This window comes from Taudactylus pleione, unplaced genomic scaffold (genome assembly GCF_031769625.1).
Source record: "Taudactylus pleione unplaced genomic scaffold, aTauple2 ptg000622l, whole genome shotgun sequence".
Classification (NCBI taxonomy): domain Eukaryota; kingdom Metazoa; phylum Chordata; class Amphibia; order Anura; family Myobatrachidae; genus Taudactylus; species Taudactylus pleione.
In genome coordinates this window covers 2,396-246,436 of record NW_028285024.1, presented here as the reverse complement: position 1 = coordinate 246,436, position 244,041 = coordinate 2,396, and the positions used below count along the sequence as shown (strand labels likewise).

The following is a 244,041-nucleotide window of genomic DNA, read 5'->3' as shown; positions in this document are numbered from 1 at the left end:
GTCAGAGCCTGTGTAAGTGTGTGTGAGGATGTGATGGTACTCCATGTTACTGATGATGTCAGTCTTGTGTCACTGCGTGTGATGAGGTTTGTAATTCCTGAGTAAGGTCAGAGCCTGTGTAAGTGTGTGTGAGGCTGTGATGGTACTCCATGTTACTGATGGTGTCAGTCTTGTGTAATCACTGTGTGTGATGAGGTTAGTAATTCCTGAGTAAGGTCAGAGCCTGTGTAAGTGTGTGTGAGGATGTGATGGTACTCCATGTTACTGATGGTATCTCAGTCTTGTGTAATTACTGTGTGTGATGAGGTTAGTAATTCCCGAGTAAGGTCAGAGCCTGTGTAAGTGTGTGTGAGGATGTGATGGTACTCCATGTTACTGATGACCTCTCAGTCTTGTGTAATCACTGCGTGTGATGAGGTTAGTAATTCCTGAGTAAGGTCAGAGCCTGTGTAAGTGTGTGTGAGGATGTGATGGTATTCCATGTTACTGATGGTCTCTCAGTCTTGTGTAATCACTGTGTGTGATAAGGTTAGTAATTCCTGAGTAAGGTCAGAGCCTGTGTAAGTATGTGTGAGGCTGTGATGGTACTCCATGTTACTGATGGTCTCTCAGTCTTGTGTAATCACTGCGTGTGATGAGGTTAGTGATTCCTGATTAAGGTCAGAGCCTGTGTAAGTGTGTGTGAGGATGTGATGGTACTCCATGTTACTGATGGTCTCTCAGTCTTGTGTAATCACTGTGTGTGATGAGGTTAGTAATTCCTGAGTAAGGTCAGAGCCTGTGTAAGTGTGTGTGAGGATGTGATGGTACTCCATGTTACTGATGGTCTCTCAGTCTTGTGTAATCACTGTGTGTGATGAGGTTAGTAATTCCTGAGTAAGGTCAGAGCCTGTGTAAGTGTGTGTGAGGCTGTGATGGTACTCCATGTTACTGATGGTTTCTCAGTCTTGTGTAATCACTGTGTGTGATGAGGTTAGTAATTCCTGAGTAAGGTCAGAGCCTGTGTAAGTGTATTTGAGGCTGTGATTGTACTCCATGTTTCTGATGGTTTCTCAGTCTTGTGTAATCACTGTGTGTGATGAGGTTAGTAATTCCTGAGTAAGGTAGGAGCCTGTGTAAGTGTGTGTGAGGATGTGATGGTACTCCATGTTACTGATCGTGTCTCAGTCTTGTGTAGTCACTGTGTGTGATGAGGTTAGTAATTCCTGAGTAAGGTCAGAGCCTGTGTAAGTGTGTGTGAGGATGTGATGGTACTCCATGTTACTGATGGTCTCTCAGTCTTGTGTAATCACTGCATGTGATGAGGTTAGTAATTCCTGAGTAAGGTCAGAGCCTGTGTAAATGTGGCTCTGACCTTACTCAAAACCGATGGTTTTGAAGTCTTGCTAAGTATTACAGATGTGTGTAAGGTTAAGGGAGCGTCCTCATGTTGGGCTGTGTATGGCATTGCGATTGCAATCATTAGCATAACTTATCAGTGAGACTGCATGAGCAATCGCTATTGTGATCGCAATAGCGATCCTTACTGAATCAGGCCCTAAGATGCAGCCGCAGACGCAAGTCCTTCGATAATCAGCCTCCTGAGTAACCCTTATGGTAGTGCAGAATGGCCATCAGAACCGATACGCCGGAGCCATGTTTTGTGCGTGTGGGATCGCAGATGCAGCCAGTGAACACCCCGAAAATGGTACCGACATGCATGCGTTTTTGTTGGCGCACCCCATTACCTCCCCCAAACGACCCTTAGCTGTCAATCACTCTGCAAGTATATCGTCGCTGCTTGCGACTGCGGTAATGGACTTTGACAAATGCACAATTAGACTCCAATGCTTGCGGAGAGAGCTGATAATCACTCCACTGCGAAAGCTGCGGCATGGCGTACTTCTGCGAATCAGGGCCAATGTGTATAAAGTTACAGGCGCTTAGCTCTAGTCTAGGATAATAGAAAACTCAGCGCTAACATCTCTGTATAATATCCGGGCAGTATGGGGAGATATATGACATAGTTCAATATGTCCCCTTTAAGTTAGATCGTAGGTTGCTTACATTGTATAATTTTAAGCAAAAACCAAACTTTCTGTATGTATATGGTTATGGTTTAATTACAACAACAATAATAAAACCCTGTATTAGGAATACAGCTGAAGTCAGGGTCACATTGTTGCTAAACTAGTCATTTAATATAGAAACAAATAAATAAATAAACAGTTCCGTGCTCGTAGCCTGTAACAGTCAGTGAAATGAAAATCTTGTCTCCTATAGTCCCATAGTTCCGAGGAGCGGGCGCCGGGGACGGATGGCAGCAGGCACTGGAGCGGGGTTTAACGGAAAGTATTAGTTTTTTTTGTGTGTATGTGTGTGGACTTTTGACACTGCAGGGGGCATTGTGTAAGACCTAAGTTAGGGGGGTCCCTTAAAAATGTTGCTATGGGGCTCAAAAAGTTATAGTTGCGCCCTTGATACTGTAATATATATATATATATATACAGTATATATATATATATATATATATATATATAAACTGTATATAGTGTGTGTGTGTGTGTATACTGTATATATGTTTGTGTGTATATATACATACTTATGCCTGCGCCCCCTCTTCGTACTCATTTATATATATCACAAAATATACAAATACCAAGCGCTATCACTATCAGAGCCGTCCTCATTTTGTTATCACCATAAATTAGTCCAGCGCAATAAATCCTCCACTGTGTGTTTAGGATGTATAGCACCCGGATCCTATATATGTGGTCCGCAGCTACCCTCTATATACCCAGGGCTTCACTGGGTTTGGAACAATCTATGAAGTATAAAAGAGAAAAGGGGCCTCTCTATAATGCATGAATCAATTTATTTACATGGAGTAAAACATATAGGGCCTGATTCAGACCCACTCGCGAGCGGCTGTCCACTCGCAAGTGGGTCGATGGTCTGCACTGAGCATGCGCACGACGGAGGGAGCTCCGTCGTGCGCATGCGCCAGACACGACGAGCGAAGGACTTTCCTTCGCTCGTTGTGTCCGATCAAAGAGGCGTGCTGTCAATGTTGATTGACAGCACGCCCCCTTTGGTGGGCGTGCCGGGGGCGTGCCTCCCTGATGGGGGCGTTCCCACGGGAACGCCTCCCGTCAGAAGCCGGCCCACTGACATCACTAGTGATGTCAGTGGGAGTGATTTTGGCTCTGATAGAGCCAAAATCACTCCGGAGCTTGCGGTTGAAAACCTCAACCGCAGGCTCCGGCTCGCAATTTCGATGGTCGCGATGGTCACGACCATCGCGGCCATCAAAATGCACGCTCGTATAGCCTGTGGGTGGTGACCCACAGCTATAGGAGCGTCCAGGAGGACGCTCCATGAAAATGGAGCCCGGCCCTCATGCAGATCGTGCGCTCTGCTCAGAGCGTATGGCTCTGAATGAGGGCCATAGCTCCTAGTAACGATAGTAATGCTCGTACCAGATCATAAAACTCTGTGGGCTGGATACCACATGATAACACTGCACCACACCGGCAAGCTCCGTCTCGACCACGAGTCTCCTCAGTCCCCACACGGCGCTGTAAGCCTGCTCACATGCCGCGCTTGGTTACCACCGGAGCTCCACTCATAAATATATTTTTTTTAACACAAAACTTATCCGCCACTCCATCTGTGCAAAGTCATTTTCAACTGAGAGGCTAAATGAGTACAGGGGGGGGGGCCGCATGCAGAAGTTTTGCCTATGGTGCCTAGAAGTCTAGCACCAGCCTAGCCAACCCCCCCCCCGGCGGCTGCGGAGGACGGAGCTCACTCCTGAGCTCCGTCTTCCGCAGTGCACTATGGGAGTGACGTCATGACGTCACTCCCATAGTTCCGAGGAGCAGGCACCGGGGACGGACAGCAGCAGACACTGGAGCGAGGTTTAAGGTAAGTGTTTTATTTTTTTGTGTGTGTGTGCGCGGGGAGGCTTACTACTGGGGGCATTACTGGGGACACTACAGGGGGCATTATAGGAGCCGCACTACTGGGGGGATTACTGGGGACACTACATGGGGCATTATAGGGACCGCACTACTGGGGGCACTACAGGGGCCTAACTATTGGGGGCACTACAGGGACCTTACTACTGGGGGCACTACTAGGGCCTTGCTACTGGGGGCATCATATGGGGGCACTGCAGGGGCCTTACTACTGGGGGCCTTACTACTGGGGGCACTACAGGGGCCTTACTACTGGGGCCTTACTACTGGGGCCTTACTACTGGGACCTCACTACTGGGGTCTTACTACAGGGGCCTTACTACTGGGGGCACTACAGGGGCCTTACTACTGGGGCCTTACTACTGGGGGCCTTACTACTGGGGCCTTACTACTGGGAGCACTACTAGGGCCTTACTACTGGGGGCATCATTTGGGGGCACTGCAGGGGCCTTACTACTGGGGGCATCATATGGTGGCACTACAGGGCCTTACTACTGGGGGTCTTACTACTGGGGGCACTACAGGGGCCTTACTACTGGGGCCTTACTACTGGGGTCTTACTACAGGGGCCTTACTACTGGGGGCACTACAGGGGCCTTACTACTGGGGGCCTTACTACTGGGGCCTTACTACTGGGGGCCTTACTACTGGGGGCCTTACTACTGGGGCCTTACTACTGGGGGCCTTACTATTGGGGGCACTACTAGGGCCTTACTACTGGGGGCATCATATGGGGGCACTGCAGGGGCCTTACTACTGGGGGCATCATATGGTGGCACTACAGGGGCCTTACTACTGGGGGCCTTACTACTGGGTGCACTACATGGGCCTTACTACTGGGGCCTTACTACTGGGGGCACTACAGGAGCCTTACTACTGGGGCCATACTACTGGAGGCCTTACTACTGGGGCCTTACTACTGGGGCACTACAGGGGCCTTACTACTGGGGCCTTACTAGTGGGGGCACTACAGGGGCCTTACTACTGGGGGCACTATAGGGACCCTTACTACTGGGGGCACTTCAAGGGGCATTACTACTGGGGCACTGCAGGGAGCATTACTACTGGGGGCACTACAAGGGCATTACAACTGGGGGCACTACAGGGGCATTTACTACTGGGGGCACTGCAGGGGGCATTACTACAGGGGGCATTACTACAGGGGGCATTATTACTGCTGGGGGCACTGCGTAAGGGGCACCATTACAAGTGGGCATTTAGTGTTTTAGGGGAACTACTACTGTGGGCATTGTGTAAGACCTAAATTAGGGGGGCCTCTTAAAAATGTTGCTATGGGGCCTAAAAAGTTCTAGTTATGCCCCTGATACTGTGTGTGTATGTGTATATATATATGCCGTTCGCATAATTAGGCACGCCTGCGTTCGGATCTCCACTCCCCCGTTTTCAAGCACCTTCCCCTGTTACCACCCACAAATGCCTCAATCTGTCACTCAAACTACCGACCTGGCTGTGTTCAAGGAGAGAGAAATTTCTGATCGTAGCGGCTAGTTTGCGCACGCGCATTGCGAACTTTACGCATGCGCAGTTTAGCGAACATCGGTGACTCTGAATGAGGTCCTCTGTCTTCATTTAGCTATGATGGAAAACAAAAAGATATTATTGTCTATTGGTCACCTTCTTCATTAGTACCTTATCCTTGGCAAGACAATTTTAATTAGGGATGTGCACCGCCCCTATTGTGTTGGTTTTGGATCTGTATCTCCTTCAAGGTTTTGGATCTGGATTTGGTTTTACAAAACTACCCTTGCGTGTTTTGTTTTTGGATCTGTATTTTTTCTAAAAAAATCATAAAAACAACTGAAATCACATAATTTGTGCCTGTTTTTGTTCCTACAGCATTATTAACCTCAACAACATTTATTTCCAGTAATTTCCAGTCAATTTTGACCACCTCACAGCTCACAATATTGATTTCATCCAGTTTAGGCCAAAAGGTTGCATCGAGCAAGCTGGCTGACTAAGCTAAGCGACAGAAGTGGGCGGCAGTTCAACTTCCAACATAGCACAGAGTGGCATTGCAGTGGTAGACAGGATGGCAGTTTAATAAACTATAAAATTAAAAATGTCAGGCAGCAATGCCCCAAACAGCACATAATGCAAAGAAAAGAGGTGAAAAATGGAATTGCCCTTGGGCCCTTCCACCCACCCTTATGTTGTATATAGTAAACAGGACATGCACAGTTTAACAAATCAATCACTTCAGCGACAGGGACTGTCAATTGTGACTGAAGCGATTGGTTTGTTTGGGACCCCACAAAACAAGTTACCAACGGGCAGCTGACATTGTTGGCAATGATCTCTCCATACACAAAATAACTTTACAGAGGCAAGATGTTGTCGCCATCATCATCCGATTCCTCACCTTCATCAGTGTGTACATCATTTTCACACAACATTAATTCATCTCCGCTGGAATCCACCATTACAGCCTCAGGTGCCTCTGTAATTTTTGGATGTAATTGGCGGTAAAGGTCTTCCTCATGAAATTTGTAGTTCATTTTAATGAACATCATTTTTCCACATTTTGAGGAAGTAGCTTCCTGTGCCGATAACTGACAAGGTTCCCGGCTGTGCTGAAAACTCTTTGGAGGGCACTGGAGGGCAGCTCAAATAAAGCAAAACTGGTTTGTGCAAGGGCCTCCAAATTGCCTTTTTTTCCTTCAAGTAGTGAAAAAGACTGTCTGACATGCCTATTTGGATGCGATCATTAAAATAGTCCTCAACCATTATCAGATGGAGATCACGGTAGAGGTCTCATTTATTGTAGGCAATTCTTTTAGACCTGACCAGATGTCAAACTTGGTTGTATTGACTCATCTGCATCACCAGTGGGTGTTTTGGGGATTTAGTTTTTTCCTGGCAGTCGCACTTGCTGGAGAAACTGAATGAGGAGCCATCGCTGCATCACGTGCGGCTTCAGCTGACAACTTCATTACCGACAACGGTCGCCATAATTTATTGATCTGATTGGAAGATCCTGACAACCCTTGGATCCTGGCGAAGTTAATAAAGGACTTGATCTACAAATTCGAGATACTTAGTGGAATTGCTTTGTTTCAGCTCCTCCTTCAGTTTCTCAAGCTGCTTTTCCAACAGTCTAATTACCTGACTCAAGCTGGCAGTGTCTGAACTCACTTCACAGGTGACAACTTCGAAGGGTTTCAGCACTTTGCACAACATGGAAAGTATTTTCCACTGAGCTTGAGTAAGTGTTATGACTTCCAGGGACCACTCCTAGTAAGCCATCTAGAACCCAGGCTACGAGGTCTACCACCACTAACAACTGCCCGTTGTTCTCTTAGAGATGAATTGCTCACTTGTACTTAGGCGACCACCTGGACTTACTGCTCGGAGTAGTAGCAGTTTATAGGGGTGTCGACTGGAATCTTGTGATGAAGGAAAGAGTTCAGGAAAAATCAATGGTGCAGTTTAGAGAGATGCAGCTTGGGAGCCGATGGTGTGGCCAATATGCCGATGGTGTGGCCAGAGCTGATGGTAGCAAGCTGATAATGAGTGCTGCAGATTTGAGAGCCAATGGTGCGGCAAATGTGCCGATGGTGTGGCAAATGTGCCGATGGTGCAGCAAATATGCCAATGGTGCTGCAATAGCTGATGGTAGATTGTTTGGCAGTAGATGCTGCAGCTTTGGGAGCTGATGGTGCAGCAAACATGCCGAAGATGTGGCAAATGTGCCAATGGTGTGGCTTCTGTGCCGATGGTACAGCAATAGCCAGTGGTAGAAAGTTACCAGTAGATGTTGAGGCTTTGGGAGCTGATGATGCAGCAAATGTGTCGGTGGTGCAGCAAATGTGCCGATGGTGTGGCTTGTGTGCCGATGGTGCGGAAATAGCCAGAGGTAGAGAGTTAATAGTAGATCACAGAATAAAGATTCCCTCCACCTCACTGCAGCAATATCAACAAAAAATACTTAAATCCTACATGATAATAGAGATTCAGAGGTATTAGTTACATACATTTGCAAATATATGAATAAGCGCCAGGCCAGCATCAAGACTCCTCTATACTGGCATCCCTAACATTAAGCTGATATCAGCGACCATCATACTTTTTGTTTGCAGTTAATAGATGTTGAGGCTTTGAGAGCCGATGGTGCAGCAAATGTGCCGATAGTGCGGCAAATGTGCCAATGATGCGGCTTGTGTGCCAATGGTGTGACAATAACAGAGGGTAGATAGTTTAACAGTAGATGCTGTGGCTTTGGGAGCTGATGGGGTGGCAAATGTGCCAATGATGCAGCAAATGTGGTGAGGATAGAGGAGTAGGTAGTCAGTGCTGCGACTTGGAGAGCTGATGGCAGCATGGTGGTATTGATGCGGCTAGGGAGCCGTAAAAGAAGCTGGAGAGCCAGGGACAAAAGGTGCCAAGGGTTCGGCAAGAGCCGATGGTAGAGGAGTAGGTAGTAGGTGCTGTGACTTGGAGAGCTGATGGCAGCACAGAGGTATTGATGCAGCTAGGGAGCCATAGAAGAAGCTGGAGAGCCAGGGACTGCACGGAAGCTGTTGTTGTGGCAAAGGTGCGGCACTTCATTTTTGTGATTGCAGACGTTTTAGCACTCTATACTATCATCAATATAGAGCTGGGTATACAAGCCATTTCTTATTTTTTAGAGACCTCTGATTATTCAGTTGAATTAAAGGAATTAATTTTAGAAGGAATAAGATTAATTTTAACTAATAATTATTTTTATTTTATTGGATTTTATTATATGCAGGTAATAGGTACAGCAATGGGGTCTAGGTTCGCTCCCAGCTATGCAAATTTATTTATGGCATTTTGGGAAGATCTCGAGATATGGCAAGGAGAACAGCTGGGAGCAAACCTAGCCTCATGGCATCATTTTCTAGGCAATGTGTTATTTGTCTGGACAGGAACCAAAGAAGAATTATAGGATTTTTGTTTTAAACTAAATTTTAATGATTTTAATATTAAATTGGTTTTTAACATAAGTACTGAAGAAATCATATTTTTAAACTTATGTATTTATGTGAAGGATGATATGATACACACTAAGGACCTCATTCAGAGTCAGTTGTTGCGGCTGCTCGGTCATGCGCAACCGATGTTCGCTAAACTGCGCATGCGTAAAATTCACAATGCGCGTGCGCAAACTAGCTGTTACAATCAGAAATTGCTCTCTCCTTGAACACAGCCAGGTCGATAGTTTGAGTGGCAGAATGAACCGTTTGTGGGTGGTAACAGGGGAAGGTGCTTGTGAACGGGGGAGTGGAGATCCGAACGCAGGCGTGCCTGACTATGCGAGGGGAGTTTAATGGGAGTGCATAATTAACAAAGTAGTGTCATGGCACACGTGACATGGGTGGTTATTACACCGACGTAGTGCTTAAGAGATGGTATGGTCAGCCTTTAGCTCTGCGATCAGCTCCGATGGGTCCCAATGGTCTCGATTAATCCTTATATCCCCGGAGATGATGTGTGTTGCGATCGAGAAAGGGGCGTGTATTTAGTCTTACGTCCGCTTGTTACCCTAGGTCATTCAGCTAATTAACCCATCTTAGCGACACAACTTACGATCGCTTCATTTGCATATCCGGCCCCTTTTCCCTTCGACTGAGCGGCCGCAACGACTGACTCTGAATGAGGTCCATGACTCATTGTAAGAAAACTGATTCCAATGGGTACATTGACAAAACGAGCCAGCACCATAAAAACTGGCTAGATGGGATTCCATTCAGCCAGTTTATGTGCATTAAATGTAATTGCACTAAAAATGAAATTTGTGAAATCCAAATAGGAGAAATGAGTAACTGCTTTAGAGAAAAGGGGTATGAGGAGTCCCTAATAGAAAGATCTCAAAAACAAATTAATAAGATAGAAAGAAAAGATCTATTAGGTACAAAAAATAGAAAAAGAAAAAGATACCAGCTTTCAATGGTCATTCATTAGTAAATTCAATTCTAGGTATAAAGAAATTGAATCTATATTTAGAAGGCATTGGAAAAAACTGCGAATGACCCAGTTATAGGAAAAGAGATACCCGAAAAACCACAAATTATCTATAAAAAAGCAGTATCCCTAAAAGATAAATTGGTAAGGAGTGCAACTGAAGTTGATTTACAGAACAAGTGATAGGAGTTCTGGTTTCCACCATTGTGGAATGTGCCTGATGTGTAGAACAGTAAAAGGGGTGAGCAAGATGAAGGAATTTGTTGTGGGGGGAAATAGTTACCCTATTAAAGATTTTATAACCTGCAATTAAAAAAATGTTATATATGTGTTACAATGTGAATGCGGACTCTTGCATACAGGTAAGACAACACGTAACTTAAAAATCCACTTATCTGAACACATATAACATTAAAAAGTGATCAGAGACACATACTGTCTGGTCCCATTTTAAACAGAAACACAAATGCAATCCTTGTAGGTTAAAAACCTTTTGGGGCATTCAAACAGTAAATCCTACCTGTAAATGCAAAAATATTGAAGTAAAACTAGCACAGGCTGAAATGAGCTGGATTTACAAACTTAAAACCCTGAGTTTGAATTGTGATTTTGAAATCAAATGGTTTTTATAATATTTATTCATGGTTTTTTAACATATATTTTACTGTACATATTTTTTTATATATATATTTTATATATATATTTATATTTTTGTATTTTTATGATCACTGTTTCCACCTTATTAATCTGGTATAAAGATATATCACTATATATGATTCCATTGTTAATTAATGTTTTACTCTGTATTTTTTACATATATTTATGGACATTTAAAAATGGACAAAATGCGCGGACGTACTTTATTGATGCACTTTGGAACACAAGCCATACTGATGCATTGTGAAACGGAAATCATACAACTTCCGGTTTAGCGGCCATCCATTTCTGGCCTTTGGAATGCAAGCCATACACCTTGGAACGCAAGTTATACAACTTCTGGTTTAGCGACTATCCACTTCCGGTTTGATGAGTGCAATTTTCTGTTTGTTTGCCAGAGGAATCCGGGGGGATTATGCTCAGTAATCATTTCTGGCTAAGAAAGCTGAAGTCTAGTTGTCTCTATGTTAGGATGTGCAATGACTATTTTAGAAGGGGACAATTGTATTAGAAGTTAAGTACTGATGACATCATTCTCCACCATGTGGATGGGGAATTTTGGCGGGAAATCCGGGACACATCTGTTTGACATTATTTTGATTAGTTTGATTGTTATTGGTATAAATAAATGGACTGGGGAAGGTTGTCACCAGGCTTCTGATGAAGGACATACGCTCCGAAACACGTTAAGCCGGTGACACAAGGAACTAGAGGGAATAACACATCTTTTATCCTTACTCTGTGAAAAGAAGGGAGAACAGACTTCCGGAACTCTGAACACCCCCTTTTACCTATATCATCCAGGAGGGTAACTGAATATGTGGATATCCCCTTTACACCTATATGCCTGTATATATTGTTTTAAATGTGAGTGTGATGTGCAAATACATTTTGTCTTTGTATATGACAATATTGCACTACGTTTTCTCTCTGGTTCTCTTTCATTTGAGAAAGAAAAAGCCTGGGAAGAACTTACAAGTGGATAACGTTTGAAGAAAACTAAAAAAAACCTCCTGAATAAAAGGTAGAAGAAAAAGGCTTAATGAATATAAAAGTAAGAGCCTTCTTTTGACTCTGATCTTTGTTGTGATAAGTGCCACTGTGAAATACTATTTGTATACCATAATGAGATATGGATGACAGACCACATCTGTAGTCCAGATACACCGGATACCTATTCACTTTGGCAGGCCGTTATCTGGGCTAGCAGGAAACTGCCTACTGTTGCCTTGTCCACTACTGAGGCGGACTACATGGCTTTCATAGAAACAGCCAAAGAGGCGTTGTGGCTGAAGAAGACTTTGTGTAAATTGAGTCTTAGCTTAGCGGTATATTTACTAAAGTGAGAGTTTTTTCGAAGTGGAGATGTTGCCCATAGCAACCAATCAATCAGATTCTACTTAACAGTTAACTAGCACCTTCTACAAGATAATAGCTAGAATCTGATTGGTTGCTATGGGCAACATCTCCACTTCTAAAAAACTCTCACTTTAGTAAATATGCACCTAAGTTTAAAAGACGCTGTCAGTGTTGCATGTGACAACAAAGGTGCAATTGACTTGTCTACCAGCACCAGACAACATGACTTGAGCGTGGGATGGGGGTGAGGGAGTTGTGTTAGGAGAGTGTGCTCTGTGCTGTCTCTCTCTCACTATCGAGTACGGGACTGTGTACCTAAGACGGAGGTGTGCTGCTGTCACAGTGCATCCTCCAAATCCAAGTGACCGGCAGCAGGGTTAGGAGGGGGCACAGACATTGGCAGCTGTGGGATGGGGGCTCCAACTGTGGGTGGGGGGGCACAGACACCGGTGGGGAAATCCATAGGGACACAGCAAGTGTAGGAGTAAAATCTGAGTCCACAAAAAGAGCAGCTTTTCAAAAGTGATACTATAGTTAATGAGGCAGGATGGGGAATGATTACGAATAGTTTTTTAAACTCCCAGCGAGTTTAAAACATAATGATGACCCCTCTGTCATTATATGTCACTGTTTTGCCACACTGTTTGTCTCTTGATCCCTACTGTCACGTTGTCTGTCTCTCTGTCCATGCTGTCACACTGTCTGTCTCCCTATTGCCACACTGTTTGTCCCTCTGTCACTACTGTCACGCTGTCTGTCTCACTGCCGCTCCTGTCTCTTTCAGTTTCTAGTTACATTGTTGTTATATTGTCTCTGTTCCTGCACGTAGCGAGAATGTGATGGTTTTCTTGATGAAGCAGAGTAAAGTTTGTCCTGAGTGTGTCACAATGTGAGTCTTTATAGTGACATATTGTGTAACTGCGGTAGCAGCTGCTACACTGACTTCTAAATATAACGTCTCGGGCACAGCGAGGAAAGTTCACTCATTGTTACTTGCCTGGAACTGAGAGAAGGATCAGAGGACACAGCAGCTTCACGGGTAGTGCCCACCGGGTATTCTATGTGCTGCCCACTCTCATCCTCTCTGACTGTCTGTCACTCTCCCTCTCTGTGTGTCTGGCTGTCTCTCCCACTCTGTGTGTCTGGCTGTCTCTCCCTCTCTGTGTGTCTGTCTGTCTCTCCCTCTCTATGTGTCTGGCTGTCTCTCCCTCTCTGTATGTCTGGCTGTCTCTCCCTCTCTGTGTGTCTGGCTGTCTCTCCCTCTCTGTGTGTCTGTCTGTCTTTCCCTCTCTGTGTGCCCGGCTATCTCTCTCTCTCTGTGTGCCTGACTGTCTCTCCCTCTCTGTATGTCTGGCTGTCTATCACTCTCTGTATGTCTGGCTGTCTCTCCCTCTCTGTGTGCCCGGCTGTCTCTCCCTCTCTGTGTGTCCGGCAGTCTCTCCCTCTCTGTGTGTCTGGCTGTCTCTCCTTCTCTATGTGTCTGGCTGTCTCTCCCTCTCTATGTCTCTGCCTGTCTCTCCCTGTCTGTGTCTCTCCCCTCTATGGGGCCTATTCATCATCGGAGGCCTTGTGGCTTCCGATGATTAAGTATTGTTCTCGCTACGAGGGATAGTTTACACCGAAGCAATTCATCATTGCTCCGATGCAGGGACAGCTGCTCTACAAAGCAGCTGTCCCCTCCATTAGTATTGCAGCTACAGATGTAGCTGCGTTACTTACCTCCTCCCCGTTGGCCCGCCTACGCACACGTTACCCGAGGTCACTCATGCGCACAGCCGCTGGGAAGTCTGTGAGAAGGGTGGCGGAGGGATGCACTTGGATCCCTCTTTGCATCCCCGGAACTCCTTCCCAGAAGGAGCAAGACTACGAGAACAAGCACTGTCTGAAGATGTCGCTTGTTCTCGCCAGCAAACTCCGAAAACTTTCAGTTTTCAGAGTTTGCTGAATATCAGGGGGTCCTATCGGACCTCTGATGATGAATGACCCAGTAACCTAAATATGCAGAAACTAGTGTTTCCACATGGTTACCGGGCCATTTATCGTATATTGAATAGACCCCTATGTGTCTGGCTGTCTCTCACTCTCTATGTGCCTGGCTGTCTTTCCCTCTCTGTGTGTCTGGCTGTCTCTCCCTCTCTGTGTGCCTGGCTGTCTCTCCCTCTCTGTGTCCCTGCCTGTCTTTCCCTCTCTGTGTGCCTGGCTGTCTCTCCCACTCTGTGTGCCTGGCTGTCTCTCCCTCTCTGTGTGCCTGGCTGTCTCTCCCTCTCTGCATGCCTGGCTGTCTCTCCCTCTCTGTGTGTCTGGCTGTCTCTCCCTCTCTATGTGTCTGGCTGTCTCTCCCTGTCTGTGTGCCTGGCAGTCTCTCCCTCTCTATTTGCCTGGCTGTCTTTCCCTCTCTGTGTCCCTGCCTGTCTCTCCCTCTCTGTTTGCCTGGATGTCTCTCCCTCTCTGTGTGTATGGCTGTCTCTCCCTCTCTGTGTGCCTGGCTGTCTCTCACTTTCTGTGTGCCTGGCTGTCTCTCACTCTCTATGTGCCTGGCTGTCTCTCCCTCTCTATGTGCCTGCCTGTCTCTCCCTCTCTGTGTCCCTGCCTGTCTCTCCCTCTCTGTGTGCCTGGATGTCTCTCCCTCTCTGTGTGTCTGGCTGTCTCTCCCTCTCTGTGTGCCTGGCTGTCTCTCACTCTCTATGTGCCTGGCTGTCTCTCCCTCTCTATGTGCCTGCCTGTCTCTCCCTCTCTGTGTCCCTGCCTGTCTCTCCCTCTCTGTGTGCCTGGATGTCTCTCCCTCTCTGTGTGTCTGGCTGTCTCTCCCTCTCTGTGTGCCTGGCTGTCTCTCCCTCTCTGTGTGTATGGCTGTCTCTCCCTTTCTATGTGTTTGGCTATCTCTCCCTCTCTTCCCTTTCCATGCCTGTGTCTCATGCCCCCCCCCCCCCTCTTGTTGTTATATAGCTCCTGATTTTTGGGGTGACCATATAGCAGGGACCCCTCTCTTACCGATGACGTGTTTCCAGCTCACCACTTGGTTCCTCTGGGTCCTTTGCTTGGCAAATGAACAGGTATAATCTTATTTGTATCTGTGCTTTACTTTCCGTTATGCAACGTATGAAGCGTTCTTATATGATCAAGAAAGAACAGGTCGTAGACAAATTTGGTAAAATCTGGAAGATTGGGGATTTCTTTAATTGCTCTACACATGGAATAATATATTGTCTCATTTGTTCTTGTCAAAAATTATATGTAGGCATGACGAAACGACAACTAAAGACCAGGGTTCTAGAGCATATCTACAACAATATAAATGCTAGAAGAGATGTGGAGAGAATGAAAACCCTGACTAGTGTGGCCAGACATTTTTTAAGACATCATCAAGGTGATAGTGGTGGATTGAAAGTCTTTGGTATTGAAAAAGTACAGCTTGGCCTGAGGGGAGGCAATCTAATGCAGGAATTGCTACGTAGAGAAACAAGGTGGACTTTTCTCTTGGATAGCGTGTACCCGAAAGGAATGAATGAGAATATTAATTATTCTATGTTTCTGTAAATCTACTATTGAGATCCTTTGGAGACTATTGGATGGTTTAGGAGATATTTATATCATAGGGCATTCCAGTATTATATTGAATGGTTGGTTATACTATTCAGAGTGGAATAGTTTTTACATTATAATATGGAGTATAATTATTTATGTTTCTATTTATCACAGTGTAACACGATTGATTTTTATATAGCTTATTCACTATTATTGGTGTTTTCACATAAGTTTTAATTTTATTTATGAACACAGAGATATAATTGTTATAATCACATTATTATATTTAGGATATTATATTTTGTACGTCACTATATAATTGAGTATACACATTTATATTTATGCATTAGGAGAGCACTTTTATTAATATTATACACATGTCACTAACAGCACTGATTAATCAAGAGATATATATTTTTATAGGTGTACACATATGTATGTGTATTATTATACATATGTATGTGTATGAGTGGGTACATGCACACTGATGGATTTTTTATTAATAGGTGGTAGTTATTTTAACTAATAACATATTTAATTAAAGAGTCTAATTTAATTAGGATTGTTATAATCTAATATATTGATTGATACACTGTTATACATTTTATGGTGATAGATTAATATGGATATATTTACACTTTCTAATAATTAAAAATAATTTTTTATGATTTATTAATTTATATTTATGATAGTAGATAGTAATATTTATTTATCTTTAATATAATATAATAAGTGGAATGGAGTGGGAAATATATTGAGTCATTGACTACATGATATTGTATTAACAGCATAGTTACTAAATTGTATCAAATTTAGGCTTTTCCAAAGGATACACTATATTTAGCCTTAGTTAAGTCACTTCCCCCTTGTGATTGGCTCTTCAGCATGTCAATCATGTTACAATTAAGACTGATAGGAGGATGCTGGTATTTAAGGAGTATCAGGATGTTTGTTCTGGTCTGCCTTTTGAAAAAGCACTGCGAAACGCGCGTCAGGCATTTGATGTGCCAGTACAAATGTGTCAAATATGTTGCCAATAATATGTTGATGGAGATCTATATTAGTTAACATTGTTACTATATGTCCCACGTTGTGCACAATACTAGTTGGTCAGCAGTGGAGCTGTAAGCCGCACGACACTGCAGAGTCAGTGCGGGCTCCAGCTGACAATCCGCTTTCCCTGCCAGTACACGCGGCAGAGACAACACGGGCTTTAGCTGACTAGCCGCTCACCCTGCCAGTACACGCGGCAGAGGGAGTGCGGGCTCCAGCTGTAAAGCCGCTCGTGCTGCCAGTACACGCGGCAGCCCTTTATAATAACATACTCGTTACATGAGTCCCGGATATTTAATAATAGGTAGCCATGCAGCATTCTATGTATTTCCACATTATGGACTGATATGATACATTGATACTGTAGGATGATCGTGGTATATATAATACCTATTATATTCTATGTCCGGTGGAGATCTGTATATTAGACTCTATTAATTATAATAAGAGAGCATGTCATCTCATGTATTTTGCACTCTATACAGGTAGCTAATATAAATGCGATATTGAGGGACATATAAGTATTTGGTGGCCTATTTATTTATTATTATTTACATTTATATCTATTATTAGGCACCAACATATATTGATTATAGTCAACATATTTAGCATACCATTGAGTATCAATAATTAGAGCACATATGACTGAGCACCTATTAGTATTTTACATACTATTTAAAAAAAAAATGTCCCCCTTTTTTTGATGTATATTTTGTTGTGTTTTATTCTTACCACTAAGTGGTTATTAATTATTCTAATAAAGGTTATATTTTATGTTGATAAATGGCAAGAATCAGTGCACTCATATGGGGATTCTTTTTTCTTTTGTTGTTCATGTAATATTGTTATATCCCTGAGTTGCACCCCTGATGATACTAAAATATTGAGAGATAGATAGACCATTAACAGGGTAATTCTGCAAATATAATAGCCTTGGTGCGACCCATCATTCCAGTTTCCCCTTCCTTGTGTTTCAAATAATAAATAATAGTAATAATAATAGTAATAATAAATAATAGTAATAATAGTAATATTAATATAGTAATAATAATAATAATAGTAATAATAATAATAATAATAATAGTAGTAATAATAATAATAATAATAGTAATAATAAGTAATAAACAGGAACAATCACAAGAATGGCAGCATATATAGTGGCTCAGAAAAAGAACCATCTAACTAATCTCTATCACCTAAAAGTGGACTGGAGGGACATCATGTGCCACAACCAGCGACAGGTACCAGGTAGTGTAATACAGGTTCTTATGTATTTGGGATTTAGCGGCAACGTATCGATATGAGATTCCTATACTGCAATATAACAAGTAACAAGCTTCTCTATATTCCAAAGTGTCTCTACCAAAACCATTCCCCAAAAAACAGGAATAACTGGGCCAGGGACTCTATATCCACCCAGTAAAATAGCCTTTTCCTCTGATGGCAGGCTGGCTGGCTGAACCAGGAGGGGACAGTGCAGAGAAGGCTGGCTGGACAAGGGGGAGAGCACAGGGCAGGTTCAGGCACCACATACCTGGTTAACTCTGCCAGGCATGCAGAAACAGCGCTGGAGGCATTTGTGGAGAGAGAGAGGGGATCCAGGACTGAAGTCCCGGCAGTCCTCCCTGATGGCAGCCCTGTGAGTTGGTAGGAGTAACTGGAGGATAGAAGGACCCCAACACCACCACTATGATCATTCCTTTGTAGGGGGGTGTGAGAGAATGTGAGGCTCCCAGAGGAGAGAGCAGCAGGAGAAGTGGTGTCAGAAGGGGAAATCCAGGTTTTGGTGTTGGCTAGGAGATTGAGGGAGTTGTAGATGAAAAGGTCCCGGGTGGGGACCAGTTTGTTACAGACAGATCAGGGATTCCAGAGGGTACAGGAGAGAGGAACAAGTTGTGTATAAGATTATCAGGGTTGCTGTAGCATTGAGGTGAGAATAATTTTGAGGACAGAGATAGCGAGAGTGTAGTGATGCTGCGACCTCCTGAGCTAGGAAGGGAAACTTCAGGAGGTGGGCAGGGAGGCAGTTTAGTGTGATGAGGATGGAGGTGAGGTAACAGGAGAGAGGGAGCAGGGCTTAGTAGTGGGGTAGTTGGACCATGGCGGGGGAAAAGAAAATGAAAATAGAGCAACAGGAGAGTTGGGAGAGAGAAGTAGAGGGGTGCAAGGGAGACAGAGAAGGGGGAGAGGGGAAAAAGAGTTAGAGGAGACTAGGGGGGAGGATAGAGGTGGAACGGTGCAGAACAAAGGAATAGATAGACACTGAGTGAGGAGGAGTTATAGAAGAGATGGTCATATTGTGGATGTGGATAATAGGTGAAGGAAACCTGGAAGTAGTGATGGAGGCTATATGAGAATAGAGATAGTGCAGTAAATTTGCAGAAATGCTGGGGAAATGTGTATGTACAATGACAATAGTTTAGTCTTTAATGAAATAATTGTGGAGGTTTTAAAGGTGCAGAAAATACATATTAAAGTGGAAAATGTTAGAAGTGTGAGGATGTGTGTATAGGCAAACAAGCAATGATAATTAAGACAGTCCTTTCAGTGGAATAAAGGCAAATTGGACATTGGTACAGATATTCAGTCAGATGTTTTTGAAAAACAAAAAACCAGGCCAAATAGTTGCAAGCAATGTGCTAGAGAAACTGAAGAAGGAGACATATCATGTGCCACTTGAGCTGACAACTTGCCTGCTAAGAGCTCTCTTTGCATCTACTAAGATAACACACAAAATCTTCCTGTGAAATATATATTATAAAGTTTCATTAAGGGACTTGATATTTGCTTTTTAAAATATAAAAATATGTCTTCTTTTGAGGTGCAGCTCACTCAGATACAACACAATATGGTCAGCTTAGCTTGCAATCATAGTTCTGGCATAGTACCTCTAATGCAAGATATAAAGGGCTCTGGACCTGATTCAGACCTGCTCGCAAGCGCTATGCGCTCGCGAACGGGTCGATGTTTGGCCACTGCTCATGCGCTCACCGGAGCCAGCTCCGACGTGCGCATGCGCAAGACCCGGCTAGCGACGGGCACTCTGTCGCTCCGAGTCTTGCACCAAAAGGGGGCGGCTGTCAATTTTGATTGACAGCTCACACTGTTTTGGAGGCATGGTGGGGGCGCGGCTTCACAAACGGAGGCGTTCCCATGTGAACACCTGCCATTTGTGGGCGGCCCCACTGACATCACCAGTGATGTCAGTGGGAGAGCTTCCGGCTCTATTAGAGCCGGAAGCTCTCTGGGGCTTGTGGCCACAAGACCCTACCACAATGGTCTCGTCGCAAGCCCGATGGTCGTGATGGTCTTGACCATCGTGACCATCATCCTGGCCGCTCGCAATAGCTGTGGGTAGTCACCCACAGCTAAGTGAGTGACCAGGAGACCGCACAAAAAAAAATGCCCTGATTCAGAGCGAGCACTCTTTCAGAGCGTCCGTCTCTGAATCAGGCCCTCTATTCATTATCATTTAATTTCTATGAAATTAAATTTTCACCTATTTTTGTAGAAATTAAGTTTTGGGGCCATTCATCAAAAGGTAATGCAGGAGATATCACAGATATCTCCTGCTTACCTTTCACTTGCGATGTGGCCCACTGTCCTCATACACTATTACACTAGTATGTGGACAGAAATTCATCAAGCTCTGAAAATACAATGTTTTTGGAGCTTGACTGCAGGAGCATTCGCCATCTTCACCCGCACTCAGCACTCACCCTGGTCCTTCCCTAGGGGAAGGAGTCCCGGGTTAGACAGATCCTTTTGGATCCTTCCGCCCCTGTCCAGCTCCTTCTGCCGAGTCTACTCGGCAGTTCTAAGTTTCACTGCTACAAATGGAGCAGTGAAGTCACTTTAGGGAGACAGCTGATTTTCAGATCAGCTATCTCTGCGCCAGAGACAACTGGAGTTCACGCAGGTGCACAAAGGCCAGACGGAAGGAGCTGGACAGGGGCCAAAATGATCCCTCTTCACAACCTCTGCTGTGCAGCTCACTCTGCTATACTCTGCTATTAGGTCACATGCCCGGCGCACTCCCCTATACTCTGCTAATAGGTCCCATGCCCAGGTGCACTCCCCTATACTCTGCTAATAGGTCATATGCCCAGGTGCACTCCGCTATACTCTGCTAATAGGTCACATGCCCAGGTGCACTCCGCTATACTCTGCTATTAGGTCACATGCCCAGGTGCACTCCGCTATACTCTGCTATTAGGTCACATGCCCAGGTGCACTCCACTATACTCTGCTAATAGGTCACATGCCCAGGTGCACTCCACTACACTCTGCTATTAGGTCACATGCCCAGGTGCACTCCACTATACTCTGCTAATAGGTCACATGCCCAGGTGCACTCCGCTATACTCTGCTAATAGGTCACATGCCCAGGTGCACTCTGCTATACTCTGCTAATAGGTCACATGCCCAGGTGCACTCCGCTATACTCTGCTAATAGGTCACATGCCCAGGTGCACTCCCCTATACTCTGCTAATAGGTCACATGCCCAGGTGCACTCCGCTATACTCTGCTAATAGGTCACATGCCCAGGTGCACTCCGCTATACTCTGCTATTAGGTCACATGCCCAGGTGCACTCCACTATACTCTGATAATAGGTCACATGACCAGGTGCACTCCGCTATACTCTGCTAATAGGTCACATGCCCAGGTGCACTCCACTATACTCTGCTAATAGGTCACATGACCAGGTGCACTCCACTATACTCTGCTATTAGGTCACATGCCCAGGTGCACTCCGCTATACTCTGCTATTAGGTCACATGCCCAGGCGCACTCCACTATACTCTGCTAACAGGTCATATGCCCAGGCGCACTCCCATATACTCTGCTAATAGGTCACATGCCCAGGCGCACTCCGCTATACTCTGCTAATAGGTCACATGCCCAGGCGCACTCCGCTATACTCTGCTTATAGGTCACATGCCCAGGCGCACTCCGCTATACTCTGCTAATAGGTCACATGCCCAGGCGCACTCCCCTATACTCTGCTATTAGGTCACATGCCCAGGCGCACTCCCCTATACTCTGCTAATAGGTCACATGCCCAGGTGCACTCCGCTATACTCTGCTATTAGGTCACATGCCCAGGCGCACTCCGCTATACTCTGCTAATAGGTCACATGCCCAGGTGCACTCCCCTATACTCTGCTAATAGGTCATATGCCCAGGCGCACTCCTCTATACTCTGCTAATAGGTCACATGCCCAGGCGCACTCCGCTATACTCTGCTATACTCTGCTAATAGGTCACATGACCAGGTGCACTCCGCTAAACTCTGCTAATAGGTCACATGCCCAGGCGCACTCCACTATACTCTGCTAATAGATCACATGCCCAGGCGCACTCCCCTATACTCTGCTAATAGGTCAAATGCCCAGGTGCACTCCGCTATACTCTGCTAATAGGTCACATGCCCAGGTGCACTCCGCTTTACTCTGCTAATAGGTCACATGCCCAGGTGCACTCTGCTATACTCTGCTAATAGTTCACATACCCAGGTGCACTCCTCTATACTCTGCTAATAGGTCACATGCCCAGGTGCACTCCACTATACTCTGCTAATAGGTCACATGCCCAGGTGCACTCCACTATACTCTGCTAAAAGGTCACATGCCCAGGCGCACTCCACTATACTCTGCTAATAGGTCATATGCCCAGGCGCACTCCACTATACTCTGCTAATAGGTCACATGCCCAGGCGCACTCCACTATACTCTGCTAATAGGTCACATGCCCAGATGCCTTCCTCTATACTCTGCTAATAGGTCACATGCCCAGGTGCACTCCACTATACTCTGCTAATAGGTCACATGCCCAGATGCCTTCCTCTATACTCTGCTAATAGGTCACATGCCCAGGTGCACTCCACTATACTCTGCTAATAGGTCACATGCCCAGGTGCACTCCTCTATACTCTGCTATTAGGTCACAAGCCCAGGTGCACTCCACTATACTCTGCTAATAGGTCACATGCCCAGGCGCACTCCCCTATACTCTGCTATTAGGTCACATGCCCAGGCGCACTCCACTATACTCTGCTAATAGGTCACATGCCCAGGCGCACTCACCTATACTCTGCTAATAGGTCACATGCCCAGGCGCACTCCACTATACTCTGCTAATAGGTCACATGCCCAGGCGCACTCCGCTATACTCTGCTAATAGGTCATATGCCCAGGCGCACTCCCCTATACTCTGCTAATAGGTCACATGCCCAGGTGCACTCCGCTATACTCTGCTAATAGGTCACATGCCCAGGTGCACTCCGCTATACTCTGCTAATAGGTCACATGCCCAGGTGAACTCCGCTATACTCTGCTAATAGGTCACATGCCCCGGTGCACTCCGCTATACCCTGCTAATAGGTCACATGCCCAGGCGCACTCCTCTATACCCTGCTAATAGGTCACATGCCCAGGTGCACTCCGCTATACTCTGCTAATAGGTCACATGCCCAGGTGCACTCCGCTATACTCTGCTAATAGTTCACATGCCCAGGCGCACTCCGCTATACTCTGCTAATAGGTCACATGCCCAGGCGTACTCCTCTATACCCTGCAAATAGGTCACATGCCCAGGTGCACTCCGCTATACCCTGCTAATAGGTCACATGCCCAGGTGCACTCCGCTATACTCTGCTAATAGGTCACATGCCCAGGTGCACTCCGCTATACTCTGCTAATAGGTCACATACCCAGGTGCACTCCCCTATAGTCTGCTAATAGGTCACATACCCAGGTGCACTCCCCTATACTCTGCTAATAGGTCACATACCCAGGTGCACTCTGCTATACTCTGCTAATAGGTCACATGCCCAGGTGCACTCTGCTATTAGGTCACGTGCCCAGGTGCACTCTGCTATACTCTGCTGATAGGTCACATGCCCAGGTGCACTCTGCTATACTCTGCTAATAGGTCACATGCCCAGGCGTACTCCGCTATACTCTGCTAAAACGTCACATGCCCAGGTGCACTCTGCTATACTCTGCTAATACGTCACAAGCCCAGGTGCACTCTGATATACTCTGCTAATACGTCACATGCCCAGGTGCACTCCACTATACTCTGCTAATAGGTCACATGCCCAGGTGCACTCCCCTATACTCTGCTAATAGGTCACATGCCCAGGTGCACTCCGCTATACTCTGCTAATAGGTCACATGCCCAGGTGCACTCCGCTATACTCTGCTAATAGGTCACATGCCCAGGTGCACTCCGCTATACTCTGCTAATAGGTCACATGCCCAGGAGCACTCTGCCATACGCTACTAATAGGTCACATGCCCAGGTGCACTCCCCTATACGCTGCTAATAGGTCACATGCCCAGGTGCACTCCCCTATACTCTGCTAATAGGTCACATGCACAGGTGCACTCCTCTATACTCTGCTTATAGGTCACATGCCCAGGTGAACTCCACTATACTCTGCTAATAGGTCACATGCCCAGGTTCACTCCCCTATACTCTGCTAATAGGTCACATGCCCAGGTGCAGTATGCTATACTCTGCCAATAGGTCACATGCCCAGGTGCTCTCCGCTATACTCTGCTAATAGGTCACATGCCCAGGTGCATTCTGCTATACTCTGCTAATAGGTCACATGCCCAGGTGCTGTCCACTATAATCTGCTAATAGGTCTCATGTCCAGGTGCACACTGCTAATAGGTCACATGCCCAGGAGCACTCCGCTATACTCTGCTAATAGGTCACATGCCCAGGTGCACTCCACTATACTCTGCTAATAGGTCACATGTCCAGGTGCACTCTGCTATACTATGCTAATAGGTCACATGCCCAGGTGCACTACTCTATACTCTGCTAATAGGTCACATGCCCAGGTGCACTCCACTATACTCTGCTAATAGGTCAGGTGCCCAGGTGCACTCCACTATACTCGGCTAATAGGTCTCGTGCCCAGGTGCACTCCCCTATTCTCTGCTAATAGGTCACGTGCCCAGGTGCACTCCACTATACTCTGCTAATAGGTCACATGCCCAGGTGCACTCTGCTATACTCTGCTAATAGGTCACATGCCCAGGTGCAGTCTGCTATACTCTGCCAATAGGTCACATGCCCAAGTGCACTCTGCTATACTCTGCTAATAGGTCACATACCCAGGTGCACTCCTTTATACTCTGCCAATAGGTCAAATGCCCAAGTGCACTCTGCTATACTCTGCTAATAGGTCACCTGCCCAGGTGCACTCCTCTATACTCTGCTAATAGGTCACCTGCCCAGGTGCACTCCTCTATACTCTGCTAATAGGTCACATGCCCAGGTGCACTCCCCTATACTCTGCAAATAGGTCACATGCCCAGCTGCACTTCGCTATACTCTGCTAATAGGTCACCTGCCCAGGTGCACTCCTCTATACTCTGCTAATAGGTCACCTGCCCAGATGCACTCCTCTATACTCTGCTAATATGTCACATGCCCAGGTGCACTCCTCTATACACTATGATAATAGGTCACATGCCTAGGTGTACTCCAATATACTCTGCTAGTAGGTCACATGCCCAGGTGCATTATGCTACACTCTGCTAATAGGCCACCTGCCCAGGTGCACTCCTCTATACTCTGCTAATAGGTCACCTGCCCAGGCGCACTCCTCTATACTCTGCTAATAGGTCACATGCCCATGTGCACTCCTCTATACTCTGCTAATAGGTCACATGCCCAGGTGCACTCCTCTATACTCTGCTAATAGGTCACCTGCCCAGGTGCACACCTCTATACTCTGCTAATAGGTCACATGCCCAGATGCCCTCCTCTATACTCTGCTAATAGGTCACATGCCCAGGTGCACTCCGCTATACTCTGCTAAGAGGTCACATGCCCAGGTGCACTCCACTATACTCTGCTAAAAGGTCACATGCCCAGGTGCACTCCGCTCTACTCTTCTAATAGGTCACATGCCCAGGTGCACTCCGCTTTACTCTACTAATAGGTCACTTGCCCAGGTGCACTCCGCTCTACTCTGCTAATAGGTCACATGCCCAGGTGCACTCCACTATACTCTGCTAATAGGTCACATACCCAGGTGCACTCTGCTATACTCTGCTAATAGGTCACATGCCCAGGTGCACTCCTCTATACTCTCCTAATAGGTCACATGCCCAGGTGCACTCCACTATACTCTGCTAATAGGTGACATGCCCAGATGCACTCCCCTATACTGTGATAATAGGTCACATGCCCAGGTGCACTCCTCTATACTCTGCTAATAGGTCACATGCCCAGGTGCACTCCGCTCTACTCTGCTAATTGGTCACATGCCCAGGTGCACTCCTCTATACTCTGCTAATAGGTCACATGCCCAGGTGCACTCCGCTATACTCTGCTAATAGGTCACATGCCCAGGTGCACTCCCCTATACTCTGCTAATAGGTCACATGCCCAGGTGCACTCCCCTATACTCTGCTAATAGGTCACATACCCTGGTGAACTCCGCTATACTCTGCTAATAGGTCACATACCCAGGTGCACTCCCCTATACTCTGCTAATGGGTCACATACCCAGGTGCACTCTGCTATACTCTGCTAATAGGTCAAATGCCCAGGTGCACTCTGCTATTTGGTCCCGTGCCCAGGTGCACTCTGCTATACTCTGCTAATAGGTCACATGCCCAGGTGCACTCTGCTATACTCTGCTAATAGGTCACATACCCAGGTGCACTCTGCTATACTCTGCTAATAGGTCACATGCCCAGGTGCACCCTGCTATTAGGTCCCGAGCCCAGGTGCACTCTGCTATACTCTGCTAATAGGTCACATACCCAGGCGTACTCCGCTATACTCTGCTAATACGTCACCTGCCCAGGTGCACTCCGCTATACTCTGCTAATACGTCACATGCCCAGGTGCACTCCGCTATACTCTGCTAAAAGGTCACATGCCCAGGTGCACTCCCCTATTCTCTGCTAATAGGTCACATGCCCAGGTGCACTCCGCTATACTCTGCTAATAGGTCACATGCCCAGGTGCACTCCGCTATACTCTGCTAATAGGTCACATGCCCAGGTGCACTCCGCTATACTCTTCTAATAGGTCACATGCCCAGGAGCACTCCGCTATACGCTTCTAATAGGTCACATGCCCAGGTGCATTCCCCTATACTCTGCTAATAGGTCACATGCCCAGGTGCACTCCCCTATACTCTGCTAATAGGTCACATGCCCAGGTACACTCCTCTTTACTCTGCTTATAGGTCACATGCCCAGGTGCACTCCACTATACTCTGCTAATAGGTCACATGCCCAGGTGCACTCCCCTATACTCTGCTAATAGGTCACATGCCCAGGTGCACTCCGCTATACTCTGCTAATAGGTCACATGCCCAGGTGCACTCCCCTATACTCTGCTAATAGGTCACATGCCCAGGTGCATTCTGCTATACTCTGCTAATAGGTCACATGCCCAGGTGCATTCTGCTATACTCTGCTAATAGGTCACATGCCCAGGTGCACTCCGCTATACTCTGCTAATAGGTCACATGCCCAGGTGCATTCCGCTATACTCTGCTAATAGGTCACATGCCCAGGTGCATTCTGCTATACTCTGCTAATAGGTCACATGCCCAGGTGCTCTCCACTATACTCTGCTAATAGGTCTCATGTCCAGGTGCACTCCGATATACTCTGCTAATAGGTCACATGCCCAGGAGCACTCCGCTATACTCTGCTAATAGGTCACATGCCCAGGTGCACTCCGCTATACTCTGCTAATAGGTCACATGCCCAGGTGCACTCCGCTATACTCTGCTAATAGGTCACATGCCCAGGTGCACTCCGCTATACTCTGCTAATAGGTCACATGCCCAGGTGCACTCCGCTATACTCTCCTAATAGGTCACATGCCCAGGAGCACTCCGCTATACTCTGCTAATAGATCACATGCCCAGGTGCACTCCGCTATACTCTGCTAATAGGTCACATGCCCAGGTGCACTCCGCTATACTCTGCTAATAGGTCACATGCCCAGGTGCACTCCGCTATACTCTGCTAATAGGTCACCTGCCCAGGTGCACTCCCCTATACTCTGCAAATAGGTCACCTGCCCTGGTGCACTCCGCTATACTCTGCTAATAGGTCACCTGCCCAGGTGCACTCCTCTATACTCTGCTAATAGGTCACCTGCCCAGATGCACTCCTCTATACTCTGCTTATAGGTCACATGCCCAGGTGCACTCCTCTATACTCTGCTAATAGGCCACATGCCCAGGTGCACTCCACTATACTCTGCTAATAGGTCACATGCCCAGGTGCTCTCCGCTATACTCTGCTAATAGGTCACCTGCCCAGGTGCACTCCTCTATACTCTGCTAATAGGTCACCTGACCAGGTGCACTCCTCTATACTCTGCTAATATGTCACATGCCCAGGTGCACTCCTCTATACTCTGCTAATAGGTCACATGCCCAGGTGCACTCCACTATACTCTGCTAATAGGTCACATGCCCAGGTGCACTCCGCTCTACTCTGCTAATAGGTCACCTGCCCAGGTGCACTCCCCTATACTCTGCTAATAGGTCACCTGCCCAGGTGCACTCCTTTATACTCTGCTAATAGGTCTCATGCCCAGGAGCACTACTCTATACTCTGCTAATAGGTCACATGCCCAGACGCACTACACTGTACTCTGCTAATAGGTGACATCCCCAGGTGCACTCCACTATACTCTGCTAATAGGTCACATGCCCAGGTGCACTCCGTTCTACTCTGCTAATAGGTCACATGCCCAGGTGCACTCCTTTATACTCTGCTAATAGGTCACATGCCCAGGTGCACTCCTCTATACTCTGCTAATAGGTCACATGCCCAGGTGCACTCCGCTATACTCTGCTAATAGGTCACATGCCCAGGCGCACTCCCCTATACTTTGCTAATAGGTCACATACCCAGGTGCACTCCCCTATACTCTGCTAATGGTTCACAGACCCAGGTGCACTCTGCTATACTCTGCTAATAGGTCACATGCCCAGGTGCACTCTGCTATTAGGTCCCGTGCCCAGGTGCACTCTGCTAAACTCTGCTAATAGGTCACATGCCCAGGTGCACTCTGCTATACTCTGCTAATAGCTCACATGCCCAGGCTTACTCCACTATACTCTGCTAATACGTCACATGCCCAGGTGCACTCTGCTGTACTCTGCTAATAGGTCACATGCCCAGGTGCACTCTGCTATACTCTGCTAATAGGTCACATACCCAGGTGCACTCTGCTATACTCTGCTAATAGGTCACATGCCCAGGTGCACTCTGCTATTAGGTCCCGTGCCCAGGTGCACTCTGCTATACTCTGCTAATAGGTCACATACCCAGGCGTACTCCGCTATACTCTGCTAATACGTCACCTGCCCAGGTGCACTCTGCTATACTCTGCTAATACGTCACATGCCCAGGTGCACTCCGCTATACTCTGCTAATAGGTCACATGCCCAGGTGCACTCCCCTATACTCTGCTAATAGGTCACATGCCCAGGTGCACTCCGCTATACTCTGCTAATAGGTCACATGCCCAGGTGCACTCCGCTATACTCTGCTAATAGGTCACATGCACAGGTGCACTCCGCTATACCCTGCTAATAGGTCACATGCCCAGGAGCACTCCGCTATACGCTACTAATAGGTCACATGCCCAGGTGCACTCCCCTATACTCTGCTAATAGGTCACATGCCCAGGTGGACTCCCATATACTCTGCTAATAGGTCACATGCCCAGGTACACTCCTCTATACTCTGCTTATAAGTCACATGCCCAGGTGCACTCCCCTATACTCTGCTAATAGGCCACATGCCCAGGTGCACTCCCCTATACTCAGCTAATAGGTCACATGCCCAGGTACACTCCTCTATACTCTTCTTATAGGTCACATGCCCAGGTGCACTCCACTATACTCTGCTAATAGGTCACATGCCCAGGTGCACTCCCCTATACTCTGCTAATAGGTCACATGCCCAGGTGCACTCCCCTATACTCTGCTAATAGGTCACATGCCCAGGTGCACTCCGCTATACTCTGCTAATAGGTCACATGCCCAGGTGCACTCCGCTATACTCTGCTAATAGGTCACATGCCCAGGTGCATTCCGCTATACTCTGCTAATAGGTCACATGCCCAGGTGCATTCTGCTATACTCTGCTAATAGGTCACATGCCCAGGTGCTCTCCGCTATACTCTGCTAATAGGTCTCATGTCCAGGTGCACTCCGCTATACTCTGCTAATAGGTCACATGCCCAGGAGCACTCCGCTATACTCTGCTAATAGGTCACATGCCCAGGTGCACTCCGCTATACTCTGCTAATAGGTCACATGCCCAGGTGCACTCCGCTATACTCTGCTAATAGGTCACATGCCCAGGTGCACTCCGCTATACTCTGCTAATAGGTCACCTGCCCAGGTGCACTCCGCTATACTCTGCTAATAGGTCACCTGCCCAGGTGCACTCCCCTATTCTCTGCTAATAGGTCACATGCCCAGGTACACTCCTCTATACTCTGCTAATAGGCCACATGCCCAGGTGCACTCCACTATACTCTGCTAATAGGTCACCTGCCCAGGTGCTCTCCGCTATACTCTGCTAATAGGTCACCTGCCCAGGTGCACTCCTCTATACTCTGCTAATAGGTCACATGCCCAGGTGCACTCCTCTATACTCTGCTAATAGGTCACCTGCCCAGGTGCACTCCTCTATACTCTGCTAATAGGTCACCTGACCAGGTGCACTCCTCTATACTCTGCTAATAGGTCACATGCCCAGGTGCACTCCTCTATACTCTGCTAATAGGTCACATGCCCAGGTGCACTCCACTATACTCTGCTAATAGGTCACATGCCCAGGTGCACTCCGCTATACTCTGCTAATAGTTGACATGCCCAGGTGCACTCCTCTATACTCTGCTAATAGGTCACATGCGCAGGTGCACTCCGTTCTACTCTGCTAATAGGTCACTTGCCCAGGTGCACTCCTTTATACTCTGCTAATAGGTCACATGCCCAGGTGCACTCCTCTATACTCTGCTAATAGGTCACATGCCCAGGTGCACTCCGCTATACTCTGCTAATAGGTCACATGCCCAGGTGCACTCCCCTATAATTTGCTAATAGGTCACATGCCCAGGTGCACTCCCCGATACTCTGCTAATAGATCACATACCCAGGTGAACTCCGCTATACTCTGCTAATAGGTCACATACCCAGGTGCACTCCCCTATACTCTGCTAATAGGTCACATACCCAGGTGCACTCTGTTATACTCTGCTAATAGGTCACATGCCCAGTTGCACTCTGCTATTAGGTCCCGTGCCCAGGTGCACTCCTCTATACTCTGCTAATAGGTCACATGCCCTGTGCACTCTGCTATACTCTGCTAATAGGTCACATGCCCAGGTGCACTCTGCTATACTCTGCCAAAAGGTCACATGCCCAAGTGCACTCCCCTATACTCTGCTAATAGGTCACATACCCATGTGCACTCCACTATACTCTGCTAATAGGTCACATGCACTCCTCTATACTCTGCTAATATGTCACATGCCCAGGTGCACTCCTTTATACTCTGCTAATAGGCCACATGCCCAGGTGCACTCCACTATACTCTGCTAATAGGTCACATGCCCAGGTGCACTCCCCTATACTCTGCTATTAGGTCACATGCCCAGGTACACTCCTCTATACTCTGCTTATAGGTCACATGCCCAGGTGCACTCCACTATACTCGGCTAATAGGTCACATGCCCATGTGCACTCCTCTATACTCTGCTAATAGGTCACATGCCCAGGTGCACTCTGCTATACTCTGCCAAAAGGTCACATGCCCAAGTCAACTCTGCTATACTCTGCTAATAGGTCACATACCCAGGTGCACTCCACTATACTCTGCTAATAGGTCACATGCACTCCTCTATACTCTGATAATATGTCACATGCCCAGGTGCACTCCTCTATAGTCTGCTAATAGGCCACAAGCCCAGGTGCACTCCACTATACTCTGCTAATAGGTCACATGCCCAGGTGCACTCCGCTATACTCTGCTAATAGGTCACCTGCCCAGGTGCACTCCTCTATACTCTGCTAATAGGTCACCTGCCCAGGTGCTCTCCTCTATACTCTGCTAATAGGTCACATGCCCAGGTGCACTCCTCTATACTCTGCTAATAGGTCACATGCCCAGGTGCACTCCACTATACTCTGCTAGTAGGTCACATGCCCAGGTGCACTCCCCTATACTCTGCTAATAGGTCACATGCCCAGGCGTACTCCGCTATACTCTGCTAATACATCACATGCCCAGGTGCACTCCGCTACACTCTGCTAATAGGTCACATGCCCAGGTGCACTCCGCTATACTCTGCTAATAGGTCACATGCCCAGGTGCACTCCCCTATACTCTGCTAATAGGTCACATGCCCAGGTGCACTCCGCTATACTCTGCTAATAGGTCACATGCCCAGGTGCACTCCGCTATACTCTGCTAATAGGTCACATGCCCAGGTGCACTCCGCTATATTCTGCTAATAGGTCACATGCCCAGGTGCACTCCGCTATACTCTGCTAATAGGTCACATGCCCAGGAGCATTCCGCTATACGCTGCTAATAGGTCACATGCCCAGGTGCACTCCGCTATACTCTGCTAAAAGGTCACATGCCCAGGTGCACTCCTCTATACTCTGCTTATAGGTCACATGCCCAGGTGCACTCCACTATACTCTGCTAATAGGTCACATGCCCAGGTGCACTCCCCTATACTCTGCTAATAGGTCACATGCCCAGGTGCACTCCGCTATACTCTGCTTATAGGTCACATGCCCAGGTGCACTCCGCTATACTCTGCTAATAGGTCACATGCCCAGGTGCACTCCCCTATACTCTGCTAATAGGTCACATGCCCAGGTGCACTCCACTATACTCTGCTAATAGGTCACATGCCCTGGTGCACTCTGCTATACTCTGCCAATAGGTCACATGCCCAGGTGCACTCTGCTATACTCTGCCAATAGGTCACATGCCCAAGTGCACACCGCTATACTCTGCTAATAGGTCACATACCCAGGTGCACTCCACTATACTCTGCTAATAGGTCACATGCACTCCTCAATACTCTGCTAATAGGTCACATGCCCAGGTGCACTCCTCTATACTCTGCTAATAGGCCACATGCCCAGGTGCACTCCACTATACTCTGCTAATAGGTCACATGCCCAGGTGCACTGCCCTATACTCTGCTAATAGGTCACATGCCCAGGTACACTCCTCTATACTCTGCTTATAGGTCACATGCCCAGGTGCACTCCACTATACTCAGCTAATAGGTCACATGCCCAGGTGCATTCCCCTATACTCTGCTAATAGGTCACATGCCCAGGTGCACTCCTCTAATCTCTGCTAATAGGTCACATGCCCAGGTGCACTCTGCTATACTCTGCCAATAGGTCACATGCCCAAGTCAACTCTGCTATACTCTGCTAATAGGTCACATACCCAGGTTCACTCCACTATACTCTGCTAATAGGTCACATGCACTCCTCTATACTCTGATAATATGTCACATGCCCAGGTGCACTCCTCTATACTCTGCTAATAGGCCACATGCCCAGGTGCACTCCACTATACTCTGCTAATAGGTCACATGCCCAGGTGCACTCTGCTATACTCTGCTAATAGGTCACCTGCCCAGGTGCACGCCTCTATTCTCTGCTAATAGGTCACCTGCCCAGGTGCACTCCTCTATACTCTGCTAATAGGTCACATGCCCAGGTGCACTCCTCTATACTCTGCTAATAGGTCACATGCCCAGGTGCACTCCACTATACTCTGCTAGTAGGTCACATGCCCAGGTGCACTCCTCTATACTCTGCTAATAGGTCACATGCCCAGGTGCACTCCGCTCTACTCTGCTAATAGGTCACATGCCCAGGAGCACTCCACTATACTCTGCTAATAGGTCACATGCCCAGGTGTACTCAGCTCTTCTCTGCTAATAGGTCACATGCCCAGGTGCACTCCACTCTACTGTGCTAATAGGTCACATGCCCAGGTGCACTCCGCTCTACTCTGCTAATAGGTCACATGCCCAGGTGCACTCCACTATACTCTGCTAATAGGTCACATGCCCAGGTGCACTCCCCTATACTCTGCTAATAGGTCACATGCCCAGGTGCACTCCTTTATACTCTGCTAATAGGTCACATGCCCAGGTGCACTCCTCTATACTCTGCTAATAGGTCACATACCCAGGTGTATTCCGCTCTACTCTGCTAATAGGTCACATGCCCAGGTGCACTCCTCTATACTCTACTAATAGGTCACATGCCCAGGTGCACTCCTCTATACTCTGCTAATAGGTCACATGCCCAGACGCACTCCACTATACTCTGCTAATAGGTCACATGCTCAGGTGCACTCCTCTATACTCTGCTAATAGGTCACATGCCCAGGTGCACTCCACTTTACTCTGCTAATAGGTCACATGCCCAGGTGCTCTCCCCTATACTCTGCTAATAGGTCACATGCCCAAGTGCACTCCGCTATACTCTGCTAATAGGTCACCTGCCCAGGTGCACTCCCCTATACTCTCCTAATATGTCACATGCCCAGGTGCACTCCTCTATACTCTGATAATAGGTCACATCCCCAGGTGCACTCCTCTATACTCTGCTAATAGGTCACCTGCCCAGGTGCACTCTGCTATACTCTGCTAATAGGTCACCTACCCAGGTGCACTCTGCTATACTTTGCTAATAGGTCACCTGCCCAGGTGCACTCCTCTATACTCTGCTAATAGGTCACATGCCCAGACGCACTCCACTATACTCTGCTAATAGGTCACATGCCCGGTTGCACTCTGCTATGCTTTGCTAATAGGTCACACGCCCAGGTACACTCCGCTATACTTTGCTAATAGGTCACATGCCCAGGTGCACTCCACTATACTCTGCTAATAGGTCACATGCCCAGGTACACTCGCGCTACTCTGCTAATAGGTCACATGCCCAGGTGCACTCCACTATACTGTGCTAATAGGTCACATGCCCAGGTGCACTCCGCTCTACTCTGCTAATAGGTCACATGCCCAGGTGCACTCCACTATACTCTGCTAATAGGTCACATGCCCAGGTGCACTCCGCTATACTCTGCTAATAGGTCACATGCCCAGGTGCACTCCTTTATACTCTGCTAATAGGTCACATGCCCAGGTGCACTCCGCTCTACTCTGCTAATACGTCACATGCCCAGGTGCACTCCTCTATACTCTGCTAATAGGTCACATGCCCAGGTGCACTCCTCTATACTCTGCTAATAGGTCACATGCCCAGATGCACTCCACTATACTCTGCTAATAGGTCACATGCCCAGGTGCACTCCTCTATACTCTGCTAATAGGTCACATGCCCAGGTGCACTCCACTATACTCTGCTAATAGGTCACATGCCCAGGTGCACTCCCCTATACTCTGCTAATAGGTCACATGCCCAGGTGCACTCCCCTATACTCTGCTAATAGGTCACCTGCCCAGGTGCACTCCCCTATACTCTGCTAATAGGTCACATGCCCAGGTGCACTCCTCTATACTCTGCTAATAGGTCACATCCCCAGGTGCACTCCTCTATACTCTGCTAATAGGTCACATGCCCAGGTGCACTCTGCTATACTCTGCTAATAGGTCACCTGCCCAGGTGCACTCTGCTATACTTTGCTAATAGGTCACATGCCCAGGTGCACTCCTCTATTCTCTGCTAATAGGTCACATGCCCAGACGCACTCCACTATACTCTGCTAATAGGTCACATGCCCAGGTGCACTCCTCTAATCTCTGCTAATAGGTCACATGCCCAGGTGCACTCTGCTATACTCTGCCAATAGGTCACATGCCCAAGTCAACTCTGCTATACTCTGCTAATAGGTCACATACCCAGGTTCACTCCACTATACTCTGCTAATAGGTCACATGCACTCCTCTATACTCTGATAATATGTCACATGCCCAGGTGCACTCCTCTATACTCTGCTAATAGGCCACATGCCCAGGTGCACTCCACTATACTCTGCTAATAGGTCACATGCCCAGGTGCACTCTGCTATACTCTGCTAATAGGTCACCTGCCCAGGTGCACGCCTCTATTCTCTGCTAATAGGTCACCTGCCCAGGTGCACTCCTCTATACTCTGCTAATAGGTCACATGCCCAGGTGCACTCCTCTATACTCTGCTAATAGGTCACATGCCCAGGTGCACTCCACTATACTCTGCTAGTAGGTCACATGCCCAGGTGCACTCCTCTATACTCTGCTAATAGGTCACATGCCCAGGTGCACTCCGCTCTACTCTGCTAATAGGTCACATGCCCAGGAGCACTCCACTATACTCTGCTAATAGGTCACATGCCCAGGTGTACTCAGCTCTTCTCTGCTAATAGGTCACATGCCCAGGTGCACTCCACTCTACTGTGCTAATAGGTCACATGCCCAGGTGCACTCCGCTCTACTCTGCTAATAGGTCACATGCCCAGGTGCACTCCACTATACTCTGCTAATAGGTCACATGCCCAGGTGCACTGCCCTATACTCTGCTAATAGGTCACATGCCCAGGTGCACTCCTTTATACTCTGCTAATAGGTCACATGCCCAGGTGCACTCCTCTATACTCTGCTAATAGGTCACATACCCAGGTGTATTCCGCTCTACTCTGCTAATAGGTCACATGCCCAGGTGCACTCCTCTATACTCTACTAATAGGTCACATGCCCAGGTGCACTCCTCTATACTCTGCTAATAGGTCACATGCCCAGACGCACTCCACTATACTCTGCTAATAGGTCACATGCTCAGGTGCACTCCTCTATACTCTGCTAATAGGTCACATGCCCAGGTGCACTCCACTTTACTCTGCTAATAGGTCACATGCCCAGGTGCTCTCCCCTATACTCTGCTAATAGGTCACATGCCCAGGTGCACTCCGCTATACTCTGCTAATAGGTCACCTGCCCAGGTGCACTCCCCTATACTCTCCTAATATGTCACATGCCCAGGTGCACTCCTCTATACTCTGATAATAGGTCACCTGCCCAGGTGCACTCCGCTATACTCTGCTAATAGGTCACCTGCCCAGGTGCACTCTGCTATACTCTGCTAATAGGTCACCTACCCAGGTGCACTCTGCTATACTTTGCTAATAGGTCACCTGCCCAGGTGCACTCCTCTATACTCTGCTAATAGGTCACATGCCCAGACGCACTCCACTATACTCTGCTAATAGGTCACATGCCCGGTTGCACTCTGCTATGCTTTGCTAATAGGTCACACGCCCAGGTACACTCCGCTATACTTTGCTAATAGGTCACATGCCCAGGTGCACTCCACTATACTCTGCTAATAGGTCACATGCCCAGGTACACTCGCGCTACTCTGCTAATAGGTCACATGCCCAGGTGCACTCCACTATACTGTGCTAATAGGTCACATGCCCAGGTGCACTCCGCTCTACTCTGCTAATAGGTCACATGCCCAGGTGCACTCCACTATACTCTGCTAATAGGTCACATGCCCAGGTGCACTCCGCTATACTCTGCTAATAGGTCACATGCCCAGGTGCACTCCTTTATACTCTGCTAATAGGTCACATGCCCAGGTGCACTCCGCTCTACTCTGCTAATACGTCACATGCCCAGGTGCACTCCTCTATACTCTGCTAATAGGTCACATGCCCAGGTGCACTCCTCTGTACTCTGCTAATAGGTCACATGCCCAGATGCACTCCACTATACTCTGCTAATAGGTCACATGCCCAGGTGCACTCCTCTATACTCTGCTAATAGGTCACATGCCCAGGTGCACTCCACTATACTCTGCTAATAGGTCACATGCCCAGGTGCACTCCCCTATACTCTGCTAATAGGTCACATGCCCAGGTGCACTCCCCTATACTCTGCTAATAGGTCACCTGCCCAGGTGCACTCCCCTATACTCTGCTAATAGGTCACATGCCCAGGTGCACTCCTCTATACTCTGCTAATAGGTCACATCCCCAGGTGCACTCCTCTATACTCTGCTAATAGGTCACATGCCCAGGTGCACTCTGCTATACTCTGCTAATAGGTCACCTGCCCAGGTGCACTCTGCTATACTTTGCTAATAGGTCACATGCCCAGGTGCACTCCTCTATTCTCTGCTAATAGGTCACATGCCCAGACGCACTCCACTATACTCTGCTAATAGGTCACATGCCCGGTTGCACTCTGCTATACTTTGCTAATAGGTCACATGCCCAGGTACACTCTGCAATACTTTGCTAATAGGTCACATGACCAGGTGCACTCCCCTATACACTGCTAATAGGTCACATGACCAGGTGCACTCCTCTATACTCTGCTAATAGGTCACATGCCCAAGTGCACTCTGCTATACTCTGCTAATAGGTCACATGCCCAGGTGCACTCCTCTATACTCTGCTAATAGGTTACATGCCCAGGTGCACTCTGCTATACTCTGCTAATTGGTCACCTGCCCAGGTGCACTCCGCTATACTCTGCTAATAGGTCACATGCCCAGGTGCACTCCCCTATACTCTGCTAATAGGTCACATGCCCAGGTACACTCCGCTATACTCTGCTATTAGGTCACATGCCCAGGTGCACTCCACTATACTCTGCTAATAGGTCACATGACCAGGTGCACTCCGCTATACTCTGCTAATAGGTCACATGCCCAGGTGCACTCCGCTATACTCTGCTAATAGGTCACATGACCAGGTGCACTCCGCTATACTCTGCTATTAGGTCACATGCCCAGGTGCACTCTGCTATACTCTGCTATTAGGTCACATGCCCAGGCGCACTCCGCTATACTCTGCTAATAGGTCACATGCACTCCTCTATACTCTGATAATATGTCACATGCCCAGGTGCACTCCTCTATACTCTGCTAATAGGCCACATGCCCAGGTGCACTCCACTATACTCTGCTAATAGGTCACATGCCCAGGTGCACTCCGCTATACTCTGCTAATAGGTCACCTGCCCAGGTGCACTCCTCTATACTCTGCTAATAGGTCACCTGCCCAGATGCACTCCTCTATACTCTGCTAACAGGTCACATGCCCAGGTACACTCCTCTATACTCTGCTAATAGGCCACATGCCCAGGTGCACTCCACTATACTCTGCTAATAGGTCACCTGCCCAGGTGCTCTCCGCTATACTCTGCTAATAGGTCACCTGCCCAGGTGCACTCCTCTATACTCTGCTAATAGGTCACATGCCCAGGTGCACTCCTCTATACTCTGCTAATAGGTCACCTGCCCAGGTGCACTCCTCTATACTCTGCTAATAGGTCACCTGACCAGGTGCACTCCTCTATACTCTGCTAATAGGTCACATGCCCAGGTGCACTCCTCTATACTCTGCTAATAGGTCACATGCCCAGGTGCACTCCACTATACTCTGCTAATAGGTCACATGCCCAGGTGCACTCCGCTATACTCTGCTAATAGGTCACCTGCCCAGGTGCACTCCTTTATACTCTGCTAATAGGTCACATGCCCAGGTGCACTACTCTATACTTTGCTAATAGGTCACATGCCCAGACGCACTCCACTATACTCTGCTAATAGGTCACATGCCCAGGTGCTCTCCACTATACTCTGCTAATAGTTGACATGCCCAGGTGCACTCCTCTATACTCTGCTAATAGGTCACATGCCCAGGTGCACTCCGTTCTACTCTGCTAATAGGTCACTTGCCCAGGTGCACTCCTTTATACTCTGCTAATAGGTCACATGCCCAGGTGCACTCCTCTATACTCTGCTAATAGGTCACATGCCCAGGTGCACTCCGCTATACTCTGCTAATAGGTCACATGCCCAGGTGCACTCCCCTATAATTTGCTAATAGGTCACATGCCCAGGTGCACTCCCCTATACTCTGCTAATAGATCACATACCCAGGTGAACTCCGATATACTCTGCTAATAGGTCACATACCCAGGTGCACTCCCCTATACTCTGCTAATAGGTCACATACCCAGGTGCACTCTGTTATACTCTGCTAATAGGTCACATGCCCAGGTGCACTCTGCTATTAGGTCCCGTGCCCAGGTGCACTCCTCTATACTCTGCTTATAGGTCACATGCCCTGTGCACTCTGCTATACTCTGCTAATAGGTCACATGCCCAGGTGCACTCTGCTATACTCTGCCAAAAGGTCACATGCCCAAGTGCACTCCCCTATACTCTGCTAATAGGTCACATACCCATGTGCACTCCACTATACTCTGCTAATAGGTCACATGCACTCCTCTATACTCTGCTAATATGTCACATGCCCAGGTGCACTCCTTTATACTCTGCTAATAGGCCACATGCCCAGGTGCACTCCACTATACTCTGCTAATAGGTCACATGCCCAGGTGCACTCCCCTATACTCTGCTATTAGGTCACATGCCCAGGTACACTCCTCTATACTCTGCTTATAGGTCACATGCCCAGGTGCACTCCACTATACTCGGCTAATAGGTCACATGCCCATGTGCACTCCTCTATACTTTGCTAATAGGTCACATGCCCAGGTACACTCTGCAATACTTTGCTAATAGGTCACATGACCAGGTGCACTCCCCTATACACTGCTAATAGGTCACATGACCAGGTGCACTCCTCTATACTCTGCTAATAGGTCACATGCCCAAGTGCACTCTGCTATACTCTGCTAATAGGTCACATGCCCAGGTGCACTCCTCTATACTCTGCTAATAGGTTACATGCCCAGGTGCACTCTGCTATACTCTGCTAATTGGTCACCTGCCCAGGTGCACTCCGCTATACTCTGCTAATAGGTCACATGCCCAGGTGCACTCCCCTATACTCTGCTAATAGGTCACATGCCCAGGTACACTCCGCTATACTCTGCTATTAGGTCACATGCCCAGGTGCACTCCACTATACTCTGCTAATAGGTCACATGACCAGGTGCACTCCGCTATACTCTGCTAATAGGTCACATGCCCAGGTGCACTCCGCTATACTCTGCTAATAGGTCACATGACCAGGTGCACTCCGCTATACTCTGCTATTAGGTCACATGCCCAGGTGCACTCTGCTATACTCTGCTATTAGGTCACATGCCCAGGCGCACTCCGCTATACTCTGCTAATAGGTCACATGCACTCCTCTATACTCTGATAATATGTCACATGCCCAGGTGCACTCCTCTATACTCTGCTAATAGGCCACATGCCCAGGTGCACTCCACTATACTCTGCTAATAGGTCACATGCCCAGGTGCACTCCGCTATACTCTGCTAATAGGTCACCTGCCCAGGTGCACTCCTCTATACTCTGCTAATAGGTCACCTGCCCAGATGCACTCCTCTATACTCTGCTAACAGGTCACATGCCCAGGTACACTCCTCTATACTCTGCTAATAGGCCACATGCCCAGGTGCACTCCACTATACTCTGCTAATAGGTCACCTGCCCAGGTGCTCTCCGCTATACTCTGCTAATAGGTCACCTGCCCAGGTGCACTCCTCTATACTCTGCTAATAGGTCACATGCCCAGGTGCACTCCTCTATACTCTGCTAATAGGTCACCTGCCCAGGTGCACTCCTCTATACTCTGCTAATAGGTCACCTGACCAGGTGCACTCCTCTATACTCTGCTAATAGGTCACATGCCCAGGTGCACTCCTCTATACTCTGCTAATAGGTCACATGCCCAGGTGCACTCCACTATACTCTGCTAATAGGTCACATGCCCAGGTGCACTCCGCTATACTCTGCTAATAGGTCACCTGCCCAGGTGCACTCCTTTATACTCTGCTAATAGGTCACATGCCCAGGTGCACTACTCTATACTTTGCTAATAGGTCACATGCCCAGACGCACTCCACTATACTCTGCTAATAGGTCACATGCCCAGGTGCACTCCACTATACTCTGCTAATAGTTGACATGCCCAGGTGCACTCCTCTATACTCTGCTAATAGGTCACATGCCCAGGTGCACTCCGTTCTACTCTGCTAATAGGTCACTTGCCCAGGTGCACTCCTTTATACTCTGCTAATAGGTCACATGCCCAGGTGCACTCCTCTATACTCTGCTAATAGGTCACATGCCCAGGTGCACTCCGCTATACTCTGCTAATAGGTCACATGCCCAGGTGCACTCCCCTATAATTTGCTAATAGGTCACATGCCCAGGTGCACTCCCCTATACTCTGCTAATAGATCACATACCCAGGTGAACTCCGATATACTCTGCTAATAGGTCACATACCCAGGTGCACTCCCCTATACTCTGCTAATAGGTCACATACCCAGGTGCACTCTGTTATACTCTGCTAATAGGTCACATGCCCAGGTGCACTCTGCTATTAGGTCCCGTGCCCAGGTGCACTCCTCTATACTCTGCTTATAGGTCACATGCCCTGTGCACTCTGCTATACTCTGCTAATAGGTCACATGCCCAGGTGCACTCTGCTATACTCTGCCAAAAGGTCACATGCCCAAGTGCACTCCCCTATACTCTGCTAATAGGTCACATACCCATGTGCACTCCACTATACTCTGCTAATAGGTCACATGCACTCCTCTATACTCTGCTAATATGTCACATGCCCAGGTGCACTCCTTTATACTCTGCTAATAGGCCACATGCCCAGGTGCACTCCACTATACTCTGCTAATAGGTCACATGCCCAGGTGCACTCCCCTATACTCTGCTATTAGGTCACATGCCCAGGTACACTCCTCTATACTCTGCTTATAGGTCACATGCCCAGGTGCACTCCACTATACTCGGCTAATAGGTCACATGCCCATGTGCACTCCTCTATACTCTGCTAATAGGTCACATGCCCAGGTGCACTCTGCTATACTCTGCCAAAAGGTCACATGCCCAAGTCAACTCTGCTATACTCTGCTAATAGGTCACATACCCAGGTGCACTCCACTATACTCTGCTAATAGGTCACATGCACTCCTCTATACTCTGATAATATGTCACATGCCCAGGTGCACTCCTCTATACTCTGCTAATAGGCCACAAGCCCAGGTGCACTCCACTATACTCTGCTAATAGGTCACATGCCCAGGTGCACTCCGCTATTCTCTGCTAATAGGTCACCTGCCCAGGTGCACTCCTCTATACTCTGCTAATAGGTCACCTGCCCAGGTGCTCTCCTCTATACTCTGCTAATAGGTCACATGCCCAGGTGCACTCCTCTATACTCTGCTAATAGGTCACATGCCCAGGTGCACTCCACTATACTCTGCTAGTAGGTCACATGCCCAGGTGCACTCCCCTATACTCTGCTAATAGGTCACATGCCCAGGCGTACTCCGCTATACTCTGCTAATACATCACATGCCCAGGTGCACTCCGCTACACTCTGCTAATAGGTCACATGCCCAGGTGCACTCCGCTATACTCTGCTAATAGGTCACATGCCCAGGTGCACTCCCCTATACTCTGCTAATAGGTCACATGCCCAGGTGCACTCCGCTATACTCTGCTAATAGGTCACATGCCCAGGTGCACTCCGCTATACTCTGCTAATAGGTCACATGCCCAGGTGCACTCCGCTATATTCTGCTAATAGGTCACATGCCCAGGTGCACTCCGCTATACTCTGCTAATAGGTCACATGCCCAGGAGCATTCCGCTATACGCTGCTAATAGGTCACATGCCCAGGTGCACTCCGCTATACTCTGCTAAAAGGTCACATGCCCAGGTGCACTCCTCTATACTCTGCTTATAGGTCACATGCCCAGGTGCACTCCACTATACTCTGCTAATAGGTCACATGCCCAGGTGCACTCCCCTATACTCTGCTAATAGGTCACATGCCCAGGTGCACTCCGCTATACTCTGCTTATAGGTCACATGCCCAGGTGCACTCCGCTATACTCTGCTAATAGGTCACATGCCCAGGTGCACTCCCCTATACTCTGCTAATAGGTCACATGCCCAGGTGCACTCCACTATACTCTGCTAATAGGTCACATGCCCTGGTGCACTCTGCTATACTCTGCCAATAGGTCACATGCCCAGGTGCACTCTGCTATACTCTGCCAATAGGTCACATGCCCAAGTGCACACCGCTATACTCTGCTAATAGGTCACATACCCAGGTGCACTCCACTATACTCTGCTAATAGGTCACATGCACTCCTCAATACTCTGCTAATAGGTCACATGCCCAGGTGCACTCCTCTATACTCTGCTAATAGGCCACATGCCCAGGTGCACTCCACTATACTCTGCTAATAGGTCACATGCCCAGGTGCACTGCCCTATACTCTGCTAATAGGTCACATGCCCAGGTACACTCCTCTATACTCTGCTTATAGGTCACATGCCCAGGTGCACTCCACTATACTCAGCTAATAGGTCACATGCCCAGGTGCATTCCCCTATACTCTGCTAATAGGTCACATGCCCAGGTGCACTCCTCTAATCTCTGCTAATAGGTCACATGCCCAGGTGCACTCTGCTATACTCTGCCAATAGGTCACATGCCCAAGTCAACTCTGCTATACTCTGCTAATAGGTCACATACCCAGGTTCACTCCACTATACTCTGCTAATAGGTCACATGCACTCCTCTATACTCTGATAATATGTCACATGCCCAGGTGCACTCCTCTATACTCTGCTAATAGGCCACATGCCCAGGTGCACTCCACTATACTCTGCTAATAGGTCACATGCCCAGGTGCACTCTGCTATACTCTGCTAATAGGTCACCTGCCCAGGTGCACGCCTCTATTCTCTGCTAATAGGTCACCTGCCCAGGTGCACTCCTCTATACTCTGCTAATAGGTCACATGCCCAGGTGCACTCCTCTATACTCTGCTAATAGGTCACATGCCCAGGTGCACTCCACTATACTCTGCTAGTAGGTCACATGCCCAGGTGCACTCCTCTATACTCTGCTAATAGGTCACATGCCCAGGTGCACTCCGCTCTACTCTGCTAATAGGTCACATGCCCAGGAGCACTCCACTATACTCTGCTAATAGGTCACATGCCCAGGTGTACTCAGCTCTTCTCTGCTAATAGGTCACATGCCCAGGTGCACTCCACTCTACTGTGCTAATAGGTCACATGCCCAGGTGCACTCCGCTCTACTCTGCTAATAGGTCACATGCCCAGGTGCACTCCACTATACTCTGCTAATAGGTCACATGCCCAGGTGCACTCCCCTATACTCTGCTAATAGGTCACATGCCCAGGTGCACTCCTTTATACTCTGCTAATAGGTCACATGCCCAGGTGCACTCCTCTATACTCTGCTAATAGGTCACATACCCAGGTGTATTCCGCTCTACTCTGCTAATAGGTCACATGCCCAGGTGCACTCCTCTATACTCTACTAATAGGTCACATGCCCAGGTGCACTCCTCTATACTCTGCTAATAGGTCACATGCCCAGACGCACTCCACTATACTCTGCTAATAGGTCACATGCTCAGGTGCACTCCTCTATACTCTGCTAATAGGTCACATGCCCAGGTGCACTCCACTTTACTCTGCTAATAGGTCACATGCCCAGGTGCTCTCCCCTATACTCTGCTAATAGGTCACATGCCCAGGTGCACTCCGCTATACTCTGCTAATAGGTCACCTGCCCAGGTGCACTCCCCTATACTCTCCTAATATGTCACATGCCCAGGTGCACTCCTCTATACTCTGATAATAGGTCACATCCCCAGGTGCACTCCTCTATACTCTGCTAATAGGTCACCTGCCCAGGTGCACTCTGCTATACTCTGCTAATAGGTCACCTACCCAGGTGCACTCTGCTATACTTTGCTAATAGGTCACCTGCCCAGGTGCACTCCTCTATACTCTGCTAATAGGTCACATGCCCATACGCACTCCACTATACTCTGCTAATAGGTCACATGCCCGGTTGCACTCTGCTATGCTTTGCTAATAGGTCACACGCCCAGGTACACTCCGCTATACTTTGCTAATAGGTCACATGCCCAGGTGCACTCCACTATACTGTGCTAATAGGTCACATGCCCAGGTGCACTCCGCTCTACTCTGCTAATAGGTCACATGCCCAGGTGCACTCCACTATAATCTGCTAATAGGTCACATGCCCAGGTGCACTCCGCTATACTCTGCTAATAGGTCACATGCCCAGGTGCACTCCTTTATACTCTGCTAATAGGTCACATGCCCAGGTGCACTCCGCTCTACTCTGCTAATACGTCACATGCCCAGGTGCACTCCTCTATACTCTGCTAATAGGTCACATGCCCAGGTGCACTCCTCTATACTCTGCTAATAGGTCACATGCCCAGATGCACTCCACTATACTCTGCTAATAGGTCACATGCCCAGGTGCACTCCTCTATACTCTGCTAATAGGTCACATGCCCAGGTGCACTCCACTATACTCTGCTAATAGGTCACATGCCCAGGTGCACTCCCCTATACTCTGCTAATAGGTCACATGCCCAGGTGCACTCCCCTATACTCTGCTAATAGGTCACCTGCCCAGGTGCACTCCCCTATACTCTGCTAATAGGTCACATGCCCAGGTGCACTCCTCTATACTCTGCTAATAGGTCACATCCCCAGGTGCACTCCTCTATACTCTGCTAATAGGTCACCTGCCCAGGTGCACTCTGCTATACTCTGCTAATAGGTCACCTGCCCAGGTGCACTCTGCTATACTTTGCTAATAGATCACATGCCCAGGTGCACTCCTCTATTCTCTGCTAATAGGTCACATGCCCAGACGCACTCCACTATACTCTGCTAATAGGTCACATGCCCGGTTGCACTCTGCTATACTTTGCTAATAGGTCACATGCCCAGGTACACTCTGCAATACTTTGCTAATAGGTCACATGACCAGGTGCACTCCCCTATACACTGCTAATAGGTCACATGACCAGGTGCACTCCTCTATACTCTGCTAATAGGTCACATGCCCAAGTGCACTCTGCTATACTCTGCTAATAGGTCACATGCCCAGGTGCACTCCTCTATACTCTGCTAATAGGTTACATGCCCAGGTGCACTCTGCTATACTCTGCTAATTGGTCACCTGCCCAGGTGCACTCTGCTATACTCTGCTAATAGGTCACATGCCCAGGTGCACTCCCCTATACTCTGCTAATAGGTCACATGCCCAGGTACACTCCGCTATACTCTGCTATTAGGTCACATGCCCAGGTGCACTCCACTATACTCTGCTAATAGGTCACATGACCAGGTGCACTCCGCTATACTCTGCTAATAGGTCACATGCCCAGGTGCACTCCGCTATACTCTGCTAATAGGTCACATGACCAGGTGCACTCCGCTATACTCTGCTATTAGGTCACATGCCCAGGTGCACTCTGCTATACTCTGCTATTAGGTCACATGCCCAGGCGCACTCCGCTATACTCTGCTAATAGGTCACATGCACTCCTCTATACTCTGATAATATGTCACATGCCCAGGTGCACTCCTCTATACTCTGCTAATAGGCCACATGCCCAGGTGCACTCCACTATACTCTGCTAATAGGTCACATGCCCAGGTGCACTCCGCTATACTCTGCTAATAGGTCACCTGCCCAGGTGCACTCCTCTATACTCTGCTAATAGGTCACCTGCCCAGGTGCACTCCTCTATACTCTGCTAATAGGTCACATGCCCAGGTGCACTCCTCTATACTCTGCTAATAGGTCACATGCCCAGGTGCACTCCACTATACTCTGCTAGTAGGTCACATGCCCAGGTGCACTCCCCTATACTCTGCTAGTAGGTCACATGCCCAGGCGTACTCCGCTATACTCTGCTAATACGTCACATGCCCAGGTGCACTCCGCTATACTCTGCTAATAGGTCACATGCCCAGGTGCACTCCGCTATACTCTGCTAATAGGTCACATGCCCAGGTGCACTCCGCTATACTCTGCTAATAGGTCACATGCCCAGGTGCACTCCGCTATACTCTGCTAATAGGTCACATGCCCAGGTGCACTCCGCTATATTCTGCTAATAGGTCACATGCCCAGGTGCACTCCGCTATACTCTGCTAATAGGTCACATGCCCAGGAGCACTCCGCTATACGCTACTAATAGGTCACATGCCCAGGTGCACTCCGCTATACTCTGCTAAAAGGTCACATGCCCAGGTGCACTCCCCTATACTCTGCTAATAGGTCACATGCCCAGGTGCACTCCCCTATACTCTGCTAAAAGGTCACATGCCCAGGTGCACTCCTCTTTATCTGCTTATAGGTCACATGCCCAGGTGCACTCCACTATACTCTGCTAATAGGTCACATGCCCAGGTGCACTCCCCTATACTCTGCTAATAGGTCACATGCTCAGGTGCACTCCGCTATACTCTGCTTATAGGTCACATGCCCAGGTGCACTCCGCTATACTCTGCTAATAGGTCACATGCCCAGGTGCACTCGGCTATACTCTGCTAATAGGTCACATGTCCAGGTGCACTCCGCTATACTCTGCTAATAGGTCACATGCCCAGGTGCACTCCTCTATACTCTGCTAATAGGTCACATGCCCAGGTGCACTCCACTATACTCTGCTAATAGGTCACATGCCCAGGTGCACTCCCCTATACTCTGCTAAAAGGTCACATGCCCAGGTGCACTCCACTATACTCTGCTAATAGGTCACATGCCCTGGTGCACTCTGCTATACTCTGCTAATAGGTCACATGCCCAGGTGCACTCTGCTATACTCTGCCAATAGGTCACATGCCCAAGTGCACTCCGCTATACTCTGCTAATAGGTCACATACCCAGGTACACTCCACTATACTCTGCTAATAGGTCACATGCACTCCTCTAAACTCTGCTAATATGTCACATGCCCAGGTGCACTCCTCTAAACTCTGCTAATAGGCCACATGCCCAGGTGCACTCCACTATACTCTGCTAATAGGTCACATGCCCAGGTGCACTCCCCTATACTCTGCTAATAGGTCACATGCCCAGGTACACTCCTGTATACTCTGCTTATAGGTCACATGCCCAGGAGCACTCCACTATACTCAGCTAATAGGTCACATGCCCAGGTGCATTCCCCTACACTCTGCTAATAGGTCACATGCCCAGGTGCACTCCTCTATACTCTGCTAATAGGTCACATGCCCAGGTGCACTCTGCTATACTCTGCCAATAGGTCACATGCCCAAGTCAACTCTGCTATACTCTGCTAATAGGTCACATACCCAGGTGCACTCCACTATACTCTGCTAATAGGTCACATGCACTCCTCTATACTCTGATAATATGTCACATGCCCAGGTGCACACCTCTATACTCTGCTAATAGGCCACATGCCCAGGTGCACTCCACTATAGTCTGCTAATAGGTCACCTGCCCAGGTGCACTCTGCTATACTCTGCTAATAGGTCACCTGCCCAGGTGCACTCCTCTATTCTGTGCTAATAGGTCACCTGCCCAGGTGCACTCCTCTATACTCTGCTAATAGGTCACATGCCCAGGTGCACTCCTCTATACTCTGCTAATAGGTCACATGCCCAGGTGCACTCCACTATACTCTGCTAGTAGGTCACATGCCCAGGTGCACTCCCCTATACTCTGCTAATAGGTCACATGCCCAGGTGCACTCCGTTCTACTCTGCTAATATTTCACATGCCCAGGTGCACTCCACAATACTCTGCTAATAGGTCACATGCCCAGGTGCACTCCGCTCTTCTCTGCTAATAGGTCACATGCCCAGGTGCACTCCACTATACTGTGCTAATAGGTCACATGCCCAGGTGCACTCCGCTCTACTCTGCTAATAGGTCACATGCCCAGGTGCACTCCACTATACTCTGCTAATAGGTCACATGCTCAGGTGCACTCCCCTATACTCTGCTAAAAGGTCACATGCCCAGGTGCACTCCATTATACTCTGCTAATAGGTCACATACCCAGGTGCACTCCTCTATACTCTGCTAATAGGTCACATACCCAGGTGCACTCCGCTCTACTCTGCTAATAGGTCACATGCCCAGGTGCACTCCTCTATACTCTGCTAATAGGTCACATGCCCAGGTGCACTCCTCTATACTCTGCTAATAGGTCACATGCCCAGACGCACTCCACTATACTCTGCTAATAGGTCACATGCTCAGGTGCACTCCTCTATACTCTTCTAATAGGTCACATGCCCAGGTGCACTCCACTTTACTCTGCTAATAGGTCACATGCCCAGATGCTCTCCCCTATACTCTGCTAATAGGTCACATGCCCAGGTGCACTCCGCTATACTCTGCTAATAGGTCACCTGCCCAGGTGCACTCCCCTATACTCTCCTAATATGTCACATGCCCAGGTGCACTCCTCTATACTCTGATAATAGGTCACATCCCCAGGTGCACTCCTCTATACTCTGCTAATAGGTCACATGGCCAGGTGCACTCTGCTATACTCTGCTAATAGGTCACCTACCCAGGTGCACTCTGCTATACTTTGCTAATAGGTCACCTGCCCAGGTGCACTCCTCTATACTCTGCTAATAGGTCACATGCCCAGACGCACTCCACTATACTCTGCTAATAGGTTACATGCCCGGTTGCACTCCGCTATACTTTGCTAATAGGTCACATGCCCAGGTACACTCCGCTATACTTTGCTAATAGGTCACATGCCCAGGTGCACTCCGCTATACTCTGCTAATAGGTCACATGCCCAGGTGCACTCCGCTCTACTCTGCTAATAGGTCACATGCCCAGGTGCACTCCACTAAACTGTGCTAATAGGTCACATGCCCAGGTGCACTCCGCTCTACTCTGCTAATAGGTCACATGCCCAGGTGCACTCCACTATACTCTGCTAAAAGGTCACATGCCCAGGTGCACTCCGCTATACTCTGCTAATAGGTCACATGCCCAGGTGCACTCCTTTATACTCTGCTAATAGGTCACATGCCCAGGTGCACTCCTCTATACTCTGCTAATAGGTCACATACCCAGGTGCACTCCGCTCTACTCTGCTAATACGTCACATGCCCAGGTGCACTCCTCTATACTCTGCTAATAGGTCACATGCCCAGGTGCACTCCTCTATACTCTGCTAATAGGTCACATGCCCAGACGCACTCCACTATACTCTGCTAATAGGTCACATGCCCAGTTGCACTCCTCTATACTCTGCTAATAGGTCACATGCCCAGGTGCACTCCACTATACTCTGCTAATAGGTCACATGCCCAGGTGCACTCCCCTATACTCTGCTAATAGGTCACTTGCCCAGACGCACTCCATTATACTCTGCTAATAGGTCACATGCCCAGGTGCACTCCTCTATCCTCTGCTAATAGGTCACATGCCCAGGTGCACTCCACTATACTCTGCTAATAGGTCACATGCCCAGGTGCACTCCCCTATACTCTGCTAATAGGTCACATGCCCAGGTGCACTCCGCTATACTCTGCTAATAGGTCACCTGCCCAGGTGCACTCCTCTATACTCTGCTAATAGGTCACCTGCCCAGGTGCACTCTGCTATACTCTGCTAATAGGTCACCTACCCAGGTGCACTCTGCTATAGTTTTCTAATAGGTCACATGCCCAGGTGCACTCCTCTATTCTCTGCTAATAGGTCACATGCCCAGACGCACTCCACTATACTCTGCTAATAGGTCACATGACCGGTTGCACTCTGCTATACTTTGCTAATAGGTCACATGCCCAGGTACACTCTGCAATACTTTGCTAATAGGTCACATGACCAGGTGCACTCCCCTATACACGGCTAATAGGTCACATGACCAGGTGCACTCCTCTATACTCTGCTAATAGGTCACATGCCCAAGTGCACTCCGCTATACTCTGCTAATAGGTCACCTGCCGAGGTGCACTCCGCTATACTCTGCTAATAGGTCACATGCCCAGGTGCACTCCCCTATACTCTGCTAATAGGTCACATGCCCAGGTGCACTCCGCTATACTCTGCTAATAGGTCACATGCCCAGGTGCACTCCGCTATACTCTGCTATTAGGTCACATGCCCAGGCGCACTCCGCTATACTCTGCTAATAGGTCACATGACCAGGCGCACTCCGCTATACTCTGCTAATAGGTCACATGACCAGGCGCACTCCACTATACTCTGCTAATAGGTCACAAGACCAGGTGCACTCCGCTCTACTCTGCTAATAGGTCACATGCCCAGGTGCACTCCACTATACTCTGCTAATAGGTCACATGCCCAGGTGCACTCCGCTATACTCTGCTAATAGGTCACATGCCCAGGTGCACTCCTTTATACTCTGCTAATAGGTCACATGCCCAGGTGAACTCCGCTCTACTCTGCTAATACGTCACATGCCCAGGTGCACTCCTCTATACTCTGCTAATAGGTCACATGCCCAGGTGCACTCCTCTATACTCTGCTAATAGGTCACATGCCCAGATGCACTCCACTATACTCTGCTAATAGGTCACATGCCCAGGTGCACTCCTCTATACTCTGCTAATAGGTCACATCCCCAGGTACACTCCTCTATACTCTGCTAATAGGTCACATGCCCAGGTGCACTCTGCTATACTCTGCTAATAGGTCACCTGCCCAGGTGCACTCTGCTATACTTTGCTAATAGGTCACATGCCCAGGTGCACTCCTCTACTCTCTGCTAATAGGTCACATGCCCGGTTGCACTCTGCTATACTTTGCTAATAGGTCACATGCCCGGTTGCACTCTGCTATACTTTGCTAATAGGTCACATGCCCAGGTACACTCTGCAATACTTTGCTAATAGGTCACATGACCAGGTGCACTCCCCTATACACTGCTAATAGGTCACATGACCAGGTGCACTCCTCTATACTCTGCTAATAGGTCACATGCCCAAGTGCACTCTGCTATACTCTGCTAATAGGTCACATGCCCAGGTGCACTCCTCTATACTCTGCTAATAGGTTACATGCCCAGGTGCACTCTGCTATACTCTGCTAATTGGTCACCTGCCCAGGTGCACTCCACTATACTCTGCTAATAGGTCACATGCCCAGGTGCACTCCCCTATACTCTGCTAATAGGTCACATGCCCAGGTGCACTCCGCTATACTCTGCTAATAGGTCACATGCCCAGGTGCACTCCGCTATACTCTGCTATTAGGTCACATGCCCAGGTGCACTCCACTATACTCTGCTAATAGGTCACATGACCAGGTGCACTCCGCTATACTCTGCTAATAGGTCACATGCCCAGGTGCACTCCGCTATACTCTGCTAATAGGTCACATGACCAGGTGCACTCCTCTATACTCTGCTATTAGGTCACATGCCCAGGTGCACTCCGCTATACTCTGCTATTAGGTCACATGCCCAGGCGCACTCCGCTATACTCTGCTAATAGGTCACATGCACTCCTCTATACTCTGATAATATGTCACATGCCCAGGTGCACTCCTCTATACTCTGCTAATAGGCCACATGCCCAGGTGCACTCCACTATACTCTGCTAATAGGTCACATGCCCAGGTGCACTCCGCTATACTCTGCTAATAGGTCACCTGCCCAGGTGCACTCCTCTATACTCTGCTAATAGGTCACCTGCCCAGGTGCACTCCCCTATACTCTGCTAGTAGGTCACATGCCCAGGCGCACTCCCCTATGCTCTGCTAGTAGGTCACATGCCCAGGCGTACTCCGCTATACTCTGCTAATACGTCACATGCCCAGGTGCACTCCGCTATACTCTGCTAATACGTCACATGCCCAGGTGCACTCCGCTATACTCTGCTAATAGGTCACATGCCCAGGTGCACTCCGCTATACTCTGCTAATAGGTCACATGCCCAGGTGCACTCCGCTATACTCTGCTAATAGGTCACATGCCCAGGTGCACTCCGCTATATTCTGCTAATAGGTCACATGCCCAGGTGCACTCCGCTATACTCTGCTAATAGGTCACATGCCCAGGAGCACTCCGCTATACGCTACTAATAGGTCACATGCCCAGGTGCACTCCGCTATACTCTGCTAAAAGGTCACATGCCCAGGTGCACTCCCCTATACTCTGCTAATAGGTCACATGCCCAGGTGCACTCCCCTATACTCTGCTAATAGGTCACATGCCCAGGTGCACTCCTCTATACTCTGCTTATAGGTCACATGCCCAGGTGCACTCCACTATACTCTGCTAATAGGTCACATGCCCAGGTGCACTCCCCTATACTCTGCTAATAGGTCACATGCTCAGGTGCACTCCGCAATACTCTGCTTATAGGTCACATGCCCAGGTGCACTCCGCTATACTCTGCTAATAGGTCACATGCCCAGGTGCACTCCGCTATACTCTGCTAATAGGTGACATGTCCAGGTGCACTCCGCTATACTCTGCTAATAGGTCACATGCCCAGGTGCACTCCTCTATACTCTGATAATAGGTCACATGCCCAGGTGCACTCCACTATACTCTGCTAATAGGTCACATGCCCAGGTGCACTCCCCTATACTCTGCTAATAGGTCACATGCCCAGGTGCACTCCGCTATACTCTGCTAATAGGTCACCTGCCCAGGTGCACTCCCCTATACTCTGCTAATAGGTCACATGCCCAGGTGCACTCCTCTATACTCTGCTAATAGGTCACATCCCCAGGTGCACTCCTCTATACTCTGCTAATAGGTCACCTGCCCAGGTGCACTCTGCTAAACTCTGCTAATAGGTCACCTACCCAGGTGCACTCTGCTATACTTTGCTAATAGGTCACATGCCCAGGTGCACTCCTCTATTCTCTGCTAATAGGTCACATGCCCAGACGCACTCCACTATACTCTGCTAATAGGTCACATGCCCGGTTGCACTCTGCTATACTTTGCTAATAGGTCACATGCCCAGGTACACTCTGCAATACTTTGCTAATAGCTCACATGACCAGGTGCACTCCCCTATACACTGCTAATAGGTCACATGACCAGGTGCACTCCTCTATACTCTGCGAATAGGTCACCTGCCCAGGTGCACTCCACTATACTCTGCTAATAGGTCACATGCCCAGGTGCACTCCCCTATACTCTGCTAATAGGTCACATGCCCAGGTGCACTCCGCTATACTCTGCTAATAGGTCACATGCCCAGGCGCACTCCGCTATACTCTGCTATTAGGTCACATGCCCAGGCGCACTCCGCTATACTCTGCTAATAGGTCACATGACCAGGCGCACTCCGCTATACTCTGCTAATAGGTCACATGCCCAGGCGCACTCCGCTATACTCTGCTAATAGGTCACATGACCAGGCGCACTCCGCTATACTCTGCTATTAGGTCACATGCTCAGGCGCACTCCGCTATACTCTGCTAATAGGTCACATGCCCAGGCGCACTCCGCTATACTCTGCTAATAGGTCACATGCCCAGGCGCACTCCCCTATACTCTGCTAATAGGTCACATGCCCAGGCGCACTCCGCTATACTCTGCTAATAGGTCACATGCCCAGGCGCACTCCGCTATACTCTGCTAATAGGTCACATGCCCAGGCGCACTCCGCTATACTCTGCTAATAGGTCACATGCCCAGGCGCACTCCCCTATACTCTGCTAATAGGTCACATGCCCAGGCGCACTCCCCAATACTCTGCTAATAGGTCACATGCCCAGGCGCACTCCCCTATACTCTGCTAATAGGTCACATGCCCAGGCGCACTCCGCTATACTCTGCTAATAGGTCACATGCCCAGGCGCACTCCGCTATACTCTGCTAATAGGTCACATGCCCAGGCGCACTCCCCTATACTCTGCTAATAGGTCACATGCCCAGGCGCACTCCTCTATACTCTGCTTATAGGTCACATGCCCAGGCGCACTCCACTATACTCTGCTAATAGGTCACATGCCCAGGTGCACTCCTCTATACTCTGCTTATAGGTCACATGCCCAGGTGCACTCCACTATACTCTGCTAATAGGTCACATGCCCAGGTGCACTCCGCTATACTCTGCTAATAGGTCACATGCCCAGGTGCACTCCCCTATACTCTGCTAATAGGTCACATGCTCAGGTGCACTCCGCTATACTCTGCTTATAGGTCACATGCCCAGGTGCACTCCCCTATACTCTGCTAATAGGTCACATGCTCAGGTGCACTCCGCTATACTCTGCTAATAGGTCACATGCCCAGGTGCACTCCCCTATACTCTGCTAATAGGTCACATGCTCAGGCGCACTCCGCTATACTCTGCTTATAGGTCACATGCCCAGGCGCACTCCCCTATACTCTGCTAATAGGTCACATGACCAGGCGCACTCCGCTATACTCTGCTAATAGGTCACATGCCCAGGCGCACTCCGCTATACTCTGCTAATAGGTCACATGACCAGGCGCACTCCGCTATACTCTGCTAATAGGTCACATGCCCAGGCGCACTCCGCTATACTCTGCTAATAGGTCACATGACCAGGCGCACTCCGCTATACTCTGCTAATAGGTCACATGCTCAGGCGCACTCCGCTATACTCTGCTAATAGGTCACATGCCCAGGCGCACTCCCCTATACTCTGCTAATAGGTCACATGCCCAGGCGCACTCCGCTATACTCTGCTAATAGGTCACATGCCCAGGCGCACTCCGCTATACTCTGCTAATAGGTCACATGCCCAGGCGCACTCCGCTATACTCTGCTAATAGGTCACATGCACAGGCGCACTCCCCTATACTCTGCTAATAGGTCACATGCCCAGGCGCACTCCCCTATACTCTGCTAATAGGTCACATGCCCAGGCGCACTCCCCTATACTCTGCTAATAGGTCACATGCCCAGGCGCACTCCGCTATACTCTGCTAATAGGTCACATGCCCAGGCGCACTCCGCTATACTCTGCTAATAGGTCACATGCCCAGGTGCACTCCCCTATACTCTGCTAATAGGTCACATGCTCAGGTGCACTCCGCTATACTCTGCTTATAGGTCACATGCCCATTTGCACTCCCCTATACTCTGCTAATAGGTCACATGCTCAGGTGCACTCCGCTATACTCTGCTAATAGGTCACATGCCCAGGTGCACTCCCCTATACTCTGCTAATAGGTCACATGCCCAGGTGCACTCCGCTATACTCTGCTAATAGGTCACATGCCCAGGCGCACTCCGCTATACTCTGCTATTAGGTCACATGCCCAGGCGCACTCCGCTATACTCTGCTAATAGGTCACATGACCAGGCGCACTCCGCTATACTCTGCTAATAGGTCACATGCCCAGGCGCACTCCGCTATACTCTGCTAATAGGTCACATGACCAGGCGCACTCCGCTATACTCTGCTATTAGGTCACATGCTCAGGCGCACTCCGCTATACTCTGCTAATAGGTCACATGCCCAGGCGCACTCCGCTATACTCTGCTAATAGGTCACATGCCCAGGCGCACTCCCCTATACTCTGCTAATAGGTCACATGCCCAGGCGCACTCCGCTATACTCTGCTAATAGGTCACATGCCCAGGCGCACTCCGCTATACTCTGCTAATAGGTCACATGCCCAGGCGCACTCCGCTATACTCTGCTAATAGGTCACATGCCCAGGCGCACTCCCCTATACTCTGCTAATAGGTCACATGCCCAGGCGCACTCCCCAATACTCTGCTAATAGGTCACATGCCCAGGCGCACTCCCCTATACTCTGCTAATAGGTCACATGCCCAGGCGCACTCCGCTATACTCTGCTAATAGGTCACATGCCCAGGCGCACTCCGCTATACTCTGCTAATAGGTCACATGCCCAGGCGCACTCCCCTATACTCTGCTAATAGGTCACATGCCCAGGCGCACTCCTCTATACTCTGCTTATAGGTCACATGCCCAGGCGCACTCCACTATACTCTGCTAATAGGTCACATGCCCAGGTGCACTCCTCTATACTCTGCTTATAGGTCACATGCCCAGGTGCACTCCACTATACTCTGCTAATAGGTCACATGCCCAGGTGCACTCCGCTATACTCTGCTAATAGGTCACATGCCCAGGTGCACTCCCCTATACTCTGCTAATAGGTCACATGCTCAGGTGCACTCCGCTATACTCTGCTTATAGGTCACATGCCCAGGTGCACTCCCCTATACTCTGCTAATAGGTCACATGCTCAGGTGCACTCCGCTATACTCTGCTAATAGGTCACATGCCCAGGTGCACTCCCCTATACTCTGCTAATAGGTCACATGCTCAGGCGCACTCCGCTATACTCTGCTTATAGGTCACATGCCCAGGCGCACTCCCCTATACTCTGCTAATAGGTCACATGACCAGGCGCACTCCGCTATACTCTGCTAATAGGTCACATGCCCAGGCGCACTCCGCTATACTCTGCTAATAGGTCACATGACCAGGCGCACTCCGCTATACTCTGCTAATAGGTCACATGCCCAGGCGCACTCCGCTATACTCTGCTAATAGGTCACATGACCAGGCGCACTCCGCTATACTCTGCTAATAGGTCACATGCTCAGGCGCACTCCGCTATACTCTGCTAATAGGTCACATGCCCAGGCGCACTCCCCTATACTCTGCTAATAGGTCACATGCCCAGGCGCACTCCGCTATACTCTGCTAATAGGTCACATGCCCAGGCGCACTCCGCTATACTCTGCTAATAGGTCACATGCCCAGGCGCACTCCGCTATACTCTGCTAATAGGTCACATGCCCAGGCGCACTCCCCTATACTCTGCTAATAGGTCACATGCCCAGGCGCACTCCCCTATACTCTGCTAATAGGTCACATGCCCAGGCGCACTCCCCTATACTCTGCTAATAGGTCACATGCCCAGGCGCACTCCGCTATACTCTGCTAATAGGTCACATGCCCAGGCGCACTCCGCTATACTCTGCTAATAGGTCACATGCCCAGGCGCACTCCCCTATACTCTGCTAATAGGTCACATGCCCAGGCGCACTCCTCTATACTCTGCTTATAGGTCTCATGCCCAGGCGCACTCCACTATACTCTGCTAATAGGTCACATGCCCAGGTGCACTCCTCTATACTCTGCTTATAGGTCACATGCCCAGGTGCACTCCGCTATACTCTGCTAATAGGTCACATGCCCAGGTGCACTCCCCTATACTCTGCTAATAGGTCACATGCTCAGGTGCACTCCGCTATACTCTGCTTATAGGTCACATGCCCAGGTGCACTCCCCTATACTCTGCTAATAGGTCACATGCCCAGGTGCACTCCGCTATACTCTGCTAATAGGTCACATGTCCAGGTGCACTCTGCTATACTCTGCTAATAGGGCACATGCCCAGGTGCACTCCTCTATACTCTGCTAATAGGTCCCATGCCCAGGTGCACTCCACTATACTCTGCTAATAGGTCACATGCCCAGGTGCACTCCCCTATACTCTGCTAATAGGTCACATGCCCAGGTGCACTCCACTATACTCTGCTAATAGGTCACATGCCCTGGTGCACTCTGCTATACTCTGCCAATAGGTCACATGCCCAGGTGCACTCCGCTATACTCTGCCAATAGGTCACATGCCCTAGTGCACTCCGCTATACTCTGCTAATAGGTCACATACCCAGGTGCACTCCGCTATACTCTGCTAATAGGTCACATGCACTCATCTATACTCTGCTAATATGTCACATGCCCAGGTGCACTCCTCTATACTTTGCTAATAGGCCACATGCCCAGGTGCACTCCACTATACTCTGCTAATAGGTCACATGCCCAGGTGCACTCCCCTATACTCTGCTAATAGGTCACATGCCCAGGTACACTCCTCTATACTCTGCTAATAGGCCACATGCCCAGGTGCACTCCACTATGCTAATAGGTCACATGCCCAGGTGCACTCCCCTATACTCTGCTAATAGGTCACATGCCCAGGTACACTCCTCTATACTCTGCTTATAGGTCACATGCCCAGGTGCACTCCACTATACTCAGCTAATAGGTCACATGCCCAGGTGCATTCCCCTATACTCTGCTAATAGGTCACATGCCCAGGTTCACTCCTCTATACTCTGCTAATAGGTCACATGCCCAGGTGCACTCTGCTATACTCTGCCAATAGGTCACATGCCCAAGTCAACTCTGCTATACTCTGCTAATAGGTCACATACCCAGGTGCACTCCACTATACTCTGCTAATAGGTCACATGCACTCCTCTATACTCTGATAATATGTCACATGCCCAGGTGCACACCTCTATACTCTGCTAATAGGCCACATGCCCAGGTGCACTCCACTATACTCTGCTAATAGGTCACATGCCCAGGTGCACTCTGCTATACTCTGCTAATAGGTCACCTGCCCAGGTGCACTCCTCTATTCTCTGCTAATAGGTCACCTGCCCAGGTGCACTCCTCTATACTCTGCTAATAGGTCACATGCCCAGGTGCACTCCTCTATACTCTGCTAATAGGTCACATGCCCAGGTGCACTCCACTATACTCTGCTAGTAGGTCACATGCCCAGGTGCACTCCCCTATACTCTGCTAATAGGTCACATGCCCAGGTGCACTCCGTTCTACTCTGCTAATAGGTCACATGCCCAGGTGCACTCCACAATACTCTGCTAATAGGTCACATGCCCAGGTGCACTCCGCTCTTCTCTGCTAATAGGTCACATGCCCAGGTGCACTCCACTATACTGTGCTAATAGGTTACATGCCCAGGTGCACTCCGCTCTACTCTGCTAATAGGTCACATGCCCAGGTGCACTCCACTATACTCTGCTAATAGGTCACATGCTCAGGTGCACTCCCCTATACTCTGCTAATAGGTCACATGCCCAGGTGCACTCCTTTATACTCTGCTAATAGGTCACATACCCATGTGCACTCCTCTATACTCTTCTAATAGGTCACATGCCCAGGTGCACTCCACTTTACTCTGCTAATAGGTCACATGCCCAGATGCTCTCCCCTATACTCTGCTAATAGGTCACATGCCCAGGTGCACTCCGCTATACTCTGCTAATAGGTCACCTGCCCAGGTGCACAACCCTATACTCTCCTAATATGTCACATGCCCAGGTGCACTCCTCTATACTCTGATAATAGGTCACATCCCCAGGTGCACTCCTCTATACTCTGCTAATAGGTCACATGCCCAGGTGCACTCTGCTATACTCTGCTAATAGGTCAACTACCCAGGTGCACTCTGCTATACTCTGCTAATAGGTCACATGCCCAGACGCACTCCACTATACTCTGCTAATAGGTCACATGCCCGGTTGCACTCCGCTATACTTTGCTAATAGGTCACATGCCCAGGTACACTCCGCTATACTTTGCTAATAGGTCACATGCCCAGGTGCACTCCGCTATACTCTGCTAATAGGTCACATGCCCAGGTGCACTCCACTCTACTCTGCTAATAGGTCACATGCCCAGGTGCACTCCACTATACTGTGCTAATAGGTCACATGCCCAGGTGCACTCCGCTCTACTCTGCTAATAGGTCACATGCCCAGGTGCACTCCACTATACTCTGCTAAAAGGTCACATGCCCAGGTGCACTCCGCTATACTCTGCTAATAGGTCACATGCCCAGGTGCACTCCTCTATACTCTGCTAATAGGTCACATGCCCAGGTGCACTCCTCTATACTCTGCTAATAGGTCACATACCCAGGTGCACTCCGCTCTACTCTGCTAATACGTCACATGCCCAGGTGCACTCCTCTATACTCTGCTAATAGGTCACATGCCCAGGTGCACTCCTCTATACTCTGCTAATAGGTCACATGCCCAGACGCACTCCACTATACTCTGCTAATAGGTCACATGCCCAGGTGCACTCCTCTATACTCTGCTAATAGGTCACATGCCCAGGTGCACTCCACTATACTCTGCTAATAGGTCACATGCCCAGGTGCACTCCCCTATACTCTGCTAATAGGTCACATGCCCAGGTGCACTCCGCTATACTCTGCTATTAGGTCACCTGCCCAGGTGCACTCCCCTATACTCTGCTAATAGGTCACATGCCCAGGTGCACTCCTCTATACTCTGCTAATAGGTCACATCCCCAGGTGCACTCCTCTATACTATGCTAATAGGTCACCTGCCCAGGTGCACTCTGCTATACTCTGCTAATAGGTCACCTACCCAGGTGCACTCTGCTATACTTTGCTAATAGGTCACATGCCCAGGTGCACTCCTCTATTCTCTGCTAATAGGTCACATGCCCAGACGCACTCCACTATACTCTGCTAATAGGTCACATGCCCGGTTGCACTCTGCTATACTTTGCTAATAGGTCACATGCCCAGGTACACTCTGCAATACTTTGCTAATAGGTCACATGACCAGGTGCACTCCCCTATACACTGCTAATAGGTCACATGACCAGGTGCACTCCTCTATACTCTGCTAATAGGTCACATGCCCAAGTGCACTCTGCTATTCTCTGCTAATAGGTCACCTGCCCAGGTGCACTCCACTATACTCTGCTAATAGGTCACATGCCCAGGTGCACTCCCCTATACTCTGCTAATAGGTCACATGCCCAGGTGCACTCTGCTATACTCTGCTAATAGGTCACATGCCCAGGTGCACTCCACTATACTCTGCTAAAAGGTCACATGCACTCCTCTATACTCTGATAATATGTCACATGCCCAGGTGCACACCTCTATACTCTGCTAATAGGCCAAATGCCCAGGTGCACTCCACTATACTCTGCTAATAGGTCACCTGCCCAGGTGCACTCTGCTATACTCTGCTAATAGGTCACCTGCCCAGGTGCACTCCTCTATTCTCTGCTAATAGGTCACCTGCCCAGATGCACTCCTCTATACTCTGCTAATAGGTCACATGCCCAAGTGCACTCCTCTATACTCAGCTAATAGGTCACATGGCCAGGTGCACTCCACTATACTCTGCTAGTAGGTCACATGCCCATGTGCACTCCCCTATACTCTGCTAATAGGTCACATGCCCAGGTGCACTCCGCTCTTCTCTGCTAATAGGTCACATGCCCAGGTGCACTCCACTATACTGTGCTAATAGGTTACATGCCCAGGTGCACTCCGCTCTACTCTGCTAATAGGTCACATGCCCAGGTGCACTCCACTATACTCTGCTAATAGGTCACATGCTCAGGTGCACTCCCCTCTACTCTGCTAATAGGTCACATGCCCAGGTGCTCTCCTTTATACTCTGCTAATAGGTCACATACCCAGGTGCACTCCTCTATACTCTGCTAATAGGTCACATACCCAGGTGCACTCCGCTCTACTCTGCTAATAGGTCACATGCCCAGGTGCACTCCTCTATACTCTGCTAATAGGTCACATGCCCAGGTGCACTCCTCTATACTCTGCTAATAGGTAACATGCCCAGACGCACTCCACTATACTCTGCTAATAGGTCACATGCTCAGGTGCACTCCTCTATACTCTTCTAATAGGTCACATGCCCAGGTGCACTCCTCTTTACTCTGCTAATAGGTCACATGCCCAGATGCTCTCCCCTATACTCTGCTAATAGGTCACATGCCCAGGTGCACTCCGCTATACTCTGCTAATAGGTCACCTGCCCAGGTGCACTCCCCTATACTCTCCTAATAGGTCACATGCCCAGGTGCACTCCTCTATACTCTGATAATAGGTCACATCCCCAGGTGCACTCCTCTATACTCTGCTAATAGGTCACCTGCCCAGGTGCACTCTGCTATACTCTGCTAATAGGTCACCTACCCAGGTGCACTCTGCTATACTTTGCTAATAGGTCACCTGCCCAGGTGCACTCCTCTATACTCTGCTAATAGGTCACATGCCCAGACGCACTCCACTATACTCTGCTAATAGGTCACATGCCCGGTTGCACTCCGCTATACTTTGCTAATAGGTCACATGCCCAGGTACACTCCGCTATACTTTGCTAATAGGTCACATGCCCAGGTGCACTCCGCTCTACTCTGCTAATAGGTCACATGCCCAGGTGCACTCCACTATACTGTGCTAATAGGTCACATGCCCAGGTGCACTCCGCTCTACTCTGCTAATAGGTCACATGCCCAGGTGCACTCCACTATACTCTGCTAAAAGGTCACATGCCCAGGTGCACTCTGCTATACTCTGCTAATAGGTCACATGCCCAGGTGCACTCCTCTATACTCTGCTAATAGGTCACATGCCCAGGTGCACTCCTCTATACTCTGCTAATAGGTCACATACCCAGGTGCACTCCGCTCTACTCTGCTAATACGTCACATGCCCAGGTGCACTCCTCTATACTCTGCTAATAGGTCACATGCCCAGGTGCACTCCTCTATACTCTGCTAATAGGTCACATGCCCAGACGCACTCCACTATACTCTGCTAATAGGTCACATGCCCAGGTGCACTCCTCTATACTCTGCTAATAGGTCACATGCCCAGGTGCACTCCACTATACTCTGCTAATAGGTCACATGCCCAGGTGCACTCCCCTATACTCTGCTAATAGGTCACCTGCCCAGGTGCACTCCGCTATACTCTGCTAATAGGTCACCTGCCCAGGTGCACTCCCCTATACTCTGCTAATAGGTCACATGCCCAGGTGCACTCCTCTATACTCTGCTAATAGGTCACATCCCCAGGTGCACTCCTCTATACTCTGCTAATAGGTCACCTGCCCAGGGGCACTCTGCTATACTCTGCTAATAGGTCACCTACCCAGGTGCACTCTGCTATACTTTGCTAATAGGTCACATGCCCAGGTGCACTCCTCTATTCTCTGCTAATAGGTCACATGCCCAGACGCACTCCACTATACTCTGCTAATAGGTCACATGCCCGGTTGCACTCTGCTATACTTTGCTAATAGGTCACATGCCCAGGTACACTCTGCAATACTTTGCTAATAGGTCACATGACCAGGTGCACTCCCCTATACACTGCTAATAGGTCACATGACCAGGTGCACTCCTCTATACTCTGCTAATAGGTCACATGCCCAGGCGCACTCCGCTATACTCTGCTAATAGGTCACATGACCAGGCGCACTCCGCTATACTCTGCTAATAGGTCACATGACCAGGCGCACTCCACTATACTCTGCTATTAAGTCACATGCTCAGGCGCACTCCGCTATACTCTGCTATTAGGTCACATGCCCAGGCGCACTCCGCTATACTCTGCTAATAGGTCACATGCCCAGGCGCACTCCCCTATACTCTGCTAATAGGTCACATGCCCAGGCGCACTCCGCTATACTCTGCTAATAGGTCACATGCCCAGGCGCACTCCGCTATACTCTGCTAATAGGTCACATGCCCAGGCGCACTCCGCTATACTCTGCTAATAGGTCACATGCCCAGGCGCACTCCTCTATACTCTGCTAATAGGTCACATGCCCAGGCGCACTCCCCTATACTCTGCTAATAGGTCACATGCCCAGGCGCACTCCCCTATACTCTGCTAATAGGTCACATGCCCAGGCGCACTCCGCTATACTCTGCTAATAGGTCACATGCCCAGGCGCACTCCGCTATACTCTGCTAATAGGTCACAGGCCCAGGCGCACTCCCCTATACTCTGCTAATAGGTCACATGCCCAGGCGCACTCCTCTATACTCTGCTTATAGGTCACATGCCCAGGTGCCTCCATTATACTCTGCTAATAGGTCACATGCCCAGGTGCACTCCTCTATACTCTGCTTATAGGTCACATGCCCAGGTGCACTCCACTATAGTCTGCTAATAGGTCACATGCCCAGGTGCACTCCACTATACTCTGCTAATAGGTCACATGCCCAGGTGCACTCCCCTATACTCTGCTAATAGGTCACATGCTCAGGTGCACTCCGCTATACTCTGCTTATATGTCACATGCCCAGGTGCACTCCCCTATACTCTGCTAATAGGTCACAGGCCCAGGCGCACTCCCCTATACTCTGCTAATAGGTCACATGCCCAGGCGCACTCCTCTATACTCTGCTTATAGGTCACATGCCCAGGTGCCTCCATTATACTCTGCTAATAGGTCACATGCCCAGGTGCACTCCTCTATACTCTGCTTATAGGTCACATGCCCAGGTGCACTCCACTATAGTCTGCTAATAGGTCACATGCCCAGGCGCACTCCGCTATACTCTGCTAATAGGTCACATGCCCAGGCGCACTCCGCTATACTCTGCTAATAGGTCACAGGCCCAGGCGCACTCCCCTATACTCTGCTAATAGGTCACATGCCCAGGCGCACTCCTCTATACTCTGCTTATAGGTCACATGCCCAGGTGCCTCCATTATACTCTGCTAATAGGTCACATGCCCAGGTGCACTCCTCTATACTCTGCTTATAGGTCACATGCCCAGGTGCACTCCACTATAGTCTGCTAATAGGTCACATGCCCAGGTGCACTCCACTATACTCTGCAAATAGGTCACATGCCCAGGTGCACTCCCCTATACTCTGCTAATAGGTCACATGCTCAGGTGCACTCCGCTATACTCTGCTTATATGTCACATGCCCAGGTGCACTCCCCTATACTCTGCTAATAGGTCACATGCTCAGGTGCACTCCGCTATACTCTGCTAATAGGTCACATGCCCAGGTGCACTCCCCTATACTCTGCTAATAGGTCACATGCTCAGGTGCACTCCGCTATACTCTGCTTATAGGTCACATGCCCAGGTGCACTCCGCTATACTCTGCTAATAGGTCACATGCCCAGGTGCACTCCGCTATACTCTGCTAATAGGGAACATGCCCAGGTGCACTCCTCTATACTCTGCTAATAGGTCACATACCCAGGTGCACTCCCCTATACTCTGCTAATAGGTCACATGCCCTGGTGCACTCTGCTATACTCTGCCAATAGGTCACATGCCCAGGTGCACTCTGCTATACTCTGCCAATAGGTCACATGCCCTAGTGCACTCCGCTATACTCTGCTAATAGGTCACATACCCAGGTGCACTCCGCTATACTCTGCTAATAGGTCACATGCACTCATCTATACTCTGCTAATATGTCACATGCCCAGGTGCACTCCTCTATACTCTGCTAATAGGCCACATGCCCAGGTGCACTCCACTATACTCTGCTAATAGGTCACATGCCCAGGTGCACTCCCCTATACTCTGCTAATAGGTCACATGCCCAGGTACACTCCTCTATACTCTGCTTATAGGTCACATGCCCAGGTGCACTCCACTATACTCAGCTAATAGGTCACATGCCCAGGTGCATTCCTCTATACTCTGCTAATAGGTCACATGCCCAGGTGCACTCCTCTATACTCTGCTAATAGGTCACATGCCCAGGTGCACTCTGCTATACTCTGCCAATAGGTCACATGCCCAAGTCAACTCTGCTATACTCTGCTAATAGGTCACATAACCAGGTGCACTCCACTATACTCTGCTAATAGGTCACATGCACTCCTCTATACTCTGATAATATGTCACATGCCCAGGTGCACTCCTCTATACTCTGCTAATAGGCCACATGCCCAGGTGCACTCCACTATACTCTGCTAATAGGTCACATGTCCAGGTGCACTCTGCTATACTCTGCTAATAGGTCACCTGCCCAGGTGCACTCCTCTATTCTTTGCTAATAGGTCACCTGCCCATGTGCACTCCTCTATACTCTGCTAATAGGTCACATGCCCAGGTGCACTCCTCTATACTCTGCTAATAGGTCACATGTCCAGGTGCACTCCACTATACTCTGCTAGTAGGTCACATGCCCAGGTGCACTCCCCTATACTCTGCTAATAGGTCACATGCCCAGGTGCACTCCGCTCTACTCTGCTAATAGGTCACATGCCCAGGTGCACTCCACTATACTCTGCTAATAGGTCACATGCCCAGATGCTCTCCCCTATACTCTGCTAATAGGTCACATGCCCAGGTGCACTCCGCTATACTCTGCTAATAGGTCACCTGCCCAGGTGCACTCCCCTATACTCTCCTAATAGGTCACATGCCCAGGTGCACTCCTCTATACTCTGATAATAGGTCACATCCCCAGGTGCACTCCTCTATACTCTGCTAATAGGTCACATGCCCAGGTGCACTCTGCTATACTCTGCTAATAGGTCACCTACCCAGGTGCACCCTGCTATACTTTGCTAATAGGTCACCTGCCCAGGTGCACTCCTCTATACTCTGCTAATAGGTCACATGCCCGGTTGCACTCCGCTATACTTTGCTAATAGGTCACATGCCCAGGTGCACTCCACTATACTCTGCTAATAGGTCACATGCCCAGGTGCACTCCGCTCTACTCTGCTAATAGGTCACATGCCCAGGTGCACTCCACTATACTGTGCTAATAGGTCACATGCCCAGGTGCACTCCGCTCTACTCTGCTAATAGGTCACATGCCCAGGTGCACTCCACTATACTCTGCTAATAGGTCACATGCCCAGGTGCACTCCGCTATACTCTGCTAATAGGTCACATGCCCAGGTGCACTCCTTTATACTCTGCTAATAGGTCACATGCCCAGGTGCACTCCTCTATACTCTGCTAATAGGTCACATACCCAGGTGCACTCCGCTCTACTCTGCTAATACGTCACATGCCCAGGTGCACTCCTCTATACTCTGCTAATAGGTCACATGCCCAGGTGCACTCCTCTATACTCTGCTAATAGGTCACATGCCCAGACGCACTCCACTATACTCTGCTAATAGGTCACATGCCCAGGTGCACTCCTCTATACTCTGCTAATATGTCACATGCCCAGGTGCACTCCACTATACTCTGCTAATAGGTCACATGCCCAGGTGCACTCCCCTATACTCTGCTAATAGGTCACCTGCCCAGGTGCACTCCGCTATACTCTGCTAATAGGTCACCTGCCCAGGTGCACTCCCCTATACTCTGCTAATAGGTCACATGCCCAGGTGCACTCCTCTATACTCTGCTAATAGGTCACATCCCTAGGTGCACTCCGTTCTACTCTGCTAATAGGTCACATGCCCAGGTGCACTCCACAATACTCTGCTAATAGGTCACATGCCCAGGTGCACTCCGCTCTTCTCTGCTAATAGGTCACATGCCCAGGTGCACTCCACTATACTGTGCTAATAGTTCACATGCCCAGGTGCACTCCGCTCTACTCTGCTAATAGGTCACATGCCCAGGTGCACTCCACTATACTCTGCTAATAGGTCACATGCTCAGGTGCACTCCCCTATACTCTGCTAATAGGTCACATGCCCAGGTGCACTCCTTTATACTCTGCTAATAGGTCACATACCCAGGTGCACTCCTCTATACTCTGCTAATAGGTCACATACCCAGGTGCACTCCGCTCTACTCTGCTAATAGGTCACATGCCCAGGTGCACTCCTCTATACTCTGCTAATAGGTCACATGCCCAGGTGCACTCCTCTATACTCTGCTAATAGGTCACATGCCCAGACGCACTCCACTATACTCTGCTAATAGGTCACATGCTCAGGTGCACTCCTCTATACTCTTCTAATAGGTCACATGCCCAGGTGCACTCCACTTTACTCTGCTAATAGGTCACATGCCCAGATGCTCTCCCCTATACTCTGCTAATAGGTCACATGCCCAGGTGCACTCCGCTATACTCTGCTAATAGGTCACCTGCCCAGGTGCACTCCCCTATACTCTCCTAATATGTCACATGCCCAGGTGCACTCCTCTATACTCTGATAATAGGTCACATCCCCAGGTGCACTCCTCTATACTCTGCTAATAGGTCACATGCCCAGGTGCACTCGGCTATACTCTGCTAATAGGTCACCTACCCAGGTGCACTCTGCTATACTTTGCTAACAGGTCACCTGCCCAGGTGCACTCCTCTATACTCTGCTAATAGGTCACATGCCCAGACGCACTCCACTATACTCTGCTAATAGGTCACATGCCCGGTTGCACTCCGCTATACTTTGCTAATAGGTCACATGCCCAGGTACACTCCGCTATACTTTGCTAATAGGTCACATGCCCAGGTGCACTCCGCTATACTCTGCTAATAGGTCACATGCCCAGGTGCACTCCGCTCTACTCTGCTAAAAGGTCACATGCCCAGGTGCACTCCACTATACTGTGCTAATAGGTCACATGCCCAGGTGCACTCCGCTATACTCTGCTAATAGGTCACATGCCCAGGTGCACTCCACTATACTCTGCTAAAAGGTCACATGCCCAGGTGCACTCCGCTATACTCTGCTAATAGGTCACATGCCCAGGTGCACTCCTTTATACTCTGCTAATAGGTGACATGCCCAGGTGCACTCCTCTATACTCTGCTAATAGGTCACATACCCAGGTGCTCTCCGCTCTACTCTGCTAATACGTCACATGCCCAGGTGCACTCCTCTATACTCTGCTAATAGGTCACATGCCCAGGTGCACTCCTCTATACTCTGCTAATAGGTCACATGCCCAGACGCACTCCACTATACTCTGCTAATAGGTCACATGCCCAGGTGCACTCCTCTATACTCTGCTAATAGGTCACATGCCCAGGTGCACTCCACTATACTCTGCTAATAGGTCACATGCCCAGGTGCACTCCCCTATACTCTGCTAATAGGTCACATGCCCAGGTGCACTCCGCTATACTCTGCTAATAGTTCACCTGCCCAGGTGCACTCCCCTATACTCTGCTAATAGGTCACATGCCCAGGTGCACTCCTCTATACTCTGCTAATAGGTCACATCCCCAGGTGCACTCCTCTATACTCTGCTAATAGGTCACCTGCCCAGGTGCACTCTGCTATACTCTGCTAATAGGTCACCTACCCAGGTGCACTCTGCTATACTTTGCTAATAGGTCACATGCCCAGGTGCACTCCTCTATTCTCTGCTAATAGGTCACATGCCCAGACGCACTCCACTATACTCTGCTAATAGGTCACATGCCCGGTTGCACTCTGCTATACTTTGCTAATAGGTCACATGCCCAGGTACACTCTGCAATACTTTGCTAATAGGTCACTTGACCAGGTGCACTCCCCTATACACTGCTAATAGGTCACATGACCAGGTGCACTCCTCTATACTCTGCTAATAGGTCACATGCCCAAGGGCACTCTGCTATACTCTGCTAATAGGTCACCTGCCCAGGTGCACTCCACTATACTCTGCTAATAGGTCACATGCCCAGGTGCACTCCCCTATACCCTGCTAATAGGTCACATGCCCAGGCGCACTCCGCTATACTCTGCTATTAGGTCACATGACCAGGCGCACTCCGCTATACTCTGCTAATAGGTCACATGCCCAGGCGCACTCCGCTATACTCTGCTAATAGGTCACATGACCAGGCGCACTCCGCTATACTCTGCTAATAGGTCACATGACCAGGCGCACTCCGCTATACTCTGCTATTAGGTCACATGCTCAGGCGCACTCCGCTATACTCTGCTATTAGGTCACATGCCCAGGCGCACTCCGATATACTCTGCTAATAGGTCACATGCCCAGGCGCACTCCCCTATACTCTGCTAATAGGTCACATGCCCAGGCGCACTCCGCTATACTCTGCTAATAGGTCACATGCCCAGGCGCACTCCGCTATACTCTGCTAATAGGTCACATGCCCAGGCGCACTCCGCTATACTCTGCTAATAGGTCACATGCCCAGGCGCACTCCCCTATACTCTGCTAATAGGTCACATGCCCAGGCGCACTCCGCTATACTCTGCTAATAGGTCACATGCCCAGGCGCACTCCGCTATACTCTGCTAATAGGTCACATGCCCAGGCGCACTCCGCTATACTCTGCTAATAGGTCACATGCCCAGGCGCACTCCGCTATACTCTGCTAATAGGTCACATGCCCAGGCGCACTCCCCTATACTCTGCTAATAGGTCACATGCCCAGGCGCTCTCCCCTATACTCTGCTAATAGGTCACATGCCCAGGTGCACTCCTCTATACTCTGCTTATAGGTCACATGCCCAGGCGCACTCCACTATACTCTGCTAATAGGTCACATGCCCAGGTGCTCTCCTCTATACTCTGCTTATAGGTCACATGCCCAGGCGCACTCCACTATACTCTGCTAATAGGTCACATGCCCAGGTGCACTCCACTATACTCTGCTAATAGGTCACATGCCCAGGTGCACTCCCCTATACTCTGCTAATAGGTCACATGCTCAGGTGCACTGCGCTATACTCTGCTTATAGGTCACATGCCCAGGTGCACTCCCCTATACTCTGCTAATAGGTCACATGCTCAGGTGCACTCCGCTATACTCTGCTTATAGGTCACATGCCCAGGTGCACTCCCCTATACTCTGCTAATAGGTCACATGCTCAGGTGCACTCCGCTATACTCTGCTTATAGGTCACATGCCCAGGTGCACTCCGCTATACTCTGCTAATAGGTCACATGCCCAGGTGCCCTCCGCTATACTCTGCTAATAGGTCACATGTCCAGGTGCACTCTGCTATACTCTGCTAATAGGGCACATGCCCAGGTGCACTCCTCTATACTCTGCTAATAGGTCCCATGCCCAGGTGCACTCCACTATACTCTGCTAATAGGTCACATGCCCAGGTGCACTCCCCTATACTCTGCTAATAGGTCACATGCCCAGGTGCACTCCACTATACTCTGCTAATAGGTAACATGCCCTGGTGCCCTCTGCTATACTCTGCCAATAGGTCACATGCCCAGGTGCACTCTGCTATACTCTGCCAATAGGTCACATGCCCTAGTGCACTCCGCTATACTCTGCTAATAGCTCACATACCCAGGTGCACTCCGCTATACTCTGCTAATAGGTCACATGCACTCATCTATACTCTGCTAATATGTCACATGCCCAGGTGCACTCCTCTATACTCTGCTAATAGGCCACATGCCCAGGTGCACTCCACTATACTCTGCTAATAGGTCACATGCCCAGGTGCACTCCCCTATACTCTGCTAATAGGTCACATGCCCAGGTACACTCCTCTATACTCTGCTTATAGGTCACATGCCCAGGTGCACTCCACTATACTCAGCTAATAGGTCACATGCCCAGGTGCATTCCCCTATACTCTGCTAATAGGTCACATGCCCAGGTGCACTCCTCTATACTCTGCTAATAGGTCACATGCCCAGGTGCACTCTGCTATACTCTGCCAATAGGTCACATGCCCAAGTCAACTCTGCTATACTCTGCTAATAGGTCACATAACCAGGTGCACTCCACTATACTCTGCTAATAGGTCACATGCACTCCTCTATACTCTGATAATATGTCACATGCCCAGGTGCTCTCCTCTATACTCTGCTAATAGGCCACATGCCCAGGTGCACTCCACTATACTCTGCTAATAGGTCACATGCCCAGGTGCACTCTGCTATAATCTGCTAATAGGTCACCTGCCCAGGTGCACTCCTCTATTCTTTGCTAATAGGTCACCTGCCCAGGTGCACTCCTCTATACTCTGCTAATAGGTCACATGCCCAGGTGCACTAGTCTATACTCTGCTAATAGGTCACATGCCCAGGTGCGCTCCACTATACTCTGCTAGTAGGTCACATGCCCAGGTGCACTCCCCTATACTCTGCTAATAGGTCACATGCCCAGGTGCACTCTGCTCTACTCTGCTAATAGGTCACATGCCCAGGTGCACTCCACTATACTCTGCTAATAGGTCACATGCCCAGGTGCACTCCGCTCTTCTCTGCTAACAGGTCACATGCCCAGGTGCACTCCACTATACTGTGCTAATAGGTCACATGCCCAGGTGCACTCCACTATACTCTGCTAATAGGTCACATGCCCATGTGCACTCCCCTATACTCTGCTAATAGGTCATATGCCCAGGTGCACTCCTTTATACTCTGCTAATAGGTCACCTGCCCAGGTGCACTCTGCTATACTCTGCTAATAGGTCACCTACCCAGGTGCACTCTGCTATACTTTGCTAATAGGTCACATGCCCAGGTGCACTCCTCTATTCTCTGCTAATAGGTCACATGCCCAGACGCACTCCACTATACTCTGCTAATAGGTCACATGCCCGGTTGCACTCTGCTATACTTTGCTAATAGGTCACATGCCCAGGTACACTCTGCAATACTTTGCTAATAGGTCACTTGACCAGGTGTACTCCCCTATACACTGCTAATAGGTCAGATGTCCAGGTGCACTCCTCTATACTCTGCTAATAGGTCACATGCCCAAGGGCACTCTGCTATACTCTGCTAATAGGTCACCTGCCCAGGTGCACTCCAAAATACTCTGCTAATAGGTCACATGCCCAGGTGCACTCCCCTATACTCTGCTAATAGGTCACATGCCCAGGCGCACTCCGCTATACTCTGCTATTAGGTCACATGACCAGGCGCACTCCGCTATACTCTGCTAATAGGTCACATGCCCAGGCGCACTCCGCTATACTCTGCTAATAGGTCACATGACCAGGCGCACTCCGCTATACTCTGCTAATAGGTCACATGACCAGGCGCACTCCGCTATACTCTGCTATTAGGTCACATGCTCAGGCGCACTCCGCTATACTCTGCTATTAGGTCACATGCCCAGGCGCACTCCGCTATACTCTGCTAATAGGTCACATGCCCAGGCGCACTCCTCTATACTCTGCTAATAGGTCACATGCCCAGGCGCACTCCGCTATACTCTGCTAATAGGTCACATGCCCAGGTGCACTCTGCTATACTCTGCTAATAGGTCACATGCCCAGGCGCACTCCGCTATACTCTGCTAATAGGTCACATGCCCAGGCGCACTCCCCTATACTCTGCTAATAGGTCACATGCCCAGGCGCACTCCGCTATACTCTGCTAATAGGTCACATGCCCAGGCGCACTCCGCTATACTCTGCTAATAGGTCACATGCCCAGGCGCACTCCGCTATACTCTGCTAATAGGTCACATGCCCAGGCGCACTCCGCTATACTCTGCTAATAGGTCACATGCCCAGGCGCACTCCCCTATACTCTGCTAATAGGTCACATGCCCAGGCGCACTCCCCTATACTCTGCTAATAGGTCACATGCCCAGGTGCACTCCTCTATACTCTGCTTATAGGTCACATGCCCAGGCGCACTCCACTATTCTATGCTAATAGGTCACATGCCCAGGTGCACTCCACTATACTCTGCTTATAGGTCACATGCCCAGGCGCACTCCACTATACTCTGCTAATAGGTCACATGCCCAGGTGCACTCCACTATACTCTGCTAATAGGTCACATGCCCAGGTGCACTCCCCTATACTCTGCTAATAGGTCACATGCTCAGGTGCACTGCGCTATACTCTGCTTATAGGTCACATGCCCAGGTGCACTCCCCTATACTCTGCTAATAGGTCACATGCTCAGGTGCACTCCGCTATACTCTGCTTATAGGTCACATGCCCAGGTGCACTCCCCTATACTCTGCTAATAGGTCACATGCTCAGGTGCACTCCGCTATACTCTGCTTATAGGTCACATGCCCAGGTGCACTCCGCTATACTCTGCTAATAGGTCACATGCCCAGGTGCCCTCCGCTATACTCTGCTAATAGGTCACATGCCCAGGTGCCCTCCGCTATACTCTGTTAATAGGTCACATGTCCAGGTGCACTCTGCTATACTCTGCTAATAGGGCACATGCCAAGGTGCACTCCTGTATACTCTGCTAATAGGTCCCATGCCCAGGTGCACTCCTCTATACTCTGCTAATAGGTCACATGCCCAGGTGCACTCCCCTATACTCTGCTAATAGGTCACATGCCCAGGTGCACTCCACTATACTCTGCTAATAGGTCACATGCCCTGGTGCCCTCTGCTATACTCTGCCAATAGGTCACATGCCCAGGTGCACTCTGCTATACTCTGCCAATAGGTCACATGCCCTAGTGCACTCCGCTATACTCTGCTAATAGGTCACATACCCAGGTGCACTCCGCTATACTCTGCTAATAGGTCACATGCACTCATCTATACTCTGCTAATATGTCACATGCCCAGGTGCACTCCTCTATACTCTGCTAATAGGCCACATGCCCAGGTGCACTCCACTATACTCTGCTAATAGGTCACATGCCCAGGTGCACTCCCCTATACTCTGATAATAGGTCACATGCCCAGGTACACTCCTCTATACTCTGCTTATAGGTCACATGCCCAGGTGCACTCCACTATACTCAGCTAATAGGTCACATGCCCAGGTGCATTCCCCTATACTCTGCTAATAGGTCACATGCCCAGGTGCACTCCTCTATACTCTGCTAATAGGTCACATGCCCAGGTGCACTCTGCTATACTCTGCCAATAGGTCACATGCCCAAGTCAACTCTGCTATACTCTGCTAATAGGTCACATAACCAGGTGCACTCCACTATACTCTGCTAATAGGTCACATGCACTCCTCTATACTCTGATAATATGTCACATGCCCAGGTGCTCTCCTCTATACTCTGCTAATAGGCCACATGCCCAGGTGCACTCCACTATACTCTGCTAATAGGTCACATGCCCAGGTGCACTCTGCTATAATCTGCTAATAGGTCACCTCCCCAGGTGCACTCCTCTATACTCTGCTAATAGGTCACATGCCCAGGTGCACTCCTCTATACTCTGCTAATAGGTCACATGCCCAGGTGCGCTCCACTATACTCTGCTAGTAGGTCACATGCCCAGGTGCACTCCCCTATACTCTGCTAATAGGTCACATGCCCAGGTGCACTCCGCTCTACTCTGCTAATAGGTCACATGCCCAGGTGCACTCCACTATACTCTGCTAATAGGTCACATGCCCAGGTGCACTCCGCTCTTCTCTGCTAACAGGTCACATGCCCAGGTGCACTCCACTATACCGTGCTAATAGGTCACATGCCCAGGTGCACTCCGCTCTACTCTGCTAATAGGTCACATGCCCAGGTGCACTCCACTATACTCTGCTAATAGGTCACATGCCCAGGTGCACTCCCCTATACTCTGCTAATAGGTCATATGCCCAGGTGCACTCCTTTATACTCTGCTAATAGGTCACATGCCCAGGTGCACTCCTCTATACTCTGCTAATAGGTCACATACCCAGGTGCAGTCCGCTCTACTCTGCTAATAGGTCACATGCCCAGGTGCACTCCTCTATACTCTGCTAATTGGTCACATGCCCAGGTGCACTCCTCTATACTCTGCTAATATGTCACATGCCCAGACGCACTCCACTATACTCTGCTAATAGGTCACATGCTCAGGTGCACTCCTCTATACTCTGCTAATAGGTCACATGCCCAGGTGCACTCCACTTTACTCTGCTAATAGGTCACATGCCCAGATGCTCTCCCCTATACTCTGCTAATAGGTCACCTGCCCAGGTGCACTCCGCTATACTCTGCTAATAGGTCACCTGCCCAGGTGCACTCCCCTATACTCTCCTAATATGTCACATGCCCAGTTGCACACCTCTATACTCTGATAATAGGTCACATCCCCAGGTGCACTCCTCTATACTCTGCTAATAGGTCACCTGCCCAGGTGCACTCTGCTATACTCTGCTAATAGGTCACCTACCCAGGTGCACTCTGCTATACTTTGCTAATAGGTCACATGCCCGGTTGCACTCTGCTATACTTTGCTAATAGGTCACATGCCCAGGTACACTCCACTATACTCTGCTAATAGGTCACATGCCCAGGTGCACTCCACTATACTCTGCTAATAGGTCACATGCCCAGGTGCACTCCGCTCTACTCTGCTAATAGGTCACATGCCCAGGTGCACTCCACTATACTGTGCTAATAGGTCACATGCCCAGGTGCACTCCGCTCTACTCTGCTAATAGGTCACATGCCCAGGTGCACTCCACTATACTCTGCTAATAGGTCACATGCCCAGGTGCACTCCGCTATACTCTGCTAATAGGTCACATGCCCAGGTGCACTCCTTTATACTCTGCTAATAGGTCACATGCCCAGGTGCACTCCTCTATACTCTGCTAATAGGTCACATGCCCAGGTGCACTCCTCTATACTCTGCTAATAGGTCACATACCCAGGTGCACTCCGCTCTACTCTGCTAATACGTCACATGCCCAGGTGCACTCCTCTATACTCTGCTAATAGGTCACATGCCCAGGTGCACTCCTCTATACTCTGCTAAGAGGTCACATGCCCAGACGCACTCCACTATACTCTGCTAATAGGTCACATGCCCAGACGCACTCCACTATACTCTGCTAATAGGTCACATGCCCAGGTGCACTCCTCTATACTCTGCTAATAGGTCACATGCCCAGGTGCACTCCACTATACTCTGCTAATAGGTCACATGCCCAGGTGCACTCCCCTATACTCTGCTAATAGGTCACCTGCCCAGGTGCACTCCGCTATACTCTGCTAATAGGTCACCTGCCCAGGTGCACTCCCCTATACTCTGCTAATAGGTCACATCCCCAGGTGCACTCCTCTATACTCTGCTAATAGGTCACATGCACAGGTGCACTCTGCTATACTCTGCTAATAGGTCACCTACCCAGGTGCACTCTGCTATACTTTGCTAATAGGTCACATGCCCAGGTGCACTCCTCTATTCTCTGCTAATAGGTCACATGCCCAGACGCACTCCACTATACTCTGCTAATAGGTCACATGCCCGGTTGCACTCTGCTATACTTTGCTAATAGGTCACATGCCCAGGTACACTCTGCAATACTTTGTTAATAGGTCACATGACCAGGTGCACTCCCCTATACACTGCTAATAGGTCACATGACCAGGTGCACTCCTCTATACTCTGCTAATAGGTCACATGCCCAAGGGCACTCTGCTATACTCTGCTAATAGGTCACCTGCCCAGGTGCAATCCAAAATACTCTGCTAATAGGTCACATGCCCAGGTGCACTCCCCTATACTCTGCTAATAGGTCACATGCCCAGGCGCACTCCGCTATACTCTGCTATTAGGTCACATGACCAGGCGCACTCCGCTATACTCTGCTAATAGGTCCCATGCCCAGGCGCACTCCGCTATACTCTGCTAATAGGTCACATGACCAGGCGCACTCCGCTATACTCTGCTAATAGGTCACATGACCAGGCGCACTCCGCTATACTCTGCTATTAGGTCACATGCTCAGGCGCACTCCGCTATACTCTGCTATTAGGTCACATGCCCAGGCGCACTCCGCTATACTCTGCTAATAGGTCACATGCCCAGGCGCACTCCTCTATACTCTGCTAATAGGTCACATGCCCAGGCGCACTCCGCTATACTCTGCTAATAGGTCACATGCCCAGGCGCACTCCGCTATACTCTGCTAATAGGTCACATGCCCAGGCGCACTCCCCTATACTCTGCTAATAGGTCACATGCCCAGGCGCACTCCGCTATACTCTGCTAATAGGTCACATGCCCAGGCGCACTCCGCTATACTCTGCTAATAGGTCACATGCCCAGGCGCACTCCGCTATACTCTGCTAATAGGTCACATGCCCAGGCGCACTCCGCTATACTCTGCTAATAGGTCACATGCCCAGGCGCACTCCCCTATACTCTGCTAATAGGTCACATGCCCAGGCGCACTCCCCTATACTCTGCTAATAGGTCACATGCCCAGGTGCACTCCTCTATACTCTGCTGATAGGTCACATGCCCAGGCGCACTCCACTATACTATGCTAATAGGTCACATGCCCAGGTGCACTCCACTATACTCTGCTTATAGGTCACATGCCCAGGCGCACTCCACTATACTCTGCTAATAGGTCACATGCCCAGGTGCACTCCACTATACTCTGCTAATAGGTCACATGCCCAGGTGCACTCCCCTATACTCTGCTAATAGGTCACATGCTCAGGTGCATTGCGCTATACTCTGCTTATAGGTCACATGCCCAGGTGCACTCCCCTATACTCTGCTAATAGGTCACATGCTCAGGTGCACTCCGCTATACTCTGCTTATAGGTCACATGCCCAGGTGCACTCCCCTATACTCTGCTAATAGGTCACATGCTCAGGTGCACTCCGCTATACTCTGCTTATAGGTCACATGCCCAGGTGCACTCCGCTATACTCTGCTAATAGGTCACATGCCCAGGTGCCCTCCGCTATACTCTGCTAATAGGTCACATGCCCAGGTGCCCTCCGCTATACTCTGCTAATAGGTCACATGTCCAGGTGCACTCTGCTATACTCTGCTAATAGGGCACATGCCCAGGTGCACTCCTCTATACTCTGCTAATAGGTCCCATGCCCAGGTGCACTCCTCTATACTCTGCTAATAGGTCACATGCCCAGGTGCACTCCCCTATACTCTGCTAATAGGTCACATGCCCAGGTGCACTCCACTATACTCTGCTAATAGGTCACATGCCCTGGTGCCCTCTGCTATACTCTGCCAATAGGTCACATGCCCAGGTGCACTCTGCTATACTCTGCCAATAGGTCACATGCCCTAGTGCACTCCGCTATACTCTGCTAATAGGTCACATACCCAGGTGCACTCCGCTATACTCTGCTAATAGGTCACATGCACTCATCTATACTCTGCTAATATGTCACATGCCCAGGTGTACTCCTCTATACTCTGCTAATAGGCCACATGCCCAGGTGCACTCCACTATACTCTGCTAATAGGTCACATGCCCAGGTGCACTCCCCTATACTCTGCTAATAGGTCACATGCCCAGGTACACTCCTCTATACTCTGCTTATAGGTCACATGCCCAGGTGCACTCCACTATACTCAGCTAATAGGTCACATGCCCAGGTGCATTCCCCTATACTCTGCTAATAGGTCACATGCCCAGGTGCACTCCTCTATACTCTGCTAATAGGTCACATGCCCAGGTGCACTCTGCTATACTCTGCCAATAGGTCACATGCCCAAGTCAACTCTGCTATACTCTGCTAATAGGTCACATAACCAGGTGCACTCCACTATACTCTGCTAATAGGTCACATGCACTCCTCTATACTCTGATAATATGTCACATGCCCAGGTGCTCTCCTCTATACTCTGCTAATAGGCCACATGCCCAGGTGCACTCCACTATACTCTGCTAATAGGTCACATGCCCAGGTGCACTCTGCTATAATCTGCTAATAGGTCACCTGCCCAGGTGCACTCCTCTATTCTTTGCTAATAGGTCACCTGCCCAGGTGCACTCCTCTATACTCTGCTAATAGGTCACATGCCCAGGTGCACTCCTCTATACTCTGCTAATAGGTCACATGCCCAGGTGCGCTCCACTATACTCTGCTAGTAGGTCACATGCCCAGGTGCACTCCCCTATACTCTGCTAATAGGTCACATGCCCAGGTGCACTCCGCTCTACTCTGCTAATAGGTCACATGCCCAGGTGCACTCCACTATACTCTGCTAATAGGTCACATGCCCAGGTGCACTCCGCTCTTCTCTGCTAACAGGTCACATGCCCAGGTGCACTCCACTATACTGTGCTAATAGGTCACATGCCCAGGTGCACTCCGCTCTACTCTGCTAATAGGTCACATGCCCAGGTGCACTCCACTATACTCTGCTAATAGGTCACATGCCCAGGTGCACTCCCCTATACTCTGCTAATAGGTCACATGCCCAGGTGCACTCCTTTATACTCTGCTAATAGGTCACATGCCCAGGTGCACTCCTCTATACTCTGCTAATAGGTCACATACCCAGGTGCAGTCCGCTCTACTCTGCTAATAGGTCACATGCCCAGGTGCACTCCTCTATACTCTGCTAATTGGTCACATGCCCAGGTGCACTCCTCTATACTCTGCTAATATGTCACATGCCCAGACGCACTCCACTATACTCTGCTAATAGGTCACATGCTCAGGTGCACTCCTCTATACTCTGCTAATAGGTCACATGCCCAGGTGCACTCCACTTTACTCTGCTAATAGGTCACATGCCCAGATGCTCTCCCCTATACTCTGCTAATAGGTCACCTGCCCAGGTGCACTCCGCTATACTCTGCTAATAGGTCACCTGCCCAGGTGCACTCCCCTATACTCTCCTAATATGTCACATGCCCAGTTGCACACCTCTATACTCTGATAATAGGTCACATCCCCAGGTGCACTCCTCTATACTCTGCTAATAGGTCACCTGCCCAGGTGCACTCTGCTATACTCTGCTAATAGGTCACCTACCCAGGTGCACTCTGCTATACTTTGCTAATAGGTCACATGCCCGGTTGCACTCTGCTATACTTTGCTAATAGGTCACATGCCCAGGTACACTCCACTATACTCTGCTAATAGGTCACATGCCCAGGTGCACTCCACTATACTCTGCTAATAGGTCACATGCCCAGGTGCACTCCGCTCTACTCTGCTAATAGGTCACATGCCCAGGTGCACTCCACTATACTGTGCTAATAGGTCACATGCCCAGGTGCACTCCGCTCTACTCTGCTAATAGGTCACATGCCCAGGTGCACTCCACTATACTCTGCTAATAGGTCACATGCCCAGGTGCACTCCGCTATACTCTGCTAATAGGTCACATGCCCAGGTGCACTCCTTTATACTCTGCTAATAGGTCACATGCCCAGGTGCACTCCTCTATACTCTGCTAATAGGTCACATGCCCAGGTGCACTCCTCTATACTCTGCTAATAGGTCACATACCCAGGTGCACTCCGCTCTACTCTGCTAATACGTCACATGCCCAGGTGCACTCCTCTATACTCTGCTAATAGGTCACATGCCCAGGTGCACTCCTCTATACTCTGCTAAGAGGTCACATGCCCAGACGCACTCCACTATACTCTGCTAATAGGTCACATGCCCAGACGCACTCCACTATACTCTGCTAATAGGTCACATGCCCGGGTGCACTCCTCTATACTCTGCTAATAGGTCACATGCCCAGGTGCACTCCACTATACTCTGCTAATAGGTCACATGCCCAGGTGCACTCCCCTATACTCTGCTAATAGGTCACCTGCCCAGGTGCACTCCGCTATACTCTGCTAATAGGTCACCTGCCCAGGTGCACTCCCCTATACTCTGCTAATAGGTCACATCCCCAGGTGCACTCCTCTATACTCTGCTAATAGGTCACATGCACAGGTGCACTCTGCTATACTCTGCTAATAGGTCACCTACCCAGGTGCACTCTGCTATACTTTGCTAATAGGTCACATGCCCAGGTGCACTCCTCTATTCTCTGCTAATAGGTCACATGCCCAGACGCACTCCACTATACTCTGCTAATAGGTCACATGCCCGGTTGCACTCTGCTATACTTTGCTAATAGGTCACATGCCCAGGTACACTCTGCAATACTTTGTTAATAGGTCACATGACCAGGTGCACTCCCCTATACACTGCTAATAGGTCACATGACCAGGTGCACTCCTCTATACTCTGCTAATAGGTCACATGCCCAAGCGCACTCCGCTATACTCTGCTATTAGGTCACATGCCCAGGCGCACTCCGCTATACTCTGCTATTAGGTCACATGCCCAGGCGCACTCCGCTATACTCTGCTAATAGGTCACATGCCCAGACGCACTCCCCTATACTCTGCTAATAGGTCACATGCCCAGGCGCTCTCCGCTATACTCTGCTAATAGGTCACATGCCCAGGCGCACTCCGCTATACTCTGCTAATAGGTCACATGCCCAGGCGCACTCCGCTATACTCTGCTAATAGGTCACATGCCCAGGTGCACTCCACTATACTGTGCTAATAGGTCACATGCCCAGGTGCACTCCGCTCTACTCTGCTAATAGGTCACATGCCCAGGTCCACTCCACTATACTCTGCTAATAGGTCACCTGCCAAGGCGCACTCCACTATACTCTGCTAATAGGTCACATGCCCAGGCGCACTCCCCTATACTCTGCTAATAGGTCACATGCCCAGGCGCACACCGCTATACTCTGCTAATAGGTCACATGCCCAGGCGCACTCCGCTATACTCTGCTAATAGGTCACATGCCCAGGTGCACTCCACTATACTCTGCTAATAGGTCACATGCCCAGGTGCACTCCGCTATACTCTGCTAATAGGTCACATGCCCAGGTGCACTCCTTTATACTCTGCTAATAGGTCACATGCCCAGGTGCACTCCTCTATACTCTGCTAATAGGTCACATGCCCAGGTGCACTCCTCTATACTCTGCTAATAGGTCACATACCCAGGTGCACTCCGCTCTACTCTGCTAATACGTCACATGCCCAGGTGCACTCCTCTATACTCTGCTAATAGGTCACATGCCCAGGTGCACTCCTCTATACTCTGCTAAGAGGTCACATGCCCAGACGCACTCCACTATACTCTGCTAATAGGTCACATGCCCAGACGCACTCCACTATACTCTGCTAATAGGTCACATGCCCGGGTGCACTCCTCTATACTCTGCTAATAGGTCACATGCCCAGGTGCACTCCACTATACTCTGCTAATAGGTCACATGCCCAGGTGCACTCCCCTATACTCTGCTAATAGGTCACCTGCCCAGGTGCACTCCGCTATACTCTGCTAATAGGTCACCTGCCCAGGTGCACTCCCCTATACTCTGCTAATAGGTCACATCCCCAGGTGCACTCCTCTATACTCTGCTAATAGGTCACATGCACAGGTGCACTCTGCTATACTCTGCTAATAGGTCACCTACCCAGGTGCACTCTGCTATACTTTGCTAATAGGTCACATGCCCAGGTGCACTCCTCTATTCTCTGCTAATAGGTCACATGCCCAGACGCACTCCACTATACTCTGCTAATAGGTCACATGCCCGGTTGCACTCTGCTATACTTTGCTAATAGGTCACATGCCCAGGTACACTCTGCAATACTTTGTTAATAGGTCACATGACCAGGTGCACTCCCCTATACACTGCTAATAGGTCACATGACCAGGTGCACTCCTCTATACTCTGCTAATAGGTCACATGCCCAAGCGCACTCCGCTATACTCTGCTATTAGGTCACATGCCCAGGCGCACTCCGCTATACTCTGCTATTAGGTCACATGCCCAGGCGCACTCCGCTATACTCTGCTAATAGGTCACATGCCCAGACGCACTCCCCTATACTCTGCTAATAGGTCACATGCCCAGGCGCTCTCCGCTATACTCTGCTAATAGGTCACATGCCCAGGCGCACTCCGCTATACTCTGCTAATAGGTCACATGCCCAGGCGCACTCCGCTATACTCTGCTAATAGGTCACATGCCCAGGTGCACTCCACTATACTGTGCTAATAGGTCACATGCCCAGGTGCACTCCGCTCTACTCTGCTAATAGGTCACATGCCCAGGTCCACTCCACTATACTCTGCTAATAGGTCACCTGCCAAGGCGCACTCCACTATACTCTGCTAATAGGTCACATGCCCAGGCGCACTCCCCTATACTCTGCTAATAGGTCACATGCCCAGGCGCACACCGCTATACTCTGCTAATAGGTCACATGCCCAGGCGCACTCCGCTATACTCTGCTATTAGGTCACATGCCCAGGCGCACTCCGCTATACTCTGCTAATAGGTCACATGACCAGGCGCACTCCGCTATACTCTGCTAATAGGTCACATGCCCAGGCGCACTCCGCTATACTCTGCTAATAGGTCACATGACCAGGCGCACTCCGCTATACTCTGCTATTAGGTCACATGCTCAGGCGCACTCCGCTATACTCTGCTAATAGGTCACATGCCCAGGCGCACTCCGCTATACTCTGCTAATAGGTCACATGCCCAGGCGCACTCCGCTATACTCTGCTAATAGGTCACATGCCCAGGCGCACTCCGCTATACTCTGCTAATAGGTCACATGCCCAGGCGCACTCCGCTATACTCTGCTAATAGGTCACATGCCCAGGCGCACTCCGCTATACTCTGCTAATAGGTCACATGCCCAGGCGCACTCCCCTATACTCTGCTAATAGGTCACATGCCCAGGCGCACTCCCCTATACTCTGCTAATAGGTCACATGCCCAGGCGCACTCCCCTATACTCTGCTAATAGGTCACATGCCCAGGCGCACTCCGCTATACTCTGCTAATAGGTCACATGCCCAGACGCACTCCGCTATACTCTGCTAATAGGTCACATGCCAAGCGCACTCCCCTATACTCTGCTAATAGGTCACATGCCCAGGCGCACTCCTCTATACTCTGCTTATAGGTCACATGCCCAGGTGCACTCCACTATACTCTGCTAATAGGTCACATGCCCAGGTGCACTCCTCTATCTGCTAATAGGTCACATGCCCAGGCGCACTCCACTATACTCTGCTAATAGGTCACATGCCCTGGTGCCCTCTGCTATACTCTGCCAATAGGTCACATGCCCAGGTGCACTCTGCTATACTCTGCCAATAGGTCACATGCCCTAGTGCACTCCGCTATACTCTGCTAATAGGTCACATACCCAGGTGCACTCCGCTATACTCTGCTAATAGGTCACATGCACTCATCTATACTCTGCTAATATGTCACATGCCCAGGTGCACTCCTCTATACTCTGCTAATAGGCCACATGCCCAGGTGCACTCCACTATACTCTGCTAATAGGTCACATGCCCAGGTGCACTCCCCTATACTCTGCTAATAGGTCACATGCCCAGGTACACTCCTCTATACTCTGCTTATAGGTCACATGCCCAGGTGCACTCCACTATACTCAGCTAATAGGTCACATGCCCAGGTGCATTCCCCTATACTCTGCTAATAGGTCACATGCCCAGGTGCACTCCTCTATACTCTGCTAAAAGGTCACATGCCCAGATGCACTCCCCTATACTCTGCTAATAGGTCACATGCCCAGGTGCACTCCACTATACTCTGCTAATAGGTCACATGCCCTGGTGCCCTCTGCTATACTCTGCCAATAGGTCACATGCCCAGGTGCACTCTGCTATACTCTGCCAATAGGTCACATGCCCTAGTGCACTCCGCTATACTCTGCTAATAGGTCACATACCCAGGTGCACTCCGCTATACTCTGCTAATAGGTCACATGCACTCATCTATACTCTGCTAATATGTCACATGCCCAGGTGTACTCCTCTATACTCTGCTAATAGGCCACATGCCCAGGTGCACTCCACTATACTCTGCTAATAGGTCACATGCCCAGGTGCACTCCCCTATACTCTGCTAATAGGTCACATGCCCAGGTACACTCCTCTATACTCTGCTTATAGGTCACATGCCCAGGTGCACTCCACTATACTCAGCTAATAGGTCACATGCCCAGGTGCATTCCCCTATACTCTGCTAATAGGTCACATGCCCAGGTGCACTCCTCTATACTCTGCTAATAGGTCACATGCCCAGGTGCACTCTGCTATACTCTGCCAATAGGTCACATGCCCAAGTCAACTCTGCTATACTCTGCTAATAGGTCACATAACCAGGTGCACTCCACTATACTCTGCTAATAGGTCACATGCACTCCTCTATACTCTGATAATATGTCACATGCCCAGGTGCTCTCCTCTATACTCTGCTAATAGGCCACATGCCCAGGTGCACTCCACTATACTCTGCTAATAGGTCACATGCCCAGGTGCACTCTGCTATAATCTGCTAATAGGTCACCTGCCCAGGTGCACTCCTCTATTCTTTGCTAATAGGTCACCTGCCCAGGTGCACTCCTCTATACTCTGCTAATAGGTCACATGCCCAGGTGCACTCCTCTATACTCTGCTAATAGGTCACATGCCCAGGTGCGCTCCACTATACTCTGCTAGTAGGTCACATGCCCAGGTGCACTCCCCTATACTCTGCTAATAGGTCACATGCCCAGGTGCACTCCGCTCTACTCTGCTAATAGGTCACATGCCCAGGTGCACTCCACTATACTCTGCTAATAGGTCACATGCCCAGGTGCACTCCGCTCTTCTCTGCTAACAGGTCACATGCCCAGGTGCACTCCACTATACTGTGCTAATAGGTCACATGCCCAGGTGCACTCCGCTCTACTCTGCTAATAGGTCACATGCCCAGGTGCACTCCACTATACTCTGCTAATAGGTCACATGCCCAGGTGCACTCCCCTATACTCTGCTAATAGGTCACATGCCCAGGTGCACTCCTTTATACTCTGCTAATAGGTCACATGCCCAGGTGCACTCCTCTATACTCTGCTAATAGGTCACATACCCAGGTGCAGTCCGCTCTACTCTGCTAATAGGTCACATGCCCAGGTGCACTCCTCTATACTCTGCTAATTGGTCACATGCCCAGGTGAACTCCTCTATACTCTGCTAATATGTCACATGCCCAGACGCACTCCACTATACTCTGCTAATAGGTCACATGCTCAGGTGCACTCCTCTATACTCTGCTAATAGGTCACATGCCCAGGTGCACTCCACTTTACTCTGCTAATAGGTCACATGCCCAGATGCTCTCCCCTATACTCTGCTAATAGGTCACCTGCCCAGGTGCACTCCGCTATACTCTGCTAATAGGTCACCTGCCCAGGTGCACTCCCCTATACTCTCCTAATATGTCACATGCCCAGTTGCACACCTCTATACTCTGATAATAGGTCACATCCCCAGGTGCACTCCTCTATACTCTGCTAATAGGTCACCTGCCCAGGTGCACTCTGCTATACTCTGCTAATAGGTCACCTACCCAGGTGCACTCTGCTATACTTTGCTAATAGGTCACATGCCCGGTTGCACTCTGCTATACTTTGCTAATAGGTCACATGCCCAGGTACACTCCACTATACTCTGCTAATAGGTCACATGCCCAGGTGCACTCCACTATACTCTGCTAATAGGTCACATCCCCAGGTGCACTCCGCTCTACTCTGCTAATAGGTCACATGCCCAGGTGCACTCCACTATACTGTGCTAATAGGTCACAAGCCCAGGTGCACTCCGCTCTACTCTGCTAATAGGTCACATGCCCAGGTGCACTCCACTATACTCTGCTAATAGGTCACATGCCCAGGTGCACTCCGCTATACTCTGCTAATAGGTCACATGCCCAGGTGCACTCCTTTATACTCTGCTAATAGGTCACATGCCCAGGTGCACTCCTCTATACTCTGCTAATAGGTCACATGCCCAGGTGCACTCCTCTATACTCTGCTAATAGGTCACATACCCAGGTGCACTCCGCTCTACTCTGCTAATACGTCACATGCCCAGGTGCACTCCTCTATACTCTGCTAATAGGTCACATGCCCAGGTGCACTCCTCTATACTCTGCTAAGAGGTCACATGCCCAGACGCACTCCACTATACTCTGCTAATAGGTCACATGCCCAGACGCACTCCACTATACTCTGCTAATAGGTCACATGCCCGGGTGCACTCCTCTATACTCTGCTAATAGGTCACATGCCCAGGTGCACTCCACTATACTCTGCTAATAGGTCACATGCCCAGGTGCACTCCCCTATACTCTGCTAATAGGTCACCTGCCCAGGTGCACTCCGCTATACTCTGCTAATAGGTCACCTGCCCAGGTGCACTCCCCTATACTCTGCTAATAGGTCACATCCCCAGGTGCACTCCTCTATACTCTGCTAATAGGTCATATGCACAGGTGCACTCTGCTATACTCTGCTAATAGGTCACCTACCCAGGTGCACTCTGCTATACTTTGCTAATAGGTCACATGCCCAGGTGCACTCCTCTATTCTCTGCTAATAGGTCACATGCCCAGACGCACTCCACTATACTCTGCTAATAGGTCACATGCCCGGTTGCACTCTGCTATACTTTGCTAATAGGTCACATGCCCAGGTACACTCTGCAATACTTTGTTAATAGGTCACATGACCAGGTGCACTCCCCTATACACTGCTAATAGGTCACATGACCAGGTGCACTCCTCTATACTCTGCTAATAGGTCACATGCCCAAGCGCACTCCGCTATACTCTGCTATTAGGTCACATGCCCAGGCGCACTCCGCTATACTCTGCTATTAGGTCACATGCCCAGGCGCACTCCGCTATACTCTGCTAATAGGTCACATGCCCAGACGCACTCCCCTATACTCTGCTAATAGGTCACATGCCCAGGCGCTCTCCGCTATACTCTGCTAATAGGTCACATGCCCAGGCGCACTCCGCTATACTCTGCTAATAGGTCACATGCCCAGGCGCACTCCGCTATACTCTGCTAATAGGTCACATGCCCAGGTGCACTCCACTATACTGTGCTAATAGGTCACATGCCCAGGTGCACTCCGCTCTACTCTGCTAATAGGTCACATGCCCAGGTGCACTCCACTATACTCTGCTAATAGGTCACCTGCCAAGGCGCACTCCACTATACTCTGCTAATAGGTCACATGCCCAGGCGCACTCCCCTATACTCTGCTAATAGGTCACATGCCCAGGCGCACTCCGCTATACTCTGCTAATAGGTCACATGCCCAGGCGCACTCCGCTATACTCTGCTATTAGGTCACATGCCCAGGCGCACTCCGCTATACTCTGCTAATAGGTCACATGACCAGGCGCACTCCGCTATACTCTGCTAATAGGTCACATGCCCAGGCGCACTCCGCTATACTCTGCTAATAGGTCACATGACCAGGCGCACTCCGCTATACTCTGCTATTAGGTCACATGCTCAGGCGCACTCCGCTATACTCTGCTAATAGGTCACATGCCCAGGCGCACTCCGCTATACTCTGCTAATAGGTCACATGCCCAGGCGCACTCCGCTATACTCTGCTAATAGGTCACATGCCCAGGCGCACTCCGCTATACTCTGCTAATAGGTCACATGCCCAGGCGCACTCCGCTATACTCTGCTAATAGGTCACATGCCCAGGCGCACTCCGCTATACTCTGCTAATAGGTCACATGCCCAGGCGCACTCCCCTATACTCTGCTAATAGGTCACATGCCCAGGCGCACTCCCCTATACTCTGCTAATAGGTCACATGCCCAGGCGCACTCCCCTATACTCTGCTAATAGGTCACATGCCCAGGCGCACTCCGCTATACTCTGCTAATAGGTCACATGCCCAGACGCACTCCGCTATACTCTGCTAATAGGTCACATGCCAAGCGCACTCCCCTATACTCTGCTAATAGGTCACATGCCCAGGCGCACTCCTCTATACTCTGCTTATAGGTCACATGCCCAGGTGCACTCCACTATACTCTGCTAATAGGTCACATGCCCAGGTGCACTCCTCTATCTGCTAATAGGTCACATGCCCAGGCGCACTCCACTATACTCTGCTAATAGGTCACATGCCCTGGTGCCCTCTGCTATACTCTGCCAATAGGTCACATGCCCAGGTGCACTCTGCTATACTCTGCCAATAGGTCACATGCCCTAGTGCACTCCGCTATACTCTGCTAATAGGTCACATACCCAGGTGCACTCCGCTATACTCTGCTAATAGGTCACATGCACTCATCTATACTCTGCTAATATGTCACATGCCCAGGTGCACTCCTCTATACTCTGCTAATAGGCCACATGCCCAGGTGCACTCCACTATACTCTGCTAATAGGTCACATGCCCAGGTGCACTCCCCTATACTCTGCTAATAGGTCACATGCCCAGGTACACTCCTCTATACTCTGCTTATAGGTCACATGCCCAGGTGCACTCCACTATACTCAGCTAATAGGTCACATGCCCAGGTGCATTCCCCTATACTCTGCTAATAGGTCACATGCCCAGGTGCACTCCTCTATACTCTGCTAAAAGGTCACATGCCCAGGTGCACTCTGCTATACTCTGCCAATAGGTCACATGCCCAAGTCAACTCTGCTATACTCTGCTAATAGGTCACATAACCAGGTGCACTCCACTATACTCTGCTAATAGGTCACATGCACTCCTCTATACTCTGATAATATGTCACAAGCCCAGGTGCTCTCCTCTATACTCTGCTAATAGGCCACATGCCCAGGTGCACTCCACTATACTCTGCTAATAGGTCACATGCCCAGGTGCACTCTGCTATAATCTGCTAATAGGTCACCTGCCCAGGTGCACTCCTCTATTCTTTGCTAATAGGTCACCTGCCCAGGTGCACTCCTCTATACTCTGCTAATAGGTCACATGCCCAGGTGCACTCCTCTATACTCTGCTAATAGGTCACATGCCCAGGTGCACTCCACTATACTCTGCTAGTAGGTCACATGCCCAGGTGCACTCCCCTATACTCTGCTAATAGGTCACATGCCCAGGTGCACTCCGCTCTACTCTGCTAATAGGTCACATGCCCAGGTGCACTCCACTATACTCTGCTAATAGGTCACATGCCCAGGTGCACTCCGCTCTTCTCTGCTAACAGGTCACATGCCCAGGTGCACTCCACTATACTGTGCTAATAGGTCACATGCCCAGGTGCACTCCGCTCTACTCTGCTAATAGGTCACATGCCCAGGTGCACTCCACTATACTCTGCTAATAGGTCACATGCCCAGGTGCACTCCCCTATACTCTGCTAATAGGTCACCTGCCCAGGTGCACTCCACTATACTCTGCTAATAGGTCACATGCCCAGGTGCACTCCGCTATTCTCTGCTAATAGGTCACCTGCCCAGGTGCACTCCTTTATACTCTGCTAATAGGTCACATGCCCAGGTGCACTCCTCTATACTCTGATAATAGGTCACATCCCCAGGTGCACTCCTCTATACTCTGCTAATAGGTCACCTGCCCAGGTGCACTCTGCTATACTCTGCTAATAGGTCACCTACCCAGGTGCACTCTGCTATACTTTGCTAATAGGTCACATGCCCGGTTGCACTCTGCTATACTTTGCAAATAGGTCACATGCCCAGGTACACACCACTATACTCTGCTAATAGGTCACATGCCCAGTTGCACACCTCTATACTCTGATAATAGGTCACATCCCCAGGTGCACTCCTCTATACTCTGCTAATAGGTCACCTGCCCAGGTGCACTCTGCTATACTCTGCTAATAGGTCACCTACCCAGGTGCACTCTGCTATACTTTGCTAATAGGTCACATGCCCGGTTGCACTCTGCTATACTTTGCTAATAGGTCACATGCCCAGGTACACACCACTATACTCTGCTAATAGGTCACATGCCCAGGTGCACTCCACTATACTCTGCTAATAGGTCACATGCCCAGGTGCACTCCGGTCTACTCTGCTAATAGGTCACATGCCCAGGTGCACTCCACTATACTGTGCTAATAGGTCACATGCCCAGGTGCACTCCACTCTACTCTGCTAATAGGTCACATGCCCAGGTGCACTCCACTATACTCTGCTAATAGGTCACATGCCCAGGTGCACTCCGCTATACTCTGCTAATAGGTCACATGCCCAGGTGCACTCCTTTATACTCTGCTAATAGGTCACATGCCCAGGTGCACTCCTCTATACTCTGCTAATAGGTCACATGCCCGGTTGCACTCTGCTATACTTTGCTAATAGGTCACATGCCCAGGTACACTCTGCAATACTTTGTTAATAGGTCACATGACCAGGTGCACTCCCCTATACACTGCTAATAGGTCACATGACCAGGTGCACTCCTCTATACTCTGCTAATAGGTCACATGCCCAAGCGCACTCCGCTATACTCTGCTATTAGGTCACATGCCCAGGCGCACTCCGCTATACTCTGCTATTAGGTCACATGCCCAGGCGCACTCCGCTATACTCTGCTAATAGGTCACATGCCCAGACGCACTCCCCTATACTCTGCTAATAGGTCACATGCCCAGGCGCTCTCCGCTATACTCTGCTAATAGGTCACATGCCCAGGCGCACTCCGCTATACTCTGCTAATAGGTCACATGCCCAGGCGCACTCCGCTATACTCTGCTAATAGGTCACATGCCCAGGTGCACTCCACTATACTGTGCTAATAGGTCACATGCCCAGGTGCACTCCGCTCTACTCTGCTAATAGGTCACATGCCCAGGTGCACTCCACTATACTCTGCTAATAGGTCACCTGCCAAGGTGCACTCCACTATACTCTGCTAATAGGTCACATGCCCAGGCGCACTCCCCTATACTCTGCTAATAGGTCACATGCCCAGGCGCACTCCGCTATACTCTGCTAATAGGTCACATGCCCAGGCGCACTCCGCTATACTCTGCTATTAGGTCACATGCCCAGGCGCACTCCGCTATACTCTGCTAATAGGTCACATGACCAGGCGCACTCCGCTATACTCTGCTAATAGGTCACATGCCCAGGCGCACTCCGCTATACTCTGCTAATAGGTCACATGACCAGGCGCACTCCGCTATACTCTGCTATTAGGTCACATGCTCAGGCGCACTCCGCTATACTCTGCTAATAGGTCACATGCCCAGGCGCACTCCGCTATACTCTGCTAATAGGTCACATGCCCAGGCGCACTCCGCTATACTCTGCTAATAGGTCACATGCCCAGGCGCACTCCGCTATACTCTGCTAATAGGTCACATGCCCAGGCGCACTCCGCTATACTCTGCTAATAGGTCACATGCCCAGGCGCACTCCGCTATACTCTGCTAATAGGTCACATGCCCAGGCGCACTCCCCTATACTCTGCTAATAGGTCACATGCCCAGGCGCACTCCCCTATACTCTGCTAATAGGTCACATGTCCAGGCGCACTCCCCTATACTCTGCTAATAGGTCACATGCCCAGGCGCACTCCGCTATACTCTGCTAATAGGTCACATGCCCAGACGCACTCCGCTATACTCTGCTAATAGGTCACATGCCAAGCGCACTCCCCTATACTCTGCTAATAGGTCACATGCCCAGGCGCACTCCTCTATACTCTGCTTATAGGTCACATGCCCAGGTGCACTCCACTATACTCTGCTAATAGGTCACATGCCCAGGTGCACTCCTCTATACTCTGCTTATAGGTCACATGCCCAGGTGCACTCCACTATACTCTGCTATTAGGTCACATGCCCAGGTGCACTCCACTATACTCTGCTAATAGGTCACATGCCCAGGTGCACTCCCCTATACTCTGCTAATAGGTCACATGCTCAGGTGCACTCCGCTATACTCTGCTTATAGGTCACATGCCCAGGTGCACTCCCCTATACTCTGCTAATAGGTCACATGCTCAGGTGCACTCCGCTATACTCTGCTAATAGGTCACATGCCCAGGTGCACTCCCCTATACTCTGCTAATAGGTCACATGCTCAGGTGCACTCCGCTATACTCTGCTTATAGGTCACATGCCCAGGTGCACTCCGCTATACTCTGCTAATAGGTCACATGCCCAGGTGCACTCCGCTATACTCTGCTAATAGGTCACATGTCCAGGTGCACTCCGCTATACTCTGCTAATAGGTCACATGCCCAGGTGCACTCCACTATACTCTGCTAATAGGTCACATGCCCAGGTGCACTCCCCTATACTCTGCTAATAGGTCACATGCCCAGGTGCACTCCACTATACTCTGATAATAGGTCACATGCCCTGGTGCACTCTGCTATACTCTGCCAATAGGTCACATGCCCAGGTGCACTCTGCTATACTCTGCCAATAGGTCACATGCCCTAGTGCACTCCGCTATACTCTGCTAATAGGTCACATGCACTCATATATACTCTGCTAATATGTCACATGCCCAGGTGCACTCCTCTATACTCTGCTAATAGGCCACATGCCCAGGTGCACTCCACTATACTCTGCTAATAGGTCACATGCCCAGGTGCACTCCCCTCTACTCTGCTAATAGGTCACCTGCCCAGGTGCACTCCCCTATACTCTGCTAATAGGTCACATGCCCAGGTGCACTCCTCTATACTCTGCTAATAGGTCACATCCCCAGGTGCACTCCTCTATACTCTGCTAATAGGTCACCTGCCCAGGTGCACTCTGCTATACTCTGCTAATAGGTCACCTACCCAGGTGCACTCTGCTATACTTTGCTAATAGGTCACATGCCCAGGTGCACTCCTCTATTCTCTGCTAATAGGTCACATGCCCAGACGCACTCCACTATACTCTGCTAATAGGTCACATGCCCGGTTGCACTCTGCTATACTTTGCTAATAGGTCACATGCCCAGGTACACTCTGCAATACTTTGCTAATAGCTCACATGACCAGGTGCACTCCCCTATACACTGCTAATAGGTCACATGACCAGGTGCACTCCTCTATACTCTGCGAATAGGTCACATGCCCAAGTGCACTCCGCTATACTCTGCTAATAGGTCACCTGCCCAGGTGCACTCCGCTATACTCTGCTAATAGGTCACATGCCCAGGTGCACTCCCCTATACTCTGCTAATAGGTCACATGCCCAGGTGCACTCCGCTATACTCTGCTAATAGGTCACATGCCCAGGTGCACTCCGCTATACTCTGCTATTAGGTCACATGCCCAGGCGCACTCTGCTATACTCTGCTAATAGGTCACATGCCCAGGCGCACTCCGCTATACTCTGCTAATAGGTCACATGACCAGGCGCACTCCGCTATACTCTGCTAATAGGTCACATGCCCAGGCGCACTCCGCTATACTCTGCTAATAGGTCACATGACCAGTCGCACTCCGCTATACTCTGCTATTAGGTCACATGCTCAGGCGCACTCCGCTATACTCTGCTATTAGGTCACATGCCCAGGCGCACTCCGCTATACTCTGCTAATAGGTCACATGCCCAGGCGCACACTCCCCTATACTCTGCTAATAGGTCACATGCCCAGGCGCACTCCGCTATACTCTGCTAATAGGTCACATGCCCAGGCGCACTCCGCTATACTCTGCTAATAGGTCACATGCCCAGGCGCACTCCGCTATACTCTGCTAATAGGTCACATGCCCAGGCGCACTCCCCTATACTCTGCTAATAGGTCACATGCCCAGGCGCACTCCCCTATACTCTGCTAATAGGTCACATGCCCAGGCGCACTCCCCTATACTCTGCTAATAGGTCACATGCCCAGGCGCACTCCGCTATACTCTGCTAATAGGTCACATTCCCAGGCGCACTCCGCTATACTCTGCTAATAGGTCACATGCCCAGGCGCACTCCCCTATACTCTGCTAATAGGTCACATGCCCAGGCGCACTCCTCTATACTCTGCTTATAGGTCACATGCCCAGGTGCACTCCACTATACTCTGCTAATAGGTCACATGCCCAGGTGCACTCCTCTATACTCTGCTTATAGGTCACATGCCCAGGTGCACTCCACTATACTCTGCTAATAGGTCACATGCCCAGGTGCACTCCGCTATACTCTGCTAATAGGTCACATGCCCAGGTGCACTCCCCTATACTCTGCTAATAGGCCACATGCTCAGGTGCACTCCGCTATACTCTGCTTATAGGTCACATGCCCAGGTGCACTCCTCTATACTCTGCTAATAGGTCACATGCTCAGGTGCACTCCGCTATACTCTGCTTATAGGTCACATGCCCAGGTGCACTCCGCTATACTCTGCTAATAGGTCACATGCCCAGGTGCACTCCGCTATACTCTGCTAATAGGTCACATGTCCAGGTGCATTCTGCTATACTCTGCTAATAGGGCACATGCCCAGGTGCACTCCTCTATACTCTGCTAATAGGTCCCATGCCCAGGTGCACTCCACTATACTCTGCTAATAGGTCACATGCCCAGGTGCACTCCCCTATACTCTGCTAATAGGTCACATGCCCAGGTGCACTCCACTATACTCTGCTAATAGGTCACATGCCCTGGTGCACTCTGCTATACTCTGCCAATAGGTCACATGCCCAAGTGCACTCCGCTATACTCTGCCAATAGGTCACATGCCCTAGTGCACTCCGCTATACTCTGCTAATAGGTCACATACCCAGGTGCACTCCGCTATACTCTGCTAATAGGTCACATGCACTCATCTATACTCTGCTAATATGTCACATGCCCAGGTGCACTCCACTATACTCTGCTAATAGGCCACATGCCCAGGTGCACTCCACTATACTCTGCTAATAGGTCACATGCCCAGGTGCACTCCCCTATACTCTGCTAATAGGTCACATGCCCAGGTACACTCCTCTATACTCTGCTAATAGGCCACATGCCCAGGTGCACTCCACTATACTCTGCTAATAGGTCACATGCCCAGGTGCACTCCCCTATACTCTGCTAATAGGTCACATGCCCAGGTACACTCCTCTATACTCTGCTTATAGGTCACATGCCCAGGTGCACTCCACTATACTCAGCTAATAGGTCACATGCCCACGTGCATTCCCCTATACTCTGCTAATAGGTCACATGCCCAGGTGCACTCCTCTATACTCTGCTAATAGGTCACATGCCCAGGTGCACTCTGCTATACTCTGCCAATAGGTCACATGCCCAAGTCAACTCTGCTATACTCTGCTAATAGGTCACATACCCAGGTGCACTCCACTATACTCTGCTAATAGGTCACATGCACTCCTCTATACTCTGATAATATGTCACATGCCCAGGTGCACACCTCTATACTCTGCTAATAGGCCACATGCCCAGGTGCACTCCACTATACTCTGCTAATAGGTCACATGCCCAGGTGCACTCTGCTATACTCTGCTAATAGGTCACCTGCCCAGGTGCACTCCTCTATTCTCTGCTTATAGGTCACCTGCCCAGGTGCACTCCTCTATTCTCTGCTAATAGGTCACATGCCCAGGTGCACTCCTCTATACTCTGCTAATAGGTCACATGCCCAGGTGCACTCCACTATACCCTGCTAGTAGGTCACATGCCCAGGTGCACTCCCCTATACTCTGCTAATAGGTCACATGCCCAGGTGCACTCCGTTCTACTCTGCTAATAGGTCACATGCCCAGGTGCACTCCACAATACTCTGCTAATAGGTCACATGCCCAGCTGCACTCCGCTCTTCTCTGCTAATAGGTCACATGCCCAGGTGCACTCCACTATACTGTGCTAATAGGTTACATGCCCAGGTGCACTCCGCTCTACTCTGCTAATAGGTCACATGCCCAGGTGCACTCCACTATACTCTGCTAATAGGTCACATGCTCAGGTGCACTCCCCTATACTCTGCTAATAGGTCACATGCCCAGGTGCACTCCGCTATACTCTGCTAATAGGTCACCTGCCCAGGTGCACTCCCCTATACTCTCCTAATATGTCAGATGCCCAGGTGCACTCCACTATACTCTGCTAATAGGTCACATGCTCAGGTGCTCTCCTCTATACTCTTCTAATAGGTCACATGCCCAGGTGCACTCCACTTTACTCTGCTAATAGGTCACATGCCCAGATGCTCTCCCCTGTACACTGCTAATAGGTCACATGCCCAGGTGCACTCCGCTATACTCTGCTAATAGGTCACCTGCCCAGGTGCACTCCCCTATACTCTCCTAATATGTCACATGCCCAGGTGCACTCCTCTATACTCTGATAATAGGTCACATCCCCAGGTGCACTCCTCTATACTCTGCTAATAGGTCACATGCCCAGGTGCACTCTGCTATACTCTGCTAATAGGTCACCTACCCAGGTGCACTCTGCTATACTTTGCTAATAGGTCACCTGCCCAGGTGCACTCCTCTATACTCTGCTAATAGGTCACATGCCCAGACGCACTCCACTATACTCTGCTAATAGGTCACATGCCCAGTTGCACTCCGCTATACTTTGCTAATAGGTCACATGCCCAGGTACACTCCGCTATACTTTGCTAATAGGTCACATGCCCAGGTGCACTCCGCTATACTCTGCTAATAGGTCACATGCCCAGGTGCACTCCGCTCTACTCTGCTAATAGGTCACATGCCCAGGTGCACTCCACTATACTGTGCTAATAGGTCACATGCCCAGGTGCACTCCGCTCTACTCTGCTAATAGGTCACATGCCCAGGTGCACTCCACTATACTCTGCTAAAAGGTCACATGCCCAGGTGCACTCCGCTATACTCTGCTAATAGGTCACATGCCCAGGTGCACTCCTCTATACTTTGCTAATAGGTCACATGCCCAGGTGCACTCCTCTATACTCTGCTAATAGGTCCCATACCCAGGTGCACTCCGCTCTACTCTGCTAATACATCACATGCCCAGGTGCACTCCTCTATACTCTGCTAATAGGTCACATGCCCAGGTGCACTCCTCTATACTCTGCTAATAGGTCACATGCCCAGACGCACTCCACTATACTCTGCTAATAGGTCACATGCCCAGGTGCACTCCTCTATACTCTGCTAATAGGTCACATGCCCAGGTGCACTCCACTATACTCTGCTAATAGGTCACATGCCCAGGTGCACTCCCCTATACTCTGCTAATAGGTCACATGCCCAGGTGCACTCCGCTATACTCTGCTAATAGGTCACCTGCACAGGTGCACTCCCCTATACTCTGCTAATAGGTCACATGCCCAGGTGCACTCCTCTATACTCTGCTAATAGGTCACATCCCCAGGTGCACTCCTCTATACTCTGCTAATAGGTCACCTGCCCAGGTGCACTCTGCTATACTCTGCTAATAGGTCACCTACCCAGGTGCACTCTGCTATACTTTGCTAATAGGTCACATGGCCAGGTGCACTCCTCTATTCTCTGCTAATAGGTCACATGCCCAGACGCACTCCACTATACTCTGCTAATAGGTCACATGCCCGGTTGCACTCTGCTATACTTTGCTAATAGGTCACATGCCCAGGTACACTCTGCAATACTTTGCTAATAGGTCACATGACCAGGTGCACTCCCCTATACACTGCTAATAGGTCACATGACCAGGTGCACTCCTCTATACTCTGCTAATAGGTCACATGCCCAAGTGCACTCTGCTATACTCTGCTAATAGGTCACCTGCCCAGGTGCACTCCACTATACTCTGCTAATAGGTCACATGCCCAGGTGCACTCCCCTATACTCTGCTAATAAGTCACATGCCCAGGTGCACTCCGCTATACTCTGCTAATAGGTCACATGCCCAGGTGCACTCCACTATACTCTGCTAATAGGTCACATGCACTCCTCTATACTCTGATAATATGTCACATGCCCAGGTGCACACCTCTATACTCTGCTAATAGGCCACATGCCCAGGTGCACTCCACTATACTCTGCTAATAGGTCACATGCCCAGGTGCACTCTGCTATACTCTGCTAATAGGTCACCTGCCCAGGTGCACTCCTCTATTCTCTGCTAATAGGTCACCTGCCCAGGTGCACTCCTCTATACTCTGCTAATAGGTCACATGCCCAGGTGCACTCCTCTATACTCTGCTAATAGGTCACATGGCCAGGTGCACTCCACTATACTCTGCTAGTAGGTCACATGCCCAGGTGCACTCCCCTATACTCTGCTAATAGGTCACATGCCCAGGTGCACTCCGTTCTACTCTGCTAATAGGTCACATGCCCAGGTGCACTCCACAATACTCTGCTAATAGGTCACATGCCCAGGTGCACTCCGCTCTTCTCTGCTAATAGGTCACATGCCCAGGTGCACTCCACTATACTGTGCTAATAGGTTACATGCCCCGGTGCACTCCGCTCTACTCTGCTAATAGGTCACATGCCCAGGTGCACTCCACTATACTCTGCTAATAGGTCACATGCTCAGGTGCACTCCCCTCTACTCTGCTAATAGGTCACATGCCCAGGTGCACTCCTTTATACTCTGCTAATAGGTCACATACCCAGGTGCACTCCTCTATACTCTGCTAATAGGTCACATACCCAGGTGCACTCCGCTCTACTCTGCTAATAGGTCACATGCCCAGGTGCACTCCTCTATACTGTGCTAATAGGTCACATGCCCAGGTGCACTCCTCTATACTCTGCTAATAGGTCACATGCCCAGACGCACTCCACTATACTCTGCTAATAGGTCACATGCTCAGGTGCACTCCTCTATACTCTTCTAATAGGTCACATGCCCAGGTGCACTCCACTTTACTCTGCTAATAGGTCACATGCCCAGATGCTCTCCCCTATACTCTGCTAATAGGTCACATGCCCAGGTGCACTCCGCTATACTCTGCTAATAGGTCACCTGCCCAGGTGCACTCCCCTATACTCTCCTAATATGTCACATGCCCAGGTGCACTCCTCTATACTCTGATAATAGGTCACATCCCCAGGTGCACTCCTCTATACGCTGCTAATAGGTCACATGCCCAGGTGCACTCTGCTATACTCTGCTAATAGGTCACCTACCCAGGTGCACTCTGCTATACTTTGCTAATAGGTCACCTGCCCAGGTGCACTCCTCTATACTCTGCTAATAGGTCACATGCCCAGACGCACTCCACTATACTCTGCTAATAGGTCACATGCCCGGTTGCACTCCGCTATACTTTGCTAATAGGTCACATGCCCAGGTACACTCCGCTATACTTTGCTAATAGGTCACACGCCCAGGTGCACTCAGCTATACTCTGCTAATAGGTCACATGCCCAGGTGCACTCCGCTCTACTCTGCTAATAGGTCACATGCCCAGGTGCACTCCACTATACTGTGCTAATAGGTCACATGCCCAGGTGCACTCCGCTCTACTCTGCTAATAGGTCACATGCCCAGGTGCACTCCACTATACTCTGCTAAAAGGTCACATGCCCAGGTGCACTCCGCTATACTCTGCTAATAGGTCACATGCCCAGGTGCACTCCTCTATACTCTGCTAATAGGTCACATGCCCAGGTGCACTCCTCTATACTTTGCTAATAGGTCACATGCCCAGGTGCACTCAGCTATACTCTGCTAATAGGTCACATACCCAGGTGCACTCCGCTCTACTCTGCTAATAGGTCACATGCCCAGGTGCACTCCACTATACTGTGCTAATATGTCACATGCCCAGGTGCACTCCGCTCTACTCTGCTAATACGTCACATGCCCAGGTCCACTCCACTATACTCTGCTAAAAGGTCACATGCCCAGGTGCACTCCGCTATACTCTGCTAATAGGTCACATGCCCAGGTGCACTCCTCTATACTCTGCTAATAGGTCACATGCCCAGGTGCACTCCTCTATACTCTGCTAATAGGTCACATGCCCAGGTGCACTCCTCTATACTCTGCTAATAGGTCACATACCCAGGTGCACTCCGCTCTACTCTGCTAATACGTCACATGCCCAGGTGCACTCCTCTATACTCTGCTAATAGGTCACATGCCCAGGTGCACTCCTCTATACTCTGCTAATAGGTCACATGCCCAGACGCACTCCACTATACTCTGCTAATAGGTCACATGCCCAGGTGCACTCCTCTATACTCTGCTAATAGGTCACATGCCCAGGTGCACTCCACTATACTCTGCTAATAGGTCACATGCCCAGGTGCACTCCCCTATACTCTGCTAATAGGTCACATGCCCAGGTGCACTCCGCTATACTCTGCTAATAGGTCACCTGCCCAGGTGCACTCCCCTATACTCTGCTAATAGGTCACATGCCCAGGTGCACTCCTCTATACTCTGCTAATAGGTCACATCCCCAGGTGCACTCCTCTATACTCTGCTAATAGGTCACCTGCCCAGGTGCACTCTGCTATACTCTGCTAATAGGTCACCTACCCAGGTGCACTCTGCTATACTTTGCTAATAGGTCACATGCCCAGGTGCACTCCTCTATTCTCTGCTAATAGGTCACATGCCCAGACGCACTCCACATGACCAGGTGCACTCCTCTATACTCTGCTAATAGGTCACATGCCCAGGCGCACTCCGCTATACTCTGCTAATAGGTCACATGACCAGGCGCACTCCACTATACTCTGCTAATAGGTCACATGACCAGGCGCACTCCACTATACTCTGCTATTAGGTCACATGCTCAGGCGCACTCCGCTATACTCTGCTATTAGGTCACATGCCCAGGCGCACTCCGCTATACTCTGCTAATAGGTCACATGCCCAGGCGCACTCCCCTATACTCTGCTAATAGGTCACATGCCCAGGCGCACTCCGCTATACTCTGCTAATAGGTCACATGCCCAGGCGCACTCCGCTATACTCTGCTAATAGGTCACATGCCCAGGCGCACTCCGCTATACTCTGCTAATAGGTCACATGCCCAGGCGCACTCCTCTATACTCTGCTAATAGGTCACATGCCCAGGCGCACTCCCCTATACTCTGCTAATAGGTCACATGCCCAGGCGCACTCCCCTATACTCTGCTAATAGGTCACATGCCCAGGCGCACTCCGCTATACTCTGCTAATAGGTCACATGCCCAGGCGCACTCCGCTATACTCTGCTAATAGGTCACATGCCCAGGTACACTCCGCTATACTTTGCTAATAGGTCACACGCCCAGGTGCACTCCGCTATACTCTGCTAATAGGTCACATGCCCAGGTGCACTCCGCTCTACTCTGCTAATAGGTCACATGCCCAGGTGCACTCCACTATACTGTGCTAATAGGTCACATGCCCAGGTGCACTCCGCTCTACTCTGCTAATAGGTCACATGCCCAGGTGCACTCCACTATACTCTGCTAAAAGGTCACATGCCCAGGTGCACTCCGCTATACTCTGCTAATAGGTCACATGCCCAGGTGCACTCCTCTATACTCTGCTAATAGGTCACATGCCCAGGTGCACTCCTCTATACTTTGCTAATAGGTCACATGCCCAGGTGCACTCAGCTATACTCTTCTAATAGGTCACATACCCAGGTGCACTCCGCTCTACTCTGCTAATAGGTCACATGCCCAGGTGCACTCCACTATACTGTGCTAATAGGTCACATGCCCAGGTGCACTCCGCTCTACTCTGCTAATAGGTCACATGGGCAGGTCCACTCCACTATACTCTGCTAAAAGGTCACATGCCCAGGTGCACTCCGCTATACTCTGCTAATAGGTCACATGCCCAGGTGCACTCCTCTATACTCTGCTAATAGGTCACATGCCCAGGTGCACTCCTCTATACTCTGCTAATAGGTCACATGCCCAGGTGCACTCCTCTATACTCTGCTAATAGGTCACATACCCAGGTGCACTCCGCTCTACTCTGCTAATACGTCACATGCCCAGGTGCACTCCTCTATACTCTGCTAATAGGTCACATGCCCAGGTGCACTCCTCTATACTCTGCTAATAGGTCACATGCCCAGACGCACTCCACTATACTCTGCTAATAGGTCACATGCCCAGGTGCACTCCTCTATACTCTGCTAATAGGTCACATGCCCAGGTGCACTCCACTATACTCTGCTAATAGGTCACATGCCCAGGTGCACTCCCCTATACTCTGCTAATAGGTCACATGCCCAGGTGCACTCCGCTATACTCTGCTAATAGGTCACCTGCCCAGGTGCACTCCCCTATACTCTGCTAATAGGTCACATGCCCAGGTGCACTCCTCTATACTCTGCTAATAGGTCACATCCCCAGGTGCACTCCTCTATACTCTGCTAATAGGTCACCTGCCCAGGTGCACTCTGCTATACTCTGCTAATAGGTCACCTACCCAGGTGCACTCTGCTATACTTTGCTAATAGGTCACATGCCCAGGTGCACTCCTCTATTCTCTGCTAATAGGTCACATGCCCAGACGCACTCCACATGACCAGGTGCACTCCTCTATACTCTGCTAATAGGTCACATGCCCAGGCGCACTCCGCTATACTCTGCTAATAGGTCACATGACCAGGCGCACTCCACTATACTCTGCTAATAGGTCACATGACCAGGCGCACTCCACTATACTCTACTATTAGGTCACATGCTCAGGCGTACTCCGCTATACTCTGCTATTAGGTCACATGCCCAGGCGCACTCCGCTATACTCTGCTAATAGGTCACATGCCCAGGCGCACTCCCCTATACTCTGCTAATAGGTCACATGCCCAGGCGCACTCCGCTATACTCTGCTAATAGGTCACATGCCCAGGCGCACTCCGCTATACTCTGCTAATAGGTCACATGCCCAGGCGCACTCCGCTATACTCTGCTAATAGGTCACATGCCCAGGCGCACTCCTCTATACTCTGCTAATAGGTCACATGCCCAGGCGCACTCCCCTATACTCTGCTAATAGGTCACATGCCCAGGCGCACTCCCCTATACACTGCTAATAGGTCACATGCCCAGGCGCACTCCGCTATACTCTGCTAATAGGTCACATGCCCAGGCGCACTCCGCTATACTCTGCTAATAGGTCACATGCCCAGGCGCACTCCCCTATACTCTGCTAATAGGTCACATGCCCAGGCGCACTCCTCTATACTCTGCTAATAGGTCACATGCCCAGACGCACTCCACTATACTCTGCTAATAGGTCACATGCCCAGGTGCACTCCACTATACTCTGCTAATAGGTCACATGCCTAGGTGCACTCCACTATACTCTGCTAATAGGTCACATGCCCAGGTGCACTCCCCTATACTCTGCTAATAGGTCACCTGCCCAGGTGCACTCCCCTATACTCTGCTAATAGGTCACATGCCCAGGTGCACTCCTCTATACTCTGCTAATAGGTCACATCCCCAGGTGCACTCCTCTATACTCTGCTAATAGGTCACCTGCCCAGGTGCACTCTGCTATACTCTGCTAATAGGTCACCTACCCAGGTGCACTCTGCTATACTTTGCTAATAGGTCACATGCCCAGGTGCACTCCTCTATTCTCTGCTAATAGGTCACATGCCCAGACGCACTCCACTATACTCTGCTAATAGGTCACATGCCCGGTTGCACTCTGCTATACTTTGCTAATAGGTCACATGCCCAGGTACACTCTGCAATACTTTGCTAATAGGTCACATGACCAGGTGCACTCCCCTATACACTGCTAATAGGTCACATGACCAGGTGCACTCCTCTATACTCTGCTAATAGGTCACATGCCCAGGCGCACTCCGCTATACTCTGCTAATAGGTCAAATGACCAGGCGCACTCCACTATACTCTGCTACTAGGTCACATGACCAGGCACACTCCACTATACTCTGCTATTAGGTCACATGCTCAGGCGCACTCCGCTATACTCTGCTATTAGGTCACATGCCCAGGCGCACTCCGCTATACTCTGCTAATAGGTCACATGCCCAGGCGCACTCCCCTATACTCTGCTAATAGGTCACATGCCCAGGCGCACTCCGCTATACTCTGCTAATAGGTCACATGCCCAGGCGCACTCCGCTATACTCTGCTAATAGGTCACATGCCCAGGCGCACTCCGCTATACTCTGCTAATAGGTCACATGCCCAGGCGCACTCCTCTATACTCTGCTAATAGGTCACATGCCCAGGCGCACTCCCCTATACTCTGCTAATAGGTCACATGCCCAGGCGCACTCCCCTATACTCTGCTAATAGGTCACATGCCCAGGCGCACTCCGCTATACTCTGCTAATAGGTCACATGCCCAGGCGCACTCCGCTATACTCTGCTAATAGGTCACATGCCCAGGCGCACTCCCCTATACTCTGCTAATAGGTCACATGCCCAGGCGCACTCCTCTATACTCTGCTTATAGGTCACATGCCCAGGTGCACTCCACTATACTCTGCTAATAGGTCACATGCCCAGATGCACTCCTCTATACTCTGCTTATAGGTCACATGCCCAGGTGCACTCCACTATACTCTGCTAATAGGTCACATGCCCAGGTGCACTCCACTATAATCTGCTAATAGGTCACATGCCCAGGTGCACTCCCCTATACTCTGCTAATAGGTCACATGCTCAGGTGCACTCCGCTATACTCTGCTTATAGGTCACATGCCCAGGTGCACTCCCCTATACTCTGCTAATAGGTCACATGCTCAGGTGCACTCCGCTATACTCTGCTAATAGGTCACATGCCCAGGTGCACTCCCCTATACTCTGCTAATAGGTCACATGCTCAGGTGCACTCCGCTATACTCTGCTTATAGGTCACATGCCCAGGTGCACTCCGCTATACTCTGCTAATAGGTCACATGCCCAGGTGCACTCCGCTATACTCTGCTAATAGGTCACATGTCCAGGTGCACTCTGCTATACTCTGCTAATAGGGCACATGCCCAGGTGCACTCCTCTATACTCTGCTAATAGGTCCCATGCCCAGGTGCACTCCCCTATACTCTGCTAATAGGTCACATGCCCAGGTGCACTCCCCTATACTCTGCTAATAGGTCACATGCCCAGGTGCACTCCACTATACTCTGCTAATAGGTCACATGCCCTGGTGCACTCTGCTATACTCTGCCAATAGGTCACATGCACAGGTGCACTCTGCTATACTCTGCCAATAGGTCACATGCCCTAGTGCACTCCGCTATACTCTGCTAATAGGTCACATACCCAGGTGCACTCCGCTATACTCTGCTAATAGGTCACATGCACTCATCTATACTCTGCTAATATGTCACATGCCCAGGTGCACTCCTCTATACTCTGCTAATAGGCCACATGCCCAGGTGCACTCCACTATACTCTGCTAATAGGTCACATGCCCAGGTGCACTCCCCTATACTCTGCTAATAGGTCACATGCCCAGGTACACTCCTCTATACTCTGCTTTTAGGTCACATGCCCAGGTGCACTCCACTATACTCAGCTAATAGGTCACATGCCCAGGTGCATTCCTCTATACTCTGCTAATAGGTCACATGCCCAGGTGCACTCCTCTATACTCTGCTAATAGGTCACATGCCCAGGTGCACTCTGCTATGCTCTGCCAATAGGTCACATGCCCAAGTCAACTCTGCTATACTCTGCTAATAGGTCACATAACCAGGTGCACTCCACTATACTCTGCTAATAGGTCACATGCACTCCTCTATACTCTGATAATATGTCACATGCCCAGGTGCACTCCTCTATACTCTGCTAATAGGCCACATGCCCAGGTGCACTCCACTATACTCTGCTAATAGGTCACATGCCCAGGTGCACTCTGCTATACTCTGCTAATAGGTCACCTGCCCAGGTGCACTCCTCTATTCTTTGCTAATAGGTCACCTGCCCATGTGCACTCCTCTATACTCTGCTAATAGGTCACATGCCCAGGTGCACTCCTCTATACTCTGCTAATAGGTCACATGCCCAGGTGCACTCCACTATACTCTGCTAGTAGGTCACATGCCCAGGTGCACTCCCCTATACTCTGCTAATAGATCACATGCCCAGGTGCACTCCGCTCTACTCTGCTAATAGGTCACATGCCCAGGTGCACTCCACTATACTCTGCTAATAGGTCACATGCCCAGGTGCACTCCGCTCTTCTCTGCTAATAGGTCACATGCCCAGGTGCACTCCACTATACTGTGCTAATAGGTCACATGCCCAGGTGCACTCCGCTCTACTCTGCTAATAGGTCACATGCCCAGGTGCACTCCACTATACTCTGCTAATAGGTCACATGCCCAGGTGCACTCCCCTATACTCTGCTAATAGGTCACATGCCCAGGTGCACTCCTTTATACTCTGCTAATAGGTCACATGCCCAGGTGCACTCCTCTATACTCTGCTAATAGGTCACATACCCAGGTGCAGTCCGCTCTACTCTGCTAATAGGTCACATGCCCAGGTGCACTCCTCTATACTCTGCTAATTGGTCACATGCCCAGGTGCACTCCTCTATACTCTGCTAATAGGTCACATGCCCAGACGCACTCCACTATACTCTGCTAATAGGTCACATGCTCAGGTGCACTCCTCTATACTCTGCTAATAGGTCACATGCCCAGGTGCACTCCACTTTACTCTGCTAATAGGTCACATGCCCAGATGCTCTCCCCTATACTCTGCTAATAGGTCACATGCCCAGGTGCACTCCGCTATACTCTGCTAATAGGTCACCTGCCCAGGTGCACTCCCCTATACTCTCCTAATATGTCACATGCCCAGGTGCACTCCTCTATACTCTGATAATAGGTCACATCCCCAGGTGCACTCCTCTATACTCTGCTAATAGGTCACATGCCCAGGCGCACTCCGCTATACTCTGCTAATAGGTCACATGCCCAGGCGCACTCCTCTATACTCTGCTAATAGGTCACATGCCCAGGCGCACTCCCCTATACTCTGCTAATAGGTCACATGCCCAGGCGCACTCCCCTATACTCTGCTAATAGGTCACATGCCCAGGCGCACTCCGCTATACTCTGCTAATAGGTCACATGCCCAGGCGCACTCCGCTATACTCTGCTAATAGGTCACATGCCCAGGCGCACTCCCCTATACTCTGCTAATAGGTCACATGCCCAGGCGCACTCCTCTATACTCTGCTTATAGGTCACATGCCCAGGTGCACTCCACTATACTCTGCTAATAGGTCACATGCCCAGGTGCACTCCTCTATACTCTGCTTATAGGTCACATGCCCAGGTGCACTCCACTATACTCTGCTAATAGGTCACATGCCCAGGTGCACTCCACTATACTCTGCTAATAGGTCACATGCCCAGGTGCACTCCCCTATACTCTGCTAATAGGTCACATGCTCAGGTGCACTCCGCTATACTCTGCTTATATGTCACATGCCCAGGTGCACTCCCCTATACTCTGCTAATAGGTCACATGCTCAGGTGCACTCCGCTATACTCTGCTAATAGGTCACATGCCCAGGTGCACTCCCCTATACTCTGCTAATAGGTCACATGCCCAGGTGCACTCCTTTATACTCTGCTAATAGGTCACATGCCCAGGTGCACTCCTCTATACTCTGCTAATAGGTCACATACCCAGGTGCACTCCACTATACTCTGCTAATAGGTCACATGCACTCCTCTATACTCTGATAATAGGTCACATGCCCAGGTGCACTCCTCTATACTCTGCTAATAGGTCACATAACCAGGTGCACTCCACTATACTCTGCTAATAGGTCACATGCACTCCTCTATACTCTGATAATATGTCACATGCCCAGGTGCACTCCTCTATACTCTGCTAATAGGCCACATGCCCAGGTGCACTCCACTATACTCTGCTAATAGGTCACATGCCCAGGTGCACTCTGCTATACTCTGCTAATAGGTCACCTGCCCAGGTGCACTCCTCTATTCTTTGCTAATAGGTCACCTGCCCATGTGCACTCCTCTATACTCTGCTAATAGGTCACATGCCCAGGTGCACTGCTCTATACTCTGCTAATAGGTCACATGCCCAGGTGCACTCCACTATACTCTGCTAGTAGGTCACATGCCCAGGTGCACTCCCCTATACTCTGCTAATAGGTCACATGCCCAGGTGCACTCCGCTCTACTCTGCTAATAGGTCACATGCCCAGGTGCACTCCACTATACTCTGCTAATAGGTCACATGCCCAGGTGCACTCCGCTCTTCTCTGCTAATAGGTCACATGCCCAGGTGCACTCCACTATACTGTGCTAATAGGTCACATGCCCAGGTGCACTCCGCTCTACTCTGCTAATAGGTCACATGCCCAGGTGCACTCCACTATACTCTGCTAATAGGTCACATGCCCAGGTGCACTCCCCTATACTCTGCTAATAGGTCACATGCCCAGGTGCACTCCTTTATACTCTGCTAATAGGTCACATGCCCAGGTGCACTCCTCTATACTCTGCTAATAGGTCACATACCCAGGTGCAGTCCGCTCTACTCTGCTAATAGGTCACATGCCCAGGTGCACTCCTCTATACTCTGCTAATTGGTCACATGCCCAGGTGCACTCCTCTATACTCTGCTAATAGGTCACATGCCCAGACGCACTCCACTATACTCTGCTAATAGGTCACATGCTCAGGTGCACTCCTCTATACTCTGCTAATAGGTCACATGCCCAGGTGCACTCCACTTTACTCTGCTAATAGGTCACATGCCCAGATGCTCTCCCCTATACTCTGCTAATAGGTCACATGCCCAGGTGCACTCCGCTATACTCTGCTAATAGGTCACCTGCCCAGGTGCACTCCCCTATACTCTCCTAATATGTCACATGCCCAGGTGCACTCCTCTATACTCTGATAATAGGTCACATCCCCAGGTGCACTCCTCTATACTCTGCTAATAGGTCACATGCCCAGGCGCACTCCGCTATACTCTGCTAATAGGTCACATGCCCAGGCGCACTCCTCTATACTCTGCTAATAGGTCACATGCCCAGGCGCACTCCCCTATACTCTGCTAATAGGTCACATGCCCAGGCGCACTCCCCTATACTCTGCTAATAGGTCACATGCCCAGGCGCACTCCGCTATACTCTGCTAATAGGTCACATGCCCAGGCGCACTCCGCTATACTCTGCTAATAGGTCACATGCCCAGGCGCACTCCCCTATACTCTGCTAATAGGTCACATGCCCAGGCGCACTCCTCTATACTCTGCTTATAGGTCACATGCCCAGGTGCACTCCACTATACTCTGCTAATAGGTCACATGCCCAGGTGCACTCCTCTATACTCTGCTTATAGGTCACATGCCCAGGTGCACTCCACTATACTCTGCTAATAGGTCACATGCCCAGGTGCACTCCACTATACTCTGCTAATAGGTCACATGCCCAGGTGCACTCCCCTATACTCTGCTAATAGGTCACATGCTCAGGTGCACTCCGCTATACTCTGCTTATATGTCACATGCCCAGGTGCACTCCCCTATACTCTGCTAATAGGTCACATGCTCAGGTGCACTCCGCTATACTCTGCTAATAGGTCACATGCCCAGGTGCACTCCCCTATACTCTGCTAATAGGTCACATGCTCAGGTGCACTCCGCTATACTCTGCTTATAGGTCACATGCCCAGGTGCACTCCGCTATACTCTGCTAATAGGTCACATGCCCAGGTGCACTCCGCTATACTCTGCTAATAGGTCACATGTCCAGGTGAACTCTGCTATACTCTGCTAATAGGGCACATGCCCAGGTGCACTCCTCTATACTCTGCTAATAGGTCCCATGCCCAGGTGCACTCCCCTATACTCTGCTAATAGGTCACATGCCCAGGTGCACTCCCCTATACTCTGCTAATAGGTCACATGCCCAGGTGCACTCCACTATACTCTGCTAATAGGTCACATGCCCTGGTGCACTCTGCTATACTCTGCCAATAGGTCACATGCCCAGGTGCACTCTGCTATACTCTGCCAATAGGTCACATGCCCTAGTGCACTCCGCTATACTCTGCTAATAGGTCACATGCTCAGGTGCACTCCGCTATACTCTGCTTATAGGTCACATGCCCAGGTGCACTCCGCTATACTCTGCTAATAGGTCACATGCCCAGGTGCACTCCGCTATACTCTGCTAATAGGTCACATGTCCAGGTGAACTCTGCTATACTCTGCTAATAGGGCACATGCCCAGGTGCACTCCTCTATACTCTGCTAATAGGTCCCATGCCCAGGTGCACTTCCCTATACTCTGCTAATAGGTCACATGCCCAGGTACACTCCTCTATACTCTGCTTTTAGGTCACATGCCCAGGTGCACTCCACTATACTCAGCTAATAGGTCACATGCCCAGGTGCATTCCTCTATACTCTGCTAATAGGTCACATGCCCAGGTGCACTCCTCTATACTCTGCTAATAGGTCACATGCCCAGGTGCACTCTGCTATGCTCTGCCAATAGGTCACATGCCCAAGTCAACTCTGCTATACTCTGCTAATAGGTCACATAACCAGGTGCACTCCACTATACTCTGCTAATAGGTCACATGCACTCCTCTATACTCTGATAATATGTCACATGCCCAGGTGCACTCCTCTATACTCTGCTAATAGGCCACATGCCCAGGTGCACTCCACTATACTCTGCTAATAGGTCACATGCCCAGGTGCACTCTGCTATACTCTGCTAATAGGTCACATGCCCAGGTGCACTCCTCTATTCTTTGCTAATAGGTCACCTGCCCATGTGCACTCCTCTATACTCTGCTAATAGGTCACATGCCCAGGTGCACTCCTCTATACTCTGCTAATAGGTCACATGCCCAGGTGCACTCCACTATACTCTGCTAGTAGGTCACATGCCCAGGTGCACTCCCCTATACTCTGCTAATAGGTCACATGCCCAGGTGCACTCCGCTCTACTCTGCTAATAGGTCACATGCCCAGGTGCACTCCACTATACTCTGCTAATAGGTCACATGCCCAGGTGCACTCCGCTCTTCTCTGCTAATAGGTCACATGCCCAGGTGCACTCCACTATACTGTGCTAATAGGTCACATGCCCAGGTGCACTCCGCTCTACTCTGCTAATAGGTCACATGCCCAGGTGCACTCCACTATACTCTGCTAATAGGTCACATGCCCAGGTGCACTCCCCTATACTCTGCTAATAGGTCACATGCCCAGGTGCACTCCTTTATACTCTGCTAATAGGTCACATGCCCAGGTGCACTCCTCTATACTCTGCTAATAGGTCACATACCCAGGTGCAGTCCGCTCTACTCTGCTAATAGGTCACATGCCCAGGTGCACTCCTCTATACTCTGCTAATTGGTCACATGCCCAGGTGCACTCCTCTATACTCTGCTAATAGGTCACATGCCCAGACGCACTCCACTATACTCTGCTAATAGGTCACATGCTCAGGTGCACTCCTCTATACTCTGCTAATAGGTCACATGCCCAGGTGCACTCCACTTTACTCTGCTAATAGGTCACATGCCCAGATGCTCTCCCCTATACTCTGCTAATAGGTCACATGCCCAGGTGCACTCCGCTATACTCTGCTAATAGGTCACCTGCCCAGGTGCACTCCCCTATACTCTCCTAATATGTCACATGCCCAGGTGCACTCCTCTATACTCTGATAATAGGTCACATCCCCAGGTGCACTCCTCTATACTCTGCTAATAGGTCACATGCCCAGGTGCACTCTGCTATACTCTGCTAATAGGTCACCTACCCAGGTGCACTCTGCTATACTTTGCTAATAGGTCACCTGCCCAGGTGCACTCCTCTATACTCTGCTAATAGGTCACATGCCCGGTTGCACTCCGCTATACTTTGCTAATAGGTCACATGCCCAGGTGCACTCCACTATACTCTGCTAATAGGTCACATGCCCAGGTGCACTCCGCTCTACTCTGCTAATAGGTCACATGCCCAGGTGCACTCCACTATACTGTGCTAATAGGTCACATGCCCAGGTGCACTCCGCTCTACTCTGCTAATAGGTCACATGCCCAGGTGCACTCCTCTATACTCTGCTAATAGGTCACATGCCCAGACGCACTCCACTATACTCTGCTAATAGGTCACATGCCCAGGTGCACTCCACTATACTCTGCTAATAGGTCACATGCCCAGGTGCACTCCCCTATACTCTGCTAATAGGTCACCTGCCCAGGTGCTCTCCGCTATACTCTGCTAATAGGTCACCTGCCCAGGTGCACTCCCCTATACTCTGCTAATAGGTCACATGCCCAGGTGCACTCCTCTATACTCTGCTAATAGGTCACATCCCCAGGTGCACTCCGTTCTACTCTGCTAATAGGTCACATGCCCAGGTGCACTCCACAATACTCTGCTAATAGGTCACATGCCCAGGTGCACTCCGCTCTTCTCTGCTAATAGGTCACATGCCCAGGTGCACTCCACTATACTGTGCTAATAGGTCACATGCCCAGGAGCACTCCGCTCTACTCTGCTAATAGGTCACATGCCCAGGTGTACTCCACTATACTCTGCTAATAGGTCACATGCTCAGGTGCACTCCCCTATACTCTGCTAATAGGTCACATGCCCAGGTGCACTCCTTTATACTCTGCTAATAGGTCACATACCCAGGTGCACTCCTCTATACTCTGCTAATAGGTCACATACCCAGGTGCACTCCGCTCTACTCTGCTAATAGGTCACATGCCCAGGTGCACTCCTCTATACTCTGCTAATAGGTCACATGCCCAGGTGCACTCCTCTATACTCTTCTAATAGGTCACATACCCAGACGCACTCCACTATACTCTGCTAATAGGTCACATGCTCAGGTGCACTCCTCTATACTCTTCTAATAGGTCACATGCCCAGGTGCACTCCACTTTACTCTGCTAATAGGTCACATGCCCAGATGCTCTCCCATATACTCTGCTAATAGGTCACATGCCCAGGTGCACTCCGCTATACTCTGCTAATAGGTCACCTGCCCAGGTGCACTCCCCTATACTCTCCTAATATGTCACATGCCCAGGTGCACTCCTCTATACTCTGATAATAGGTCACATCCCCAGGTGCACTCCTCTATACTCTGCTAATAGGTCACATGCCCAGGTGCACTCTGCTATACTCTGCTAATAGGTCACCTACCCAGGTGCACTCTGCTATACTTTGCTAATAGGTCACCTGCCCAGGTGCACTCCTCTAAACTCTGCTAATAGGTCACATGCCCAGACGCACTCCACTATACTCTGCTAATAGGTCACATGCCCGGTTGCACTCCACTATACTTTGCTAATAGGTCACATGCCCAGGTACACTCCGCTATACTTTGCTAATTGGTCACATGCCCAGGTGCACTCTGCTATACTCTGCTAATAGGTCACCTACCCAGGTGCACTCCGCTATACTCTGATAATAGGTCACATGCCCAGGTGCACTCCGCTATACTCTGCTAATAGGTCACCTACCCAGGTGCACTCCGCTATACTCTGCTAATAGGTCACATGCCCAGGTGCACTCCGCTCTACTCTGCTAAAAGGTCACATGCCCAGGTGCACTCCACTATACTGTGCTAATAGGTCACATGCCCAGGTGCACTCCGCTCTACTCTGCTAATAGGTCACATGCCCAGGTGCACTCCCCTATACTCTGCTAATAGGTCACATCCCCAGGTGCACTCCTCTATACTCTGCTAATAGGTCACATGCCCAGGTGCACTCTGCTATACTCTGCTAATAGGTCACCTACCCAGGTGCACTCTGCTATACTTTGCTAATAGGTCACATGCCCAGGTGCACTCCTCTATTCTCTGCTAATAGGTCACATGCCCAGACGCACTCCACTATACTCTGCTAATAGGTCACATGCCCGGTTGCACTCTGCTATACTTTGCTAATAGGTCACATGCCCAGGTACACTCTGCAATACTTTGTTAATAGGTCACATGACCAGGTGCACTCCCCTATACACTGCTAATAGGTCACATGACCAGGTGCACTCCTCGATACTCTGCTAATAGGTCACATGCCCAAGCGCACTCCGCTATACTCTGCTATTAGGTCACATGCCCAGGCGCACTCCACTATACTCTGCTAATAGGTCACATGCTCAGGTGCACTCCTCTATACTCTGCTAATAGGTCACATGCCCAGGTGCACTCCACTTTACTCTGCTAATAGGTCACATGCCCAGATGCTCTCCCCTATACTCTGCTAATAGGTCACATGCCCAGGTGCACTCCGCTATACTCTGCTAATAGGTCACCTGCCCAGGTGCACTCCCCTATACTCTCCTAATATGTCACATGCCCAGGTGCACTCCTCTATACTCTGATAATAGGTCACATCCCCAGGTGCACTCCTCTATACTCTGCTAATAGGTCACATGCCCTGGTGCACTCTGCTATACTCTGCTAATAGGTCACCTACCCAGGTGCACTCTGCTATACTTTGCTAATAGGTCACCTGCCCAGGTGCACTCCTCTATACTCTGCTAATAGGTCACATGCCCGGTTGCACTCCGCTATACTTTGCTAATAGGTCACATGCCCAGGTGCACTCCACTATACTCTGCTAATAGGTCACATGCCCAGGTGCAGTCCGCTCTACTCTGCTAATAGGTCACATGCCCAGGTGCACTCCACTATACTGTGCTAATAGGTCACATGCCCAGGTGCACTCCGCTCTACTCTGCTAATAGGTCACATGCCCAGGTGCACTCCTCTATACTCTGCTAATAGGTCACATGCCCAGACGCACTCCACTATACTCTGCTAATAGGTCACATGCCCAGGTGCACTCCACTATACTCTGCTAATAGGTCACATGCCCAGGTGCACTCCCCTATACTCTGCTAATAGGTCACCTGCCCAGGTGCACTCCGCTATACTCTGCTAATAGGTCACCTGCCCAGGTGCACTCCCCTATACTCTGCTAATAGGTCACATGCCCAGGTGCACTCCTCTATACTCTGCTAATAGGTCACATCCCCAGGTGCACTCCGTTCTACTCTGCTAATAGGTCACATGCCCAGGTGCACTCCACAATACTCTGCTAATAGGTCACATGCCCAGGTGCACTCCGCTCTTCTCTGCTAATAGGTCACATGCCCAGGTGCACTCCACTATACTGTGCTAATAGGTCACATGCCCAGGAGCACTCCGCTCTACTCTGCTAATAGGTCACATGCCCAGGTGTACTCCACTATACTCTGCTAATAGGTCACATGCTCAGGTGCACTCCCCTATACTCTGCTAATAGGTCACATGCCCAGGTGCACTCCTTTATACTCTGCTAATAGGTCACATACCCAGGTGCACTCCTCTATACTCTGCTAATAGGTCACATACCCAGGTGCACTCCGCTCTACTCTGCTAATAGGTCACATGCCCAGGTGCACTCCTCTATACTCTGCTAATAGGTCACATGCCCAGGTGCACTCCTCTATACTCTTCTAATAGGTCACATACCCAGACGCACTCCACTATACTCTGCTAATAGGTCACATGCTCAGGTGCACTCCTCTATACTCTTCTAATAGGTCACATGCCCAGGTGCACTCCACTTTACTCTGCTAATAGGTCACATGCCCAGATGCTCTCCCATATACTCTGCTAATAGGTCACCTGCCCAGGTGCACTCCGCTATACTCTGCTAATAGGTCACCTGCCCAGGTGCACTCCCCTATACTCTGCTAATAGGTCACCTGCCCAGGTGCACTCCGCTATACTCTGCTAATAGGTCACCTGCCCAGGTGCACTCCCCTATACTCTGCTAATAGGTCACATGCCCAGGTGCACTCCTCTATACTCTGCTAATAGGTCACATCCCCAGGTGCACTCCGCTATACTCTGCTAATAGGTCACATGCCCAGGTGCACTCCCCTATACTCTGCTAATAGGTCACCTGCCCAGGTGCACTGCGCTATACTCTGCTAATAGGTCACCTGCCCAGGTGCACTCCCCTATACTCTGCTAATAGGTCACATGCCCAGGTGCACTCCTCTATACTCTGCTAATAGGTCACATCCCCAGGTGCACTCCGTTCTACTCTGCTAATAGGTCACATGCCCAGGTGCACTCCACAATACTCTGCTAATAGGTCACATGCCCAGGTGCACTCCGCTCTTCTCTGCTAATAGGTCACATGCCCAGGTGCACTCCACTATACTGTGCTAATAGGTCACATGCCCAGGAGCACTCCGCTCTACTCTGCTAATAGGTCACATGCCCAGGTGTACTCCACTATACTCTGCTAATAGGTCACATGCTCAGGTGCACTCCCCTATACTCTGCTAATAGGTCACATGCCCAGGTGCACTCCTTTATACTCTGCTAATAGGTCACATACCCAGGTGCACTCCTCTATACTCTGCTAATAGGTCACATACCCAGGTGCACTCCGCTCTACTCTGCTAATAGGTCACATGCCCAGGTGCACTCCTCTATACTCTGCTAATAGGTCACATGCCCAGGTGCACTCCTCTATACTCTTCTAATAGGTCACATACCCAGACGCACTCCACTATACTCTGCTAATAGGTCACATGCTCAGGTGCACTCCTCTATACTCTTCTAATAGGTCACATGCCCAGGTGCACTCCACTTTACTCTGCTAATAGGTCACATGCCCAGATGCTCTCCCATATACTCTGCTAATAGGTCACATGCCCAGGTGCACTCCGCTATACTCTGCTAATAGGTCACCTGCCCAGGTGCACTCCCCTATACTCTCCTAATATGTCACATGCCCAGGTGCACTCCTCTATACTCTGATAATAGGTCACATCCCCAGGTGCACTCCTCTATACTCTGCTAATAGGTCACATGCCCAGGTGCACTCTGCTATACTCTGCTAATAGGTCACCTACCCAGGTGCACTCTGCTATACTTTGCTAATAGGTCACCTGCCCAGGTGCACTCCTCTAAACTCTGCTAATAGGTCACATGCCCAGACGCACTCCACTATACTCTGCTAATAGGTCACATGCCCGGTTGCACTCCACTATACTTTGCTAATAGGTCACATGCCCAGGTACACTCCGCTATACTTTGCTAATTGGTCACATGCCCAGGTGCACTCTGCTATACTCTGCTAATAGGTCACCTACCCAGGTGCACTCCGCTATACTCTGATAATAGGTCACATGCCCAGGTGCACTCCGCTATACTCTGCTAATAGGTCACCTACCCAGGTGCACTCCGCTATACTCTGCTAATAGGTCACATGCCCAGGTGCACTCCGCTCTACTCTGCTAAAAGGTCACATGCCCAGGTGCACTCCACTATACTGTGCTAATAGGTCACATGCCCAGGTGCACTCCGCTCTACTCTGCTAATAGGTCACATGCCCAGGTGCACTCCCCTATACTCTGCTAATAGGTCACATCCCCAGGTGCACTCCTCTATACTCTGCTAATAGGTCACATGCCCAGGTGCACTCTGCTATACTCTGCTAATAGGTCACCTACCCAGGTGCACTCTGCTATACTTTGCTAATAGGTCACATGCCCAGGTGCACTCCTCTATTCTCTGCTAATAGGTCACATGCCCAGACGCACTCCACTATACTCTGCTAATAGGTCACATGCCCGGTTGCACTCTGCTATACTTTGCTAATAGGTCACATGCCCAGGTACACTCTGCAATACTTTGTTAATAGTTCACATGACCAGGTGCACTCCCCTATACACTGCTAATAGGTCACATGACCAGGTGCACTCCTCGATACTCTGCTAATAGGTCACATGCCCAAGCGCACTCCGCTATACTCTGCTATTAGGTCACATGCCCAGGCGCACTCCGCTATACTCTGCTATTAGGTCACATGCCCAGGCGCACTCCGCTATACTCTGCTAATAGGTCACATGCCCAGGCGCACTCCCCTATACTCTGCTAATAGGTCACATGCCCAGGCGCACTCCGCTATACTCTGCTAATAGGTCACATGCCCAGGCGCACTCCGCTATACTCTGCTAATAGGTCACATGCCCAGGCGCACTCCGCTATACTCTGCTAATAGGTCACATGCCCAGGCGCACTCCCCTATACTCTGCTATTAGGTCACATGCCCAGGCGCACTCCCCTATACTCTGCTAATAGGTCACATGCCCAGGCGCACTCCGCTATACTCTGCTATTAGGTCACATGCCCATGCGCACTCCGCTATACTCTGCTAATAGGTCACATGCCCAGGTGCATTCCCCTATACTCTGCTAATAGGTCACATGCCCAGGTGCACTCCCCTATACTCTGCTAATAGGTCACATGCCCAGGTGCACTCCTCTATACTCTGCTAATAGGTCACATCCCCAGGTGCACTCCTCTATACTCTGCTAATAGGTCACCTGCCCAGGTGCACTCTGCTATACTCTGCTAATAGGTCACCTACCCAGGTGCACTCTGCTATACTTTGCTAATAGGTTACATGCCCAGGTGCACTCCTCTATTCTCTGCTAATAGGTCACATGCCCAGACGCACTCCACTATACTCTGCTAATAGGTCACATGCCCGCTTGCACTCTGCTATACTTTGCTAATAGGTCACATGCCCAGGTACACTCTGCAATACTTTGCTAATAGGTCACATGACCAGGTGCACTCCCCTATACACTGCTTATAGGTCACATGACCAGGTGCACTCCTCTATACTCTGCTAATAGATCACATGCCCAAGTGCACTCTGCTATACTCTGCTAATAGGTCACATGCCCAGGTGCACTCCTCTATACTCTGCTAATAGGTCACATGCCCAGGTGCACTCCGCTATACTCTGCTAATTGGTCACCTGCCCAAGTGCACTCCACTATACTCTGCTAATAGGTCACATGCCCAGGTGCACTCCCCTATACTCTGCTAATAGGTCACATGCCCAGGTGCACTCCGCTATAATCTGCTAATAGGTCACATGCCCAGGTGCACTCCCCTATACTCTGCTATTAGGTCACATGCCCAGGTGCACTCCGCTATACTCTGCTAATAGGTCACATGCCCAGGTGCACTCCGCTATACTCTGCTATTAGGTCACATGCCCAGGTGCACTCCGCTATACTCTGCTAATAGGTCACATGACCAGGCGCACTCCGCTATACTCTGCTAATAGGTCACATGCCCAGGCGCACTCCGCTATACTCTGCTAATAGGTCACATGACCAGGCGCACTCCGCTATACTCTGCTATTAGGTCACATGCCCAGGCGCACTCCGCTATACTCTGCTATTAGGTCACATGCCCAGGCGCACTCCGCTATACTCTGCTATTAGGTCACGTGCCCAGGCGCACTCCGCTATACTCTGCTAATAGGTCACATGCCCAGGCGCACTCCCCTATACTCTGCTAATAGGTCACATGCCCAGGCGCACTCCGCTATACTCTGCTAATAGGTCACATGCCCAGGCGCACTCCGCTATACTCTGCTAATAGGTCACATGCCCAGGCGCACTCCGCTATACTCTGCTAATAGGTCACATGCCCAGGCGCTCTCCCCTATACTCTGCTATTAGGTCACATGCCCAGGCGCACTCCCCTATACTCTGCTAATAGGTCACATGCCCAGGTGCACTCCGCTATACTCTGCTATTAGGTCACATGCCCAGGCGCACTCCGCTATACTCTGCTAATAGGTCACATGCCCAGGTGCACTCCCCTATACTCTGCTAATAGGTCATATGCCCAGGCGCACTCCCCTATACTCTGCTAGTAGGTCACATGCCCAGGCACACTCCGCTATACTCTGCTATACTCTGCTAATAGGTCACATGCCCAGGCGCACTCCACTATACTCTGCTAATAGGTCATGTGCCCAGGCGCACTCCCCTATACTCTGCTAATAGGTCGCATGCCCAGGTGCACTCCCCTATACTCTGCTAATAGGTCACATGCCCAGGTGCACTCCGCTATACTCTGCTAATAGGTCACATGCCCAGGTGCACTCCTCTATACTCTGCTAATAGGTCACATGCCCAGGTGCACTCCACTATACTCTGCTAATAGGTTACATGCCCAGGTGCACTCCACTATACTCTGCTAATAGGTCACATGCCCAGGTGCACTCCTCTATACTCTGCTAATAGGTCACATGCCCAGACGCACTCCACTATACTCTGCTAATAGGTCACATGCCCAGGTGCACTCCACTATACTCTGCTAATAGGTCACATGCCCAGGTGCACTCCCCTATACTCTGCTAATAGGTCACCTGCCCAGGTGCACTCCGCTATACTCTGCTAATAGGTCACCTGCCCAGGTGCACTCCCCTATACTCTGCTAATAGGTCACATGCCCAGGTGCACTCCTCTATACTCTGCTAATAGGTCACATCCTCAGGTGCACTCCGTTCTACTCTGCTAATAGGTCACATGCCCAGGTGCACTCCACAATACTCTGCTAATAGGTCACATGCCCAGGTGCACTCCGCTCTTCTCTGCTAATAGGTCACATGCCCAGGTGCACTCCACTATACTGTGCTAATAGGTCACATGCCCAGGAGCACTCCGCTCTACTCTGCTAATAGGTCACATGCCCAGGTGTACTCCACTATACTCTGCTAATAGGTCACATGCTCAGGTGCACTCCCCTATACTCTGCTAATAGGTCACATGCCCAGGTGCACTCCTTTATACTCTGCTAATAGGTCACATACCCAGGTGCACTCCTCTATACTCTGCTAATAGGTCACATACCCAGGTGCACTCCGCTCTACTCTGCTAATAGGTCACATGCCCAGGTGCACTCCTCTATACTCTGCTAATAGGTCACATGCCCAGGTGCACTCCTCTATACTCTTCTAATAGGTCACATACCCAGACGCACTCCACTATACTCTGCTAATAGGTCACATGCTCAGGTGCACTCCTCTATACTCTTCTAATAGGTCACATGCCCAGGTGCACTCCACTTTACTCTGCTAATAGGTCACATGCCCAGATGCTCTCCCATATACTCTGCTAATAGGTCACATGCCCAGGTGCACTCCGCTATACTCTGCTAATAGGTCACCTGCCCAGGTGCACTCCCCTATACTCTCCTAATATGTCACATGCCCAGGTGCACTCCTCTATACTCTGATAATAGGTCACATCCCCAGGTGCACTCCTCTATACTCTGCTAATAGGTCACATGCCCAGGTGCACTCTGCTATACTCTGCTAATAGGTCACCTACCCAGGTGCACTCTGCTATACTTTGCTAATAGGTCACCTGCCCAGGTGCACTCCTCTAAACTCTGCTAATAGGTCACATGCCCAGACGCACTCCACTATACTCTGCTAATAGGTCACATGCCCGGTTGCACTCCACTATACTTTGCTAATAGGTCACATGCCCAGGTACACTCCGCTATACTTTGCTAATAGGTCACATGCCCAGGTGCACTCTGCTATACTCTGCTAATAGGTCACCTACCCAGGTGCACTCCGCTATACTCTGATAATAGGTCACATGCCCAGGTGCACTCCGCTATACTCTGCTAATAGGTCACCTACCCAGGTGCACTCCGCTATACTCTGCTAATAGGTCACATGCCCAGGTGCACTCCGCTCTACTCTGCTAAAAGGTCACATGCCCAGGTGCACTCCACTATACTGTGCTAATAGGTCACATGCCCAGGTGCACTCCGCTCTACTCTGCTAATAGGTCACATGCCCAGGTGCACTCCCCTATACTCTGCTAATAGGTCACATCCCCAGGTGCACTCCTCTATACTCTGCTAATAGGTCACATGCCCAGGTGCACTCTGCTATACTCTGCTAATAGGTCACCTACCCAGGTGCACTCTGCTATACTTTGCTAATAGGTCACATGCCCAGGTGCACTCCTCTATTCTCTGCTAATAGGTCACATGCCCAGACGCACTCCACTATACTCTGCTAATAGGTCACATGCCCGGTTGCACTCTGCTATACTTTGCTAATAGGTCACATGCCCAGGTACACTCTGCAATACTTTGTTAATAGGTCACATGACCAGGTGCACTCCCCTATACACTGCTAATAGGTCACATGACCAGGTGCACTCCTCTATACTCTGCTAATAGGTCACATGCCCAAGCGCACTCCGCTATACTCTGCTATTAGGTCACATGCCCAGGCGCACTCCGCTATACTCTGCTATTAGGTCACATGCCCAGGCGCACTCCGCTATACTCTGCTAATAGGTCACATGCCCAGGCGCACTCCCCTATACTCTGCTAATAGGTCACATGCCCAGGCGCACTCCGCTATACTCTGCTAATAGGTCACATGCCCAGGCGCACTCCGCTATACTCTGCTAATAGGTCACATGCCCAGGCGCACTCCGCTATACTCTGCTAATAGGTCACATGCCCAGGCGCACTCCCCTATACTCTGCTATTAGGTCACATGCCCAGGCGCACTCCCCTATACTCTGCTAATAGGTCACATGCCCAGGCGCACTCCGCTATACTCTGCTATTAGGTCACATGCCCAGGCGCACTCCGCTATACTCTGCTAATAGGTCACATGCCCAGGTGCACTCCCCTATACTCTGCTAATAGGTCACATGCCCAGGTGCACTCCCCTATACTCTGCTAATAGGTCACATGCCCAGGTGCACTCCTCTATACTCTGCTAATAGGTCACATCCCCAGGTGCACTCCTCTATACTCTGCTAATAGGTCACCTGCCCAGGTGCACTCTGCTATACTCTGCTAATAGGTCACCTACCCAGGTGCACTCTGCTATACTTTGCTAATAGGTTACATGCCCAGGTGCACTCCTCTATTCTCTGCTAATAGGTCACATGCCCAGACGCACTCCACTATACTCTGCTAATAGGTCACATGCCCGCTTGCACTCTGCTATACTTTGCTAATAGGTCACATGCCCAGGTACACTCTGCAATACTTTGCTAATAGGTCACATGACCAGGTGCACTCCCCTATACACTGCTTATAGGTCACATGACCAGGTGCACTCCTCTATACTCTGCTAATAGATCACATGCCCAAGTGCACTCTGCTATACTCTGATAATAGGTCACATGCCCAGGTGCACTCCTCTATTCTCTGCTAATAGGTCACATGCCCAGACGCACTCCACTATACTCTGCTAATAGGTCACATGCCCGGTTGCACTCTGCTATACTTTGCTAATAGGTCACATGCCCAGGTACACTCTGCAATACTTTGTTAATAGGTCACATGACCAGGTGCACTCCCCTATACACTGCTAATAGGTCACATGACCAGGTGCACTCCTCGATACTCTGCTAATAGGTCACATGCCCAAGCGCACTCCGCTATACTCTGCTATTAGGTCACATGCCCAGGCGCACTCCACTATACTCTGCTAATAGGTCACATGCTCAGGTGCACTCCTCTATACTCTGCTAATAGGTCACATGCCCAGGTGCACTCCACTTTACTCTGCTAATAGGTCACATGCCCAGATGCTCTCCCCTATACTCTGCTAATAGGTCACATGCCCAGGTGCACTCCGCTATACTCTGCTAATAGGTCACCTGCCCAGGTGCACTCCCCTATACTCTCCTAATATGTCACATGCCCAGGTGCACTCCTCTATACTCTGATAATAGGTCACATCCCCAGGTGCACTCCTCTATACTCTGCTAATAGGTCACATGCCCTGGTGCACTCTGCTATACTCTGCTAATAGGTCACCTACCCAGGTGCACTCTGCTATACTTTGCTAATAGGTCACCTGCCCAGGTGCACTCCTCTATACTCTGCTAATAGGTCACATGCCCGGTTGCACTCCGCTATACTTTGCTAATAGGTCACATGCCCAGGTGCACTCCACTATACTCTGCTAATAGGTCACATGCCCAGGTGCAGTCCGCTCTACTCTGCTAATAGGTCACATGCCCAGGTGCACTCCACTATACTGTGCTAATAGGTCACATGCCCAGGTGCACTCCGCTCTACTCTGCTAATAGGTCACATGCCCAGGTGCACTCCTCTATACTCTGCTAATAGGTCACATGCCCAGACGCACTCCACTATACTCTGCTAATAGGTCACATGCCCAGGTGCACTCCACTATACTCTGCTAATAGGTCACATGCCCAGGTGCACTCCCCTATACTCTGCTAATAGGTCACCTGCCCAGGTGCACTCCGCTATACTCTGCTAATAGGTCACCTGCCCAGGTGCACTCCCCTATACTCTGCTAATAGGTCACATGCCCAGGTGCACTCCTCTATACTCTGCTAATAGGTCACATCCCCAGGTGCACTCCGTTCTACTCTGCTAATAGGTCACATGCCCAGGTGCACTCCACAATACTCTGCTAATAGGTCACATGCCCAGGTGCACTCCGCTCTTCTCTGCTAATAGGTCACATGCCCAGGTGCACTCCACTATACTGTGCTAATAGGTCACATGCCCAGGAGCACTCCGCTCTACTCTGCTAATAGGTCACATGCCCAGGTGTACTCCACTATACTCTGCTAATAGGTCACATGCTCAGGTGCACTCCCCTATACTCTGCTAATAGGTCACATGCCCAGGTGCACTCCTTTATACTCTGCTAATAGGTCACATACCCAGGTGCACTCCTCTATACTCTGCTAATAGGTCACATACCCAGGTGCACTCCGCTCTACTCTGCTAATAGGTCACATGCCCAGGTGCACTCCTCTATACTCTGCTAATAGGTCACATGCCCAGGTGCACTCCTCTATACTCTTCTAATAGGTCACATACCCAGACGCACTCCACTATACTCTGCTAATAGGTCACATGCTCAGGTGCACTCCTCTATACTCTTCTAATAGGTCACATGCCCAGGTGCACTCCACTTTACTCTGCTAATAGGTCACATGCCCAGATGCTCTCCCATATACTCTGCTAATAGGTCACCTGCCCAGGTGCACTCCGCTATACTCTGCTAATAGGTCACCTGCCCAGGTGCACTCCCCTATACTCTGCTAATAGGTCACCTGCCCAGGTGCACTCCGCTATACTCTGCTAATAGGTCACCTGCCCAGGTGCACTCCCCTATACTCTGCTAATAGGTCACATGCCCAGGTGCACTCCTCTATACTCTGCTAATAGGTCACATCCCCAGGTGCACTCCGCTATACTCTGCTAATAGGTCACATGCCCAGGTGCACTCCCCTATACTCTGCTAATAGGTCACCTGCCCAGGTGCACTGCGCTATACTCTGCTAATAGGTCACCTGCCCAGGTGCACTCCCCTATACTCTGCTAATAGGTCACATGCCCAGGTGCACTCCTCTATACTCTGCTAATAGGTCACATCCCCAGGTGCACTCCGTTCTACTCTGCTAATAGGTCACATGCCCAGGTGCACTCCACAATACTCTGCTAATAGGTCACATGCCCAGGTGCACTCCGCTCTTCTCTGCTAATAGGTCACATGCCCAGGTGCACTCCACTATACTGTGCTAATAGGTCACATGCCCAGGAGCACTCCGCTCTACTCTGCTAATAGGTCACATGCCCAGGTGTACTCCACTATACTCTGCTAATAGGTCACATGCTCAGGTGCACTCCCCTATACTCTGCTAATAGGTCACATGCCCAGGTGCACTCCTTTATACTCTGCTAATAGGTCACATACCCAGGTGCACTCCTCTATACTCTGCTAATAGGTCACATACCCAGGTGCACTCCGCTCTACTCTGCTAATAGGTCACATGCCCAGGTGCACTCCTCTATACTCTGCTAATAGGTCACATGCCCAGGTGCACTCCTCTATACTCTTCTAATAGGTCACATACCCAGACGCACTCCACTATACTCTGCTAATAGGTCACATGCTCAGGTGCACTCCTCTATACTCTTCTAATAGGTCACATGCCCAGGTGCACTCCACTTTACTCTGCTAATAGGTCACATGCCCAGATGCTCTCCCATATACTCTGCTAATAGGTCACATGCCCAGGTGCACTCCGCTATACTCTGCTAATAGGTCACCTGCCCAGGTGCACTCCCCTATACTCTCCTAATATGTCACATGCCCAGGTGCACTCCTCTATACTCTGATAATAGGTCACATCCCCAGGTGCACTCCTCTATACTCTGCTAATAGGTCACATGCCCAGGTGCACTCTGCTATACTCTGCTAATAGGTCACCTACCCAGGTGCACTCTGCTATACTTTGCTAATAGGTCACCTGCCCAGGTGCACTCCTCTAAACTCTGCTAATAGGTCACATGCCCAGACGCACTCCACTATACTCTGCTAATAGGTCACATGCCCGGTTGCACTCCACTATACTTTGCTAATAGGTCACATGCCCAGGTACACTCCGCTATACTTTGCTAATTGGTCACATGCCCAGGTGCACTCTGCTATACTCTGCTAATAGGTCACCTACCCAGGTGCACTCCGCTATACTCTGATAATAGGTCACATGCCCAGGTGCACTCCGCTATACTCTGCTAATAGGTCACCTACCCAGGTGCACTCCGCTATACTCTGCTAATAGGTCACATGCCCAGGTGCACTCCGCTCTACTCTGCTAAAAGGTCACATGCCCAGGTGCACTCCACTATACTGTGCTAATAGGTCACATGCCCAGGTGCACTCCGCTCTACTCTGCTAATAGGTCACATGCCCAGGTGCACTCCCCTATACTCTGCTAATAGGTCACATCCCCAGGTGCACTCCTCTATACTCTGCTAATAGGTCACATGCCCAGGTGCACTCTGCTATACTCTGCTAATAGGTCACCTACCCAGGTGCACTCTGCTATACTTTGCTAATAGGTCACATGCCCAGGTGCACTCCTCTATTCTCTGCTAATAGGTCACATGCCCAGACGCACTCCACTATACTCTGCTAATAGGTCACATGCCCGGTTGCACTCTGCTATACTTTGCTAATAGGTCACATGCCCAGGTACACTCTGCAATACTTTGTTAATAGTTCACATGACCAGGTGCACTCCCCTATACACTGCTAATAGGTCACATGACCAGGTGCACTCCTCGATACTCTGCTAATAGGTCACATGCCCAAGCGCACTCCGCTATACTCTGCTATTAGGTCACATGCCCAGGCGCACTCCGCTATACTCTGCTATTAGGTCACATGCCCAGGCGCACTCCGCTATACTCTGCTAATAGGTCACATGCCCAGGCGCACTCCCCTATACTCTGCTAATAGGTCACATGCCCAGGCGCACTCCGCTATACTCTGCTAATAGGTCACATGCCCAGGCGCACTCCGCTATACTCTGCTAATAGGTCACATGCCCAGGCGCACTCCGCTATACTCTGCTAATAGGTCACATGCCCAGGCGCACTCCCCTATACTCTGCTATTAGGTCACATGCCCAGGCGCACTCCCCTATACTCTGCTAATAGGTCACATGCCCAGGCGCACTCCGCTATACTCTGCTATTAGGTCACATGCCCATGCGCACTCCGCTATACTCTGCTAATAGGTCACATGCCCAGGTGCATTCCCCTATACTCTGCTAATAGGTCACATGCCCAGGTGCACTCCCCTATACTCTGCTAATAGGTCACATGCCCAGGTGCACTCCTCTATACTCTGCTAATAGGTCACATCCCCAGGTGCACTCCTCTATACTCTGCTAATAGGTCACCTGCCCAGGTGCACTCTGCTATACTCTGCTAATAGGTCACCTACCCAGGTGCACTCTGCTATACTTTGCTAATAGGTTACATGCCCAGGTGCACTCCTCTATTCTCTGCTAATAGGTCACATGCCCAGACGCACTCCACTATACTCTGCTAATAGGTCACATGCCCGCTTGCACTCTGCTATACTTTGCTAATAGGTCACATGCCCAGGTACACTCTGCAATACTTTGCTAATAGGTCACATGACCAGGTGCACTCCCCTATACACTGCTTATAGGTCACATGACCAGGTGCACTCCTCTATACTCTGCTAATAGATCACATGCCCAAGTGCACTCTGCTATACTCTGCTAATAGGTCACATGCCCAGGTGCACTCCTCTATACTCTGCTAATAGGTCACATGCCCAGGTGCACTCCGCTATACTCTGCTAATTGGTCACCTGCCCAAGTGCACTCCACTATACTCTGCTAATAGGTCACATGCCCAGGTGCACTCCCCTATACTCTGCTAATAGGTCACATGCCCAGGTGCACTCCGCTATAATCTGCTAATAGGTCACATGCCCAGGTGCACTCCCCTATACTCTGCTATTAGGTCACATGCCCAGGTGCACTCCGCTATACTCTGCTAATAGGTCACATGCCCAGGTGCACTCCGCTATACTCTGCTATTAGGTCACATGCCCAGGTGCACTCCGCTATACTCTGCTAATAGGTCACATGACCAGGCGCACTCCGCTATACTCTGCTAATAGGTCACATGCCCAGGCGCACTCCGCTATACTCTGCTAATAGGTCACATGACCAGGCGCACTCCGCTATACTCTGCTATTAGGTCACATGCCCAGGCGCACTCCGCTATACTCTGCTATTAGGTCACATGCCCAGGCGCACTCCGCTATACTCTGCTATTAGGTCACGTGCCCAGGCGCACTCCGCTATACTCTGCTAATAGGTCACATGCCCAGGCGCACTCCCCTATACTCTGCTAATAGGTCACATGCCCAGGCGCACTCCGCTATACTCTGCTAATAGGTCACATGCCCAGGCGCACTCCGCTATACTCTGCTAATAGGTCACATGCCCAGGCGCACTCCGCTATACTCTGCTAATAGGTCACATGCCCAGGCGCTCTCCCCTATACTCTGCTATTAGGTCACATGCCCAGGCGCACTCCCCTATACTCTGCTAATAGGTCACATGCCCAGGTGCACTCCGCTATACTCTGCTATTAGGTCACATGCCCAGGCGCACTCCGCTATACTCTGCTAATAGGTCACATGCCCAGGTGCACTCCCCTATACTCTGCTAATAGGTCATATGCCCAGGCGCACTCCCCTATACTCTGCTAGTAGGTCACATGCCCAGGCACACTCCGCTATACTCTGCTATACTCTGCTAATAGGTCACATGCCCAGGCGCACTCCACTATACTCTGCTAATAGGTCATGTGCCCAGGCGCACTCCCCTATACTCTGCTAATAGGTCGCATGCCCAGGTGCACTCCCCTATACTCTGCTAATAGGTCACATGCCCAGGTGCACTCCGCTATACTCTGCTAATAGGTCACATGCCCAGGTGCACTCCTCTATACTCTGCTAATAGGTCACATGCCCAGGTGCACTCCACTATACTCTGCTAATAGGTCACATGCCCAGGTGCACTCCACTATACTCTGCTAATAGGTCACATGCCCAGGTGCACTCCTCTATACTCTGCTAATAGGTCACATGCCCAGACGCACTCCACTATACTCTGCTAATAGGTCACATGCCCAGGTGCACTCCACTATACTCTGCTAATAGGTCACATGCCCAGGTGCACTCCCCTATACTCTGCTAATAGGTCACCTGCCCAGGTGCACTCCGCTATACTCTGCTAATAGGTCACCTGCCCAGGTGCACTCCCCTATACTCTGCTAATAGGTCACATGCCCAGGTGCACTCCTCTATACTCTGCTAATAGGTCACATCCTCAGGTGCACTCCGTTCTACTCTGCTAATAGGTCACATGCCCAGGTGCACTCCACAATACTCTGCTAATAGGTCACATGCCCAGGTGCACTCCGCTCTTCTCTGCTAATAGGTCACATGCCCAGGTGCACTCCACTATACTGTGCTAATAGGTCACATGCCCAGGAGCACTCCGCTCTACTCTGCTAATAGGTCACATGCCCAGGTGTACTCCACTATACTCTGCTAATAGGTCACATGCTCAGGTGCACTCCCCTATACTCTGCTAATAGGTCACATGCCCAGGTGCACTCCTTTATACTCTGCTAATAGGTCACATACCCAGGTGCACTCCTCTATACTCTGCTAATAGGTCACATACCCAGGTGCACTCCGCTCTACTCTGCTAATAGGTCACATGCCCAGGTGCACTCCTCTATACTCTGCTAATAGGTCACATGCCCAGGTGCACTCCTCTATACTCTTCTAATAGGTCACATACCCAGACGCACTCCACTATACTCTGCTAATAGGTCACATGCTCAGGTGCACTCCTCTATACTCTTCTAATAGGTCACATGCCCAGGTGCACTCCACTTTACTCTGCTAATAGGTCACATGCCCAGATGCTCTCCCATATACTCTGCTAATAGGTCACATGCCCAGGTGCACTCCGCTATACTCTGCTAATAGGTCACCTGCCCAGGTGCACTCCCCTATACTCTCCTAATATGTCACATGCCCAGGTGCACTCCTCTATACTCTGATAATAGGTCACATCCCCAGGTGCACTCCTCTATACTCTGCTAATAGGTCACATGCCCAGGTGCACTCTGCTATACTCTGCTAATAGGTCACCTACCCAGGTGCACTCTGCTATACTTTGCTAATAGGTCACCTGCCCAGGTGCACTCCTCTAAACTCTGCTAATAGGTCACATGCCCAGACGCACTCCACTATACTCTGCTAATAGGTCACATGCCCGGTTGCACTCCACTATACTTTGCTAATAGGTCACATGCCCAGGTACACTCCGCTATACTTTGCTAATAGGTCACATGCCCAGGTGCACTCTGCTATACTCTGCTAATAGGTCACCTACCCAGGTGCACTCCGCTATACTCTGATAATAGGTCACATGCCCAGGTGCACTCCGCTATACTCTGCTAATAGGTCACCTACCCAGGTGCACTCCGCTATACTCTGCTAATAGGTCACATGCCCAGGTGCACTCCGCTCTACTCTGCTAAAAGGTCACATGCCCAGGTGCACTCCACTATACTGTGCTAATAGGTCACATGCCCAGGTGCACTCCGCTCTACTCTGCTAATAGGTCACATGCCCAGGTGCACTCCCCTATACTCTGCTAATAGGTCACATCCCCAGGTGCACTCCTCTATACTCTGCTAATAGGTCACATGCCCAGGTGCACTCTGCTATACTCTGCTAATAGGTCACCTACCCAGGTGCACTCTGCTATACTTTGCTAATAGGTCACATGCCCAGGTGCACTCCTCTATTCTCTGCTAATAGGTCACATGCCCAGACGCACTCCACTATACTCTGCTAATAGGTCACATGCCCGGTTGCACTCTGCTATACTTTGCTAATAGGTCACATGCCCAGGTACACTCTGCAATACTTTGTTAATAGGTCACATGACCAGGTGCACTCCCCTATACACTGCTAATAGGTCACATGACCAGGTGCACTCCTCTATACTCTGCTAATAGGTCACATGCCCAAGCGCACTCCGCTATACTCTGCTATTAGGTCACATGCCCAGGCGCACTCCGCTATACTCTGCTATTAGGTCACATGCCCAGGCGCACTCCGCTATACTCTGCTAATAGGTCACATGCCCAGGCGCACTCCCCTATACTCTGCTAATAGGTCACATGCCCAGGCGCACTCCGCTATACTCTGCTAATAGGTCACATGCCCAGGCGCACTCCGCTATACTCTGCTAATAGGTCACATGCCCAGGCGCACTCCGCTATACTCTGCTAATAGGTCACATGCCCAGGCGCACTCCCCTATACTCTGCTATTAGGTCACATGCCCAGGCGCACTCCCCTATACTCTGCTAATAGGTCACATGCCCAGGCGCACTCCGCTATACTCTGCTATTAGGTCACATGCCCAGGCGCACTCCGCTATACTCTGCTAATAGGTCACATGCCCAGGTGCACTCCCCTATACTCTGCTAATAGGTCACATGCCCAGGTGCACTCCCCTATACTCTGCTAATAGGTCACATGCCCAGGTGCACTCCTCTATACTCTGCTAATAGGTCACATCCCCAGGTGCACTCCTCTATACTCTGCTAATAGGTCACCTGCCCAGGTGCACTCTGCTATACTCTGCTAATAGGTCACCTACCCAGGTGCACTCTGCTATACTTTGCTAATAGGTTACATGCCCAGGTGCACTCCTCTATTCTCTGCTAATAGGTCACATGCCCAGACGCACTCCACTATACTCTGCTAATAGGTCACATGCCCGCTTGCACTCTGCTATACTTTGCTAATAGGTCACATGCCCAGGTACACTCTGCAATACTTTGCTAATAGGTCACATGACCAGGTGCACTCCCCTATACACTGCTTATAGGTCACATGACCAGGTGCACTCCTCTATACTCTGCTAATAGATCACATGCCCAAGTGCACTCTGCTATACTCTGATAATAGGTCACATGCCCAGGTGCACTCCTCTATACTCTGCTAATAGGTCACATGCCCAGGTGCACTCCGCTATACTCTGCTAATTGGTCACCTACCCAGGTGCACTCTGCTATACTTTGCTAATAGGTCACCTGCCCAGGTGCACTCCTCTAAACTCTGCTAATAGGGCACATGCCCAGACGCACTCCACTATACTCTGCTAATAGGTCACATGCCCGGTTGCACTCCACTATACTTTGCTAATAGGTCACATGCCCAGGTGCACTCCGCTATACTTTGCTAATAGGTCACATGCCCAGGTGCACTCTGCTATACTCTGCTAATAGGTCACCTACCCAGGTGCACTCCGCTATACTCTGATAATAGGTCACATGCCCAGGTGCACTCCGCTATACTCTGCTAATAGGTCACCTACCCAGGTGCACTCCGCTATACTCTGCTAATAGGTCACATGCCCAGGTGCACTCCGCTCTACTCTGCTAAAAGGTCACATGCCCAGGTGCACTCCACTATACTGTGCTAATAGGTCACATGCCCAGGTGCACTCCGCTCTACTCTGCTAATAGGTCACATGCCCAGGTGCACTCCCCTATACTCTGCTAATAGGTCACATCCCCAGGTGCACTCCTCTATACTCTGCTAATAGGTCACATGCCCAGGTGCACTCTGCTATACTCTGCTAATAGGTCACCTACCCAGGTGCACTCTGCTATACTTTGCTAATAGGTCACATGCCCAGGTGCACTCCTCTATTCTCTGCTAATAGGTCACATGCCCAGACGCACTCCACTATACTCTGCTAACAGGTCACATGCCCGGTTGCACTCTGCTATACTTTGCTAATAGGTCACATGCCCAGGTACACTCTGCAATACTTTGTTAATAGGTCACATGACCAGGTGCACTCCCCTATACACTGCTAATAGGTCACATGACCAGGTGCACTCCTCTATACTCTGCTAATAGGTCACATGCCCAAGCGCACTCCGCTATACTCTGCTATTAGGTCACATGCCCAGGCGCACTCCGCTATACTCTGCTATTAGGTCACATGCCCAGGCGCACTCCGCTATACTCTGCTAATAGGTCACATGCCCAGGCGCACTCCCCTATACACTGCTAATAGGTCACATGCCCAGGCGCACTCCGCTATACTCTGCTAATAGGTCACATGCCCAGGCGCACTCCGCTATACTCTGCTAATAGGTCACATGCCCAGGCGCACTCCCCTATACTCTGCTAATAGGTCACATGCCCAGGCGCACTCCGCTATACTCTGCTATTAGGTCACATGCCCAGGCGCACTCCGCTATACTCTGCTAATAGGTCACATGCCCAGGTGCACTCCCCTATACTCTGCTAATAGGTCACATGCCCAGGTGCACTCCCCTATACTCTGCTAATAGGTCACATGCCCAGGTGCACTCCTCTATACTCTGCTAATAGGTCACATCCCCAGGTGCACTCCTCTATACTCTGCTAATAGGTCACCTGCCCAGGTGCACTCTGCTATACTCTGCTAATAGGTCACCTACCCAGGTGCACTCTGCTATACTTTGCTAATAGGTTTCATGCCCAGGTGCACTCCTCTATTCTCTGCTAATAGGTCACATGCCCAGACGCACTCCACTATACTCTGCTAATAGGTCACATGCCCGCTTGCACTCTGCTATACTTTGCTAATAGGTCACATGCCCAGGTACACTCTGCAATACTTTGCTAATAGGTCACATGACCAGGTGCACTCCCCTATACACTGCTTATAGGTCACATGACCAGGTGCACTCCTCTATACTCTGCTAATAGATCACATGCCCAAGTGCACTCTGCTATACTCTGATAATAGGTCACATGCCCAGGTGCACTCCTCTATACTCTGCTAATAGGTCACATGCCCAGGGCACTCCGCTATACTCTGCTAATTGGTCACCTGCCCAAGTGCACTCCACTATACTCTGCTAATAGGTCACATGCCCGCTTGCACTCTGCTATACTTTGCTAATAGGTCACATGCCCAGGTACACTCTGCAATACTTTGCTAATAGGTCACATGACCAGGTGCACTCCCCTATACACTGCTTATAGGTCACATGACCAGGTGCACTCCTCTATACTCTGCTAATAGATCACATGCCCAAGTGCACTCTGCTATACTCTGATAATAGGTCACATGCCCAGGTGCACTCCTCTATACTCTGCTAATAGGTCACATGCCCAGGTGCACTCCGCTATACTCTGCTAATTGGTCACCTGCCCAAGTGCACTCCACTATACTCTGCTAATAGGTCACATGCCCAGGTGCACTCCCCTATACTCTGCTAATAGGTCACATGCCCAGGTGCACTCCGCTATAATCTGCTAATAGGTCACATGCCCAGGTGCACTCCCCTATACTCTGCTATTAGGTCACATGCCCAGGTGCACTCCGCTATACTCTGCTAATAGGTCACATGCCCAGGTGCACTCCGCTATACTCTGCTATTAGGTCACATGCCCAGGTGCACTCCGCTATACTCTGCTAATAGGTCACATGACCAGGCGCACTCCGCTATACTCTGCTAATAGGTCACATGCCCAGGCGCACTCCGCTATACTCTGCTAATAGGTCACATGACCAGGCGCACTCCGCTATACTCTGCTATTAGGTCACATGCCCAGGCGCACTCCGCTATACTCTGCTATTAGGTCACATGCCCAGGCGCACTCCGCTATACTCTGCTATTAGGTCACATGCCCAGGCGCACTCCGCTATACTCTGCTAATAGGTCACATGCCCAGGCGCACTCCCCTATACTCTGCTAATAGGTCACATGCCCAGGCGCACTCCGCTATACTCTGCTAATAGGTCACATGCCCAGGCGCACTCCGCTATACTCTGCTAATAGGTCACATGCCCAGGCGCACTCCGCTATACTCTGCTAATAGGTCACATGCCCAGGCGCTCTCCCCTATACTCTGCTATTAGGTCACATGCCCAGGCGCACTCCCCTATACTCTGCTAATAGGTCACATGCCCAGGTGCACTCCGCTATACTCTGCTATTAGGTCACATGCCCAGGCGCACTCCGCTATACTCTGCTAATAGGTCACATGCCCAGGTGCACTCCCCTATACTCTGCTAATAGGTCATATGCCCAGGCGCACTCCCCTATACTCTGCTAGTAGGTCACATGCCCAGGCACACTCCGCTATACTCTGCTATACTCTGCTAATAGGTCACATGCCCAGGCGCACTCCACTATACTCTGCTAATAGGTCATGTGCCCAGGCGCACTCCCCTATACTCTGCTAATAGGTCGCATGCCCAGGTGCACTCCCCTATACTCTGCTAATAGGTCACATGCCCAGGTGCACTCCGCTATACTCTGCTAATAGGTCACATGCCCAGGTGCACTCCTCTATACTCTGCTAATAGGTCACATGCCCAGGTGCACTCCACTATACTCTGCTAATAGGTCACATGCCCAGGTGCACTCCACTATACTCTGCTAATAGGTCACATGCCCAGGCGCACTCCACTATACTCTGCTAATAGGTCATATGCCCAGGCGCACTCCACTTTACTCTGCAAATAGGTCATATGCCCAGGCGCACTCCACTATACTCTGCTAATAGGTCACATGCCCAGGCGCACTCCCCTATACTCTGCTAATAGGTCACATGCCCAGGTGCACTCCACTATACTCTGCTAATAGGTCACATGCCCAGATGCCCTCCTCTATACTCTGCTAATAGGTCACATGCTCAGGTGCACTCCACTATACTCTGCTAATAGGTCACATGCCCAGGCGCACTCATCTATACTCTGCTATTAGGTCACATGCCCAGGCGCACTCCACTATACTCTGCTAATAGGTCACATGCCCAGGCGCACTCCCCTATACTCTGCTATTAGGTCACATGCCCAGGCGCACTCCACTATACTCTGCTAATAGGTCACATGCCCAGGCGCACTCACCTATACTCTGCTAATAGGTCACATGCCCAGGCGCACTCTGCTATACTCTGCTAATAGGTCACATGCCCAGGCGCACTCCCCTATACTCTGCTAATAGGTCACATGCCCAGGCGCACTCCGCTATACTCTGCTAATAGGTCACATGCCCAGGTGCACTCCGCTATACTCTGCTAATAGGTCACATGCCCAGGTGAACTCCGCTGTACTCTGCTAATAGGTCACATGCCCAGGCGCACTCCCCTGTACTCTGCTAATAGGTCACATGCCCAGGCGCACTCCCCTATACTCTGCTAATAGGTCACATGTCCAGGCGCACTCCCCTATACTCTGCTAATAGGTCACATGCCCAGGCGCACTCCGCTATACTCTGCTAATAGGTCACATGCCCAGGCGCACTCCGCTATACTCTGCTAATAGGTCACATGCCCAGGCGCACTCCGCTATACTCTGCTAATAGGTCACATGCCCAGGCGTACTCCTCTATACCCTGCAAATAGGTCACATGCCCAGGTGCACTCCGCTATACCCTGCTAATAGGTCACATGCCCAGGTGCACTCCGCTATACTCTGCTAATAGGTCACAGGCCCAGGTGCACTCCGCTATACTCTGCTAATAGGTCAGGTGCCCAGGTTCACTCCGCTATACTCTGCTAATAGGTCACGTGCCCAGGTGCACTCCCCTATACTCTGCTAATAGGTCACGTGCCCAGGTGCACTTCGCTATACTCTGCTATTAGGTGACGTGCCCAGGTGCACTCCCCTATACTCAGCTAATAGGTCACATACCCAGGTGCACTCCGCTATACTCTGCTATTAGGTCACATGCCCAGGTGCACTCCGATATACTCTGCTAATAGGTCACATGCCCAGGTGCACTCCGCTATACTCCGCTATACTCTGCTAATAGGTCACATGCCCAGGCGTACTCCTCTATACCCTGCTAATAGGTCACATGCCCAGGTGTACTCTGCTATACTCTGCTAATAGGTCACATACCCAGGTGCACTCCGCTATACTCTGCTAATAGGTCACATGCCCAAGTGCACTCTGCTATACTCTGCTAATAGGTCACCTGCCCAGGTGCACTCCACTATACTCTGCTAATAGGTCACATGCCCAGGTGCACTCCCCTATACTCTGCTAATAGGTCGCATGCCCAGGTGCACTCCCCTATACTCTGCTAATAGGTCGCATGCCCAGGTGCACTCCGCTATACTCTGCTAATAGGTCACATGCCCAGGTGCACTCTGCTATACTCTGCTAATAGTTCACATGCCCAGGTGCACTCCTCTATACTCTGCTAATAGGTCACATGCCCAGGTGTACTCCAATATACTCTGCTAATAGGTCACATGCCCAGGTGCACTCCACTATACTCTGCTAATAGGTCACATGCCCAGGCGCACTCCACTATACTCTGCTAATAGGTCATATGCCCAGGCGCACTCCACTTTACTGTGCTAATAGGTCACATGCCCAGGCGCACTCCACTATACTCTGCTAATAGGTCACATGCCCAGGCGCACTCCCCTATACTCTGCTAATAGGTCACATGCCCAGGTGCACTCCACTATACTCTGCTAATAGGTCACATGCCCAGATGCCCTCCTCTATACTCTGCTAATAGGTCACATGCTCAGGTGCACTCCACTATACTCTGCTAATAGGTCACATGCCCAGGCGCACTCCTCTATACTCTGCTATTAGGTCACATGCCCAGGCGCACTCCACTATACTCTGCTAATAAGTCACATGCCCAGGCGCACTCCCCTATACTCTGCTATTAGGTCACATGCCCAGGCGCACTCCACTATACTCTGCTAATAGGTCACATGCCCAGGCGCACTCACCTATACTCTGCTAATAGGTCACATGCCCAGGCGCACTCCCCTATACTCTGCTAATAGGTCACATGCCCAGGCGCACTCCGCTATACTCTGCTAATAGGTCACATGCCCAGGCGCACTCCGCTATACTCTGCTAATAGGTCACATGCCCAGGCGAATTCCGCTGTACTCTGCTAATAGGTCACATGCCCAGGCGCACTCCCCTATACTCTGCTAATAGGTCACATGCCCAGGCGCACTCCCCTATACTCTGCTAATAGGTCACATGCCCAGGCGCACTCCCCTATACTCTGCTAATAGGTCACATGCCCAGGCGCACTCCGCTATACTCTGCTAATAGGTCACATGCCTAGGCGCACTCCGCTATACTCTGCTAATAGGTCACATGCCCAGGCGCACTCCGCTATACTCTGCTAATAGGTCAAATGCCCAGGCGTACTCCTCTATACCCTGCAAATAGGACACATGTCCAGGTGCACTCCGCTATACCCTGCTAATAGGTCACATGCCCAGGTGCACTCCGCTATACTCTGCTAATAGGTCACAGGCCCAGGTGCACTCCGCTATACTCTGCTAATAGGTCAGGTGCCCAGGTTCACTCCGCTATACTCTGCTAATAGGTCACGTGCCCAGGTGCACTCCCCTATACTCTGCTAATAGGTCACGTGCCCAGGTGCACTTCGCTATACTCTGCTATTAGGTGACGTGCCCAGGTGCACTCCCCTATACTCAGCTAATAGGTCACATACCCAGGTGCACTCCGCTATACTCTGCTATTAGGTCACATGCCCAGGTGCACTCCGATATACTCTGCTAATAGGTCACATGCCCAGGTGCACTCCGCTATACTCCGCTATACTCTGCTAATAGGTCACATGCCCAGGCGTACTCCTCTATACCCTGCTAATAGGTCACATGCCCAGGTGTACTCTGCTATACTCTGCTAATAGGTCACATACCCAGGTGCACTCCGCTATACTCTGCTAATAGTTCACATGCCCAAGTGCACTCTGCTTTACTCTGCTAATAGGTCACCTGCCCAGGTGCACTCCACTTTACTCTGCTAATAGGTCACATGCCCAGGTGCACTCCCCTATACTCTGCTAATAGGTCACATGCCCAGGCGCACTCCGCTATACTCTGCTAATAGGTCACATGACCTGGCGCACTCCGCTATACTCTGCTATTAGGTCACATGCCCAGGCGCACTCCGCTATACTCTGCTATTAGGTCACATGCCCAGGCGCACTCCGCTATACTCTGCTAATAGGTCACATGCCCAGGCGCACTCCCCTATACTCTGCTAATAGGTCACATGCCCAGGCGCACTCCGCTATACTCTGCTAATAGGTCACATGCCCAGGCGCACTCCGCTATACTCTGCTAATAGGTCACATGCCCAGGCGCACTCCGCTATACTCTGCTAATAGGTCACATGCCCAGGCGCACTCCCCTATACTCTGCTATTAGGTCACATGCCCAGGCACACTCCGCTATACTCTGCTATACTCTGCTAATAGGTCATATGACCAGGTGCACTCCGCTAAACTCTGCTAATAGGTCACATGCCCAGGCGCACTCCACTATACTCTGCTAATAGGTCATGTGCCCAGGCGCACTCCCCTATACTCTGCTAATAGGTCGCGTGCCCAGGTGCACTCCCCTATACTCTGCTAATAGGTCACATGCCCAGGTGCACTCCGCTATACTCTGCTAATAGGTCACATGCCCAGGTGCACTCTGCTATACTCTGCTAATAGTTCACATGCCCAGGTGCACTCCTCTATACTCTGCTAATAGCTCACATGCCCAGGTGCACTCCACTATACTCTGCTAATAGGTCACATGCCCAGGCGCACTCCACTATACTCTGCTAATAGGTCACATGCCCAGGCGCACTCCACTATACTCTGCTAATAGGTCATATGCCCAGGCGCACTCCACTTTACTCTGCTAATAGGTCACATGCCCAGGCGCACTCCACTATACTCTGCTAATAGGTCACATGCCCAGGCGCACTCTCCTATACTCTGCTAATAGGTCACATGCCCAGGTGCACTCCACTATACTCTGCTAATAGGTCACATGCCCAGATGCCCTCCTCTATACTCTGCTAATAGGTCACATGCTCAGGTGCACTCCACTATACTCTGCTAATAGGTCACATGCCCAGGCGCACTCCTCTATACTCTGCTATTAGGTCACATGCCCAGGCGCACTCCACTATACTCTGCTAATAGGTCACATGCCCAGGCGCTCTCCCCTATACTCTGCTATTAGGTCACATGCCCAGGCGCACTCCACTATACTCTGCTAATAGGTCACATGCCCAGGCGCACTCACCTATACTCTGATAATAGGTCGCATGCCCAGGCGCACTCCGCTATACTCTGCTAATAGGTCACATGCCCAGGCGCACTCCCCTATACTCTGCTAATAGGTCACATGCCCAGGCGCACTCCGCTATACTCTGCTAATAGGTCACATGCCCAGGTGCACTCCGCTATACTCTGCTAATAGGTCACATGCCCAGGTGAACTCCGCTGTACTCTGCTAATAGGTCACATGCCCAGGTGAACTCCGCTGTACTCTGCTAATAGGTCACATGCCCAGGTGCACTCCCCTATACTCTGCTAATAGGTCACATGCCCAGGCGCACTCCCCTATACTCTGCTAATAGGTCACATGCCCAGGCGCACTCCCCTATACTCTGCTAATAGGTCACATGCCCAGGCGCACTCCGCTATACTCTGCTAATAGGTCACATGCCCAGGCGCACTCCGATATACTCTGCTAATAGGTCACATGCCCAGGCGCACTCCGCTATACTCTGCTAATAGGTCACATGCCCAGGCGTACTCCTCTATACCCTGCAAATAGGTCACATGTCCAGGTGCACTCCGCTATACCCTGCTAATAGGTCACATGCCCAGGCGCACTCCGCTATACTCTGCTAATAGGTCACATGCCCAGGCGCACTCCGATATACTCTGCTAATAGGTCACATGCCCAGGCGCACTCCGCTATACTCTGCTAATAGGTCACATGCCCAGGCGTACTCCTCTATACCCTGCAAATAGGTCACATGTCCAGGTGCACTCCGCTATACCCTGCTAATAGGTCACATGCCCAGGTGCACTCCGCTATACTCTGCTAATAGGTCACAGGCCCAGGTGCACTCCGCTATACTCTGCTAATAGGTCAGGTGCCCAGGTTCACTCCGCTATACTCTGCTAATAGGTCACGTGCCCAGGTGCACTCCCCTATACTCTGCTAATAGGTCACGTGCCCAGGTGCACTTCGCTATACTCTGCTATTAGGTGACGTGCCCAGGTGCACTCCCCTATACTCAGCTAATAGGTCACATACCCAGGTGCACTCCGCTATACTCTGCTATTAGGTCACATGCCCAGGTGCACTCCGATATACTCTGCTAATAGGTCACATGCCCAGGTGCACTCCGCTATACTCCGCTATACTCTGCTAATAGGTCACATGCCCAGGCGTACTCCTCTATACCCTGCTAATAGGTCACATGCCCAGGTGTACTCTGCTATACTCTGCTAATAGGTCACATACCCAGGTGCACTCCGCTATACTCTGCTAATAGGTCACATGCCCAAGTGCACTCTGCTATACTCTGCTAATAGGTCACCTGCCCAGGTGCACTCCACTATACTCTGCTAATAGGTCACATGCCCAGGTGCACTCCCCTATACTCTGCTAATAGGTCACATGCCCAAGTGCACTCTGCTATACTCTGCTAATAGGTCACCTGCCCAGGTGCACTCCACTATACTCTGCTAATAGGTCACATGCCCAGGCGCACTCCCCTATACTCTGCTAATAGGTCACATGCCCAGGCGCACTCCGCTATACTCTGCTAATAGGTCACATGCCCAGGCGCACTCCGCTATACTCTGCTATTAGGTCACATGCCCAGGCGCACTCCGCTATACTCTGCTAATAGGTCACATGCCCAGGCGCACTCCGCTATACTCTGCTAATAGGTCACATGACCAGGCGCACACCGCTATACTCTGCTAATAGGTCACATGCCCAGGCGCACTCCGCTATACTCTGCTAATAGGTCACATGACCAGGCGCACTCCGCTATACTCTGCTAATAGGTCACATGCCCAGGCGCACTCCGCTATACTCTGCTAATAGGTCACATGCCCAGGCGCACTCCCCTATACTCTGCTAATAGGTCACATACCCAGGCGCACTCCGCTATACTCTGCTAATAGGTCACATGCCCAGGCGCACTCCGCTATACTCTGCTAATAGGTCACATGCCCAGGCGCACTCCCCTATACTCTGCTAATAGGTCACATGCCCAGGCGCACTCCCCTATACTCTGCTAATAGGTCACATGCCCAGGTGCACTCCTCTATACTCTGCTTATAGGTCACATGCCCAGGCGCACTCCACTATACTCTGCTAATAGGTCACATGCCCAGGTGCACTCCTCTATACTCTGCTTATAGGTCACATGCCCAGGTGCACTCCACTATACTCTGCTAATAGGTCACATGCCCAGGTGCACTCCCCTATACTCTGCTAATAGGTCACATGCTCAGGTGCACTCCGCTATACTCTGCTTATAGGTCACATGCCCAGGTGCACTCCCCTATACTCTGCTAATAGGTCACATGCTCAGGTGCACTCCGCTATACTCTGCTTATAGGTCACATGCCCAGGTGCACTCCCCTATACTCTGATAATAGGTCACATGCTCAGGTGCACTCCGCTATACTCTGCTTATAGGTCACATGCCCAGGTGCACTCCGCTATACTCTGCTAATAGGTCACATGCCCAGGTGCACTCCGCTATACTCTGCTAATAGGTCACATGTCCAGGTGCACTCTGCTATACTCTGCTAATAGGGCACATGCCCAGGTGCACTCCTCTATACTCTGCTAATAGGTCCCATGCCCAGGTGCACTCCACTATACTCTGCTAATAGGTCACATGCCCAGGTGCACTCCCCTATACTCTGCTAATAGGTCACATGCCCAGGTGCACTCCACTATACTCTGCTAATAGGTCACATGCCCTGGTGCACTCTGCTATACTCTGCCAATAGGTCACATGCCCAGGTGCACTCTGCTATACTCTGCCAATAGGTCACATGCCCTAGTGCACTCCGCTATACTCTGCTAATAGGTCACATACCCAGGTGCACTCCGCTATACTCTGCTAATAGGTCACATGCACTCATCTATACTCTGCTAATATGTCACATGCCCAGGTGCACTCCTCTATACTCTGCTAATAGGCCACATGCCCAGGTGCACTCCACTATACTCTGTTAATAGGTCACATGCCCAGGTGCACTCCCCTATACTCTGCTAATAGGTCACATGCCCAGGTACACTCCTCTATACTCTGCTTATAGGTCACATGCCCAGGTGCACTCCACTATACTCAGCTAATAGGTCACATGCCCAGGTGCATTCCCCTATACTCTGCTAATAGGTCACATGCCCAGGTGCACTCCTCTATACTCTGCTAATAGGTCACATGCCCAGGTGCACTCTGCTATACTCTGCCAATAGGTCACATGCCCAAGTCAACTCTGCTATACTCTGCTAATAGGTCACATAACCAGGTGCACTCCACTATACTCTGCTAATAGGTCACATGCACTCCTCTATACTCTGATAATATGTCACATGCCCAGGTGCACTCCTCTATACTCTGCTAATAGGCCACATGCCCAGGTGCACTCCACTATACTCTGCTAATAGGTCACATGCCCAGGTGCACTCTGCTATACTCTGCTAATAGGTCACCTGCCCAGGTGCACTCCTCTATTCTTTGCTAATAGGTCACCTGCCCAGGTGCACTCCTCTATACTCTGCTAATAGGTCACATGCCCAGGTGCACTCCTCTATACTCTGCTAATAGGTCACATGCCCAGGTGCACTCCACTATACTCTGCTAGTAGGTCACATGCCCAGGTGCACTCCTCTATACTCTGCTAATAGGTCACATGCCCAGGTGCACTCCGCTCTACTCTGCTAATAGGTCACATGCCCAGGTGCACTCCACTATACTCTGCTAATAGGTCACATGCCCAGGTGCACTCCGCTCTTCTCTGCTAATAGGTCACATGCCCAGGTGCACTCCACTATACTGTGCTAATAGGTCACATGCCCAGGTGCACTCCGCTCTACTCTGCTAATAGGTCACATGCCCAGGTGCACTCCACTATACTCTGCTAATAGGTCACATGCCCAGGTGCACTCCCCTATACTCTGCTAATAGGTCACATGCCCAGGTGCACTCCTTTATACTCTGCTAATAGGTCACATGCCCAGGTGCACTCCCCTATACTCTGCTAATAGGTCACATGCCCAGGTGCACTCCTCTATAATCTGCTAATAGGTCACATCCCCAGGTGCACTCCTCTATACTCTGCTAATAGGTCACCTGCCCAGGTGCACTCTGCTATACTCTGCTAATAGGTCACCTACCCAGGTGCACTCTGCTATACTTTGCTAATAGGTTACATGCCCAGGTGCACTCCTCTATTCTCTGCTAATAGGTCACATGCCCAGACGCACTCCACTATACTCTGCTAATAGGTCACATGCCCGGTTGCACTCTGCTATACTTTGCTGATAGGTCACATGCCCAGGTACACTCTGCAATACTTTGCTAATAGGTCACATGACCAGGTGCACTCCCCTATACACTGCTAATAGGTCACATGACCAGGTGCACTCCTCTATACTCTGCTAATAGATCACATGCCCAAGTGCACTCTGCTATACTCTGCTAATAGGTCACATGCCCAGGTGCACTCCTCTATTCTCTGCTAATAGGTCACATGCCCAGGTGCACTCCGCTATACTCTGCTAATTGGTCACCTGCCCAGGTGCACTCCACTATACTCTGCTAATAGGTCACATGCCCAGGTGCACTCCCCTATACTCTGCTAATAGGTCACATGCCCAGGTGCACTCCGCTATACTCTGCTAATAGGTCACATGCCCAGGTGCACTCCCCTATACTCTGCTAATAGGTCACATGCCCAGGTGCACTCCGCTATACTCTGCTATTAGGTCACATGCCCAGGTGCACTCCGCTATACTCTGCTAATAGGTCACATGCCCAGGCGCACTCCGCTATACTCTGCTAATAGGTCACATGCCCAGGCGCACTCCGCTATACTCTGCTAATAGGTCACATGACCAGGCGCACTCCGCTATACTCTGCTATTAGGTCACATGCCCAGGCGCACTCCGCTATACTCTGCTATTAGGTCACATGCCCAGGCGCACTCCGCTATACTCTGCTAATAGGTCACATGCCCAGGCGCACTCCCCTATACTCTGCTAATAGGTCACATGCCCAGGCGCACTCCGCTATACTCTGCTAATAGGTCACATGCCCAGGCGCACTCCGCTATACTCTGCTAATAGGTCACATGCCCAGGCGCACTCCGCTATACTCTGCTAATAGGTCACATACCCAGGCGCACTCCCCTATACTCTGCTATTAGGTCACATGCCCAGGCGCACTCCCCTATACTCTGCTAATAGGTCACATGCCCAGGTGCACTCCGCTATACTCTGCTATTAGGTCACATGCCCAGGCGCACTCCGCTATACTCTGCTAATAGGTCACATGCCCAGGTGCACTCCCCTATACTCTGCTAATAGGTCATATGCCCAGGGGCACTCCCCTATACTCTGCTAGTAGGTCACATGCCCAGGCACACTCCGCTATACTCTGCTATACTCTGCTAATAGGTCACATGACCAGGTGCACTCCGCTAAACTCTGCTAATAGGTCACATCCCCAGGTGCACTCCTCTATACTCTGCTAATAGGTCACCTGCCCAGGTGCACTCTGCTATACTCTGCTAATAGGTCACCTAACCAGGTGCACTCTGCTATACTTTGCTAATAGGTTACATGCCCAGGTGCACTCCTCTATTCTCTGCTAATAGGTCACATGCCCAGACGCACTCCACTATACTCTGCTAATAGGTCACATGCCCGGTTGCACTCTGCTATACTTTGCTGATAGGTCACATGCCCAGGTACACTCTGCAATACTTTGCCAGTAGGTCACATGACCAGGTGCACTCCCCTATACACTGCTAATAGGTCACATGACCAGGTGCACTCCTCTATACTCTGCTAATAGATCACATGCCCAAGTGCACTCTGCTATACTCTGCTAATAGGTCACATGCCCAGGTGCACTCCTCTATTCTCTGCTAATAGGTCACATGCCCAGGTGCACTCCGCTATACTCTGCTAATTGGTCACCTGCCCAGGTGCACTCCACTATACTCTGCTAATAGGTCACATGCCCAGGTGCACTCCCCTATACTCTGCTAATAGGTCACATGCCCAGGTGCACTCCCCTATACTCTGCTAATAGGTCACATGCCCAGGTGCACTCCGCTATACTCTGCTATTAGGTCACATGCCCAGGTGCACTCCGCTATACTCTGCTAATAGGTCACATGCCCAGGTGCACTCCGCTATACTCTGCTAATAGGTCACATGCCCAGGTGCACTCCGCTATACTCTGCTAATAGGTCACATGACCAGGCGCACTCCGCTATACTCTGCTATTAGGTCACATGCCCAGGCGCACTCCGCTATACTCTGCTATTAGGTCACATGCCCAGGCGCACTCCGCTATACTCTGCTAATAGGTCACATGCCCAGGCGCACTCCCCTATACTCTGCTAATAGGTCACATGCCCAGGCGCACTCCGCTATACTCTGCTAATAGGTCACATGCCCAGGCGCACTCCGCTATACTCTGCTAATAGGTCACATGCCCAGGCGCACTCCGCTATACTCTGCTAATAGGTCACATGCCCAGGCGCACTCCCCTATACTCTGCTATTAGGTCACATGCCCAGGCGCACTCCCCTATACTCTGCTAATAGGTCACATGCCCAGGTGCACTCCGCTATACTCTGCTATTAGGTCACATGCCCAGGCGCACTCCGCTATACTCTGCTAATAGGTCACATGCCCAGGTGCACTCCCCTATACTCTGCTAATAGGTCATATGCCCAGGGGCACTCCCCTATACTCTGCTAGTAGGTCACATGCCCAGGCACACTCCGCTATACTCTGCTATACTCTGCTAATAGGTCACATGACCAGGTGCACTCCGCTAAACTCTGCTAATAGGTCACATGCCCAGGCGCACTCCCCTATACTCTGCTAATAGGTCGCATGCCCAGGTGCACTCCCCTATACTCTGCTAATAGATCACATGCCCAGGTGCACTCCGCTATACTCTGCTAATAGGTCACATGCCCAGGTGCACTCTGCTATACTCTGCTAATAGTTCACATGCCCAGGTGCACTCCTCTATACTCTGCTAATAGGTCACATGCCCAGGTGCACTCCACTATACTCTGCTAATAGGTCACATGCCCAGGTGCACTCCACTATACTTTGCTAATAGGTCACATGCCCAGGCGCACTCCACTATACTCTGCTAATAGGTCATATGCCCAGGCGCACTCCACTTTACTCTGCTAATAGGTCATATGCCCAGGCGCACTCCACTATACTCTGCTAATAGGTCACATGCCCAGGCGCACTCCCCTAAACTATGCTAATAGGTCACATGCCCAGGTGCCCTCCACTATACTCTGCTAATAGGTCACATGCCCAGATGCCCTCCTCTATACTCTGCTAATAGGTCACATGCTCAGGTGCACTCCACTATACTCTGCTAATAGGTCACATGCCCAGGCGCACTCCTCTATACTCTGCTATTAGGTCACATGCCCAGGCGCACTCCACTATACTCTGCTAATAGGTCACATGCCCAGGCGCACTCCCCTATACTCTGCTATTAGGTCACATGCCCAGGCGCACTCCACTATACTCTGCTAATAGGTCACATGCCCAGGCGCACTCACCTATACTCTGCTAATAGGTCACATGCCCAGGCGCACTCCGCTATACTCTGCTAATAGGTCACATGCCCAGGCGCACTCCGCTATACTCTGCTAATAGGTCACATGCCCAGGTGCACTCGGCTATACTCTGCTAATAGGTCACATGCCCAGGTGAACTCCGCTGTACTCTGCTAATAGGTCACATGCCCAGGCGCACTCCCCTATACTCTGCTAATAGGTCACATGCCCAGGCGCACTCCCCTATACTCTGCTAATAGGTCACATGCCCAGGCGCACTCCCCTATACTCTGCTAATAGGTCGCATGCCCAGGCGCACTCCGCTATACTCTGCTAATAGGTCGCATGCCCAGGCGCACTCCGCTATACTCTGCTAATAGGTCACATGCCCAGGCGTACTCCTCTATACCCTGCAAATAGGTCACATGTCCAGGTGCACTCCGCTATACCCTGCTAATAGGTCACATGCCCAGGTGCACTCCGCTATACTCTGCTAATAGGTCACAGGCCCAGGTGCACTCCGCTATACTCTGCTAATAGGTCAGGTGCCCAGGTTCACTCCGCTATACTCTGCAAATAGGTCACGTGCCCAGGTGCACTCCCCTATACTCTGCTAATAGTTGACGTACCCAGGTGCACTTCGCTATACTCTGCTATTAGGTGACGTGCCCAGGTGCACTCCCCTATACTCAGCTAATAGGTCACATACCCAGGTGCACTCCGCTATACTCTGCTATTAGGTCACATGCCCAGGTGCACTCCGATATACTCTGCTAATAGGTCACATGCCCAGGTGCACTCCGCTATACTCCGCTATACTCTGCTAATAGGTCACATGCCCAGGCGTACTCCTCTATACCCTGCTAATAGGTCACATGCCCAGGTGTACTCTGCTATACTCTGCTAATAGGTCACATACCCAGGTGCACTCCGCTATACTCTGCTAATAGGTCACATGCCCAAGTGCACTCTGCTATACTCTGCTAATAGGTCACCTGCCCAGGTGCACTCCACTATACTCTGCTAATAGGTCACATGCCCAGGTGCACTCCCCTATACTCTGCTAATAGGTCACATGCCCAGGTGCACTCCGCTATACTCTGCTAATAGGTCACATGCCCAGGCGCACTCCGCTATACTCTGCTAATAGGTCACATGACCAGGCGCACTCCACTATACTCTGCTAATAGGTCACATGACCAGGCGCACTCCACTATACTCTACTATTAGGTCACATGCTCAGGCGCACTCCGCTATACTCTGCTATTAGGTCACATGCCCAGGCGCACTCCGCTATACTCTGCTAATAGGTCACATGCCCAGGCGCACTCCCCTATACTCTGCTAATAGGTCACATGCCCAGGCGCACTCCGCTATACTCTGCTAATAGGTCACATGCCCAGGCGCACTCCGCTTTACTCTGCTAATAGGTCACATGCCCAGGCGCACTCCGCTATACTCTGCTAATAGGTCACATGCCCAGGCGCACTCCGCTATACTCTGCTAATAGGTCACATGCCCAGGCGCACTCCCCTATACTCTGCTATTAGGTCACATGCCCAGGCGCACTCCCCTATACTCTGCTAATAGGTCACATGCCCAGGCGCACTCCCCTATACTCTGCTATTAGGTCACATGCCCAGGCGCACTCCCCTATACTCTGCTAATAGGTCACATGCCCAGGCGCACTACCCTATACTCTGCTATTAGGTCACATGCCCAGGAGCACTCCGCTATACTCTGCTAATAGGTCACATGCCCAGGCGCACTCCCCTATACTCTGCTAATAGGTCACATGCCCAGGCGCACTCCCCTATACTCTGCTAATAGGTCACATGCCCAGGCGCACTCCTCTATACTCTGCTTATAGGTCACATGCCCAGGCGCACTCCACTATACTCTGCTAATAGGTCACATGCCCAGGTGCACTCCTCTATACTCTGCTTATAGGTCACATGCCCAGGCGCACTCCACTATACTCTGCTAATAGGTCACATGCCCAGGTGCACTCCGCTATACTCTGCTTATAGGTCACATGCCCAGGTGCACTCCCCTATACTCTGCTAATAGGTCACATGCTCAGGTGCACTCCCCTATACTCTGCTTATAGGTCACATGCCCAGGTGCACTCCCCTATACTCTGCTAATAGGTCACCTGCTCAGGTGCACTCCGCTATACTCTGCTTATAGGTCACATGCCCAGGTGCACTCCGCTATACTCTGCTAATAGGTCACATGCCCAGGTGCACTCCGCTATACTCTGCTAATAGGTCACATGTCCAGGTGCACTCCGCTATACTCTGCTAATAGGTCACATGCCCAGGTGCACTCCTCTATACTCTGCTAATAGGTACCATGCCCAGGTGCACTCCACTATACTCTGCTAATAGGTCACATGCCCAGGTGCACTCCCCTATACTCTGCTAATAGGTCACATGCCCAGGTGCACTCCACTATACTCTGCTAATAGGTCACATGCCCTGGTGCACTCTGCTATACTCTGCCAATAGGTCACATGCCCAGGTGCACTCTGCTATACTCTGCCAATAGGTCACATGCCCAAGTGCACTCCGCTATACTCTGCTAATAAGTCACATACCCAGGTGCACTCCGCTATACTCTGCTAATAGGTCACATGCACTCCTCTATACTCTGCTAATATGTCACATGCCCAGGTGCACTCCTCTATACTCTGCTAATAGGCCACATGCCCAGGTGCACTCCACTATACTCTGCTAATAGGTCACATGCCCAGGTCCACTCCCCTATACTCTGCTAATAGGTCACATGCCCAGGTACACTCCTCTATACTCTGCTTATAGGTCACATGCCCAGGTGCACTCCACTATACTCAGCTAATAGGTCACATGCCCAGGTGCATTCCCCTATACTCTGCTAATAGGTCACATGCCCAGGTGCACTCTGCTATACTCTGCCAATAGGTCACATGCCCAAGTCAACTCTGCTATACTCTGCTAATAGGTCACATAACCAGGTGCACTCCACTATACTCTGCTAATAGGTCACATGCACTCCTCTATACTCTGATAATATGTCACATGCCCAGGTGCACTCCTCTATACTGTGCTAATAGGCCACATGCCCAGGTGCACTCCACTATACTCTGCTAATAGGTCACATTCCCAGGTGCACTCTGCTATACTCTGCTAATAGGTCACCTGCCCAGGTGCACTCCTCTATTCTTTGCTAATAGGTCACCTGCCCAGGTGCACTCCTCTATACTCTGCTAATAGGTCACATGCCCAGGTGCACTCCTCTATACTCTGCTAATAGGTCACATGCCCAGGTGCACTCCACTATACTCTGCTAGTAGGTCACATGCCCAGGTGCACTCCCCTATACTCTGCTAATAGGTCACATGCCCAGGTGCACTCCGCTCTACTCTGCTAATAGGTCACATGCCCAGGTGCACTCCGCTATACTCTGCTAATAGGTCACATGCCCAGGTGCACTCCGCTCTTCTCTGCTAATAGGTCACATGCCCAGGTGCACTCCACTATACTGTGCTAATAGGTCACATGCCCAGGTGCACTCCGCTCTACTCTGCTAATAGGTCACATGCCCAGTTGCACTCCCCTATACTCTGCTAATAGGTCACATGCCCAGGTGCACTCCACTATACTCTGCTAATAGGTCACATGCCCAGGCGCACTCCCCTATACTCTGCTAATAGGTCACATGCCCAGGCGCACTCCCCTATACTCTGCTAATAGGTCACATGCCCAGGCGCACTCCGCTATACTCTGCTAATAGGTCACATGCCCAGGCGCACTCCGCTATACTCTGCTAATAGGTCACATGCCCAGGCGCACTCCGCTATACTCTGCTAATAGGTCACATGCCCAGGCGCACTCCCCTATACTCTGCTATTAGGTCACATGCCCAGGCGCACTCCCCTATACTCTGCTAATAGGTCACATGCCCAGGTGCACTCCGCTATACTCTGCTATTAGGTCACATGCCCAGGCGCACTCCGCTATACTCTGCTAATAGGTCACATGCCCAGGTGCACTCCCCTATACTCTGCTAATAGGTCATATGCCCAGGGGCACTCCCCTATACTCTGCTAGTAGGTCACATGCCCAGGCACACTCCGCTATACTCTGCTATACTCTGCTAATAGGTCACATGACCAGGTGCACTCCGCTAAACTCTGCTAATAGGTCACATGCCCAGGCGCACTCCACTATACTCTGCTAATAGGTCATATGCCCAGGCGCACTCCCCTATACTCTGCTAATAGGTCGCATGCCCAGGTGCACTCCCCTATACTCTGCTAATAGATCACATGCCCAGGTGCACTCCGCTATACTCTGCTAATAGGTCACATGCCCAGGTGCACTCTGCTATACTCTGCTATACTCTGCTAATAGGTCACATGACCAGGTGCACTCCGCTAAACTCTGCTAATAGGTCACATGCCCAGGCGCACTCCGCTATACTCTGCTAATAGGTCACATGCCCAGGTGCACTCCCCTATACTCTGCTAAAAGGTCATATGCCCAGGGGCACTCTGCTATACTCTGCTAATAGTTCACATGCCCAGGTGCACTCCTCTATACTCTGCTAATAGGTCACATGCCCAGGTGCACTCCACTATACTCTCCTAATAGGTCACATGCCCAGGTGCACTCCACTATACTCTGCTAATAGTTCACATGCCCAGGCGCACTCCACTATACTCTGCTAATAGGTCATATGCCCAGGCGCACTCCACTTTACTCTGCTAATAGGTCATATGCCCAGATGCACTCCACTATACTCTGCTAATAGGTCACATGCCCAGGCGCACTCCCCTAAACTCTGCTAATAGGTCACATGCCCAGGTGCACTCCACTATACTCTGCTAATAGGTCACATGCCCAGATGCCCTCCTCTATACTCTGCTAATAGGTCACATGCTCAGGTGCACTCCACTATACTCTGCTAATAGGTCACATGCCCAGGCGCACTCCTCTATACTCTGCTATTAGGTCACATGCCCAGGCGCACTCCACTATACTCTGCTAATAGGTCACATGCCCAGGCGCACTCCCCTATACTCTGCTATTAGGTCACCTGCCCAGGCGCACTCCACTATACTCTGCTAATAGGTCACATGCCCAGGCGCACTCACCTATACTCTGCTAATAGGTCACATGCCCAGGCGCACTCCGCTATACTCTGCTAATAGGTCACATGCCCAGGCGCACTCCCCTATACTCTGCTAATAGGTCACATGCCCAGGCGCACTCCGCTATACTCTGCTAATAGGTCACATGCCCAGGTGCACTCCGCTATACTCTGCTAATAGGTCACATGCCCAGGTGAACTCCGCTGTACTCTGCTAATAGGTCACATGCCCAGGCGCACTCCCCTATACTCTGCTAATAGGTCACATGCCCAGGCGCACTCCCCTATACTCTGCTAATAGGTCACATGCCCAGGCGCACTCCCCTATACTCTGCTAATAGGTCACATGCCCAGGCGCACTCCCCTATACTCTGCTAATAGGTCACATGCCCAGGCGCACTCCGCTATACTCTGCTAATAGGTCACATGCCCAGGCGCACTCCGCTATACTCTGCTAATAGGTCACATGCCCAGGCGCACTCCGCTATACTCTGCTAATAGGTCACATGCCCAGGCGTACTCCTCTATACCCTGCAAATAGGTCACATGTCCAGGTGCACTCCGCTATACCCTGCTAATAGGTCACATGCCCAGGTGCACTCCGCTATACTCTGCTAATAGGTCACAGGCCCAGGTGCACTCCGCTATACTCTGCTAATAGGTCAGGTGCCCAGGTTCACTCCGCTATACTCTGCTAATAGGTCACGTGCCCAGGTGCACTCCCCTATACTCTGCTAATAGGTGACGTGCCCAGGTGCACTTCGCTATACTCTGCTATTAGGTGACGTGCCCAGGTGCACTCCCCTATACTCAGCTAATAGGTCACATACCCAGGTGCACTCCGCTATACTCTGCTATTAGGTCACATGCCCAGGTGCACTCCGATATACTCTGCTAATAGGTCACATGCCCAGGTGCACTCCGCTATACTCCGCTATACTCTGCTAATAGGTCACATGCCCAGGCGTACTCCTCTATACCCTGCTAATAGGTCACATGCCCAGGTGTACTCCGCTATACTCTGCTAATAGGTCACATACCCAGGTGCACTCCGCTATACTCTGCTAATAGGTCACATGCCCAAGTGCACTCTGCTATACTCTGCTATTAGGTCACATGCCCAGGCGCATTCCGCTATACTCTGCTAATAGGTCACATGCCCAGGCGCACTCCCCTATACTCTGCTAATAGGTCACATGCCCAGGCGCACTCCGCTATACTCTGCTAATAGGTCACATGCCCAGGCGCACTCCCCTATACTCTGCTAATAGGTCACATGTCCAGGCGCACTCCGCTATACTCTGCTAATAGGTCACATGCCCAGGAGCACTCCGCTATACTCTGCTAATAGGTCACATGCCCAGGCGCACTCCGCTATACTCTGCTAATAGGTCACATGCCCAGGCGCACTCCCCTATACTCTGCTATTAGGTCACATGCCCAGGCGCACTCCCCTATACTCTGCTAATAGGTCACATGCCCAGGCGCACTCCCCTATACTCTGCTATTAGGTCACATGCCCTGGCGCACTCCCCTATACTCTGCTAATAGGTCACATGCCCAGGCGCACTACCCTATACTCTGCTATTAGGTCACATGCCCAGGAGCACTGCGCTATACTCTGCTAATAGGTCACATGCCCAGGCGCACTCCCCTATACTCTGCTAATAGGTCACATGCCCAGGCGCACTCCCCTATACTCTGCTAATAGGTCACATGCCCAGGCGCACTCCTCTATACTCTGCTTATAGGTCACATGCCCAGGCGCACTCCACTATACTCTGCTAATAGGTCACATGCCCAGGTGCACTCCTCTATACTCTGCTTATAGGTCACATGCCCAGGCGCACTCCACTATACTCTGCTAATAGGTCACATGCCCAGGTGCACTCCGCTATACTCTGCTTATAGGTCACATGCCCAGGTGCACTCCCCTATACTCTGCTAATAGGTCACATGCTCAGGTGCACTCCGCTATACTCTGCTTATAGGTCACATGCCCAGGTGCACTCCCCTATACTCTGCTAATAGGTCACCTGCTCAGGTGCACTCCGCTATACTCTGCTTATAGGTCACATGCCCAGGTGCACTCCGCTATACTCTGCTAATAGGTCACATGCCCAGGTGCACTCCGCTATACTCTGCTAATAGGTCACATGTCCAGGTGCACTCCGCTATACTCTGCTAATAGGTCACATGCCCAGGTGCACTCCTCTATACTCTGCTAATAGGTCCCATGCCCAGGTGCACTCCACTATACTCTGCTAATAGGTCACATGCCCAGGTGCACTCCCCTATACTCTGCTAATAGGTCACATGCCCAGGTGCACTCCACTATACTCTGCCAATAGGTCACATGCCCTGGTGCACTCTGCTATACTCTGCCAATAGGTCACATGCCCAGGTGCACTCTGCTATACTCTGCCAATAGGTCACATGCCCAGGTGCACTCCGCTATACTCTGCTAATAGGTCACATACCCAGGTGCACTCCGCTATACTCTGCTAATAGGTCACATGCACTCCTCTATACTCTGCTAATATGTCACATGCCCAGGTGCACTCCTCTATACTCTGCTAATAGGCCACATGCCCAGGTGCACTCCACTATACTCTGCTAATAGGTCACATGCCCAGGTCCACTCCCCTATACTCTGCTAATAGGTCACATGCCCAGGTACACTCCTCTATACTCTGCTTATAGGTCACATGCCCAGGTGCACTCCACTATACTCAGCTAATAGGTCACATGCCCAGGTGCATTCCCCTATACTCTGCTAATAGGTCACATGCCCAGGTGCACTCTGCTATACTCTGCCAATAGGTCACATGCCCAAGTCAACTCTGCTATACTCTGCTAATAGGTCACATAACCAGGTGCACTCCACTATACTCTGCTAATAGGTCACATGCACTCCTCTATACTCTGATAATATGTCACATGCCCAGGTGCACTCCTCTATACTCTGCTAATAGGCCACATGCCCAGGTGCACTCCACTATACTCTGCTAATAGGTCACATTCCCAGGTGCACTCTGCTATACTCTGCTAATAGGTCACCTGCCCAGGTGCACTCCTCTATTCTTTGCTAATAGGTCACCTGCCCAGGTGCACTCCTCTATACTCTGCTAATAGGTCACATGCCCAGGTGCACTCCTCTATACTCTGCTAATAGGTCACATGCCCAGGTGCACTCCACTATACTCTGCAAGTAGGTCACATGCCCAGGTGCACTCCCCTATACTCTGCTAATAGGTCACATGCCCAGGTGCACTCCGCTCTACTCTGCTAATAGGTCACATGCCCAGGTGCACTCCACTATACTCTGCTAATAGGTCACATGCCCAGGTGCACTCCGCTCTTCTCTGCTAATAGGTCACATGCCCAGGTGCACTCCACTATACTGTGCTAATAGGTCACATGCCCAGGTGCACTCCGCTCTACTCTGCTAATAGGTCACATGCCCAGGTGCACTCCCCTATACTCTGCTAATAGGTCACATGCCCAGGTGCACTCCACTATACTCTGCAAATAGGTCACATGCCCTGGTGCACTCTGCTATACTCTGCCAATAGGTCACATGCCCAGGTGCAATCTGCTATACTCTGCCAATAGGTCACATGCCCAAGTGCACTCCGCTATACTCTGCTAATAGGTCACATACCCAGGTGCACTCCGCTATACTCTGCTAATAGGTCACATGCACTCCTCTATACTCTGCTAATATGTCACATGCCCAGGTGCACTCCTCTATACTCTGCTAATAGGCCACATGCCCAGGTGCACTCCACTATACTCTGCTAATAGGTCACATGCCCAGGTCCACTCCCCTATACTCTGCTAATAGGTCACATGCCCAGGTACACTCCTCTATACTCTGCTTATAGGTCACATGCCCAGGTGCACTCCACTATACTCAGCTAATAGGTCACATGCCCAGGTGCATTCCCCTATACTCTGCTAATAGGTCACATGCCCAGGTGCACTCTGCTATACTCTGCCAATAGGTCACATGCCCAAGTCAACTCTGCTATACTCTGCTAATAGGTCACATAACCAGGTGCACTCCACTATACTCTGCTAATAGGTCACATGCACTCCTCTATACTCTGATAATATGTCACATGCCCAGGTGCACTCCTCTATACTCTGCTAATAGGCCACATGCCCAGGTGCACTCCACTATACTCTGCTAATAGGTCACATTCCCAGGTGCACTCTGCTATACTCTGCTAATAGGTCACCTGCCCAGGTGCACTACTCTATTCTTTGCTAATAGGTCACCTGCCCAGGTGCACTCCTCTATACTCTGCTAATAGGTCACATGCCCAGGTGCACTCCTCTATACTCTGCTAATAGGTCACATGCCCAGGTGCACTCCACTATACTCTGCTAGTAGGTCACATGCCCAGGTGCACTCCCCTATACTCTGCTAATAGGTCACATGCCCAGGTGCACTCCGCTCTACTCTGCTAATAGGTCACATGCCCAGGTGCACTCCACTATACTCTGCTAATAGGTCACATGCCCAGGTGCACTCCGCTCTTCTCTGCTAATAGGTCACATGCCCAGGTGCACTCCACTATACTGTGCTAATAGGTCACATGCCCAGGTGCACTCCGCTCTACTCTGCTAATAGGTCACATGCCCAGGTGCACTCCACTATACTCTGCTAATAGGTCACATGCCCAGGTGCACTCCCCTATACTCTGCTAATAGGTCTCATGCCCAGGTGCACTCCTTTATACTCTGCTAATAGGTCACATGCCCAGGTGCACTCCTCTATACTCTGCTAATAGGTCACATACCCAGGTGCAGTCCGCTCTACTCTGCTAATAGGTCACATGCCCAGGTGCACTCCACTATACTCTGCTAATTGGTCACATGCCCAGGTGCACTCCTCTATACTCTGCTAATAGGTCACATGCCCAGACGCACTCCACTATACTCTGCTAATAGGTCACATGCTCAGGTGCACTCCTCTATACTCTGCTAATAGGTCACATGCCCAGGTGCACTCCACTTTACTCTGCTAATAGGTCACATGCCCAGATGCTCTCCCCTATACTCTGCTAATAGGTCACATGCCCAGGTGCACTCCGCTATACTCTGCTAATAGGTCACCTGCCCAGGTGCACTCCCCTATACTCTCCTAATATGTCACATGCCCAGGTGCACTCCTCTATACTCTGATAATAGGTCACATCCCCAGGTGCACTCCACTATACTCTGCTAATAGGTCACCTGCCCAGGTGCACTCTGCTATTCTCTGCTAATAGGTCACCTACCCAGGTGCACTCTGCTATACTTTGCTAATAGGTCACCTGCCCAGGTGCACTCCTCTATACTCTGCTAATAGGTCACATGCCCAGGCGCACTCCGCTTTACTCTGCTAATAGGTCACATGCCCAGGTGCACTCCCCTATACTCTGCTAATAGGTCATATGCCCAGGCGCACTCCCCTATACTCTGCTAGTAGGTCACATGCCCAGGCGCACTCCGCTATACTCTGCTATACTCTGCTAATAGGTCACATGACCAGGTGCACTCTGCTAAACTCTGCTAATAGGTCACATGCCCAGGCGCACTCCATTATACCTGCTAATAGGTCATATGCCCAGGCGCACTCCCCTATACTCTGCTAATAGGTCGCATGCCCAGGTGCACTCCCCTATACTCTGCTAATAGGTCACATGCCCAGGTGCACTCCGCTATACTCTGCTAATAGGTCACATGCCCAGGTGCACTCTGCTATACTCTGCTAATAGTTCACATGCCCAGGTGCACTCCTCTATACTCTGCTAATAGGTCACATGCCCAGGCGCACTCCACTATACTCTTCTATTAGGTCACATGCCCAGGCGCACTCCACTATACTCTGCTAATAGGTCACATGCCCAGGCGCACTCCACTATACTCTGCTAATAGGTCATATGCCCAGGCGCACTCCACTTTACTCTGCTAATAGGTCATATGCCCAGGCGCACTCCACTATACTCTGCTAATAGGTCACATGCCCAGGTGCACTCCCCTATACTCTGCTAATAGGTCACATGCCCAGGTGCACTCCACTATACTCTGCTAATAGTTCACATGCCCAGATGCCCTCCTCTATACTCTGCTAATAGGTCACATGCCCAGGTGCACTCCACTATACTCTGCTAATAGGTCACATGCCCAGGCGCACTCCTCTATACTCTGCTATTAGGTCACATGCCCAGGCGCACTCCACTATACTCTGCTAATAGGTCACATGCCCAGGCGCACTTCCCTATACTCTGCTATTAGGTCACATGCCCAGGCGCACTCCGCTATACTCTGCTAATAGGTCACATGCCCAGGCGCACTCACCCATACTCTGCTAATAGGTCACATGCCCAGGCGCACTCCGCTATACTCTGCTAATAGGTCACATGCCCAGGCGCACTCCCCTATACTCTGCTAATAGGTCACATGCCCAGGCGCACTCCGCTATACTCTGCTAATAGGTCACATGCCCAGGCGCACTCCGCTATACTCTGCTAATAGGTCACATGCCCCGGCGCACTCCGCTGTACTCTGCTAATAGGTCACATGCCCAGGTGCACTCCGCTGTACTCTGCTAATAGGTCACATGCCCAGGTGCACTCCGCTATACTCTGCTAATAGGTCACATGCCCAGGAGCACTCCGCTATACTCTGCTAATAGGTCACATGCCCAGGCGCACTCCGCTATACTCTGCTAATAGGTCACATGCCCAGGCGCACTCGGCTATACTCTGCTAATAGGTCACATAACCAGGTGCACTCCACTATACTCTGCTAATAGGTCACATGCACTCCTCTATACTCTGCTAATATGTCACATGCCCAGGTGCACTCCTCTATACTCTGATAATAGGTCACATCCCCAGGTGCACTCCACTATACTCTGCTAATAGGTCACATGCCCAGGTGCACTCTGCTATACTCTGCTAATAGGTCACCTACCCAGGTGCATTCTGCTATACTTTGCTAATAGGTCACCTGCCCAGGTGCACTCCTCTATACTCTGCTAATAGGTCACATGCCCGGTTGCACTCTGCTATACTTTGCTAATAGGTCACATGCCCAGGTACACTCCACTATACTTTGCTAATAGGTCACATGCCCAGGTGCACTCCACTATACTCTGCTAATAGGTCACATGCCCAGGTGCACTCCGCTCTACTCTGCTAATAGGTCACATGCCCAGGTGCACTCCACTATACTGTGCTAATAGGTCACATGCCCAGGTGCACTCCGCTCTACTCTGCTAATAGGTCACATGCCCAGGTGCACTCCGCCATACTCTGCTATTAGGTCACATGCCCAGGCGCACTCCGCTTTACTCTGCTAATAGGTCACATGCCCAGGTGCACTCCCCTATACTCTGCTAATAGGTCATATGCCCAGGCGCACTCCCCTATACTCTGCTAGTAGGTCACATGCCCAGGCGCACTCCGCTATACTCTGCTATACTCTGCTAATAGGTCACATGACCAGGTGCACTCCGCTAAACTCTGCTAATAGGTCACATGCCCAGGCGCACTCCACTATACTCTGCTAATAGGTCATATGCCCAGGATAACTCCCCTATACTCTGCTAATAGGTCGCATGCCCAGGTGCACTCCCCTATACTCTGCTAATAGGTCACATGCCCAGGTGCACTCCGCTATACTCTGCTAATAGGTCACATGCCCAGGTGCACTCTGCTATACTCTGCTAATAGTTCACATGCCCAGGTGCACTCCTCTATACTCTGCTAATAGGTCACATGCCCAGGCGCACTCCACTATACTCTGCTAATAGGTCACATGCCCAGGCGCACTCCACTATACTCTGCTAATAGGTCACATGCCCAGGCGCACTCCACTATACTCTGCTAATAGGTCATATGCCCAGGTGCACTCCTCTATACTCTGCTAATAGGTCACATGCCCAGGCGCACTCCCCTATACTCTGCTAATAGGTCATATGCCCAGGCGCACTCCCCTATACTCTGCTAGTAGGTCACATGCCCAGGCGCACTCCGCTATACTCTGCTATACTCTGCTAATAGGTCACATGACCAGGTGCACTCCGCTAAACTCTGCTAATAGGTCACATGCCCAGGCGCACTCCACTATACTCTGCTAATAGGTCATATGCCCAGGCGCACTCCCCTATACTCTGCTAATAGGTCGCATGCCCAGGTGCACTCCCCTATACTCTGCTAATAGGTCACATGCCCAGGTGCACTCCGCTATACTCTGCTAATAGGTCACATGCCCAGGTGCACTCTGCTATACTCTGCTAATAGTTCACATGCCCAGGTGCACTCCTCTATACTCTGCTAATAGGTCACATGCCCAGGCGCACTCCACTATACTCTGCTAATAGGTCACATGCCCAGGCGCACTCCACTATACTCTGCTAATAGGTCACATGCCCAGGCGCACTCCACTATACTCTGCTAATAGGTCATATGCCCAGGTGCACTCCTCTATACTCTGCTAATAGGTCACATGCCCAGGCGCACTCCACTATACTCTGCTAATAGGTCACATGCCCAGGCGCACTCCACTATACTCTGCTAATAGGTCACATGCCCAGGCGCACTCCACTATACTCTGCTAATAGGTCATATGCCCAGGCGCCCTCCACTTTACTCTGCTAATAGGTCATATGCCCAGGCGCACTCCACTATACACTGCTAATAGGTCACATGCCCAGGTGCACTCCCCTATACTCTGCTAATAGGTCACATGCCCAGGTGCACTCCACTATACTCTGCTAATAGGTCACATGCCCAGATGCCCTCCTCTATACTCTGCTAATAGGTCACATGCCCAGGTGCACTCCACTATACTCTGCTAATAGGTCACATGCCCAGGCGCACTCCTCTATACTCTGCTATTAGGTCACATGCCCAGGCGCACTCCACTATACTCTGCTAATAGGTCACATGCCCAGGCGCACTTCCCTATACTCTGCTATTAGGTCACATGCCCAGGCGCACTCCGCTATACTCTGCTAATAGGTCACATGCCCAGGCGCACTCACCCATACTCTGATAATAGGTCACATGCCCAGGCGCACTCCGCTATACTCTGCTAATAGGTCACATGCCCAGGCGCACTCCCCTATACTCTGCTAATAGGTCACATGCCCAGGCGCACTCCGCTATACTCTGCTAATAGGTCACATGCCCAGGCGCACTCCGCTATACTCTGCTAATAGGTCACATGCCCCGGCGCACTCCGCTGTACTCTGCTAATAGGTCACATGCCCAGGTGCACTCCGCTGTACTCTGCTAATAGGTCACATGCCCAGGCGCACTCCGCTGTACTCTGCTAATAGGTCACATGCCCCGGCGCACTCCGCTGTACTCTGCTAATAGGTCACATGCCCAGGTGCACTCCGCTGTACTCTGCTAATAGGTCACATGCCCAGGTGCACTCCGCTGTACTCTGCTAATAGGTCACATGCCCAGATGCACTCCCCTATACTCTGCTAATAGGTCACATGCCCAGGCGCACTCCGCTATACTCTGCTAATAGGTCACATGCCCAGGCGCACTCCCCTATACTCTGCTAATAGGTCACATGCCCAGGCGCACTCCCCTATACTCTGCTAATAGGTCACATGCCCAGGCGCACTCCGCTATACTCTGCTAATAGGTCACATGCCCAGGAGCACTCCGCTATACTCTGCTAATAGGTCACATGCCCAGGCGCACTCCGCTATACTCTGCTAATAGGTCACATGCCCAGGCGCACTCGGCTATACTCTGCTAATAGGTCACATAACCAGGTGCACTCCACTATACTCTGCTAATAGGTCACATGCACTCCTCTATACTCTGCTAATATGTCACATGCCCAGGTGCACTCCTCTATACTCTGATAATAGGTCACATCCCCAGGTGCACTCCACTATACTCTGCTAATAGGTCACATGCCCAGGTGCACTCTGCTATACTCTGCTAATAGGTCACCTACCCAGGTGCACTCTGCTATACTTTGCTAATAGGTCACCTGCCCAGGTGCACTCCTCTATACTCTGCTAATAGGTCACATGCCCGGTTGCACTCTGCTATACTTTGCTAATAGGTCACATGCCCAGGTACACTCCACTATACTTTGCTAATAGGTCACATGCCCAGGTGCACTCCACTATACTCTGCTAATAGGTCACATGCCCAGGTGCACTCCGCTCTACTCTGCTAATAGGTCACATGCCCAGGTGCACTCCACTATACTGTGCTAATAGGTCACATGCCCAGGTGCACTCCGCTCTACTCTGCTAATAGGTCACATGCCCCGGCGCACTCCGCTGTACTCTGCTAATAGGTCACATGCCCAGGTGCACTCCGCTGTACTCTGCTAATAGGTCACATGCCCAGGTTCACTCCGCTGTACTCTGCTAATAGGTCACATGCCCAGATGCACTCCCCTATACTCTGCTAATAGGTCACATGCCCAGGCGCACTCCGCTATACTCTGCTAATAGGTCACATGCCCAGGCGCACTCCCCTATACTCTGCTAATAGGTCACATGCCCAGGCGCACTCCCCTATACTCTGCTAATAGGTCACATGCCCAGGCGCACTCCGCTATACTCTGCTAATAGGTCACATGCCCAGGAGCACTCCGCTATACTCTGCTAATAGGTCACATGCCCAGGCGCACTCCGCTATACTCTGCTAATAGGTCACATGCCCAGGCGCACTCGGCTATACTCTGCTAATAGGTCACATAACCAGGTGCACTCCACTATACTCTGCTAATAGGTCACATGCACTCCTCTATACTCTGCTAATATGTCACATGCCCAGGTGCACTCTGCTATACTTTGCTAATAGGTCACATGCCCAGGTACACTCCACTATACTTTGCTAATAGGTCACATGCCCAGGTGCACTCCACTATACTCTGCTAATAGGTCACATGCCCAGGTGCACTCCGCTCTACTCTGCTAATAGGTCACATGCCCAGGTGCACTCCACTATACTGTGCTAATAGGTCACATGCCCAGGTGCACTCCGCTCTACTCTGCTAATAGGTCACATGCCCAGGTGCACTCCGCCATACTCTGCTATTAGGTCACATGCCCAGGCGCACTCCGCTTTACTCTGCTAATAGGTCACATGCCCAGGTGCACTCCCCTATACTCTGCTAATAGGTCATATGCCCAGGCGCACTCCCCTATACTCAGCTAGTAGGTCACATGCCCAGGCGCACTCCGCTATACTCTGCTATAATCTGCTAATAGGTCACATGACCAGGTGCACTCCGCTAAACTCTGCTAATAGGTCACATGCCCAGGCGCACTCCACTATACTCTGCTAATAGGTCATATGCCCAGGCGCACTCCCCTATACTCTGCTAATAGGTCGCATGCCCAGGTGCACTCCCCTATACTCTGCTAATAGGTCACATGCCCAGGTGCACTCCGCTATACTCTGCTAATAGGTCACATGCCCAGGTGCACTCTGCTATACTCTGTTATTAGTTCACATGCCCAGGTGCACTCCTCTATACTCTGCTAATAGGTCACATGCCCAGGCGCACTCCACTATACTCTGCTAATAGGTCACATGCCCAGGCGCACTCCACTATACTCTGCTAATAGGTCACATGCCCAGGCGCACTCCACTATACTCTGCTAATAGGTCATATGCCCAGGCGCCCTCCACTTTACTCTGCTAATAGGTCATATGCCCAGGCGCACTCCACTATACTCTGCTAATAGGTCACATGCCCAGGTGCACTACCCTATACTCTGCTAATAGGTCACATGCCCAGGTGCACTCCACTATACTCTGCTAATAGGTCACATGCCCAGATGCCCTCCTCTATACTCTGCTAATAGGTCACATGCCCAGGTGCACTAAACTATACTCTGCTAATAGGTCACATGCCCAGGTGCACTCCTCTATACTCTGCTATTAGGTCACATGCCCAGGCGCACTCCACTATACTCTGCTAATAGGTCACATGCCCAGGCGCACTTCCCTATACTCTGCTATTAGGTCACATGCCCAGGCGCACTCCGCTATACTCTGCTAATAGGTCACATGCCCAGGCGCACTCACCCATACTCTGATAATAGGTCACATGCCCAGGCGCACTCCGCTATACTCTGCTAATAGGTCACATGCCCAGGCGCACTCCCCTATACTCTGCTAATAGGTCACATGCCCAGGCGCACTCCGCTATACTCTGCTAATAGGTCACATGCCCAGGCGCACTCCGCTATACTCTGCTAATAGGTCACATGCCCCGGCACACTCCGCTGTACTCTGCTAATAGGTCACATGCCCCGGCGCACTCCGCTGTACTCTGCTAATAGGTGACATGCCCAGGTGCACTCCGCTGTACTCTGGTAATAGGTCACATGCCCAGGTGCACTCCGCTGTACTCTGCTAATAGGTCACATGCCCAGATGCACTCCCCTATACTCTGCTAACAGGTCACATGCCCAGGCGCACTCCGCTATACTCTGCTAATAGGTCACATGCCCAGGCGCACTCCCCTATACTCTGCTAATAGGTCACATGCCCAGGCGCACTCCCCTATACTCTGCTAATAGGTCACATGCCCAGGCGCACTCCGCTATACTCTGCTAATAGGTCACATGCCCAGGAGCACTCCGCTATACTCTGCTAATAGGTCACATGCCCAGGCGCACTCCGCTATACTCTGCTAATAGGTCACATGCCCAGGCGCACTCCGCTATTCTCTGCTAATAGGTCACATGCCCAGGCGTACTCCTCTATACTCTGCTAATAGGTCACATGCCCAGGTGCACTCCACTATACTCTGCTAATAGGTCACATGCCCAGGCGCACTCCTCTATACTCTGCTATTAGGTCACATGCCCAGGCGCACTCCACTTTTCTCTGCTAATAGGTCACATGCCCAGGCGCACTTCCCTATACTCTGCTATTAGGTCACATGCCCAGGCGCACTCCGCTATACTCTGCTAATAGGTCACATGCCCAGGCGCACTCACCCATACTCTGATAATAGGTCACATGCCCAGGCGCACTCCGCTATACTCTGCTAATAGGTCACATGCCCAGGCGCACTCCGCTATACTCTGCTAATAGGTCACATGCCCAGGCGCACTCCGCTATACTCTGCTAATAGGTCACATACCCAGGTGCACTCCGCTATAGTCTGCTAATAGGTCACATGCACTCCTCTATACTCTGCTAATATGTCACATGCCCAGGTGCACTCCTCTATACTCTGCTAATAGGCCACATGCCCAGGTGCACTCCACTATATAGGTGCACTCCACTATATACTCTGCTAATAGGTCACATAACCAGGTGCACTCCACTATACTCTGCTAATAGGTCACATGCACTCCTCTATACTCTGATAATATGTCACATGCCCAGGTGCACTCCTCTATACTCTGCTAATAGGCCACATGCCCAGGTGCACTCCACTATACTCTGCTAATAGGTCACATTCCCAGGTGCACTCTGCTATACTCTGCTAATTGGTCACCTGCCCAGGTGCACTCCTCTATTCTTTGCTAATAGGTCACCTGCCCAGGTGCACTCCTCTATACTCTGCTAATAGGTCACATGCCCAGGTGCACTCCTCTATACTCTGCTAATAGGTCACATGCCCAGGTGCACTCCACTATACTCTGCTAGTAGGTCACATGCCCAGGTGCACTCCCCTATACTCTGCTAATAGGTCACATGCCCAGGTGCACTCCGCTCTACTCTGCTAATAGGTCACATGCCCAGGTGCACTCCACTATACTCTGCTAATAGGTCACATGCCCAGGTGCACTCCGCTCTTCTCTGCTAATAGGTCACATGCCCAGGTGCACTCCGCTCTTCTCTGCTAATAGGTCACATGCCCAGGTGCACTCCACTATACTGTGCTAATAGGTCACATGCCCAGGTGCACTCCGCTCTACTCTGCTAATAGGTCACATGCCCAGGTGCACTCCACTATACTCTGCTAATAGGTCACATGCCCAGGTGCACTCCCCTATACTCTGCTAATAGGTCTCATGCCCAGGTGCACTCCTTTATACTCTGCTAATAGGTCACATGCCCAGGTGCACTCCTCTATACTCTGCTAATTGGTCACATGCCCAGGTGCACTCCTCTATACTCTGCTAATAGGTCACATGCCCAGACGCACTCCACTATACTCTGCTAATAGGTCACATGCTCAGGTGCACTCCTCTATACTCTGCTAATAGGTCACATGCCCAGGTGCACTCCACTTTACTCTGCTAATAGGTCACATGCCCAGATGCTCTCCCCTATACTCTGCTAATAGGTCACATGCCCAGATGCTCTCCCCTATACTCTGCTAATAGGTCACATGCCCAGGTGCACTCCGCTATACTCTGCTAATTGGTCACCTGCCCAGGTGCACTCCCCTATACTCTCCTAATATGTCACATGCCCAGGTGCACTCCTCTATACTCTGATAATAGGTCACATCCCCAGGTGCACTCCTCTATACTCTGCTAATAGGTCACATGCCCAGGTGCACTCTGCTATACTCTGCTAATAGGTCACCTACCCAGGTGCACTCTGCTATACTTTGCTAATAGGTCACCTGCCCAGGTGCACTCCTCTATACTCTGCTAATAGGTCACATGCCCGGTTGCCCTCTGCTGTACTTTGTTAATAGGTCACATGCCCAGGTACACTCCACTATACTTTGCTAATAGGTCACATGCCCAGGTGCACTCCACTATACTCTGCTAATAGGTCACATGCCCAGGTGCACTCCGCTCTACTCTGCTAATAGGTCACATGCCCAGGTGCACTCCAGTATACTGTGCTAATAGGTCACATGCCCAGGTGCACTCCGCTCTACTCTGCTAATAGGTCACATGCCCAGGTGCACTCCGCCATACTCTGCTATTAGGTCACATGCCCAGGCGCACTCCGCTTTACTCTGCTAATAGGTCACATGCCCAGGTGCACTCCCCTATACTCTGCTAATAGGTCATATGCCCAGGCGCACTCCCCTATACTCTGCTAGTAGGTCACATGCCCAGGCGCACTCCGCTATACTCTGCTATACTCTGCTAATAGGTCACATGACCAGGTGCACTCCGCTAAACTCTGCTAATAGGTCACATGCCCAGGCGCACTCCACTATACTCTGCTAATAGGTCATATGCCCAGGCGCACTCCCCTATACTCTGCTAATAGGTCGCATGCCCAGGTGCACTCCCCTATACTCTGCTAATAGGTCACATGCCCAGGTGCACTCCGCTATACTCTGCTAATAGGTCACATGCCCAGGTGCACTCTGCTATACTCTGCTAATAGTTCACATGCCCAGGTGCACTCCTCTATACTCTGCTAATAGGTCACATGCCCAGGCGCACTCCACTATACTCTGCTAATAGGTCACATGCCCAGGCGCACTCCACTATACTCTGCTAATAGGTCACATGCCCAGGCGCACTCCACTATACTCTGCTAATAGGTCATATGCCCAGGCGCCCTCCACTTTACTCTGCTAATAGGTCATATGCCCAGGCGCACTCCACTATACTCTGCTAATAGGTCACATGCCCAGGTGCACTCCCCTATACTCTGCTAATAGGTCACATGCCCAGGTGCACTCCACTATACTCTGCTAATAGGTCACATGCCCAGATGCCCTCCTCTATACTCTGCTAATAGGTCACATGCCCAGGTGCACTCCACTATACTCTGCTAATAGGTCACATGCCCAGGCGCACTCCTCTATACTCTGCTATTAGGTCACATGCCCAGGCGCACTCCACTATACTCTGCTAATAGGTCACATGCCCAGGCGCACTTCCCTATACTCTGCTATTAAGTCACATGCCCAGACGCACTCCGTTATACTCTGCTAATAGGTCACATGCCCAGGCGCACTCACCCATACTCTGATAATAGGTCACATGCCCAGGCGCACTCCGCTATACTCTGCTAATAGGTCACATGCCCAGGCGCACTCCCCTATACTCTGCTAATAGGTCACATGCCCAGGCGCACTCCGCTATACTCTGCTAATAGGTCACATGCCCAGGCGCACTCCGCTACACTCTGCTAATAGGTCACATGCCCCGGCGCACTCCGCTGTACTATGCTAATAGGTCACATGCCCAGGCGCACTCCGCTGTACTCTGCTAATAGGTCACATGCCCAGGCGCACTCCCCTATACTCTGCTAATAGGTCACATGCCCAGGCGCACTCCGCTATACTCTGCTAATAGGTCACATGCCCAGGCGCACTCCCCTATACTCTGCTAATAGGTCACATGCCCAGGCGCACTCCCCTATACTCTGCTAATAGGTCACATGCCCAGGCGCACTCCGCTATACTCTGCTAATAGGTCACATGCCCAGGAGCACTCCGCTATACTCTGCTAATAGGTCACATGCCCAGGCGCACTCCGCTATACTCTGCTAATAGGTCACATGCCCAGGCGCACTCCGCTATACTCTGCTAATAGGTCACATGCCCAGGTGTACTCCTCTATACCCTGCAAATAGGTCACATGTCCAGGTGCACTCCGCTATACCCTGCTAATAGGTCACATGCCCAGGTGCACTCCGCTATACTCTGCTAATAGGTCACAGGCCCAGGTGCACTCCGCTATACTCTGCTAATAGGTCAGGTGCCCAGGTTCACTCAACTATACTCTGCTAATAGGTCACGTGCCCAGGTGCACTCCCCTATACTCTGCTAATAGGTCACGTGCCCAGGTGCACTTCGCTATACTCTGCTAATAGGTGACGTGCCCAGGTGCACTCCCCTATACTCAGCTAATAGGTCACATACCCAGGTGCACTCCGCTATACTCTGCTATTAGGTCACATGCCCAGGTGCACTCCGCTATACTCTGCTAATAGGTCACATGCCCAGGTGCACTCCGCTATACTCCGCTATACTCTGCTAATAGGTCACATGCCCAGGCGTACTCCTCTATACCCTGCTAATAGATCACTTGCCCAGGTGTACTCCGCTATACTCTGCTAATAGGTCACATACCCAGGTGCACTCCGCTATACTCTGCTAATAGGTCACATGCCCAGGTGCACTCCCCTATACTCTGCTAATAGGTCACATACCCAGGTGCACTCCCCTATAGTCTGCTAATAGGTCACATACCCAGGTGCACTCCCCTATTCCCTGCTAATAGGTCACATATCCAGGTGCACTCTGCTATACTCTGCAGATAGGTCACATGCCCAGGTGCACTCTGCTATTAGGTCACGTGCCCAGGTGCACTCTGCTATACTCTGCTGATAGGTCACATGCCCAGGCACACTCTGCTATACTCTGCTAATAGGTCACATGCCCAGGTGCACTCTGCTATACTCTGCTAATAGGTCACATGCCCAGGCATACTCCGCTATACTCTGCTAAAACGTCACATGCCCAGGTGCACTCTGCTATACTCTGCTAATACGTCACAAGCCCAGGTGCACTCTGCTATACTCTGCTAAAACGTCACATGCCCAGGTGCACTCCTCTATACTCTGCTAATAGGTCACATGCCCAGACGCACTCCACTATACTCTGCTAATAGGTCACATGCCCAGGTGCACTCCTCTATACTCTGCTAATAGGTCACATGCCCAGGTGCACTCCACTATACTCTGCTAATAGGTCACATGCCCAGGTGCACTCCCATATACTCTGCTAATAGGTCACATGCCCAGGTGCACTCCGCTATACTCTGCTAATAGGTCACCTGCCCAGGTGCACTCCCCTATACTCTGCTAATAGGTCACATGCCCAGGTGCACTCCTCTATACTCTGCTAATAGGTCACATCCCCAGGTGCACTCCTCTATACTCTGCTAATAGGTCACATGCCCAGGTGCACTCTGCTATACTCTGCTAATAGGTCACCTACCCAGGTGCACCCTGCTATACTCTGCTAATAGGTCACATGCCCAGGTGCACTCCTCTATTCTCTGCTAATAGGTCACATGCCCAGACGCACTCCACTATACTCTGCTAATAGGTCACATGCCCGGTTGCACTCTGCTATACTTTGCTAATAGGTCACATGCCCAGGTACACTCTGCAATACTTTGCTATTAGGTCACATGACCAGTTGCACTCCCCTATACACTGCTAATAGGTCACATGACCAGGTGCACTCCTCTATACTCTGCTAATAGGTCACATGCCCAAGTGCACTCCGCTATACTCTGCTATTAGGTCACATGCCCAAGTGCACTCCGCTATACTCTGCTATTAGGTCACATGCCCAGGCGCACTCCGCTATACTCTGCTAATAGGTCACATGCCCAGGCGCACTCCCCTATACTCTGCTAATAGGTCACATGCCCAGGCGCACTCCGCTATACTCTGCTAATAGGTCACATGCCCAGGCGCACTCCGCTATACTCTGCTAATAGGTCACATGCCCAGGCGCACTCCGCTATACTCTGCTAATAGGTCACATGCCCAGGCGCACTCCCCTATACTCTGCTATTAGGTCACATGCCCAGGCGCACTCCCCTATACTCTGCTAATAGGTCACATGCCCAGGTGCACTCCGCTATACTCTGCTATTAGGTCACATGCCCAGGCGCACTCCGCTATACTCTGCTAATAGGTCACATGCCCAGGTGCACTCCCCTATACTCTGCTAATAGGTCACATGCCCAGGTGCACTCCCCTATACTCTGCTAATAGGTCACATGCCCAGATGCACTCCTCTATACTCTGCTAATACGTCACATCCCCAGGTGCACTCCTCTATACTCTGCTAATAGGTCACATGCCCAGGTGCACTCTGCTATACTCTGCTAATAGGTCACCTACCCAGGTGCACTCTGCTATACTTTTCTAATAGGTCTCATGCCCAAGTGCACTCCTCTATTCTCTGTTAATAGGTCACATGCCCAGACGCACTCCACTATACTCTGCTAATAGGTCACATGCCCGGTTGCACTCTGCTATACTTTGCTAATTGGTCACATGCCCAGGTACACTCTGCAATACTTTGCTAATAGGTCACATGACCAGGTGCACTCCCCTATACACTGCTAATAGGTCACATGACCAGGTGCACTCCTCTATACTCTGCTAATAGGTCACATGCCCAGGTGCACTCCGCTATACTCTGCTAATAGGTCACATGCCCAGGTGCACTCCGCTATACTCTGCTATTAGGTCACATGCCCAGGTGCACTCCGCTATACTCTGCTAATAGGTCACATGACCAGGTGCACTCCGCTATACTCTGCTAATAGGTCACATGCCCAGGCGCACTCCTCTATACTCTGCTAATAGGTCACATGACAAGGCGCACTCCGCTATACTCTGCTATTAGGTCACATGCCCAGGCGCACTCCGCTATATTCTGCTATTAGGTCACATGCCCAGGCGCACTCCGCTATACTCTGCTAATAGGTCACATGCCCAGGCGCACTCCCCTATACTCTGCTAATAGGTCACATGCCCAGGCGCACTCCGCTATACTCTGCTAATAGGTCACATGCCCAGGCGCACTCCGCTATACTCTGCTAATAGGTCACATGCCCAGGCGCACTCCGCTATACTCTGCTAATAGGTCACATGCCCAGGAGCACTCCGCTATACTCTGCTAATAGGTCACATGCCCAGGCGCACTCCGCTATACTCTGCTAATAGGTCACATGCCCAGGCGCACTCCGCTATACTCTGCTAATAGGTCACATGCCCAGGTGTACTCCTCTATACCCTGCAAATAGGTCACATGTCCAGGTGCACTCCGCTATACCCTGCTAATAGGTCACATGCCCAGGTGCACTCCGCTATACTCTGCTAATAGGTCACAGGCCCAGGAGCACTCCGCTATACTCTGCTAATAGGTCAGGTGCCCAGGTTCACTCAACTATACTCTGCTAATAGGTCACGTGCCCAGGTGCACTCCCCTATACTCTGCTAATAGGTCACGTGCCCAGGTGCACTTCGCTATACTCTGCTAATAGGTGACGTGCCCAGGTGCACTCCCCTATACTCAGCTAATAGGTCACATACCCAGGTGCACTCCGCTATACTCTGCTATTAGGTCACATGCCCAGGTGCACTCCGCTATACTCTGCTAATAGGTCACATGCCCAGGTGCACTCCGCTATACTCCGCTATACTCTGCTAATAGGTCACATGCCCAGGCGTACTCCTCTATACCCTGCTAATAGATCACTTGCCCAGGTGTACTCCGCTATACTCTGCTAATAGGTCACATACCCAAGTGCACTCCGCTATACTCTGCTAATAGGTCACATGCCCAGGTGCACTCCCCTATACTCTGCTAATAGGTCACATACCCAGGTGCACTCCCCTATAGTCTGCTAATAGGTCACATACCCAGGTGCACTCCCCTATTCCCTGCTAATAGGTCACATACCCAGGTGCACTCTGCTATACTCTGCAGATAGGTCACATGCCCAGGTGCACTCTGCTATTAGGTCACGTGCCCAGGTGCACTCTGCTATACTCTGCTGATAGGTCACATGCCCAGGCACACTCTGCTATACTCTGCTAATAGGTCACATGCCCAGGTGCACTCTGCTATACTCTGCTAATAGGTCACATGCCCAGGCATACTCCGCTATACTCTGCTAAAACGTCACATGCCCAGGTGCACTCTGCTATACTCTGCTAATACGTCACAAGCCCAGGTGCACTCTGCTATACTCTGCTAAAACGTCACATGCCCAGGTGCACTCCTCTATACTCTGCTAATAGGTCACATGCCCAGACGCACTCCACTATACTCTGCTAATAGGTCACATGCCCAGGTGCACTCCTCTATACTCTGCTAATAGGTCACATGCCCAGGTGCACTCCACTATACTCTGCTAATAGGTCACATGCCCAGGTGCACTCCCATATACTCTGCTAATAGGTCACATGCCCAGGTGCACTCCGCTATACTCTGCTAATAGGTCACCTGCCCAGGTGCACTCCCCTATACTCTGCTAATAGGTCACATGCCCAGGTGCACTCCTCTATACTCTGCTAATAGGTCACATCCCCAGGTGCACTCCTCTATACTCTGCTAATAGGTCACATGCCCAGGTGCACTCTGCTATACTCTGCTAATAGGTCACCTACCCAGGTGCACCCTGCTATACTCTGCTAATAGGTCACATGCCCAGGTGCACTCCTCTATTCTCTGCTAATAGGTCACATGCCCAGACGCACTCCACTATACTCTGCTAATAGGTCACATGCCCGGTTGCACTCTGCTATACTTTGCTAATAGGTCACATGCCCAGGTACACTCTGCAATACTTTGCTATTAGGTCACATGACCAGTTGCACTCCCCTATACACTGCTAATAGGTCACATGACCAGGTGCACTCCTCTATACTCTGCTAATAGGTCACATGCCCAAGTGCACTCCGCTATACTCTGCTATTAGGTCACATGCCCAAGTGCACTCCGCTATACTCTGCTATTAGGTCACATGCCCAGGCGCACTCCGCTATACTCTGCTAATAGGTCACATGCCCAGGCGCACTCCCCTATACTCTGCTAATAGGTCACATGCCCAGGCGCACTCCGCTATACTCTGCTAATAGGTCACATGCCCAGGCGCACTCCGCTATACTCTGCTAATAGGTCACATGCCCAGGCGCACTCCGCTATACTCTGCTAATAGGTCACATGCCCAGGCGCACTCCCCTATACTCTGCTATTAGGTCACATGCCCAGGCGCACTCCCCTATACTCTGCTAATAGGTCACATGCCCAGGTGCACTCCGCTATACTCTGCTATTAGGTCACATGCCCAGGCGCACTCCGCTATACTCTGCTAATAGGTCACATGCCCAGGTGCACTCCCCTATACTCTGCTAATAGGTCACATGCCCAGGTGCACTCCCCTATACTCTGCTAATAGGTCACATGCCCAGATGCACTCCTCTATACTCTGCTAATACGTCACATCCCCAGGTGCACTCCTCTATACTCTGCTAATAGGTCACATGCCCAGGTGCACTCTGCTATACTCTGCTAATAGGTCACCTACCCAGGTGCACTCTGCTATACTTTTCTAATAGGTCTCATGCCCAAGTGCACTCCTCTATTCTCTGTTAATAGGTCACATGCCCAGACGCACTCCACTATACTCTGCTAATAGGTCACATGCCCGGTTGCACTCTGCTATACTTTGCTAATTGGTCACATGCCCAGGTACACTCTGCAATACTTTGCTAATAGGTCACATGACCAGGTGCACTCCCCTATACACTGCTAATAGGTCACATGACCAGGTGCACTCCTCTATACTCTGCTAATAGGTCACATGCCCAGGTGCACTCCGCTATACTCTGCTAATAGGTCACATGCCCAGGTGCACTCCGCTATACTCTGCTATTAGGTCACATGCCCAGGTGCACTCCGCTATACTCTGCTAATAGGTCACATGACCAGGTGCACTCCGCTATACTCTGCTAATAGGTCACATGCCCAGGCGCACTCCTCTATACTCTGCTAATAGGTCACATGACAAGGCGCACTCCGCTATACTCTGCTATTAGGTCACATGCCCAGGCGCACTCCGCTATATTCTGCTATTAGGTCACATGCCCAGGCGCACTCCGCTATACTCTGCTAATAGGTCACATGCCCAGGCGCACTCCCCTATACTCTGCTAATAGGTCACATGCCCAGGCGCACTCCGCTATACTCTGCTAATAGGTCACATGCCCAGGCGCACTCCGCTATACTCTGCTAATAGGTCACATGCCCAGGCGCACTCCGCTATACTCTGCTAATAGGTCACATGCCCAGGCGCACTCCCCTATACTCTGCTAATAGGTCACATGCCAAGGCGCACTCCCCTATACTCTGCTAATAGGTCACATGCCCAGGCGCACTCCGCTATACTCTGCTGTTAGGTCACATGCCCAGGCGCACTCCGCTATACTCTGCTAATAGGTCACATGCCCAGGCGCACTCCGCTATACCCTGCTATACTCTGCTAATAGGTCACATGACCAGGTGCACTCCGCTAAACTCTGCTAATAGGTCACATGCCCAGGCGCACTCCGCTATACTCTGCTAATAGGTCATATGCCCAGGCGCACTCCCCTATACTCTGCTAATAGGTCACATGCCCAGGTGCACTCCGCTATACTCTGCTAATAGGTCACATGCCCAAGTGCACTCTGCTAAACTCTGCTAATAGTTCACATGCCCAGGTGCACTCCTCTATACTCTGCTAATAGGTCACATGCCCAGGTGCACTCCACTATATTCAGCTAATAGGTCACATGCCCAGGTGCACTCCACTATACTCTGCTAATAGGTCACATGCCCAGGAGCACTCCACTATACTCTGCTAATAGGTCATATGCCCAGGTGCACTCCACTTTACTCTGCTAATAGGTCATATGCCCAGGCGCACTCCACTATACTCTGCTAATAGGTCACATGCCCAGGTGCACTCCGCTATACTCTGCTAATAGGTCACATGCCCAGATGCACTCCCCTATACTCTGCTAATAGGTCACATGCCCAGGTGCACTCCGCTATACTCTGCTAATAGGTCACATGCCCAGATGCACTCCCCTATACTCTGCTAATAGGTCACATGCCCAGGCGCACTCCCCTATACTCTGCTAATAGGTCACATGCCCAGGCGCACTCCCCTATACTCTGCTAATAGGTCACATGCCCAGGCGCACTCCGCTATACTCTGCTAATAGGTCACATGCCCAGGCGCACTCCGCTATACTCTGCTAATAGGTCACATGCCCAGGCGCTCTCCGCTATACTCTGCTAATAGGTCACATGCCCAGGCGTACTCCTCTATACCCCGCAAATAGGTCACATGTCCAGGTGCACTCCGCTATACCCTGCTAATAGGTCACATGCCCAGGTGCACTCCGCTATACTCTGCTAATAGGTCACAGGCCCAGGTGCACTCCGCTATACTCTGCTAATAGGTCAGGTGCCCAGGTGCACTCCGCTATACTCTGCTAATAGGTCACGTGCCCAGGTGCACTCCCCTATACTCTGCTAATAGGTCACGTGCCCAGGTGCACTTCGCTATACTCTGCTAATAGGTGACGTGCCCAGGTGCACTCCCCTATACTCAGCTAATAGGTCACATACCCAGGTGCACTCCGCTATACTCTGCTATTAGGTCACATGCCCAGGTGCACTCCGCTATACTCTGCTAATAGGTCACATGCCCAGGTGCACTCCGCTATACTCCGCTATACTCTGCTAATAGGTCACATGCCCAGGCGTACTCCTCTATACCCTGCTAATAGGTCACATGCCCAGGTGTACTCTGCTATACTCTGCTAATAGGTCACATACCCAGGTGCACTCCGCTATACTCTGCTAATAGGTCACATGCCCAGGTGCACTCCCCTATAGTCTGCTAATAGTTCACATACCCAGGTGCACTCCCCTATAGTCTGCTAATAGGTCACATACCCAGGTGCACTCCCCTATACTCTGCTAATAGGTCACATACCCAGGTGCACTCTGCTATACTCTGCTGATAGGTCACATGCCCAGGTGCACTCTGCTATTAGGTCACGTGCCCAGGTGCACTCTGCTATACTCTGCTGATAGGTCACATGCCCAGGCACACTCTGCTATACTCTGCTAATAGGTCACATGCCCAGGTGCACTCTGCTATACTCTGCTAATAGGTCACATGCCCAGGTGTAGTCCGCTATACTCTGCTAAAACGTCACATGCCCAGGTGCACTCTGCTATACTCTGCTAATACGTCACAAGCCCAGGTGCACTCTGCTATACTCTGCTAATACGTCACATGCCCAGGTGCACTCCGCTATACTCTGCTAATAGGTCACATGCCCAGGTGCACTCCCCTATACTCTGCTAATAGGTCACATGCCCAGGTGCACTCCGCTATACTCTGCTAATAGGTCACATGCCCAGGAGCACTCCGCTATACGCTACTAATAGGTCACATGCCCAGGTGCACTCCGCTATACGCTGCTAATAGGTCACATGCCCAGGTGCACTCCCCTATACGCTGCTAATAGGTCACATGCCCAGGTGCACTCCCCTATACTCTGCTAATAGGTCACATGCCCCGGTACACTCCTCTATACTCTGCTTATAGGTCACATGCCCAGGTGAACTCCACTATACTCTGCTAATAGGTCACATGCCCAGGTGCACTCCCCTATACTCTGCTAATAGGTCACATGCCCAGATGCAGTCCGCTATACTCTGCTTATAGGTCACATGCCCAGGTGCACTCCGCTATACTCTGCTAATAGGTCACATGCCCAGGTGCACTCCGCTATACTCTGCTAATAGGTCACATGCCCAGGTGCATTCTGCTATACTCTGGTAATAGGTCACATGCCCAGGTGCTCTCCGCTATACTCTGCTAATAGGTCACATGCCCAGGTGCATTCTGCTATACTCTGCTAATAGGTCACATGCCCAGGTGCTCTCCATTATAATCTGCTAATAGGTCTCATGTCAAGGTGCACTCTGCTATACTCTGCTAATAGGTCACATGCCCAGGAGCACTCCGCTATACTCTGCTAATAGGTCACATGCCCAGGTGCACTCCGCTATACTCTGCTAATAGGTCACATGTCCAGGTGCACTCTGCTATACTCTGCTAATAGGTCACATGCCCAGGTGCACTACTCTATACTCTGCTAATAGGTCACATGCCCAGGTGCACTCCACTATACTCTGCTAATAAGTCAGGTGCCCAGGTGCACTCTGCTATACTCTGCTAATAGGTCACATGCCCAGGTGCACTCTGCTATACTCTGCCAATAGGTCACATGCCCAAGTGCACTCTGCTATACTCTGCTAATAGGTCACATACCCAGGTGCACTCCTTTATACTTTGCCAAAAGGTCACATGCCCAAGTGCACTCTACTATACTCTGCTAATAGGTCACCTGCCCAGGTGCACTCCTCTATACACTGCTAATAGGTCACCTGCCCAGGTGCACTCTGCTATACTCTGCTAATAGGTCACCTGCCCAGGTGCACTCCTCTATACTCTGCTAATAGGTCACATGCCCAGGTGCACTCCCCTATACTCTGCAAATAGGTCACATGCCCAGCTGCACTTCGCTATACTCTGCTAATAGGTCACCTGCCCAGGTGCACTCCTCTATACTCTGCTAATAGGTCACCTGCCCATATGCACTCCTCTATACTCTGCTAATATGTCACATGCCCAGGTCCACTCCTCTATACACTATGATAATAGGTCACATGCCTAGGTGTACTCCAATATACTCTGCTAGTAGCTCACATGCCCAGGTGCATTCCGCTACACTCTGCTAATAGGTCACATGCCCAGGCGCTCTCCGCTATACTCTGCTAATAGGTCACATGCCCAGGCGTACTCCTCTATACCCTGCAAATAGGTCACATGTCCAGGTGCACTCCGCTATACCCTGCTAATAGGTCACATGCCCAGGTGCACTCCGCTATACTCTGCTAATAGGTCACAGGCCCAGGTGCACTCCGCTATACTCTGCTAATAGGTCAGGTGCCCAGGTGCACTCCGCTATACTCTGCTAATAGGTCACGTGCCCAGGTGCACTCCCCTATACTCTGCTAATAGGTCACGTGCCCAGCTGCACTTCGCTATACTCTGCTAATAGGTGACGTGCCCAGGTGCACTCCCCTATACTCAGCTAATAGGTCACATACCCAGGTGCACTCCGCTATACTCTGCTATTAGGTCACATGCCCAGGTGCACTCCGCTATACTCTGCTAATAGGTCACATGCCCAGGTGCACTCCGCTATACTCCGCTATACTCTGCTAATAGGTCACATGCCCAGGCGTACTCCTCTATACCCTGCTAATAGGTCACATGCCCAGGTGTACTCTGCTATACTCTGCTAATAGGTCACATACCCAGGTGCACTCCGCTATACTCTGCTAATAGGTCACATGCCCAGGTGCACTCCCCTATACTCTGCTAATAGTTCACATACCCAGGTGCACTCCCCTATAGTCTGCTAATAGGTCACATACCCAGGTGCACTCCCCTATACTCTGCTAATAGGTCACATACCCAGGTGCACTCTGCTATACTCTGCTGATAGGTCACATGCCCAGGTGCACTCTGCTATTAGGTCACGTGCCCAGGTGCACTCTGCTATACTCTGCTGATAGGTCACATGCCCAGGCACACTCTGCTATACTCTGCTAATAGGTCACATGCCCAGGTGCACTCTGCTATACTCTGCTAATAGGTCACATGCCCAGGCGTAGTCCGCTATACTCTGCTAAAACGTCACATGCCCAGGTGCACTCTGCTATACTCTGCTAATACGTCACAAGCCCAGGTGCACTCTGCTATACTCTGCTAATACGTCACATGCCCAGGTGCACTCCGCTATACTCTGCTAATAGGTCACATGCCCAGGTGCACTCCCCTATACTCTGCTAATAGGTCACATGCCCAGGTGCACTCCGCTATACTCTGCTAATAGGTCACATGCCCAGGAGCACTCCGCTATACGCTACTAATAGCTCACATGCCCAGGTGCACTCCGCTATACGCTGCTAATAGGTCACATGCCCAGGTGCACTCCCCTATACGCTGCTAATAGGTCACATGCCCAGGTGCACTCCCCTATACTCTGCTAATAGGTCACATGCCCCGGTACACTCCTCTATACTCTGCTTATAGGTCACATGCCCAGGTGAACTCCACTATACTCTGCTAATAGGTCACATGCCCAGGTGCACTCCCCTATACTCTGCTAATAGGTCACATGCCCAGATGCAGTCCGCTATACTCTGCTTATAGGTCACATGCCCAGGTGCACTCCGCTATACTCTGCTAATAGGTCACATGCCCAGGTGCACTCCGCTATACTCTGCTAATAGGTCACATGCCCAGGTGCATTCTGCTATACTCTGGTAATAGGTCACATGCCCAGGTGCTCTCCGCTATACTCTGCTAATAGGTCACATGCCCAGGTGCATTCTGCTATACTCTGCTAATAGGTCACATGTCCAGGTGCTCTCCATTATAATCTGCTAATAGGTCTCATGTCAAGGTGCACTCTGCTATACTCTGCTAATAGGTCACATGCCCAGGAGCACTCCGCTATACTCTGCTAATAGGTCACATGCCCAGGTGCACAGCTATACTCTGCTAATAGGTCACATGTCCAGGTGCACTCTGCTATACTCTGCTAATAGGTCACATGCCCAGGTGCACTACTCTATACTCTGCTAATAGGTCACATGCCCAGGTGCACTCCACTATACTCTGCTAATAAGTCAGGTGCCCAGGTGTACTCTGCTATACTCTGCTAATAGGTCACATGCCCAGGTGCACTCTGCTATACTCTGTCATTAGGTCACATGCCCAAGTGCACTCTGCTATACTCTGCTAATAGGTCACATACCCAGGTGCACTCCTTTATACTTTGCCAATAGGTCACATGCCCAAGTGCACTCTACTATACTCTGCTAATAGGTCACCTGCCCAGGTGCACTCCTCTATACACTGCTAATAGGTCACCTGCCCAGGTGCACTCTGCTATACTCTGCTAATAGGTCACCTGCCCAGGTGCACTCCTCTATACTCTGCTAATAGGTCACATGCCCAGGTGCACCCCTATACTCTGCAAATAGGTCACATGCCCAGCTGCACTTCGCTATACTCTGCTAATAGGTCACCTGCCCAGGTGCACTCCTCTATACTCTGCTAATAGGTCACCTGCCCAGATGCACTCCTCTATACTCTGCTAATATGTCACATGCCCAGGTCCACTCCTCTATACACTATGATAATAGGTCACATGCCTAGGTGTACTCCAATATACTCTGCTAGTAGCTCACATGCCCAGGTGCATTCCGCTACACTCTGCTAATAGGTCACCTGCCCAGGTGCACTCCTCTATACTCTGCTAATAGGTCACCTGCCCAGGTGCACTCCTCTATACTCTGCTAATAGGTCACATGCCCAGGTGCACTCCTCTATACTCTGCTAATAGGTCACCTGCCCAGGTGCACTCCTCTATACTCTGCTAATAGGTCGCATGCCCAGATGCCCTCCTCTATACTCTGCTAATAGGTCACATGCCCAGGTGCACTCCGTTATACTCTGCTAATAGGTCACATGCCCAGGTGCACTCCACTATACTCTGCTAATAGGTCACATGCCCAGGTGCACGCCGCTCTACTCTGCTGATAGGTCACATGCCCAGGTGCACTCCGCTCTACTCTGCTAATAGGTCACTTGCCCAGGTGCACTCCGCTCTACTCTGCTAATAGGTCACATGCCCAGGTGCACTCCACTATACTCTGCTAATAGGTCACATACCCAGGTGTACTCCTCTATACTCTGCTAATAGGTCACATGCCCAGGTGCACTCCTCTATACTCTCCTAATAGGTCACATGCGCAGGTGCACTCCACTATACTCTGTTAATAGGTGACATGCTCAGATGCACTCCCCTATGCTGTGATAATAGGTCACATGCCCAGGTGCACTCCTCTATACTCTGCTAATAGGTCACATGCCCAGGTGCACTCCGCTCTACTCTGCTAATAGGTCACCTGCCCAGGTGCACTCTGCTATACTCTGCTAATAGGTCACCTGCCCAGGTGCACTCCTCTATACTCTGCTAATAGGTCACATGCCCAGGTGCACCCCTATACTCTGCAAATAGGTCACATGCCCAGCTGCACTTCGCTATACTCTGCTAATAGGTCACCTGCCCAGGTGCACTCCTCTATACTCTGCTAATAGGTCACCTGCCCAGATGCACTCCTCTATACTCTGCTAATATGTCACATGCCCAGGTCCACTCCTCTATACACTATGATAATAGGTCACATGCCTAGGTGGACTCCAATATACTCTGCTAGTAGCTCACATGCCCAGGTGCATTCCGCTACACTCTGCTAATAGGTCACCTGCCCAGGTGCACTCCTCTATACTCTGCTAATAGGTCACCTGCCCAGGTGCACTCCTCTATACTCTGCTAATAGGTCACATGCCCAGGTGCACTCCTCTATACTCTGCTAATAGGTCACCTGCCCAGGTGCACTCCTCTATACTCTGCTAATAGGTCGCATGCCCAGATGCCCTCCTCTATACTCTGCTAATAGGTCACATGCCCAGGTGCACTCCGTTATACTCTGCTAATAGGTCACATGCCCAGGTGCACTCCACTATACTCTGCTAATAGGTCACTTGCCCAGGTGCACTCCGCTCTACTCTGCTAATAGGTCACATGCCCAGGTGCACTCCACTATACTCTGCTAATAGGTCACATACCCAGGTGTACTCCTCTATACTCTGCTAATAGGTCACATGCCCAGGTGCACTCCTCTATACTCTCCTAATAGGTCACATGCGCAGGTGCACTCCACTATACTCTGTTAATAGGTGACATGCTCAGATGCACTCCCCTATGCTGTGATAATAGGTCACATGCCCAGGTGCACTCCTCTATACTCTGCTAATAGGTCACATGCCCAGGTGCACTCCGCTCTACTCTGCTAATAGGTCACATGCCCAGGTGCACTCCTCTATACTCTGCTAATAGGTCACATGCCAAGGTGCACTCCTCTATACTCTGCTAATAGGTCACATGCCCAGGTGCACTCCGCTATACTCTGCTAATAGGTCACATGCCCAGGTGCACTCCCCTATACACTGCTAATAGGTCACATACCCAGGTGCACTACCCTATACTCTGCTAATAGGTCACATGCCCTGGTGAACTCCGCTATACTCTGCTAATAGGTCACATACCCAGGTGCACTCCCCTATACTCTGCTAATGGGTCACATACCCAGGTGCACTCTGCTATACTCTGCTAATAGGTCACATGCCCAGGTGCACTCTGCTATTAGGTCCCGTGCCCAGGTGCACTCTGCTATACTCTGCTAATAGGTCACATGCCCAGGTGCACTCTGCTATACTCTGCTAATAGCTCACATGCCCAGGCTTACTCCGCTATACTCTGCTAATACGTCACATGCCCAGGTGCACTCTGCTGTACTCTGCTAATAGGTCACATGCCCAGGTGCACTCTGCTATACTCTGCTAATAGGTCACATACCCAGGTGCACTCTGCTATACTCTGCTAATAGGTCACATGCCCAGGTGCACTCTGCTATTAGGTCCCGTGCCCAGGTGCACTCTGCTATACTCTGCTAATAGGTCACATGCCCAGGCGTACTCCGCTATACTCTGCTAATACGTCACCTGCCCAGGTGCACTCTGCTAAACTCTGCTAATACGTCACATGCCCAGGTGCACTCCGCTATACTCTGCTAATAGGTCACGTGCCCAGGTGCACTCCCCTATACTCTGCTAATAGGTCACATGCCCAGGTGCACTCCCCTATACTCTGCTAATAGGTCACATGCCCAGGTGCACTCCGCTATACTCTGCTAATAGGTCACATGCCCAGGTGCACTCCGCTATACTCTGCTAATAGGTCACATGCCCAGGTGCACTCCGCTATGCTCTGCTAATAGGTCACATGCCCAGGTGCACTCCACTATTCTCTGCTAATAGGTCACATGCCCAGGAGCACTCCGCTATACGCTACTAATAGGTCACATGCCCAGGTGCACTCCCCTATACTCTGCTAATAGGTCACATGCCCAGGTGCACTCCCCTATACTCTGCTAATAGGTCACATGCCCAGCTACACTCCTCTATACTCTGCTTATAGGTCACATGCCCAGGTGCACTCCACTATACTCTGCTAATAGGTCACATGCCCAGGTGCACTCCCCTATACTCTGCTAATAGGTCACATACCCAGGTGCACTACCCTATACTCTGCTAATAGGTCACATGCCCTGGTGAACTCCGCTATACTCTGCTAATAGGTCACATACCCAGGTGCACTCCCCTATACTCTGCTAATGGGTCACATACCCAGGTGCACTCTGCTATACTCTGCTAATAGGTCACATGCCCAGGTGCACTCTGCTATTAGGTCCCGTGCCCAGGTGCACTCTGCTATACTCTGCTAATAGGTCACATGCCCAGGTGCACTCTGCTATACTCTGCTAATAGCTCACATGCCCAGGCTTACTCCGCTATACTCTGCTAATACGTCACATGCCCAGGTGCACTCTGCTGTACTCTGCTAATAGGTCACATGCCCAGGTGCACTCTGCTATACTCTGCTAATAGGTCACATACCCAGGTGCACTCTGCTATACTCTGCTAATAGGTCACATGCCCAGGTGCACTCTGCTATTAGGTCCCGTGCCCAGGTGCACTCTGCTATACTCTGCTAATAGGTCACATGCCCAGGCGTACTCCGCTATACTCTGCTAATACGTCACCTGCCCAGGTGCACTCTGCTAAACTCTGCTAATACGTCACATGCCCAGGTGCACTCCGCTATACTCTGCTAATAGGTCACATGCCCAGGTGCACTCCCCTATACTCTGCTAATAGGTCACATGCCCAGGTGCACTCCCCTATACTCTGCTAATAGGTCACATGCCCAGGTGCACTCCGCTATACTCTGCTAATAGGTCACATGCCCAGGTGCACTCCGCTATACTCTGCTAATAGGTCACATGCCCAGGTGCACTCCGCTATGCTCTGCTAATAGGTCACATGCCCAGGTGCACTCCACTATTCTCTGCTAATAGGTCACATGCCCAGGAGCACTCCGCTATACGCTACTAATAGGTCACATGCCCAGGTGCACTCCCCTATACTCTGCTAATAGGTCACATGCCCAGGTGCACTCCCCTATACTCTGCTAATAGGTCACATGCCCAGGTACACTCCTCTATACTCTGCTTATAGGTCACATGCCCAGGTGCACTCCACTATACTCTGCTAATAGGTCACATGCCCAGGTGCACTCCCCTATACTCTGCTAATAGGTCACATACCCAGGTGCACTACCCTATACTCTGCTAATAGGTCACATGCCCTGGTGAACTCCGCTATACTCTGCTAATAGGTCACATGCCCTGGTGAACTCCGCTATACTCTGCTAATAGGTCACATACCCAGGTGCACTCCCCTATACTCTGCTAATGGGTCAAATACCCAGGTGCACTCTGCTATACTCTGCTAATAGGACACATGCCCAGGTGCACTCTGCTATTAGGTCCCGTGCCCAGGTGCACTCTGCTATACTCTGCTAATAGGTCACATGCCCAGGTGCACTCTGCTATACTCTGCTAATAGCTCACATGCCCAGGCTTACTCCGCTATACTCTGCTAATACGTCACATGCCCAGGTGCACTCTGCTGTACTCTGCTAATAGGTCACATGCCCAGGTGCACTCTGCTATACTCTGCTAATAGGTCACATGCCCAGGTGCACTCTGCTATTAGGTCCCGTGCCCAGGTGCACTCTGCTATACTCTGCTAATAGGTCACATGCCCAGGCGTACTCCGCTATACTCTGCTAATACGTCACCTGCCCAGGTGCACTCTGCTATACTCTGCTAATATGTCACATGCCCAGGTGCACTCCGCTATACTCTGCTAATAGGTGACATGCCCAGGTGCACTCCCCTATACTCTGCTAATAGGTCACATGCCCAGGTGCACTCCCCTATACTCTGCTAATAGGTCACATGCCCAGGTGCACTCCGCTATACTCTGCTAATAGGTCACATGCCCAGGTGCACTCCGCTATACTCTGCTAATAGGTCACATGCCCAGGTGCACTCCGCTATACTCTGCTAATAGGTCACATGCCCAGGTGCACTCCACTATTCTCTGCTAATAGGTCACATGCCCAGGAGCACTCCGCTATACGCTACTAATAGGTCACATGCCCAGGTGCACTCCCCTATACTCTGCTAATAGGTCACATGCCCAGGTGCACTCCCCTATACTCTGCTAATAGGTCACATGCCCAGGTACACTCCTCTATACTCTGCTTATAGGTCACATGCCCAGGTGCACTCCACTATACTCTGCTAATAGGTCACATGCCCAGGTGCACTCCCCTATACTCTGCTAATAGGTCACATGCCCAGGTGCACTCCGCTATACTCTGCTAATAGGTCACTTGCCCAGGTGCACTCCCCTATACTCTGCTAATAGGTCACATGCCCAGGTGCATTCTGCTATACTCTGCTAATAGGTCACATGCCCAGGTGCACTCTGCTATACTCTGCTAATAGGTCACATGCCCAGGTGCATTCCGCTCTACTCTGCTAATAGGTCACAAGCTCAGGTGCATTCTGCTATACTCTGCTAATAGGTCACATGCACAGGTGCACTCCCCTATACTCTGCTAATAGGTCACCTGCCTAGGTGCACTCCCCTATACTCTGCAAATAGGTCACCTGCCCAGATGCACTCCTCTATACTCTGCTAATAGGTCACATGCCCAGGTGCACTCCTCTATACTCTGCTAATAGGCCACATGCACAGGTGCACTCCACTATACTATGCTAATAGGTTACCTGCCCAGGTGCACTCCGCTATACTCTGCTAATAGGTCACCTGCCCAGGTGCACTCCTCTATACTCTGCTAATAGGTCACCTGCCCAGATGCACTCCTCTATACTCTGCTAATATGTCACATGATCAGGTGCACTCCTCTATACACTATGATAATAGGTCACATGCCTAGGTGTACTCCAATATACTCTGCTAGTAGCTCACATGCCCAGGTGCATTCCGCTACACTCTGCTAATAGGTCACCTGCCCAGGTGCACTCCTCTATACTCTGCAAATAGGTCACATGCCCAGCTGCACTTCGCTATACTCTGCTAATAAGTCACCAGCCCAGGTGCACTCCTCTATACTCTGCTAATAGGTCACCTGTCCAGATGCACTCCTCTATACTCTGCTAATATGTCACATGCCCAGGTGCACTCCTCTATACACTATGATAATAGGTCACATGCCTAGGTGTACTCCAATATACTCTGCTAGTAGCTCACATGCCCAGGTGCATTCCGCTACACTCTGCTAATAGGTCACCTGCCCAGGTGCACTCCTCTATACTCTGCTAATAGGTCACCTGCCCAGGTGCACTCCTCTATACTCTGCTAATAGGTCACATGCCCAGGTGCACTCCTCTATACTCTGCTAATAGGTCACCTGCCCAGGTGCACTCCTCTATACTCTGCTAATAGGTCACATGCCCAGATGCCCTCCTCTATACTCTGCTAATAGGTCACATGCCCAGGTGCACTCCGTTATACTCTGCTAATAGGTCACATGCCCAGGTGCACTCCACTATACTCTGCTAATAGGTCACATGCCCAGGTGCACTCCGCTCTACTCTGCTGATAGGTCACATGCCCAGGTGCACTCCGCTCTACTCTGCTAATAGGTCACATGCCCAGGTGCACTCCTCTATACTCTGCTAATAGGTCACATGCCAAGGTGCACTCCTCTATACTCTGCTAATAGGTCACATGCCCAGGTGCACTCCGCTATACTCTGCTAATAGGTCACATGCCCAGGTGCACTCCCCTATACTCTGCTAATAGGTCACATACACAGGTGCACTACCCTATACTCTGCTAATAGGTCACATGCCCTGGTGAACTCCGCTATACTCTGCTAATAGGTCACATACCCAGGTGCATTCCCCTATACTCTGCTAATGGGTCACATACCCAGGTGCACACTGCTATACTCTGCTAATAGGTCACATGCCCAGGTGCACTCTGCTATACTCTGCTAATAGGTCACATGCCCAGGTGCACTCCTCTATACTCTGCTAATAGGTCACATGCCCAGGTGCACTCCACTATACTCTGCTAATAGGTCAGGTGCCCAGGTGCACTCCTCTATACTCTGCTAATAGGTCACGTGCCCAGGTGCACTCCCCTATACTCTGCTATTAGGTCAGGTGCCCAGGTGCACTCCACTATACTCTGCTAATAGGTCACGTGCCAGGTGCACTCCGCTATACTCTGCTAATAGGTCACGTGCCCAGGTACACTCCGCTATACTCTGCTAATAGGTCACGTGCCCAGGTGCACTCCACTATACTCTGCTAATAGGTCAGGTGCCCTGGTGCACTCCGCTATACTCTGCCAATAGGTCACGTGCCCAGGTGCACTCCCCTATACTCTGCCAATAGGTCACGTGCCAAGGTGCACTCCGCTATACTCTGCCAATAGGTTACGTGCCCAAGTGCTCTCCGCTATACTCTGCTAATAGGTCACATACCCAGGTGCACTCCACTATACTCTGCAAATAGGTCACCTGCCCAGGTGCACTCCTCTTTACTCTGCTAATAGGTCACCTGCCCAGGTGCACTCTGCTATACTCTGCTAATAGGTCACCTGCCCAGGTGACCTGCTCTATACTCTGCTAATAGGTCACCTGCCCAGATGCACTCCTCTATACTCTGCTAATAGGCCACATGCCCAGGTGCTCTCCACTATAGTCTGCTAATAGGTCACCTGCCCATGTGCTCTCCTCTATACTCTGCTAATAGGTCACCTGCCCAGGTGCACTCCTCTATACTCTGCTAATAGGTCACCTGCCCAGGTGCACTCCTTTATACTCTGCTAATAGGTCACATGCCCAGGTGCACTCCACTATACTCTGCTAATAGGTCACATGCCCAGGTGCACTCCGCTCTACTCTGCTAATAGGTCACATGCCCAGGTGCACTCCGCTATACTCTGTTAATAGGTCACATGCCCAGGTGCACTCCGCTATACTCTGCTAATAGGTCACATGCCCTGGTGAACTCCGCTATACTCTGTTAATAGGTCACATGCCCAGGTGCACTCCGCTCTACTCTGCTAATAGGTCACATGCCCAGGTGCACTCCGCTATACTCTGCTAATAGGTCACATGCCCAGGTGCACTCCTCTATACTCTGCTAATAGGTCACATGCCCAGGTGCACTCCGCTATACTCTGCTAATAGGTCACATGCCCAGGTGCACTCCGCTATACTCTGCTAATAGGTCACATGCCCAGGTGCACTCCGCTATACTCTGCTAATAGGTCACATGCCCTGGTGAACTCCGCTATACTCTGCTAATAGGTCACATACCCAGGTGCATTCCCCTATACTCTGCTAATGGGTCACATACCCAGGTGCACACTGCTATACTCTGCTAATAGGTCACATGCCCAGGTGCACTCTGCTATACTCTGCTAATAGGTCACATGCCCAGGTGCACTCCTCTATACTCTGCTAATAGGTCACATGCCCAGGTGCACTCCACTATACTCTGCTAATAGGTCAGGTGCCCAGGTGCACTCCTCTATACTCTGCTAATAGGTCACGTGCCCAGGTGCACTCCCCTATACTCTGCTATTAGGTCAGGTGCCCAGGTGCACTCCACTATACTCTGCTAATAGGTCACGTGCCAGGTGCACTCCGCTATACTCTGCTAATAGGTCACGTGCCCAGGTACACTCCGCTATACTCTGCTAATAGGTCACGTGCCCAGGTGCACTCCACTTTACTCTGCTAATAGGTCAGGTGCCCTGGTGCACTCCGCTATACTCTGCCAATAGGTCACGTGCCCAGGTGCACTCCCCTATACTCTGCCAATAGGTCACGTGCCCAGGTGCACTCCGCTATACTCTGCCAATAGGTCACGTGCCCAAGTGCTCTCCGCTATACTCTGCTAATAGGTCACATACCCAGGTGCACTCCACTATACTCTGCAAATAGGTCACCTGCCCAGGTGCACTCCTCTTTACTCTGCTAATAGGTCACCTGCCCAGGTGCACTCTGCTATACTCTGCTAATAGGTCACCTGCCCAGGTGACCTGCTCTATACTCTGCTAATAGGTCACCTGCCCAGATGCACTCCTCTATACTCTGCTAATAGGCCACATGCCCAGGTGCTCTCCACTATAGTCTGCTAATAGGTCACCTGCCCAGGTGCTCTCCTCTATACTCTGCTAATAGGTCACCTGCCCAGGTGCACTCCTCTATACTCTGCTAATAGGTCACCTGCCCAGGTGCACTCCTTTATACTCTGCTAATAGATCACATGCCCAGGTGCGCTCCACTATACTCTGCTAATAGGTCACATGCCCAGGTGCACTCCGCTCTACTCTGCTAATAGGTCACATGCCCAGGTGCACTCCGCTATACTCTGTTAATAGGTCACATGCCCAGGTGCACTCCGCTCTACTCTGCTAATAGGTCACATGCCCAGGTGCACTCCAATATACTCTGCTAATAGGTCACATGCCCAGGTGCAATCCTCTATATTCTGCTAATAGGTCACATGCCCAGGTGCACTCCGCTATACTCTGCTAATAGGTCACATGCCCAGGTGCACTCCGCTATACTCTGCTAATAGGTCACATGCCCAGGTGCACTCCGCTATACTCTGCTAATTGGTCACATGCCTAGGTGCACTCCGCTATACTCTGCTAATAGGTCACCTGCCCAGGTGCACTCCTCTATACTCTGCTAATAGGTCACCTGACCAGGTGCACTCCTCTATACTCTGCTAATAGGTCACATGCCCAGGTGCACTCCGCTCTACTCTGCTTATAGGTCAACTGCCCAGGTGCACTCCGCTATACGTTGCTAATAGGTCACCTGCCCAGGTGCACCACTATACTCTGCTAATAGGTCACATGCCCAGGTGCACTCCACTATACTCTGCTAATAGGTGACATGCCCAGGTGCACTCCTCTATGCTCTGCTAATAGGTCACATGCCCAGGTGCACTCCGTTCTACTCTGCTAATAGATCACATGCCCAGGTGCACTCCTTTATACTCTGCTAATAGGTCACATGCCCAGGTGCACTCCTCTATACTCTGCTAATAGGTCACCTGCCCAGGTGCACTCCGCTATACTCTGCTAATAGGTCACATGCCCAGGTGCACTCCCCTATACTCTGCTAATAGGTCACATGCCCAGGTGCACTCCCCTATAGTCTGCTAATAGGTCACATACCCAGGTGAACTCCGCTATACTCTGCTAATAGGTCACATACCCAGGTGCACTCCCCTATACTCTGCTAATAGGTCACATACCCAGGTGCACTCTGCTATACTCTGCTAATAGGTCACATGCCCAGGTGCACTCTGCTATTAGGTCCCTTGCCCAGGTGCACTCTGCTATACTCTGCTAATAGGTCACATGCCCAGGTGCACTCTGCTATACTCTGATAATAGCTCACATGCCCAGGCGTACTCCGCTATACTCTGCTAATAGGTCACATGCCCAGGTGCACTCTGCTGTACTCTGCTAATAGGTCACATGCCCAGGAGCACTCTGCTATACTCTGCTAATAGGTCACATGCCCAGGTGCACTCCCCTATACTCTGCTAATAGTTTACATGCCCAGGTGCATTCTGCTATACTCTGCTAATAGGTCACATGCCCAGGTGCACTCTGCTATACTCTGCTAATAGGTCACATGCCCAGGTGCACTCCTCTATACTCTGCTAATAGGTCACATGCCCAGGTGCACTCCACTATACTCTGCTAATAGGTCAGGTGCCCAGGTGCACTCCTCTATACTCTGCTAATAGGTCACGTGCCCAGGTGCACTCCCCTATACTCTGCTATTAGGTCAGGTGCCCAGGTGCACTCCACTATACTCTGCTAATAGGTCACGTGCCAGGTGCACTCCCCTATACTCTGCCAATAGGTCACGTGCCCAGGTGCACTCCGCTATACTCTGCCAATAGGTCACGTGCCCAGGTGCTCTCCGCTATACTCTGCTAATAGGTCACATACCCAGGTGCACTCCACTATACTCTGCTAATAGGTCACATGCCCAGGTGCACTCCCCTAGACTCTGCAAATAGGTCACCTGCCCAGGTGCACTCCTCTATACTCTGCTAATAGGTCACCTGCCCAGGTGAACTCTGCTATACTCTGCTAATAGGTCACGTGCCCAGGTGCACTGCTCTATACTCTGGTAATAGGTCACCTGCCCAGATGCACTCCTCTATACTCTGCTAATAGGCCACCTGCCCAGGTGCTCTCCACTATACTCTGCTAATAGGTCACCTGCCCAGGTGCTCTCCGCTATACTCTGCTAATAGGTCACCTGCCCAGGTGCACTCCTTTATACTCTGCTAATAGGTCACCTGCCCAGGTGCACTCCACTCTACTCTGCTAATAGGTCACATGCCCAGGTGCACTCCGCTATACTCTGTTAATAGGTCACATGCCCAGGTGCACTCCGCTCTACTCTGCTAATAGGTCACATGCCCAGGTGCACTCCGCTATACTCTGCTAATAGGTCACATGCCCAGGTGCACTCCTCTATACTCTGCTAATAGGTCACATGCCCAGGTGCACTCCGCTATACTCTGCTAATAGGTCACATGCCCAGGTGCACTCCGCTATACTCTGCTAATAGGTCACATGCCCAGGTGCACTCCGCTATACTCTGCTAATAGGTCACATGCCCAGGTGCACTCCGCTATACTCTGCTAATAGGTCACATGCCCAGGTGCATTCCGCTATACTCTGCTAATAGGTCACATGCCCAGGTGCACTTCGCTATACTCTGCTAATAGGCCACATGCCCAGGTGCACTCCGCTATACGCTGCTAATAGGTCACATGCCCAGGTGCACTCCGCTATACTCTACTAATAGGTCACATGCCCAGGTGCACTCCGCTATACTCTGCTAATAGGTCACATGCCCAGGTGCACTCCGCTATACTCTGCTAATAGGTCACATGCCCAGGTGCACTCCCCTATACTCTGCTAATAGGTCACATGCCCAGGTGCACTCCACTATACTCTGCTAATAGGTCACATGCCCATGTGCACTCCGCTATACTCTGCTAATAGGTCACATGCCCAGGTGCACTCCGCTATACTCTGCTAATAGGTCACCTGCCCAGGTGCACTCCGCTATACTCTGCTAATAGGTCACCTGCCCAGGTGCACTCCTCTATACTCTGCTAATAGGTCACCAGACCAGGTGCACTCCTCTATACTCTGCTAATATGTCACATGCCCAGGTGCACTCCGCTCTACTCTGCTAATAGGTCACCTGCCCTGGTGCACTCAGCTATACTCTGCTAATAGGTCACCTGCCCAGGTGCACCACTATACTCTGCTAATAGGTCACATGCCCAGGTGCACTCCACTATACTCTGCTAATAGGTGACATGCCCAGGTGCACTCCTCTATACTCTGCTAATAGGTCACATGCCCAGGTGCTCTCCGTTCTACTCTGCTAATAGGTCACATGCCCAGATGCACTCATTTATACTCTGCTAATAGGTCACATGCCCAGGTGCACTCCTCTATACTCTGCTAATAGGTCACATGCTCAGGTGCACTCCCCTATACTCTGCTAATAGGTCACATGCCCAGGTGCACTCCTTTATACTCTGCTAATAGGTCACATACCCAGGTGCACTCCTCTATACTCTGCTAATAGGTCACATACCCAGGTGCACTCCGCTCTACTCTGCTAATAGGTCACATGCCCAGGTGCACTCCTCTATACTCTGCTAATAGGTCACATGCCCAGGTGCACTCCTCTATACTCTGCTAATAGGTCACCTGCCCAGGAGCACCACTATACTCTGCTAATAGGTCACATGCCCAGGTGCACTCCACTATACTCTGCTAATAGGTGACATGCCCAGGTGCACTCCTCTATACTCTGCTAATAGGTCACATGCCCAGGTGCACTCCGTTCTACTCTGCTAATAGGTCACATGCCCAGATGCACTCCTTTATACTCTGCTAATAGGTCACATGCCCAGGTGCACTCCTCTATACTCTGCTAATAGGTCACATGCCCAGGTGCACTCCGCTCTACTCTGCTAATAGGTCACATGCCCAGGTGCACTCCTCTATACTCTGCTAATAGGTCACATGCCCAGGTGCACTCCTCTATACTCTGCTAATAGGTCACCTGCCCAGGAGCACCACTATACTCTGCTAATAGGTCACATGCCCAGGTGCACTCCCCTATACTCTGCTAATAGGTCACATACCCAGGTGCACTCTGCTATACTCTGCTAATCGGTCACATGCCCAGGTGCACTCTGCTATTAGGTCCCGTGCCCAGGTGCACTCTGCTATACTCTGCTAATAGGTCACCTGCCCAGGTGCACTCCTTTATACTCTGCTAATAGGTCACATGCCCAGGTGCACTCCACTATACTCTGCTAATAGGTCACATGCCCAGGTGCACTCCGCTCTACTCTGCTAATAGGTCACATGCCCAGGTGCACTCCGCTATACTCTGTTAATAGGTCACATGCCCAGGTGCACTCCGCTCTACTCTGCTAATAGGTCACATGCCCAGGTGCACTCCGCTATACTCTGCTAATAGGTCACATGCCCAGGTGCACTCCTCTATACTCTGCTAATAGGTCACATGCCCAGGTGCACTCCGCTATACTCTGCTAATAGGTCACATGCCCAGGTGCACTCCGCTATACTCTGCTAATAGGTCACATGCCCAGGTGCACTCCGCTATACTCTGCTAATAGGTCACCTGCCCAGGTGCACTCCTCTATACTCTGCTAATAGGTCACCAGACCAGGTGCACTCCTCTATACTCTGCTAATATGTCACATGCCCAGGTGCACTCCACTCTACTCTGCTAATAGGTCACCTGCCCAGGTGCACTCCGCTATACTCTGCTAATAGGTCACCTGCCCAGGTGCACCACTATACTCTGCTAATAGGTCACATGCCCAGGTGCACTCCACTATACTCTGCTAATAGGTGACATGCCCAGGTGCACTCCTCTATACTCTGCTAATAGGTCACATGCCCAGGTGCACTCCGTTCTACTCTGCTAATAGTTCACATGCCCAGATGCACTCCTTTATACTCTGGTAATAGGTCACATGCCCAGGTGCACTCCTCTATACTCTGCTAATAGGTCACATGCCCAGGTGCACTCCGCTATACTCTGCTAATAGGTCACATGCCCAGGTGCACTCCCCTATACTCTGCTAATAGGTCACATGCCCAGGTGCACTCCCCTATACTCTGCTAATAGGTCACATACCCAGGTGAACTCAGCTATACTCTGCTAATAGGTCACATACCCAGGTGCACTCCCCTATACTCTGCTAATAGGTCACATACCCAGGTGCACTCTGCTATACTCTGCTAATAGGTCACATGCCCAGGTGCACTCTGCTATTAGGTCCCGTGCCCAGGTGCACTCTGCTATACTCTGCTAATAGGTCACATGCCCAGGTGCACTCCGCTATACTCTGCTAATAGGTCACATGCCCAGGCGTACTCCGCTATACTCTGCTAATAGGTCACATGCCCAGGTGCACTCTGCTGTACTCTGCTAATAGGTCACATGCCCAGGAGCACTCTGCTATACTCTGCTAATAGGTCACATGCCCAGGTGCACTCCCCTATACTCTGCTAATAGGTTACATGCCCAGGTGCACTCTGCTATACTCTGCTAATACGTCACATGCCCAGATGCACTCTGCTATACTCTGCTAATAGGTCACATGCCCAGGTGCACTCCTCTATACTCTGCTAATAGGTCACATGCCCAGGTGCACTCCACTATACTCTGCTAATAGGCAAGGTGCCCAGGTGCACTCCTCTATACTCTGCTAATAGGTCACGTGCCCAGGTGCACTCCTCTATACTCTGCTAATAGGTCACGTGCCCAGGTGCACTCCCCTATACTCTGCTATTAGGTCATGTGCCCAGGTGCACTCCACTATACTCTGCTAATAGGTCACGAGCCAGGTGCACTCCGCTATACTCTGCTAATAGTTCACGTGCCCAGGTGCACTCCGCTATACTCTGCTAATAGGTCACATGCCTAGGTGCACTCCCCTATACTCTGCTAATAGGTCACATACCCAGGTGAACTCAGCTATACTCTGCTAATAGGTCACATACCCAGGTGCACTCCCCTATACTCTGCTAATAGGTCACATACCCAGGTGCACTCTGCTATACTCTGCTAATAGGTCACATGCCCAGGTGCACTCTGCTATTAGGTCCCGTGCCCAGGTGCACTCTGCTATACTCTGCTAATAGGTCACATGCCCAGGTGCACTCCGCTATACTCTGCTAATAGGTCACATGCCCAGGCGTACTCCGCTATACTCTGCTAAAAGGTCACATGCCCAGGTGCACTCTGCTGTACTCTGCTAATAGGTCACATGCCCAGGAGCACTCTGCTATACTCTGCTAATAGGTCACATGCCCAGGTGCACTCCCCTATACTCTGCTAATAGGTTACATGCCCAGGTGCACTCTGCTATACTCTGCTAATACGTCACATGCCCAGATGCACTCTGCTATACTCTGCTAATAGGTCACATGCCCAGGTGCACTCCTCTATACTCTGCTAATAGGTCACATGCCCAGGTGCACTCTGCTATACTCTGCTAATAGGTCACATGCCCAGGTGCACTCTGCTATTAGGTCCCGTGCCCAGGTGCACTCTGCTATACTCTGCTAATAGGTCACATGCCCAGGTGCACTCCGCTATACTCTGCTAATAGGTCACATGCCCAGGCGTACTCCGCTATACTCTGCTAATAGGTCACATGCCCAGGTGCACTCTGCTGTACTCTGCTAATAGGTCACATGCCCAGGAGCACTCTGCTATACTCTGCTAATAGGTCACATGCCCAGGTGCACTCCCCTATACTCTGCTAATAGGTTACATGCCCAGGTGCACTCTGCTATACTCTGCTAATACGTCACATGCCCAGATGCACTCTGCTATACTCTGCTAATAGGTCACATGCCCAGGTGCACTCCTCTATACTCTGCTAATAGGTCACATGCCCAGGTGCAGTCCACTATACTCTGCTAATAGGCAAGGTGCCCAGGTGCACTCCTCTATACTCTGCTAATAGGTCACGTGCCCAGGTGCACTCCTCTATACTCTGCTAATAGGTCACGTGCCCAGGTGCACTCCCCTATACTCTGCTATTAGGTCATGTGCCCAGGTGCACTCCACTATACTCTGCTAATAGGTCACGTGCCAGGTGCACTCCGCTATACTCTGCTAATAGTTCACGTGCCCAGGTGCACTCCGCTATACTCTGCTAATAGGTCACGTGCTCAGGTGCACTCCTCTATACTCTGCTAATAGGACACGTGCCCAGGTGCACTCCACTATACTCTGCTAATAGGTCAGGTGCCCTGGTGCACTCCGCTATACTCTGCTAATAGGTCACATGCCCAGCTGCACTCCCCTATACTCTGCCAATAGGTCACGTGCCCAGGTGCACTCCGCTATACTCTGCCAATAGGTCACGTGCCCAAGTGCTCTCCGCTATACTCTGCTAATAGGTCACATACCCAGCTGCACTCCCCTATACTCTGCCAATAGGTCACGTGCCCAGGTGCACTCTGCAATACTCTGCTAATAGGTCACATGCCCAGGTGCACTCTGCTATACTCTGCTAATAGGTCACATGCCCAGGCGTACTCCGCTATACTCTGCTAATAGGTCAAATGCCCAGGTGCACTCTGCTGTACTCTGCTAATAGGTCACATGCCCAGGAGCACTCTGCTATACTCTGCTATTAGGTCACATGCCCAGGTGCACTCCCCTATACTCTGCTAATAGGTTACATGCCCAGGTGCACTCTGCTATACTCTGCTAATAGGTCACATGCCCAGATGCACTCTGCTATACTCTGCTAATAGGTCACATGCCCAGGTGCACTCCTCTATACTCTGCTAATAGGTCACATGCCCAGGTGCACTCCACTATACTCTGCTAATAGGTCAGGTGCCCAGGTGCACTCCTCTATACTCTGCTAATAGGTCACGTGCCCAGGTGCACTCCTCTATACTCTGCTAATAGGTCACGTGCCCAGGTGCACTCCCCTATACTCTGCTATTAGGTCAGGTGCCCAGGTGCACTCCACTATACTCTGCTAATAGGTCACGTGCCAGGTGCACTCCGCTATACTCTGCTAATAGTTCACGTGCCCAGGTGCACTCCGCTATACTCTGCTAATAGGTCACGTGCCCAGGTGCACTCCTCTATACTCTGCTAATAGGTCACGTGCCCAGGTGCACTCCACTATACTCTGCTAATAGGTCAGGTGCCCTGGTGCACTCCGCTATACTCTGCTAATAGGTCACATGCCCAGCTGCACTCCCATATACTCTGCCAATAGGTCACGTGCCCAGGTGCACTCCGCTATACTCTGCCAATAGGTCACGTGCCCAGGTGCTCTCCGCTATACTCTGCTAATAGGTCACATACCCAGGTGCACTCCACTATACTCTGCTAATAGGTCACATGCCCAGGTGCACTCCCCTATACTCTGCAAATAGGTCACCTGCCCAGGTGCACTCCTCTATACTCTGCTAATAGGTCACCTCCCCAGGTGAACTCTGCTATACTCTGCTAATAGGTCACGTGCCCAGGTGCACTGCTCTATACTCTGCTAATAGGTCACCTGCCCAGATGCACTCCTCTATACTCTGCTAATAGGCCACCTGCCCAGGTGCTCTCCACTATACTCTGCTAATAGGTCACCTGCCCAGGTACTCTCCGCTATACTCTGCTAATACGTCACCTGCCCAGGTGCACTCCTTTATACTCTGCTAATAGGTCACCTGCCCAGGTGCACTCCACTATACTCTGCTAATAGGTCACATGCCCAGGTGCACTCCGCTCTACTCTGCTAATAGGTCACATGCCCAGGTGCACTCCGCTCTACTCTGTTAATTGGTCACATGCCCAGGTGCACTCCGCTCTACTCTGCTAATAGGTCACATGCCCAGGTGCACTCCGCTATACTCTGCTAATAGGTCACATGCCCAGGTGCACTCCTCTATGCTCTGCTAATAGGTCACATGCCCAGGTGCACTCCGCTATACTCTACTAATAGGTCACATGCCCAGGTGCACTCCGCTATACTCTGCTAATAGGTCACATGCCCAGGTGCACTCCGCTATACTCTGCTAATAGGTCACATGCCCAGGTGCACTCCGCATGCCCAGGAATAGGTCACATGCCCAGGTGCACTCCCCTATACTCTGCTAAAAGGTCACATGCCCAGGTGCACTCCGCTATACTCTGCTAATAGGTCACATGCCCTGGTGCACTCCGCTATACTCTGCTAATAGGTCACATGCCCAGGTGCACTCCGCTATACTCTGCTAATAGGTCACATGCCCAGGAGCACTCCGCTATACGCTGCTAATAGGTCACATGCCCAGGTGCACTCCGCTATACTCTGCTAATAGGTCACCTGCCCAGGTGAACTCTGCTATACTCTGCTAATAGGTCACGTGCCCAGGTGCACTGCTCTATACTCTGCTAATAGGTCACCTGCCCAGATGCACTCCTCTATACTCTGCTAATAGGCCACCTGCCCAGGTGCTCTCCACTATACTCTGCTAATAGGTCACCTGCCCAGGTGCTCTCCGCTATACTCTGCTAATAGGTCACCTGCCCAGGTGCACTCCTTTATACTCTTAAACTCTGCTAATAGGTCACCTGCCCAGGTGCACTCCACTATACTCTGCTAATAGGTCACATGCCCAGGTGCACTCCGCTCTACTCTGCTAATAGGTCACATGCCCAGGTGCACTCCACTCTACTCTGTTAATAGGTCACATGCCCAGGTGCACTCCGCTCTACTCTGCTAATAGGTCACATGCCCAGGTGCACTCCGCTATACTCTGCTAATAGGTCACATGCCCAGGTGCACTCCTCTATACTCTGCTAATAGGTCACATGCCCAGGTGCACTCCGCTATACTCTGCTAATAGGTCACATGCCCAGGTGCACTCCGCTATACTCTGCTAATAGGTCACATGCCCAGGTGTACTCCGCTATACTCTGCTAATAGGTCACATGCCCAGGTGCACTCCCCTATACTCTGCTAATAGGTCACATGCCCAGGTGCACTCCGCTATACTCTGCTAATAGGTCCCATGCCCTGGTGCACTCCGCTATACTCTGCTAATAGGTCACATGCCCAGGTGCACTCCGCTATACTCTGCTAATAGGTCACATGCCCAGGAGCACTCCGCTATACGCTGCTAATAGGTCACATGCCCAGGTGCACTCCGGTATACTCTGCTAATAGGTCACGTGCCCAGGTGCACTCCGCTATACTCTGCTAATAGGTCACATGCCCAGGTGCACTCCCCTATACTCTGCTAATAGGTCACATGCCCAGGTACACTCCTCTATACTCTGCTTATAGGTCACATGCCCAGGTGCACTCCACTATACTCTGCTAATAGGTCACATGCCCAGGTGCACTCCCCTATACTCTGCTAATAGGTCACATGCCCAGGTGCACTCCCCTATACTCTGCTAATAGGTCACATGCTCATGTGCACTAGGCTATACTCTGCTTATAGGTCACATGCCCAGGTGCACTCCTCTATACTCTGCCAATAGGTCACATGCCCAGGTGCACTCCTCTATACTCTGCTAATAGGTCACATGCCCAGGTGCACTCCTCTATACTCTGCTAATAGGTCAAATGCCCAGGTGCACTCCCCTATACTCTGCTAATATGTCACATACCCAGGTGCACTCCCCTATATTCTGCTAATAGGTCACATACCCAGGTGAACTCCGCTATACTCTGCTAATAGGTCACATGCTCAGGTGCACTCTGCTATTAGGTCCCGTGCCCAGGTGCACTCTGCTATACTCTGCTAATAGGTCACATGCCCAGGTGCACTCTGCTATACTCTGCTAATAGCTCACATGCCCAGGCGTACTCCGTTATACTCTGCTAATACGTCACATGCCCAGTTGCACTCTGCTGTACTCTGCTAATAGGTCACATGCCCAGGTGCACTCCTCTATACTCTGCTAATAGGTCACATGCCCAGGTGCACTCTGCTATACTCTGCTAATAGGTCACCTACCCAGGTGCACTCTGCTATACTTTGCTAATAGGTCACCTGCCCAGGTGCACTCCTCTATACTCTGCTAATAGGTCACATGCCCAGACGCACTCCACTATACTCTGCTAATAGGTCACATGCCCGGTTGCACTCTGCTATACTTTTCTAATAGGTCACATGCCCAGGTACACTCTGCTATACTTTGCTAATAGGTCACATGCCCAGGTGCACTCCGCTATACTCTGCTAATAGGTCACATGCCCAGGTGCACTCCGCTCTACTCTGCTAATAGGTCACATGCCCAGGTGCACTCCACTATACTGTGCTAATAGGTCACAAGCCCAGGTGCACTCCGCTCTACTCTGCTAATAGGTCACATGCCCAGGTGCACTCCGCTATACTCTGCTAATAGGTCACATGCCCAGGTGCACTCCGCTATACTCTGCTAATAGGTCACATGCCCAGGTGCACTCCTTTATACTCTGCTAATAGGTCACATGCCCAGGTGCACTCCACTATACTCTGCTAATAGGTCACATACCCAGGTGCACTCCGCTCTACTCTGCTAATACGTCACCTGCTCAGGTGCACTCCTCTATACTCTGCTAATAGGTCACATGCCCAGGTACACTCCTCTATACTCTTTTAATAGGTCACATGCCCAGGTGCACTCCTCTATACTCTGCTAATAGGTCACATGCCCAGGTGCACTCCTCTATACTCTGCTAATAGGTCACATGCCCAGGTGCACTCCTCTATACTCTGCTAATAGGTCAAATGCCCAGGTGCACTCCACTATATTCTGCTAATAAGTCACATGCCCAGGTGCACTCCCCTATACTCTGCTAATAGGTCACATGCCCTGGTGCACTCCGCTATACTCTGCTAATAGGTCACCTGCCCAGTTGCACTCCCCTATACTCTGCTAATAGGTCACATGCCCAGGTGCACTCCTCTATACTCTACTAATAGGTCACATCCCCAGGTGCACTCCTCTATACTCTGCTAATAGGTCACATGCCAAGGTGCACTCTGCTATACTCTGCTAATAGGTCACCTACCCAGGTGCACTCTGCTATACTTTGCTAATAGGTCACATGCCCAGGTGCACTCCTCTATACTCTGCTAATAGGTCACATGACCAGACGCACTCCACTATACTCTGCTAATAGGTCACTTGCCCGGTTGCACTCTGCTATACTTTGCTAATAGGTCACATGCCCAGGTACACTCTGCTATACTTTGCTAATAGGTCACATGACCAGGTGCACTCCCCTATACACTGCTAATAGGTCACATGACCAGGTGCACTCCTCTATACTCTGCTAATAGGTCACATGCCCAAATGCACTCCTTTATACTCTGCTAATAGGTCACATGCCCAGGTGAACTCCTCTATACTCTGCTAATAGGTCACATACCCAGGTGCACTGCGCTCTACTCTGCTAATACGTCACATGCCCAGGTGCACTCCTCTATACTCTGCTAATAGGTCACATGCCCAGGTGCACTCCTCTATACTCTGTTAATAGGTCACATGCCCAGGTGCACTCCTCTATACTCTGCTAATAGGTCACATGCCCAGACGCACTCCACTATACTCTGCTAATAGGTCACATGCCCAGGTGCACTCCTCTATACTCTGCTAATAGGTCACATGCCCAGGTGCACTCCACTATACTCTGCTAATAGGTCACATGCCCAGGTGCACTCCCCTATACTCTGCTAATAGGTCACATGCCCAGGTGCACTCCGCTATACTCTGCTAATAGGTCACCTGCCCAGGTGCACTCCCCTATACTCTGCTAATAGGTCACATGCCCAGGTGCACTCCTCTATACTCTGCTAATAGGTCACATCCCCAGGTGCACTCCTCTATACTCTGCTAATAGGTCACATGCCCAGGTGCACTCTGCTATACTCTGCTAATAGGTCACCTACCCAGGTGCACTCTGCTATACTTTGCTAATAGGTCACATGCCCAGGTGCACTCCTCTATACTCTGCTAATAGGTCACATGTCCAGACGCACTCCACTATACTCTGCTAATAGGTCACATGCCCGGTTGCACTCTGCTATACTTTGCTAATAGGTCACATGCCCAGGTACACTCTGCTATACTTTGCTAATAGGTCACATGACCAGGTGTACTCCCCTATACACTGCTAATAGGTCACATGACCAGGTGCACTCCTCTATACTCTGCTAATAGGTCACATGCCCAAGTGCACTCTGCTATACTCTGCTAATAGGTCACATGCCCAGGTGCACTCCTCTATACTCAGCTAATAGGTCACATGCCCAGGTGCACTCCGCTATACTCTGCTAATTGGTCACCTGCCCAGGTGCACTCCACTATACTCTGCTAATAGGTCACATGCCCAGGTGCACTCCGCTATACTCTGCTAATAGGTCACATGCCCAGGTGCACTCCTCTATATTCTGCTAATAGGTCACATGCCCAGGTGCACTCTGCTATACTCTGCTAATAGGTCACATGCCCAGGTGCACTCTGCTATACTCTGCTAATAGGTCACATGCCCAGGTGCACTCCTCTATACTCTGCTAATAGGTCACATGCCCAGGTGCACTCCCCTATACTCTGCTAATAGGTCACATGCCCAGGTGCACTCCGCTATACTCTGCTAATAGGTCACATGCCCAGGTGCACTCCTTTATACTCTGCTAATAGGTCACATGCCCAGGTGCACTCCACTATACTCTGCTAATAGGTCACATACCCAGGTGCACTCCGCTCTACTCTGCTAATACGTCACCTGCCCAGGTGCACTCCTCTATACTCTGCTAATAGGTCACATGCCCAGGTGCACTCCTCTATACTCTGTTAATAGGTCACATGCCCAGGTGCACTCCTCTATACTCTGCTAATAGGTCACATGCCCAGGTGCACTCCACTATACTCTGCTAATAGGTCACATGCCCAGGTGCACTCCTCTATATTCTGCTAATAGGTCAAATGCCCAGGTGCACTCCACTATACTCTGCTAATAGGTCACATGCCCAGGTGCACTCCCCTATACTCTGCTAATAGGTCACATGCCCAGGTGCACTCCGCTATACTCTGCTAATAGGCCACCTGTCCAGGTGCACTCCCCTATACTCTGCTAATAGGTCACATGCCCAGGTGCACTCCTCTATACTCTGCTAATAGGTCACATCCCCAGGTGCACTCCTCTATACTCTGCTAATAGGTCACATGCCAAGGTGCACTCTGCTATACTCTGCTAATAGGTCACATGCCCAGGTGCACTCATCTATACTCTGCTAATAGGTCATATGCCCAGACGCACTCCACTATACTCTGCTAATAGGTCACTTGCCCAGACGCACTCCGCTATACTCTGCTAATAGGTCACATGCCCAGGTACACTCTGCTATACTTTGCTAATAGGTCACATGCCCAGGTACACTCTGCTATACTTTGCTAATAGGTCACATGACCAGGTGCACTCCCCTATACACTGCTAATAGGTCACATGACCAGGTGCACTCCTCTATACTCTGCTAATAGGTCACATGCCCAAGTGCACTCCTTTATACTCTGCTAATAGGTCACATGCCCAGGTGCACTCCTCTATACTCTGCTAATAGGTCACATACCCAGGTGCACTGCGCTCTACTCTGCTAATACGTCACATGCCCAGGTGCACTCCTCTATACTCTGCTAATAGGTCACATGCCCAGGTGCACTCCTCTATACTCTGTTAATAGGTCACATGCCCAGGTGCACTCCTCTATACTCTGCTAATAGGTCACATGCCCAGACGCACTCCACTATACTCTGCTAATAGGTCACATGCCCAGGTGCACTCCTCTATACTCTGCTAATAGGTCACATGCCCAGGTGCACTCCACTATACTCTGCTAATAGGTCACATGCCCGGTTGCACTCTGCTATACTTTTCTAATAGGTCACATGCCCAGGTACACTCTGCTATACTTTGCTAATAGGTCACATGCCCAGGTGCACTCCGCTATACTTTGCTAATAGGTCACATGCCCAGGTGCACTCCGCTCTACTCTGCTAATAGGTCACATGCCCAGGTGCACTCCACTATACTGTGCTAATAGGTCACAAGCCCAGGTGCACTCCGCTCTACTCTGCTAATAGGTCACATGCCCAGGTGCACTCCTTTATACTCTGTTAATAGGTCACATGCCCAGGTGCACTCCACTATACTCTGCTAATAGGTCACATACCCAGGTGCACTCCGCTCTACTCTGCTAATACGTCACCTGCCCAGGTGCACTCCTCTATACTCTGCTAATAGGTCACATGCCCAGGTGCACTCCTCTATACTCTGTTAATAGGTCACATGCCCAGGTGCACTCCTCTATACTCTGCTAATAGGTCACATGCCCAGGTGCACTCCTCTATACTCTGCTAATAGGTCACATGCCCAGGTGCACTCCTCTATACTCTGCTAATAGGTCAAATGCCCAGGTGCACTCCACTATACTCTGCTAATAAGTCACATGCCCAGGTGCACTCCCCTATACTCTGCTAATAGGTCACATGCCCAGGTGCACTCCGCTATACTCTGCTAATAGGTCACCTGCCCAGGTGCACTCCCCTATACTCTGCTAATAGGTCACATGCCCAGGTGCACTCCTCTATACTCTACTAATAGGTCACATCTCCAGGTGCACTCCTCTATACTCTGCTAATAGGTCACATGCCAAGGTGCACTCTGCTATACTCTGCTAATAGGTCACCTACCCAGGTGCACTCTGCTATACTTTGCTAATAGGTCACATGCCCAGGTGCACTCCTCTATACTCTGCTAATAGGTCAGATGCCCAGACGCACTCCACTATACTCTGCTAATAGGTCACTTGCCCGGTTGCACTCTGCTATACTTTGCTAATAGGTCACATGCCCAGGTACACTCTGCTATACTTTGCTAATAGGTCACATGACCAGGTGCACTCCCCTATACACTGCTAATAGGTCACATGACCAGGTGCACTCCTCTATACTCTGCTAATAGGTCACATGCCCAAGTGCACTCCTTTATACTCTGCTAATAGGTCACATGCCCAGGTGCACTCCTCTATACTCTGCTAATAGGTCACATACCCAGGTGCACTGCGCTCTACTCTGCTAATACGTCACATGCCCAGGTGCACTCCTCTATACTCTGCTAATAGGTCACATGCCCAGGTGCACTCCTCTATACTCTGTTAATAGGTCACATGCCCAGGTGCACTCCTCTATACTCTGCTAATAGGTCACATGCCCAGGTGCACTCCTCTATACTCTGCTAATAGGTCACATGCCCAGGTTCACTCCTCTATACTCTGCTAATAGGTCAAATGCCCAGGTGCACTCCACTATACTCTGCTAATAAGTCACATGCCCAGGTGCACTCCCCTATACTCTGCTAATAGGTCACATGCCCAGGTGCACTCCGCTATACTCTGCTAATAGGTCACCTGCCCAGGTGCACTCCCCTATACTCTGCTAATAGGTCACATGCCCAGGTGCACTCCTCTATACTCTACTAATAGGTCACATCCCCAGGTGCACTCCTCTATACTCTGCTAATAGGTCACATGCCAAGGTGCACTCTGCTATACTCTGCTAATAGGTCACCTACCCAGGTGCACTCTGCTATACTTTGCTAATAGGTCACATGCCCAGGTGCGCTCCTCTATACTCTGCTAATAGGTCACATGCCCAGACGCACTCCACTATACTCTGCTAATAGGTCACTTGCCCGGTTGCACTCTGCTATACTTTGCTAATAGGTCACATGCCCAGGTACACTCTGCTATACTTTGCTAATAGGTCACATGAGCAGGTGCACTCCCCTATACACTGCTAATAGGTCACATGACCAGGTGCACTCCTCTATACTCTGCTAATAGGTCACATGCCCAAGTGCACTCCTTTATACTCTGCTAATAGGTCACATGCCCAGGTGCACTCCTCTATACTCTGCTAATAGGTCACATACCCAGGTGCACTGCGCTCTACTCTGCTGATACGTCACATGCCCAGGTGCACTCCTCTATACTCTGCTAATAGGTCACATGCCCAGGTGCACTCCTCTATACTCTGTTAATAGGTCACATGCCCAGGTGCACTCCTCTATACTCTGCTAATAGGTCACATGCCCAGACGCACTCCACTATACTCTGCTAATAGGTCACATGCCCAGGTGCACTCCTCTATACTCTGCTAATAGGTCACATGCCCACGTGCACTCCACTATACTCTGCTAATAGGTCACATGCCCAGGTGCACTCCCCTATACTCTGCTAATAGGTCACATGCCCAGGTGCACTCCGCTATACTCTGCTAATAGGTCACCTGCCCAGGTGCACTCCCCTATACTCTGCTAATAGGTCACATGCCCAGGTGCACTCCTCTATACTCTGCTAATAGGTCACATCCCCAGGTGCACTCCTCTATACTCTGCTAATAGGTCACCTGCCCAGGTGCACTCTGCTATACTCTGCTAATAGGTCACCTACCCAGGTGCACTCTGCTATACTTTGCTAATAGGTCACATGCCCAGGTGCACTCCTCTATACTCTGCTAATAGGTCACATGTCCAGACGCACTCCACTATACTCTGCTAATAGGTCACATGCCCGGTTGCACTCTGCTATACTTTGCTAATAGGTCACATGCCCAGGTACACTCTGCTATACTTTGCTAATAGGTCACATGACCAGGTGTACTCCCCTATACACTGCTAATAGGTCACATGACCAGGTGCACTCCTCTATACTCTGCTAATAGGTCACATGCCCAAGTGCACTCTGCTATACTCTGCTAATAGGTCACATGCCCAGGTGCACTCCTCTATACTCAGCTAATAGGTCACATGCCCAGGTGCACTCTGCTATACTCTGCTAATTGGTCACCTGCCCAGGTGCACTCCACTATACTCTGCTAATAGGTCACATGCCCAGGTGCACTCCGCTATACTCTGCTAATAGGTCACATGCCCAGGTGCACTCCTCTATATTCTGCTAATAGGTCACATGCCCAGGTGCACTCTGCTATACTCTGCTAATAGGTCACATGCCCAGGTGCACTCTGCTATACTCTGCTAATAGGTCACATGCCCAGGTGCACTCCTCTATACTCTGCTAATAGGTCACATGCCCAGGTGCACTCCCCTATACTCTGCTAATAGGTCACATGCCCAGGTGCACTCCGCTATACTCTGCTAATAGGTCACATGCCCAGGTGCACTCCTTTATACTCTGCTAATAGGTCACATGCCCAGGTGCACTCCACTATACTCTGCTAATAGGTCACATACCCAGGTGCACTCCGCTCTACTCTGCTAATACGTCACCTGCCCAGGTGCACTCCTCTATACTCTGCTAATAGGTCACATGCCCAGGTGCACTCCTCTATACTCTGTTAATAGGTCACATGCCCAGGTGCACTCCTCTATATTCTGCTAATAGGTCAAATGCCCAGGTGCACTCCACTATACTCTGCTAATAGGTCACATACCCAGGTGCACTCCGCTCTACTCTGCTAATACGTCACCTGCCCAGGTGCACTCCTCTATACTCTGCTAATAGGTCACATGCCCAGGTGCACTCCACTATACTCTGCTAATAGGTCACATGCCCAGGTGCACTCCTCTATATTCTGCTAATAGGTCAAATGCCCAGGTGCACTCCACTATACTCTGCTAATAGGTCACATGCCCAGGTGCACTCCCCTATACTCTGCTAATAGGTCACATGCCCAGGTGCACTCCGCTATACTCTGCTAATAGGCCACCTGTCCAGGTGCACTCCCCTATACTCTGCTAATAGGTCACATGCCCAGGTGCACTCCTCTATACTCTGCTAATAGGTCACATCCCCAGGTGCACTCCTCTATACTCTGCTAATAGGTCACATGCCAAGGTGCACTCTGCTATACTCTGCTAATAGGTCACATGCCCAGGTGCACTCATCTATACTCTGCTAATAGGTCATATGCCCAGACGCACTCCACTATACTCTGCTAATAGGTCACTTGCCCAGACGCACTCCGCTATACTCTGCTAATAGGTCACATGCCCAGGTACACTCTGCTATACTTTGCTAATAGGTCACATGCCCAGGTAGACTCTGCTATACTTTGCTAATAGGTCACATGACCAGGTGCACTCCCCTATACACTGCTAATAGGTCACATGACCAGGTGCACTCCTCTATACTCTGCTAATAGGTCACATGCCCAAGTGCACTCCTTTATACTCTGCTAATAGGTCACATGCCCAGGTGCACTCCTCTATACTCTGCTAATAGGTCACATACCCAGGTGCACTGCGCTCTACTCTGCTAATACGTCACATGCCCAGGTGCACTCCTCTATACTCTGCTAATAGGTCACATGCCCAGGTGCACTCCTCTATACTCTGTTAATAGGTCACATGCCCAGGTGCACTCCTCTATACTCTGCTAATAGGTCACATGCCCAGACGCACTCCACTATACTCTGCTAATAGGTCACATGCCCAGGTGCACTCCTCTATACTCTGCTAATAGGTCACATGCCCAGGTGCACTCCACTATACTCTGCTAATAGGTCACATGCCCAGGTGCACTCCCCTATACTCTGCTAATAGGTCACATGCCCAGGTGCACTCCGCTATACTCTGCTAATAGGTCACCTACCCAGGTGCACTCCCCTATACTCTGCTAATAGCTCACATGCCCAGGTGCACTCCTCTATACTCTGCTAATAGGTCACATCCCCAGGTGCACTCCTCTATACTCTGCTAATAGGTCACATGCCCAGGTGCACTCTGCTATACTCTGCTAATAGGTCACCTACCCAGGTGCACTCTGCTATACTTTGCTAATAGGTCACATGCCCAGGTGCACTCCTCTATACTCTGCTAATAGGTCACATGCCCAGACGCACTCCAGTATACTCTGCTAATAGGTCACATGCCCGGTTGCACTCTGCTATACTTTGCTAATAGGTCACATGCCCAGGTACACTCTGCTATACTTTGCTAATAGGTCACATGACCAGGTGCACTCCCCTATACACTGCTAATAGGTCACATGACCAGGTGCACTCCTCTATACTCTGCTAATAGGTCACATGCCCAAGTGCACTCTGCTATACTCTGCTAATAGGTCACATGCCCAGGTGCACTCCACTATACTCTGCTAATAGGTCACATGCCCAGGTGCACTCCCCTATACTCTGCTAATAGGTCACATGCCCAGGTGCACTCCGCTATACTCTGCTAATAGGTCACCTGCCCAGGTGCACTCCCCTATACTCTGCTAATAGGTCACATGCCCAGGTGCACTCCTCTATACTCTGCTAATAGGTCACATCCCCAGGTGCACTCCTCTATATTCTGCTAATAGGTCACATGCCCAGGTGCACTCTGCTATACTCTGCTAATAGGTCACCTACCCAGGTGCACTCTGCTATACTTTGCTAATAGGTCACATGCCCAGGTGCACTCCTCTATACTCTGCTAATAGGTCACATGTCCAGACGCACTCCACTATACTCTGCTAATAGGTCACATGCCCGGTTGCACTCTGCTATACTTTGCTAATAGGTCACATGCCCAGGTACACTCTGCTATACTTTGCTAATAGGTCACATGACCAGGTGCACTCCCCTATACACTGCTAATAGGTCACATGACCAGGTGCACTCCTCTATACTCTGCTAATAGGTCACATGCCCAAGTGCACTCTGCTATACTCTGCTAATAGGTCACATGCCCAGGTGCACTCCTCTATACTCAGCTAATAGGTCACATGCCCAGGTGCACTCTGCTATACTCTGCTAATTGGTCACCTGCCCAGGTGCACTCCACTATACTCTGCTAATAGGTCACATGCCCAGGTGCACTCCGCTATACTCTGCTAATAGGTCACATGCCCAGGTGCACTCCTCTATATTCTGCTAATAGGTCACATGCCCAGGTGCACTCCGCTATACTCTGCTAATAGGTCACATGCCCAGGTGCACTCCGCTATACTCTGCTAATAGGTCACATGCCCAGGTGCACTCCTCTATACTCTGCTAATAGGTCACATGCCCAGGTGCACTCCCCTATACTCTGCTAATAGGTCACATGCCCAGGTGCACTCCGCTATACTCTGCTAATAGGTCACATGCCCAGGTGCACTCCTTTATACTCTGCTAATAGGTCACATGCCCAGGTGCACTCCACTATACTCTGCTAATAGGTCACATGCCCAGGTGCACTCCGCTCTACTCTGCTAATACGTCACCTGCCCAGGTGCACTCCTCTATACTCTGCTAATAGGTCACATGCCCAGGTGCACTCCTCTATACTCTGTTAATAGGTCACATGCCCAGGTGCACTCCTCTATACTCTGCTAATAGGTCACATGCCCAGGTGCACTCCACTATACTCTGCTAATAGGTCACATGCCCAGGTGCACTCCTCTATACTCTGCTAATAGGTCAAATGCCCAGGTGCACTCCACTATACTCTGCTAATAGGTCACATGCCCAGGTGCACTCCCCTATACTCTGCTAATAGGTCACATGCCCAGGTGCACTCCGCTATACTCTGCTAATAGGCCACCTGTCCAGGTGCACTCCCCTATACTCTGCTAATAGGTCACATGCCCAGGTGCACTCCTCTATACTCTGCTAATAGGTCACATCCCCAGGTGCACTCCTCTATACTCTGCTAATAAGTCACATGCCAAGGTGCACTCTGCTATACTCTGCTAATAGGTCACATGCCCAGGTGCACTCATCTATACTCTGCTAATAGGTCACATGCCCAGACGCACTCCACTATACTCTGCTAATAGGTCACTTGCCCAGACGCTCTCCGCTATACTCTGCTAATAGGTCACATGCCCAGGTACACTCTGCTATACTTTGCTAATAGGTCACATGCCCAGGTACACTCTGCTATACTTTGCTAATAGGTCACATGACCAGGTGCACTCCCCTATACACTGCTAATAGGTCACATGACCAGGTGCACTCCTCTATACTCTGCTAATAGGTCACATGCCCAGGTGCACTCCTCTATACTCTGCTAATAGGTCACATGCCCAGGTGCACTCCCCTATACTCTGCTAATAGGTCACATGCCCAGGTGCACTCCGCTATACTCTGCTAATAGGTCACATGCCCAGGTGCACTCCGCTATACTCTGCTAATAGGTCACATGCCCAGGTGCACTCCGCTATACTCTGCTAATAGGTCACATACCCAGGTGCACTCCGCTCTACTCTGCTAATACGTCACCTGCCCAGGTGCACTCCTCTATACTCTGCTAATAGGTCACATGCCCAGGTGCACTCCTCTATACTCTGTTAATAGGTCACATGCCCAGGTGCACTCCTCTATACTCTGCTAATAGGTCACATGCCCAGGTGCACTCCACTATACTCTGCTAATAGGTCACATGCCCAGGTGCACTCCTCTATATTCTGCTAATAGGTCAAATGCCCAGGTGCACTCCACTATACTCTGCTAATAGGTCACATGCCCAGGTGCACTCCCCTATACTCTGCTAATAGGTCACATGCCCAGGTGCACACCGCTATACTCTGCTAATAGGCCACCTGTCCAGGTGCACTCCCCTATACTCTGCTAATAGGTCACATGCCCAGGTGCACTCCTCTATACTCTGCTAATAGGTCACATCCCCAGGTGCACTCCTCTATACTCTGCTAATAGGTCACATGCCAAGGTGCACTCTGCTATACTCTGCTAATAGGTCACATGCCCAGGTGCACTCATCTATACTCTGCTAATAGGTCATATGCCCAGACGCACTCCACTATACTCTGCTAATAGGTCACTTGCCCAGACGCACTCCGCTATACTCTGCTAATAGGTCACATGCCCAGGTACACTCTGCTATACTTTGCTAATAGGTCACATGCCCAGGTACACTCTGCTATACTTTGCTAATAGGTCACATGACCAGGTGCACTCCCCTATACACTGCTAATAGGTCACATGACCAGGTGCACTCCTCTATACTCTGCTAATAGGTCAAATGCCCAGGTGCACTCCACTATACTCTGCTAATAAGTCACATGCCCAGGTGCACTCCCCTATACTCTGCTAATAGGTCACATGCCCAGGTGCACTCCGCTATACTCTGCTATTAGGTCACCTGCCCAGGTGCACTCCCCTATACTCTGCTAATAGGTCACATGCCCAGGTGCACTCCTCTATACTCTACTAATAGGTCACATCCCCAGGTGCACTCCTCTATACTCTGCTAATAGGTCACATGCCAAGGTGCACTCTGCTATACTCTGCTAATAGGTCACCTACCCAGGTGCACTCTGCTATACTTTGCTAATAGGTCACATGCCCAGGTGCACTCCTCTATACTCTGCTAATAGGTCACATGCCCAGACGCACTCCACTATACTCTGCTAATAGGTCACTTGCCCGGTTGCACTCTGCTATACTTTGCTAATAGGTCACATGCCCAGGTACACTCTGCTATACTTTGCTAATAGGTCACATGACCAGGTGCACTCCCCTATACACTGCTAATAGGTCACATGACCAGGTGCACTCCTCTATACTCTGCTAATAGGTCACATGCCCAAGTGCACTCCTTTATACTCTGCTAATAGGTCACATGCCCAGGTGCACTCCTCTATACTCTGCTAATAGGTCACATACCCAGGTGCACTGCGCTCTACTCTGCTAATACGTCACATGCCCAGGTGCACTCCTCTATACTCTGCTAATAGGTCACATGCCCAGGTGCACTCCTCTATACTCTGTTAATAGGTCACATGCCCAGGTGCACTCCTCTATACTCTGCTAATAGGTCACATGCCCAGACGCACTCCACTATACTCTGCTAATAGGTCACATGCCCAGGTGCACTCCTCTATACTCTGCTAATAGGTCACATGCCCAGGTGCACTCCACTATACTCTGCTAATAGGTCACATGCCCAGGTGCACTCCCCTATACTCTGCTAATAGGTCACATGCCCAGGTGCACTCCGCTATACTCTGCTAATAGGTCACCTGCCCAGGTGCACTCCCCTATACTCTGCTAATAGGTCACATGCCCAGGTGCACTCCTCTATACTCTGCTAATAGGTCACATCCCCAGGTGCACTCCTCTATACTCTGCTAATAGGTCACATGCCCAGGTGCACTCTGCTATACTCTGCTAATAGGTCACCTACCCAGGTGCACTCTGCTATACTTTGCTAATAGGTCACATGCCCAGGTGCACTCCTCTATACTCTGCTAATAGGTCACATGTCCAGACGCACTCCACTATACTCTGCTAATAGGTCACATGCCCGGTTGCACTCTGCTATACTTTGCTAATAGGTCACATGCCCAGGGTACACTCTGCTATACTTTGCTAATAGGTCACATGACCAGGTGTACTCCCCTATACACTGCTAATAGGTCACATGACCAGGTGCACTCCTCTATACTCTGCTAATAGGTCACATGCCCAAGTGCACTCTGCTATACTCTGCTAATAGGTCACATGCCCAGGTGCACTCCTCTATACTCAGCTAATAGGTCACATGCCCAGGTGCACTCTGCTATACTCTGCTAATTGGTCACCTGCCCAGGTGCACTCCGCTATACTCTGCTAATAGGTCACATGCCCAGGTGCACTCCGCTATACTCCTGCTAATAGGTCACATGCCCAGGTGCACTCCTCTATATTCTGCTAATAGGTCACATGCCCAGGTGCACTCTGCTATACTCTGCTAATAGGTCACATGCCCAGGTGCACTCTGCTATACTCTGCTAATAGGTCACATGCCCAGGTGCACTCCTCTATACTCTGCTAATAGGTCACATGCCCAGGTGCACTCCCCTATACTCTGCTAATAGGTCACATGCCCAGGTGCACTCCGCTATACTCTGCTAATAGGTCACATGCCCAGGTGCACTCCTTTATACTCTGCTAATAGGTCACATGCCCAGGTGCACTCCACTATACTCTGCTAATAGGTCACATACCCAGGTGCACTCCGCTCTACTCTGCTAATACGTCACCTGCCCAGGTGCACTCCTCTATACTCTGCTAATAGGTCACATGCCCAGGTGCACTCCTCTATACTCTGTTAATAGGTCACATGCCCAGGTGCACTCCTCTATACTCTGCTAATAGGTCACATGCCCAGGTGCACTCCACTATACTCTGCTAATAGGTCACATGCCCAGGTGCACTCCTCTATATTCTGCTAATAGGTCAAATGCCCAGGTGCACTCCACTATACTCTGCTAATAGGTCACATGCCCAGGTGCACTCCCCTATACTCTGCTAATAGGTCACATGCCCAGGTGCACTCCGCTATACTCTGCTAATAGGCCACCTGTCCAGGTGCACTCCCCTATACTCTGCTAATAGGTCACATGCCAGGTGCACTCCTCTATACTCTGCTAATAGGTCACATCCCCAGGTGCACTCCTCTATACTCTGCTAATAGGTCACATGCCAAGGTGCACTCTGCTATACTCTGCTAATAGGTCACATGCCCAGGTGCACTCATCTATACTCTGCTAATAGGTCATATGCCCAGACGCACTCCACTATACTCTGCTAATAGGTCACTTGCCCAGACGCACTCCGCTATACTCTGCTAATAGGTCACATGCCCAGGTACACTCTGCTATACTTTGCTAATAGGTCACATGCCCAGGTACACTCTGCTATACTTTGCTAATAGGTCACATGACCAGGTGCACTCCCCTATACACTGCTAATAGGTCACATGACCAGGTGCACTCCTCTATACTCTGCTAATAGGTCACATGCCCAAGTGCACTCCTTTATACTCTGCTAATAGGTCACATGCCCAGGTGCACTCCTCTATACTCTGCTAATAGGTCACATACCCAGGTGCACTGCGCTCTACTCTGCTAATACGTCACATGCCCAGGTGCACTCCTCTATACTCTGCTAATAGGTCACATGCCCAGGTGCACTCCTCTATACTCTGTTAATAGGTCACATGCCCAGGTGCACTCCTCTATACTCTGCTAATAGGTCACATGCCCAGACGCACTCCACTATACTCTGCTAATAGGTCACATGCCCAGGTGCACTCCTCTATACTCTGCTAATAGGTCACATGCCCAGGTGCACTCCACTATACTCTGCTAATAGGTCACATGCCCAGGTGCACTCCCCTATACTCTGCTAATAGGTCACATGCCCAGGTGCACTCCGCTATACTCTGCTAATAGGTCACCTACCCAGGTGCACTCCCCTATACTCTGCTAATAGCTCACATGCCCAGGTGCACTCCTCTATACTCTGCTAATAGGTCACATCCCCAGGTGCACTCCTCTATACTCTGCTAATAGGTCACATGCCCAGGTGCACTCTGCTATACTCTGCTAATAGGTCACCTACCCAGGTGCACTCTGCTATACTTTGCTAATAGGTCACATGCCCAGGTGCACTCCTCTATACTCTGCTAATAGGTCACATGCCCAGACGCACTCCACTATACTCTGCTAATAGGTCACATGCCCGGTTGCACTCTGCTATACTTTGCTAATAGGTCACATGCCCAGGTACACTCCCCTATACACTGCTAATAGGTCACATGACCAGGTGCACTCCTCTATACTCTGCTAATAGGTCACATGCCCAAGTGCACTCTGCTATACTCTGCTAATAGGTCACATACCCAGGTGCACTCCACTATACTCTGCTAATAGGTCACATGCCCAGGTGCACTCCCCTATACTCTGCTAATAGGTCACATGCCCAGGTGCACTCCGCTATACTCTGCTAATAGGTCACCTGCCCAGGTGCACTCCCCTATACTCTGCTAATAGGTCACATGCCCAGGTGCACTCCTCTATACTCTGCTAATAGGTCACATGTCCAGACGCACTCCACTATACTCTGCTAATAGGTCACATGCCCGGTTGCACTCTGCTATACTTTGCTAATAGGTCACATGCCCAGGTACACTCTGCTATACTTTGCTAATAGGTCACATGACCAGGTGCACTCCCCTATACACTGCTAATAGGTCACATGACCAGGTGCACTCCTCTATACTCTGCTAATAGGTCACATGCCCAAGTGCACTCTGCTATACTCTGCTAATAGGTCACATGCCCAGGTGCACTCCTCTATACTCTGCTAATAGGTCACATGCCCAGGTGCACTCCGCTATACTCTGCTAATAGGTCACATGCCCAGGTGCACTCTTCTATATTCTGCTAATAGGTCACATGCCCAGGTGCACTCTGCTATACTCTGCTAATAGGTCACATGCCCAGGTGCACTCTGCTATACTCTGCTAATAGGTCACATGCCCAGGTGCACTCCTCTATACTCTGCTAATAGGTCACATGCCCAGGTGCACTCCCCTATACTCTGCTAATAGGTCACATGCCCAGGTGCACTCCGCTATACTCTGCTAATAGGTCACATGCCCAGGTGCACTCCTTTATACTCTGCTAATAGGTCACATGCCCAGGTGCACTCCACTATACTCTGCTAATAGGTCACATGCCCAGGTGCACTCCGCTCTACTCTGCTAATACGTCACCTGCCCAGGTGCACTCCTCTATACTCTGCTAATAGGTCACATGCCCAGGTGCACTCCTCTATACTCTGTTAATAGGTCACATGCCCAGGTGCACTCCTCTATACTCTGCTAATAGGTCACATGCCCAGGTGCACTCCACTATACTCTGCTAATAGGTCACATGCCCAGGTGCACTCCTCTATACTCTGCTAATAGGTCACATGCCCAGGTGCACTCCACTATACTCTGCTAATAGGTCACATGCCCAGGTGCACTCCCCTATACTCTGCTAATAGGTCACATGCCCAGGTGCACTCCGCTATACTCTGCTAATAGGTCACCTGCCCAGGTGCACTCCCCTATACTCTGCTAATAGGTCACATGCCCAGGTGCACTCCTCTATACTCTGCTAATAGGTCACATCCCCAGGTGCACTCCTCTATACTCTGCTAATAGGTCACATGCCCAGGTGCACTCTGCTATACTCTGCTAATAGGTCACCTACCCAGGTGCACTCTGCTATACTTTGCTAATAGGTCACATGCCCAGGTGCACTCCTCTATACTCTGCTAATAGGTCACATGTCCAGACGCACTCCACTATACTCTGCTAATAGGTCACATGCCCGGTTGCACTCTGCTATACTTTGCTAATAGGTCACATGCCCCAGGTACACTCTGCTATACTTTGCTAATAGGTCACATGACCAGGTGTACTCCCCTATACACTGCTAATAGGTCACATGACCAGGTGCACTCCTCTATACTCTGCTAATAGGTCACATGCCCAAGTGCACTCTGCTATACTCTGCTAATAGGTCACATGCCCAGGTGCACTCCTCTATACTCAGCTAATAGGTCACATGCCCAGGTGCACTCTGCTATACTCTGCTAATTGGTCACCTGCCCAGGTGCACTCCACTATACTCTGCTAATAGGTCACATGCCCAGGTGCACTCCGCTATACTCTGCTAATAGGTCACATGCCCAGGTGCACTCCTCTATATTCTGCTAATAGGTCACATGCCCAGGTGCACTCTGCTATACTCTGCTAATAGGTCACATGCCCAGGTGCACTCCTCTATACTCTGCTAATAGGTCACATGCCCAGGTGCACTCCCCTATACTCTGCTAATAGGTCACATGCCCAGGTGCACTCCCCTATACTCTGCTAATAGGTCACATGCCCAGGTGCACTCCTTTATACTCTGCTAATAGGTCACATGCCCAGGTGCACTCCACTATACTCTGCTAATAGGTCACATACCCAGGTGCACTCCGCTCTACTCTGCTAATACGTCACCTGCCCAGGTGCACTCCTCTATACTCTGCTAATAGGTCACATGCCCAGGTGCACTCCTCTATACTCTGTTAATAGGTCACATGCCCAGGTGCACTCCTCTATACTCTGCTAATAGGTCACATGCCCAGGTGCACTCCACTATACTCTGCTAATAGGTCACATGCCCAGGTGCACTCCTCTATATTCTGCTAATAGGTCAAATGCCCAGGTGCACTCCACTATACTCTGCTAATAGGTCACATGCCCAGGTGCACTCCCCTATACTCTGCTAATAGGTCACATGCCCAGGTGCACTCCGCTATACTCTGCTAACAGGCCACCTGTCCAGGTGCACTCCCCTATACTCTGCTAATAGGTCACATGCCCAGGTGCACTCCTCTATACTCTGCTAATAGGTCACATCCCCAGGTGCACTCCTCTATACTCTGCTAATAGGTCACATGCCAAGGTGCACTCTGCTATACTCTGCTAATAGGTCACATGCCCAGGTGCACTCATCTATACTCTGCTAATAGGTCATATGCCCAGACGCACTCCACTATACTCTGCTAATAGGTCACTTGCCCAGACGCACTCCGCTATACTCTGCTAATAGGTCACATGCCCAGGTACACTCTGCTATACTTTGCTAATAGGTCACATGCCCAGGTACACTCTGCTATACTTTGCTAATAGGTCACATGACCAGGTGCACTCCCCTATACACTGCTAATAGGTCACATGACCAGGTGCACTCCTCTATACTCTGCTAATAGGTCACATGCCCAAGTGCACTCCTTTATACTCTGCTAATAGGTCACATGCCCAGGTGCACTCCTCTATACTCTGCTAATAGGTCACATACCCAGGTGCACTGCGCTCTACTCTGCTAATACGTCACATGCCCAGGTGCACTCCTCTATACTCTGCTAATAGGTCACATGCCCAGGTGCACTCCTCTATACTCTGTTAATAGGTCACATGCCCAGGTGCACTCCTCTATACTCTGCTAATAGGTCACATGCCCAGACGCACTCCACTATACTCTGCTAATAGGTCACATGCCCAGGTGCACTCCTCTATACTCTGCTAATAGGTCACATGCCCAGGTGCACTCCACTATACTCTGCTAATAGGTCACATGCCCAGGTGCACTCCCCTATACTCTGCTAATAGGTCACATGCCCAGGTGCACTCCGCTATACTCTGCTAATAGGTCACCTACCCAGGTGCACTCCCCTATACTCTGCTAATAGCTCACATGCCCAGGTGCACTCCTCTATACTCTGCTAATAGGTCACATCCCCAGGTGCACTCCTCTATACTCTGCTAATAGGTCACATGCCCAGGTGCACTCTGCTATACTCTGCTAATAGGTCACCTACCCAGGTGCACTCTGCTATACTTTGCTAATAGGTCACATGCCCAGGTGCACTCCTCTATACTCTGCTAATAGGTCACATGCCCAGACGCACTCCACTATACTCTGCTAATAGGTCACATGCCCGGTTGCACTCTGCTATACTTTGCTAATAGGTCACATGCCCAGGTACACTCTGCTATACTTTGCTAATAGGTCACATGACCAGGTGCACTCCCCTATACACTGCTAATAGGTCACATGACCAGGTGCACTCCTCTATACTCTGCTAATAGGTCACATGCCCAAGTGCACTCTGCTATACTCTGCTAATAGGTCACATGCCCAGGTGCACTCCGCTATACTCTGCTAATAGGTCACATGCCCAGGTGCACTCCCCTATACTCTGCTAATAGGTCACATGCCCAGGTGCACTCTGCTATACTCTGCTAATAGGTCACCTGCCCAGGTGCACTCCCCTATACTCTGCTAATAGGTCACATGCCCAGGTGCACGCCTCTATACTCTGCTAATAGGTCACATCCCCAGGTGCACTCCTCTATATTCTGCTAATAGGTCACATGCCCAGGTGCACTCTGCTATACTCTGCTAATAGGTCACCTACCCAGGTGCACTCTGCTATACTTTGCTAATAGGTCACATGCCCAGGTGCACTCCTCTATACTCTGCTAATAGGTCACATGTCCAGACGCACTCCACTATACTCTGCTAATAGGTCACATGCCCGGTTGCACTCTGCTATACTTTGCTAATAGGTCACATGCCCAGGTACACTCTGCTATACTTTGCTAATAGGTCACATGACCAGGTGCACTCCCCTATACACTGCTAATAGGTCACATGACCAGGTGCACTCCTCTATACTCTGCTAATAGGTCACATGCCCAAGTGCACTCTGCTATACTCTGCTAATAGGTCACATGCCCAGGTGCACTCCTCTATACTCAGCTAATAGGTCACATGCCCAGGTGCACTCTGCTATACTCTGCTAATTGGTCACCTGCCCAGGTGCACTCCACTATACTCTGCTAATAGGTCACATGCCCAGGTGCACTCCGCTATACTCTGCTAATAGGTCACATGCCCAGGTGCACTCCTCTATATTCTGCTAATAGGTCACATGCCCAGGTGCACTCTGCTATACTCTGCTAATAGGTCACATGCCCAGGTGCACTCTGCTATACTCTGCTAATAGGTCACATGCCCAGGTGCACTCCTCTATACTCTGCTAATAGGTCACATGCCCAGGTGCACTCCCCTATACTCTGCTAATAGGTCACATGCCCAGGTGCACTCCGCTATACTCTGCTAATAGGTCACATGCCCAGGTGCACTCCTTTATACTCTGCTAATAGGTCACATGCCGAGGTGCACTCCACTATACTCTGCTAATAGGTCACATGCCCAGGTGCACTCCGCTCTACTCTGCTAATACGTCACCTGCCCAGGTGCACTCCTCTATACTCTGCTAATAGGTCACATGCCCAGGTGCACTCCTCTATACTCTGCTAATAGGTCACATGCCCAGGTGCACTCCTCTATACTCAGCTAATAGGTCACATGCCCAGGTGCACTCTGCTATACTCTGCTAATTGGTCACCTGCCCAGGTGCACTCCGCTATACTCTGCTAAAAGGTCACATGCCCAGGTGCACTCCGCTATACTCTGCTAATAGGTCACATGCCCAGGTGCACTCCTCTATATTCTGCTAATAGGTCACATGCCCAGGTGCACTCTGCTATACTCTGCTAATAGGTCACATGCCCAGGTGCACTCTGCTATACTCTGCTAATAGGTCACATGCCCAGGTGCACTCCTCTATACTCTGCTAATAGGTCACATGCCCAGGTGCACTCCCCTATACTCTGCTAATAGGTCACATGCCCAGGTGCACTCCGCTATACTCTGCTAATAGGTCACATGCCCAGGTGCACTCCTTTATACTCTGCTAATAGGTCACATGCCCAGGTGCACTCCACTATACTCTGCTAATAGGTCACATGCCCAGGTGCACTCCGCTCTACTCTGCTAATACGTCACCTGCCCAGGTGCACTCCTCTATACTCTGCTAATAGGTCACATGCCCAGGTGCACTCCTCTATACTCTGTTAATAGGTCACATGCCCAGGTGCACTCCTCTATACTCTGCTAATAGGTCACATGCCCAGGTGCACTCCACTATACTCTGCTAATAGGTCACATGCCCAGGTGCACTCCTCTATACTCTGCTAATAGGTCAAATGCCCAGGTGCACTCCACTATACTCTGCTAATAGGTCACATGCCCAGGTGCACTCCCCTATACTCTGCTAATAGGTCACATGCCCAGGTGCACTCCGCTATACTCTGCTAATAGGCCACCTGTCCAGGTGCACTCCCCTATACTCTGCTAATAGGTCACATGCCCAGGTGCACTCCTCTATACTCTGCTAATAGGTCACATCCCCAGGTGCACTCCTCTATACTCTGCTAATAGGTCACATGCCAAGGTGCACTCTGCTATACTCTGCTAATAGGTCACATGCCCAGGTGCACTCATCTATACTCTGCTAATAGGTCACATGCCCAGACGCACTCCACTATACTCTGCTAATAGGTCACTTGCCCAGACGCACTCCGCTATACTCTGCTAATAGGTCACATGCCCAGGTACACTCTGCTATACTTTGCTAATAGGTCACATGCCCAGGTACACTCTGCTATACTTTGCTAATAGGTCACATGCCCAGGTACACTCTGCTATACTTTGCTAATAGGTCACATGACCAGGTGCACTCCCCTATACACTGCTAATAGGTCACATGACCAGGTGCACTCCTCTATACTCTGCTAATAGGTCACATGCCCAGGTGCACTCCTCTATATTCTGCTAATAGGTCACATGCCCAGGTGCACTCTGCTATACTCTGCTAATAGGTCACATGCCCAGGTGCACTCCTCTATACTCTGCTAATAGGTCACATGCCCAGGTGCACTCCCCTATACTCTGCTAATAGGTCACATGCTCAGGTGCACTCCGCTATACTCTGCTAATAGGTCACATGCCCAGGTGCACTCCTTTATACTCTGCTAATAGGTCACATGCCCAGGTGCACTCCACTGTACTCTGCTAATAGGTCACCTACCCAGGTGCACTCCGCTCTACTCTGCTAATACGTCACCTGCCCAGGTGCACTCCTCTATACTCTGCTAATAGGTCACATGCCCAGATGCACTCCTCTATACTCTGTTAATAGGTCACATGCCCAGGTGCACTCCTCTATACTCTGCTAATAGGTCACATGCCCAGGTGCACTCCACTATACTCTGCTAATAGGTCACATGCCCAGGTGCACTCCTCTATATTCTGCTAATAGGTCAAATGCCCAGGTGCACTCCACTATACTCTGCTAATAGGTCACATGGCCAGGTGCACTCCGCTATACTCTGCTAATAGGCCACCTGTCCAGGTGCACTCCCCTATACTCTGCTAATAGGTCACATGCCCAGGTGCACTCATCTATACTCTGCAAATAGGTCATATGCCCAGACGCACTCCACTATACTCTGCTAATAGGTCACTTGCCCAGACGCACTCCGCTATACTCTGCTAATAGGTCACATGCCCAGGTACACTCTGCTATACGTTGCTAATAGGTCACATGCCCAGGTACACTCTGCTATACTTTGCTAATAGGTCACATGACCAGGTGCACTCCCCTATACACTGCTAATAGGTCACATGACCAGGTGCACTCCTCTATACTCTGCTAATAGGTCATATGCCCAAGTGCACTCCTTTATACTCTGCTAATAGGTCACATGCCCAGGTGCACTCCTCTATACTCTGCTAATAGGTCACATACCCAGGTGCACTGCGCTCTACTCTGCTAATACGTCACATGCCCAGGTGCACTCCTCTATACTCTGCTAATAGGTCACATGCCCAGGTGCACTCCTCTATACTCTGTTAATAGGTCACATGCCCAGGTGCACTCCTCTATACTCTGCTAATAGGTCACATGCCCAGACGCACTCCACTATACTCTGCTAATAGGTCACATGCCCAGGTGCACTCCTCTATACTCTGCTAATAGGTCACATGCCCAGGTGCACTCCACTATACTCTGCTAATAGGTCACATGCCCAGGTGCACTCCCCTATACTCTGCTAATAGGTCACATGCCCAGGTGCACTCCGCTATACTCTGCTAATAGGTCACCTGCCCAGGTGCACTCCCCTATACTCTGCTAATAGGTCACATGCCCAGGTGCACTCCTCTATACTCTGCTAATAGGTCACATCCCCAGGTGCACTCCTCTATACTCTGCTAATAGGTCACATGCCCAGGTGCACTCTGCTATACTCTGCTAATAGGTCACCTACCCAGGTGCACTCTGCTATACTTTGCTAATAGGTCACATGCCCAGGTGCACTCCTCTATACTCTGCTAATAGGTCACATGCCCAGACGCACTCCACTATACTCTGCTAATAGGTCACATGCCCGGTTGCACTCTGCTATACTTTGCTAATAGGTCACATGCCCAGGTACACTCTGCTATACTTTGCTAATAGGTCAAATGACCAGGTGCACTCCCCTATACACTGCTAATAGGTCACATGACCAGGTGCACTCCTCTATACTCTGCTAATAGGTCACATGCCCAAGTGCACTCTGCTATACTCTGCTAATAGGTCACATGCCCAGGTGCACTCCACTATACTCTGCTAATAGGTCACATGCCCAGGTGCACTCCCCTATACTCTGCTAATAGGTCACATGGCAGGTGCACTCCGCTATACTCTGCTAATAGGTCACCTGCCCAGGTGCACTCCCCTATACTCTGCTAATAGGTCACATGCCCAGGTGCACTCCTCTATACTCTGCTAATAGGTCACATCCCCATGTGCACTCCTCTATACTCTGCTAATAGGTCACCTGCCCAGGTGCACTCTGCTATACTCTGCTAATAGGTCACCTACCCAGGTGCACTCTGCTATACTTTGCTAATAGGTCACATGACCAGGTGCACTCCTCTATACTCTGCTAATAGGTCACATGCCCAAGTGCACTCTGCTATACTCTGCTAATAGGTCACATGCCCAGGTGCACTCCTCTATACTCAGCTAATAGGTCACATGCCCAGGTGCACTCTGCTATACTCTGCTAATTGGTCACCTGCCCAGGTGCACTCCACTATACTCTGCTAATAGGTCACATGCCCAGGTGCACTCCGCTATACTCTGCTAATAGGTCACATGCCCAGGTGCACTCCTCTATATTCTGCTAATAGGTCACATGCCCAGGTGCACTCTGCTATACTCTGCTAATAGGTCACATGCCCAGGTGCACTCTGCTATACTCTGCTAAGAGGTCACATGCCCAGGTGCACTCCTCTATACTCTGCTAATAGGTCACATGCCCAGGTGCACTCCCCTATACTCTGCTAATAGGTCACATGCCCAGGTGCACTCCGCTATACTCTGCTAATAGGTCACATGCCCAGGTGCACTCCTTTATACTCTGCTAATAGGTCACATGCCCAGGTGCACTCCACTATACTCTGCTAATAGGTCACATACCCAGGTGCACTCCGCTCTACTCTGCTAATACGTCACCTGCCCAGGTGCACTCCTCTATACTCTGCTAATAGGTCACATGCCCAGGTGCACTCCTCTATACTCTGTTAATAGGTCACATGCCCAGGTGCACTCCTCTATACTCTGCTAATAGGTCACATGCCCAGACGCACTCCACTATACTCTGCTAATAGGTCACTTGCCCAGACGCACTCCGCTATACTCTGCTAATAGGTCACATGCCCAGGTACACTCTGCTATACTTTGCTAATAGGTCACATGCCCAGGTACACTCTGCTATACTTTGCTAATAGGTCACATGACCAGGTGCACTCCCCTATACACTGCTAATAGGTCACATGACCAGGTGCACTCCTCTATACTCTGCTAATAGGTCACATGCCCAAGTGCACTCCTTTATACTCTGCTAATAGGTCACATGCCCAGGTGCACTCCTCTATACTCTGCTAATAGGTCACATACCCAGGTGCACTGCGCTCTACTCTGCTAATACGTCACATGCCCAGGTGCACTCCTCTATACTCTGCTAATAGGTCACATGCCCAGGTGCACTCCTCTATACTCTGTTAATAGGTCACATGCCCAGGTGCACTCCTCTATACTCTGCTAATAGGTCACATGCCCAGACGCACTCCACTATACTCTGCTAATAGGTCACATGCCCAGGTGCACTCCTCTATACTCTGCTAATAGGTCACATGCCCAGGTGCACTCCACTATACTCTGCTAATAGGTCACATGCCCAGGTGCACTCCCCTATACTCTGCTAATAGGTCACATGCCCAGGTGCACTCCGCTATACTCTGCTAATAGGTCACCTGCCCAGGTGCACTCCCCTATACTCTGCTAATAGGTCACATGCCCAGGTGCACTCCTCTATACTCTGCTAATAGGTCACATCCCCAGGTGCACTCCTCTATACTCTGCTAATAGGTCACATGCCCAGGTGCACTCTGCTATACTCTGCTAATAGGTCACCTACCCAGGTGCACTCTGCTATACTTTGCTAATAGGTCACATGCCCAGGTGCACTCCTCTATACTCTGCTAATAGGTCACATGCCCAGACGCACTCCACTATACTCTGCTAATAGGTCACATGCCCGGTTGCACTCTGCTATACTTTGCTAATAGGTCACATGCCCAGGTACACTCTGCTATACTTTGCTAATAGGTCACATGACCAGGTGCACTCCCCTATACACTGCTAATAGGTCACATGACCAGGTGCACTCCTCTATACTCTGCTAATAGGTCACATGCCCAAGTGCACTCTGCTATACTCTGCTAACAGGTCACATGCCCAGGTGCACTCCTCTATACTCAGCTAATAGGTCACATGCCCAGGTGCACTCTGCTATACTCTGCTAATTGGTCACCTGCCCAGGTGCACTCCACTATACTCTGCTAATAGGTCACATGCCCAGGTGCACTCCGCTATACTCTGCTAATAGGTCACATGCCCAGGTGCACTCCTCTATATTCTGCTAATAGGTCACATGCCCAGGTGCACTCTGCTATACTCTGCTAATAGGTCACATGCCCAGGTGCACTCTGCTATACTCTGCTAATAGGTCACATGCCCAGGTGCACTCCTCTATACTCTGCTAATAGGTCACATGCCCAGGTGCACTCCCCTATACTCTGCTAATAGGTCACATGCCCAGGTGCACTCCGCTATACTCTGCTAATAGGTCACATACCCAGGTGCACTCCACTATATTCTGCTAATAGGTCACCTGCCCAGGTGCACTCCACTATACTCTGCTAATAGGTCACATGCCCAGGTGCACTCCACTATACTCTGCTAATAGGTCACATGCCCAGGTGCACTCCACTATACTCTGCTAATAGGTCACATGCCCAGGTGCACTCCACTATACTCTGCTAATAGGTCACATGCCCAGGTGCACTCCACTATACTCTGCTAATAGGTCACACGCCCAGGCGCACTCCTCTATACTCTGCTAATAGGTCACATGCCCAGGTGCACTCCTCTATGCTCTGCTAATAGTTTCCAGTATTTGCAGATTGATAAATAAGCTATAGAGAGACTGCGTACAATGACACTTGTCTCCACAGGTGGATGGTCAGAGGGTGCAGTTGGGAATGTATGAGAACTCCTTGGATGACCAATATATCGGATGCCTTGACCAAATGGAGGCCCTAGCGCCGGATTTGCTGAGGAAGGAAAGACAGGAGAACACGGAACTGGACAACGCTTGGAAAAATGCTTCTGAAACTTGGCTGAAAAAAAAGCCCTTAATTAAAACTCTTCCTGAGGGCTTTAAAGATGAACACGGGACAGCGTTACTAGTGTACACCAATATGAACTTCCCCGTCTACAAACAGCTAAACCGCGCTGTACGGGAATACGGCATGGATCCCCAATCATTCATGTACCACTCATTGCACTTTTACCTGACCAGAGCTCTGACTCTGCTCCAACCCGGGTGTGACAGGAAACCCTGGTCCACCTATCGGGGCTCCAGCAGGATTCTCTTTGAGCCGCCTCCTGAGCCCGAGCGCCATGTCAGACTCAGCCAGTTTGCATCTTCATCCTCTGACCTCCGGCAGGCGCAGAACTTCGGTAACGCGTCTTTCTTTAACATCACCACTTGCTTCGGGGCGGACATTCACAACTTCTCCTACTTCCCTTCCCAGAAAGAGGTGCTGATTCCAGTGGATGAGGTGTTTCATGTCGCCGAATACATCCAGGAGGGGAACAGGTTCATCCTGCAGAGCAACAAGAAGAGGTGCAGCTACTACAACTGTGCCTACCTGGGGGGTAAGTGACTGAGGCCTAGGACGCAGAACACAGAGACAATGATATTAGTGTCATCCATACCTGCCTACTTTTGAAAAAGCATTTTAGGGAGGTTGTGAAAGCAGCACGGCGGTAAAGTGGCGTGTACTGCTACATCTGAGGGGTGTGTCATAATACTGACTTACACCCAAAATGTAAATGAGCCCCAAAGCAGTCAGTAAGACTATTTATTGATGGCAACACACTGATACTTTGCAGAAAATGCATGTAGCCATAGGGATCGTTGTACCGTATACCCAATGCAGGAAAATGATACTAATGATCCCATTTGAATGTATATATATATCTGTTTTTTCTTTTATATAACAGTGTCATAATGGGGGTAAGGTGTAATCAGGGAGATTGGTAGACTCTTCAGGGAGTCAGGGAGATTGCTGCTATTTCAGGGAGTCTCCCCGACAATCAGGGAGAGTTGGCAACTATGGCGCCATCAGATAATCTTCCTTTACCCTGCTGCTCCCTCCGATCTTCCACCATGCTTTGTGGGGTTTTACTGGTTGCCAGCCCCTTGACATTACAGATGGCTCTTTCTGGGCATGTAGGTGCGTTTCTGGTGTTACCCCAGCGGAGACACTTATGGTGCGTAGACACTGTTTGATAAAAATGCACGATATGAACTAAATCGATCATATCATTATCATTCATATCGTGCATTTTTTGGTGCCTCCAACCCACCAACGACCTGCGATGTGAGGGTACGTAACTACGTATGGATGATAAAGATATCGGCCATCGACCGTGCATGCTGGCCAACCTGGTAGATATCGACCAGGTTACTGTAGGGACCCGCAATTGTTGATTGCGGGTCGTTAGCCGTTGGTGGTGTGCTGGATGTTCGATTTTGATCATCCAGCACACCCGGGAGATTGTTCAATGATATTGTTGACCATCGTCCTGTGTGTATGCTCCATTAGAAATAGCGCAGCCATCACAGATGAATATTATTGGGTATTTTTGTTATCTCTTTTGGTTATATCTGCAGGTTCCTCATCCCCAGCTCACTGACACTTCACCACTGTAAACAGTAGAGATGTGCGGTCCAGTTCTCCAGAAATCCGAATCCACCCGAATTTTGTGAATCTGGGCATCTCTGAGTTGTTTGGATTGCAAAAATTACATGATTTTAGCTGTTTTTAAAAACTTTTTATCATTTAAAAAAAAAAAATATCCAGATTCAAAACCAAAACACGGGGGTCCGCGCCCATGTCCAGTAATTAGGCTGCTGCAGCCGTATATGTGTCATACTGAGTGAAACGCTGTGCGTAAAGCTGGCACCTCCTTATTGTATAATAAATAGGAGAGATAAGGCCGGATTCCCAGCCCACGCAGTCAGCACGCAAAAGCCAAAGTGATCACATAGCTGAGGGATTATGTGCAACTGCGCATGCGTGTACATTGCTAATAACCCCGCACAGGGCATACGTTACACAGCGTGCGCGCACACAGGTGCTAATGTATCAGAAAGGTGGCGGAAAAGTGATGGCGTCCCTGGGTGGTGACTGGTCGTGTGCACACAAATGGTCCATTTAGTGTGTGTCTTATGGGAGGCTTGCAGCCATGTAAAGGCAAGAGGCTGCATTCAGAGTTGCACTGCCGCAGGCTTAGGAGGCCGGGGTCAGACATAGAAGCTGCACCTGCCATAGTTGCGATGGTGCGACTGATGGTGGCGTCTTCGGAGGCACCAATCGGTATTACAGCGCGCTTAGGTCCTAAAATTGGTCTCAGATCTTCTACATTCGTATATACATCAGGGAAGGAGTCTGTAGCGCCATTTGCATAAACTCGCAGACGGACGACCCTAAGCTGCTGCGTGTGACTCAGGCCGATAGGTACAATCACACCGATAGGCGCAGATGACACTACAGGCAGCGCCTTATACTGTGTGTCTGTGCTGAGTCTGTCACTGCAGGAAAAGCAGCCACAGACTGTGTCCCGCCCTCTGATTGCAGGAAGAGCAGCCACAGACTGTATAAAGCTGGGACTGTATCCCGCCCTCTGATTGGAGGGAGAGCAGCCACAGACTGTATAAAGCTGGGACAGTATCCCGCCCTCTGATTGGAGGAAGAGCAGCCACAGACTGTATAAAGCTGGAACTGTATCCCGCCTTCTGATTGGAGGAAGAGCTGATTGTGTTTCCTTTGTACTTTCAGGTAGTAAGAGACGTAGCTGCACATATAACGCAGGTGAGCAGCTTCTATCTCCTTATATAATACCTTATGACCGGTGCAGCCATCACTCACTACTTTTATTTTTTTCTACATGTTATGAAATTGTTGTACTGTAATTGTCTGTATTGCGGATGTCACCCTATCCTCTGGTATTATAGTTTGCTACATACATGTGTCATTCACCATGTATGTAATAATATATACCCTCCACCTTGGAGACAGCATTTCTTCCAGCGCCCTAACCGTTGTGCCGGAGCGATGCTGTGGTACCCGGGTGTGGCAGTGGGCACAGATGAGTTAGGTGTAGATGGTACCTGACAGCTGAGATGGCAACTACAGCGGATCGTCCTGCGTTACCCACCTCAGGCTGTAGCAGAGAGGGAATAGCGTAAGATAGAGCAAGTAACTGAGGAGCTGATTCAGCAAGGAACGCATAGGAGAGCACACACGCTGCGAGGATATGCTAATTAGTGCACACGCACGGAGACCGCAGCGCAACATGCAGATACCCAGCCCCATACTAAGCCGCCCATCTCCCTTTACTCAATGCCTGACCTAAACATCGGTAACATCGAGAACCATCGACCACATTTGCATAATAGTGGTTGACCAGACCTTGCGCAGGATCTTGGCAACTTCCTGTGTGCACGGAGTCTCAGCACTGCGTCCGTCGCCGCACTGCCTTAATTATGGACGCCCCTAAAACGCAGGCCTGTGTTTGCCCGACCACCTCCTAATCCTAAAATAACACTTATTCAAAACAGGATTAATATTCAGGGCCTGATTCAGAGCCGGACGCTCTGACCAGAGCGCTCGCTCTGAATCAGGGCCCTCCTACCTAAACTTGGAGCAACCTCCTGGCTGCTTGCATAGCTGTGGGTGACCACCCACAGCATATGTGAGCGGCCAAAAAGATGGTCGCGATGGTCAAGACCGTCGCGACCATCGGGCTTGCGACGAGACCCTATCAGAGCCAAAATCACTCCCACTGACATCACTAGTGATGTCAGTGGGGCCGGACCCAGACGGTAGGCGTTCCCATGGGAACGCCTCCGTCTGGCAGCCACGCCCCCGGCACGCCCACCAAAGGGGGCGTGCTGTCACTCACCATCGACAGCACGCCCCCTTTGGTGCGAGACCCCGAGCGACGGCTTCCCCGTCGCTCGCCGGGTCTCGCGCATGCGTACGACGGAGCTCCCTCCGTCGTGCGCATGCGCACTTGTGCACCATCAACCCGCTTGCGAGCGCTCAGCGCTCGCGAGCGGGTCAGAATCAGGCCCTCAGTCCCAGTAGTTCAATTATAGTTCAATTTATATCATCTTCTTAAAGTTAAAATCTGGATTGGCAGATCTATAAACACATAATTTTTGACTAATGTCACTCTGTGGGGTTTATTTATTAATCAGGACAACTCTTTCGCTAGTTAACTCCGCCATCATCTATTTGCACATATTATTGCCACTGGGTACACCCACATTGACAGATGGTTACGCCCCTTCAGCGGACCCCTACTATTGCAATCCCCTGGTGGGCCTCTCATGCACCAGTCTGACGCTGCCTGAGCCCTATTCTAAGGAATGAATATTTATTTGTACTGAAGTCTCTGATACTAACTACTGTATATATTCAGCGTTCCCTGTCTGCTGATTTCCCTGTATACATTGTATCTTTCAGCTCCAATAACAGGAAGGCTCAGTGACACGGTGACAGTGCCTCTGCTGGTTGGTTTGGGTATTGCTGTCGGTTTTATGGCAAAGATCATGACCAGCTGATTCTATAACTGTGGTTCCAGGTCTAGATGGAATGACTTTTCGGTGGCTGCGTCACTGTGGTGGTCCTGCAGCAGTAATCCACCGAGAGGGGACATCTTCATTCTACCTATAAATATTAAAGTTTTCTACATAAAACTCATATGTGAGAACTTATTTCCTCATCTTGCTCACAGCTGTAACCAGAGTAAATATAATATTATAGGATAATTGTGTGGTAATGATGGTAACAGGTTACCAAGATTGCAGTAAAAAGAAAGACAAACTGACACAAAATGTTATGTAACTGAGAATAATAAAGCTGTTACAGTGATGATTTCCTGGGGTCAGCATGGGGACCTGCTCTGAGCCCTCCGGTAATCATGCATTGTCCTTCAAGCCACCTGAATCATTATCCAACTGTATGAAGGATTAATTTAAAACTCAAGTCGCCAACATCAGGTGGCGATTTTAAATCCCCAAACTTGCCAGAGATTTGAGACTAATGCTGGTAAAACCACAATACACTAATGAATTATACTGGTAAGGGTAATGATTGCTTCTTAATAAAAATAATATAATTATGTTTATGAGGGGTAGAAAATTATTTAATTAATATATTATAGGGGACTAACTTACTGTATCATTCTATTAAGGCGACAATATTATTACATTCACGGGACTGTAATCATTTTTGTTTTTAAGGGCAGATGATACGTGTAACAATAACTGTTGGGTTTTAGTTCCTTAAGGTTTATAGAAACATAACAGCGGAAAGGGTCAGGGAAGGGAAGGAAGAAAAGGGAAGGGAAAGGAAGGAAGAGAAGGGAAGGAAAGAGAAGGGAATGGAAGGAAGAGAAGGGAAGTGAGGAGAAGGGAAGGGAAGAGAAGGGAAGGGAAGAGAAGGGAAGGGAATGGAAGGGAAGAGAAGGGAAGAGAAGGGAAGGGAAGAAAAGGGAAGGGAAGGGAAAAAAAGGGAAGGGAAGAGAATGGAAGGAAGAAAAGGGAATGGAAGGGAAGAGAAGGCAAGGGAATGGAAGGGAAGAGAAGGGAATGGAAGGAAAGAGCAGGGAAGGGAATGGAAGGAAAGAGAAAGGAAGAGAAGGGAATAGAAGGAAAAAGAAGGGAAGGGAAGAGAAGGGAAGAAAAGGGAATGGAAGGAAAGAGAAGGGAAGGGAAGAGAAGGGAAGATAAGGGAATGGAAGGGAGGGGAAAGGAAGGGAGGGAAGGAAATGGAAGGAAAGAGAAGGGAAGGGAAGAGAAGGGAAGATAAGGGAATGGAAGGGAAGAGAAGGGAATGTAAGGGAAGGGAAGATAAGGGAATGGAAGGGAAGGGAAGATAAGGGAATGGAAGGGAAGGGAAGAGAAGGGAATGGAAGGAAAGAGAAGGGAAGGGAAGAGAAGGGAAGTTAAGGGAATGGAAGGGAAGAGAAGGGAAGAGAATGGAAGGAAAGAGAAGGGAATGGAAAGGAAGGGAAGAGAAGGGGAGGGAAAGGAAAAGAAAAGAAGGGAAGAGAAGGGAAGGGAAAATGAAAAGAAGGGAAGGGAAGGGAAAATGAAAAGAAGGGAAGGGAAGGGAAAATGAAAAGAAGGGAAGGGAAGGGAAAATGAAAAGAAGGGAAAAGAAGGGAAGGGAAGGGAAAATGAAAATAAGGGAAGGGAAGGATGGGAATCAAAAGAAAGGAAAGGAAGGGAAGGAATGGAGGAAAGGTAATGGAAGGAAAGAGAAGGGGAGGAAAGAGAAGGGAAGAGAAGGATAGAGAAGGGTAAGGAAGGGAAGGGGGGGAATAAGGAGAGACACTGATTGTGTGGTACAAAATAATAACTGAGACAAAGGTAAGGATATAAACATCACCAAATAACCACCAAATAACTTTCAGCTATAAAAAGGCACAGGTGTGACTAATGCTGGAAGTGTAGCACATCAAGATGAAGGAGAGCTGCTGGGATACTGATACCAGGGCTCCCAGATTTTATGGAATTGACCAACGCTAATGTGTGTATTAATGGGGAACATGGCAATCCTCTTCCATATGGTGGATCATCCATCCCTGCCTAGTTACTTGTAAAATAACATATAAATAATAATTTGGGGACAAAGCAAAGTTTTCATGACATTGCCACCAATTATAGCGTGCACTTGTAGTTGTGTAAACAAAAACAAAATGGCACCACTTAGTGTAAAAGTCTCTAATAATACACCAATGTGCATGCCAGGGACCCCAAGAGGTATCCCTGAATTGACTCAGACTAGATCAGAGCCAATAACAATATCACCCTGCCTGGTAATACAGTAGTGTCAGGACTGCATTTGTGCAGATCCCCCAGTCCTGATGTAGTGAGGGTGGTCCTCAAGGCTCCCCAACAGTTCAGGTATTAGAGAGATCCATGGTTGATCACAGGTGACTTAATTAGTACCTCAGTCAATTTGATTTAACCACCTGTGCTCAACCATGGATATCTTTAAAACCTGAACTGTTGGAGAGCCTTGAGGACTGCGTTTGGGAACCTTTGGTCTAATGTAATACTCACAATTAATATTCACTCTACCCATTAAGAGCCACTTGTCCACTAAACCCTCTATCACAGGCCTGGCCAACCTGTGGCTCTCCAGCTCTTGTGAAACTACAAGTTCCAGCATGACTTGCAACAGTTTTAACATTCCCTAATAGCAAAACTGTAGCAGGGCATGCTGGGACTTGTAGTTTCACAACAGCTGAGGGCCACAGGTTGGCCAGGCTGCTCTATCACAATTGTGCAGGCTCCGTGACACAGACTACTACACAGATATCTAACAGTCACAGAAAATAAGTTCAAACTCTACACAGATTTGTTAAACAGCATAGATATGGGGTTCTAAGGTATTTACAGTCATAGAAAGTAAGTACAAACTCTACACCAATTTGTAAAACAGCATAGATACAGCACTAGTGCCATGATTGGAAAGAAATATCCCTATGGAGCAATTCATAGGTCGTGATTGCTTCTCACAGGGTAAGTACAAACTCTACACAGATTTGTTTAAACAGTATGGATATGGAGGACTTTGGGTATTTATAGTCACAGAGAATCAGTACAAACTCTACACAAATTTATTAAACAGCCTAAATATGACAATAGTTGCCCTGGCATAAAGATTCAGCAACTTTGTATCATCACTGTAACCCTGAGAAAGCCTAAGCCTACTGGTGTGCAGTATCACATACCATGTACAGTATTAAGCAAAAATAAAATAGATTTGATAGCAAATTTGCATCCACATGTGTTAAGCAAGACTTGCCCATCAGCTGTGTAATGCAGAATTCTAAAGGACAAGAATACTTGCTCCATAAGTTTTATATAACAACCTCTCACATGCAAGGTATCAAGCTAGGATTGAATTAGCATATTAACCTGTTAGTATCTACACTTATCAAGCAAAATGCAGCCATACCTTTTATCAGTCCCCCCCCCAATAGTGATGTCATGACTAAGTCTCTGATGACTGGCTGGCTTGTCAATTAAACCAGAGAACATACGAGGACTGCCCATGTAACTTTTATCCTAAGTACAAATAACTGTACATAATTTCTTCTCTGAAGTAGCCACATGAAATATGAAAGTTCACATTAATCTCTATTATTTAAACTATAAGTATGAACAAGACTGCTCTAGGATGTGTGTATACTTAGATACCTACTTTTTCACAAACCATATGCCCTAGGTGCTCTCATAATCAGCCCAGTATACAGACTTCAGATATATTTCTATGAATTGGGTACTTCTGACTGTGGTGGAAATATAAATTTTTAGTCAAAAACAGATAACTTAAGATCAATAATTTGATCTTTGCCTATATACAGTCACACCTGGTGAGCAGACTGCTGTTTGCATACCCCTGCTGTTCTTGGTGCCAGCTACACACCATTAAATAATCTATATGCAGACATAGACAAAGGCTTTGTTTATCAATGTCCTGTCCAGGTAATTGCCTTTCTTGCTAACTGGACACTACAACTGAATGTACATACTAATGAAAATACACAAACCTTTCATGTGATCTACATTCAATAAACTTTTATTTTTATTTATACACCTCTCCCTTCCAATAAACTTTGATTTTTATTTATACACCTCTCCCTTCCAATAAACTTTGATTTTTATTTATACACCTCTCCCTTCCAATAAACTTTGATTTTTATTTATACACCCCCCCTCCATTATGTGGGTGATAAATGCCACAGAATGACAAAACAATAGGGCATTGAGATTACCTGTCCTCAAAGATCTTACATTAACCAAAACTAGTTCATACTGTATACACAGTTACCATTTGAGCAATAGTTTAATTATTATTAATGCCATATATTTTCCTCACTGCAATGCCCTGACCATCACATGTCCCATAGCATGTCTTGTCATATAATTGACTTATGGCCTCCTGCATGTATTTGTCTTTGGCCCATATGACAATATTTCCCCCTTTATCAGAAGGCTCCATGACAATGTCATCCCAGCTTTCAATTTTGTTTGAAAGTTTTATTTCTTGTTTGTTCAAATGACCCCGCACGTTGTAAAATATATTTCTTGTTTTGTATAGTTGATCAAGTTCTTTTGATACTAGTCCCATATACATGCCCACTACAGGACGGATGATACTTTGCTGGAAGAATTGGGATTTATTCCGGCAGATGGGTCTAACTCTATTCAGAGATGTTTTCATATTAGATTCAACTTTCAAAATGTGGATACTGTAGCTTTCATTTCGTCAGCAGAGAAATCGTGTCCTAGTATTGTCTTATTCGCCCATCGGTACTTTAGGTGACAGTTAGATACCATCATCTGTCTTTGAGAAGAATTCGGTAAGGAGTAATTTCCTCCCAATTAAGATTAGATCTTTTTCCCAGGTAAATCTGTCATATTGTGTCTTGTAGGATAAAATTAAAAACTTCTACTAAGTAGGTGAAGACCTAATTCTGACACAATTAATTTGCAATTTTAATGACTCTCAGTGCTGATTCCTGTAACCCTTTTGGAGAGATAATAGGAGTGTCCAGAAGAAGAATACTATGTTATACTATGTACTATGACCTTTTCTTAACTACACCTCCCCCGATAATACGGTAAATATCAGTCAATTGTACGATGAATAGATTAATACAATTTGATTCCTGTGCATATGACTTAACAACCCCTTTGTCATCTGCACCGGTATCACCCACTAACACACCCTTCAGTGGTGCCAGTAGCTACACCCCCAGATGCCTATAGTGAGAATAAATAATAATTTAGGTGCATGTATCCAGTATAGGGTACGGCAATCAGTGAGGCAAACACAATAGGACAAATAGAGGGAATCTCCAGAAACGATATAACAACTAAAACAGAAAAAAAGTGATGCGCTTAGATCATGGAAGAGGTCGGTGATGATAGCGAAACTACAACCTGTAATATGTAACTTTCAGGGGTTTATATTATACCAAATAACCACACATAAAAAATACAATATCATATTCTGTAAATCCAAATAAGGAGATATATGTATGCCATACAGAGTCCGACAAGTGCAGGGCATCCCTAATTATTATCTGATGCACCGGTCTGTGAAAGCTGTACGGATATACTGTAGAATATTGCACATATATTACAATAAATATTTTTTCTTTTCTCAGACTTTTTTGCAGCAGTTTGCATCCAAGAATAAATGTTTCAAAAAGTGTCAGTGCAATGTATACTGTTAGAGGAATTAAGGATATATTTTTACAATATATACCAGCTGGTGCAAGGAAAAATAAAAATAAAAAACACAGGCGAAAACCAAAAAGTTTGTCAGAATAAAAAATTCTGTTTCAAAATTGCAGAAGTTAAACTGCTGCTGAGCACCCCAATGCCCCCTTGTGGCTGAAAGTTAGATTGCAGGTGAGGAGGATATTGTCTTAACAGACAGCAATTGTGTCTTCACATAATGAAACAATTGTATTGTGACACATTCTTTGCATAATTACAATAAAAGAAAGAACTATAGAAGAGATTCCATTTATGTCTGAAGTTGGATAAATTCCTAACTATTTCATTTAACATTTGAAAACATTTGAGCACTTGACAACAATGTATGGAATGGTCATCATACATACCGTACATTATATATACTGTAGAATAATATTCATGGTCTAGGGAAGCTGTTCCAGTTACTACAGTAAGACAAAGATCTGCACATATAAGGTGAGACATTTGCTTTTTCATATTCTTTGTTGTAATACTTGGAGGAGGCTGGGGACGGGGGTGGTGGTGGGTGACGGTTGGTGGTGGAGGGTATTCTATAAAATTGGGTGAATGAGGTCGCTATATGCTGTAATACATAGCACCACTGTTATCTCCAGCTGTCAGACACTTATTTCTGTTATTGATGGGAAACATCTAATTTAATGTGCTTACACTTTTGCATGATTTCTACATAAATACTGTATACTGTACATATATCCAAGAACAGTCTGCACTCAGGTATCTGGATATATTGCTGGGGTTCCAAGCAGGATTCCAATGGAAAGGATCGAGAAACGGAGAAGTGCCCTCACCAGTCGTGTAGTGAAAATATAATATAATCAAAGGAATTAGGGGCCTATGTATCAAGCTGTTTGATGCATAAAATGATGCAGAAACTGCAGTTTCGACATCATTTTATGTATTGTAGCTATGTACTAATGGCACAATGCTAAGTAGCAATGTAGATCGCAGTCCCCATTATTATCAATGGGGACTACGATCTGACCCCTATGTACTAAACTCCAAAAAAGGTGTAAACTGTTTTATGCCTATCGAGGCTCCAGATGCAGGCGAGAGATATTTCGATCTCTCCCCTGCAACCCCTGGCCGGCCCTGGAAGCTGAAACTGTGCGAATGTACACTGTCAGCCCCCCCCCTTCTGTGACAGAACTCCACAATTTGGATATAACTCGCGGGGAAAGTGGTAACCGCAACCGCTGTCCCTGCAAGTTCCCTTTGTGCATAGTGAGAATATTTTCATTTAAATGAAAATATCCGCTGCGAGTTGGACGGGCAGTACCGCGATTATTGATACATAGACCCCTTAACCTCGGTAGTTATAATCTGGGCTTTCAGCTCCATTGCGCATATGCGAGCTCACGATTTATTTACGTGCGCACAACTATGTAAACTGAGGTAAACTGGCCCAGCAAAGAGATAAGTAACTCTTACATCACCAGGCCGTTATTGCCGCTCAGCTGTCTGACAGATAATTTTTCTATATGTATTTTGTTTTTATGCTGTAAATATGGCCAAACGATAGGTTTATATAATTGAGCTCCGCTCATTGCTGAGTGAGACTGGCGTGTTGTGAATGCAGCACTGAGTAAAATTCACTATATCATTTCATCTTGTGATATTCAGGTGTGTAAGTGTCTCCAGGATTATTACACTTAGAGGCAGTGTTGGGATGCGCTGTTTTTATTATTGTGTTTTATATGTTAGACATTGTCCGGTGTCTGTGTATGGCTCTTCTGACTGACTGACTGTTTCCTGGACAACAAGAAGAATAGAACTTGTTTATATTAGGTGCACGAACGGTGAGGATCAAATCCTAAAATTGTGAACAGTAGGATTATATGATCCATTATAGCATAATGCACATACAGCGAGTACTGCACCCACCATACAGACCATCTGGGACAGTGGTTCCCAAACTCAATCCTCAAGACAGGCATGTTTATTAAAGTGCGTGTGAGTGTTGTGTACCTGCAAATATTATAGATTCATGTAAGATGGAGAGACCATATAGCTCCAATATCTGCCGCGGTCCCTCCAATTATAACAGCAACAACAGTCCCTATATCAGTGGTTCCCAAACTTTTTGGAATCAAGACGCCCTAAAGTATCAGCATTGTTTTCGCGGCACCCCTAAACCAAAAGTGTGTTATTGAAAAATTCAGAAAAACATGTAGTAAGGTGAAGTAAATTGTGCTGACCTGTCATCCTTAGGGTCAGTTATCTGGTGGTGAACAGGTTTGTGCTTCTGTTTATCTACATATTTACATTATATTGATCATAAATAATTTGAATTGGTGCTGGATCACCAACCAGAGACACCCCTACAAGTGTCCTGAGGCACTCCAGGGTGCCACGGCACAGTTTGGGAAACACTGCCCTACAGGTTTCAATGGGGGCTGCTGTGCTGCCAGATTTACCAAACCCCGGAAAGCGAGTGATCATGATTTTTAAGGTGTGCACCTAAGAAAGGCGATACATGCTTAAAAGGAAACTTGCTAATTAAATTGAAAAAATAAAATAAAATAAAAAACAACCCAGACCCTTCTTTGTGTGATTGCTGCAGTAAGGGGCCATTGCTGACCTGTGAACTCCTCTGTAAATGCAGCTGATCTGAAAATCACTGCGCTGTGGACTGCGCCCCTGTGAGTCCATACCCACAAGTGGTGACGTTCTGTCAGATGCCCGGCTGTGGGTGACCCTCTAGAACGAGAGTGGGTGCGGTTATGGGGTTCCACTCACAATAAGATTAATGGGGTGCTCAGAC

General features: G+C 50.0%; 1 protein-coding gene across 2 annotated transcripts; it reads left to right on the top strand.

The window, feature by feature from the left end:
* The first annotated feature begins 12,887 nt into the window (after positions 1–12,887).
* LOC148479320 (ecto-ADP-ribosyltransferase 5-like) lies at positions 12,888–236,264 on the top strand. 2 transcript variants are annotated; one of them, XM_088454608.1, is made up of 5 exons: positions 12,888–12,974; positions 14,868–14,974; positions 230,854–231,559; positions 233,749–233,781; positions 235,441–236,264. In XM_088454608.1, exons 2-5 carry the CDS (start codon positions 14,915–14,917, stop codon positions 235,536–235,538), a joined length of 897 nt encoding a protein of 298 aa, XP_088310734.1. In that variant the 5' UTR covers positions 12,888–12,974; positions 14,868–14,914; the 3' UTR covers positions 235,539–236,264. The 2 variants fall into 2 exon arrangements, with proteins under 2 accessions (XP_088310734.1, XP_088310735.1); XM_088454609.1 differs by having other exon boundaries at positions 12,910–12,960.
* Positions 236,265–244,041: the final 7,777 nt, after the last annotated feature.

Coding starts and splice junctions, on each gene's coding strand:
- LOC148479320 (XM_088454608.1), top strand. CDS start 14,915: ATGACGTGTTTCCAGCTCACCACTTGGTTCCTCTGGGTCCTTTGCTTG. Junction 14,975..230,853: donor TTTGCTTGGCAAATGAACAG/GTATAATCTTAT, acceptor TTGTCTCCACAG/GTGGATGGTCAGAGGGTGCA. Junction 231,560..233,748: donor CAACTGTGCCTACCTGGGGG/GTAAGTGACTGA, acceptor TTGTACTTTCAG/GTAGTAAGAGACGTAGCTGC.